The 288358-nt window shown below is 45.1% G+C and overlaps 7 protein-coding genes across 12 annotated transcripts in view; 2 read left to right on the forward strand and 5 right to left on the reverse strand.

Annotated features, from left to right (window-relative positions):
- Positions 1-15841: 15841 nt before the first annotated feature.
- TRIM66 (tripartite motif containing 66) lies at positions 15842-61930 on the reverse strand (the record flags this gene model as incomplete). The annotated part of the gene is given in 21 exon segments (XM_079709172.1): positions 15842-15901; positions 16638-16856; positions 17270-17422; positions 17817-17891; positions 18175-18301; positions 18765-19054; positions 19369-19543; positions 19994-20054; positions 21504-21696; positions 21857-22378; positions 35749-35910; positions 37264-38138; positions 39556-39673; positions 41866-42012; positions 42564-42678; positions 44589-44705; positions 45023-45155; positions 46061-46208; positions 47655-47693; positions 47695-47759; positions 61581-61930. Coding segments are annotated over 21 exon segments (4020 nt in total). The 5' UTR covers positions 61807-61930.
- An 8677-nt stretch (positions 61931-70607) lies between these two features.
- On the forward strand, positions 70608-73529 carry RPL27A (ribosomal protein L27a). The gene is made up of 5 exons (XM_079709518.1): positions 70608-70637; positions 71041-71104; positions 71537-71612; positions 72284-72458; positions 73357-73529. Exons 1-5 carry the CDS (start codon positions 70635-70637, stop codon positions 73483-73485), a joined length of 447 nt encoding a protein of 148 aa, XP_079565644.1. The 5' UTR covers positions 70608-70634; the 3' UTR covers positions 73486-73529.
- A 7696-nt stretch (positions 73530-81225) lies between these two features.
- Positions 81226-132314, reverse strand: DENND2B (DENN domain containing 2B; the record flags this gene model as incomplete). 5 transcript variants are annotated; one of them, XM_079708464.1, is made up of 19 exons in its annotated part: positions 81226-81260; positions 81795-81881; positions 82775-83014; positions 83775-83886; positions 84870-84911; positions 85231-85408; positions 89254-89402; positions 93251-93391; positions 93932-94009; positions 96828-96897; positions 97089-97198; positions 98285-98469; positions 99477-99521; positions 100143-100239; positions 101221-101436; positions 103338-103489; positions 110864-111000; positions 114760-116004; positions 132220-132314. In XM_079708464.1, 19 exons carry the CDS (start codon positions 132297-132299, stop codon positions 81226-81228), a joined length of 3399 nt encoding a protein of 1132 aa, XP_079564590.1. The 5 variants fall into 5 exon arrangements, with proteins under 5 accessions (XP_079564590.1, XP_079564591.1, XP_079564593.1 ...); XM_079708465.1 differs by lacking the exon at positions 114760-116004 and having other exon boundaries at positions 132220-132299; XM_079708467.1 differs by lacking the exons at positions 101221-101436; positions 114760-116004 and having other exon boundaries at positions 132220-132299.
- A 124126-nt stretch (positions 132315-256440) lies between these two features.
- On the forward strand, positions 256441-264795 carry AKIP1 (A-kinase interacting protein 1). Of its 2 annotated transcripts, XM_079709217.1 has the most exons (6): positions 256441-256528; positions 256744-256971; positions 257453-257533; positions 259869-259973; positions 261750-261821; positions 264569-264795. In XM_079709217.1, the coding sequence occupies exons 2-6, from the start codon at positions 256750-256752 to the stop codon at positions 264710-264712; spliced, it is 624 nt and encodes a 207-aa protein (XP_079565343.1). In that variant the 5' UTR covers positions 256441-256528; positions 256744-256749; the 3' UTR covers positions 264713-264795. The 2 variants fall into 2 exon arrangements, with proteins under 2 accessions (XP_079565343.1, XP_079565344.1); XM_079709218.1 differs by lacking the exons at positions 256441-256528; positions 261750-261821 and having other exon boundaries at positions 256557-256971.
- Positions 264796-265018: 223 nt separating this feature from the next.
- LOC307056724 (uncharacterized protein C11orf16) lies at positions 265019-272616 on the reverse strand (the record flags this gene model as incomplete). Its single annotated transcript, XM_079709578.1, is given in 8 exon segments — positions 265019-265396; positions 266145-266366; positions 267916-268572; positions 269200-269296; positions 269300-269451; positions 271035-271131; positions 271135-271192; positions 272450-272616. Coding segments are annotated over 7 exon segments (1428 nt in total). The 3' UTR covers positions 265019-265396; positions 266145-266166.
- A 3615-nt stretch (positions 272617-276231) lies between these two features.
- ASCL3 (achaete-scute family bHLH transcription factor 3) lies at positions 276232-276789 on the reverse strand (the record flags this gene model as incomplete). The annotated part of the gene is made up of 1 exon (XM_079707538.1): positions 276232-276789. The coding sequence occupies exon 1, from the start codon at positions 276775-276777 to the stop codon at positions 276232-276234; it is 546 nt and encodes a 181-aa protein (XP_079563664.1). The 5' UTR covers positions 276778-276789.
- Positions 276790-284207: 7418 nt separating this feature from the next.
- The window catches only part of LOC307055411 (transmembrane protein 9B-like), a 13662-nt gene continuing 9511 nt past the window's right edge, over positions 284208-288358 (reverse strand). The window contains 2 exon segments of the mRNA XM_079707633.1: positions 284208-284738; positions 285226-285399. Coding sequence (XP_079563759.1) covers positions 285244-285399 — 156 coding nt within the window. The 3' untranslated portion in view covers positions 284208-284738; positions 285226-285243.

Below are 288358 nucleotides of genomic sequence, written 5' to 3' on the forward strand. Positions count from 1 at the left end.
CACGCTTCCAGAAATTCTGATTAAGTAAATCTCACGAAACCATTTTTAAAAGATCTTCATATGAGCTTGATACAAAGCTAGATTGGGAACCACTGGGCTATGTTTTATCGTGAATTAAGCCAGACCATCAAAAAGCTGTTTGTACCACTTTTTCTTCACCCTTACAAAATTGTCTCTACCAAGTCATGCTTTACCCTTATGCCATCTGCTTATATTGAGATGCTATTAAAAAAAGATACGCATGACACCTCTGAATTTACTGGAGGGATTATTTTAAGAATGATGTTTATTACATCCCAGTAGCAGAATCCTACCATATTGCCCAGCCCAGGGTTTTTCAAGTTTTTTGGATGATAATCCACCAAAAGAAATATGTTTTACATTATCACCCAGTACACAGGTACCTACACATTTAATAACTAAAACAAGTTTTATAAAATATTACCCATTCCACATGCATTTTATCACTTTTTAATGCTGGTTTCCACCCGTTTAATGATTTATTGACCCCTAGATGAGTTGCAAGTTGCATTTTAAAATCAGCAGTATAGGGACTTCCCTGGCGGTCCAGTGGTTAAGACTTCACCTTCCAGTGCAAGGGATGCGGGTTTGCTCCCTGGTCAGGGAGGTAAGATCCCACATGCCTCGCGGCCAAAAAAACCAAAACAATAAAACAGAAGCAATATTGTAACAAAGTCAATAAAGACTTTAAAAATGGTCCACACCAAAAAAAAATCTAAAAAATTAAAATAAAAAAATAAAATCAGTAGTATAGCCAGATATCTTTTTCTGGAAACTAGCCCTGATCCTCAGACAAACTAGGCCACCTGTCCACAGTCTATTGCTCCAATAGCAGTACCAGAGCCAACCCAATCACATCTTTCTCCCAGGAATTTGGAATTAGGACTGAGAGATTTTAGTTTTTCTAAATCTAGGTAGCTAACATAGAAACATAGAATGCTGTAATATTGAAAGTCAGAAGCTATCCACAGACACGCCTTCCCATCATGTGGCCTGGAGAAATGCAGAAAACCAAGTTGCAGGAAAAATGTGAAAAGAACAGGAAGGATGAAAGAGATTCACAAAGAGGAGAGAAGAGACCAAAAGTGTTGTGACAGCTTTCCATCCCTGATCATTTTATTTCTTGAAATGAGCTGCATTCCTGCCTTTGAATTCCAAATCTTTATAGTAAGATGCACTCTTTTGCTTAAGCTGGTTCAAATGGCTGAGTTTCTGTTATTGCAACCAAGATGAATCTAATTATATTGGTTTTATATGGCTTTTGTAACAAATTACCACAAACTTGGTGATTAAACAATCTAAGTGTATTATCTGGCAGTTCTATAAGTCAGAAGTTTGACACAGGACTCACTGGACTAAAATCAGTGTCAGCAGGGATTTGTTCTTTTCTGGAGGCTCTAGGGGAGAATCTGTTTCCTTGCCTTTTCCAGTTTCTAGAGGTTACCTACATCCCTTAGGTTCATGGCCCTTTTCCTCCATCTTCAAAGGCAGCAATATTGCATCTTTCTGACCGTGTTTCTGAGGTTACATCTCCCTCTGATTCTAGCTAGGAAGCTTCTTAGCTTTTAAGGACCCAAATGATTAGATTGGGTCCACCCAGAAATTCCAGAATAATCTCCCCATCCCAAGGTCCTTAGCTTAATCACCTCTGCAAAGTGCTTTTTGCACAGAGAGTAACATTCCCAGCTTCCAGGAATTAGGACATGGACATCTGGGGGAAATGTGGGGGTGGATCCACACTAACATACAATCACTCTATGCCTTAATGTATTTCAATCCTGAGTGTCAGGGAAAAAAATCTTTTTCTCCTTGAAAAACTGATTTCCTTATAAAGAAAGCAAACCATGAAATTGATCACTTTTCCCTTTTCACCTTCGCTTCTGGGAAGACAGGAACCAAACTTGCAGCTCAACATTAATAATTTTGTCAAACTCTACTGCTTGCATATCAGTGTTACAACTTGCTTCTGTTCTCTCTCTCTTCCATTTTCCCTCATTTCTACCTTTTTTTTCCCATTGTATTGACCGTATTATTTTAAGCTGCTTCAGATATTTTGACTTGTTGTTTCCTCTGCTTATAAGGCTCTGTCCCCATACCTCCTCCACAAGCCTGGTTCCTTTTCATCATCTATATCTCAGCTCACATGCCACCTCCTCAGAGAGGCCTTCCCTGATCCCCCTATCTAAAGTAGTCCCTCCCACAGTCTATCACATTACTTTACTTTGTTGTCTTAGAGCACTGAACGCCATCTAAGACAATCTGATTTATTTTCTTTCTTCCCTCACTGGAAGTTAAGCTTCAAGACAGTAGGGATCCAGCCTCTTTGTTTATTGCTTGCTCCCAGTACCTGGAACAGTGGCTGGCAGTTAGTAGCTATTTAATAAAAAACCATGGCATTAGTAAATGAAAGAATGAATAAAGGAAGGGCAGGAAGAAGGAAAGAAGAGACTTTGTAGAACATGTTGATATATAGACAGATAGATAAATAGGCAGATAGGCTGACAGATAGACAAATATTCATTTCTGATGTGCAAATGTCACCAATATTCATAGGGAAGAATCAGAGAAACTACACAAGGAAGTAAAACATAACTCCCTACAATATGTTCATAGAGCTACTGGGTTTTCTTGGGGAACCCTTTATGTAAATGCCTTAGACAGAAAGTTTCTTGAAGTTTTCCAGTGGCTCAAGGCAGCTACATTAAATACCCCGGCTGGTTACCATGTCTGAAGTCATCAGTTCTCAGTGAGGTGATGGATTGCAACACCATGACCCCTAACAACAACAAACTCTTGACACTGCCAAGGGAGCTCAGTCTATTCCAGGGGTCATTACTGCATAGCAATTGGCTCTCATTCTAGTCCAGTAATTATCAACGTCACCACTGGCAACAAGTGTTATATGCTGTTTACTTAAACACTCTATGGTAACGTCATTGTTACAATGTAATATCAAATTGCTTGACATTTAAGAAGAGAGATCAGAATCGAGGTTTGTCAATATAACAAAACATAGAAGCAATTAGTATAGTTTGTTCCAGGGTTTGTTGACCCTGTTAGTAAAAATACCAAAGTCTTGGAGGGAAGAGATGGACTTCAGTTTTCATAAGTCAAGAAGCAGTTGATTTACACATTAATTACAATTTATCTCTGTTATTCAAAAGACTTTTAAAAGACTCTATATCACAAAAACATCACTCCATAATTTTTCTGTTCTATAAGATAAATTATGATATTTTAAAATCATTATGTGTTATATTAAGATTTCTTAAATTGGGGGACATGTCTTTGAAAAGTGTATAATGCAAAATGTAACTTTATCCTAATGATAGCTCTTTGATTATTGGTAGGCTCTACCAATTTATACAAAGTCTTTCCACTTTTCTCTTCTCCTACCTTGACAAAAGTAAAACTGTACCTTATCCCCACAGCTCAAAAGGAAGTAAACATTTAGCAATTAACTCAGTTTTTCTGATCAACTCTGGATGTCTGACCCAGCCCCCTTTTCAGATAAAACTAATAGAGTTCAGGTTAGTGCACGCCAAAACTAAATTAATGGTTCATAGAGTGGAAGACTTGATATTGTTTAGATGGAAATACTCCCCACATTGATCTACAAATTCAATGCAATCCTTATCTAAATTTCAGCTGCCTTTTTTGTAGAAATTCACCATCTGATCCTAAAATTCATATGGAGATGCAAGAAACTCAGAGGAGGCAAAACAATGTTAAAAAGAAGAACAAAGTTGGAGGACTCACACTTCCTGATTTCAAAACTTACTACAAAGCTTTAGTAATCAAGACTGTCATATTGGCATAAGGATAGACATATAAAACAACAGAATAGAATTGAGAGTCCAGAAATAAAGCCATGTATCATTGAACAACTGACAAGGGTGCCATGGCAATTCAGTGGGTGACAGGATAATCTTCAACAAATGATGCTAGGAAAACTGCAAGAGAGTATATTTGAACCTGTACCTCACACCATATACAAAAGTTAACTCAAAATGGATCAAAGACCTAAATATAGGAGCTAAAACAATAAAACTCTTAGAAAAACCACAGTTATAAATCTTCAAGACCTTGGATTAGGCAATGGTTTCTTAGATATGGCATCTAAAGCAAAAGCAACCAAAGAAAAAATAGATAAATTGGACTTCGTCAAATTAAAACTTGTGCTTCAAAAGACTATCAAGAAAATAAAAGACACCCACAAAGTGGGAGAAAAATATGTGCAAGTCTTATAAGTGACAAGAGTCTAGTATCTAAAATATATTAAGAATTCCTACAACTCAACAGTAAAAAAACAAATAACTCAATGTAAAAGTGGGCAAAGAATTTGAAGACATTTTTCCAAAGAAGATATACATAAAGCCAATAAGCACATAAAAAGATGCTCAATATCATTTGTCATTGGGGAAATGCAAATCAAAACCATAATGGGGTACCACTTAATACCCATTAGGATGGCTAGAATCAAAAAGACAGACAATAATATATGCTGGTGATTATGTAGAAAAATTGGAACCTTCATACATTGCTGGTGGGAATATAAAATGGTAGAGCTGCTTTGGAAAATAGTCTGGCAGTTTATTAAATAATTAAGCATAGGGTTTCCCTTGTGGCACAGTGGTTAAGAATCCGCCTGCCAACGCAGGGGACACGGGTTCGAGCCCTGGTCCGGGAAGGCCCCACATGCTGCAGAGCAACTAAGCACGTGTGCCACAACTACTGAGCCTGCGCTCCAGAGCCCATGTGCCACAACTCCTGAAGCCCGGCGCCTGGAGCCCGTGCTCCGCAACAAGAGAAGCCACCACAAAGAGAAGCTCGCGCACCACAACGAAGAGTAGCCCCCGCTCACCGCAACTAGAGGAAGCCCGCGCACAGCAGTAAAGAACCAACGCAGCCAAAAATAAATAAATAAAAATAAAATTAAAAAAAAAATTAAGCATAGTTATCATATGACCACTACCCAAGAGAATTGAAATTACATGTCCACACAAAAAACTTATACACAAATGTTCACAGCAGCATTATTCATAATAGCCAAAAATGGAAACAACCCAAAATGGCCATTAAATGATGAATAGATAAACAAAAAATGGTATATCCATACAATGGAATTGTATTTGGCTACAAACAGGAATGAAGTATTGATACATGCTACAACATGGATAAACCTTGAAAACATTATGCTAAGTGAAAGAAGCCAGATGCAAAAAGCCACATCTTGTATGATTCCATTTATATGAAATGTCCCAAATAGGCAAGTCTGTATAGAGAAAAAGTAAATTAGTGGTTGCCTGCCAGGGACTGGGAAGAGGGAATGGGGAGAGACTGTTAACAGGTATAGAATTTCTTTTGGAGGTGATAAAAATGTTCTAAAATTAGACAGTGGTGATGGTTGGACAACCTTGTGAATATACTAAAAACCATTGAATTTTACACTTTTAAAAAGTGAATATTAGGTATATGAATTATGTCTCAAAGAGTAAAGTAAAAAAAAACTAAATAATACTTTATATTTCATGGATTCTAAAACCCACATTGTTTTCACTTTTAAACTTCTTTGAAATTGGGTTGCATAATTGATTACATATTACTATTGCTGTCAGCCAGGTAGCAGTCCTGTGTAAAAGTGTAAAAGTCTTCCTGAAGGACCAAGAAAGTGCCAGCATCTTGGTGTCTTAGTTTTCACAAAATACAGGTGATATTCACTCACCTAATATCATCAACTCTGTTCCAGGCACTGTTCCAAATGCTTTCTGTATTTTAACTTATTCAACTCTCACGACAGCTCCATGAGATAAATACTGGTATTATCCTTATTTTACAGACAAAGAAACAAAAGTACAGTGTGCTGGAGTGATTTGTCCAAGATCACACAGCTGGTACGTGTGAGTCCCATTCAGGCTGTTCTGGTCCAGAGTCTGTGCTCCTAACCATTAGTCTTCACTGCCTCACTTACCTGTTGAGTGCAAGACAGCCATTACTGTCAACGGTCTTCAAGGATTCCTACCAAAGTTGGCCAAAAGAGTAACGGAAGCTAATAATGAGTCTTGCAGTGGTTCAGTGATTAAAAACACCATTCATTTGGAAGTTTGACTGGTTCATTCAAACATCTTTTGGCTACGTCTAAGGGAGTTCACAGCCTGGAACTTCATTTACAGAGCTCAGATAAGAGGGAGTAACCGCTTTCTGCTTGACTTACAAGGTGAGTAAAGGGAGCTGGAGCTTTAGTCCAGACCCTCCTCATTTTTCCCAGCTGACTGCAGAGACTGACCTCCTTCTCCTATGAGCCTGACTGGGTAAGGAACAGGGCAGACCAGGTCCCAGAACGGGGATGGAGGGATGAAGTCTCTAACTCATGCGTGAAGGGTGTGGAGCCAGAGGAAACACCACCAGAAGCCATCTCAGGAAGAAGTGCAGGATCAAACCTGAGGCACATATTCCACCTATTACCTGACATCCAACCTTGCTGATTTAATGCAAAGTCAATCGTTGGAAGATTGGAAGGACTCCTGAGGATTCAAGGGTGTATAGCATTCCAGGCTCAGGAGAGAAAATGGATTGTATCACTTCCAAGAAACTATAGGCAGAAAGAAAGGATAGCTAAGTCCTCCCTGTCCCCATTCTGCCAAGGCCCTTGCCACACCCACCCCAGCTGAGCCCCTTGGATACGAGATGCCTCTTTAAGATGGCTGGGGAAACCTAGCCGAAGCCAGATTGCTTCCAACAAGCTGACCCCACAGACACACTCAGTTCCTGGAGGCCAGAGTGAGGATGGAGACTAAACTCAGAGCCCTTCACTGCCTCTCCACATCCCCTTACAGAGGCTAGCAGTAGCATTTTCCAGCCATGAAGTAATTTCACCTCCTCCAGCTTAGGCCTTGGCCTCAGAGTCCAGAAGCCAAACACAATCCTTTCAGTAGAGAAAAGACGGAAGCAAAGAGGACAGCAGACACACCGAAACAAGGCAGGGTACCAGCTCTGAACTGTTACATAATGGAAAGAGGAATGGGTGGGCAGAGGAGGTGCCTGGAATCACCATCCTTTAATACATTTTTTTCTCTTCTTAAATTTTCGTTTGGTAAAAATTTCAAACTTACAGAAAAGTTGTGAAAATAAAAATAGAAAGAATACCCATATACCCTCTAAACCCAGATTCACCTATTAATATTTTACCCCATTTGCTTTATTTGTATCCTGTATATATTTTTTTCTAATTTTTTCTAATTAGATATTTTTCTAATTAAATATATAAATATATTGAAAAAATACAATATAGATAAATTATATTAAAATATATTTTTACATATTTAAATTATAAAAAAAATATTTTTTGCACCATTTGAATGTAAGTTACATACACTATGGCCTTTTACTCCTAAATACTCCAGTGCATATTCCCTAAAAAAAGGGTAATTTATTATATAACCACAGCAATCAACTGTAGTATATTTAGCATTGATACAATACTGTAATCTACTGTCCATATTCCAATTTTGTCAGTTGACCCAATGATGTCCTTTAAGCATTTCCCCCCTTCCACTACAGGACCCAGTTTAGTCCTGGATATTGCATTTAGTTGTCATGTGTCTTTAGCCTTTTTTAATGTGGAACATTTTCATAGCTTTTCTTTGTCTTAGTGACATAGACATTTTTTTAAAAATCCAGCCCCCTATCCCCTGACTTTAACATAACGTTCCTCATTTTGGGTTTGTCTGATGTTTCTCCATAATTAGGTTCAGAGTATGCATTCTAGGCTGCGATATTGGATGGGTAATGTTGTATCCTTCTCAGGGTATCACTTCCGGATGCACGCGTCCACCTGTCCCTCACTGGTGACGTTATTTTGATCACACAGTCAAGGAGTTGTCTTATTTCTCCACTGTTTAATTACTGTGCATTTTTTTCTCCCTCACAACTAACGAGCCATCGGTAGAGAGGCAATTTAAGGCTGTGCAAATATCCCGCTCCTCATCAAAATGTCTCCCTAGCACACTTTCCTGACTTTGCCAGAGAGCTAAATGAGCACCGCTGGCGCCACCTATGGGGCTTCTGGCACACTGCAACAAAGGGAATGGGCTGTGGATCCTCCCTCACTCCTGCCACTTGTCTGGCGCCCAGGAGCTATTTTGGCCTTAGACATTTTGAAAGAAGAGCTTTTTGAGACTTGAGTCACAAGGCTTGAGTTCTAGCTCTGACATCGCCACCAACTCATGAGGAAACTGGGACAAGTCCTTCCCCTTCTCAAGACTTCAGTGTTCCCAGTAAAATGGGAGGTTGGATGACAAAGACCTGATTTCATTCATTCATTCAACAAATATTTGTTTAGCAACTACAGGCACTGTTCTAGGATCTGGGCAAGATCTCTGCTTTCAGGGAGCTTACACCATATGAGGGGTGACCTAGACAATGTAAGAAAACAAATTAAGGAAATGGATAAATACACATAGTAGTAAGTGCTATGCTGATAATAAAACAAGATTGTGAGAGCAAGTGCCTGGGGTCCAATTTAGACTGGGTAGTTAGGAAAAACTCTCAAAAGAGGGGTTTTGGCTAAGACATAAAAGATGATATTTGAAATATACCATGATAAAAGTTTTAAAATACATATAAAAGTATTTGTATAAGTATAAAAGCAGTACAGCATTTTAACACCAAAGTTTGGGAAAAAGAAAAATTATGCATAATGCTACCACCCTAATATATTTTAGGATAATAACATTTTATATATTTGCATTTGTATCTTTTTTCTTTTATTTTACATGTAATTCTGTTGTGCTTTTTTCAATTTAGCATCATCTCCTAATTATTTTCCATGTTGTTATTCTAGATGCAAACATTGCATGCCTCTTATCCCATTTGTTAAAATTATTTGCCCTTTTTCCCTCCCAAGAACAGTTCAATAAACATCCATGTCCCCTTCATCTAGATTTACCAATTGTTAACTTTTTGCCACATCTGTTTTACTTCTAATAATGTAATATGTAGTTTTTCTACCCCTGATAGTTGCAGACATCATGATCCTTTGTCCCTAAACACTTTAGCATGTACCACCTAAAAACAAGGCCTTTTTCCTCTGTAACCACAGCTCAAAATATTGCTCTCAGGAAGCTTAATACAAATTATCAGACGTATTAAAATTTCCCCACTTGTCCCAATAATGTCTTTTCAAATGAGCTCGATAATTATTTTAACTGATATCTCTGCTTTATGAAATACTTGAGAGGTTTCTCAAGCCAGAAGAAATTTAGAATTTCTTTCTCCCTTTATGTATCTTCTGACTCTGTTGGATTCCTAATTCAAACAAAGACTTTGAGAGTCTTTGTCTCAGTTCAGGTATGCCTACAGACTCTTTAAATATCATTTTTAATTATATCATATTAATTATTTAACCATCTTCTATAGGCTTTTCATTGTTTCTAATATTCTACTATTACAAATCTTGATCACACCTAAAAAGTAACATAAAAATTAAAGATAATATAAATAATAACACTAAAAATAATAAATCCTAATATCATCAAATATCCTGAGTTTTCATCTTTTCCCAATCATCTCATAATATTCTTTAAACCAGGATGCAGATAAGTTCCATACTTTGCAATTGTTTTATATGCTTTTTTAAGTCTCTTTAGTCTGTAGGTTCCCCCCCCATCTTTTTTTTTTTTTCCTTGCAATACATTTGTTGAAGAAACCAGGTCATTTGTTCTGTCATTGCTCACAGACTGGATTTTACTGATTGTATCCTTGTGATGTCAGTTTAAATGTTCCTCTGTTCTTTGCTTTTCCTCTCAATTGGGAACTACATCTGTAAATTGGTAGTTAAATCTAGAGACTTGATTAGATTCAGATTCTATTTGTTTGGAAACACTTCATAGATGAACTTGTGTATCAGGAGACATGTCATGTCTGGATGTCTCTGTGATATGGGTAACCTTGGATGGTCACTGCCTAGATCCATTCATTCATTGGGAGTTGAAAAATGGTGATATTCCAGTTTACCAACCCTTCCATTATTAGCTTGAAAACTTCTGAAAGAGATACTTCCCCTTGCAAACAAAGAAGAACAAACAGCATTGCTCACCACCCAGTTGGACAAGGATTAAGCTATCAGCCACAGCAGGCACTGACTGACATGCACCCTGAGAGGAATTCAAGATGAAAAACAGGATGAGGCACTCTGTGCTTTGGAAAAACAGGGCCTAGATAGTTAGGTCAAAATGAATGACAAATATTCATTACAGTGTCCTTGACCCCCACAATGGCTAGAAACCATTGGGCAGAGACGAGCACTAAGGTTAGGTAACTGGGGGATGTCACTATATAAAGGATATTCCTAAAGTGTTTAGCATCCAGAAGTGGTGGGCATTCTTAAGATGCTTTTCCCCCTAACTCTCCTTCAGACTTGCTGCCTGTATTTTAAAGAACAGGATGTGTTCATGCAATAAGAAGCAGAGAGCTGAGTTCTTCCCTAGAGAAAAAGCTCCCCAGTCTACTCTTCCCCACCTTGTGTCTTAACGATGTTGGAGTCTGGGGGTGAGAAGACCATGAAGCATGTTCAACCATCTCCACTCAAAAAACACTCCAGGACACAATTACTGGTAAAGAAAAGTGCTATCTTTTAATTTGTTCTTGAATGTGTAGGTCCTATTAAGATCAGTGACACTTCCCCTTATCATGTTCCTCCCTCATGCCCCCAACCACTTTGGATCCAATGGCCACTTCTAGAAAAGGCCTAGGAGGAACTCACCCTGCATAGCCAACGAAGGGGTGCAGTCTGAGGAATGGGTATATGGCTCCAGAAGCAGCACCAGCTACTAAAGACTTTCCTCAAAGCAGCTCATTTTGGCCTGTGAGTCCCTTTGCCCTGCCTTGGTCAAGACTCCCTAGCTGTGAACTGCTCCAGTGTTCCCTTGTTCCCTGTGTGGCCTGAGCTTTAGAATTAGAATCACCATTACCATCTTTAGAGCTGTAGAGCCTCTGAGAGAGCACTGTTTTCACCATCCTTCCTCCCCACAACTTTATAGATGGGGAAACTGTACCCAAAGTCACACAGTTCACAACTGGCAGAGCCAAAATTTTGATGTTCAGCATCTCAAATCAGATATCTTTCTACCATACCCTCCTGCCTCCAAGAAAACAACCAGCATCTGCCTCTAGCTCCGGGAACAACTGGAGCAAGCAGGTGGTGGTGACCAGAACAGACGGGAGAGACCCGGCTAAAGGGGCCAGGCTGACCCCAGCTGAACCCCAAGCAAGTGATGAATCACAGCACTGCCCAGTTTCCCTCCGTCAGAATGTTATCAGTGGCAGACACCCACCCCTGCCAGGATTCTCCTCCTGGCTAGCAGAACTGAACCATGCATGGAAACATGCTTACCATGATTCCAAGACCTTACCGACTATGGAAGGCTCTAACTGGTATGAGGATCCTGGTGATGAGCTGCCCACCAGCTGGGTAATCCAGCTTACCAAATTTCTTCTTGGTAAGATCCAATCCACATTCTTGGGCTGATTTATATAGGGCCTCTTAGCAAACATGGCTAAAATCTGTCTCTGTGCTGTCCTGGGGGAGACAGACAGAAAGAAACACAGATGGTGTCCTCCCAGCAGAGCTCATACACATGCTTGGCATGAGGAGAACTGAGTCCAGGAGAAGAAATGAACTCAAAGAGAACAGGCAGACACAGAGGGCAGGGAGCAGGGGCAGCTGTGCTTCCTCCTGCCTATCCTACTCCTGAAGAGGAGAGACCACAGAAAGCTACAGATGTGTCCCCCTGTCAGTATTTCTAGGAAGGCTCAGCCTGTGTGGCTGAAAGGTAAGAGGAATCCAGAGAATTGTGGAGTCATGAAAGCCAAGTGAAGAGGGTTTTTCAAACAGGAAGTGGCAGATGATGTGAAATGCTGTAGAGAGTTCAAGACAGTTGAGGACCGAAAGGTATTTGCTTGATTTGGCAACTGGGTGGTCACTGGTGACTTTTACGAAAATCTATAGAGGACTGGAAAGTGATGAAGAAGAAATCAATGAAAAGATTTTTTTTTAAAGAAACTTGGCTATTGAGGAAAAAACTGTAAGTGCAACAGACTCTAAGAAATTTTGTTTTAATCTTGGGGAGAACTTTGTTTGTTTGTAAGCTATGTGGAGGTAACCAATGGAGAGGGAGGTTGAAGACCCTGGGAAATGGGAGCAGTGGGATATGCAATGGAGCAAAGTCTTGGAAGACATATAGCAGGATTCAAGAATAGAGCACCAAATAGGAGCAACTGGAAAGGAGCTGGGGAGGGATACAGACACAGAGGGATGGGAGGGGGAGAGGAGCACACGGACAGGAAAGTTTTTGCTTTAGGGCCTCTCTTCTGTGAAGCAGGCAATGAGGCCAGTCATTTGCTGACAGCAAAGATGAAAGGCATGGACAGAAAGCAGAGTAGTAACAAGTCAAAGACACACCAATCAATACTGAGAGCCCAACTGAGACTGTCAACTCTGAATTTTTCAGGCTTAGGAACCCAGAAAAAGGGAGCAAAAAATAGGTTGATGCAGAAAATGGAGAATGGTTGATAGTTTCAGCAAAAGTTGGAGGAGATGAGGAAGTTCAGGATGCTGACAAAACTGTCAGTGTGTCCTGGGCCATGGGTTTAGGCTCAGGAGAGGAAGAGGTCCAGGAGAAAGCTGAAAGACTGGGAGAACAGAAAGCTAAGGTCTTGGAACTGGGCTAAAGGAGCAGGCAATTTATTTAATAGAAGTGGAGGAGTGGGAGAAGAGGAAGCATAGGGGATGGTAATCCAAAAAGAGCAAAGTCTCAGTTCAGGAGTTCAGAAGAGAAGACTATAGGTGACACCATGGAGTGAGAGAGAAAGCAGAGCAGAGCCCAGGAACAAACAAGGAGAGGTCTAGGTCTTAGAGGCAAGGCAAAGACCTGTTGCCAGAAATGGGTACAGAGAGCCAGAGTCCGCCAGGCTTGATGGTAGGGTCTTCTGTGGAGCAGAGCCTACAGAGGATCTGGTGGCTGCTGCTAGGGAGGGGGTACCTGCAAAGACAGGCAGGGTGTGTAGCTGGCAATTGCTGGAAGTTAGGCAAGGCCAACCTACCCATTTTCTAGAAGAGTGCACTAAAATCTCCTTTGCATCAACCGAAGCCACTCCATTCTTTTGTTCCTCAGTATACCCAAGAAACCCAATTTCTCTTCTAGGACTGCATTCTGTACCATAAGAATCCAGAATTCATTGTATTTCTATTTCATGACTTTGTCAATGACCAAAGGACTTAACTGACTCCAAAATGGGGCCATTATGGGAATAAGTCAAAACGGGATTAGCTCAAAGGTTAGCAAAGAGCCAGTGAAGTCAGTCACTCAGCTAGTAGCCTTTTGTTCAACTTCTGAAACATCATGTTGTTTTCTGCATGCAAAAACAAAACAAAACCATCAGTTAAAACACTGGTGCTAAGTACACAGGAAAAGCCAGGGAGAGGGCACTGTTGTGGGGTAAGCAACGTAGGGATGGTGGGCCAGGGCTTCGCACCCTTGGAGGAAAGGACACCCTACCTCCCACCCCTCCCCCACTGCTCAGGTGCCTAAAGGGAGCTTCTCAGCATGCAGGGTCTCTGCAGTGGGAAGGGAATATGTGACTCTCTACCACATTACTAAGGTCCCCTGGCCCAGCAGGCTACACCCAAGCTGGGAACTTCACTGATAGAGGTGAAGCCAAGCACTTAACTAGGTATTTTGCTTCATATTGGTGGTTTCTAGCTGGTCTTGGGGAAAGATGTCAGTTGGGTTTGAGCCTGTCATAGCCCTCACCCAGCTGCCCAACACAAAACACTGGTGAAGCTCATTCAGAGAAGGTGTGAAGGTGGGCCACACAAGGCAAGATGACCAAGAGGAGGAATTAATGAGGTAATTACAGAGAGAACCTTGCCAAGCCAACTAAACAGAGAAAAAGATTTGAAAATTGAAAGGGAAGTGGTCAGAGCCTAAACCATAAAGTCATGTGAGCTCCAAAGAGTAGAGGGTTACATGCAGAGATTGCCTGGCTACTGGATTATTCGAGACTTAGTTACCCCAAACTAGAAAATAGGATTATGGAAGTTCATCTGCTTAGGAGAGCTTGGCATGTGCTGGTGAAAGAATGGCAAGTCAGTGGGCACAGTCTGCTTTGAAGTGAAGACGCTCTCTCAGCCTGGGTGGAAAAGAAACAAGCAGTTCCATCCACTCACAAGGAGAGAAGAAATGTTTTCTCTGATCAAAATTATCCCATTAACAAGGGCCCTACAAATAAGAACTTCCTTAAACTGCATCTCTTAGCAAAAGTAAAGCCATGACATACAGCTCCCTTGAAATTAGCTAAGCCATGACAGGACGAGGGAGAGCTGTCTCCAGGCCAAGCCAACATCAGCAATAGGTTCCTTCTCAACCAAGCCCTTGCTCATGAAGTGGCCTGACCCCCAGCATCTGCCTATGCCTTTTCCTCCCAAACACCTTGCACAGACCACAACAATCCATCCGAGATGCAGCCTGGAGCTCCGCTCCCATGCCTGTGACCTCCAGAACACTTCTCTCTGCATTCTAGGAGAAATAAAGTCCTGAAGTTGCTTCAGGGTCACCAAAGGACACCAAAGAGGCTTCTCGCCTCTCAGTTTTCCCCTTTTCCACGCCAGATAGAACTTCCACGAACGCTCAGGTCTGGCTCCTGCTGGTCCCTCTGGCCTTCTCCAGCCTCCAGCAAAAAAAGGGCTGCCAGCAGAGTCTTGGCTTTTTCTGGGCTGTGGACAGCCTGAGGGCAGGCGAGTCAGAGGACTCACTTCTGATCTTTGGCTCTGTGAAGTGGAGAAGCTGAGAACTAGGATCTCTAAGCAGGAGGAGAGACCCAGCAGAGTGAGCTGGTTGTGGGTCATTCTCCTTGGCCTGGAACCTCTGTATGTGAAGCAGACAGCAGCTTCCTCATAGTTTTCCCAAGCAGAACTCGGGGTCTGGACCTCTGAATGGACATAATGAAGGGGTGGCCACCAACAATCACTTCTAAGAAGCAGGTTCTGACACCAAAATAGTGGCACAGATGGCAGGCTCTGAAGTTAACATCTTCTTAAGCCTGCCAGTGAAATCTGAGCCTAAAGATGTAAGTGGTCTCTGCACAGCCACCCAGCCCCATCAAGAATGCCATACTATCCAGAGCTTCACAGCGGCCACCTAAGTCAGCATCAGGAAAGGGGGCATGAAAAACAAATACCCTGAAAACCGTTAGAACCCGAATAGGCACCAGTTGAGACCTATGGCCTCTAGAAGCCTCATTGCCCTGTTCAGGGCAGGTGCCTCTGTCCGAGCAGGCCAAACAAAGGCAAACAGTGACAGTCTTTGGCTGTGCTGGGCCAGGGATCATAGGCCTGCCATATGTCAGAACCTCTCTCCCTTCTTTTACCCTCTTCTGGGCCCAGGAGTAGTTCAGATATATACATTGCTCCTGAGCCCTGCACACTGAAAGGTGAGAAATGTCGGCCTTCCTCAGCAGAAAGAATTCACCAAGGAAGTTTAGTCCTTCCGAGCCTAATTGGGCTTGGTCTTGTCAAGTGGACCCTACATAACTGATCGTTCTGGTAATAGGGAACACCCCCTCTTTGCTGTTTATTCTCTGTAGTGGATGCACTATGGCTCCCAAATAAATGCTGTAAGATGCAAACGGCAAAGAAGGGTACTACAAGCTCAACAAGACTTGTCTCACATCCACAATCCAAAGAGAATGAGCTGAAAGGTGGGGAGGAGTGGTCAACAGGACGGGGCACCAGCTGCCGGAGTACTTGGTCTCCTTCCAGCCCTCACACCTGGGAGATGCTGTTGGCCAGGCGGAACGACACTCTTTTTGCTCTTTCATTCTCCTGAAAGAAGAAAAAAATATTTGGCATCAGAATGTCCCAGTGTAGGGTTTATCAATGTGAGAAGGCCAACTGTCCAGACTGGGATTCCCCAGAGCCAAAGTGTTTTATTCCACCCCAGGAATGCAACAGCAAAACTCACTGAAGCCATTAAACACTGTGTGCCAAGTGCTGCAAACAATCGGAGATGGCTAGTCAGATCCTGGCACACAGTGGGCAGGCAATACATTTCAGTGGAATTAAATAGCACTGAATTGATGTTTCAGGTCTGCACAGGTGAGACCAGACAAAAGGTCAGATTAGATGTCTTTCCTGCAAGAAAACCTCTCCTTCCTTCTCTACACCAAGGGGCTGAAAAGACTCTCCCTTTCTCCCAAACCCAAGTTGAGATCAGGCATTGAGACCAGGTCCTTCTCTTCTTATGGACATCACAGTGTGGAATAACCAGCACTGAGCTGGGAGTCAGGAGGCCTGGTCCTGCTGCTAATTTTCTGGGTGACCCTGGGCAGGTACACCCATGTCTCAGGGTTCTGAACCTCAGTGGTCCTTGGAGCTGATGAGCCCTGCACTGCCTTGCCTTTGTCTTAGGCTAAGGAGTTGGAAGTGAGGGCTCATTGTCACCACTCTCTTGTGCCACCTGAGCAGCTTCACTTCAGGTTACTCTGTACATGCTGCATGGGTGCCCCCTGCCAGCCCAATCACCCACCCACCTGCCTGCCAGCTGGCAGCACCTCCTTACCATATGTCGCCGCCGCCTCTTGGGTTGGATGCCCTCCTGCATGCAGTGGGGCCATGGAAAGCCCTGGGGAGTGGAATACCCACTCTCACTAGACACCTCCTCAGAGTCTGAGTCCTCCTGCCTTGGCTGAGCAAACCGTTTCTCCGGGTAGATCTCCTTCAACCAGCCCTCAAAGAACACTTCCAGGCAGCGGCCTGCCTCTGCAACCTCTGAGTCGGGCTGAAGGGGGAGGAGAGCAGTGACGGTCTGGCCCCCTTCCACCAGCCCATCTCTTCCAGGCCCCTCAAGAGCTATACAGAGAGCGCAAAGCCTGGCTAGGTCTCCTGGATGTCTGGAACTTTACATTTTCTCCTCAGGGCCCAGGATAACCAGTTTAGTATCAGCTCTTAAAGCAGACGTGACCCTGACAGTTACCCACAGATGGCCAGTCACTAGCAGCCCCCATATTCCTCCTGAGTCCATGCTGAGGCCCAAATGTGGGAAAGAGCTTATAAACATTCACTACAGTAGGCCCCAGGAGGTCTGCTCCCAGTTCCTCATGGCAGCCCAGGCCCGAACCAGACACTTCTGTCCAGCCATGACAGTCTTGGGGTCACTGGAAATAGGGGAGAGGGAAAACAGGGAAGACATACATAATTGAACTTAGCACAGTTCCAGAACATGAGGCGGACGTCTGATACCACCTCCTCCGGGGTGGTGTAGTGAGCTGGGTCCTTCTTTTGCAGCTTCCTCCGGATGATCGACAGGTCCATGGGTCTCTTGATAATCTGGTAGTAATGCCGGGCCTTGCGGGAGGAGAGAAGGGGAAGCAAATAGGAAGAGAGAAGTAGAGGAAAAAGCGAAGGATAAGAAGGAAGGAGAGATAGAGAATGAGTTGGAATGGAAATAATAGAACATAAGACAAAGGCAGCAAGAAGAAATGTGTGGAGGGAAAAGACAAAGAGAGAGGGAAAAGGAGGAGTGGTTTACATGTCAAGTCAGGTCTGATGCAGCAGCAGCTGTTGGTTGGGGGGCTGTAGTGGCCATGGCTCCCGGGTCCCCTACGCCATGCACAAATTACTCCTGCTTCCAGTGGCCACGCTCTGAGCCCACCCTGGGCACCGCCATGATCTGCTCCAGGCCCAGGGCGCTCTGAGCAGAAAGTCCAGTAGCCGGCAGAAGTAGTGAGGCTTTCCTTACCAGCGGGCTGACAGGCTCGTGGAAGGGCAGGCTGAGGCTGTTGCAGCACAAGGACAGTACCAGCTTCTCACACTTCTGCAGAAAGCAGAGTTGGCAACCGTGTTACTTTGCTCTGGCCCCACCTCAGTAAGGACTAACGATAGCGACCCTGATGGCTCTGTCCCACAGGGTATGAGTCGCTATACTAAGGCACAGTTCAGCCTCCCAGGCCAGAGGAAAACAGCTGGCAGAAGAAAAATCGTAGTGAACCCCCATAGGCATAGCCCAAAAGAGAGGTATCCAGAGAGGCCTCTCACCCCCTCAGAAAAGACTCAGCTCCCATGGGCACAGGCAGGCTGCCCCAGAGACCCCTCCCTACCTTCTGGTCATATGCGCTCAGGCCAGGAGGGGCCCGCACTCCAGGCTGGTTATAGCGGGCGTTCTCGCAGTCGTACTCCATCTCAGGCTGGGTCAGGCTGCGGCACAAGGTACACACCCAATCTCCCCTGCAGAGGCAAGTGAGGCCAAGTTAGCCCTCAGCACATTGCCCAGAGCCCCCTCCCTTGTCCCACTACCCCAAGACAAGCTTGGGGGGTGGTGACATGAGAAACTGAGTCCCTAGCCCTGCCCTGTAGAGAATGGCTTCCTAGCCACAAGCTTGAAAGAAATTTAGTAACTCAGGATTTAGTGAATCCAGAAAACTAGGAGTTAGCAAGGGGCTGGGAGAGGGGTAGAGGGACAAATCTGGACAGGAGGAAGCTGGGAACAGAGGAGGAAGGGAAGCATCCACCTGCCTGTGTGCAGAAGACACACAGCTATAGCGCCACGAAGTCACAGACCTGTAATTCATGCAGGCCCAGAGAGGGGAGGAAGTCCACCTGAGAGAGCTCTGTGGGCCTGGCCTGGAATAATCTCCCTTGGAAGATCACCATGCTATCCAGGCCAGGGCCTGCGGTTGGCATGACTCACCCTGGGAAGCTGAGCAAGGCTGGCAAGTGGCAGGAAAGGTGGTACACTTTGGGGCAGCGGTCACAGCACAGCAACTCTCCCCCGTTGAGGCACACAGCACAGAAATCCTCATTCTCTATTGGTACTGGGGGTCCCTTCTTGGCTCCAGGGGTTCGAGGAATGAGCCTGTGTTCTTCAGGAGATGCACTCTCCACTTCTGGTGGCCGCTGCCCAGCCAGAGATGTGACAGTGACCTTTCTTCCCCCCAGGTTTGGGGCCTGGATGGCATCAGACAGGTGGTCCTGGCTGACCTTGGGGAAGAAGTGAATCTGAGCAGTCAGGGCACGGCACCAAGTTGTGGAGGGAGGGAGAGGAAAGATGACAAGCCCTGGGCACCGACTTATTCCAGGACCCCAAGACAGCCAAGCCCCAGGAACACCAGGACAGCTCACTCCTAGGGCGCACCTCACAGACCACTTGTAGCAGGGTACAAGGCCTGGCCAAGCTACAGCCCTACTCAGAGACTCAGAACAACGCCAGAGCCAGAATTCTCCCAGTAGCAGAGAGGAAAGAGAGGCTCCTAGGCTGGGCCAAGATTCAAGGAGAAGGCAGAGAAAAGTGGTACCTTAATGGACATGCTGGAGGACTCAGTACCACATTCAATGATCAGCAGGAAGCTCCCATCCTGCTCATTCTTCTGTGGCTTCAGCTTGAACACAGGCATCTCTCCTGAGGAGGCAGCACAGATCTTGAGCCGCTCCAGTCGCACATAGGGAATCTTGGGCTCACTATTGAAGGGTCTAGGGCAAGAACAACATCCCTGGGTCTCGGTGGGAGCCTCCTCTGGCCCCAACCTCTAAGTCAGGCTCATCCATGATCCCACGACTGAATTGCTGCTCAAGATCTCCTCAGTTCAACCCTCTACAGGCCCCTATTCCACCGGGCTACCAGCTCTGCCTGGCCAGGTCCTGCCAGCCCCTGGGAGCCCTCTGATCAAAGAAGGGGGGTCCCCGAAGAGGGAAAACCGCACACAGACTGTATGCCTCACAGCGCAGGAACCAGGACATCCTCCCACAACCATCCCGGACGCCCAACCACACACCCGACTCCAGGGTCTGGGGGTTGAAGAAGACAGCTGCAGGCAAACGTCTGCTTCTAGTTAAGTCATCAAGGATGCTCACTTCCTGTGCCAACCTCCCAGGACATGAGGTTGGAGGGTGAGAGAGGGAGGGTGGGCCAGCATCTGTTACCTGATGCTCTGGTTCCCTTCTGTACCCAGGCCTAGGGCTCCTTGTTCAAAATTCTCACACTCTAAGGCAAAAGACAAACAAATACACTTATGATAACACACCCTGTCACCCACACCTTCTACTCATATCTGCTACTCACGCTTTGGCCACACACCTGTCACACCATTGTTACCAACATTGTAATCACTCACAGTGGTGACAACCCTACCACATCTCCCCTTCCTGAGGGGGGAGGAAGGCCACTTTCTTTTAAAAAGATAAACACAGGTAACACTCAGAGGCTGCCTGGGGGTGAGGGTTCGGTCAGGTGCCAAGGGGCCAGCTTCTCACCTCCAAAATGAGCTCAGGAATCACTTGTTCCCCATACATACACTGGTGTCACCTGCTCTTAGGAGTCATTCTGTCCAACCCCTGCCTTTTCAGCCAAGTGCTGGGATTTCAGCACAGCCTGAGAATCCAGCTCACCCTCCAGGGGCAAGAGGCTCCCAGGAACCCTCCCCTGAGAAGTGCAGTCTGTGTAGATGGGCAGGGAGCAGTGTGGGGAAAGAGGAAGACACTAGCATTTACTGAGCGCCCACTCAGCACCAGGCACTGTCCTGAGCACTTTCCATGGGCAAGCAGGGTTCAAAAATTTAAGTGCTTAAAATTCGGGGTCACATTATTGTGTAGTTAAGAAGAACCAGTGTGAGGAAAAAAATAGAAAGATTGTTTCATTTTCATCTATTAAGTACGTAGGAAATAGACTGATCATTACACACTAAACATTTATGAATCGTACCCTGAAATAAGGCGGCCCCCAATGCTCACTAGGCAGTTGCTAACTTCCCAACTCCCTCATTTTCTCCAGAAGGAAGGAGCCTTAGCCTAGCCGCATTTGAGAAGGAGTGTGGGTAGCTGAGAAGAGAATCAGAGCCAACCTCCACCAGTCCAAATTCCCTTTACTATGAGGCACAAATCTACATTAATGCCAGGTGCAAGGCAAATTCTTGTTACTACAGAGTAAGTCATCAAATGATTTCACTGTAGTTATTTGTCCCAATAGCCTATGAAGTAGCTATGATTAGCCCCATTTACAGAGAAAGAAACTAACTCAGAAAGGTTAGGTATCTTGCCCAGGTTCAAACATAAAGAGATAGAGCAGGTCTGCTAACCTAGATCTATCACACTCCAAAGTCAGACATGCTCTTTCCCCTAAAATATTTTGCCAAGGCTAGCCCATCTGGGATGTGCTCTTCCTGTTTCCCCCACCTATAACCCAGACCCCCAAAATTTTGCATGGGGAATTTTACAAGGAGGCTGATTTCTGGCCATGCCTGGATCAGTCATGGCCACAGTGAGGGAAACAGAACAGGCATCAATAAATCAGTTCTGGGTGGAGAAGTGAATGTAGCCAAGAGAAACACTGCTCCCTCAGGCTCAGAGCAGCTCTGCTGACCTCTGTCTCACGGCAGTGCCGAGCCCATCTGCTCAAATGTGTGGTCAGCATGAAAGGCAGGCTGCTGAGTCTCACCTTTTGGGCTCTGGTACTGCTGCAGGGCCACGGATTTGTTGACCACTGGGACCAGTGCAGGTTTTTTCACAGAGAGGTTAATTGGCTCCTCCAGTTCTGAGGGGATAGCCAAATCCTTGGAAGTGTCCGGACCAGGGGCTGTGGGGCCTTGTCCCAGAGAGTCAGTGAAGCGGGTAGAATCCTCACTTTCCATCTTTCAAAAGTGAAAGGCCAACAAGAATCAAAGAAATCAGACGTTTTTCCTGTCGGTGGTCACAGAGCTGTTAAGCTAAGGCCAGAATAAGGCCTTCAGGGGCTACCCTTTTGCCCAGCGATGAGCAGAGGAAGTTGAATGGCATTTCCCCAAGACCTACCTTATACAAGGCATTCCCCAGGGAGGGCTCAGCCCCATCCCCAGGGCACAGGCTCCCTGCAGTTCGGCCAGAGCCAGGACTGCAGCTGGATCCGGTTTCCGACTGCATGTTAGAAGCCGGAGGCACGCTCTGCAGAGGACAAGTTGCCAGGCTTGGTACAGTGTGGGTGGGACCAGACATCAGGTTGGGCCCAGTCTGAGAGTGATCACTTGCCAGGCTTGTGATGGCCTGGGAGGGATCACTCATCAGGTTGGGCATGGAGTGGGGTGTGCCACACACAAGGCTGGGCATGGTCGGCAGGTGACTGGCTCTCAGGCTGGGCACAGCCTGGTTCTGACCGCCCACCAGGCTGGACACGGTTGGTGGGGGGCCACTCAGCAGGCTTGGTACCACCTGGGGTGGGGCAGCTGTCAGGCTGCTCGCACTCTGGATCTGTGGCTCTAAGGTCCTCGCCAGCCTGGTAGATGACAGTTCCATCTCCAGTGTGTTGGAGAAGCCCATGATGCTCACAGAAGTGGAGTGCTGCAGGAGCAAAGACAGGGGACAGTCAGGCTGTTAGCTAGGAATGGTGGGAGGGAGAGAACAGATGCAGCCCACGAGAGTTCCATGCTCAGATCTCACTCTGCCTCAGAGTCTGGTAGCTGCAGGGAACTCAGACAGCACATGAAGTCCTATTTCCATTCCCCTACACCAAGGAGGCTGGTGGGCTATGACACAGAGAGGCAGGCACGGCTGAGGACACTGGTGTGCATGCATGTGTGCATGTGTGTGTGTATGTGTGTGTGTGAGAGAGAGACAGACTGACAGACGAAGAGAGGGAGAGAGAGAGGGACAGCCTACCACCTGACCTGAGGGTAGTACACACTCACATGTACACACACACACTATCAGCCACATCCCTCACCCCCTTTCCAGTACCTAAGCAAAGGGTCAGACTGTAGGACTACCCTCCCACTTCACATTCCCCTCTGACTACAGCACTAGTGGCCTCTCTTCCCTTCTGGGCGTCCTACAGGATAGTTTCTGCTACATAAAAATGGGAGGAAGTTCAGAGGCTCAAACCCTGACCTGCTGCAGACATTCTCTGAGATAATGCCAAGGCTTGGGGAGCCCCAGTCAGTCCTGGGTAACCTGGGTCAAACTCCAGAGCCTTCTCACAGCCTTGTTCAGATCAACTCCAGCACCACCAGCAACAGATTGAAGACTCTGACCAAGAGATGTGAAGGTCTTTTCTAGCCCTGCTATACCTGCCAAAGACATTCTAAACCAGAGGCAGAGAACATCAGAGCAGCTAAATCTTATTATGGACAATCTGGACAATCATTGGATGAGGCAATAATATTCCAACCCCTATAATTCCTTTCTCATTTCTAACTGCTTGGTGACCTAGGCAGAAGAGACTTAAAAGCTTGATAAAAAGAAGTTAAAGACATAGGTACTGCACTGAATCCATTTCAGTTTTTCAGGTTGGAGAAAGAGGTTTGATGGAGGGGAGATGGTGGGAAGACTGGTTCTAAATGCAACCTTGAGGAATTTAAAAGTTTGATATCCTTGCCTTTTTGTTAAGACAAAAGATATAATAATTTGACATCTTTTGAAAATCGAAGGGGAAACAAGAGCAAATGTCTCTAAGTTTCCAAAATCAGTGTCATAAATCTGTCATTCTTTTTCCCATGAATAAGACATTCAGATTTCCACAGGAAAAGAAATACTTCAAATACCCTCTCAAGTTTCCATATTAAGTTAGTAAAGCTAATTAACAGTGAAGAAAAGACTGTCCTCACCTCAGTGAATGTCACCCTAGTCACCCAGTTCTTCAAGATGAATCCTAGGAGGAAGACATCAGTGGAGCATCCTTCCTCCCTCACCCAAGCTAATACCAGACCTCATCAATTCCACCCCTTAAACATCTCTCAAATATTCCCACTATTCCTCTCTGCTGCTGGTGTCCTAGCCTGGGTTACACATTCATATTTTTCCAGACTATAGTAGTGGTCTCCTCAGTGGAGAAACAGTTTCAAAACACAAATCTGACCACATCAGTCCTCTGCATAAAACTGTACTGTGCTCCACTGAGAAAATGCTCAATAAGGAAGGCTCCTAAGGCCTTGATGACTTCTTCCTTGTCCTGCTTTGCAGCCACAGTCCATACAACAGCTCTCTCCTCATTCTCTGAACTCCAGCCACTCAGACAATTTTTCAGTTCCTGAAACATGCCAACCTCTCTCTTGAGACAGACTGCTTCTTCTGCATGGAACATTCTCCTAGCCCTGCCCCTGTTCCACCCACCTTCTGAATTCAGCTCACCCGTGAATTTTCGCTCTAACCCAGACCAGCTCCCACCTTTTATGCTCTCATAACTCCTGGACCTTATTCTCATAGCCCAATCTGTGATACCATTTGGTTAATATCTATTTCTCCTACTAAACTGTAAACTCCATTAGAGTGTGGATTTTGTCTGTTTTGCTTATCCACTGTATTTCTAGACACAAGAGCAGTGCTTGGCTGAATACATGAATTAATGAGCTATTCGCTAAGCTCAAAACGGATTAAAGACCTAAATGTAAGGCCAGAAACTATCAAACTCTTAGAGGAAAACATAGGCAGAACACTCTATGACATAAATCACAGCAAGATCCTTTTTGACCCACCTCCTAGAGAAATGGAAATAAAGACAAAAATAAACAAATGGGACCTAATGAAACTTAAAAGCTTTTGCACAGCAAAGGAAACCATAAACAAGAGCAAAAGACAACCCTCAGAATGGGAGAAAATATTTGCAAATGAAACAACTGACAAAGGATTAATCTCCAAACTTTACAAGCAGCTCATGCAGCTCAATAACAAAAAAACAAACAACCCAATCCAAAAATGGGCAGAAGATATAAATAGACATTTCTCCAAAGAAGATATACAGATTGCCAACAAACACATGAAAGGATGCTCAACATCACTAATCATTAGAGAAATGCAAATCAAAACTACAATGAGATATTATCTTACACTGGTCAGAATGGCCATCATCAAAAAATCTAGAAACAATAAATGCTGGAGAGGGTGTGGAGAAAAGGGAACACTCTTGCACTGCTGGTGGGAATGTGAATTGGTACAGCCACTATGGAGAACAGTATGGAGGTTCCTTAAAAAACTACAAATAGAACTACCATATGACCCAGCAATCCCACTACTGGGCATATACCCTGAGAAAACCATAATTCAAAAAGAGTCATGTACCACAATGTTCATTGCAGCTCTATTTACAATAGCCAGGAGATGGAAGCAACCTAAGTGTCCATCATCGGATGAATGGATAAAGAAGATGTGGCACATATATACAATGGAATATTACTCAGCCATAAAAAGAAACGAAACTGAGCTATTTGTAATGAGGTGGATAGACCTAGAGTCTGTCATACAGAGTGAAGTAAGTCAGAAAGAGAAAGACAAATACCGTATGCTAACACATATATATGGAATTTAAGAAAAAAAAATGTCATGAAGAACCCAGGGATAAAACAGGAATAAAGACACAGACCTACTTGAGAATGGACTTGAGGATATGGGGAGGGGGAAGGGTAAGCTGTGACAAAGTCAGAGAGAGGCATGGACATATATACAGTACCAAACGTAAGGTAGATAGATAGTGGGAAGCAGCCGCAGAGCACAGGGAGATCAGCTTGGTGCTTTGTGACCGCCTGGAGGGGTGGGATAGGGAGGGTGGGAGGGAGGGAGACGCAAGAGGGAAGGGTGGTGGGAACAGATGTATATGTATGACTGATTCACTTTGTTATAAAGCAGAAACTAATAATAAAAAAGATTTTTTTAAGTAAAAAAAATATAAATAAATAAATAATAAAAAAAATAAAAAGAGACGAAATTGAGATATTTGTAGTGAGGTGGATGGACCTAGAGTCTGTCATAGAGTGAAGTACGTCAGAAAGAGAAAGATAAATACCTTATGCTAACACATATATATGGAATCTAAGAAAAAAAAATGTCATGAAGAACCTAGGGGTAAGACAGGAATAAAGACACAGACCTACTAGAGAATGGACTTGAGGATATGGGGAGGGGGAAGGGTAAGCTGTGACAAAGTGAGAGAGTGGAATGGACATATATACACTTCCAAATGTAAAATAGCTAGTGGGAAGCAGCTGCATAGCACAGGGAGATCAGCTTGGTGCTTTGTGACCACCTAGAGGGGTGGGATAGGGAGGGTGGAAGGGAGGGAGACAGAAGAGGGAAGAGATATGGGAACATATGTATATGTATAACTGATTCACTTTGTTATAAAGCAGAAACTAACACACCATTGTAAAGCAATTGAATAGCAGCTTAGTTCTGCTAACAACTAAGTCTATGAGTTTCTCTAAAATAATGCCTATTTTTAAAAAATATTTATTTATTTATTTTTGGCTGTGTTGGGTCTTCATTGCTGTGCGCGGGCTTTCTCTAGTTGCAGCAAGCGGGGGCTACTCTTTGTTGCGGTGCGCGGGCTCCTCATTGCAGTGGCTTCTCTTTGTTGCGGTGTGTGGGCTTCTCATTGCGGTGGCTTCTCGTTTCGGATCACGGGCTCTAGGCACGTGGGCTTCAGTAGTTGTGGCACGCGGGCTCTAGAACACAGGCTCAGTAGTTGTAGCGCACAGGGTCAGCTGCTCAGCGGCATGTGTGGTCCTCCGGGACCAGGGCTGGAACCCGTGTCCCCTGCATTGGCAGGCGGACTCCCAACCACTGCGCCACCAGGGAAGTACCTGTCTATTTTTATATAGCTAAAATTTATTGAGAATTTATTATACACAAGGCAATTTGCTAAGTGTTTTACATATATTTCCTCACTTAATCCTCACAACAAACATTAAAGGGTTGTGAAGGTTAAAAGAAATAATCCATGTAAACATTTAGAGCAATGTCTGGCAGTAGGTACTCAATAAATCCCAGCTGCTGTTGCTGCTATTATTGTTATTATTATTATTGTCATAGCCCTAATTTTACACCTGAGAAAAAATGAAGCTCAGAAAGGCATCTGAAGTTTTTTATGTTATTGAAAACATAATTTTATAAATCTCCATTTCTCTTTGTTTGTGGTCATGAACTTGCATCCAGGGACCTTACTAAAGTCACTTTGGGATTTTCTGTGCATACAAATCATGTCGCCTATGACTACTGAGTTTTATTTCTCCCTTTGCTTACATTTGGTTTTCTTGCCTTACTCCACTAGCTAAGACCTCCAGTATGAGGTTGAATAGAAGTAGTGACAGTAGCCATCCTACTCTCATTCCTAATCTCAGGGGGATCCTTTCACTATTCACCACTAAGTATGATATGTGACATAGGATTTTTATAGATTTAGAATCCAGATCTCTGGCACCAAAGCCACACTCTCCATTCTGGTGTGCTTGCCTCTGCCCCTCTCTGTGCTCACCCCCTTCCCTGATCTCTCCCACATTCTGTTCTTCCATCTCTTTGTCCTCCCTTCACCTGCTCTTTGTCTCTCTTGACCTTTTCTCTCTTCTTCTCCTCTTTTTCTTTCTTCTCATCTCTTTTTCTTCTCGCCCAACACTTTTCCCTTATTATTTGTTTAACTGCTTTAGTCAAGCTTATATTTTCTATTCTTAATTTTCAGTTTTAAAAGTAGATGAGCTAAATACCCTTTATTTCTCCAAAGAAAAGTTTGCTTTTTATATGTTTCTTGGTATTTCAATGGTCTTCAATAAAAAGTCTTCAATTTGCTGTATAGTCTAAGTCCCAAGATAAGAAAGGTGAGGAGAAAGAGCAATGGGGGGGAATGCTCAAACCAAATGGGATAAAGTAGGCATAGAGCCCAGCTTAAAGGACTGAGGCCAGAGGCCAAGGGCTATCTCAGACATGCCCTGGCCTGCATCCCTTGGCATCCTCTTGTTGTCCTGGTAATGCACTAACATAGCTCTCTAATATTCTGTATTTCCTTATCTTTGGATAAGAATAACAAATGATCATTGCATTCCCTTTTGTAATATAGGACTGTCTAATCCTTTGAGCTGGACTCTTTCACCTTTTCCCTATCTGACATGTATATTTAATGCAGTCATCTCATCTACATAGATGACTCTCAGTGAGGTCCTTGGTGCTAAGCATTAAGAGCACCAAAATCCCTCTGGGACCATTCTGAGTAATAATGGTCAGATGCTGTATGTCACAAGATATGCACAAGATTAAATCCCCAAACACAAAACTTTCCAGATTAGGGGTAGAGATCACATTTGTATGATACCGACTCCCCTTTCCTGATCACTTATTGCACATCATGAAATGTGAGTTAATATAATGATAGAGAAGAGGGGGCATGCAGATTGAGCCATGGAAGAATCGTAGAAACTCTGTTGCAGCTTATTTTGAGCTGCGCCTGCTGGACCTGCTCCCACAACACCTAGCAGACGGCATGAGGTCGGTAACATGTCCTAAGATACTGAAGACTAGACTGGTCTCTTTCCTGTCCATATCTACAGCCAATCTCAAGGAGGCCAAGGCTATCAGTAAGTGGTGTAAAGCTCTGGTAACAGTAACAAGAACCTGGGAAACATCTATAGGGAAATTCTGAGAAAGGACTCAGAGAGAGTGATATGAGGAAGCCGGCCCCAGTCCCATATCTATAGGCTATGCAAATACAGTGGCATTTCTGGAACCTATTATGCTGTGTGTTAGTTATTTTTGATACTTCATCTGGCTCTCTGGAGTGAAGAGCTACAAAATACTAAAACAAAAGGTCCTTATTTCATGTACAGGAAGAAAGAGAGGAGTTGAGACCCTCCATCCTACCCTGCTACAAGGTGAGTAGAGGCAAGGGGAGGGCCAACTTTCAGGGCCAGGAAAGCAGGCTGAGTCTCTAGGGCCTGGAAGGAAGAGTCTTCTTGAGAACATACTAGGGTTGGAGAAGGACTTGGGAATGTGACCAAGTTTCTGACATTTGGCACCTCACACACAGGAGGAGCTCTTATGTCAATGGAGATGCTGCCACCTGCCCTCTCCAACACCCAGGATTGTTCAGAGGTCAAATGAGAGAAGGTGAAAGGGTATGGCCAGCTGGAAAGTCTGTATAGGGCAATCACTGACACCGCCAAGCTTAACTGGCACCTTGACTTCATCTTCACATATAAAACCTTCAGATTTCATGAGGGAAAATAAGTATTTTGAGGTTTGCAAGTAAAAATAAACTATTTTCTAGTTCAGGGAGGAAGAAAAGTCAAAAATGCAAAAAACATACTCTGGTAATCAGCTCAGGTCATCTTTGACGTATGAAGGGAGCTCCCTCTTACCTCCAAGACCTAGTATCTCCTTACTTGCCCCTAATTTTCTCTCCTCCCAAATTGTATGTCCCTGTCCTTTTGTTCTCCTTGTCTCTTATCTCTTTATCTCTGTCTCTTTATCTCTCTTTGCCACCTGCCTGACCTGTGACCTGTCTGAATTGTATGACTTTCAACCTCTTCTCCTAGTCACCTATGTAGTCCTTTACCCATCTAATCCTGTTGATCTGTGCTCTGTTACCTGCTGCCTTTCCTCTCCCCATTCTCACCACCCAGATCTTTTTCTGGAGTTCAATGTGCCTATATTGCCATTCTGATGATTGCCACAAGATGTTGTCAAAATTCAGAGAAAACATTGTTCTTTCATTTTAACAGGAAGGGAAATTGAGACACAGAGTGATTACCCAAATTTTCCAAGCTTATAAAGGAATCCAAGACTGGGCTCAGACTTAGAAATCCGCTTGCTGGTCTTGATTTTGTGCCATTAGGTAGAAAGCTAGTGCCCTATTATGATGTGATTAAGAAGTCAATAAACAGACACTTGCTGCACATACCCTGAGTTTAATACAAATTTCAGGTTGTTACAGAAAGATAATATTGCTGGGATAAAGTAGCACAGATAGGATGGTGTTCCACAGAAGTCAATTTTCCAGATATCTGAAACATCTCTTTCGATGACAAAATGCAGTTAGCTTTAAAATATTATTTTGGGGCTTCCCTGGTGGCACAGTGGTTGGGGGTCCACCTGCCGATGCAGGGGGCGCGGGTTCGTGCCCCGGTCTGGGAGGGTCCCACATGCCGTGAAGCGGCTGGGCCCGTGAGCCATGGCCGCTGAGCCTGCACGTCCAGAGCCTGTGCTCCGCAACGGGAGAGGCCACAACAGTGAGAGGCCCATGTACCGCAAAAAAAAAAAAAAAAAATTTATTTTGAAGGGGAGTATTTTTCAAATGCTTTGCACACTACCCTGTCTTACTAAACAGAGCACATGATGCCTAATGAGACCATTTCTTAGTGACGTAAAAGAACTTTGATGAACCTCTATTGCTGGGGTGTTCTGTAGTTCATTGGTGCTTTAGGGAACTTCTAGGAATGTGTGGCTTAGCTTGTCCTTTCAGTGAATTTCACATCGTGGCACATTTCCAGGTGAAGTTTCTTACCTTCTCCCCTGTTGTTAGCTGCCATTATAGAAGTCCTGACTTCCTGCTTTCACTCTGCTTACTGCTATAATATAGGAAAACTAAAAATTTCCAAAGAAAACCATATAACTAAGCTTGCTAGATCAAGAATGCTGACTAGATCAGGCTTATAGTCTCATATAGAATATAATGAGTGAGGTTTGTGACATCTTTTCTTGTTGCTGCTCTGAAGCTTTGCCTGCTCACTTCTGCTTTCAGGTTTTTGTTCAAGAAGTTAAACTTGTCAAAAACTCATCACCATGTAAATGTACAGTAGAAGAAGAGACCAATGTGTCATGTTTTGGAAACATATTGAAGGCCTTCACCCTGGCTGAAGGAAACAGATAAGGAGACAAGGATGGAGGTAAATAGATTTGTGAATTAAATCCTTGGGATATTTGAGAATTTCAACAGCTTCAGATTAAGTAGACTGGTTTAACAGCAGCAGATCTTGACACAGCTGAATCAGATAGCTGAGGGGGAACTAACTTTTCTTGCAAGTGGTTTCACAAGTTGATTTTTAATAGCAAAGTTGCTCTTGCTGATGGTGAGTGCCCATCCAGCTCAACAAAATACTCTTGTATGAAGTAAGGCTATTGCTATAGATGTAACTATGTTGATATCTGCTAACTGACCAAAGTCAAATGGGAAAACAATCGTGGCTGGTGAAGAGAGAAGAAATGAAGACTGCCCAGTGCCCTGATGATACAAGAAAATGGAAAAAGCAAAGAGGATCCCAGAGTCTGAGGTGGAAGGAAGAGGAAAAGAATAAGTGGATTCCAGTAAATCTGAAGTAAAAGCCAGAATTAGTAGAATCGTCAAAACCCAAATTTTAGAGACTAGGAAAAATTAGGCCAGAGGTATTTTTCCCAGGCTGGGTTAAGGAAATTTAAGGCCTAGGAACAAGAACCTGTTTTCACATGAACCAGGAGACCTAGACAAAGATCTTGGGTTTGGTCTGTGAATAAAATCAGGTTAGAATGAAGGAGACAGGCTTCCTAGAGAGTACAGAATTCAGGGAGCCAGACCTGGGGAGTGTTAGCTCTGTTGGACAGAGCACATCTCTGTACAGTTCTGCACATGTTAACTGGACACAGGCTATGCCCTAAGAAAGCCTCACCAGGCCCTGGGAACATTCTGAGAAACGCTGCTGTCAGTGGCAGACTATGAGGAAAAGATGGTTGCTAAGGCTGAGAGCCCATGACCTGGTCCATAGCAGTGTATTTGGAGACTGTGAAGGCGGGATGCCTAATATTCACTTATGTCAAGGTTTAGAGTATGTATTTAAGCAAATCATTTTCCATGTCTGGGCTTTAATTTCCTCCTCTAGAGGTTAATGTAAATCTCACTGAGTTTTAAGAATCAAATCAAGAGCTCAGGCATCAAAATGCTTTGATAATAGCATAAACGCTATTCATCTGAGTCATTATCCTCGACTCTTCTGCATCACTCTTAATAATCTGGACCACAGGAATGCTTACTACTGCTGTATCATTTGCTGAAAATACATCAAAGGCTCCTCTCAAGCCTTGAGCAGCATCTTGGTGGCCTCAGAGTCCTTTGTTGAAGATCTGGGGCCACATTATGAGCAGAAAAGAGGTCCCTCTTGCAAGTGAACTGGGGTTCAGATAGGGCTCTCTGTGATGTGTACAGCCTTGACTCCATGAGTGTTTTGATGAAAGGAATGTGTGTATTTTTCAGCAGTTGACTAGTTAAGAAGTTTGAAATGAAGCCATCGAAACGGCATCCAGTTTCACTTGGGATTTAAAGGGGTCCTGTTGCAGAGTTGTCTTTTTTCATCATCTTTCTTCAGAGTGGCTGAACCAAGATTAGGAGGCTTAGGCAACAGCTAGTGCCAAACCAATGTCCAAGTTCATACAGAAACGTCCTGCTGGAGGCAGGGAAGGTGGTGGGATAAAATGTTCCCGAGACTGCAGAGCTCAAGCCGCTAGAAAACCCATTCTAGAACTTTCACTTCTCATTTTCAGCAGCAATCTGTTTTCACCATCAGCTTATTTAGTACCAGCTCCTAGGTACTTGTGCACAGCTGCTCAGCTGTAACAAAAGTCCTCCATGTGGTGACACAAAGCAGCTCCGAGCATGACTAGGTCCCTGTGGAACACACAGAGCGGTGCCTCTCGTCTGTGGCCTCAGATAAGACTTCTGACGTCCCCCGTCCCCCAGCACTCACAGGCCAGTATAGGCTGAGGAGTGGGCTGGGGGCTAAATGCCTTTACCAGATAAAGATAGCCAAGACCAAACTAGGCTGGGTCCTAAGACCTCTCCCCAGCAAGGCCTCTTCAAGGCTACTTCAGAGAGTATAAAGATAGGAAAATCCAGCAGGTGAGAGGCCACATGGAGTCCTAGTTCTCCCACTGCAGTGCACAGGGAGAGGCAATTTAACCTAATCATTGAACACAGGGCTGAGGCAGGAACCTGTGCTCTGGTCCTAACACTGCCAATAGTTGGCTGTGTAACTCTTAGGTGATCACTGAACCTCTCTGTGTCTCAGTTTCCACATCTTTCAAAGGGGAGTAAGAAAGTGGCTTCCTCATAGTATTGCTAGGATAAACAAAGAGATAAAATGGAATAATCCATGTAAAAACCTATGAAAAAAGTAGAAAATGCTATACAAAATATTATCAATCAACAATAAGATGCTCAAAATGTTGTTTGGTAACCTTGACCTTCATACCCCCACCCTGCCCGATCCCAGATTCAAGGCAATGAATTCCCTCAAAAAGAAAGCCCTTTTTCTTATTTCAGGAGCTTTGTGTATAAGCAGTACCTCTCTCAGTCAAGTAGACCCAAAGGCTCCTCTGGGCCAGGATGGCAACCTTGAGGTTCCTTTTTCTGGGAGTCCAAGCCACAAAGAAGCCTACAAAACATCTGAAAAATGTCAGGCCACTTGCCCCTCCACACCTCTGCATGAACCCAGGTTAATGGCCAGGGGCAGCTCAAAATGAGAAGTTAGAGTTCTTAGGATCTTCTTTAACCCCACTGCCACCCTGCAGCCACACAGGAGGGCAGCATCCCCTCCCCTCACTGCTCAGAGCGCCCTGTGGGCCACCTACACAGGCAGCACAGACTCCATGCTTGCATGTGGCTCACCTCCTTTCCTCTGTACTGGGTGGAGGAGCAGAACTGAGACTCATTAAATAAGCAGAAGCATTTTCAGCGTGGCTCCCACTACCAGTTGAGCCCTGGCAATGCCCATGCTTCCTACTGACCTCTAAACCTAGCTGCCTTCCATTCATCTTATATTCATCTTGTAATGTAACTTCCACAGGAGAACACCAACAATTCAAAACTTAACGTTTTCCTCCCCCCCAAATATGCTTTTCTTCCCATGCTCCCATCTCAGGTGAATGGCAACTCAGTGAGCTAAGACACACCTTGGACTGTCTTTCCCTCACTTCCCATTGCCAGTCAGACTCCAAGCCCAAAAGCTCCTGTGATCTGATCTCTTGAAGTCTGTACTGCCTCATCATTCCCATCATTACCTGATTTCATTCAACTTCTCCTATTTCTCCTCTGTACTCTTTTGGTCTCTCTCACTACAACTAAAGTGACCTTTCTAAAATTTAATTCAAACCATGTCCCTCCCCACTAGAAATCCTTCATTCACGCCTCACAACCCCCAAGACTGAATCCCAACTCCAGAGCATAATTTACAAGGCCTTCCAACCACTCTGGTTTCAATCACTCCCATTCTCCAGTACATCTCATGTTCCTACCGAGCCAAGTCATCTGAAACCCCCTAAGTACCCCAGGCTTTCTCTCACTTCTGGACCTCCTCCTTGCCATTCCCTTTGACTATTTATTCTAGCCTTTCCCCCATCCCTCCTTCACCAGCCTAACTTCTCCTCCTTCAAATCTCAGCTTAAAACCATGTCCTCTAGGAAGTCTGTGAACAGTCCCTCCTCCCAGAGTTAGGTGCTCCTTCTATACACCCCAATGACTATCACAGCACTTTATCATACTTTATTGTTGTTGCTTGTTTAACTATCTCTCCCACTAGAATATAAGCTCCAGTGTGAGACTCTTATTCACCAATGTGTGTCTGACACCTAGAAAAATATTTGGCATATAATAGGAGATTAACATATATTTTTTGAACATTGAGTGAATACATAAATGGGTGGATGGATGGTTGGATGGATAGGTATCGACCCCAGGTGTAAGAATTTAAACCACTAAGAGCCACAAAGGACCAATTGACAGCATCTTTATGGCTTCTAGGCCAGACAATTTTCAAAAGGACAGGGCAGGATGGGCATAGACAAAAAGCCATCAGTACCAGAGGCCTGCCCAGACTTCAAGGGATTTCCAAGTTAACACTTCATTTTTGCCATCTCTTACTTTTTAAAATTCTCTTCTCAAGTATCACTGAGTTAGACTGATCTAAGACATATATGGCAATGGTGCTGCTGGGAGAAACATGATGATGGGTAGGTACACAGAACAACTAGTGGAACTGGAGTTGTATAGCCTAAGGGATGCTGCAGGACCAAGGGTGCAGGCTGGAAGGATAGAGAATAGCTGACAGAGTTTCAGGTACAGGGCTGAGTGGAAGTACCAGGAAGGTTGAGGGGACTAGACCAGAAAAGGCAATTGGATAAGTGGAACAGGACCAAGGAACACATGGAGGGCTGATGGGAAGGCAGGGCACAGCACTGAGGTTCCAGCTAGGAGGATGACCAGGGTAGGGATGAAGGGCAGGGGTTAGAGTAGGACAGCTGAGGAGTTGTGGGATTCTGGGTTATTGCCATGAACGCTTCCACCAGCAGGTAGGTAGATGGACAGGAAGGGCTCCAACAGCTTATCTCCAAGAGATCCCAGTGCCCCTAGATGCTCAGCTACCTCTGCAGGATATCCCTGTAGAGCATTCACCCAATAAATTCCATTAATCCAAAGTCTAAGGCCAACGAACTTTGGATTGTGGGACCACATAAAACATTTTCCCCATTTTCATTCATTGCAGACAGGAGAAAGTTCAGGCTTTGGATTCTCATTTTAAATAAACCTTAGCCCTCTTATGTACTAGCTGTAGGACCCTGGATCTCAGTTTCCTTAGCCATAAAATTGGGGTGCCCACCTCACAGTACTGTTGGGAAGGTTAAGTGAAATCACCCTGTGAAGCACCATGCACAGTTCTAGGTACAGAGTGAGTGTTCAATAAGTTGGCTTTCTTTCCCTTTCCCCTTCCTCTCTAAATGAAGCTCAGTTGCTCCCATTTTTAGTGTATGTGGGTGGAAATGGGGTAGAGGAGGACCTTGCAGACTCATTAGGACAGAAGGCATGAGTCAGGGCTGTGTAACATCCAGGGATGGAACAGGGACACTCCTCCCCCCACCCAATCATCCTCATCCAGGCCCCCGGGGTCTTGACTGGCAGTGGGTCCCGTATGGTCAGCGAAAGCAGGCTCCGTTAGTACCTTTCTCACCACATTCGGAGAGGAGTGCTGGATGGCGCTGTCCAGTGGGGGAACACTGTGAGGAGTTTCTTCCCCAGATGCCTGGGGTAAGTTAGCAGCAGTATTCTTGTCAAGAGGGAGAATTGGCTTTGGGCCTTCAGATGCTGGGGACTCATCTGTAGCCTGGAGAAGAAAATAAGAACTTGGGTGGGTTTTACCGCAAAGAGTAGCAGCAGCAGCAAAGGCTAATGCCCACCCTGCACTGCCCGTTGTTACCACCTACACATTGTGAACTGCTTGAAAATTTTTCAGAAAGAAAGATAGTCTTATCTAAATTCTTCCTAATATGACAATCTTAGGATAGAACCCAAACCAAGAATTATGAGCTAACTCTGTCATATTCACCTTAGCAATCATAACAGTTTTGACTTACATTTAAAGAGTTCATGGTCCTCTATAAACCCTAGACCCTTCTCTGCCATCATAAGGATTATTCCATATCCCCTCAAAGGAACTGAGCCTCAAAGGAAGACATTTGAAGCATGATCTGAAGCTGTCAGTGCTGAAGCATAAATGTGAGGCCTTATATTTTGTAATAAAGTAAAAGTCTGTAGAGCTGCTTTGAAGATATAAATGTGGTTACATGTTTAAAGGAAAACCACTATGAAAAAAGTGAGAGAGGAGGAGGAAGGGGCTGGAACGGGAAGCTCTGGGAACAAAGAAAAGCAAGAGTTAAGGATGAAGATGTGGAGTGCTGCAAAAATCCCAGAGGCACAAACTGCACCTCTTCAATTGTCTCTTAGCTGAGAAAAGAGAGGAGCAGCCTTCATAATCCCCCTAGGGAGAGAACAAGGCCTCCTCTGTGGCATTTCAGAGTCAGCAGGCCTGGATCCAAGTCTTGGATCTACCACTCAACGTTTTATGATCTCTAGGCAAACTGCTTGCCCTCTCTGACCTCCACTTCTGCACCTAGAAAAACAGATGGTAATGCCTACATAACAACATTGTTGATAGGACAAATGACATAGTGTATATAAAACATTCCTAGCTTAGTAGGCTTGGAATGAACTCTAAGTCTCTATCTGTTCAGTGTTATGAAGTTGCTGCCCACCAGCATGTAGGGCACACCCTCAATGCCCTTCCCCCTGTCTGGGATACACAAGTTACAGCAAGGCAAGTGAGGTTACAAAGGTTAAGAGACAGCCTCCCTTCTGCCCTGGCACTAGCTAGAGTCCAGCACAGCTCAGGAAGTTCCATTCATGGACAAGGTCCCTAGTGTCACCCAGGAGGACAGCGCTAAGCCAGGCCACTCTGGACAGTATCAAGCCCAGATCTATGTTGGGGCGAAGTACTGTGTTCTCTGGAGCTTTCCTGAGATGGGAGGTGGAGCCCGGCGCAGTCTTGAATTGTGAGGGCTGAGTTCAAGGCCACCCTAAAATGAAGAAACTGTGCTCTTGTGCCCCCCTGTGACTGGGAGGCTGTGTTTCCTGCACTGTCCTAGGGAGAGTATGTGTTCCAGGCCACCCTGAGGCTTACCTGCACTGTGTCCTCCTGGCTCTGGGACTGGACGGGCGCCGGCTGCCTCACAATGTAGTTGATCTGCCCCACAATGGTTTGCTGAAGATGCTGAGGCGATTTGGCCTGACTCAGCTGCAGGCTGGGCTGTTGAGCCTGAAGGAGAAGCTCCAGGTCCTTCTGCATTTCCTCCAGCTCAAACTTGTGGTGCATTATGTCCACATTCTGGGAACAGGCAGGCCCAGGAGGGCTCTCGTGCTGACTAGGAGCCAGATGCTGAGATGGAGGGAGAGGTGGGGGTGGCTGCTGTTGGGGCGGAGGCGGCGGCTGCTGCTGAAAGTGGCTGAGCTTCAGCTTCTGGTGGTGGCCCAACTGCACCTGGACAGAGGGTGTCTGAAAGGTGGGCGGGGCATGGGCTCCTTGCTGAACATCCTGCGGGGGGACGATGCACACGGGCTGGGAAGTCAGCTGCTGCCCCAGCCGCTGGGATGTGCTCTCTTGCTCTGCAGGGGGCTGGGTTTCCAGCCAGGGTTGAAGTAGCTTTGGTGGATGAGGACGGCAGGGCAGTTCTTTTTCCCTGGGCAGCAGTGGGGAGCACTGCAGTGACCTCACCTGTTGGGGCACCGTGTCAGAGGGCTGCCTAAAGCTGTGGGCTGGGTGTATGCTGGGAGGTGGGACCTGGCCTTTGACGGAGGGTGAGACTGGGGAGCAGTGGGAGCAGCACACAGAGGAGGAACACAGTGCTGGAGGCTGGAACTTGCGTGAGGGATGGTTGAGAGTCTCCTGCTGAGCCCTTGGGGACTGGTGGCTTTGATAAAAAGATGATGGTCCCTGTAGGCTTCCATAAGCAGGAGTATCTGCCGGGGACAGTTGTCCACCCTCAGTAGTTATACAGCCTAAAAATTCAGAATAGGGAGTGTTTCCAAAGGTAATCTGCAGTTGTTCCCCCTCTGCTACCTCCCACTCCTGGGACCGAAGGATAGCATTCAAAAAAACTTGTACCAGATGCAGAGATTAAGAAATTCAACCCCTGATCCCCAAGACTCAGTCTAGAATGCTTCCAGCAATTGGACCTATATAGACCTGCTTTTGGGGCCTGGGACACTTAGATATTAGCTCAGCTTTTACCAGATGCTCAGTCCTGACTCTGTTTGTATCTCACTAGAGAAACCACGGGCTCCCTCAAAGAGCACCTACTTCTTTTTTAACAGAATAGCTCAAGACAGACTCAGACCAAAAAAAAATCAACACTGGGGAAGAAGAAGGAGTGTGCTGGAAAGTGGCAAAGGAGATTCATCCCCAGGACAAATGAGCAAGTCTTCAAATATGGTTCTGGGGAACTGTGTGTTGGGCAAGTGGGATGGAAGACAGTGGGGAAGCTCTGACACCAGGGTCAATGCCAGGTGCCAGTGCTGCGGACTGAGGCCCCTGGGCCCTCATGTGTGAGTAGATGATATCTATTACTGTTTCAGGCTAACGGCTCCTTCAGCTCATCTGAGGCTTATTTAGGGGAAGACCAAGTGTCTTGAGGGCAGGAGGTGTGTTTTATTCACCTTTGGTCACTTGGTGGCCAGGGTGGGGCCTGACTCAGAGCAGGCGCTCACCAAAGGTCTGTTGAATTAAATCAAAAGGGTAAGGGAAGCAAAAAATAAACCTAAATATATCATTTATCACTCTGTTAAGTTCAAAACACTTTCACTGAGAATAACAGCCCGGATGAAGGTAGCAGTTGGCCATTAGTTTAACAAACCTACCATTAGGTTGTCAACACAGGCACAACTTCAAGTTGTCTACATTCTGCCTAAAGACTGAATGCCAGCAAGTTATTGCAGCAGGGAAGAAAAATGCACAAGGTCATGAATTATCTGCTTATATCTCAACTCCAAAGGACATGTGTGACACTGTCTGTCTCCTCTCTGTGTCGCTGAAATACCTCTGTTTGTGCCCACACACATGTGCACTGCCATACAGCTTTCTGGAGAGTAGGGCCACTGTCTTGTCTCCTCTTCTAGCAATGAAAACAAGGGAACAGGGACATTCATGCAGAATAGGAAGCTCAGATCTCAACTGGTCCTGTTACAAAAGTCCTGTATTGCCATTGCTATTTAAGCTATCAACTCTCCCCACCCCCACGCCAACCCTACCCTCATCACCCCCAGTCATTCAGGTTTGCTGAATGACTCCATGACCACTGGCAGTCTCAGGGAGTGCTTTCTCTTGGGCATAGGCTGATCTACCCAGTAAGCTAAGCAGATGGTCTATATGTGTTCTTAGCAATCATGCACAGGCCCACAGAGTAGGCCCTGGGCTCACCAAGGGAAGCCAGCTGCTTGGTCCAGAAGTTAGGCTCCCAAGTGAATCTGATACTCCAAGGGGAACCAGGATCTGTGTTACAATTGGTCTCCAGCAATCGCTGCATCTGAAACACAATCTGACAACAGCACCAAAGGTCATTTCTTTGGGCATCTTGTGCCTGAATGACAACGTCCTCTCCCTCACTCTTTGGACAAGTTGAAGGCCAAAGTCATGGCTGTTTAGCCTGTGGTCCTCCCCCATATGCTTGCTTATTTCCTTACACCTTAGTATCTTCACATTCCTCTGCTTTCCCCCACCCCTACTGACCCCTTCTTCTTACTGAGGCTTATGGAAAGCCTACATTCTTATCTCTTCCAGGCCTCAAATGATTTTAATTCTCCCTCAGAATATCACTTGCCTGGCAGCCTCTCAAGAGTGTTCCTTTCATTCTACCATAATCTCACATGAAAAGCCAATGGGGGCAGACATTGTTTGAGTTCCCCATAGCTGTCCTTCCATCCACTTGTAAAACTCCATTACATCCTAGTCAACTGCCCTCTTCCTCCCTCATCCCTTTCATCTATCTCCTACCACTAACCCTCCCATTTTATCTAGGACTTTGGCAAGTATCCAACTACCCTGACAACATCTAGTTAACCAATGTCCTAATCAACATCTTGGTCTCTTACTTCCTTGATCTCTTTAATGTAAATCACCTTCACCTCTCTCTTCAGTTCACTCACCATATCTAGACCATTTTCATCATCTAGAACCATTCTACCTATGAGACCTTAAACTCCAACAACCTACCCCCTGATCATAAACAGCTCTCACTCTTTCTGAGCAAGCTCTTCAGCCTCATTGGACTCCCCAAGCCCTGCTCCCTCAGTCCATAGGGCTGTCCCAGCTTCCCCATCATTTTCAGTAACAATGTCACTAGTGCCCTAGTTCCCTTCCTATCCCCAATGTCTGACCTTGGGTCAATCCAGCCATCCCAAAGCCATGTTATCTGGGGTCGCTACACTGATCATTACCCTCAGGGGTACCCTTCAGTCCTTCTTCTTGTCACTTCCTATCTTGTCAGCTTCCTCTTCCATGGTCCTTAATGACTATCTAAAATTTTTACTTCTCTCCTCAATGTCATTTACCCAATGCCTAACCCTCTCATTATCACCTCCTACTTCACAGAGGGTGAAAAAACCCATAAAAGACAAATTCCCTCAAACTTGTATCCCTCCTATCTCCAAACTTAACTACATTATATTGTCACCTTCCTGTCCTCCCATCTCAGAGGAAAGGAGTGCCTCTTGTTTAAGGTCAACCAGTTCACTGTAGATCCCACTTCTTTCTGCCCTTCCAGTATGCTTCCTCTACCACACGTCTCTTCTACCTTCAACCACTTCTCCCAAATAAACATGTGCAAATGTCTTTCTTACTTTAAAAAAGTATTCCAACCCTGTCTCCTTCTCAAGCTGCCTTCTTATTTCCCTTCTTTTCACTTCTGTCTCTACTTCCTCACCTCCCATCCTCAGCTTCCTCATTCTAGCTTTTGGCCCTTCTACTTTGTGGGACTGTCTTTCAAAAAAGATTACCAGGGACCTCCTGATTCCCAGATCTCAAGGCTTCGCTTCACTCCTCATGCCCTTTCACCTATGTAGCAATGATAACATTGATTACTTAAAATTTGAAACTCTGTTAATTTCTGTGCACCACACTCTCCTATTTCTCCTCTCACCTCTGATGCTTGCTTCTCATCTCTTTCACTCATCTTCTTCCTCTATGTGAAAATGACGGCATTTCCCTGGGCCCCAGATTTGTTCTTGTCTTCTTCCTTCACACACTCTTCCAATATCATTGATATCCCAGTGACTCCCACATCTCTCTCTCTCTCTAACCCTGACTTTTCTTCTGATTTCTGGACCCATCTATCAAAACAGATTTGGGATAGCTCCCTTTAGATGCCCTATAGGCACCTTCGCTTCAACATATCCAAATATAAACCCCATCAACATCCTTCAAAATTCTTGCTTCTTTTCCTGGGGATCACCACCCTCCCAAGCCCAACACTTCAATGTCATCCTCAACTCCTCCTTTCCTCTTAGGCCCCATTTAAACCCAAATAACTTCCTATGGAATGTTCAGCACACTGCTAGTATTAATGTCTGGATCCATGACCTAAGACAGAACTACAGAACTTCCCAGCTGAGTTGCTTGGAGGAAGGCAGGTCTATTCCAGCACCTGGGTCCTTTGCACTGTGGGGTTTGGTCAAAGATGGTTTTCACTTACTAACCCAAAGTCAGTGATTGAGGAGTGGGAGTTCTTCTTACCAGCTCTTTGCTGAAAAGGAAAGGGATGCTGGTTTTGCTGCAGACAGCCCAATTAATGAAATTCTGCACATGCTCAAATTGACGGTTGAGAACCATGATGCTCTGTAACTGCTGCTCTAGCTTCCGCTTCCTTTCATTAGTAATGCCCTGGTTATGAAGAGAGAAGACAGAGTCCCTGATCCTGTTCTTGGACTGCAGGCCACATGCTTGGGAAGTCTGGTGGTCTGTGTGTATCAGTGTAAACACAGATGGAATCAGATGAAACTGCACCCCTGAGAGGACATGGGCTGCTGAGGGATGGAGGGAGGGAGGGAGGGAGGGAGGGAGACAGGGTAGGTAGATTTTATAGTACAAACATGGAATGGCTAATAAATGAATGAGAAAATGAATGAATGTCTGCATCTCTTGGGCATAGCTTGTTTCATGTCTCTTTCAAGGTTATAACCCTGCATAGTCCGGAAAGGCAGTTGCCTTACTGCCACAGCATTAATGGGAGTTTGATCTGATTCTCTAGCCCTTAATGAGCCAACTTCCCAAAATTAGACTGGACATTTTAAGATACAGGGAGCAGCAGAGAGCTATGGAAACTACACATCTGAATTCTAGCCCAGGCATCTCTGAGCCCTGAGACAAGGTTGATATGTGCCTGGTTTCTGCCCCAGGGAGAGAACAGAACCCATCCATCTGCTCACATATACCTCCAGCTCCTCTATGAGCCCATTGGCCTGTTTGTTCAGCTCGTTCATCAGAACCATCTTGGCCATTTTGATCTGGTTTTCCACCTTCCTGTGCTGATGTTTCACCTCAAAAATCCTGTAAACAACAGGATGAAACAGAGCATGGTGAGCCCTTCCCCCGGGCCTATGAGGGCCTACAGACAGCAAATGTAAGCGCCTACAGTGTGGAGGCTGCCTACTGAGATCAGGACCCACCAGGTACCAAATGTAAAGAAACAAGAACCTTCCTCCACCACCCATCCCACTCTTTGTACAACCCAGCCCACTTGATCTAAGTGGGACAATGGCCCAAAGTTCAACGCAGTTTTCTCTAGGTAAACTGCAGGGCCACGCCCAGGTCAACCCAGTAGCTCACCAGTTCACACAGCACTAGAGGCAGGACAGAGAGAGTGAGTACAGATATGACTTCATGTAATCTGTTGTTTTATTAAAAGGGGGAACACTCCACTAAACAGCATCATGCAGTAAAAAGAGCATAGGTAGAGACAGAAAGTAGACTAATGGTTGCCAAGGGCTGAGGATGTTGCACGGTGAATGGGGAGTGACTACTAATGTGTATGGGGTTTCTTTTTAGGGTGATAAAAAGGGTCTTTCAAAAGTAGACAGTAGGGGACTTCCCTGGTGGCACAGTGGTTAAGAATCCACCTGCCAATGCAGGGGACAAGGGTTCGAGCCCTGACCCAGGAAGATCCCACATGCCGCGGAGCAACTAAGCCCGTGCACCATAACTACTGAGCCCGTGTGCCTAGAGCCTGTGCTCTGCAACAAGAGAAGCCACCGCAATGAGAAGCCTACACACCACAACAAAGAGTAGCCCCCGCTTGCCGCAACTAGAGAAAGCCCACGCGCAGCAATGAAGACCCAACACAGCTAAAAATAAATAAATAAATAAATTTATATATTAAAAAAAAAACATAGACAGTAATAATGGTTGTATAGCTCTATGAATATGCAAAAAAAACCCTCACTGAATTGTACATTTTAAAAGGGCAATTTTATGGTATATAAATTATATATAAAGTCATTAAAGCCATTTTAAAAAGCCATTAAGGGCTTCCCTAGTGGCGCAGCGGTTAAGAATCCGCCTGCCAGTGCAGGGGACACAGGTTCGAGCCCTGGTCCGGGAAGGTCCCACATGCCGCGGAGCAACTAAGCCCGTGCGCCACAACTACTGAGCCTGTGCTCTGGAGCCCGTGCTCCGCAACAAGAGAAGCCACCGCAATGAAGAGTAGCCCCCACTTGCCGCAACTAGAGAAAGCCCGCCTGTAGCAACAAAGACCCAACACAGCCAAAAATAAATAAAAATAAAATAAATAAACTTTTTAAAAAGCCATTAAAAAAAACAAACATGGGCTTTGAAGCCACATAGACCTAGCTTCCAAACCCAGCTCAGTCTCTGACTAGCTGTGTGATCTCAGACAAGTCACCTAACCTCTCTGAACCTTAGCCTCCTCATCAGCAGAATGGAGATACCCCCAACTCAAAGAATTATAAGAATTGATCAAAATGAGGCATGCATGATGCCCAATGCAGTGCCTGTCGTGATGATCTCTCAGTACATACTTATTTCTCTTTCCACAGAAAATACGGATGATTTCATGTCATGTGTAGGTTTATATGGAAAACACTGGGAAAGGGGTGATAAAGGGTAGATTGCCACTGACTTGTACCCACATGATAAGCAGCACTCTCGTCCCCCATATCTACCCTGTGCCCTTGTTCTTAAGCACCTATCTTTGGCTAGTGCATGGCCATTTCCAGAAGGCATGTACTTTAGCCCAGGCTCACCGTGATCATCCTGACCTAGCTTGGCCCCATTCACCAAGTGATGACCCAAAACCCCCTCCCTGGCCCTGAGACCTCTAAGGCCAGGACATATGCCAATGTCTGCATGTCTTCCTCATAAGTACTCCATCCTAGTACTGTGACCCAGGATGAGAGGGAACAGAGCATTTCCAGTGCTGGCAAGGGGCTAGCCGATGTTACCTGTTCTCAATTTGCTTTGCAGATGCCTGTAGACTAGATTTCTTATGCGCCACCTGTGTAGTCACACTTTCCAGAAGCATCCTCTGGTTTTGCAAAACTTCTTCAAGATGTCTACACCTAGAGTAGGAGGCAGAGAAAAAGCTGAGGAGGACTGAGTCTTATTCTGAGCACGCCAGCCAAGTGAGAATCCCCACAGTGCATTGTCTCAGCCAGGTCCGTGGAGGCTGGGGTTACATGTAGTGAGTCAGAGACTCTTGGCCCTTCAGGCCTTCTCCAGAGAAAGCCCACAACAGGAACAGGGAAAATCTTCAGCCCAGGGGCTGAAGGTTGGCTTGAGCAGGGAGAGGATTTTGATGTACTGGGAGCGCAGCGCTCTCATAGGTAGAGAGTCCAGAGCCCTCCCAGTTCCCCTTTGGGCAGCCAGCCGGCCCCACCTGTGCTCTTTGTGTTCCACCATGAGGCAGCTATGGCATGTGAGCACATCACAGGTCTCGCAGAATAGCTTGAGCACTTCCTGTGTGTGTAGAGGACAGTACAAGGCGAAGTCTCCAGAACCAGCATTCACTCCTGCCAGAGAAGATGGAGAAAGGAGGCTTCTCTAGCTCAGGAAAACCCCTTAGTTTAAGTTCCACTGAGCATCCCTCAGCCCTCTATGGACACGGAAGACACAGAGCTTGGAGGGAAGGCGGTGCAAAGTAAGAGAGGCCTCTCTCTGGGCCAGTGAGGCTCCAGGAACACAAGGAGGAAGGCAGGCTTAGACTGGCTGGATTTGCCCAGCTGTCCAGAAATACCTGGCCATCAAGCCCCAGGCATCCCACCACCTGGTGGGCCTGAGGAAGGTGCTTGCTACCTGCTGCACACGGATCTCCTGCAGAATAGTGAGTCCTCCAAAACTCAACCTAAATCTCCTCATTAACCAGCATTCTGTTATGGTGAGGCTGAAACAAGCTACCCAACCTTGCCAGGCTCCAGACCAGATCACATGGGTCATGAACTTTGGTTCCTGTCTGACGAAGGTAAAACCCTTCTCACAGTTCAAGGGCCTTGAGAAACGACTTTCAAGAAGACTGTCACTTAAAACAGATGGTGCTGGATGGATAAATGGACAAACCGTGATCCAGGCTGCTGAATTAATCAAGTAACTAAACAGAAGTGAGGGCTGCTTGCTTGAAACAGAGGTGAAAGATAGGGAACTCAATTAGCTTCCGTGGTAATTCGAGACTATTCCTCCCTGCACCCCCTCACCCACCCTCACCCACGCCCCGGCGGCCCCCCCAGCAGGGAGAGCCTAGAGTGAGCTTACACTGTGATGTGACTCTGCAGGGGACAGCTTTCCTTCAGGAAAGGCTCTGAGACCAGCCCTACCCTCACCCCCAGCAGGAAAACGTGGTCAGAGAGCTATTCTCCAAAGATTCTATGGTTCGCTACTACTTAAGGGCATGTGAGCTAGTGGAGAGGGTGAGGAGTGATACCTGGAGATTCCTTCTGGGTCCGGGGAAAGGGTGGGCCCCCAGGGGCAGGGCCATGCCGGTGCTCCTCCGTGCAGGAGCTGCACAGCCAGCGGTTGCAGTAGGTACAGAGGATGTGTGCCGCCCTCTTCTCCTTGCACTCGGAGCAGTTCTAGAGGTAGAGAGTTCTGGAATTACTGACAGTATCTTCATCATTTGGGCCTGCTTTTATGAGTGGTAAATACTCTAGGGACTGGGGTCCTGCAGGGCTGTTCCTCCACTATTTTGGAGTGCAGTCAATGCTGGAGAGCTGCCTGGGAGTGACATGCAGGGGCATGTGAGGGAAAGCACCCTTTGTGACTAAGAGTACTGCCCTCAGGAGCTATTCACACAAGTCCTGTGCTGAAGCTGAGGATACGCAGATGAATAAGGCAAGGATCTGCTCTCAAGGTACACACAGCCTGGACGGGGTGGCAGACATTCAGTAGGTAATGCTGTGATGAAAGGATGCACCAAGTGCTAAGGAAGCAAAGCGAGGTTTCCAGGAGTTCCATCTAGGAGTGGCCAGGAAAGGTTCCATAAAGAGGTGATATTTCAGTTGGATATTGAATGACAAGTAGAAGTTCACCAGGCAGACAAGGGAGGAAAATGGAAAGCACAGGCGAAAGCAAAAACTTCAATGTGCCTATGGAGAGGAAGAAGCTGCAGCTATATGAGTACACAAAAAGATGATCATATACAGCTAGGCAAAAGTAAGATGGACCAACTCTCAGAGCTGTGTTTCCACTGCTGGGGCTTGCCAGGACCAAGAGTCCCTAGCCTTCTTCTAGTACAAATGTTCATTCATTTGGTCAGCAAATATCATGCAGGGCTGATATAAAAGGTAGAGAAGAAGAAAAATTAGTCTGTCTGTGCCTGAATAATACAGGCCACCAAACTGATGTGGATTCTGACAGCTTTGTCCTCACACTGGGATCTGACAAACCCACAGCAAGAAAAAGAAAAAAGAGGAGAAATACAAGTTTTACTAACCAAACTATGAAGTCCTTGAGGGTAGAGACATGGGTCTCTGTCTTCCTAGCACCCAGAACAGGCCCTGGCATATCAGACATTCAGTAAGAATTTAATACAGGTGCAGGTAAGTAAAATGGCAAATGAATAAAATGTAGTGGGCAAGGATAACCCAGTGGAGAAAGGAACAGAAGGGATACCAGTCAGTAAGTGATGTGAAATTTCAGAAACTCAGGCATTAGTCGTTAAATATAAGCATAATTGATGAACCCATTTAATCCAGGCTGGTGCATGAGTTTCAACTCAGTGCGCCGGGGTGGGTGGAGGGTGGGGAATAAAAGCTTAGTACCCACAGTTTTCAGTAAGAGCTATAAGAGAGAGAAAACACCCCCATTTTGCTTCCCCAACTGAAACATTTTGGTTCTCTTCTGAATAGAAGTATGGATGTATGGATGGATGGATGGATGGATGGATGGATGGATGATTAGGCAAACTGGTGGAAGGGTAACAAGTCAGATGGAGTGATGGGTGGCCAGACAGACTTATGGACAGGGGTCCCACAGATTTCTGAACAGGATCAGCTGTTTCTTTGCTTGTCCTGACTTACCCTGGCCATCTTGGATTGCTCAGAAGAAAAGCACTGCAGCAAAAAAATGTTCAGTTACATCCCTGGTAAGGTATACTCGCTTACACCCAGGACAGGAGATGAGCTCTGGGAGAAGGTGGGAAAGATAGCAAAGTCAGGGCAACATTGCAGATAATACATAACATAGGACCTAGACACAAGGCTTTCTAATACACAACACCAAGGTATGTACCAATACCACTTGTGCCAAAATGAAGTATGTTTGATGCCATAGCCTGCACTTACCATCTAGGTACTCTGGACATGACCATCCAATTAGCGGCCTGCCCTACAGAACTCCCACATCCTCATCTTAGCCTGATCCTCCATCCCTTTCCTCCCTACAAGCCATGTTACTACAGGCCCAACCCTGCTCCAGTTCTGATAATCAGGTGCCTTCCTGCTGCTCCCACTCTGCATTCCACAGTCCTGAGAGCCTAGTTCCCACTACTGGCTAAGTTCAAAGGGGTCAGTTTAGCCCAGGGCACAGCTCCAGCCATTTACATTACTGTGTAGTAGAATTACTTTAAAGATCTCAAAGCTAGAGCTTCCAAGAAGGTTCTAGCCAGAGAAAGGCAAGGACTCCCTGCCTGCTCATCTAGGGGTATTCTTCTCTTGTTACAACCAATACCAATTGGTCTGCCTCTGGGGCTCAAAGAGGTTTTGCTGGGCCTTCTCCACCCAGTCCATGTTGGGTGCACCACATATATGTATGTTTCACCCGTGAACATGAACATCTTGTCCTACTCCCCTCTCCCCAGAGAAATGCAGCAGTCTCCAACACATTCATCAGCATGGTGGACTCCTGAACTATATAAGCAGCATGACACTGCCACCCTGGAGATTGTAGTACTTCAGGTCCACCCCACTGGCACTCAGCCCACTGGGTACAATGAGATGAGCTTCCTGAGGAGGGCCAGGTGCCTGCGCCCAGGGATGAGGACAACCTGAAAAGGGGCTGGCTATGCCAGTGCATGCAGCAATAACCACCACAGTCTTCTCTGCCCCATATCACCAAAATGATACAATGGCAGTTGCTCTAGACTTGCAGGCAAACAAACTTAAGCCCAAACACCAGGTCTACCACTCAGCGACCTTGGTTGGGCAAGTCACTTAATCTCACTTAACTCCTCTGTGCCCCAGTTTCTTCATATGTAAAATAGAAAGGAAAAACAAGAGTTGCTATGAGGACTGAATTAAACAATACTTGAGAATTCACGTGATCCTCCATGAATGTTGACTTTGAATTCTAAAGATTTCTCCTATCCCATTCATCGTAGGGCAATAACCTCAATTATCAACTCTCCCAGGTGACGAAAGTCAGATAGTCTGAGAGGGAGATTGAAAAAGTGGTCACAAATTCTCCTCCTCCCTGTGTCCATGCCTTGCAATCCTATCCATTAAAAGTGGAGTCTTCTCTATCCTTTGAAGCTAGGCTGCCCTTGTGACCTGCTTTGGCCAACAGAATGCAGCAAAAATGACACTGAGTAAGTTCTAAGCCTAGACCTCAAGTGGCTTTATATGACTCTGCTCTCGCTCTCAGAACTCTAAGACTACCACGTGAACAACCCCAGGTTAGACTGCTGGAAGATGAGAAACCATGTGGAGAGAGGCCTCAGTTGTCTCAGGTGTCCCACCTGCAGCCGTCACAAACCAGGTAGCCCCAACTGACCCACCAGCTGAACAGAGACATGGGTAAGCACAGCAGAGATTAGCCCAGCCCAGCCCAGCCCAGAAGAACTACCCAGAGCATCCCAGCCCAAAACCTCAACCTGTAGAATCATAAATAAAGCTTGGTTGTTGTTTTAACCACTAAGTTTTGGAGTGGTTTTTTATGCAGCAAAAGATAACTGATATATTCTGGAAAAATCAAAATCTACAAAATCATGCAAAATAATATTTTAATACTCTTCTTTCCCCCACCTACCACTCCGTTCCCCCGCCCCCAAAAAAACCCTCCCCTAGCCTCCACAGAGCCATGGACTTTAATGACAGAACTGGATCTGCAATCTCCTAGATACTCTCCTGCCTGTCAAGAACAGCGACCAGTGGTGGAGAAGGATGCTCTCTACAGGTGGCATCATCCAGGGGCATCACGTGACTGTCCCTCCCTACCACCTGGCTGCCCAGGGAAGATCCTCCTCATCTATTCCCAGGTCAGAAATGCTGTTCTAATTGTTGAAAATAATTTCCACAAGGTTTCCAACTCCCTGGTACCAGATGCTCAAACATTTGTCATAGTCATACAGCCTCATTATCATCATGAGAAAGAGAGAAATAACTGAATAGATCAGACAAGGCCTCATCACACATCCTGTACCTCCCCTGGCCTTAAAGACCAAAATCCTCAGCTTGTCACTCAAGGCCCTTTCCGAGTTGGCCTTAACTCTCTCTAGTCTCATCTCTAGCTTCACCTGCCACACGCCCTATGTCCTTGCCATGCTAAATACCTCTGCTATCCCTAAGTGCACCAAACCTCTGCATAACTCTATGTTTGTGAAAGTGCTGTTCCCTCTCCCTAAAATACTCTTTCTTGCTGCCCCACTCCTTTTCAGATAAACTCCTATTCATCCTTCCAAACTTGTTCAAATGTTCCACCTTTGAGAAGCAGGGTTGATTTCCCTTAGGAAGAGTTAATTATTCCCTCTTCAGGGTTCCCACAGCATCCTGAACATCCTTCTAGTAAAACAAATATCACATTGCATTTTAACTATCTGTTCATATGTCTACATACAAAAATAATCCACAATTGATGCTAAAAGATATTGCATGATTTTTATGTTTCTTGTGGGTTTGAGTATTCCAAGTGTGTTCCTTGCGCTCACAGACAATGAAAGTAGTCAAAAGCCATTTGGAGGTTTTCGGGGTGGTGGAAAAAACCAGCCCAGGAAAATAAAGGAATCAGGTCTGATCCAGAGCAGAGGTGTGGGGCTTGGGAAAGGCTGTGAACTGGGAGATGTGGGTTCCAGGCCCAGGACTGTCACTAACTGTGCAACCTTAGGTAAGCGACCCCTTTTCTCTGAACTGTACTTTCTACATCCTTAAATGAGGGGAATGGGAATAGAAGGGAAGTAAGGATTATCCAACCCTCCTCCTCTGCCTACTGCAACCAGGCTTCAGAAATATTCCCCTGGGCAAGATGGGAAGGGACAGACAGCCACCCTTGTCAGCAAGTCAGGGACAGGCTTGTGGCTGAGGGAGGCCTGGATCTAAGACCTCCTCCAGTCTGAACAGGGGCTGCTGTAGCAGACAGCAGGGCTGGAGAACCGTGGCGGTGATACACACAGGTACCAGGGCGACTGTGGGGACCAAAGTGGACACAGAGGACATGGGCTCTCTTTGTGTCACAACTTTTGCCCAGAAATTCTTATCTTCCCTCAGAAGGTCCCTAACCCCCATCGAGCTGTGTCAACCTTGAGCTCTTTGTTTTTATAAAGAGGATTCCCCATTTTTCAATGAGGATACCAAAACAAAGTTTTTTTAGACAATTAGAATACATGAACTCTTAGGGCTGTGGATATATATAAAATGGCCAAACATCAACTTACAATATTTAACATTAATTTAGTTTTTAATACATATTTAAATCACATATTACATAAAATATTATTTAGATATATTGCTTTTTTCTTTCTACTTGAATTATTCAAGCAACAGCATTGAGCTTATATTTCATACAGAGGAACATCAATTCTGAGAAATGCAGGATCAGGGCCCAGGGGCCACACAACCATCCCCAAAGGGGGTGGGCTTCTGCTTCCAGAATGAAGAACACACAGGCACCAGAGGTTCTCTGAAAACTGAAGATGTTCAATCCATCTGTCACAAAAGTGAGCACTTCTGGTCCCTGGGAGGTATGGGACAAATTATTCTTTTACCACCACTCCCTATATTAGGCACTTTACATGTCTTATATAATCGTCAAACCATCTCTTAGAGGTAGGCATTGTCCCCATTTCATAGTTGGATAGACTGAGGCTCCAAGAAGTTGTCACCTACCAAAGATCATAGAAAGCAGAGGCAGAACTATAATTGGAGCCCAACCAAGTCTGTCCACCTCTAAAACTCAGCCCTGTCCACTATGCTATACTCCTCTCTAATTCAAGTGTAAATAAACAAGATAATTTTATTTTAATTAACTAAATGATTTGATTTTAAGTAAAATATTCCATAATAATGATCAGACTCTAATGATGACCTGGACCCAGCTTTGAACTTGGAAGCGAGAAGGAGCTGGAAGCCAGCCCCAGCTATGCTTAAAGTTTTAAGAAATATGATCTTCGAGAAAAGGCAAATGAAGCAGAGTTTTTCTGCCTAGAAAAAATAAATCTGGGGGCAGTTTCATTCTACATATCAGTGGTTCTCAAACTTTGTTACATATTTGAATCATATGAGGTACTTTTAAACATCCTAATGTCCAGTCCACATCCCATATCAATTAAATCAGAGTTTCAGGAGGTAGGAGCCAGGCATCAGTATTTTTAAAAATTCCCCAGGTGAGGGGACTCCCTGGTGGTGCAGTGGTTGAGAGTCCACCTGCCAGTGCAGGGGACACGGGTTCGGGCCCTGGCCCGGGAGTACCCCACATGCTGCGGAGCGGCTGAGCCCATGCGCTGCAGCTGCTGAGCCCGCACGCCTAGAGCCCGGGCTTTACAAGAGAAGCCACCGCAATGAGGGGCCCCCGTACCTGTTCGCTGCCACTAGAGAAAGCCCACGCCCAGCAATGAGGACCCAACGCAACCATAAATAAATACATAAATAAATTTATTAAAAAAAAAAAAAGAATTCCCCAGGTGACTACAATGTACAACCAAGTTTGAGGACCAGTGCCAAAGAGAGAGAACCCCTTTCCCCTGTGGCTGAGCCGGATAGATCTGCCCCCTGTATCATGCAGCTGAGAAAGGCAAGCTCACCCAGTTTTAAAGAGGCTCCAACAAGTTAAGGAAGACTCCGAATGCAGCCGTCATGTATTTCCCCTCTGGCAGAGAAGAGAAAAGGGCAGATGCCCAACAGACAGAAGGGTGTCCTGATACCTAGGTACCCTGGGGGTTGGTGGGGAATTGGAGGACACCTTTTGCGTCCCCTAACTCCCAGCTTCACTGAAGGACCCATGAGTGGGCTTAGGGTGCAGCCTGAGGTTTGGCGCTACAACGACTGCTGCTGGGGCCTAGAGAGTGTGCTGAGCCCAGGACGTAGTGAGGCAGCAAGGGAGGTGGGCCAAGACTAGGTAGTCCACCCTCAGACATGAACGACAGTGCCAAGGCAACCTGGGCATGGGGCTGGGGTGGGAGAGAAGTCCCAAGGAGGTCTCAGAAAACTAGCATGGGTCAGCTCAGCCCACCAGGTCGGGACACATGCACGTAAGCCCGAGCTCAGTGCTAAGCAACCCTCTGAGGGTTAAAAGGCCCTTCATTCTAGAGCTCTTGTCCAGGGCTCGGTGAAACTTTGCCGCTGGGGCCCAAGCTCTGACTCCAATAGAGCAGTGGTATAATCTGGAGGAGACTGATGCTCCACTGCCCGCTCTCACCTGTAGAACCAAAGCTGGACAAACCCAGCTTCCAGACCTAGCTTTTTCCACTGTTCATCTACCCAGTTCCCTCATCATAAAGATGGTGACACAGAGGCCCAGAAAGAGGGAGGGACATAGCTAAAAAACACAGATCCTTGTAAATCACAGGTGGCACCCTGAACCACTGAGTAGTCCCTGATTACCTCCGTCAGGGGTATGCCTCTATCAGACATTATGCAAGGAGAAAAACCACTCCAGTTATATTCTCTGGCAGGCTGGCCATCCTCACTAACCATTCCTGCCCTCCCACCCAAGGCAGCCCCAGGGTACTGGGCATCAGCTAAGGCCCCCACCACACAAGCCCCCGAAGCCTTCCTCTAGCCCATAGCTCAGAGCAGCACCACCTTTGAGAAACACGTTGCACCCACTCCCCAGATGCCCAGACCCTGCTAGAAAGACAGATTTCGATCCTAAGGTGATTCTGCTCCTGCCCCTGGCTGCCAACAGGCTTACCTGTGGGGCCTGCTGCCCTGTGATTAGAGCAACACCTGGGGGAGAAGTCAGAAGAGCGACAGGTGAGACCACCACAGGTCCCAGAGGATGGTGCTTACCAAGTGCCCAGGAACACCCACCCTGCACTCTGCAGCCAGCTGGGCCGCAGGGCCTAAGCCTCAGGGAGCTGGGTGCGGGGTGGGGAAGGGGGAGCAGCCTGGGTCCTCTCCTCCTGTCCCTGATGCATCCTCAGCCGGGGCTGCATTTCTCCAGCTCACCTGAGACGCTTCTGCAAGAAAGGGCTTGGTTGACTCCTCCTGTTCCTGTTTATCTCGAAGGCTCTGCAGTATTTTTCCCAAACTGAACAGCAAGAGGGAGACCTCAAAGAGGCGACTCTCTTCCTAGCTGCATCTCCTTCCTAATCCTCTGGGTGCCTTGGAACAGAAGCTCAGAAGGAAGAAAACGAGATTTTCAACTTTCAGGAACTAGCTCTGTCGCTCTCTGCATAGCTCAGGAGGCCATCACTCTCAGCCTTTTAGGACTCGATCCAAAAATCCTTCAGCCCTCCATGTTCCCCAAAATGACAGTGCTCATGTGTGGCTGGAACCTGCCCCGATCCGGCAGCTCATTTAAATAGAGCTCATCACAACAACAGTGTTGGTAGAGAAGTGAGTAGCTGCAGGGCCCTGGGGACCCCCTGTTTATACGTAGGAAGAATGATGCAATCTGGGTATCAAAATAGCAATCCAGAATGGAATAACAGGCTCACGCAGCAGCGGTGCCTGCACAGCCAGAGCTCAACTTGACACACTCTGTCAGCCCCACACTACTGCAGCACGCAGATGCCAGGCACACACTCTCACCACAGCATTTTAAAAATCAGCAGGAGCCCGAGATAGCCCTCCATGCCCCCGGCACTGAAGGAGGGTGGGGGTGAGGGGGCTTCGACAGACATTAAAGTCTGTCTCCCACACACTCACCTGCTCCTGCCACTTCACCTGAAGTCCTTATCCTGTGATGTCACACTCAGTTGCCATAGTGACCAATTGTCCGTCACAGCGGAGGATTAGGACTTCAGATGGAGAAGACACACATTTATAATGCACAAAGGTCCTGAGAGGTGTCCCTCGGCAGCTAACTCTACCCCTCCCCCCAGGGAGATACAGTTACACACAAGCTGGGAGAGAAAGAGGGAGGAAAAACAGGGTCACGTTAGAGGAAAGATATTAGGATGGGGCAAAACTACGAGTCCAGGATAATTGCTAAAGCCCAGAGTACAGGCAAATTTCAAGAGCACAGAGGGGAAGTGACAGGGAATGAACCTGGAAAGACTGGCAGTAGAGTAAGTGCCTGAAGAGCCCTGGATGCTAAGCCAAGAGGCTTGACATTTATCCTAAAAGCAAAGGCCACCCAAAAAGGGTTCTGGCTTTATGACTATCTTGATGGACTGGAGATTGGGGGTGGGGGTGGGGGGCAGGGAGGAGGCTTGTCCACTTAAGGATTAATGGGATCCTGAATGAGGGTAGAAATGGGAAAAAAAGGGACAGAAGAGTTGTTTCAAAGAGAACCAAGAGGACATGACCAAAGTAGGATGCTGAGGGGAGTGGTGGTATGTGAAGGAAAAAGGGTCACATGGATGGGCTGCCATGAACAGAGATAGGTAACGGGAGGAGGAAGAGGGCAGTTGCCAAATCTTATCGTACCTGTATCCTACGTTCTCTGGCATCCATACCTTCTTAAAAGGATCAGGCCTCATTCTGCCTTGCTGGACCAATGATTCACAAATCTGTTGCGTTTGTTAGAAATCCCAAATCTACCAAATCCAAATCTCTTGGGTGTGGGTACGGGACCAGGAATCTATATTTTTAGCAAGTTTCCCAAATAATTCTTAGGCATCCAGACCAGCACTGGTTCAAGGACCAGTAATCAGGAACCAGTGGCCTGGACAACTACAGTAGCTTCCTAGCAGGTCTTACTGCATCCAGTCTTGTCTCCTCCATTCATTCTTCTCAGGAAGTCAGAATGACTTCAAAAATACAGATTTGATTATATTCCACTGACCCAAAACTTTCAGTGGCTCCCCACTGTCTACTGAATAGCCTAAATTGGTCAAGACCCTTCTGTTTGGAAAGGAAATTTGGCTCCAAGACCCTGTCCATCAATCACATCTACCTTGAACTCCCTCCCTAGCTATAGCTTTCCAAGTAGTGCCAGCAGCAGCAAGCACATCCCCCAAAACACTGCCTGCCTCCTTCCCATCACCAGGGGAATTGCTCTCCCAGTAACGGTTCTGAGGTACCAGTGCTACTCCCAGGGCCCTAGAGAGCCAATTAAGGTGGGGAAACTGTTCATGAACTAAAAAACCATCCTGCTGATAGGGCTCTGGAGCTCCAGCTTCTGCACCTGCTGCACACCCAGCTCAGCCCAGCTCAGCAACCTGCCCTCCACCTGGGAAACTTGGGTCACTGCCCACAACAGATCCCACAATAGTTGCACACACTGTTCATCACCTGGAGTGAGCAAATAGCAGTCACCTCGCCTGCCAAGCTCCTGGTGCTGAGATCTCATCCCCTCTGCCTCCCACTCTCACCCCAGGCCATTAGAGCCCCTCCAGCTGAGCTGCTCATTAAGATACGTATCACTTCCCTCTCTGACTCTGAGGTTGTAGCATCTTGCATCAGGTCCCTCTCTTTGGATCTTCCCAAAGCCCCAAGGCCTGCCCGCTGAGGAACAGAGATTGCTCCCTCTTTCAGCATTTGTAGTTTTCAAGGGATATGCTGTTACCCATCACTAGCTTCAGGAAGCAGGAGGCTATGGTGGTTATTTTGTGTTCTTAGAGCTCTTCAAGTCCAGTCCCAGAGAATACCCAGGATCACCCAGTCAGTTAGTGCTAGAGTCCAGACCGAGCTCCAGGGCCCATGACTTCCAGACCAGGGCTCTGCCCATATGTAGACTGCATCATCCACACTGAAATTGGGAAAATTAAGATACTAAACAAAGAGATTCTGGAATCTGAACTTCAGAATCAAGGTCTCCCATCCAGGATATGTCTTTTAGTAGATTTGAAGAGAAAGAATAATGTTCCTTTTATTCACATGGGGAAGGAAATATTCAAGTAATGGCCTTCCTCCCCTAAAACAACACATAAAACCATAGGAGCCCTGAGAATTTTGAAGACAGATCCAGCACATAGTAAACAGTTTCAGGCATGCCAGCTTCCTTCAGAGCTTGCTACACTTATTTAAAGTATCACTTGGGGACTCAATGGCCAACTTTCCACGTAGAATTTGACTTGGGACCATTTTCAAATAGGCTTAAAAGCAAACAGTCCCAAGAAGATATTCTCATTGGCTGAGTAGATCTGTTTCCAATATCCAGCCTTTCTGGAGCCTTCCACTCCAGTCATCCCACAGCACAGCTAAGACATTGTGTGCTCAGCATACTACTGCCTTTGCTTTGGTCCCCATCATCAGCTTTCAAAGACCTGGTCCAGCTGGTCCCCTCAGAGCCTAAGACCTGATGCAGACCTACTTCCTAGTGTGATGGAGTTGCTGGGGAGAATCTCAGTTAGCCTGTGGCTGCATTAATGGAATGCAGGTTCTATGTTGGGCTGTGGCATTGTAGAGATGAAAGGCACAGCCCAGTTGAATGAGATGCCCACCTCACTCCCTCCCCCAGTGCTGAGCCCCACTGCAAACATGCAGGCCTGGAGAGGCTCCACTGAGGGATCAGAGTTGAAAACCAGCTGGACAGACACTGAGCCCAGGCACAGCCCCTCTTCCATTCAACTCAGCAACTTCTCAGTTCTGCCCAGCAACCAGCAGGAATAGATTTATGGAAATGGACTCATCCCCATGTAATGTGGCCACAACTGGCTGGAGGCATTGATGCTAAGGACCTATTTAATTCTTCAGCCTCTATCCATCTCCCCTGCCAACCCTCTACCTATTCCCATATTTAACTTTTGAAAGCCCCAGATTGGCAGAAATAGGATAAGTCTTTTAGCAAGTCTATACTCCTACTCTGCTGGATAAAGTGGCAGTGCTAAAAGCTTTTTCCAAAGAACCAAACTCCCAAAGCATGGCTTCTCAAATTACCACAGGAATCTAAGTTCAGGTATTGGGTATCTCACTGGACTTGCCAGAGATAGGTGACATCTCTGCTTTTCATCAGTCAGCTCATTTGAGTGCCATTCTTTCAGTCCTTCAGAAAACATTCAGTGAGCAACTGATATCCACCAGTCCTTGTGCATGGAGAATCTCCCAGAGGTATTGCTCCTTTGCCTAAACTTTAAACAGTCTTCTCTTCACATTCTTACCACACTGTATTATTATCATCTGTTTAGTTATCTGCCCTTCAATAGAATATGAGTTCCTTGAAGGCAAGGGCCCTGTCTTTTCATCTCTGCACCTTAAATGCCATAGGGCCTGGTACATAAAAGTCAATAACTACCTGTGAAGGAGATAGACATACAAACCAACAAATACCACACAGCATAGAATCCTAAAACCTCCAAGTAGCAGAGGAAGCTTATTCCACTCTGATCCACAAATGCAAATATGGAAGGTAACAATAGCCTGGCCAGACCGCAGGACATACTAAATAAGGTAAGATGCCACATATTCAAGAAATTGCCTCTCTGGTTCCAAGTCAAGCATGTTTGCATCTAACAGATTTTTTTCCACTTCAGTTTCACAAGTTCTAAACAATGGTATTTTTTCACATTTCTTGGTCTCTTACTATATCCTAGGCACAGTACAGAACGTTTTATGTGTATTTCTCATTTAATCTTCACAACAATCCTATAAGTTAATTACTACTATCATCGTCCCCATTTTACAGGGAGGAAAACTTACCAAGCTATACAACTACTGTATTAAGTGGCAGGTAGATTAGGACTCACACTCAGATGCCCAGATATACTGACACCAAAGCTTATGTTTTCATTCTCCCTCGCACTTAGAATAACCTGGCAACAAACACTATGATTCTAATAATTGTCACTAGTATGAATTTAGTTTTCTGACTTTAGAGTCAAACATATCCTTGAAACATGCATAATTAGTTCATGTTAAAACTCTTTTATTTTTTCAAGGCATTCTGTTGTGTTTTTTTAAATGTATTTTATTTGTTTATTTATTTGTTTAGGCTGCACCAGATCTTAGTTGCGGCATACATGTGGGATCTAGTTCCCAGACCAGGGATCGAACCTGGGCCCCCTGCATTGGGAGCACCGAGTCTTACCCACTGGACCACCAGGGAAGTCCCTAGTTCACGTTAAAAATCTTAAGTGAGGGGCTCCCCTGGTGGTGCAGTGGTTGAGAATCTGCCTGCCAATGCAGGGGACATGGGTTCGAGCCCTGGTCTAGGAAGATCCCACATGCCGCGGAGCAACTAGGCCTGTGCGCCACAACTACTGAACCTGCGCGTCTGGAGCTTGTGCTCCACGACAAGAGAGGCCGCGACAGTGAGAGGCCCACGCACCACGATGAAGAGTGGCCCCCACTTGCCGCAACTAGAGAAAGCCCACGCACAGAAACGAAGATCCAACATAGCCAAAAATAAATAAATAAACAAAATTTTAAAACATTAAAAAAAAAATCTTAAATGAGATCAAAGACCTAAACATAAGAGTCCAAACTATAAAACTCTTACAAGAAAACATAGGGGAAAAGCTTTATGACAATGGATTTGGCAATAATTTCCTGGATATGACACCAAAAACACAGGCTTTTGGAAAAAATAGGTACGTTGGACTTCTTTAAGATTTAAAACTTTTCACTATGTTAACAGGACACTATCAACAAAACAAAAGGCAACCCATGGAATGAGAGAAAATATTTGCAAATCATTTATCTGATAAGGGTCTAGTATTGAGAATACATAAAGAACTCAACAACAACAAAAACCTGATTAAAAAATGGGAAAAACTTGAAACTAACAACACTGTAAATCAACTATACTCCAATAGAAAAATTTAAAAAAAGGCAAAACTGAAACTATATCATTAAACAACTCCCCATTCCCTCCTTCTCCCACCCCTTGGCAACCACCGTTCTACTTTCTATCTATATAAATCTGGCTACTTTAGGTACCTCATGTAAGTAGAATCACAGAGTATTTGTCTTTTTATGACTGGCTTATTTCATTTAACATACTGTTCTCAAAGGTCATTCATGTTGTAGCATGTGTCAGAATTTCCTTCCTTATTAAGGATGAATAATATTCCATTATATGTGTATACCACAATTATTTATCCATTCATCTGTCCATGGACTCTTAGGTTCCTTCCACCTTTTGGCTATTGCAAATAAGGCTGCTATGAACACAGGCATAAAAATATCTCTTCTAGTCCCTGCTTTTAATTACTTTGGGTATATATCCAGAAGTGGAACTGCTGGTAATTCTATATTTAAATTTTTTGAGGAATCACTTTACTGTTCTCCATGGAGTCTGCACCATTTTATATTCCCACCAACAGTGCACAGGATTCCAATTTCTCCACATCCTCACAAACACTTATTTTCTGTTCTTTTTTTTAATACTAGCCATCCTAACAGATGTGAGGTGGTATCTCATTATGGTTTTGATTTGTATTTCCCTAAATATCAGTGATAGTAAACATTTTTTCATGTGCTTGCTGGGCGTTTGGATATCTTGTTTGGAGAAATGTCTATTCCAAGTTCTTTGCCCAGTTTTTAATTGGGTTGTTTGTTTGTTTTTATTCTTGAGTTGTAAGAGTTCTTTACATATTCTGGATAATAACCCAACAGTGCTGGAACTTTTTAAGACATATTTAAGATTCACCTTATTTATACATTTAACTTACTGTATTTCCAAGAGTTCTTTAAGTAATTTAGAATGCTTATTTGCTGGACAATTGAATTATTTTTAAAAATTTAGTTTATAAAAGCAAATATTAACTGTAAATATGTTTAAATATTAATGAAAGCCCCCTTAAAAGTGATTGTTAAATTTTCTATATTTATAAATAGAACAAGATTTGTAAGTTAAAATTAAAAGCTTAAGGAAGAACTAAGTCTAAGTAGTAAGTTTAAAAATCATGTATTAATTTAAAAAATCAAAGTATACAATACCTTTTCTGTACTCTGAACTCTCAACAGAGACTCAGAGAGCTTAGGTAGCTTGCCCAAGGGTTTAGAGGCCTCGAAATTCAGATCTAAAGACAACTGCAATGCTATAATGCCTCAAAGATAGCCTAAACTTGTGCTACAAATCACTTTGAAAAAACCGCAGACAACAAAACAAACAATGATGATGTTTCTAAATGCTGTCAACTTATTTGGCTTTTTCATCCCACGAGTTCATTCAGCAGACACTCACTGCATCTCTGTTACATGCCCTGTGCTAGAATACTGAAACGAAGGGACTTGGCTCTTGTCTCCAAGGACTTCACAGTTCTCAATGAGATTGTTTCCTAGGAAACCTGACGTTCAGAAGAAAGACAGAAGCTCCTCCCTGCTGGAGGAGGGAGCAGCTTAGATGGTGAATGGTTCATTAGACAGTGCAAGTCTGTTCAAAATCTGTTCCTGACTGACGCTAGGAGCCCAGCCATTCTCCCCCTGACTTGGAAGTTCAGTGGGTCAGGACATGCCCTCTCCTTCTGAGGAGTCAGCCAAACCTTGAATCAAAACCTTCCCAGGTTTCTTAGCCTGCCACCAATTTAAGGAAATCCCAAACATGAAAAATCCCAGCTTACAAAACATATATTAAACATCAAGAGGATTTGCTTTGTCTCACAGATTCCCCAAAGAGTTGCTTTCAGCAACAAGTATCCCTTGGGCTCTTACATTCTGATTCTTTCTACACCTGAACTTCAGTACCTATGAAATGGGAAGAGACCTGTTATATAGAAGGAGGTGAACCTGTGGTGTTTTTGTACTTACCATCTGGGACAGTCCCATGAACCCCAGCAACCTGCCCTAGCTCCTGGATCAAGCCCTGGAAGCAGTCCTTACAGAGCAAATGCTGACAGGGTAGGAGCCAGGCACCTATATCTTGCACGTCCTGCTGGCATAATGAGCAGATCAGTACCGCCTCTATCTGTCCACTTTTGTGTTTCTGGTCAATTAGTGGTCGCCCCATAAAGCTCACACCTATATCCATACCCATGCACGTGCCCAGAACCGGGGCTTTTCCATTAATACCCTCAAGCGTGAAGCAGTGTGTAGAGCGAGCAAGCTCCACTCCCTGTAAGTGAAGCACAAAGCAGAGTGATCTGCTTCTTTGGGGAGACAGATATTCCTGGACAGGCCAGAAAGGACTCAGAGACCAAGGCCTCAGAAGGCCAGGCTATGTCCCTCTCCAGAACTGGAGGCTCATGCCCTACAACAGGGCACAGACTCAGCCTCTCACTTGGGCCCAAAAGACAGTCCAGCATCTCTGCTGTGGAAAACAAAGCCTGGAGGGGTCTGCTAGGTTGTGTGTTTATTACAGCATTTGTTTGCCTTCAAGTGTCCCAGATCTACCTGTGCCCCTCTTTATTAGTGGACAAGCTTGATCCAAGAGTTCATTTTGGGAAAGAGAAGGAAATTTATTAAATGCCAGGTTTATGCCAGGTGCTTTATATACTTTATCTCCATCCTCACAATTACCCTTGGAGATAGGGATTATGATATTTAAAAAAATTAAATAAAACCATCAGAGACAGGATGAGGAAACTGAGGTTCAGAGAGGTTGGGTAATTGCACAAAGACAGACAGTAAACAGCAGAATTCAAATGCAAATTCAAATCCAGGTCAGTCTGATTTCAGACTCCATACTCTTAACTGAAATGTTTCTCAAGCTGAGGTCCACACACATGTCCTCAGGAGCTCTCTCCACCAACATTTTTAAATTAGTGTTTCATTCTGATGAGTTTTTAAAGTATAAATATTCTGGATCATCTATATATTCATCATGATGAGATTTTAGAGGCAGTGTTAAGAGTTAGCATCTAGTTCTTACCAAGCAGTATTACTTTGTCTCAGGCTAATGAGAAGAGAAAGGAGCAGACAATATGTAAATGATGCCCTCCTGCCACATGAAGCTAAAATGAGATAATGGCACACAATGATGAATGTTTCACAGTACTTGGAATAGACAAAGGTGGTGGGGAAAGTGGGGCACCATCACTGTGGCACAAGTTTGCTAAACTTAGCCACAACAGGGTGCACCACACTTAAGCTGTAGTGACAGTTTCGTTTAGCAACACATCATCTGCAAATGAAATTAACATTGTTAATTTGATTGTTTTGGTTTTTTATAATTTATAAACTGTATTAGGTTTTGTAATTGTATAAGAGCAGAAATAGTGCACCTAGTTTTATATTTGTACTTATTTAAGAAAAAAACCAAAGATCATTTAATTCAAATCCGGAGCTCTGTAATTATGCAAATTTGAGAGAACTTTCACTTCAATCCACAGTCTTTCAGAGCCAAGCCCATTAAGGACAAAGGACGACGGGGTTGGGGGAGACCACCCAGCAAGATGCCACTAAATAAAGTAATGGGGGGGCTTTCCCCTCTAATTCATTCTGAGGCTCTAAGGGCAGTTTTTTCCCAGACAGCAGCCATAGTAGGCAACGTGAGGGCAATCTCTCTTAGAAGGTTTAAATGTGGCTGAGTTTATTTCATTAGACTTTGAGAATATCAGACCTTTTAGTCTTAGAACTGCTTTACATATTTTAATTATTGAGCACCCCAAAGAGATTTTATGTGGTTATATCTACTGCCATTTACCATATTATAAATTAAAACTGAGATAATTTTAAAATATTAATTCATTAAAAAACAATAAACCTATTACAAGTCAACATGAATAACATACTTTTCAGGAAAAATTAACTACTTTCAAATAATAAATTTAGTGAGAAGAGTGACATTGTTTTTCCCTTTTTGGAAATTTCATTAATGTCTGGCTTAACAGAAGACTTAATAGAAGAAGCTGGCTTTCCATACCTGCTTCTGCAGTCAATCTGTTACATGCTGTTTTGTTTACAGTATATGAAGAAAATCCAGCCTCACACAGCTATACAGTTGGAAAAGATAGGCGTATTTTAGTAGCCTTATCAGATAATTGTGGATATTCTTTGATACTACTGCAAAATTTAACAAGCGGTAGTTTCTTAAAGGTTAGTTGTAATGTGGAATCTGAAACTACATCAGTGAACTTTTCTTACTCTGTTATATTAACATCCACTGGTCTGTCTTACACTTTGAACTGCTCTTTTACCCAGGCATAATTTTTATAACATCAAGCACTGTTGATTTGGAAAATATTGGTTCAATGATTTACACAGATGCTCCAAATATTGCCATGTTTCATTATAGAAAAAAATCACACTCTTTAATATCACCTCTAATTGCATCAGAAAATTCTGTAACTATTATGAAGTTGTCAAACTCATGCAGGCAGCTATAACTTTACCTGAATTCTAATTTTTGCTTGCAAACTCAAATTTTATCATTGGCAACAAATACTGTCAGTTTTCTTCCTTGAAGTGACAGGCTCACTTCATTCTTTGAGAAAATATCTGCCAAATTCCCAAGCCTGAATAATCACAGTTTGTCTGTCAGTTGTTCTTTCAAATAAAACTATTGTTCTACAATAATAATAATAATAATAAGGCTAGCGCAGCGTGCAACTCAAATAGTAGCACAAGTGCAGTTCCTCACTTTGATAAGTAGCAGAGGCGCTTTTTGCATACTTCTAATTTCTTCACATAGAATATTAAAAAGACTTGTATTCAAGAATTGAAATTTAATAAAAGTGGACATTCTTCAGTGAAACTGGCTCTTTTTCTTTTCTTTTCTTTACAAGCAAATGCCTGGCAGTGAAGAACACACTGACTTGTCTTTGGCTTTGGCTTTGGCACCCTCAGTGCAAATGTCAACCCAGTGAAAAGGGCAAATAACATCTTAGTATTACTATGAAAATTGTTTTGACCTTGTGGAACCCCTGAAAGGGTCTCAGGGACCCCTGATGGGCCTTTAGACCACACTTTGAGAACTGCTGCACTAGACTCTGAAAAACAATTCTGGGCATTTGGGGGGGGTGGCATAGCTTTCCAAACCAGTGGGCACTACCCAGGGTAAGAATATAAAGAAATAAGTATTTCATTTCTGTCTTAGAAGAGCAATTGAATTAACTCTATCAGGGTAAAGGTTAAATTAAAGGCACAGCAATGGGTCTCTGACTTGAGGAGAACAGGGGAAGGTCAAATGATCTCTTTTTTATCCCCTTCCTCCTCACCATAACTTAGCTCTTCCCTCTCCTTCCTATCTCCCCTGACCTGGGAAAGTGAAGGGGATAGTTTGGCAGAATGTACTTAAGCCACGAGTAGCCAATTCAAATGCCTCCAGGGGCCAGCCATATAAAGAGTATGGGTTTGGTGTTGCCAAGTCTTAGTTTTTTCAAAACACCAGAAATCTGGATTTTTATTTAAATTTTTAAACGTTGGCAACCAATTAAAATTTTAAAAACATAAGAAAACAGCGTGAGTCAAACAAAATATACCAGCAATCAGCTCTGCTTTCAGTCATGAAGAGACCTGAACTAAATGAAACATCAGGTGAAAGACTGGAAGGACGCACAGGAAACCTCACCTATATTACCTTGCTTACAAACCACCTCCTTTAATATCCCACACCCAGATGTGAGAGAAGGGAGACATTAACTGGGTTTCTGTAACCTTGCAAGGAATAACAGAGCAGGTCATTGCATGCCACACTGGGAGTTAGAATTTCAAAGATTGTTTGCATGGGTAGTACAGAACAAATTATCATCAAAATAGTACACATTTTATGGGAAAAAATGGGAGGGAGAAACACCAAGTAATGAGCGAGCACCTACTCTAATGCTAGACTGTGTTGAATGTGATATATTATTTATTTGTTTGTTTACTTGTTCACTGTCTGTTTTAGACACAGTCCTAGGGCAGGACTTTGTCTTTCTTGTTCACCATGGTACCTTCCCCTCTTTGCCTGGCATCTATATATAGTGCCTGAACATAGCACACACTCCATAAATATTTCTAAAATGAACAAATGAATCTCAGTATTTTTTCACTATACAGACAAGAAAACTAAGACTCAAAGAGAATATGCTACTTGTTCAAAATCATTCAGCTAGTGAAAACAGAGGTAGGAAATGAACCAAAATTTTTGTGTTCTTTCCATGAATTTTATCATCTAAAATTAAATTAAAACTGAGGAGCAGTTGAATTTGTTGTGCTATTGGATGAACTGCCCTCAAAGATCCTGGCATTCCTCCCTTCACATTCTGCTATTCTGAGTTTAATGGCAGTGGGGTTTTCCATCCTAGCTTCCAACAAAGCTGTTAGGAAAGCATTTGCCACGTAGTATAATGAGACTTTTGAAAAGCTATCCAGCACAGAAAGGAAGGACTCCTAGTCCTCGAGTTATATTTATTTTTACTTTGTAATGAAGAAAACCTGTGTGGTCCTATGAATTTTCCCCTAAATGCCATATTGCCATATATCAAAAACTACTGATAAAACTAAACAAAACAAACAAAAACTCTGAACCTGGTGTAGTTTAAATTGGAAACTATACATGCTGCTGGTGCATAAATTGGTATAGGTACAATCCATTTGGAAAAAAAAAAATATATATATATATATACATATAGCAACATAAAATGAATCATAAAAATGTTTATACCCTATAATACAGCAATCCCACTTCTGGGAATTTATCCTAGACAAGTTATTCAACAGAAAAAGAAAAAAGCCACATATACACAATTGTTCACTGCATCATTTTCTCCAATAGCAAAGAACACAATGAGAACAAGGAAACAAAATACATGAGAAAATGCCTTGGTAAATTATAGTATGTGCTGAAGATAAATTACTCTTCAGCTGTTAAAAATAATAATCATGGATACTGGGTAGTGATACAGAAAAAATGTAATAGTATTAAATAAAAAGCAGAATACAAAAGGATTTGCATACTATGATCATCAGCTTTGCAGATAGCTATGTCTAGATGTAAATAAAAACTAAAAGGTAATATTCAGACATGAAAACAGCACTGTAAGGTATTATAATTTGAGATGTTTACACTTACGTTTTTTCAAAATTTTCTTTCATGTTTTACTGTCTTTTCTATTACATATAAGTTTTAAAATTCTTTCTGAAGTAAATTTGGATTTCTGAGTTTTTCTCAAATTCTCACTTAGAAAAGACATCCTGACTCTTCCCATCTTAAATTAACAATCTTCTACTTGAAAAAGGAAAGCAACACAATATTTCCAAATGTCCAAGTCTAAAGGTAGAGAGCAAGAAAACAAGGCTGGATGCACCCATGCTGTTGTTGCTGTCCGAAGGACTGCTGATGAAATCAGGCACCCAGAGAGGCGAGGAAGAGAGAAGGACCACCAGGGCCCTCTTCAGGGTGGCAGTATGTTTACAAGGCCACCTGGAGAGAGGGCTGAGGGAAGCAAAAAGCTCAGCACTGCATATACCTGCCTCACCAGGCTGGTATCCTCTCCCTGCCTGGCATCCTCTCCCTTCTGCTCATTTCACAGGCATTTTCTGAGGCCCTGACCCTCTAGGGGAGCCCAGATGTCTGAGATGTCACAAGGCCATGCTTTACTTCAGAAGAGATGCCACAGAGAAAGAGGCCTCTTACGGGTCATGTCCACCATCACGCCCCGTGTGCCTGGTGAGGAGGGACGGATCACCGAGCGCCTCATGTCTGGCTGCTATTTAACTTTGTATACAGAATTCAGCTTTGTTTGCTCTCTCAGAGCTGGCTGACCCACACTGACAAACCCCACAGGAGCCTTATGTTAAAGCTACATGATTTCCTTGGGAAGAAGAGGGAGCTGGCTAGAAAACCAAAACCAGACAACTGTCCAGGGCACTCCCCCTACCCTGGAGATCAAACCACCAATGAGGAGAATGTTAGGTGAGCACAGAACCCAACATAGAGTGCTAGTCCGCTCAGGGAGGCCTTCCATTCAGATGGCCCGAAGGATAGGATGTAGCCCCTCTGTAACCAAGGAACCTGACAAAACTATCCAGAAGCAGTGTCCCATCAACCAGGCTCTACCTCCATGCCCTGGGAAGTCTTGGTCCTTACTTCAGTCCCTATTTACTAGACACCTGAAGGTAACCTTTCATTCCCAAAACTCTGCCCAGCTTACCTCCATTCACAGACCATCTTCCCCAGGGTAGCTTCTAGGTAGCTCAGCTCATCACTTGTGCACTTACTGGCCAGTTTTGATGTCAAATAGAGGACGATCTCTTCCTAGGCCTTGCCTCCAACTCTCAAGGCCTCTCTTTCTGCTGGTAACAGACAGTATGTGATTAAGGACTGAAGGAGTGATGAAGCCCATAATGCTGTGAGGTCAGAGAGGGAGGAGTTGCTAAGGTAAAAGCAGGAGATTTGGAGAAAAAAGACTAAAGGCTAGGCCCAGGCTCTATATCTTAGCAGCTCTATAGCCTCTGGCAAGTCAGTCAACCTTCTGTGCCTCAACTCTCTCATTCATAAAATGGGGCTAGTAGAGTTGACCTCTCAGGCAGACACATTTTGTAAGCTGCAAGGTGTATTTGGTTATTCTCACTGTGGGTTCTGGGAAGAAGCAGAATGTAAGGTAGGGTTTAAAGGTTGAGGAAGCTTCAGGACATCTGGTCAGAAAGAAGATGAGTACTCCAGGCATGAGAAATGGCACTAGCACAGGAAAAAAGGTAGAAGGGATGTACCAAGTTTGGCTGCAGTAGAAAGTTTGTGCAGGGAAGAAGCCGAGGTTAGTTTGGAAAGGCAAGTGGGCTGTATTCTGTTGGTAATAGGGAGCTATCAGACTTCTTGATCAAGTAAGTGAAAGGATGACAGTCATGTTTTAGGAAGATCAAACTGACAGAGGTGTGAAGGATGGACGGATTGGAGGAGGGTTAGAATACAGGCAGGGTGATCACAGGAGGGTGCCGAACTCCAGATAAGACAGAAGATGAGGGCCTTAATGAAGGCCATTGCACGAGGGCTAAAAAGGAGAAAGCAGATTTGAGAGATAGGTATAGAAAAAAGGACACGGTGACAGCGTATTAGAGGAAAAGAATGCTTGGGACAATTTTCAAGTCTCCCTGACATCACTATCTGGGTGGACAAGGCTGCTCATCAAGCTATAGAATAAAGAAGACACCAGAGAACTGGGAAGATCAAAGTATTTGGATATGGCTATCTAGGATGTCTTAGAATGGCCAAGGAATACTAACCAGAAATTAAGTGAATATATGAGTCTGGAGCTCAGCAACAGAGATGTGAATTGAAGCCACCCAAGATGAGTTCACCCAAGAACACTGTGTACTATGAAAAGTTAAGAGAGGCAAGGACAGAAGACTGAAGAACACCAACACTTAAATGGTGGACAAATTTAGAAGAACCTGAAAGGAAGACAGAGAAGTAGCCAGAAAGACAGGAGGAAGGCAAGAGATTAGTTAGAAAAAGAAGTCAAATGGGTAAAGTACAACAAAGAATAAGTGGTATGAGGAAGAATACATTCAGTTCGGTGTTTGGTTAATTGATGACCTCGGTAAGAGCAATTTCATTGAAATAATGGGGCTGAGAGCTAGACTGCAGTGGATTAAACAATGAATGGGAAGCTAGCAAATGGACAGGATTTGTTGACTATTCTTTTGGGGAGCTTGGCTGAAAAGGAAAGAGCAAGGGTAATAAATAGAAACAGGGAGAATTTAGGATATTTTAGCTAAAATGTATTTTAGCTGAAGGGAACAAGGCACAGAAAATACACCCAAACACACACTGAGTAACTGAGGGAATGTGATCTTGAACACTGGTTGAGACTTAAGACGGAAAGGACGTCTCGTGCACTTTAGTTTAGAAAGGGAGGTGAGGGTAGGAGCATTCATTCACTTAATGATCATTTGTTGAACATGTACTACATGCCAGGAGCTAGGAGTCCATGTTAAAAGAAAGTAATCCTCCAGCCTTTAAGAAATTTGGTCTAGTAGGAAAGACAAATGTGGATCAACAATTACATAAGAGCTCTGTACTAGATTTTGAGGTGGCACAGTGCGGGGAGGTGAGCAACTATGGCTGAATGGATCAGAGAAGTATTACAAGAGAAGACCCTTGCATAGGGTCCAGATTGAGCAGAGGTTCTCTGGTCCAGGAGAGGAGGGGGTCACGGGCACGCCAAGTAGGTTGCAGTGAAAATTAAAATGTGGTGGGTAGAAAATTTACAGGGTCTGGAAAATAAAGAACCCTAAAGCGACCAGGCGTAGAGGTCCCTGAACTCAGGTTCCAACTGAGGACGACTGGGACGATGGCACAAGGGCAAAGGAGAAAGGAAGACCTTGAGCCCACTCAGTAGTGTGGGCGAGAAGGTCCCGGAGGGTGGTAGAGACATCTAGAAAGACTTTAAAGGGAGCAGGAAGAGACATCGGGTGGGCACACAGGGTCAAACAGGACCTTGCGGTTTCTCACTGCGGCCAAGGGACAAGCAAGCAACCGCTACCGCCAGGGCCGAGTCGACCACCAAAAACACAGCGAGACGCATGGGGCTGCTCAGGATGGGGCGGTTGGTGAGCACCAGAGAAATACAGTGGCCCCCGCAGGTACCTGGGCCGCGGCCACGGGAAAACCACCCGGCCCACCTGGACCGCAGCTGCGTGCACTACAGCGTCCCAAGCCCCGCCTTCCGCGCCAGCACTCCGCCTCTGAGCCCGAGCGCACGCGTGACAGCACGGAGAAGGCTCTCGGGCCCCGCAGCCTCCGGAACAACTCTATGACGGAGAGTTCACCCCACAGGAAGAGGAAACAGCAAAACCCGCAGCAGCTCAAGACCCGCGACGCCAAAAAAGCTCCGCCCGCGGCCCGGCCTCCGGACCGGAAGTGAGGCGTTGGCTCCGCCCCCGAGCTCGATAGCTCGCGAGACTTTGCAGAACCCTTCCTTTTTCGTCTCGGTCGCTGACATGGTAGGTGATCTTTCTGATGCGTTCGCATAGTTGCTGGCCTAGGCCGCGAGCTTTACTCATCTTGCACCCCAGCCACCTACTCCCGAGCTTGGCCCGGTCCTCCAGGCCGCGCATGGCCAGCCGCAGGGCGGAGTAGCCGGCGTGGGTCCGGGGCGGGGCGGGGAGCCTGGGGCCGCGTGTTCATCCTGCGGTTCGGTTTCTCGAGACACGCGGTCCGGGGTGCCCGGGCGCCTCCCTGATGAGGCCGCACGGCCCCGGGCCAGGCCGTAACCTCGACTTGGCTGAAGGCGCAACAAAGCAGAACCTTGACTCCCAGGCCTGATAGGCCTCTCACAGACTGGCAAGCTTCGCCCCCTGCCCCTCTTCTCTTAGTCCTTATCACCAAGCACCTTTTCCCACACAGCCATCCAGACTAAGGAAGACCCGGAAACTTAGGGGCCACGTGAGCCACGGCCACGGCCGCATCGGTAAGTGCTGTCTCCCCATCCTGGTCGGCCTTGGGTTATCTCTGCACGGTGCTAGCTTGTCAGGAAGTAGGTAGCTTAGAGAAGTGGGTTAGTTAGAGCTCTTGGCGGTCGAGTCGGATTGAATTTGATCAATAGCCGTTGGCTTTTTCTTTGAGAATTCTCTAGTACTCCAGTTTTAGAGAATTTCACATCAGTTGGGGGGTTGGAAATTGAGCGGGTCCAGTATTGAATTGGTTGAAGGCATGGAGTACTGTGTTAGTGTTGTGAGGTGGAACACTGCAAAGTGATGATTATCCGAGAGTCTTGAAGGAACAGCATTGCTGGAAGAGGTATTAAGCAAAGGCAGAGGAGTATGGGGAAATGCTTTTGCGAGAAGTAATATCGAGGGGTTGGAGAAGGGTATTTTAGCCATGTAGCTTTATGTTCCTGCAGGCAAACACCGGAAGCACCCGGGAGGCCGCGGTAATGCTGGTGGCATGCATCACCACAGGATCAACTTCGACAAATAGTGAGTGTTTTTTCGGACTCTGCCTTTACTGACACAGCTTTGGATTTAGGGGTAGAGGGTAGTTAAGAACATCTTCAACGGGAAGCAAGACTCTTACCACTCAGAAACCTTGCCTGTGGCTGGGTTTCGTCAAGTTAATATTTGATGTGAACTGAGAACTTGTCACCGAGGCTAGAGTCACGCTTGGGTATCGGCTATTGCCTTAGTGTGCTAGAGTCCTCGAAGAGAAACTGCTGACCTTATTCACTGGCTGTGGCCCTCATGGCATAGTCAGTCACCGGGTTAGTGACATGCATCAGATTGACTTACACAACTGTTAGATCCATTTAACGCCCGCAAATTAGGGCGGTTGTGTTTTAACTATTTGTTTAGGAGACCTGTGTTACAGGAGTGTGGGGAAGCTGTCAAGTGATCTGAATCCTAGTCTTGGCTCTGCCTCTGACTTTCTCGGTGACTTACTCTGGTTCCGTGGAATAAGGCTAGTCTTTTCCACCTGATTTTCTTTGGTGGCTTTTTAAAGATTTGTTTTATTCAAGAAGTGGAGTACCTGCTTTGTCACTCTTCTGCACGAGTGAACAACTTACACTGTAATGGGGGGAGATGGACTGTGGAGATGGTAAACATAGCTTGTTAGTTGGAGTGAGGTAATGAAAATGGTTGTCTTTTCCCAGTCACCCAGGATACTTTGGGAAAGTTGGTATGAGGCATTACCATTTAAAGAGGAACCAGAGCTTCTGCCCAACTGTCAACCTTGATAAATTGTGGACCTTGGTCAGTGAGCAGACACGAGTAAATGCTGCCAAGAACAAGACTGGAGCTGCTCCTATCATTGATGTGGTGCGATCGGTGAGTGAATTGAATATTTTTTGCCTTTATGTGGGTCCTTGACTTTCAAAATTCTGGATAATATACTTGCACCTGAAGTCTATACCCAGATACCTACTACACAATTCCACTTTCCATAGCATTTCCACGGGTACTTACTGACTAAAATTGAAGTCTTGTTCAATTGTGATTCATGCAAAACATTTGAAGAGTAATTCTTCCACTCCCTCGTTCATTTACTTCATTTTTCACTTCAACGTTTTCCGATCGGTTATCTTATTCCTAGTGTCAGTGCCCTGGTTTGTACGGGTTTCTCACCTGAACTATTAGTAATTTAGGTCAGCTGGCTCTGGTCTGTTATACACAAGACTACATGAGGCACAGCCCTTGACCCTTTGTTTCTTACAGAATAAAATCCTAGTATGTTCAATTGTTATTTAAGGCCTGACATTATCTGAAGAGAACCCCCCCTCCCCCCAAAAAAAGGCATTCTTACATATCATTAGGAGTTCTGGTCCTTGTGTCAGTCTTACCCACTGTGGGTATGTTTTAAAATTCCCTTTCTCAGCCTCTTCTTTGAGCAATTCTGATGACCATGACTTCTTGGAGCATTGCTGGAAATGTGATTTTCCTTTTTTGCTTATCAAGTCGTAACTGAATAGGAGAAAGAGTTTGAGCTCTGCCCGAGACTAGAGTCACATCCTGACAGCTCTTGTCCTGGTGTGCTAGAGTCCTCGGAGAGAATCTGCTGGTCTTGATTCACTGGCGAGGGCAGTCAGTGCCCCCGGGAGTGCCCAGATCAGAAACATGCCCTCTCTGGCTCCTAGATGGAGTGGAATGGTAGGCATCTTTCTTCGTACCCATCACAGAGTCGGTGACTGCCACGGTGCATTATAAACCCTTTTCTCTGTTCTTCTAGGGTTACTACAAAGTTCTGGGGAAGGGAAAGCTCCCAAAGCAGCCTGTCATCGTGAAGGCCAAATTCTTCAGCAGAAGAGCTGAGGAGAAGATTAAGGGTGTCGGTGGGGCTTGTGTCCTGGTAGCTTGAAGCCACGTGGTGGGAGATTCATTAAATGATAACAAGTGCTTTTCTCTTCTGGTCTGAGTGAGGGTTCTTTGGCACTTCTACCTCCCTACCTGTACAGAAACCCACCTAACAGATTCTAGGAGTAAGGGTGTGAGGACCTGGGCTCTTCTATCAGCTCTCCTCAAAGTATGGAAGAGATGGCACCAACACTTAGAATAAGGCCTTGGCTGGTTACCTAATTTGAGGCTTCTCACTTATAAAGTGAGAATGATACCTGTTGGTGCCATCGTATCATTGAAAGGCCTATTGGCATTGTATGCTCTGAACTTATAAATGAGTGGGAAAATGTGCCCTTAATTGTTCCATGGGGCTCAAAGGGGAAAAACTCGTGATCTTTACAAGATTTTGATGAGTTATGTTGGAAAGATGGGTCAGTGGTAGGATAGAAGTGGTTCTTTGGAACTTACTTCCTCAGTCTAAGGTTCTTCCACCTGGCTTCCTCATCTCAGACCAAACCATTCTGGTCATAATCAAAATGTTGGAATGGGGCCCAACAGTCTGAATTTTAAACACATCAGAGTGGTTTGGATTCTAGAAAGCAGTTGTCAGGATTTATGGGTCCTTGTGCATAGGAGTCTTAATGTTCAAAGAAATAACGTCATGAAAAGCTAATGATTTTCCTTCCAGTGTGAAATGTATCTAATAGAAAAATTGGGGGAATGCTAAAGGCCAGAAACCAGAATCAGGTTTCCTAGGGTTTGTTACCTCCTGCAAAACCAAGAAGATGAGCAATGCTTGTGTGCAGATAGGACCCTCTTAGATCTTGGTAAATTATAATTTGCTATAGTTTTCCAAGATTTTGAAAGTTTTTTGACCCATAATAGAACTTGCAGGCCAGAACCCTGACCAAAGAATAGTTAAGATGGCACGCACTTAAGCCTACTAAAACTCTACTTACATGTTTAGTTTGGTAGAGGGTGGTTTCTGTATTGCTTTGTGGGATCATAAATGGACCTGGGAACTATGACTTTGTGTGAGACTAATTTGTCATGACAGCCTTCAGAAGACATTGGGGATGGTCAAATGTAAGGAAAGACGGGAGGAAATGTAATTTGATTTGTATAATGGAGAGTTAAAGGTGTTAGGAAGGCAGTCAGTTGGATAAGCTAATAACTGGATCATTTACATCTTCTGTTGGTGCTGGTGGAGAAAGGTAAAAATCGGTTTTCCCTTAATGTCTTTTGGAGGACTTATAATAGGGAAGCTTTGATGCCTTCTAGACACTGAAGGTACAGAAATGTGTAAATACAGTGTCTTTTAAGATTCAGGCCGGATTTGAACTTTATATATAAACCTAATAGCTGTGTGACTTAGGCTTAGTCCAGTTTTCTCATCTTTAAATTTAGGTAAATGTACCTACTTGTTGAGGATTGTGTGGATTAAGTAAAATGGAAAGCATTTACTAAATTTTTGTGTTTAGCTCTTAGTAACCAGCATGTAAGTGAACCATTATTACCCAAGCAGACAAGTCAGTTAACCTTGGTGTGATTCAGTCAATAGGAAAGTGGTCTAAACACAGTAAAGAGCAAACATGCATTTAGGAAACACAGTTTGGAAAGGTTAGGCAAGTTGGGAGGTATTATATGGGAGACGAGCCTGGAGCGAACAGGTATTCTGGCCCGGCTGTAGTTCAGGGACACAAGGCTACAGTGGAAGGCTGGAGGTGGGACCATGAGGATGGAAGACAGGATTCAGAAGACATAAGGGACAGACAGGACTTGGTGACTGAATTGGGGTGGGGCTGGCAGCAAAATATGGTTTAGGGGGAGGATAGGTGGTCAGTAGTCCCTTTATGGCTAGCTTCTTCCAAGGTTTCATTGCTAGAACCTTGCAGCATAACTATCCTGAAACTGGATGGGATAATGCTCATCCCAGTCCTGTATGGAGGTGCTTCTGTTGGACATGCATGCTAAATATGAAAGTCAGTCACTAGTACAGCCATTCTGAATAGGGAGGATGCCTCAAATACCATCTCCAAGCCTGGAGAGTATAGCTACTGATCTGTGTGAGCTGCCACGTTCTGGCTTGCTCACTCACCATTATCTACAGGTAATAACTGGGCAGGTGATCTGATTACTCCTAGGTAATACTGTTGCCAAAGTAAGCTGGGTTACTGGTGAAAAGCCAAACATGTTCCAAGATGATGGAGGACACGGACCTAGAGCAAGCGCTTATCTTTCACAGGACCAAAAGCAAACCTTAGCTTTGATTTTATATCTGAGAGTGAAACGTGCCAATGCTGAGATACAAAATATAGCCGATGCATAGGAAAAGTTCATGCATTAGACTGTCGAGCTTTGATTAGCCTGTCCGGTAGGCACAGAGACCCATGCTGCCACTGCCTCTTTAGTGGCCGATAATTGTGCGGTGTTGATGAGACCTCTCCCATGTAGGGGGAGCAGGTGCCCCCTAACTAAGGTTAACGGCTAAATTTTCTATAAGCTTGAATTGCTAAGGATATTTCTAGCCTAATAATGTAGCCTGATAATTAATGTATGTGCTTTAAATACATTGTTATTGAAACCTCGGAGCTGCCACTGTGACTTCCATTAATGGGAAATGTCCGCCACATAATTTGCAAAAGCCCTCATCGTCAAAACCAGCTAAATAGGATTTTAACTTTTCAATTCAAATAAACATTACTATTCGATGGCTAACTAGCCCAGTAGCAGCCAGCCCGGGATGAAAAGAAGCCAAAGGCGTGCACCACCGGCGGGAGGCAGGCAACGCTCGCCTACCTGCGCTGCGGGGCGGGAGGTTACCGGGATGCCAGCGGCTGGAGCCCTGCGGAGGCTGGCTCCCTAGCAGCCGCTCTCGTTGGTCCCTACCGCCCGACGTCCTTGGCGCCTTCAAGCCGTCCGCGCCGCACAGCCGCTCTCCTCTCTCCCGCCCCTGAGCCACTTCCCGAGGGTGTGAGGTTCTGGTTCCGGCGTCACTTTGATCTCTGTCCCACCCCAGGGCCGGAAGCATGATAGGCGCCCGTATGCCATTTCCGGCAGGGGGCGGGGCTGGCCCGTGGCGCGCGGACGAGGCGGGAGGTTTAACCCGGCCAGTGTCCAAGTGCGGCGTGGTGGGTGCAAAGCCTAGGTCGCCAGCCTCAGCCGCACAAAATTTCCGCTTTGGCCGCGCGGAAGAAGAGAAGCTGTGGCCTTTCGATGCACTTTCAAGATGGGAATTTCCATATCTCTCAGTTTATGTTGCTGTTAAAAGATAACGAGCGTTCAAGGTACTTTGGGATTGAAAAAAAAAAAACTTGTACGTGCATGGGAAGGTTCTGTAAGGACAACTCAGAAGGGATTTTTTTCCTCATGAGTTTTGGGAGGTGAGGAAGATGATGTATGCTTTGATACAGTTTGTTTCTTCCTTAACCAAATGCATATTACTTTCACGTTAAAAAGCAATATAAATAGACAACTTTAACAGTTATGGTAGCTTGGCAGTGCTGAAAAGTAATATTTTCTCTTATTCTAGAACTTCATGACCTTTTAAATTACACCCACCCCCACAGCCCATGGGCAAGTAAATTCAAGATGTTTTGGAATGCCACATTGTGTGGCTCTAGAAACTAATTTTGTGTGTCGCCCCTAGGAAGAATATAGGTTTAAGTGTATGTTTCATTTCTGACTCTGTTTTGCAGCCCAGTTTTTGTTTTACTTTCCACTTAAGGTTGCTTTAAAAAAAAAAAACCTATTTATGTATCCTTATAAATCAGTCCTTTGGGGTACAAGGTGAGTTATAAGTCTTATTTGCAAAACGAAGGGTATTATTTTTAACAAAATTTAAAATGATCTGTGATAATAATTAGAATAATTTTCATGGGGTCCTAATTCCACATACCATCCAATGTGAACCACAGTTGCTTTCCAAGAGCATTCCAAAATATTGCCTTTAAAAAGCCCATACTTATCATTTCAACATTGTGTTTACCAGAGCATGGTAATTTACTGAAAAGAGCATTTAGAAAGATGTAATTGTGCAACCTGCCCTGCTCTAAAAGTTACCAGACTAATAACTGGAGAAAACCCCAGGGCCTTTCTTAACTCCAGAATGGAGGAGGGCCGACAGTTCATAGGCACTGGGACTTCTGGTAGAGGAGACAGCATTGTGCTGCCCCTGAGCAATTTCCCAGAAAGGCACTGTCTAAGCACCGTTATTTTCGGTAGTGGCGACACCATCCTCGGGGGTGGGGGGCAGTGGGGTGCATTTTGTAAAGGTACAGGAGCATTTTTGGTCACAATTATGGAAGGGAAGCAGCCAGAGATGCTTGATGTCCTGCAATGTATGGGTTGATTCTAAACCAGAGGTCCGCGGTCTGTTAGGAACTGGGCCGCACAGCAGGAGGGGAGCAGTGGGCAAGTGAGCGAAGCTGCCTCTGCTGCTCCCCATCGCTCACGTTACTGCCCGAGCCACCCCCCCAGCCCCACCCCTTGCCTGGAAGAACTGTCTTCTGTGACACCAGTCCCTGGTGCCAAAAAGGCTGGGGACCGCTGCTCTAAACAGCAAAGGAGAACCTAGCTTAGAACCTACCTTCATTTTACACACAATCAGAATCAAAAAGATGTGTTATTGGTGTTTTGTGTTTGTTTTGTTTTTGTTTTTTTGCAGGTTTCATATACTTTTCAGGTTTCCAGGATTCCAACTGTTGTTTAAATCAGGGGAAGTTCAAAATGTGTTTTGTTTAGAATATTGCCAAAAGTTGTTCATTTCAGAAAACTCTTACCAAGTGGTTAACACCCACTTAGTAGAATCTGAGTTGCTAATTCAACACACTTTTTCTGCATGTGTAGCTGTTGCATTCATAGTAATTCTGTGTACGGGCGTAAGCATCTGACTTAATTATATCTTCTAATACAGTTGTGCCCAAGCATTCACATATTTAAGTACATGTTATTTTATGACAAAATACTTTTCCTTTTATTTCTCCCCTTTTATATTATGGTTAAGACTATATTACAGTTAAGATGTGTTTAGGGGGCTTCCCTGGTGGCGCAGTGGTTGAGAGTCCGCCTACCGATGCAGGGGACACGGGTTCGTGCCCCGGTCCGGGAGGATCCTGCGTGCCACGGAGCGGCTAGGCCCGTGAGCCATGGCCACTGAGCCTGTGCTCCGCAACGGGAGAGCGCGCGCGCGCGCACACACACACACACACACGTTTAGGTAGGTTACATTATCTATGAATTTCATTTCAGGATGGTAAAAGGGAGAGTTAACAGTATTTGCTATAGAGAAAGAGTGTTGCATCTGCTAGGATTGAGAACCATCAGTTTAGGTGTCCAGAGATCATGTGAAAGCAGAACTTGGAAAGAAGCCCTAAATACTTTTTGTCAACCCCAAACCAGGCCCCCTGGACACACCTTCCTCTACCTTCCAGATGAGACTTCTGTGCCTTGCTCATAGCAGTCACTGTATGGGCCCTTGCAGCCCATTCCAGGCCGCTGTGTGCCAGTATCAGTTTTCTAGATTGGGATGAGAGCTGTGGCCATGGGAGGAGGCGGGAACCCCTAGGGTTAAAATGCACTGTATTGGGCTTCCCTGGTGGCGCAGTGGTTAAGAGTCCGCCTGCCGATGCAGGGGACACGGGTTCGTGCCCCGGTCTGGGAAGATCCCACATGCCGCAGAGCGGCTAGGCCCGTGAGCCATGGCGCTGAGCCTGCGCGTCCGGAGCCTGTGCTCGGCAAGGGGAGAGGCCACAGCGGTGAGAGGCCCGCCTACCGCAAAAAAAAAAAAAAAAAAGCACTGTATTTTAAAGCTACATAAAAGTTACAGATTTTTAAAAATAATAATTTACACCTATGTACCTTGTGATCTGATCACATGTCTGAGGATTCTGTGGAGCCACATTAAGAAAGAGAGGGAGAGGAAAGGAGAAAGAAATAGCACCTTTTGTAAACTATTATTTTATTAAGGAATCCACTTCTATGACTCACGAAGTCCAGGCTGAGGTAATAGTGACAAGTTCTGGAGGTAACAACACCCTACTGTGGGCTTTCCAGTTATAACCACTGTCTTCTCTCTCTACCTCAGCTGAAAACCCAGACTCAATAGGCCTCAATCCCTGCCCTCCTATTCCTGGAAGATGCCAAAGCCAACTATGTAAGAGGCTTTCTCAGAGGAGAAGACGAATTTGTCTTCCCAGAAGACAAACCCTCTACTTTGCTTTATGAGGCAGACAGCAACCCCAAACCACGGACAGGTTGGGACCTGTGCAGGGCTCAGTGGAGATGGGGAAAAGAAGGAAAGGGGATTCAGGAAGGGATCATCTCCTGTTTAACAAGCAGGCTAGGGTGGAAGGACAGGAAAACTTCACTCTATGATTCAAATCCACCAGACTAAAAGCCAATACCAATGAAGAGACTTCCAACTTAATGCCTCATCCTGGGAATTTTCAAGGCCTCAGCTCTGTGAAGGCCTTGGGTGAGTGGACAGCCTAAGCCACCCATATTCCCCACCTTGCTTCTCTCCTTGCTTTTCCAAGGAATATAGCAGAATTTTCTATATGCACACCTAGACTTCCAATGGAAAAAAAACTTCACAGAGTGACATGGAAGAGCCGTAGACAATGAGCCAGGGCTATAAGCAAGCCCTGGATTGGCTTTAGCTGGGCTTGGCTCCACCAATGTTAAGATACCCAATGATGTCTTAAGGGCTTCATACTGAAGAGGAAAATGTCAAGATTCACCTAATAGTGGAGCCAAGGGGCAATGAACATTCTTTCCATCACTGGCAACACATAGAATCTGAGCTAGAGCAATGATTAGGTATCTTCTAAGAGCAGTCATACAGCTCAGGCCAGAGAACTCAATTTCAGGGGAGGTCAGTGACCCACACTAAAGCTAAACTCTTAAATCAAGTACTCAGTTCCCTGCAGGAAGGTGTTTCATCCCTGATGGGCCTGCCTCAGCCCATCCCCCTAGAGAGAGAACTCTAGATAATAAAGCCAAGAAACACATGGGGCTCTGGGCCCAAACAACTATACACTGTTTATTGAGAACACCCGTAGATGATGGGAGGGAGGGATGCCCTGTACCGCATCATGGCCACCACTGAGTGGGAGCCGGGCCCAGAGAACACTAGCAGAGCTGGGGGTGGGCTTCCCATGACTCACTGACCATCACAAAGGTGGGAGGAATAGGAGAAGGCCAGGCCCAAGAGCCTGGCACCATGCTGCAAATGGGGGTTGATTGGTCTTTGCCTTTCAAAAACAGAGGATTAGGGGAGGGGGACTACTAGAAAAAAATAGAAACTCTAAGATTAAAAAAAAATAGTCCTGTACATAACAAGACAGCATCTGCTCTCCAGGGCCCGAGACTGGCAGCAGGGGCCTTAGGCAGGCAGGCCAGGAGCCTCCAGGGGAAGATCAGTGGTTCGGCTGAGACAGTCAGCTGCACATAATTGGCCAGTCACCAGCACCCAGCAAAACTTCATCCATGCTCGGGCCGGGCAGGAAAGCACCCGGCCTCTTGGGAATATACAAATATTTACCGGATTCTCTTTGCTTGTTACAAAAACAGATAAGAAAGCTTACAGCAGATTATTTACAAACAGTATCCTGGGATATTGTGAAGGCAGAGGTGGGCTGGCTTGGAGGGTGGGGTCTGTGGGGGCAGAGCAGCCATAGCAGCCCAGAGGGTCCAAGGCTGGGCCCCCTCCCCAGGCTCCAGGCTCTGCAAGGCACTGGACTCTGTTACTGGGAAAGGGGGCTTAATTCTTCTTGTGGAGGAACTTCATTTTGTTGCCTGTGGGCCAGAGGAGGGCAAAAGTGAGAATGTTTCAGTATCATCTCTTCCAACAGCCCTAACCCTCTCAGTGGGAGAGAAGGATTAGAAAGACTGGATTACAGCTAGATGTGATCCAGGATGGTGAAAACACTCTAGAGCTCTAATTAGAGGACTGATATTAATCATGTAGGGTTTTGGGCAAGCCATTTAACTTCTTCGGTCTCAATTTTCCTTTTAAAGTGAGACATGCTATGATGCTGTGACTTAGTTGGCTCAGCTCTTTGAAGGGCACTCTGGTGCTGCCACTTTTGTAGTGAGACCCCTTATAGCCTCCAGGAAAGCTCACTGGTCCTAATGGCCCTTGTGCTCACTCAGGAAGGAGTGCACCCAGGAAGACCTGACCTAGGTGAGGCTCTATGAGATCTCTTCCTGTTCTGTCTACAGCCCCGATATAAATACCCACTGGCATTGGTTTAGAGTAGTTTGGGGTACAGATTCCCCCAGTCCCTCCCTTCTTGCTGAATATGTCTCATTAGTGACAAAGCTACTTACCCAAACCGCGGAGAAACTTGTTCATTCCACTCTGCTCAGTGTCTGGCAGTTCCTCTAAATACTGCTCCACTCGCTGCTCAAAGAGGCCTGGGGAAGAGGAGAAACAGGAACAGGGAAGAGAACAGTCATTGGAGGAAGGGAAGGGGAGGCCTCCTGGAGCGGGACCAAAGGGCACAGATCCCAAAAAGGGGGAAACCAAAGATCTGCAATTATAACTTATAAGAGCATCCTACCAGAATTCAGACTGGCTCATCAATTCAGACTGGGCTCATCAGACTGGCCCATGTTCCCTGCTGATGGCAAGAGCCCCTTGCTTCCCTGTGCACGTTCCTGAGCGGCATTAGGGCGAGGATGCCACTCCTCGTATCAGAGCTGCCCCCAAGTGGACACCTGCTCCAACTCCTTTTAGACCACTCTACCATGTTGTTTCGAAAGGTTTGTTACACTAAATGCACAGTATTAGTGGGCAGAAGAAATAATAACCCTGAGGTTAGAAAGGTCTTGATGAGATGAAAAAGCCCTAGAGTGAGCAGAGCTGATGAAATAACAGAGATAAGATAACCTTTGTGCTCTGAGGGCAGACTCACCAACCTAAGACAGAGAGCTACTCAGTTCTCTTCAAGGGCTTTCTCAACCCTGGATTCTCAGCACTCCCTACCCTGCACAGTCTGGTCTTTTTCTCTGAGTAAGGAAGGACCTGTGAATGCGGGGATAGGTGGAGATAAGCCCCACTCTTGCCACGTGGCTCCAGCCTGTGCCCAGCCTTGTGAATGCACGTACTGGGGCAGGAGGAGAAGGTGCCCTTGGCAGTCCCTCTCAGAAGAAAAGGGATGTTAGGAGGCCTGCCCTGGCTAAAAACTCAAGAGCTTCCTCATGGAAGCTCACCAGTGCCTGGCTACTCAGCCCTGCGGGTAGCAGAAAAGTTGGAGGACGCCTGACATCCCCCCAGAACCCCCCACCCCAGGCTCTTCTGGCCTTACCCTTGGCCCGACACTTTCTTAGCTCCCTGTCTTGGATGAAGCCAGCAAACATCTGAGACTCCATAAAAACTTCAAGAAAACGGCGGATGCTTTTGGAGGCCACAGACTTGCGGAAGGCCTCTCGCTGAAAGGCCCTCTCCCCCTTCTCACTCTGGGTCAGGAAGAGGGAGTAGTGCCCAATGGTCTCCACAAAGAACCGGATAAACACCTCTGACACGAGCCCATTGAGGGTATTACATTCTGGAAGAGAAGAGAAAATCTTTCAGGTTCAGGTCAAGAGCCTGCATCCCCAGCCTCCAGCTGGTGATGTCTCCCTCTCCTTGACGGAACTCCAGCCAGAACCACTTCTCTGTTCTTGAAACCTTAGCTCTTGTGCTCCCAGGCTTGTAACTCGTTCCTGAGCCAGGAGGTCGGAAACTGTGCTCTGAACACGGAAGCTGGGGAACACTTGCTGGATGAATGAGGATGGAGATTAGGGACCAGAGCGCCACTCCCCACACACCCTCACCCTCGGTGGTTTCCCTGGCTTCACAGGAAGAGGAAGCTCCCTCCATCTCCTGCAGTGGCTTGAGGCAGGGCCTGAGAGGGAGGAATAACTAGTGTCCGGTCAGCGAGAAGAGTCTCTGCGGTTGCCAACTGTCTTCAGGGTTTTTCTCCCCAAACTTCCTGAGGTAGAGAATTAGAGGCAAGAGGTAGCTCTGTAGCCTGGGCCACCCTAGACGCAGCCCCGATGTTGTTTAAGTTTCTGAACTCCCTCTGATAAAATACCACACTACTTCTCTCCCCTCAGACCCAGTCAAGCCACAACTCCTAGAGCCACACTAGTGGGGCTAGGGAATTCTAGGCTAAAGTGAGACCAAGGTCCTATACCTGAGCTTCACTAGCCAGAAGAGTCTGGTGCATAGAATCAGGGTCCAAGCCCCATGAGGCCCAGGCCCAGGCCCAGAGCAGAGGGAGTCTGGGACCAGAACTGATTCTGCCTGGGGCAAGCCTCACTCACCATCATCGGAGTCGCTGTCAGAGTCCTGGGAGATCAGTTCATTCTTCCTCTCTAGAGCCTGCTCCAGAGCCGCCTGTAACTTCCTAGGTAACAACGTGTCCTCGTCATCCATCTGCAGGAGAAGGAAACCGCACAGTGACACTGACTGAGCACTTAACTTTGTGCCAGCCCTGTTTGAAGAGCCTGAATATATAATCTCATTTCATTCTCCCAAGAACCCTGATACTATCATCAACCTCATTTTAAGATGAGAAGCTGAGGCTCAGAGAGAGGTTCAGAAACTTGTCCAGGGTCACAAAGATAAAAAGTGGTGGAGCAGGTGGCATTCACTGCCCAGGACCAACAGGGGTTCCTACCCCAGCACCATGATGAAGTCTCCCCAGTTCCTCCATCTTCGGCTCCAGGGGGGAAGCACGGTTGGCTGGGGGAGGGGAGATTGTGGCCCAGCCTGTGTCTCAGGCGTGAGGCGAGGCTGTTGTGCCTGTCTCTGTATTCTGGTTCAGTGTCTGCATCGTGACGCTTCGTACCCAGGAGTCGTAGCTCTGTCAGTGGTGTGTAACAGACTACATTCCCAAAGGCTACGGCATTGGGTTGTGTTCCTTTATAGAGAGCCAGGAGGATTTCCACCACTAACAGAGGCTTTTTGAAGTTGACAATGATTGCAAACCTTTACATTCCGCTGCATTCTGTGTGTCATGTATAATCCTCCAGCAACATTTCAAGGCAGGTGTTATCACCATGCGTGTTTTAGAGATGAGAATTCTGGTTCAGAGAAGTTCAGAGGCCTGTTCAAGATTATGTGTCTCAAAGGGGGCAGAGGGCAGAGGTCAAGCCTTTGGATCCAGGCCATGTTCTTCACACACTCACACTGCCTTCCAGAAGCTGATGATGCCAACCAGAACAGCAGGTCCTGCTGAGGTCAAGACTTCTCAGACCAGCTTCTTTCTACCCTTGTCTGTTCTGTGAATGTGGAACCCAGAGGACTCCACAATCGGGCTGTGAAGGTGGAGTCGTGTGTGTGACAGTGTTGGGTGCTCTGCATCAAACAAGCACCCACCCCGGGTCAGGCCATGCTCTGCAGCGCCCCACTCTTACCTGTCGGATGAATCGGTCAGACCCCAGATTCACCATCAGTGCCTGAGAAAGAGTCACGAGGGACAGTGATTCAGGATATGAATCCCTGTAGTGCCCTTCCCAGGCCTCCAGCCCTCCTGGATTCCCAGGGTCAGATAACAGGAATAACTCCAGCCAGGGAAAGACCTCCCAAGGAGAAAGGATAAGAGCTGGGTACACAAAGGAGAAGATCCCAGCAGCCTCCGCCTTCCCCCACCCCATCCCTCCTGGGGGTTTCCGTTCCTCCTGTCCCTTCCTTCCTCCACACCAACCCCCGACCCCACCCCCCACCCCCCCCCACCCCCCACCCCCGTGCCCACCGCTGGCTCCCCAGGTGGCCCACCTCCTCCACAGGCAGCTCCTTCAGTTTGGGGAGGGAGCTGGAGAGCAGGCCAACCAGGAAGGGGGTGGGACAGCAGACGATGTCAATCATGGAGGCCGGGAGGACAGGAATGAAGGTGTGCTGCCAGGAGAAGGGGTAGAGCAAGGCCACCACCGCATGGGAGCAGCTGGATAGGGTACTGGCAGACAGACAGACAGACAAAGCACTGAGCCCAGGCCCGCACCTTCGGGGAAGGGGCGGTACAGCCTGCTGGGCCAGGCTCAGGACATACTTCCATGTTAAATCTCCCAGTGCCACAAAAATGCTAAGGAGCCTTGGGCCTGGGTCTGACCTTGCAGACTGGTAAAGCTTCCACACTGCCACTGCTTGGGACCTCAGGGACAATGGTGCTACCCTCTTTGGTCGCTCTACCTAGGAACAGTCATAAAGGTACATAGCAACACTTGAACACACATACACACCCCCAAGAGCCACCCAAATGCACAGGTGGGCCTGACCTAGTGTGGGAGTATCAGCTCAGGCCAGGGAGTACAAAGGTAACCTGAGCAAGGGTTGACCACAAATTCACAGTAAGAGCTGGAAGGTCCTACAGCTGGAAGGTCATCTTATCAGGTCCACATTTTACAGCTGGGGCCATTGATACCCAGGGTCAGTCTGCTCATAAGTGGCACACCTGGGACACAACCAGATTTCCTGTCTCCTAGCCCAGTGTTACTTCTACCATTCTTCCTCTCTATCCATTCCTCCCTCTCCTAATTGGAAAAAGTGGTCTGACTGAGGACCACTGACTGAGGTGAGGCTGGCACCATTCTTAACCACTCCCATCTGTCCTCTCATGCTCCAAAATATAGCCAGAGGTCTCAGTGGGGTCATCCTTCTCTTGGCCTAGAGGGGGGCTCCAGGTCTCCAGCACCACAGGGCTGGGTGGCCAAGCAGAATGACCAATGGGAGACTGGAAGGAGAATCTCCCCGATGCTAACTAGAAGGCACAGAAGTGAGTGCTGAGGGATAGTGTGGGTCACCAGTCAACACAGGAGACACACCTGGCTTTAACCATCCACCCATCAGGAGAGGAGTCGAAAGCACTCCCCAAAGGGCCATATTACATATAAGGAGACAGAGGCCCAGAGTCAAGTTCACTCTCAAGCCTGCCTTTCCCACCCTGTCTCTCCACATCTATTGGCCCCACCTATTAGCAATGAAAGCCCTGGGCTCCACTTGATCAGCTCCAACAGGGATTCTCACCCTTTCATGACTAATGCCCACCTGTCAGAGAACATGGTTCCAATCCATGACAGAAACAACCCCTCTTTTCCAGAAGGACCTCGGGGGACGTTCACAAGCGTTTTGGCAGCCAGTGCCTTGCTTGGCTGTCCTACCACCCCATGGACGACTAAAATACTGCTGGGCCTTGAGGCAGAGATACAGGTATCCTGGCCCTGAGAGCCCTTCCCCTAGGGACAGCAGCTCCCCACACCCCAAGGAGAGCCATCTGAAAAAGATCTGGAAAGGGGCTGTCCAGGGTCAAAGGAAACACAGCTCCACAATGCCTTCCAGTGGGCCTGAGACTTGGGAGGCAGAAGGCTTGTACAACCCTTAGGGCTGATCACTGCAGAGCCTGTGTATGTGTGCGTGGACGTGCACGCACCTACACACACAGACACACACACACACACCCTCCCACTTACACAGACATCAGAACTAGGCCAGAGGGACCAAGGACCTGTGGAAAACCTAAAATGTGAGCAACGGAACAAGAGCTGGCTGGACTTACTGAGGCTTGACCCCAGTCCAGGCCTGTGTGCCCTCACTGGGCTGCCTATTCTGCCCCTCTTCAGTCAGAGGCAGACCCCAAGCAGGGAAGACATCTTTTCTAAGACCCAAGATTGGCAGGACTTGAATGCTGAGCTGGGCCAGATCAGGGCCCTGGGGTGTTTTCCTCCCCAAATGGTCCAGGAGTGTGTTCAGAGGCAGCTGAAGCCACAGGAAACAATCACTGTATTCACAGCCCTGTTGGAGCCAGGCTGGGGGCCACGGGGGTGGCCAAGAGGAGGCTCTGTCCTGGGTAAGGGAGTGGAACCTTCAAGAAAGGAAACCTCGGGGTCCAGGCTCTGCTAGGGGCATCAAGGTCTGACCAGACCAGAGCCTCACAGCTGGGTAGCAGGGGCTTTGCTGGCAGACAGTGAACACGGATGGCAGAAAGGCACAGACGGGGCCCCAGGGAGCTGCCATACCTGGCTAGTTCCGGTTGCTGGCTTGGTCCCTTCACAAGGCCTGACGGGCCCATGACACACACACAACTGTGGTGTACAGAAACACTGAGGCTGTGACGGGAAGTGGGGGACAATCTTCTTTTCTAAATCTGGCTCTCTCTGGAAAAGCCAGAAGCTCTGGGTTTTCCTCCTCTTTACTTCTCCTGGGCTGAGGGTGGCCCTGAGTTCCTGCGCCAATGCCCTGTGAGGGCATTTGGGAGTCCATTTCCTCATGACCCTCCAATGCACACAAAAGAAAGACCCCAGGGATCCTGGGCTTATTGGGGGACAAACCAGGAAGAGGATTCTTCTTTTCTGCCTCTCATATCAGCGCCTAGCGTTATTGCACATAGCAGATAGCTTAATAAACGTCTAAATGACTAAATTCCACCACTCTAAAGAAACTATTGCCCCCCGTGATGGGTTCTTTGACGAAAAATTATACAATGTGTTGCCGAGATCTCATCCTCTCCCTGCCTGTCCCGTCCCCTACATATACCCTTTGCTATGGTCTGAATGTTTGTGTCCCCTCAAATTCTTTGTTGAAATCCTAACCCCCAAATATGATGATATTAGGACACAGGGCCTTTGGGAGGCACTTAGGTCATGAGAGTGGAGACCTCATGAATGGGATCAGTGTTCTTATAAATAAAGAACCCCCCTTCCAGCATGTGAGGACACAGAGAGACGCCGACAGCTATGAACTAGGAAGAGGGCCCTGACCAGAACGTGACCAGGCTGGCACCCTGATCTTGGACTTCCAGCCTCCAGAACTGTGAGAAATATATTTCTGTTGTTTATAAGCTACCCAGTCTGTGGTATTTTGTTATAGCAGCCTGAATGGACTAAGACGCTCTTTTAAAGAGGAAAAAAGAACCTTGGCTGCCTAGAAGAGCTCGGCCTCTTCCAGAACACCTCATGTCCAGTGACATGTCTGCCGCCCCCTCCCATGGCCACAACCATCTGGACCTCCTCTGCCTCTAAAATCATAAATGCCAACATTTCAGACTAAGACTTGTGATCTGTTCAGCTCTTTTCTTATTCTTCTTAATCCAGCTCCCCTGCCTCAATGACATCTCCAGTCCCTGGGCTTCTTTCTCCCTTTCCTAGTTTGGCCAACCTTCCTACAACCACTCTCCCCACCCCCAGCACTCTCAAGACCCTCACCTGGTCCTTCTCTGCAAATCCCCACATACCTGGCCCTGGGTCACTCCATTCAGTTGCCTTCCTCAGGTGACACCCTCACTGGCCCCCTCACTGGATGGCTCAGCACTCCTCATACTGTCCCTAGTCAGTACCCTTGCCCCTTCCTCACTGTGGCTCTTCCTAAAGTTCATCGCTCTCTTAAAATTCAGCATCCCACAGAAGTGGCCTTGCCTCCCCCTCCAGAGGAAATGTGGCCATCAGCCAGAACTCTTACTTTCTCACCTTCCTCCATATAAACAGATTTGTACCTCTACAATCTTGGCCGTTGCAAAAGCAGCAGCGTCTGTCTTTTTCCCTCCAGCCAAGTCCTCCATTGGGTTCTCAACCCTGCCATCTTCTGTGCTCACAAGCCCTGCTCCCTCAGTCATCCTCTCTGCCCGGGTTTGCTAACCTTTCCTCTCCATTTGATCTTCCTCTCACCACACACAGACGCACACATACGCATACACACACACTCCGTGCACAAATACGACAGTGGCTGGCATATACTAGGGCTCGTAAATCACACTGGATCAATTAGTGGATGTGCCTTCCCCCCTTCTTCACCTCACCTGCCGGGCCCTACCTGAGCTTATCTGCTACAAAAATGACGCGGCGCTCCAGCAGCAGTGAGGCGAAGATTCGGATAAGCTGGCGCACGCTGAGGCAGGTAAAAAGGCACTCGAAGTCCACATGCTCCAGCCGGGAATCCATGGGCCGCCGCAGCTCTAACACCTGCAGGAGAACAGTGGGGCAAGTAGGGCACGGCAGATCAGGTGGGTGACACTCCTGGGTCCTACACAAAGCGACCGGAAGCTGGCTCCCCTTCCCAAGGCCTCTAACCCACCCCACTGTGCAGTAAGACCCAGTCTCCTCCTCCATTCAGACCACAGCTCTGCCCCCACAGTACTCAGACGCCCAGCCTGTGGGCAACAGGGCTAACTGAACATGGGGGAGGCTCCGGAAGGAAGGAGCTGGGGAGCCATGTGCCAGGCTCTCAGGAAAGGGGGGGAGGAGGGAGGGAGCCACACAGCTTCATCTGCACTGCCCTCCCCGCCCTCCTGCCCGTCTCCCCAAGGAAAGGCCTTGGCTCCGCGCTGCCCAGCCCCACAGCTGATCGCTGCCCCTCCGCGCGGCTCTGCTCACCCATCTCTGGACAGACAGTGCTAGTGTCCTTGTTGCCATGCCCCCTCCCTTTCCTGCTAGGAAGAGTTTCCTTCCAGAGGCTCTGTCCTGGCCTCTATCTCTATTGGCTTGTCTGATCCCTGTGCCAGGGACAAGGGAAACACGGGGAAATGGCTGGCTATTCCACAACCTTGCCAGGAAGCAGGCCTCTCTTTATCAGGGCCAGACCTAGCAATCTTCCCTCCGGAGAGGTTGCAAGGCCACTCCTAAGGTCGGTGCTGTGGCGCAGGGACCACTTCCCTGGGGGCAGTCATGAGGGTGGAGGGTGGCAACTGACCCTAGCAATGAGAGCAGGAGGAACTGCTGACGCTCAGCCCAGGCCAAAGCAGCTCTCACCCGGGCCTGCCTAGTCTTCCCCTTGCTTCCTCAGCGTATGTGGGCAGCACAGATGTGTAGGCCTCCTGAGAACCAGGAGGGAAAACGCACCCCTCTTTTAGCCCTATGGTATCAGAGCCCTCCTCAAGGGGCTTTACCCTGCCTTATCTCATTTGTTCCTCAGAGTCTAAACAAGTGAAGTTCTAACTCCTAGCACAGTAGTCATCCCTCTGGGCCCAAGGGAAGCAGCAACATGGGCACAAGTTGCCCTAAGGATGTGTCTCTTTTACAGGCTTCTGTTTACACTCTGTCTCTCCCACCAGATGGTGAAGCCCCAGAAGGCCCAGTGATTAGCAGGAATGTGGGGTACACCCAAAGTGCTCAGTGAATGTGCGCTGAAGGGATCCCTTACCACAATCATGCCAGAGGCCTCTGTACCCCTCCTGCCCTTGCCCCACCCGGAAGAAGTCACAGTGAAGCTCCCCCAAGCCTCCCTCCTGAGAGCCTGCGTGCAGTCAGCGCCCCACTCCTACTACCCCAAGGGTCCGGGCTCCTCCGGGGAGTGAGAGTTCACACAGGAAGCTCACAGGACCTGGGCCTCTCTTCATTCACCTGCCCTCAAGGAGATCATAGTCCAGTGAGGCTGAATGAGCCTAAACCATCACAGCCCACCAGCTTGGTGTCAGGACAGGGGCAAGGTGTAATTAACATCTGCACAGGGCGCTGAGCGGGCTGAGAGGTCAGGGCAGCAGCCCAGAGCACAAGATGCTTAACTTGGTTGTCCAAGGAGAAAAGAAGGGAAGTGTCTACTAGGCCAAAGGAAGCAGGGTTCAGGGACAGTAAGCAAGTCAAGTCAGAGCGTTGAGACGAGGCTGGTGAACGGGCTGGGCCCCATCCTGAAGGACTGACTCCCAGGCATGCTACTGGGCTCTCAGGGTAGGGTCGGTGGTCCTGCGCCCAGGTCATGCATGAAGCAGGAAGTCCATCCAAAAGAGCGTGAGAGAAAAGATGCTACAAGAAAGGCCTTAAATGGCATTCGCCACTCCCAGCAAACCCAATGTTTCTTTAGTCAGACCCTCTCCACTCCCTGCAGCAACTAAGTTATTTCTTCTTCCCTCTCCTCAAACCCAACATCCACCTCTCACTTTCAGAGGATGACCTTCTTTTCCATTTTGAGAAAACTGAGGCCATCAGATGAGAATCCAGAATCTACAAGCCATGGCCCTTCCTCGCCGTTACACAAGGAAGTACCCTTCTCTCCTAAAAAGCCAGTCTCTCCCTGGATCCCACCACCCTGCCTTCTCACTGACAGTCTGACTGTCCCTTCCCTCTGCTGCTGCTTTAACCTCTTCCTCTGATGGGCCACTCCCACCAGCACCCAGACAACCACCTTCAACAGACTCTCCCCTGGCTCCATGTTACCCTTCAACCACTGCCCCTTCCCCATTTCTCCCCACAGCCAAGCCTCTTAAAAGCTGTCTCTACAGGCTATTCCCCCTTCTCAACCTCATTCACTTCTCAACTCTCTCTACTCAAGCTTCTCGGCCCCCTGACCCCCCACGTTTCTGAAACTCAAGGCTTCCCGCCACACCTCATCCTGACCTCGCCTGATCCCTCCTTCCTTTCTGAGAGGCCCCTTCCTTGGCTTCCTGGGACTCCTCCTGTCTCCGTTTTCAGGGCTGCTGCTCCTCTGCTACAGGCCCTCTAAATGCTGGAGGCCCTCGGGACTATCTTCTCTTCCCTGTCTACACTGTTTGCTGCTAAACATCTTCTCTGGGGTGTCTCATAGGCATCGTGAATGTAATGTGCACTAAGTCAAACTCTTCCTCCTCACAAGCCTCCTCCTCCCTCAGGTGCTCCATCCGCTGACCTGTTGCTCAAGCCAGAAAACTGGGAATTCGCCTTCAAATCTCCCTAACACTATTCCCTATTTCCAATCAGACACAATGTGCTATTGACCCTAATTCTAAAGCACATCTCAAATCCATCTATTCTCTTCATCTTTTCCTCCACACCTTAATCCAAACTCCGATCATCTCTTGCCTGTACTACTGCAACATATCCAAGCTGGTCTCCCTGTTTTCACTCCAGTCCATAATCTACATAGCAGCCAGAGTGAGCTTTTAAAATCATATCTCGGGTCTTATAACCCTGCTTTAGAGACATTCCAAAACCCTGAACTCGGCCTACAGGTACACTGTTATTTGGCCCTGCTGTCTATCCACCCTGCTCACTCCCCTTTTCGACCATGCTGGCCTTTTTTTTTTTTTTTGCGCTATGCGGGCCTCTCACTGTTGTGGCCTCTCCCGTTGCGGAGCACAGGCTCCGGACGCGCAGGCTCAGCGGCCATGGCTCAGGGGCCCAGCCGCTCCGCGGCATGTGGGATCTTCCCGGACCAGGGCACGAACCCGTGTCCCCTGCATCAGCAGGCGGACTCTCAACCACTGCGCCACCAGGGAAGCCCCATGCTGGCCTTTTTTTCCGTTCCTCGGCAAGCATCCACACTTTCCCAACTTTTGCCTTTGCATGCTGTCCCTCTACCTGGAATAATCCTCTCCCGCCCATTGGGTCCCCAGTAAAATGTCACTTCCTCAGAGGAGGCCTTTCCTGGCCCCTAATCTAAAGCACATCCCCTGTTACACACTCTCACTCTGTGCTTTCACTTGGCACCTAACACTTTTAGGGGTTATCTGTTTCTATGTACAAGTATTTATTTAGTGTCTGTCTCTCCCACTAGACTATGAACTCCACAAGGACCGAGCTGTGCCCCTCTTTAACTATATGACTCTGCAGGAACCCTGACTGTGAGAGAGCACATATTCTGTCAACATTTGATGAAGGAATAAGAGGTGGCCTGCAGTTTAGTCCAAACAGGTCAGGGAAGGCCCCTAGAAGCTGCAGAGACTTGAGCAACAATTACAGTTCTGTCATTCACTCTTTTTAGTCCCTGTTGGTGAGGTGTACAAATGTGCTGAGCAAGGAAGGGGCCGTGCTCGGCACCCCCAGAGACTGAGCCTTGGCTCAGCAGGCCCCACGCCAGCCCCAGTCCATGGTCTGAGAGAAGAGGCAGCAGAAATCCCTACCTCGTTGCCAGCCCCCGGCAGGAATGTCTTCACTTTGATGGTCTTCCCTGGGGCAGGGAAGGGTGATTCCATGAGACTTCTCATGAAGGGATAGACCAAAGCGGCGGAGATCCCACGCCGGCGCTCCACCTCATCTAGGACCTGTGCCCACCGCCAGCAGCCCAAAGAGGAAGGGTGTCAGGGTGCCACCCTCCCCTACCTCCTGGGCAGAGAAGAGGACAGCCCGGCATCTGACCAGCCCGGGCCGAAAGCTGGGAGATGGCGGACTATCTCGCCAGGAGCTTCACACCCTACCCTTCCCATCTCCCTGGCCACTCGGTGTCGGCTCTGCTCCCTAACTAGTCCTTGCCTCAGACTCCAAGATCTGAGTAGCTGGGCAAAGGACATACCACTGGAGGTCGGGTTCCTGGGCACTTGGCTTCCCACAGGGTCTCTGTCCCCAAGGACTCAGCTCCGCCCATGGCCCAGGGTGAGCTGTGACAGTAGCAGACACTGCCGGTGCAGGAGCTGGTAGATGGGGAGGGAGTCGGAGAGCTCGCTTGCGCTTGCCCTTGCATCCTCGCCTTCTCTCACCCTCTCACACGCACACAGGTGGTTTTCTCATCTAAGCCGCATGCAGATACTCCTGTGGGAGCTGTCAGCTGGGGGAAGGGGGAGGGAAGTAAGCCAGAGCCCTCTTACCTTGGAAAACAAGCCGAAGCAGCCAAGGCGGCTGATGACACAGTATACCTCTGGCAACCGAGGCCCTTTCCCACTTGGCTGGGCCAGGACAAGGAGGAGAGAGACACAGACACAGAGAACGCATGATTACTATATCTGACTCCTTTTCCTTGGGAACTGAGGACTAAGAACCAGTCTTCTAGGGAAGACTCTGGGCCTCTTCTAAACCTCTACTCAACCAGGCCCCCAAGGAAAGGGCTGCCACTCTTTGGGGGCAGGCTTCAGCCTCTGCTGGGCCTTCCAGCCCAAGGTGCCAGACTCCTGCCAAGCTCTACACAGGCTCCGCCCTTCCCCCCCAGGAGGACACTGATGGGGGCTGGCAAAGGACGAAGCGGTTTGGCAGAGGCTATAGGGTGATGTGTGGATTTATATCCCTAAATCCCCAGGCCCCCAGTGGTAAGGGAGGGACTTGTGTACATCCTTAGGAGCAAGCCAGGCGGTCTTCTGCCTCCCAGAGGGGACATTCTGCAAAACATTCCTTTTCTCAGTTGCTCTTTTCTCCCTTCCTTGATCCATCCCCACTCTAGGAAAGCAAACTGACACCAGATAAGAGAAGCAAACTACTATTTATTGAATATTTACCGTATCTGAGTCCTGGGCTTGGAACTTTCCAAAAACTTGTTAGATAGGCATGATTATCCCCCTTTTATTGATGAGGAAACTGAGTTCAAAATTATTAAGCCATTGTCCAAGGTCATGTATTTAGAAGTCATGGAACGAGGAGTCTGTTTCTGCCTCTGATTTGCTGTATTACCTCTAAAGTATGCTGCCTTCCGACAGAAAGGAAGGGAAAGAAACACAAAGAGACTGGGCAGAGGCATGTACAGAGTAGAGGAGAACAAAGTAAAAGGGGGATTTAGAAGGTAGGCAGCTGAAGGAGATGTGCACTGAGAGCTCCCCAGGCCTGGAGCCCCCAAATGCAGGCTGGAGCGAGTCCACAGGAGTTGACTTCTCCAGCCAGGGGCTGGCAGGGCTCTGTGGCTACCTCTGGCTCAGAGGCCTGGAGTGCCCAGCAAGGCTGAGCGGGGAGAGAGCAGAGTAGCAGGTGCTGGCCCCTCATGCAGGCTGCTAAGCAAATGCAGATGGGCTATTTCAGTCTCCAAACCTGCTGGCCACACGTCACAGATCTAAAGAGAAGGCAGAATCTGTTTTTGTCCATATTAGGCCTGAAACTCACTCCTCTCTTCTTCCCTCTCCCCCGCCTCCCCTAAAGCCCCAAGTGATTAAAACAAGTATGTGGGATTTGGGTTAGAATCATTGTGTCCAATCTGCAGGAATGCCGAGCTAGTGCCAGCCCCCTTGGCAGGGACCCAGCCCAGGCCCTCTCTGAGCACGCCAGGACAAACATGCTCTTCCCTGGGGGCAGCAGGCCCGCTGCAAAGGAGCAGCTCTGCTCCATCTCTGCTCCTGCAAAGGCAGCCTTTGGAACGCTACCCCACCCCCCAGGCCCGGGTGAAGCTGCCTGGCTCCCCACCTGGCATCTGTACTGCTCTACCTTCCCTTAGCCCCACTCACCAGGCATTCTATCTCCAAGTACTCCTTCTCCCCAGACTACCCTTTGGGGAGATCCAGGACTACCAGACTTGGTGTTAAAGGACTTGGAGTCAACCTGGCTCTGGCCCTGATTGGCTGTATGATCCTGGGCAAGTCATTCTACCTCTGAGTCTCCATTTCTTAATCTGAAGAACGTATATAATAATACTGGCTTGGCCAAAAAGTTGGTTCGGGTTTTTCCATACGATGCTATGGAAAAACCCAAACAAACTTTTTGGCCAACCCGATGCCTCATGGGCTATTATGAGTAATAAAGAAAATGACATACTTAAAGCATCTAGCCTGGAACATAAACAGATCCCAAATCACAGTTCATTCCCTTTGCCCTGCCTTCTACATTGAAAGTCCTACCTCCTCTACTGGACTATCTGAAGTTCCTTGAAGATAGGTGCCATGTCTAACTCATCTTTATGAGCCTTTAGCATATGCTGCCTAAGCCTCAGCAGGTGTATGCTACATGTTTCTGAATGAATGAATGAACAGCCCAGAATCCTTCACCTGGAGTCCCTACTATACATCACCTTTGCCGAAGATCCCCCTCATCTTGCCCCTTCTCCCACTAAGGCCTGGGAACCCTAAACTCTGTCAACAAGCCAAGCCAACAATACCCCTGGTGAGCCCCAGAGGAGTGTGTGACAGGACCCTCTTTATCTTTACCTCAATCTATTTCCCAGGACTAATGAGAAGAGGGGTGGTGTAGTGCTTCTCTCTCCACATCAATGGCTTATATTTTCAAAACCCTCCCTTTCCCTTGAGTTCAAGGCATCTCTCCCAGAATCCCATAGAAGGTACTGCTCTGTCCCTGCTCAGCCTCCAGCCCTACCAGACCATGGACAGGATGCACATCAGGTTGGCCAGGTATGGGGGTGAGGAAGGTTGGCCTCCACCCCAATCTGATGCACACACACATACTGCTGGGTTGATGTGATCCTGCAATCAGGATCAGCAATCTGAGCCTGTAAGCCCAAAGTAAATGAACAAAAAGTAAAAGTATAGAAGAGCTAAAAACATAGGACAGCCCAGTAGAAAGTGATCCAATCTCTTCCCTTATTGTAGATTATCTTAGATCCTGGGGCCCAATCAGAGGGGCCACTTTAAGTCCTGCCATCCCAGGGAGTGCTTCGTGTGGTGTGTGTGTGTGTGTGTGTCTGTGTGTGTGTGTCTGTGTGTGTGTGGCCTCAGGCAGCATACAAGGAAGCAGAACATAGAACAACTTGAGTTTCTACCAGCTCAAGTTAAAGAAGAGCGTACACACATACAAACACTGTGGCCCAGTCCCTGAGGACTGAATGGCCCTACTTACTAGTAAGCGCCTGCAGTAGCCAAAGCGTCTGCTGCCATCTTCCCCCGTCAGCATGAAAGAGAACGTCTCACTGGAACAGGGAGAAGTCTGGCATCAGGGAAATATCAGAGGACCCAGGAAACAGCCCCCAAGAAGAGGAACCGCCCAGGGAGGGGGTGAAAGACCAGGCTGCGGTAGGAGAGGAGGCTGGGACTAGGGTGGGCCAGAGTCAGCTGCCCACTGTTACGGGGGTAAAGGAGGCTATGCCAGGCGAGGCCTCACCTGCTGTACTCTGACACAGGAAGCCAGTCCTTGGCATCAGGGAAGCAAAACTGGGGAATGGCCTTGAGCCTCTCCTCTGCCTCCCGCATCTGCTTGGTGGGTCGGTCCAGCTGCAAGGAAGAGGAATATGGGGAGAGAGAGATAAGAGAAGACGTGGAACTTGGGGCTGGTGGTGGGTAGCTGACAAATATCTCCTCCCCCGAGAGTCCTAGGTGGCGTTTGCCCAACTGGCATGCTTCTCAGCAACCCAACCCTGACCCCACTCCCATTTCTCACAGAGAGGTCTGGGTGTGGGCTGAGTCATCATTTATTCCTTCAATATATGCCAAACTAGCACTTTCTATGTGGCACCTGGCATGTGCTGGGCTACCAATAGAAAACCAAGTGGACAACGTCCCTGTCCCTGTGCATTCTGGTCAGCAGAGTGAGATAATCAACAAACAAAATTTCAGAGGGTGCCACAAAGGAAATAAACAGGGCGATATGACAGAGATAAGTGGGTGGCTGGGGCTACTTTAGAGTATCTAGAAAGATCTCCTATTTGATCGGGGAATGAAGAATGAGAAAGAGCCAGCAGCCAAGTGAAGAGCTGGGGAAAGAAGATTCCCGGCAGAGGCAATGGCAGAGAGAAAGGGCCCGAGTGTTACAGGAAGAGAAAGGAGGCCAGGCAGGCGGCTGGGGGCGAGCAGGGAAGGGGTGGTAAGAGCTCAGGTACGTGGGGGAAATGGGGAGTGAGTGCTAATGGGTACAGGGTTTCTTTTGGGGGTGATGAAAATGTTCTAAAATTGATCACATAACTGTGACTATACTAAAAGTTATTGAATCGTACGCTTCAAACAGCTGAATTATATAGAATGTGAATTGTATCTCAATAAAGTGGTTAAAAAAGAGAAAAGAAAAGTAATAAGGTAGGAGAAGTAGCTGGGGGCCCGTCCTCAGGACCCTTGAAGTCCTGTAAACAATGTGGATCTCATTCTAGGCACGCTGGGGGGTGTTCTCTCCGCCCTCATCCTCCGAATACTCACTGGCCCAAACCCACCCCCTCTCCTCCCTCCAGACTACAGGCAGCCACGCTCAGGGCTAGCGCAGTGAGGTGAGTTGCTAAGGCGGGAACAGGATCTCCCTTCCTCCCCAGATGGGCCAGGCAGGAAGGAGGAGGCAGAGGAGGGGGCAGGGAAGGAGGGAGGCAGCCTCACCTTGGGAAACTGGTAGGAGACCTCAGGGAGGTACGTGTTTCGGGATGGCTTCCTCTTGAGCGACACCACCACGAAGCACTCGAACAGCTCCCGTTCCTGCCACTCGAGCAGCTCCAGCTCCAGGGTCCGGTAGCTGGGTGCGCGCTTCAGCATGGACTGGATGTGGACCAGGCGCTGCGTGTGGGCTGGGGGCAGGTCACACATCAGGGACGAGACCCCCACGTTAGCCCCCTCCATCCCACGCTCAGGGCTCCATCCCCAGGGGTCGCCTCTAAGTGCAGGAGCCTAGTCTGACGGCCTGACCAACGAGGTCTGGGGGAGAAGTGGCAGGAGCAAGGTGTGTAGCCTGTCTGCCCTGACACAGTCAGGGCCTCCTGGAGCCTCTGGAGGCTGAGCTGGGGCCAACAGCCTGCCTGAGCCAGGCAAATCCAGGGATGCATCAATGGCACCCAGCCACCCCTGCCCCTGTGCCAACAGGACTAGAAGATATGAACATCCACAAAGCCTTCATCCTAGGGCCCCTATCAGTCCTTGGACTTGGACCCTTTTTCCCTGTCCCCAGGCCCAAAGTCTACTTGCCCACTTGCCTGGGGGACCCGCAGAGGAGGGAAGGAGGGAGCTACCTCCCACATACTTTAATCATCCAGGAAGGTCTAGGCAGGGCTTCCCAGTAGAGAAAGAACAGAGATTTGCCCAAGGCCCCCTGGAACATGAAGGTCCCAGAACCTTTCCAGGGAGGTGGCAGTTCTCCTCTCTAGGGAGAGGGAAGATGAGTGGCCTCAGGGCCTCCAGAGTACCAGTTTCCTCAGACTTTGGCACACTTCTTACAACCAGAAGAGGTACTTGTAACCTACTGAACCCATCTCTGACTCTCCAGATTCACAACACTTACCAGGCAAACCTAGCACCCAATTTTCATGGACAACGGCTTGGGAAAATAAGGCAGGGTCACCAGCCTTAAATTTGGGAAAAGGGAGATGGTTGCATTTAACCTCTCAGGGCTGAGCTCCATGACTGTAGGAATGGACTCCCCTAGAGCTCCTTGCTCTGTTGGCCTCGTATCCTGCCTGCCATCGCCTCTCCAAATGGGGCCACTCTGGGATGTTGGAACTGTATGTGCAGAGAAGGGAAGGCTGATTCCCCACAGCCAGGGCAGGAAAGGGTCCCATGGTCTTGGGGAGCCATGCCTCACCTTTGAACCTGTCGTCAGAGTCGCTCTCGCTCTCACTGTTCTCATCTGGAAAAGTTAAGAGCAGAGTGCACGCTTGCTGAGCCATTGCCCCACAGCAAATGTTTTCTGTGCCCCCCACCCAGCTCTTCTCATGAGGGATGTACCTCCTCTGGGCTCCAGTGGGCCCCTGGCCAGGTGCTGCGTGGCCCGGGGCCAGGGTCCCTCAGAGCTCAAACTGCAGGTGCTAATCTATATCCAAACCCCTATCCACCCAGTCCTGATTTGGGGCAAGCTGAGGGCCGAAGTTGGAGGCTGAGCCAGCAGAGAGGCCTATCGGCCTGGAACACAAGGGTCTTGCCTCCAGAAGGCCAAGATTTGAAATGGGAAACAGACCACAGTGCTCAGTAAGTCTGGCCTTTCCTTTTGCCAGATGCAGATTCCCACACCCACTTTCCTATTCAGGGCCTCACAGCCCAAAGTCTGCACTAACCCTTCCCAAGGCTTTCTTCCCTCTTTGGCTCTCCCCTCCTATGTGGCCCCTTTTTTGCAGGGCTCTACCCTCCTAGAAGACAGGAGGATCCCACGATTGCCCCATGGAAGGGTAAACTGAGGCTAGTCCATGCCTCTCCCCACTTCAAATGCCCAAGGGCCCCAGAAACCTGAGCCAGCTCAGGCATCCAGGCCTACCTCTCAGTGATGATGTCTCAATGCTGGACATGGACAGCTTTTTTAACCTCTTCTTTCCCCTCTTGGCATTGTAGATGGAGTTAATTCTTTGGACAAGCTGGGTGAGAAAAGCAGGGAGGGTAAGGCAACCCTAACACCAACTGCCCCTGCTCCGCAGAAGGCTAGTTTACAGAGGCCGTCCATTCCCTTACTGGAACAAGCCTTCTGCCCTCTCCGCAATGGGCCCAGTACTGGTCTCCCTCCTGCACTGGCCCCAAGGGCAGACTGGTGGCTCCCCATCTACTTGTCTCCTTAGTGGTCTCCTGCCCCCAAGACAAGGACTTTACACTTAGCTCCCCAGAGGAAGGAACTGTGATCAAACTAGACAGGATGGGAGCTCCTGGGTCTCAAGAGTCCCTGAACCAAGCGAGACAAAGAGCTGCTCAGAGGCAATAACAGGAACAAGGATTGAGCCTTTCCCCTCTGGGCTACAACCTGGGGCCCTGGCAGGAAGGAGCTAAATTCCCAATATACCCAAGCATTGTTTGCAGGCTAAAAATACCACTTGGCTAAATCCTGCTGCTTTGGGCTGGGGATTTGGGCCTGGCTACCTATGTGCGCAAATCATTGCTGAAAACTTTCAATTCTGAGAGCTATAGAAAGGAAGACCCATGTTTGAGTCCCAGGTCCTTCAAAGCCTGGAGATGTCTCTGCGTACACAGAGACTTCGCATACCCCACACTCACTAATGGGGAGCTTCTTAAGGACTGTTTCCATCCACCCAGTGGCGTGGAGCACTCCCTGGGGGCCAGGATAGCCTGTTTTCTCCTAACATCTGCAGAGCATTAATCACTTAGTGCATCTTTATTGATAAGAAAAGGAAATTAGCCAGATGAAAAACAAAGGCCAGTGCCTGGACCTGAAATTGATTTCAGGAGAATTGAGGAAGCAGGCCCAGATTAGGGAGGGAGGGAGGGAAGGAAGGAAGGAAGGAAGGAAGGAAGGAAGGAAGGAAGGGGGGGGAGGGGGGGAGGAGAGAAGAGCCACCACCTGCCTGCCCACCTGCCCAGCCCCAGCCAGCTCCAGCTGGGGAGGCTACCTTGGGAATGCGGCGGGCCCGGCGGCTGGACAGCAGTTCACTCGTGGTGCTGAGGCTGTCCTCATTGAGGCTGGAGGGTGAAGATGGCAGGCTCAACTGAGCCAGCAGCAGCATGTCGTCATGGCTGTGCCTCTTGGGTAATCGTGGCAGCCGGTGGCTCTTCCTTTCTGACCAGTTCCCACTGCGTAGGGACTGGCTGCCGGGTTTCAGGGAGAGCTGGCATGGGAGAGGGGACATGGGAGAGGGACTCAGCACAGATGCCTTGGCCGGCACCTGTCTGCTGGGGCCTGGACAGAGGAGCCACAGGCTGGCATCCCAGACTCCTCCAAATCCCACCTGGAATTTCCATCTACCAGGGTTTCCTCTTTTAAGAGCTCAGCTGCCGGTCAGCAGCTCAGGGCTAGATTCAATACTTGCTTCCACAAAGGAAGCTTAACTACTTCTTCCAGAAAAAAGAAAGCAGAGACTAAGAAAACTGGGCTGTCTATCTGAGTGGAAAAAGAAGGCCAAGTGAGAAATCTGCGGGCCCCTCCTGAGCTCTGGGACAAGGCTTATACTCTGCTCATTCCTGGGTGTGGTCGACGGAGCCAGTCTTCCCCACTCAGCCCCTGAGTTAGTCCTAAAAGGCTTCTCTAGCAGAGGCCAGAATCTACATGTCAACCCAGCCCTGCTCACTTCTTCCAGGGAGAATACAGGGCTCTGACCACCAAAGCCTGGCAAGGCAGGCCTCGGAGCCAGTGGCTCCCTCACCTACATGGTCCTGGGCTGCTCCCATCCCTGCCCGGATCTACTTTCTGCCTCCCTCTGCCTAGACTGACACCCTTCAGCACAGGGCACCTTACTCTCGGCGGATCCTGCTCACCACCAAAAAGGCAGCACCCCTGCAAACTTGGCAAGCCTTCCACCTGCCGTCTGGATCTGGCATTGCCTCTCATCACTCTTCAGCAAGTCCTCCTTCCCCCCATCCCCCAACTTCCCCTTCCCACCCAATCAGTCCGGAAATACAAATTCAATGGAAGCTTATTTGAACAGAGCACATTAGAAAGGTAAATCTTTTATAAAAAGTCACATCATTCCAAAGCCAGAAGAAATAATTTTTATATTCTCTAGCCAGTGTTATAAAATATCTAGGAGAGGGGCTTCCCTGGTGGTGCAGTGGTTAAGAATCCGCCTGCCAATGCAGGGGACATGGGTTCGAGCCCTGGTCCGGGAAGATCCCACATGCCGTGGAGCAACTAAGCCTGTGCACCACAACTACTGAGCCCACGTGCCACAACTACTGAAGCCCATGCGCCTAGAGCCCGTGCTCCGCAACAAGAGAAGCCACCGCGATGAGAAGCCTGCGCACTGCAACGGAGAGGAGCCCCCAGTCACCGCAACTAGAGAAAGCCCGCGCGCAGCAACGAAGACCCAACACAGCCATCCATAAATAAATAGATAGATAGATAGATAGATAAATAGATAGATAAATAAATAAATAAATTTATTTTTTTAAAAAATCTAGGAGAGTTAGGGTTGCTTGGGTAGGTCCAAGATAGGATCTCCATTCCCCTGCCTCCTGTCCACCATGGACAAGGCCAGAATGAGCTACAGTCTAAGAGCTTCCTGCGACTCTTCACCTTTCTTCTCACTCTGCCTCTATTAGTCCATTCCTCGGAGATTCATCCATTCAACCATTTATTCAGTGGGAGTGGTTCCAGGTCCTGGAGACACCTGTCTAGTTCTCCAAATCAGGTTCTTGGGCCTACGCCTGGCCCCTAAATGCCAGCGCTGAGATCAGTTCTGCCAGAGCTGCAGAATACCAAGACTCCAACCCGGGCCCTGTCTTCCTGTTTCCAGGAAGGGGAGGAGAAATAATGATTAGACAGGAGACTACAGGGGCTCCTGCCTTAGTTTTGCAGCTCAGAGCTCAAGCAGTGAAGGGAAGAAGGTGGGACAGGGTACCCCTAAGAGCACATCTCGATTGGCCACAAGCATATCGACACGGCAGAAGTCCCTGAGTGCAGAGCTCTTCCCTGACGTCACCTTCGCCTAGCACTAGTGAGGCAAAAAGCCTGAGTGGAAGCTGGCAAACACCTCGTGCTGACCCTACAGGCCCAAGTCAGGGCTGCTGTTACCTGAGTGGGTGGGTTGTTGTACTTCCTGTCCTGAGGACTCCACATCCTGTGCAAAGAGTCCAAGGAGTTTTCAGACAGTTGCTGGGATTTTCGTCCTGCTCTTCGGCTCTTTAAGTCCACATCCTCATACGGATTCTCCTTGGGCAGATCTCCTGCAGAGGAGGAAAAGTTAGAGAAGGGGGAGAAGGCAAGAAGGAAACACACACACACACACACACACACACACACACACACAAATAAACAAGCAGAATTCCTGTGAGCCAAAGAGAGTGGCTTCTGCCTGGCCCTTCAGCTCATGAGTCATGCAGCTGCCCGTCTGCAGTGGGGAGGCTACAAACAGATCCTGGCTCTGAGTCCAGAAGCTGAACCCCCCACCTCCAGTTCAGCTCAGCCTTGCCTGGCCTCTGCTTTGTAAATTCAGGGACTGCACAAGACTGGCTCAGCCACCCATGCCTGTGTCCAGCCAGAGGACAAAGCCAACACCAGGCGTCTCTCCTTGGCTCCAGTCCCTTTGCTGAGAAAGCCCCAGAGATATACAGTTCAAGGTGGGAAAGGCTTTCAGAGGTCACACAGCTGTCCCTTCACCCACTGCTCCCTGAGGACCACTTCTGGAGATGGGCATGGAGGGGATCTGCGAGCTCTAGGGTGCCGGGCTTCACCAGGCCTCCCTCCTGCCCGTACGCTGTGCCACAGCTCTCTCAGGACAGGGCTTTTGCCTGGCCCACCGAAGTAGTGAGCGCTCAGTATTATTTGCTCAATGAACCGCTCTGACTACAGCGTCACTCCACTTCCTCCACCACAGACCTCAGCAAAAAGACAATGGTCATCAATCCCCTTTTGGAATAAACTCTCCTGCTAAGACACATGGAAGATGTGAAAGGCTTGAAAGGAGTTTGGGCTGCAGGGGTGGAGTTGGTGGGGAGTTCTTGTTTCTCTTCTCAGGGCTCAATTCTAAAATCCCTGGCAGTAGGCACTGTAAGGGCACTACAAGAAAATCACAGAAAGTCCAAAGCATAGTCCCTGCCCTTGAAGAGCAACCCCTTCCCACAAGCCATGCCCTCCTGCCCCTTTCCTGCCAACACATACCTGGACTTTTCTAAAATACAATAATATCATGAGCATGGTCAGTCCTGGAACCACAGTCGTGCAGCAGAATCACAGTGGTAACAAGGTCCACAGGACTGTGAGGAAATACTGCCCTCTACTGCCCTTTGCCTTGTCTTTCCTTAGCCTCCCCTCGGTATCAAGGCCACTGTTTGGGACGCAGGTACTAGTGGCCAGAATGCGGCTTTGCTGGAGGTGGCACACAGGAAGCTGCTAGCAGGGCTCACTCCAGCTTCTCCGATCGGCAGCGGGATTGAGCTTGGGTGATCACTGAGCCCCAGGGATGCCTGCCCGTGCCTCCCACCATAGAGGGGTTCAGACTTCACTTCTCAGGGAGCAGACAGAAGAAAAAGCCATAGACTAGCCACAAAGGCCACTGGGTATGTAAGCTTTCCTAGGATAGGACACAGGAGAAAAACCAAATCCCTACATGCTTCTTTCAGATTTTTCCATTTCCAAAACCAAGATCTCCCCCCGTTGTGGTATCTACTTATTACTATCATGGAAAACCACCATGAACTTAGGAAATGCCTTTACAGAGGTGTAGGGGGAGGGATGGGGGGTGCTGTGCAGGGGGGATTTCGGTCACAGCTAATTAGACTGCCATGGGAGCAATACAAATCTCTGTAAACTTATGAGTCAAAGATGGGTCAAGGAAGGATTTGGGACGGAATTAAGTGATTCCCAACACCAGCAGAGTCCCCAGCAACTGAACAGACGTTTTCCTGTAACACAGTCATGCTATGAAAATGACTTGTCTCCATTCCAGAGCCCTGACTAAGCAGAGCTGGCCCAGCAACCCTGCCTCCAGAAGCCAAATATGAAACCTGGCATCCCCTGCATGTTTTCTCCAGCCTACCCCACTGTGGGCACTTAGGGAGGAATCAGGATAGACTCTGTATGTCTTGGTCCCTCTCCAACATATATCCTACAGCAGTGAGGTTGGGGGACCAAGAACTGGAGAAAGCCAGGACACAGTCTTCCTGATCCTGTGAAGCAGGACAGAGCAGAAGGGGTCAGGAAGAACATTTATTCCAGGCTCATCAAATCTAAACTGCTTTGGGCTGGATGACCAGCCATCATCATCCCCCAACCTATAAGATGACTCTGTCTCAACTCCTTTAGAAGAGTTGCTCCAAACTACTGACACTTGGGGCTGGATAATTCTTGTGGTGGTGGACTATCCTGTGCATCTGTAGGATGTTTAGTAACAACCCTGGCCTCAACCCACTAGACAGATGACAGTAGCGTCCCCTCAGTTGTAACAACCAAAAAAATGTCTCCAGACACTGTCAAATGTCCCCTGAGCAGATGGGTGGATAAATGGATGATGGGTGGATGGGTGGACACATGGACGATGGAAGGAAGGGAGGGGGAAAGGAAAGGTGGATGAGTGGATGGGTGGACAAAACTGTACCCCCATCCCCACCCACCCCATTAAGAACCACGGCTTTTAGATGTTTCTAAACTTCCTAATAGCTTCTAAGTGCCATGACGTGAGTCCCAAGGCAAACCCTCTTTTCCTCCCTCCTTCACTCCTTCTCTTCTCTCCCTTCTTTCTTTCCCCACAATCAAAGCTGTGAACATTAATATAAAATCCAAAGCTCCGGACTTCCTTGGTGGCGCAGTGGTTAGGAGTCCACCTGCCAATGCAGGGGACCCGGGTTCGATCCCTGGTCCGGGAAGATCCCACACGCCACGGAGCAACTAAGCCCTTGCGTCACAACTACTGAGCCTGCGCTCTAGAGCCCGCGAGCCACAACTACGGAGCCCACACGCCACAACTACTGAAGCCTGCACTCCTAGAACCTGTGCTCCGCAACAAGAAGCCACCACGATGAGAAGCCCGCGCACCACAACGAAGAGTAGCCCCCGCTCTTCACAACTAGAGAAAGCCCGTACGCAGCAGCGAACACCCAACACAGCCAAAAAATAAATAAGAATCTTTTTTTAAAGTTAAAAAAAAAAAAATCCAAAGCTCCAAGAAATAGATGTAGGAGACTGAGGCCCAGGAAAGTAATAGATGCACATCAGTGATAACCTGGAAACTGAAAACAGTTGGGAACACCAGGTTCTCAAGCCCAGTATTGCCTCTGAAAACTAAATTTCAGGAAAGCCTTAAACGCCTGCTCCTCCCGACTGCCCAGCCCTAACGTCAGCCTCTTTCTTCTCCAGCAAGGTTAACATCCTCTCTGATATAACCAGGCCACTAATCATTTCTCCAGGAAATGACGGCTGGCCCTGGCCCAAGCCCTGCCTCCCAACCTTAGCTTGGGCCCTTCACAGCCCCCGTTCACCTATTACTCTCAGCTTCCTGGACTGTTCTGACTACCCTTCTGGAGCTGCCTCACGGAGACACTCTCAGCCATCTGTCCAGGGAGTAAGGGTGCCCAGGGGATGGGGATGTGCAGAGACCAAGCAGTCCCCGAGGCCTAGAGCCACTAAACGGAATCTGCTGAGAGCAAATCAACCCCAAAGCAATGGCTCAGAGCTGGGAGAGGAGGAGGGCTAGAGAGCCGGGCTCGGAACCTTCTCTGGAGGAGCAGAGCCACGGCGAAGCGGAAGAAGCTGGAGCCGAGGGGAGAAACCTGGGGGAGCTTTGGCAGGGACATGATGGGAGACCGGAAGCCTGGCAGACCTCAAGACTTTCACCTGCATTCTTGCCCACGCAGCTTCCTCGAGGGTGCTCCTCGCTGCCCTTGGAGAGAGAGAAGAGGTAGGCCCTCCTCCCCCGAGGCCTGGCCTGAGCAGCTCCATCTCATCAAGCCCAGCTGTGGAAGCCAGAGGTCTCAACCTTTCCCAGCTTTGCTGATGAGACAAGGGACAGGGGCATAGCCAAGAATTTCTGCTTTGCACTCTTTTAAAGGCGCTGGTCAGAGCCCAGACTTATCATATGGATCCTCTGGAAGGAAGAACCCAGTCCCACCTAGCCCTGCCCCCACTCCTCCCCACATCTCCTTTGGTCACTAACCACAGGTGCCAAGCACCCCACCCCCCAACAAACGCACAACTGGAAGAACCAGTTAGAGCAGGGGTGTGTCTGTGCACAAGCACTGAGAATTTCCCCAAAAGGAATCTTAAGCTTCCCAGACCACACCCATGGCTAGGGTCATGGGTCTGCAGCTTCCCTCCCCAGCCCTCTCCTGCTTCCAACCAGCTGTTTCTCCTGGGTCTCAGCCTCTTCCCCTCCCTCGCACAGTGGAGACAGGGCCAGATTAGGGGCCCAACTCCCCCGACAATACATAGCCCATCAGATGGGGAGCTCTAAGGGGCCAGTTGTTACCACCCTCCGAGGTTGGACAACATTTACCAACTGCCCGGGCACCGTTCCCTGGACTGCACCTCTGGGCGGCAGCCTCTATGCTGTTAGATGTCTCTGTTTCCCAGCCTTGGGACAAATGAGAGAAGAAGGCAGAAAGAGCAGAGGCTCAAAAAGCTTTGCAGTAAGGCCGACTGGCTCTGTCCCCAGCTCCCACCCCGCTCAAGTTCCTGGAAACTCTCCCTCAGCCCCAGCTAGCTGATGGGAGTGGGAATCTCTGCAGGAATGCAGCCCAGGCTCCTTGGTCAGGCGCCGAGGCCACTCCACATAACTCTCTAATAAGCTGCTTCCTTGGGTGCATTTTTAACTGTCAGGCTCAGAACGCAAACGATTATAAGGCTTTGTAGGATAGCAGCGTCTTCCAGAGGCAGATGTCAAATTGGACAGGCGAGAATTAACCAGCCCCACGAAGCAACATGGCAGTAACTTTATTTCTGAACCACTCTATTGCAAATCAACAAGATAACCTCAGCCTGTTTTGGAGTATCTCACCCCAGTTCCCAACGTGTCATGCCTGGTATGGGCAGGAGGCTAGCACAATCCCCAGGGCCCCTCGTTCAGGTCCAGGGCTCACGGAGAAGACGCGTTAGTCTCTGGGCCAGCTGGCCCTCAGCCTCTTACAGACACGGAACTCCAGACCAATGGGCTGGTCCCCGAGACAAAGACTCAGCACGGGAGCTCTGGCCCGTGCCCACCTCCTGCCACAGCCCGATTATCACACCCCCTAACAAAGCTCCGTCTGGCCCTGGGCAAGGGAGGCAGCACAAGAAAGAGGTGGATAGTCCAAACCCGAACACCTCAGCCTCGCAGAGCACAGGCTGGGCCAAGAAGACAGAGAAGGCTCCCAGGAAGTCAGGCACTGGTCAATCGGAGGCAAAAGTGAAAGTGACATTCATAGTTCAGCAACAACAGCCCCCCACCAAAGCCTTTACGGGGGTGGGTCCAAATTCTTGGGCCTGTTGCCAGGGAAGGAGAAAGGGTAAGTCAACCAGAATCTGAGAGAAACAGAGATATTCTCCCTTGTATTTCCCTCTAGCCTCCCTGGTCAGGTCGAGAAGTTCAGGCGGGGCTGCTATGGGGATACTGAAGGAGGAAAACGTGCCCAGGGCACTGAACAACCAGAGACGCTGAAACCCACCCTACCTTCACACCACAAGGGCACGCAAAACACCCAGGTGCCAAAAGAGATCCCTGGGCAGCATAGAAAGGCTGCAAAGCCTCCTCAGAGAAGAGAGGGCAGCGAGGCCCCAGCGTTGGCAGTGCCTGGATCCTGAGCAGGGGGGCAGCTGAAAACTGGAGTCAGCCCTGTCCCCTGCGGCAGCCACACCGGGTGCTCCCAAGGGCCCTGGGCAGCAATGACACATGACAATTCCTCTCAAACTAGAGGAAACAGACCTGTACCCTGCTCAGGGCTGGGAGGCACATGGGGCTGTGCCCCCGATCCCCACAGGTCTGGGCGACCGTGCATACAAAGCTTTTTCCCAGTAGTAAAGAAAGAGGCCTCCCTCCCCAAACCCGTTTGCTGTTCTGGGGAATCTCGTTCCCACAGTCCTTCTGACATGACCGAATTTCAGACGGCTACATACTATACACTCCCACCCTGGGAAAGCAGTGCCTGTGTGGACCTGAGCACTGCTGCTGGCTTCCCAGAAATCCTGGCCCAGCAAGTTGTACAGAGAAAACTGGGAAACTGATGGCTCCAATCAAATGAGGGAAAAGAGGACCCTCTCTTCCGAAGATCCCACAGTCTTATCTGGAGGGTTCTCCACTAGGGCCACTCCTCTCTGTATCATGTTCACTCACAAGACTATGTTCTTCAACCCCCACCCCGGCCTAAGGGCCTAAGGCAGAGCTAACACAGAGACAGAGATGAGGGCGGGAGCGGTCAAGGGCAAGGGCACTTGACCTTCCTTTCTCTTCTGAAACCTACGCTGAGATACATGCTTTACTTGAACAAAACTAAAGCCCCCACCGAAGAGAATGAGGCCAGAATTAAAATAAAAGCCAAAAATAAACCCAACCCAGCCTAGACAACTGGCTTTTTGCTGTTGCTCAAACACAAGTTTGCCAACACAACATCCTCCCAGTTGTTGGAGGGCCATTCTCCACGGTGTCCTACATTTCTGACCTTCTGAGCAAGAGGAATTAACAGTTCCAGACTATCTTTTCAAAGATGTTTATAGAGCAAACAGCCTTGGAAGACAGTGTCTCCCTGCAGGGCAGAGGCAGATTTGTTTGCTGACCAGAATAAAAAGGATAAGGTCTCCTTATGGGGCAAAGGTTTGCTAGCAGCCCCTTGAAAAGCTTGGGGTTTCCTAAGCTTGAGGTTCCTCAGCTGGGGTGCAGACCCACCACGTGTGCAGCCTCTACCTGGACCTCCTCCCCACTGCTGCATGGGACTGGGGAGCAAGGGGAACCCATGTGAACATCAAGCTCATGTGGCCTGCTGTGCCATGAGTAACAAAGTCCTTTGTCTGGGATCCAAGCATCTGTGTCTTCTGCCAGCATCTGTGAACTGGGGCAGGCTAGACTTGTTAGCTTGCAAGCAGAGCGAAATCTCAGATACTTTCACAGTTCTTGACACCACTTACTTTAAGGGAAGAGTAGGAGAGATACATATTAAGGACCAGGCATTGTGCTAGGTACTTTGATATATATTTTATCTCATTTAGTCCTAACAATAATCCTGTGAAGTGTTATTACTATTATTATTGTTGTTGTTACCATCAAAATATCATCATCACCATTTCATAAGAGAAAAGGTTTCAAAAAAGTTAAGTGATTTGCCTAAGGATACACAGCTAAGAAAGGGCACCTGTTGGACTCCAAAGCCTTTCGAAAATAAAAGGAAGGGATGATGTGGTTTCCCCCTTCTTGTGGTCCCAGAAGCCCTTTGGGTTCCAATTCATTCAAGGCCAGGCTTTAATCTCTTAGCTGCTCAGTCTTTTAAGCTGCTTTCTCTGATGCCCATTTCCTGGAGAAGTTCCAGAAGCTGGGCCAGGTCTGCCCACAGCGAATGAAGTGGAACCTGGAGGTGCCCCTCCTGCAGCCATTCTTCTGCAGCATCACAGATGAGCCAGCCCCCCACTCTACCCCTGCTTACCCACAATATCTTCATAGGCATTCTCTTCTAAAGTGCTTTTGGATCCAAACTTGGGTTGGCTCTCAGTACCATTCTCAGTGGGAGAAGAGGGGTACAGGGACTGGAGACTGGATGCATCCTCAAACTCAAAGGATTTTCTGTGGATAACAAAGAGTTTGAGTCATTCCGGCGGAACCCGACTCCTGCTGCCCTGGTGGGGAATGGCCAAGGGCAAGAGCAAAGACCAGTGGTCCTCCTCACAAAACCAGCTACTGAGCAAAGCATCAAGATGGATCCAAACTTGCCAACCAAATGAAGAGATAGATGGTCTGAAATGCCCCAGTCCCGGTGCCTGCAAATAATACCAATAACAACTACCGCAGCTGAAAGGGATGTTATGTGTCAGATGCTGTGTCATACGCTCTACACATGTTAGCCCATTAATCTTCACAATGCTGCTACTAGGTATCGTGCCACTTTAAGACGGATTAGCTGGAGGCTCAGGGAGATGAACTGATAGAGGTAAGACTCACCCAGGATGTCTGACTCCAGGGTCCGAGCTTTTGACTTGGGCCTCCAAGCCCCGGAGAACATCATTTTTGAGAAGTATCTGCCATCCCCAGAGGAACTGAGTGCCTCACCTGCTCTTAAGAGTCTCACATCATGCCTGTATCCGAGCAAGGTCTCCAGCACTGAGTAGGCAGTAAGGGCTCAACGTTGGATGGGTGATGCTCACGGCTGTTTGGAGGTTGGGGAAGCAGCTGGTGGTGGGTGGTTTGTTGAAAACAAGAAGGCGCTGAGCCCTCAAAACAAATCACACCACTTCTGAGGTAGAACTAGGAGGGGGCAGTTGCAGCCAGCAGCTACTTCCATGACCCAGCTTCCCTTCAGCTCGTCACCTGCTCCTTTCCATCCCCCAGATAACCTTCCCTTCTACTGCAGAATTTCAAAACCACAGCTGGTTAGCTTCTCAGACACCCTGAGCCCACAGTACCCTCTACTCCTCCCCTTCATCAGGGAGGTTCTTCCCTTCAACATCTAAGGCTTGGTCCCAGCTGCATCCTCTCCCTCTCCAAGGCAGGTCCCTCCCAGGGAGGGAGAGAAGGAAGTGCACTGACTGAACCCCTTCTCTCACCCATTAACACCTCCCTCATCTTTGGGAACCATTAGACCTTTCAGCTGATGCAGTCCTTTCTCTCTCGTTTAATGAACAACACCGCAAGGGCCCTGGGGTGCAAGTCAAGGACTAAAAGTGTCCTAAAGGCCACATCTTATTCTCAGCTTGCCCAGCTACCGTGCAGCCCTCGACACAGCCAAACACCTCGTGTTGGTCCTCTCCTCCCTCCTCTCTGTGACACGGTCCCTCCTGGTTTTCAACTGCGTCTCAAGCTCCTGTGAGGGATCCCCTTTTCTGCTTCCCTTTTCAATGCCACGGTCTCAGAGTCCTGTCTTCAGGACTCTCTTTCTCACTCTGCACTTTCTGGGGCCCCAATATTGATGACCATCACCATATCTACCATTTCTACTACGATGACTCCCAGATCTCTCTGTCACTGGCCCAGACTTCTCAACCAGCTAAATACCCAATGGCTGAGCACAGTGATTCCTGAACACTGGCCCGCAGACCACTGCTGGTCTGAGAGCAAGCTTTCACTGATGTATACAGTGGAGTCAACATCTCATGCAGGCAGTTCTCAAATCAGCAAATGACACAAATCACGTTCAGCCAAATTATCCTCGAAAATCCCTCAGGAAGGTTCCATGTCGAGGACCAACACACTGTCTTTCATTATAACTGATATTGTCAGTTAAAAACAGATTTCTTTCTCTTTGGTTGAATAGCAGAAATATATGGCTTGTATTTTTTTCTTAAATAAAAAAGTATATAAAATACAAGAATCGTACCTGGCACAACAAACTTACTATTCCATGCTCCTCAGGGGAATATGCTCACTGCGTGGAAAGGCAAATAAAACAGCCTGTGCTTTCTGAACTGTTTTTCTTTTTTTTTTCCAAGAGCACAGATTTAAATTTGCTGTTAATTCTTACTGGAAGTGACTCCACCATATATGGTATATGTGTGTGTATTTATTATAAATGTAATGTGTGTGTATGTGTAGAACCTTCAGGTTGATGTAACCTCCTCCCATCCCCTTTTTTCACCTAGCTAACTGCTTCTTGCTCTTCTAAATTTAGCTCAGCGGGCTTCCCTGGTGGCGCAGTGGTTGAGAATCCGCCTGCCAGTGCAGGGAACACGCCTTCGAGCCTTGGTCTGGGAAGATCCCACATGCCGCAGAGCAACTAAGCCCGTGCGCCACAACTACTGAGCCTGTGCTCTAGAGCCCGTGAGCCACAACTACTGAGTCCACGTGCCACAACTACTGAAGCCTGTGTGCCTAGAGCCTGTGCTCCGCAACAAGAGAAGCCACCGCAATGAGAAGCCCGCACACCGCAACGAAGAGTAGCCCCGCTCTCCGCAACTAGAGAAAGCCTGTGCGCAGCAACAAAGACCCAATGCAGCCAAAAATAAATAGATAAATAAATAAATAAATTTAGCTCAGCAACTCCCTCTCTGAAGAGGCTTCCCCCAATCCCCACTCAGATGCCTCTTCCTCTGGGTTTCTGCAGCATCCCACCCAGACGTGGATCAGGGCACGCAGCACAGCTTCTATGATTTATTTATACATCTATCTCCTGCACCAGATCACCAACTCCTTGAATGGAACAGCCACATCTTATGTGCCCCTGTGCCCCCTTGACCAGCACAGAGGCTTGGTGCACAGCAGGCTCTAGACAGGTATTTCTAGAAACGGATGACTAAAGACAAAGCAAACACTCTTGGCAGGGTTGACGTAAAGAGTCCGTGAGCATGCTGAGGTGGGCCAGAACAAGGGATTACCTTTAGCCAAGGGCTCTTCTGGCTCATGAGTCTGAACCTTTGTGATGTCTTCCTCTCTGCACATGGCAGGAAAGTTTCTACATGAGATGGGATATGCTGGATGGAAGCCTGAACTATGGGGTCAGATTGAAGAATCCCCAGAAGCCAAACAAACCCGAATGCCCACCTGACTCTGGGTTAGAAGAGGAAGGCAGTGAGGGGTAGGGGGACAGGCCTTCCAAAGGAAGCTGGCTCCCAGCCTACTCCAATTCAGAGAACAAGATGCCTGTCATCTCGCACCAACTCCAGCTGCTCCAGCTCCCAAGTCACTATAATTGTGGAGATGGCCCAGGTACTCCAGTGTCAGGAATGCTGAGACTGACCAGGAAACCAATGTGACCAGGTCCTTCTTGGACATGGCCAAGAAGCAGATGAAATGTTCCTTCTCTTTTTCCATCAGTCTCCCCTTTCAGGATCCAAAGATCCCCTCTTCATATAAGCCCAGGGTTCCTGTATGGCCAGGCAGCCCTCAGGAAAGAGGAAATCATGGTAAATGTGTCAACACTTCTGTGTTAATGGTAACATGCAATATTTAGATAATGCTTCAGTCAAAGAAATAAATCTCTAGCTGGCATTTCAGGTAGTTACAAGGCTAAGCTCTTACTAGTCCTCAAGGGACTGCCAATTCTATCTAAAAGTAAGGTGGTCCTACCCTTCCCACAGAGGAAGTTCCAACAGGGCTCTACTCCAAAGGCCAAACCCAGCCAGCATGTTCAGTACACAGCACTTGGAAGAAGCGCTTTCACCCTCCCGCTCACGTTTACGTATCCTTACCCTGCAGGAGCAGGAGAACAGTCAATCTTTCTCACCTAGCTCATGCCTCACCTAACATTATTTGGCGCTCCAGAACTTAGAAAGCACTACTGACTGTGACCCACAACTACTGACCGTGACCCACAACTACAGTCTGCTTCTGCATCCTCAACTGACAAGAAGGCCGCTGTGCCCAGCTCTACGTCACGGGAGGGGCATTCGTTACCTGCTCTGGGACTTGCGGTGACCACGCATGTCCTTCTTGGGTCTCCGGGTGACTGGTGGGGCTGGGGTGGAGGGCAGGGGGGGTGGAGCAGCAGGTGTGGGTGAAGGAGGTAGACCATTGCTTGGCTTACTCTTGGGGTTCTTGTCAGCCTCATATTCAAAGGTGCGCTTGGGTTTGGGGACAGGGTTCACAGCGGGATCAGGGGAGCTCTTCGATGGCAGCAGTTGGGAGGTCGGGCTGTTTCCAGGGGTCCCCGGCTTAGTGGAGCCACTACCTTCCCTCTCCGGGGGTGAGCCCGCCTCCCCCCCAACTCCAGCCACTCCTCCTGCCCGGCTGCCAGCGCTCACACTCGCGCTCCCTGTCGGGTCCTCCAAGGTGCCCAAGATCTCAGTCTTCCTTCTCCCTCGGTCTACACTGTAGCAGCTGCTGGGGAGCTGGGGAAGCCCCCCACCCGGCTGCGCCTTCAGGGCCTGTTCAATTTTCTGGATCCGACTCAGCACCGCTGAGCTCTCCTTCCTGCTGCCGTGCCCCCTGAGGAAGGCACTGGGCTCACTCCGGCCTGGCCGTTTCTCCAGACGGTAGAAAGAGTCCCGGACAGGGAGTGCCTCTCCCTCCTCCTCGGTCTCAGGGTAGGAACACTCGGAGAAGGTCCTGCTCATCCTCCGGAGGCCCTTGAAGTCGAAGGTCTTTTCTGAGCTGCAGGGGGACGGCACCGCACTGGGGCAGCCCTCACTGGCCACCCACTCGCCCCCAGAGCCCTCCCGCTTCTCTCCACAAACGCTCATCCTGGGCGAAGCCTCTCGGCGACCCTCCCATGCTGAAATCTTCTCCCGGATGCCCAGGCTGTGGGCACGGGGGCCGGTGCGGTTCAGAAAGATGCTCCGTGGGCCCGCCGCTGACCCCAGGGACGGAGTGCTCTGGGCGAGTGGGAGGCAAGCAGCTCCTCCCTCCACATCCTGCGCTGCCCCCTGGACAGTCTCCTTCTGGTCCTCTCTCTTGCACACTGAAGGGCTTCTGTCCAAATAACCGAAGCTGGTGGCCTTGAGGGGACAGATGGGTGGTGAAGTGTCTGGGGAGGGGGCTTGAGGATTCTGGGGTGAAGGATCACGGGGATGCCAGTCCTTGAGGAGCAGCCGGGAACTGCAGCGGCTTGGGTACCTGGAGGCTGACGTTTCACTGTCACTGAGCGGGTAGATGGGACTCCTCGGTGGGGAGAGAACTGGAGGTGGAGAGACTGACTGAGACCTAAGAGGAAACAAAAAAAAAAGAAGAAGAGAAAATGTCAGTGAGTGGCCTGACAACACTGTTTCATTGTTAAAGAGCTCAGCACCCCTTTCCTATAGGACTCGCAAGCTCAAAGTACTGTATGCAAGTAACGGACCTTCCAAGGCTGTCCTCAAGGAAAGAAACAGCTCCTTATTATCCACAGCAGGCTAAACTCAATGGTCCTCTCTGCCCAATTCATCCCTAGAGACCCTGAGTACTGTCTGCAACAGAAGCCAGTTCTGTGACAGGCCAGGGCATCCCCAAAGTCCACATCTGCCAATCAGAGAACAGTAAGATCAGTGGTGTGCTGCTAAATGTTTAACAATCGGCTCCTTGGGCGAGAAAGCATAGATACGTAGCATCTGCCAACTTCCACTGTATGAATATTCCTACTATGGCTGATTTCAAACCAGCAATGTGACCTCATTGGATGTGGACTTGGGAAGAAACACTAATGATCAACTCTCATGAACTGTTACAAAGTATCTCCAGCATGCCACTTCCCAAAGTGGCCCTAAATATGCACTCAAGCCCTTTGATGTATCTCCTTGACAAGCCCCATCTCCCCCGAGGCTTCTGCTACTAGACGCAAGATACCACACCTCAGCTTGGGTCTTGATCAGAACTCAGATTCCTGAAGGTCTCAAAAGGATCAGGACGGCCCTTCAAGAAAGAATCCTTTCCACGCTCTCAATGAGGAGGCTAACGGGGCGGGGAGACCAGCTCCTTCGCAGCTCTAGCCTCTAGCAGTGGCATCACATCAAACAAGCATCAGCCATTCCCCAGCTCCAGATCAACACCCTGGTCTTAGCAACTATCGGAAACAGTTCTAAATCAATGTTTTTACCTATATTTACTCACTGAATCTTCACAAAAACTCTGTCATATTATACTTTATTATTATCTTCATTTTGCAAGTGAAAAACACTGAGGCATACAAAGATTAAATATCTCATTCAAGGTCTCTAGCTGGTACGTGGTGAAGCCAGGACTACACTATATTGCTGCTCTAAAGAGGAAGCAGTGGTCTCTGCCATCTTTGTGGACTGCCCAGCCCCCCAGACATAGGTCAGCAGAAATCCCTGCAGCACTGAGCACAGCCCTGTCTCCAATGTAGCGTTTGTAATTTCTTCTTCCAAGTAGAGGGACACATACTCAGTGTCTAGAAGGTGCTCAGTAAATGATGAACAAATAAAGACAAGAAAAGGTAAAGGTGAGCTTACTGAAGAGAACCATGGGCATACTTCCTCTTCAGCACACTTTTCTAGTTGTCTACTAGGGTCATCACTGTCAACTTTCAGAATTTTTCCCAAACCGTTTTAGTTCAAAGACAGCAGGGCTTTGCCAACACTGCATGCTACCAAGGCCTACCTGACCCTAATGCTGTGGCCCTCAAAGCCAAGCGGTCCAGCCTCACAGGCTCCAGAGCACCACGCCATCCGTGGAATGCAGCCAGCTGCCCCTGAGCCAGGCTGCACTCACTGCTCCATCACACACAGAAAACTGCGGCTCGGGTGAGTCAGGGATTGGCCAGCAATTCCCTGTTGGGTCATAGCCTCTGGCTGCCCCCGATCAACAGGAAACCTCAACATGCTTAAGTTGTTTTTAAAAGGGCAAGTCAAACAAGAGCCCTCCCACGTGTACATGGGCACAGATGAGAGAAATTCGGTGCCCAGCCAAGCCGATGACCAAAGACACTCTGCTCGGCGGGGAGGTGTGAAAAGAGTAAGCCTCGGTACTCCCTAGGGTAGGCAGTGGTAGGGCAACAGGCCAAGCCTGAGCCTGGGGAGAGCCCAACCTACTCACGATCGAGAAAGGCCCAGGCCCCTCACTTTTTTCACAGAACCATGGGTGCAAAAGGTCATCAGTCCAGCCCTGTAAGCCAACAAGTGTCTGGGCTACACAAAGGACTCTACGTTTCAGTTATTCTCAGTTGGAGGCGGGAGAAGATGCCTTTTATAGAGGATGACCTTATCATGTGTTTATTCATTTAATAAATACTTAGTGAGCACCTACTATGTGCCAGGCCCTGTTCTACATGCTAGATACAAGAATAAACAAGAGACAAAAATTCATGTCCTCATGAAGCTTGAATTCTAGTCGGTGATGGCCAATACCTAATGAGAGGCAGAATCTTTTAGGAAGCCTTTTCAAACTACATATGCCTCATTTCTCCAGACATTTTGATAAATGCTCCCCTAGCGATGTATCTCTTTAACCCTCAAGGTGAGAATTCACCAGTCCATGAAGCCACCTATGGGGGGGTGGAGGGGCAGGGGGTGGCTCCCATACGGGGACAGAAAAACAGTGAGAACCTCTGGTCTGTTTGATTCCAGCATGCTTCCGATGATTTCAGAAAGGATGATTGTGTAACTTCCCTCAGTAGTTCAAACATGGAGAAATTCCCACAAGTTAAGACATTCTCTCAGTGCCTAGTCTGCTTTAACTGAGGTTTAGTTTTTCTCCTCTGGTGAAGGATAAAACAGAGAAGAGACTGGTCCTTTCCTTTAAAGGTCCTGGTCTTTGGATCTTTGCTGATCTGAGGCCCAGAGCTGCAAGCGCTCTTCACCCAGCCACCCCACACAGGCCAGGCCCAATGTGCTCCAGCAACTCGGGGTGAAAAGGGGGCCTGCCTATGCTGACCTGGAGCCCAGGCATCTGCCGGTTCATCACAGAGAAGGCAATGTTCACTCACTACACGATCATAGATAAGGCCCTGCCCTCATGGGGCTCCGGATGCTCACCTGAGGATAGAACTCACTGCATCTCTCTAAATGTTTCTGATTCTACCTGTTATCAGGAATGTGACCATGGGGAAAACCACACACTCCCTTTGAGCTGCCAGTTTCAATTCCTCAGAATTGTTCCAACTGTATCACAGGGTTGTCGTAACGGGCACATGTGACTATGGATATGAAACGATGTCATACATTGTAACTCATTATTACTGTTAATTATTAGTAGTAAGTTTTTCACCAGGTTATCTAGGCCAGTTGTTCTCAGTAGAGGGTAAGAACATCACAGTTGCTGGGTTTAAGTTCCAGCACAGCCACTAACAAGTTACATGACTTTGAGCAAATAACTTTCTCTAAGCCTCAGTTTCCTTATCTGTAAAATGGACACATATCTGTAAAAGGACACATGTCTCAGAGGTCTGTTGTAAGGAATAGAGACAATACGCATCAAGTGTTGCGCTCAGCGGCTCACACTAGTACTCAATCTTAGCTTAATAATTACTAATATTAACAAGGAGCTGCCTAATCAGAATAATCACTTGGCAAACTTTTTAAAACAGTTTACCTCTGTCCTTGGATTCTAAACATTTGGGGTGCGAGAGGAAAGGAGTAAATTAAATATGGCCATAAATTCTCTGCAGCTCATGCTATCAAAGGTTGAGTCTATTCTTCTGCCCCTTGAATCTAGGCTGACCTTGTGATTTGCTTTGATGAATAGAATATGGTGGAAAATAAGTTGTCTCAGTTCCAAACTTGAGGCCTCAAGAAGCCTTGCAGTTTCTGCTTCACGCGCTTGGAACGCTGCCCTGAGACTGTCACGTAAGAAAGCCAGTCTAGTGTTTCAGAGGAGGAGAGGCCATGCGCAGCATCACTGAGGTCCCTCAGCCGACAGCCAGCCACCACATGGGCCTGACACATGGTGAGGTCATCTTGGACCCAACTGAACCAGTTATATGAGTGAGCCCAGGGGAAGCCAGTAGAGGAACTTCCCAGTGAACGCACAGAAACACGAGAAATCATAGATTGTTCTAGCCCACTAAGTCTTAGGGTGGTTTGCTACAATGCAATGGTAAAATGATGTTGTGGGAAAGGCGCTGTGTATAACTGGCCCTCCCCACCCCAGTGCAGGACCAGGGCCCTGGGCCTTCCATCCCCGTGCCTCTCTCTTCCTCCACTTCCCTACAGACCAGCTGCCAAGGTCTGAATGTTTGGACTGCATCCCTCTCCCCCTCTCTCTCTCTCTCTCGCCCTACTAGAGGCTCTGGCACTCTTTTGGGAGTCTCCCCTGAACACTCCCTAGAAATGAAGCTAGTCCTGCAATCCCAAGAGTCAGCTTCCACCAGTGCTTGCTCCCAGGTTGAGGGAGGGCTCAGGAGAATCTGTTACCTAGAGAACAGGGAGGCTTAAGGAGGAACACACTGGGGGCTAGCAGTCAGGATGCGTGTGTCCTTGTGACAGTGAGTTTACACAACAGGTGGCACCTCCTTGGCAGGGATGGGAGAGGGTGCTCACTCTTGGGCTTCAGTTTCACTTTCTAATTGTTTCCCAGTTCCTCAAACTGAGGTCGGAAGTGAAAGCAATTCTCCCCCTGTTGGACAAGGAAAGACTACGGCCAAGAGAATGACAGTGCTGGTACCCCGGCTGCCTTAGGAAGCCAAGCACCTGAGCAAAGCCTTCTTTTGGGTCTGGTCTCCCATTCTGCCACTGACCGTCTCCAGCTTCACTTCTTCAGGGCTCTTGGACAGCTCCTTGCCACCCTTCCCTGAACCCTGAACAAGGGAACAAAGGAAGCCACCTACTCCCCGGGCCACAGTGTGCTAACTGTACCAGGCTTAAGACACACCTTCGTTCTCCATCCATTCAACCAGTATTTACTGAGCACCAACTATATACCAGGTACTATTTTAGGCATTAAGGACTGGCAGAGACTAAAAATAGACAGTCTCTCTCTACAGGTTACATTCTTTTTTTTTTAATTTATTATTATTTATTTATTTATTGGCTGCGTTGGGTCTTCGTTGCTGCACGCAGGCTTTCTCTAGTTGTGGAAAGCTTTGTTGCACTGCGTGGGCTTCTCATTGCGGTGGTTTCTCTCGTTGTGGAGTACGGGCTCTAGGCGCATGCGCGGGCTTCAGTAGTTGCAGCATGCGGGCTCAGTAGTTGCGACGTGTGGGCTCTAGAGCATAGGCTCAGTAGTTGTGGCACACGGGCTTAGTTGCTCCGCAGCATGTGGGATCTTCCCGGGCCAGGGATTGAACCCATGTCCCCTGCATTGGCAGGTGGATTCTTAACCGCTGCGCCACCATGGAAGTCCCTCTACAGGTTACATTCTGGTGGAGGGAGACGGTATGGCTTTAGTTGTCTCGAGTGAACAGACAATAAAGAAACCAACCCTGTGAGATGGTTGTGGGGCCAGTGAAGAAGAATAAAGCAGGGTAAAGGGGTAGAGCTTAACAGTGAAGCAGATCAGGGGAGACCCCTCTGCCAGGGAACATGGGAACAGAACCTTGAGGAAGTAAGCAATGTGTATACCCAGGGCGCGGCAGGGGGCAGGGGGGCGGGGCGGGAATGTTCCAGACAAGAGGAGCAGTAGGGCAGAGGCTTGAGGCAACTGCAAACTTACTGTACTCTGGGGGCAACAAAGGGGCCAGTGTGGCCAGCGTGGAGTAAGAAGAGGAGGAGTGGGCTTCCCTGGTGGCGCAGTGATTGAGAGTCCGCCTGCCGATGCAGGGGACACAGGTTCATGCCCCGGTCCGGGAAGACCCCACATGCCGCGGAGCGGCTGGGCCCGTGAGCCTGGCCGCTGAGCCTGCGCGTCCAGAGCCTGTGCTCCACAACAGGAGAGGCCCCAACAGTGAGAGGCCCGCGTACAGCAAAAAAAAAAAAAAAAAAATGAAGAGGAGGAGTGGGCTGGAGATCAGTCAGAGGCACCAGAGAATCCCATGGACCAACAACGAGGCTTGGGCTTTTACTCTGAGAGAGAAAGGAAGCTCTTGAAGGGATACGAGCAGAAGAATGACATGCTCTGACTCCATATCAGAGAATGAAGTGTAGGGATGCAGGAGTGGCCACAGGGAGATTACTTAAAGGCTACTGTAACAATCCAGGCAAGAGGTTACAACCGCTTGGATTAGAACGGCAGATCTATCAACATCTGTCTCGAGGGCTGTGCCAATCAGAGTTGCTGACGGAGTGGATGAGAGATATGAGAGACAAAGGGAAGTCAAGGATGAATCACAGTTTCTGGCCTGAGCACCTGGTAGAAAGGAATAAGGGTTACAGCTTTCCATTTCGGATTCATCAGTAGTATATAGATATTATGTAAAACTATATGGCTAGATGAACCATCAAGGGAGTCAGCATATCTAGAGAAGTCCAAGGGTTGAACCCTGGGGCACTCCAGCATTTCCGGCTCACGTAGAGGAGGAACAACTAGCAAAGGAAACTGACTGGAAGAGCACGTAGTGAGGAAGGAAGGAAACCACGAGGAGGGATATCCTGAGACCTTTGAGAAATAGGGAGTGACCAGCTGAGCCAAATCTGCTAACAACTGAGCAAGGGAAAGACTGAGGAGTGATCCCTAGATTTAGGTAGTCACTGTGACCTTGAGAAGAGAGGTTCTGGTGGCAAGGGAGGGAGGGAAGCCTGACTGGAAGGAATTCAAGAAATGGAAGAGAGAAAGTGGAGATAAAGAGCTCGGACAGGGGCTTCCCTGGTGGTGCAGTGGTTGAGAGTCCGCCTGCTGATGCGGGGGACACGGGTTCGTGCCCCGGTCAGGGAGGATCCCACATGCCACAGAGCGGCTGGGCCCGTGAGCCATGGCCAATGGGCCTGCGCGTCCAGAGCCCATGCTCCGCAACGGGAGAGGCCACGGCTGTGAGAGGCCCGCGTACTGCAAATAAATAAATAAATAAATAAAGAGCTCGGACAGATCTTTCAAAGGGTTTTCCTAAAGAGGGAACAAGGCAACGAGGTGGCAGTTAGAGGGGAATGTGGGGTACAGAGCATTTTGTTGGTGGGTTTGAGCTCAGAGTTATTATAGCATGCTTAAATGATGACTGGAATAATCCAGTAGAGAGGGAAAAAGCCATTAATGCAGGACAAGAGTATAAGTGCAGGCAGTGAGCAAAGTGAGCAGGCAGTGAAGGGCTGGGGACCCAATGCCCATCTACAAGGGGCGCCTTAGACTGAAGAACCCCATTTGCTCTCATTCGCATGTACCCAGGCTGAGTGTTTTCTCACATGATCTCATTCCTATGCTGCTTTATGCTTCCTTCACCGTGGCTTTGACTCCTGCATATATTTCCAATTCATTCCACAGAGGGAAGAAGAGATCCAGAGATGTTCTTTCTTTCTGTCCTTCAAGCATCTGGATCCAGCTTCCTCCCCAACCTCAATGATCTACTCAATGCCTAAGTCCTATCAATTCTACGTCCTTCATATCTCTCAGATCTGTCCCTCCTGTGCCATTCCCATTGCTACTGCTGCTGCCTTGATTCAGATCTTATCTACCGTGACCATTCAAACAAGCTCTCAACTTCTCTCTCTGCCTTCAGTCTTAACCCAGTTCCAAGTCCATCCTCTCGTCTCCTGACATCTTTAAAAATACAAAACTCATCATGCTTCAAACTCCCCACTATATACAGAATGAAATGCAAATTCACTGGCATGGATTATGGCAAGGCCCCCATGATGTGGTCCCTCTTTTTCCTTTATCATTTCATACTGTCTTTTCCTCCAAACAAATCTGCATCCCACTCTTAGTCACATCAAACTCCTTGCTTTTCACAACGTTAGGCCTTCACGCATTCAATATTTCCTTTGCCTGCAGTGCTGCCTTGTGTCCACTTACATGCCTCTGTGACTCCTCTATGGAATCTCTCTTCACCCTACCCCTCACCCAGGTGGAGATATCTGATTTTTGATGCCTCCACTGTGCCTGGAAAAATGTCTACTATGGTACTTGTAACACTTTACTGGACTATATTTTTCCTCACCTGCCTCCCTTACTAGACTATGAGTGAAGTACTTGAAGGTGGTGACAGGGTCTTATTAATCTTGATATAACCTGCTCTTTGTACTGCATCTAGAATTTAGTAGGAATTAATGTATTTGTGCTGAGTGACTAAATGAATGAATACAAAAATAAATGATTAAAACCTAGGTCTCCTTATTACTCCTCAGGGCATTGTTTACAGACTTCATTGCCTCTCTCTTTGTGCCATATGACCTGAAGAACAACACAGAAAGGTACACAAAGCACTTAGTGCAGCCCAGCATGGCCGTCAGTCCCTGAAGCCCTCTCCCATAAGGCAAAAATCGTACCCTAGAGCAAGAGTCTAGAGACCTGGGTTCTGCTCTGGTCCTGGTTCCATCACTTCCTGGATGGGTTCATAAGCAAAGTCACCTGAATTCTCTGAGCCTCAGGTTCTTTTTTTTTTTTTTTTTTTTTAAAGAATGGTTAAATACATGTATGTACGTATATATGTACGTATGTATGTATATATGTACGCATTTATTTTTGAGCACGCCACGTGGCTTGTGGGATCTTAGTTCCCCGACCAGGGATCAAACCCATGCCCCCTGCCTTGGAAACATGGAGTCTTAAGGACTGGACCTCCAGGGAAGTTCCCTCAGGTTCTTTATCTACAAAACAGGAGGAAAATACTTGCTCTGAGTATCCTCACATACTAGCTGTGTGACTAAAATGATGTAAATTTTAAAAGTGTTTGAACACCATTAAAAGTTCCATGAAGACAGAAGAAATATAAAAGAAAAGTAAATACACAGCAGCTAAGACACTTAATATGCTGCTCTTATCACCTCCTTATTGCTCTTTATTCTAAAATCTCAGAGCTTGCCCCTGGGGAGGCAGACACTGTGAAACTAGGCCCTCGTGCCACCACCTTGTCAGCAGGCAGCCAGCTCTGCTCCTCAGCAAAGGCGTGGATGCCAACGCTGCAGCACATGACTGGCCAAATCCAACATTTACAGGAGAGGGAGTAAGATAAACAGATAGAAGGAGAAAGAGAGAAAGGGGGCAGGGGAGAATGCAAAGGAAATTTAACAGAGGAGCATAAGCACACACACACACGCACACACACACGCACCCACACACACAGACAAACGTATAAAAGACAAGTGAGTAGGACAGAAAGGGCATGAACTAAGGTAGAATGAGAAACCTAAAGAGGGGGCAACGTGTGTGTGCACATGCACGTGCACATGTACAGACAGAAAGTGAGAGTTAAAGTGCAAAATACGTGTCCTTCCCTCCAGTACTGTTTCACAAGAATACAACCCAACCCTTGGGTTAGTGACCTGGACCATCTTCCAGTAACATAGCAGGAAGCATTCATGCCAAGGGACACCCCATATATTGTCAAGGTCACCTAGGGACTTTTTGGGAGGGAAGGTTGTCTTTAGTCCTTGATGACAAGACAGTTCTGAGCTCAGCATGCTCTGGCCACAGAGCTCCGAAGTGTCAGTATCAGGAAGCAAACCAAATTGGGGTCAGTTGGAGAAGGCTCCTGGGAGTCCAGGAAACAGCCCCAGAGGCACAAAGATGGGCCGTGGGATCCATGAAGTGAGCCTGTCCACAGATTAAGGTTACACAGGGCCCAGCATCCAACATGCCTAGTCCCTACTGAGTAGGTGTCTAACCTGCTTCCAAATAAAACTGCCTGGGAGTTAGCCAACCACCATCCCAGGGCTGCTCAACTAAAGCAGGTCCTGGTGGCTCAGTGGGCAGCAGCATCCTCCCATCACTATGTGACCGCCCCAACTCTGGAGATGGCATGCTCACTGCACTCCCCCAAGGCCATATTCTGAGGCATCCAGAAGGAGAAAAGGGAGGAAGTCTGCCTGAGTCCTATCAGCAAGTCCATAAGTTTGTTCCCCAGGCCAGAGCAGGGGCTCAGTTCAGTAACGGACATCCCACTCTGGGACAAAAGTCAAAAAGTCAAAAAGAGGGTGACTCTCACAACTTGACCATCTTGCTCCCAAATGGCTGGAAGCCCTCAGTAGGGTCCAGGACAGCCTCATCCTCCAAGTGGGGCTACATCTGGACCACTACCTACAGAGACTCAAAGTCAATCACAGCTTGTCAGGGTAAGTAGAACAGTAGCTAGGGTCAGAGCAGAAACTGAGTCACCTTGTCACCTCCAGAAAGCACATCTACCTGCCTGTCATCTAGCTGATTTCTAGGGAAGCACAAGGAGAATTGGTGAGCTCTTCTCTGGGAAGGAACCCCAAGTCCTCTAGGAAGTAATGGCAATGAACATAAAGAGAGCATTTATAAGACACGCCTTCTCTGAGACAGGTAAAAAAAAATGATGCCTTATGGGAACGTCCCCAATGCCCTAGGCCCAGCAAAAATGGAACTGCTGTATAAAGCAGAACCAGGCACTACACAAAGCCAAGAGGGAGAGAAAGGTAGTTGCAGGAAACCGTGCTAAAGACATTTGTGATCGTTTCAAAACATGGTCCCCAAATTCTTTGACATGCCTGCTGTCAACATGACCGCTTCTCTTGAATCTGGGCTCTGTGATTGCTTGACCAATAGAATATGGTAGAACTGAATCTGTGCTACTTTTCAGGCCCAGGCCTCAGGAAACCAACAGCTTCTACTTCCTGTCTCTCAGGCTATGAGAGAGCCCAGGCCATGTGGAGAGGGTAGGTGTTCTGATGGACAGTCTCAGCTGGGGCCCCAGCATCAACCCCCAGACATGTGAGGTAAGATGTGTCCAGGAAACACCAGCCCCTAGCCACTGAGTCACCCTAAGCCTTGAAGTCTTTCCAGCTGAGGTCCCAGACGTCATGAGCAGGGAGCAGCCATCCCTGTAGTCTCTGTCTGAAATCCTAAACTACAGAGTCTGTGAGCAGAATCAAATGGTTGTTTTACACTATAAAATTTGGGGTAGTTTTATAACAGTAGATACCTGACACTAATTTGGGTACCTAGAAGTGGAGTGCTATTGACACAAAATCCTAAAACATTGACCGTGGGACGGGGTGATGGTTGTTGGGGGGTGCTTAAAGCAAAAATAAGGAAAATGTTAGAAGCAAGAGGAAAGGGGACCCTCATAATGTTGAAAAGTTTGGCAACTCTGTCACCTGTGGTAACATGGAAAATAGGAAGTATATCTAATATATTAGATGAACTAGCCAAAGACATTTCCAGGCAGAGTGCCAAAGGTGCCCTCTGACTCCTTCTTGCTGTCTCTAGTGAAAAGAAAAAGAGATGAACCAAACAGGGAACTGTTTTCAAACAAAATTTAAAGGAAACATAAATGAGAAAGGGCTTTCTGAGTTAGAAAATAAAACTTGCTTCAGTCTCTGTCTCTCTAGACAAGAAAAAATTCTCAAATTAAAAAATGGCTTCCAGGGCTTCCCTGGTGGCGCAGTGGTTGAGAGTCTGCCTGCCGATGCAGGGGACATGGGTTCGTGCCCCGGTCCGGGAGGATCCCACATGCCACGGAGCGGCTAGGCCCGTGAGCCATGGCCGCTGAGCCTGCGCGTCCGGAGCCTGTGCTCCGCAACACGAGAGGCCACCACAGTGAGAGGCCCGTGTACCGCAAAAAAAAAAAAAAAAAAAAAAAAAAAGGCTTCCAGATTGTGGTGACAGTTACACTCCGTGGGTGTGTGTATGTGTGTATATGAACTCATCAAACTGAAAACTTTATTTTTTTGGTTTTTTGTTTTGTTTTGTTTTTGTTTTGTTTTAACACCTTTATTGGAGTATAACTGCTTTACAATGGTGTGTTAGTTTCAAACTGAAAACTTTAAATTGCATTTATGGTACTTTAATTATCCCTCAATAAATCTTTTTTAAAAAATCTAGAGTGGGGGGCTTCCCTGGTGGCGCAGTGGTTGAGAGTCCGCCTGCCGATGCAGGGGACACGGGTTCGTGCCCCGGTCTGGGAAGATCCCACATGCCGTGGAGCGGCTGGGCCCGTGAGCCATGGCTGCTAAGCCTGCGCGTCCGGAGCCTGTGCTTCGCAACTGGAGAGGCCACAACAATGAGAGGCCCACATACCGCAAAAAAAAAAAAAAAAAAAAAAAAAACTAGAGTGGGACTGAAAGATCCTTTGCCAAGACCTAAGAAAGATTTAAAGTGTTGCCTCACAGAATCTTACACACAGACAGACAAAAGGCCTTCTAAGGATCTTAAGGGTGAGCCCTGAAGATCCTCTGTAAATAATAAGGTCTCTAAGACTCTTAACAACCATTGTCCCATAGCAATCTCACAGGGAAAAATCCACTTATCCACCTTCTGAGGTACTACAAGTGCCATGTGGAGGCTCTAAACCAAGGGCTTTAAGAGTGAATACAGAGAGGGGAGGGGAATCCTTCCTAGCTGAGTGGTCAAGAAAAGGACTGGGAGGGAAGTAACATCTGCATCCAGACTGGCAGAAATGTAAGGTTCGCATTAGAGAGTAGTGCAAGATTAAGGTAGAAAGAAAAACCAGGGCTTTTTATGAAAGCCTTACAAAGCAGGCCAAGTTTGACTGTATCATAGATGGCAGTAGTTTTTGAGCTGGGAAATCCCAGTCATGTTTACAGGGAGGTGAACGTAGAGGTCCAATAAAATAACAGAAGGAACAGGAGAGCTAGGCTTGCGTTCTTCCCCGCGTTAGCTTTGTATTCTTGGGGAGTACCTCCTCTTCTCTGTGTCTGTTAGCCAAACTGTCAAGCAAGTGGGTGAGATCAAATGAGCTCTAAGTTTCCTCTTCAGCTCTGCCTTTCTCAGAGTCTATGGGCTGAATGGAAAGGGAATCCAAAGTTAACAAGACCTATCATGGAAGATACTATAAAGAGTCAAATAGTACAAGTAGCCTATGCTCTAAGAGACTGATCTCCCAGCCATCTAGATAACTGGTCAACAAACAGTTAGTCTTCTAGGTACCAGGCACTGTTCCAGGCTCAGAGGAGACAAAGCAATCAAAGTCCTTGACCCCAAGAAGTCTACACTTTTACAGGCACCCAAGTTTCCCACACATACATACATACAGAGGTAAGGTTTCCAAAACACAATACAGACAGCCTATATTTGCAAGTCACAATGATCCAGATGCTGGAGTTTCACAGTGAAGAAGCTGTTGAGGAAATAAGCAGGCATGACAAGTCTTCTGAGAACAGCCCCTGCTGCCTGCCAAGTCTCACAGTACAAGTGAAATCTCCTGAGAGCAACAAGTGGCAAAGTTTACCCCATCTAGATGGCCGAACTAGCTCTCAACATAACACTTTCTTAGCAACCATTAGCATGACCATTTCTTTTTTTTTTTTTGGCTGCGTTGGGTTTTTCGTTGCTGCATACAGGCTTTCTCTAGTTGCAGTGAGCGGGGGCCACTCTTGGTTGAGGTGTGCGGGCTTCTGATTGCGGTGGCTTCTCTTGTAGCGGAGCACAGGCTCTAGGTGCGCAGGCTTCAGTAGTTGTGGCATGCAGGCTTCAGTAGTTGTGGCTCGTGGGCTCTAGAGCACAGGCTCAGTAGTTGTGGCGCACGGGCTTAGTTGCTTTGCAACATATGGGATCTTCCCAGATCAGGGCTCGAACCCGTGTCCCCTGTGTTGGCAGGCGGATTCTTAACCACTGCACCACCAGGGAAGCCCAGCATGACCATTTCTTAGCAAGCAAGTCACTAAGCTGCTTCTAGTCCCACCCAGGTCATCAACACCAACATGATAAAGCCTGACCTCTGGAATTCAGAGGAGCTTTGAGAATCTCACCTCCCACCCCCAGAAATGGATGCAGCCAAATCTAACGAGCTGGAGTGGGAACAGCCTGTGGGGAGGTGAAGCAGCTAAGGGTGAAGCAACGTGCCCCTTTGTCCTCACTAACAAAGAGAAAGGGAAGCCTGCTCCAGGAGACCAAAACATAGCAAAGAACAAAACTTTGGTGGTAAAACGAGAGGTTCAGATTTCCTCCTCCTGCATATCCTGCCAAATCAGGAATGGGCTATAAAGGAAAAGGAAGAGAATAAACTAGCAAAACAATCCTAAGAACCTAATAATGGAATGGAACCTAGGATCTTTACCCCAAACTAGCTTAGTGGTGGCACCAGGTGAAGTCTTATTCAAATTAAGGATATGGCCTTGCAAATACGTATCTTGGCAGTTCCACAGGGTCCCATTTGCCCGTCCCCACCAGTTTTCCATGCCCCAAAGTACCCCTGCCCCCAAAGCTAGATACAAATGCCTCTCAGTATCATCGGCTTCCTCTGCCTCCATGTGGATGATGTAGACAAAGGTCCCCAAAGCAGCCAGGGTTCAAATGCTCAGCTTTCCAAGGCCTTAGCACCCCTGCACTCTCCAACCAAAGTTCTGGTCACACCTGGGAGCCTTTTCTCACTGGAACTCCTGGGTTGGCAATGATTAAAGGGCCTCAGGTCACAGGCAAATGTCTATCGGAAGGTCAGACTAAGAAATCTGGGTGCCAAGGTCATCAATCCAAACTGTAAAAGCCTTGAAAAGAGAGAATGGATCATCCCCCTCTTTTTCCCCTTTTTCTTTTTCAAAATTGTGATCTGGTGGTTTCTCTGTCCACCAAAGAGCCCAGCACCTAGAGAAGAGCCCTCAGAGTTCACTGACAACTTCCTAAGAACAGTCCCAGATTTGGCTGGGGGTGAAAGCAGCCAGAGAAACCACCAGGTGACAATTTTGAAATAATAACAACTACAGTTCAGCAGTAGCCTCTGAGAGAAGGCTGTAGCTAGCCACAGAGGCCTGTGACTCCATGCCAAAAGCCCAGGAAAGGAGGGAGGGAAGCGGAAAGGTGGCAGGAAGGAAGGGAAGTGAAGACTTAGAAGGGACAAATGACTTTTTTTAGACACATCAGAGGCTCAGATATTTACAAATACCATCCGTCATGTTATGATGGCAAGCAGGCTGGGAAGCTAAAGGAAGAGCAATTTCTAAAAATGTTTAAAACATGTAGGTATATACTCCAAATAGAAACTAGGGTGCCTGTCAGCAGTTCTGATTCTGCTTTGTGACTTTATGTAAACACTGCATCTCCCATCCCGGTCCCCACAAAGCAGAAATTAGAAGAAAAAAAGAATACTTGAAGGAGCTGAGGGCTGCTGGGTACAGTAATTTCTAATTCAGGTTCTAAATATACTATTTCTTTTCATTTAAGAATAAAATGGTAAAATCACACACAATGCTTATTTCACCCATACAGTCTCATATAAAAAAGTTGGGAACCTTAATTCCCAGTCTCTATCTGCCAACTCAGAGTCAGACTGCAGAGTAAGAAATGCCACCAGACTCGGGGGTGGGGGGGGTGGTGGGCGGTGCGGAGCCCAGCAAAGTGGTTCCTGAGGAGTAGATAATGGGAGACAAAGACTCTGAGATCTAGACCTGTTTCTGCCTTGGCCACCGACATGCCCCGGGAGAGGTCAGTTTTTCTATCTGTTTGACCCAAGAAGTTGTTGGTCCCTGCCATCCTCAGCCTCACCCAGTTCAGGGAAGCAAGTATGCAAGCAACTCTAGTCCAGGTTAGACAGGGTGCGTGCGCAGGGGGTGTTCTTACTGGTCTTGCTGCCACAGAGTAGATATTCAATTTGTTTGTCTAAGCCCCAAGCTCTTATGTACCTAACAAGTCAGAATCTACCAATTTCTGTTCGGTTGGCACAGTCAATCCAGACCATTTCTACTGGGACCAAACTCTGCACGTATGGTGTACAGAATTCCTCTTGCCTCATTCACGCCAGTCACTCCCCAGGGGCCACATCCTATGCCCCATTCAACCAACCATACCTGGATATTAGCTCTGAATGAACCAAACATCTACCATTACCTCTGGCCAGACCTGAGTGTGTGCCACACTCCACTGGACTCAGCCTGGTAATGCACAGCCCAGACCTCCAGGAAGGAACTAGCCCGATCCCAGTCTAAGATGAGCATCCTTCTCATCACTATCCATTCTAGCGGCTGAGGTTCCAAAGGCCAAATTTGCCCAACTGAGATTCAGCAGAAGGGGCTATGAAAGGTACGTGGCTTTAATAAAAGAGGCTCTTCTAGGACATCAGCATCCAGCCTTGGCCAAGACCTGAGAAGCCCTGGTGAGAGTTGTACAGCTATCTGCCAGCTCTGGAAGCTTCTACCCCACTACCGGGAGGAAGCTAACATTTACTGAGTGGCTTTTTGCTAGGCACTATGCTAAGCACTGACATATATTATCTCATTTAATCCTCACAGAAACTCTGTGAGATAAGTACTATTATTATTTTACAGATGAGTAACCAAAATGTTAGAGGACATAAGAAAATGCCCTGAGATCTCACTATTTGGTAAGTAGTTAAAGTTTGGCCCAGATTATGCACCTCTATGACTGTCAGAATCATGATGATAATCATTGACAGTTGGCAGGAATCCTATCCAGGACACAGGTCACTAGATGTCCTTTGATGCTACCCTCCAGTGAGCCCCATTCCCTCAGCAGTGCTCCCCGACTCACCTGCTCAGGGTCCCTCGAGGGGCCTTAGTGCCTCCAGCTCCGTGGGTGATACTGGAATTCTTGTTGGCAGTCATGGTCATTTCTGCTCTCTGCAAACACAGAGCCCTGCAAAGAAGACAAGACCTATAAGCCAAGTTTCCATGGGTAGCGAAAAGCACCTCAAACATTTCCAGATGACCTCCAAAACTGCCAACAGGGTTTCTGTGGTGGTTAGCAGGAACCACTTTCCCACATATATTTAATTTCATGTGTTACAGATTAAGAGCCTCAAGGGATCCCTGATCTGGGTTGGGGAAGAGTCTGTGAGCTAACAGATAACTTATCACTTCACAGAAAATGATTTTAAAAACTCCATTTCCATCCTGCTTCTTCTCATTTCTTAAGTTAGAGTTTCCCAAACTTCTGGCATGCCATACAGGCTTTATGAATTTTACCATATTTGCATACCTCCTGAACAATCATTTATTCAATGTTTTTCTTTAATCAACTTGAAACTGACTAACTTTTCTTAAAATATTTAATCTTGTTCTAAACAATTAATCATTGACAAATATTTACTGAGTGAGTACCCATGTCCTAGGCACTGCCATCCAGCAAAGAATGAAACAAAGTCTCTGCTCTCATGGAGCTTACATCCTAGCAGAGGGAAACAGACAATAAGCAGGCACAAGCATGTGTGTGATACATAAGTGTACATCTGTGTATAATATGTATACTGATAAGTGGTAGGAAGAAAACATGAAGCAAGGTAGAGGGAGAGTGAAGATTTGTTTTTTAAAATAGGATGTTCAGGGAAGAACATCCTGATAAAGTGACATCTGAGCCAGAAACCACAGTTATGAGTTATCATATTTTTAACACCCATTAAAATAAAATTAATATACTTAAGGTATTTAAGTATTTATAAAGTGAAAAATGTCTGTACATGTACCATATACAGTTAGCTAATATAGTAACATTATTTTATGCTAAAATAATAAAAGGAAGAAAAATGTTAAAACTTAAGGGTACATCCAGACGGGAAATTGTCTCCTATTTGCAGATGGTATGATCTTCCATGTAGAAAATCATAACAATTCTACTAAAACACTCTTAAACTAACATATAAAGTCAAGCAAGTTTGCAGGATACAAAGTAATATTTAAAAAATCAATTTTCTTTCTATATACTAGCAATGAACAACCTGAAAATGAAATTTTAAAAATTCCATTAATAATAGCAGCAAAAAGAATAAAATACTTAGGAATAAACTTAACAAAAGAAGTGCAAGACTTATGCACTGCAAACTACAAAACATCACTGAAAGAAATTAAAGAATACATAAATAAATAGAAAGACATCCCATGTTCATGATCGGAAAACTCCAAGTTGTTAAGATGGCAATATTCCCCGAATTGATCTACAGACTGAACAGAATACTCATCAACTGCAGAAATTGACAAGCTGATCCTAAAATTTTGTGGCAGTGCAAGGGACCCAGAGCAGTCAAAACCATCTTGAAAAAGAAGAATAAAGTTGGAGGACTCGCACTCACCAATTTCAAAGCATACTACAAAGCCATGGTAATCAATACAGTGTGCACAGACATGAGAACAGAAATAGAAATCAACAGAATAGAATTGAGAGTTGAGAAATAAACCCATACATTTAGGGTCAATTGATTTTCAACAAGGATGCTAAGACAATTCAAGAGGGAAAGAAGAGTGTTTTTAACAATATTCAGACAACTGGACATTCATACACAAAAGAATAAAGTAGGACCCTTACACTTAGACTATACAAAAAAAAGTAAAAATGGATTATAGACCTAAATTTAAGAGTTAAAATGACAAAAGCGAAGCCTGGAATACAACATAGAGGTAAATCTTTGTAACACTGGATTAGGCAATAGTTTCTTAGATATGACACAAGCAACAAAAGAAAAAAGATATAAACTGTATTATACTAAATAAAAAACTTTTGTGCTGTTAAAAATACCACAAGAAAGTAAAAAGACTCCCACAGAATGGGAGAATTATTTGCAAATCATATATATCTGCTAAGCAACTTGTATCTAGAATATATAAAGAACTCTTCCAACTCAATAATAAAAAGACACATAATCCAATTTAAAAGTAGACAAACAGAAACTAACACACCATTGTAAAGCAATTATACTCCAATAAAGATGTTTAAAAAAAAGAAAAGTAGGCAAGGAATTTAAACAGACATTTCTCCAAAGATATAAAATTGGCTAAGAAGCACATGAAACAATGTTCAACATCACTAGTCATTAGGGAAATACAAATCAAAACCACAGTGAGGTATTACTTCATACCACCAGGATGATTCTAATCAAAAAGATAAAAACAAGTGCTAGTGAGACTGTGGAGAAATGAAAACCTTCATTGACTGCTGGTGGAAATGTAAAATTGTGCAGCCACTTTGGAAAACAGTTTGGCAGTTCCTCAAAAAGGGATACATAGAGTTACCGTAAGACCCAGCATGATTCACCCCTGGGTATACAGCCAAGAGAAATGAAAACATGTCCACACAAATACTCATACCAATGTTCATAATAGCCAAAAAGTGGAAACAATCCAAATGTCCATCAGTGGACAAATGCATTAACAAAGTGTGGTATATCCATAAAATGGAATATTATTCAGACATAAAAAGAAGACATTCCACAATATGGATGAACTCTCATGCCATTTTTATGAAATGTACAGAATAGGCAAATCTGCAGAGACAGAAAATAAATTAATGGTTGCTTAGGGTTGAGTTGAGGGTAGGAGAATGGGGAGTGACCGCAAAGAGTATGGGGTTTCTTTTGGGGGAGTGAAAAAAAAAAGCTCTGAAATTAGATAAACAGTGGTGATGGTTGCATAACTGAATATATTTAAAAAATGAATTGTATACATAACATAAGTGAATTTTATGGTATGTAAATTATATCTCAATTTAGATGTTAAAAAAAACTTTAAAATATTTTAAGTCGCTTGGAGAATGGATGTGAGAGACAACAATAATTCACAGTATCTCTAATGTGAATGTGCACTCTGTTCTGGGCCAACACCACCTTCACAGACACTGAACAGTTCAGGAACAATAGTTCTCTCACTCTGATTGGCATTCTCATCCCATTGACCAAAATGAAGTATGTTTGGATGTGAAAGTTAAACATATTTATTTATGGTCACTAATGACCTTAATCCTGGAGGCCATCTTACTTATTATCTTGGTGCAAATAAGTGATTGGTTTCGATGATAAAAAATAAGCCAGACCCTAATTCTTGATATCATTTATAATTCTATCCTAATTTCAACATGAAATGCACTCTCTCTAATTTCCTTACCTTTATGCAATCTCTCAAGGTTGTCGTTTTGGTGATGGTAGTGGTGAGTGAAGTGGGAGCTGGAAGGGAGGAAGCAGCCCGCAGGTGCTAGCAATGGTGATAGCAATGAAACATCCCCCACAATGCTTTTAGAAAAAGAAAACAAACCCTGAGCCTCATTTTTATCCTTCATGAAAAGCCTTCCCGGGCTTCCCTGGTGGTGCAGTGGTTGAGAATTCGCCTGCCAATGCAGGGGACATGGGTTCGAGCCCTGGTCCAGGAAGATCCCACATGCCGCGGAGCAACTAAGCCCATGCACCACAACTAACTCTGCGCTCTAGAGCCCGCGAGCCACAACTACTGAGCCAGTGTGCTGCAACTACTGAAGCCCGCGTGCCTACAGCCTGTGCTCCAGAACAAGAGAAGCCACCGCAGTGAGAAGCCTGCGCACCACAACGAGGAGTAGCTCCCGCTCACCGCACGCAGAGAAAAGACCCAATGCAGCCAAAAATACAATAAATAAATTTTAAAAAAAAACAAAGAAAAGCCTTCCCTACCTATTGAGGAAAAAATCTTTATAAACTTAAGTATATAGCATAATGTTAGTATGAGGAGAAGGAAGAACGGGAGTCACTCCTGCCACCAGAGCACCTGTGCACACCGGCTCTGGTGAGATATTCTTTACCTGCACCAGCCAAGGGCCAAGTTAAGTGCTTGGCGTATGGCTGTGTGTGTTAAACAGAAAGAAGGGAAAGGAGAGAGGCAGCCTCTGGAAGCTTTCCCAAACCAGTTCTCAGGGTCCTCAGGGAGCACAGTGTTACAAGGAATCAACTTGCTAAGCATCAGCTTTCAACTGTGCCCATGGTAACAACGATCACAATAATCATCAGAACCCATCATAACAACACTGGACATGCTCTACCAGCTCCAGGGCAGGCCCTCAGGGAAAGGACAGAAGATTTGTGGAAAGACCAGAAACTGAAATATATTAAAAGAACATGATGAAAAATATATTCTTTCCTTCCCTGAATTTCTGATCTAAAATGCTCTGAAATGCAATCATATACTTGAATATGAGAACACAGAGCCAACTTAGTCAGAAGGAAGAATGCAGATAGCTGTGATATTTGCTTGGGCCAAGAAGAAAAATCCTGTGAAGATGCAACCAAGAGAGGAGTGGGTCAAAACTACCAGGCCCATGGCATTGACCCCTGGTCACACTTCTGCAAGAACACAGCTGCTATTCTCAGCAGTGGCCCAGGAGTTGAGGCATCTTGGGCAGGCACTGCTGAGAACCCCAGGAGAGCCTACTAAGTCAGAGAAGCTTACTCACTGTGCTCCCTCCCGCCTGCTCTCTCTAGCCAGGTCTACCAGGTTCAGGGAATAATCCAGCGGTCTGAGGAACTAAGGACCAGGCTAACCCTTTACACCTGAAGCGCAGACTTGAGCACTCTGCATGGCAGGCTTCCTGGGGGACACTGCTTCGCCCAAGGCCCTAAGAGCCACCCCAGGCCCCCATCTGTGCTTTCAGCCTGATTCCTTGGCTAGTCTGGCTGCAAAGAGAGAGACACTCCCAAGGAAAAGAAACACCCACTGGGAATAGCGCCGAGAAGCCAAGGGGATGAGAGGTGTTTTGCTAGCTCCCAGGCCCATCAACGGCAAAAACTCCATGTTTGGAAAATGAAATTGTTCAATTAGCATCTACCACTGATCACGAATTGCTCAAAACCCCAGCTCTGACAAATTACAGGCAACTATCTGAAGAGTTACAGCCCAGAGAAAGGAACATAATAAGGTACCACTAGAACTTCTCTACAAACTCTGCATCGAGACAGAGACCACAGTCCCAGGTTCTCAAGGTGCAGTGGGAAGAACACCCAACCTGGAGTCAGCCCAACCCTGCCTCTAGCAACTGCTGGCCAAGGGTCATTGTACACGTGAGTTTTGAGGACTCAACGTTCTCGCTATAAGAGCAATAGTAATAACATGACCTACCTCACGTGATTGTTATTCTGGCACACTGAAGCTTAATAAATCATTTTTCTTCCAGATCATGCTTCTCTAGGTATTTGGAAGGCACCCTCTCCATTCCCAAGCTAGATTCATTTTTCAGACTCCCCAGCACTGCCATCCAATCCATTTACTCTATGCTAGGCACTGTGCAAGGTACTAGGATATGAAAATGGACAGATACAGTCCCTGCCCTGGAAAAGCTAACTGCAAAGGGAGAAAAGTGAAGGAAAAAGTGGACTCCACGAAGGCCTTATAGAGGGGTGACATTTGAAAGTAAGCCTTCACCTGTTCGTTACCCATGGTAAGAGGACTTAAGAAAAAACAAAAAAGAAGTAAAGGCACATTTATTACCAAAGGTGCTGCTAGATTCTTTATAAAATTACAATAGCTAAAGTTATAAGCATTTTAAAGGATTAAATCATTTAATCCTTGTGACAACCCTACGAAGTGGGTTCTATTATTATTTACATGTTACCAAGGAAACCAAGGTACAGAGCAGTTAAATCGCTTGTCCCTAGTCACACAGCTAGAAAGTGGCAAGGCAGGAATTTGAGCCCAGGTGGCCTGCACCAGCGCCGCCGCAGCTCTGAGTCAGCACTCTGCATGGCCTCCAATCATCTTCCATTTCAGCTCTCACCATCCCATGACGTAGTGATAATACAGGCCCAATTTTCCAACCAGGAAATTGAGATTCAGAGAGATTAAATGGTTGGCCCAAGATCACTCACCTAGTGAAGGAATAGGGCAGGACTGTGGACTCAGCTCTGACTCCACTGTCCACTTACTTTTCTTAACATTGATGGGGGTGCTTGTTAAAAATGCAGAGTCCCAGGTCCCACCTCCCCCTCTTGAACGGAGCCTAGGAATTTGTATGTTCAGTAAGCACTTCAGGCTAGTGCTACACACCTGTAAGTGTGCAAACTTGAGTCCCACAATGTGCTGAGGACTTGTAAAGGTATGAAGGGTCACTACTGACCATCCTCTCAAGAGTCTGCCCAGCTGTGAGCAAATACAAGATGGACACTTGGTCCCCTTCCTCCTCCCACCCCCCCAGCTTCTTCCACCTGCACAGAACCACCGACCCTCAACAAAGGAGCAGGCACGTCGCAGGATCCAGTGAAAGCATTATCAATGTCTGCTCTAAACAGTTCCCTCAGTCTTTGCTGTACTCTGAGTTCTTGTATCTCAAAACAGCTCTTCCTGCCACCCACCCCTGGTAGCTAACAACCGCTTTCCTCACTTTCCCCTCACTTCCAAACTCCTGGGAAAAAAGAGTTTATACCCGAAGACATTAACTGGTGGTTTGCAAGAGCAAAAATATGTTCCATTTGGTTTTCCCTTCATTTTTTTTAAAAAGTTGAATTAGTTATCAAACGTTTTAAAAATTGGGTGAGTATAAATGAAATGCAAATAAAAATTCAGATTCTGGCTTCTCTTGAAAAATTAGAAAACCTGCCATCACCGTCTGCATTTCTATATGGCAGCAGTTGGCAGTCCAGTTAGATGTAGCAAGCTCTCTCCAATTTACCACTGTCCCTCCCCGCCCAACGCCTACAGGTGGCCAGCTTTGCTCAGCTCTGTGACCTGACTCGCCCAGTCAGCAGGTGAGTGCTGCGTCCCACGTCCCAGCAAGGAAGGGGTAGGGGGCACTGCCCTGGGAGCAGCCACACAAAGCCTCCTGGAGGGCTGGGCTTGAGCAGTGCAGGGAGGAGCCTATGCTGGCCGCTTGAAACCCTCCATCTACTCCCCTCGCTGCCACTGGAGGAAAGACCCTCTGGAAGGCTCCCTGCTGTCACTCAGGCCAGCCTGCATCTTGCAGTTGTCTCTCCAGCTCCCTCAGTGCTCCCTTTCCCTACCATCCAGTCTCATCACCCAATCCACAGATGCTCTGCCCAAGGTCTGAGAAGGGATCCCTTAGAGGTCAGTCTCTGAAGGGAGCTCCTTCTGAGGGGTGCCCAGCCTCTAAGAATGAACCTTCCTATCCTAGAGCAAAAAACTGTTTCCGGGCTTCCCTGGTGGCGCAGTGGTTGAGAGTCCGCCTGCCGATGCAGGGGACATGGGTTCGTGCCCTGGTCTGGGAGGATCCCACGTGCCGTGGAGCAGCTGGGCCCGTGAGCCATGGCCGCTGGGCCTGCGCATCTGGAGCCTGTGCTCCGCAACGGGAGAGGCCACAACAGTGAGAGGCCCGCGTAACGCAAAAAAAAAAAAAAAAAACTGTTTCCCCTCGTTAAGTGACATTTCTAAATGTCTGTGTGGTACTTTTCCACAGGCCTAATTTCGGACAAGACAGTGTGCCTCGCCCCTGAGGAGGAGACATTTGAGCCCTGAGAGCGCTGAAGAACAGATGCAAGTGTTTGGAGGGAAGCCTCCCGTTGTGCTGGGGTTAAGGTCGCCACTGAGAGGAAACACAAACACTGCCCAGCACCCTGCTTGTCTGGTCTAGGTAAGAAGTCAGGACCACCCCACAAAGGAAACCTCTAAAGCACATGAGAGAATTTCTGCCGACGTCGACATTCCACTGATCTCTTAAGCAATCTCTGGCACGGAAGTAATAGCTTAGGAAGCAGCCCAGAGGGAAGGAGAAGGTGAGAAAGGGAACGGAGCTCTGTGTGCCCCGAGAACCTGGCTTCAGCCCAGTCCGTCTCTGTACAGCTGTGGTCTGACTGCCCTGGAGTCAACCTGCTACTCACCCTGCCCAGGGAACACCTACCAGACCGTCCTCACCCCCTCACTGACTCCCTCCTGCAGCCCTTGGTCATCTAGGCCCTGTGGCAGGCTGAGCAGAAAAGGATCAGACTGGCAGCTCCCCCAGAGGAGGGCCTATGTCTCTCATTTCTTCCTCCAAGAGTCTCGGCAACCAGCACTGGCACCGCAAGTTTCAGGGAGGGTCATCATTAGAGAGAGTTCCTTTTAAGTACCCAAACCAGAGTTCTCGAAAGCAGAGCGTTTGATTCTCCCTTTCTCTCCTGCAGGTGTCCTTGGACTGGGCCAAGGCAGGAGGCGCCTCATTTACCTTTCATAGCTCTGCCTGGACTGACAGCTCAGGCTCTGCTGTAGCGGCTCACCTGCACAGCCTTCCTAGGAAATTCAGCCATCCCACAGGTCCCCTGACATCCTGGCCCACTCTGTCCCCACGCGGCTGAGAAAGCTGTAGGGCAGAGCTAGCTAGTTCTTCTCCATGTTTTGAACAATCCTCAGTACTTGGCAGAGAGTTCTGCACATAAAAGACAGGCAAATAAATGTTAACTGATTTGCTAACTGATGGCAAAAGAGGGCCCCCAGGGCTTCCCTGGTGGCGCAGTGGTTGAGAGTCCGCCTGCCGATGCAGGGGACACGGGTTCGTGCCCCAGTCCGGGAAGATCCCACATGCCGCGGAGCGGCTGGGCCCCCAAGGAGTCAAAGGCCAGGAACACAAAGGGCCCTAGAAATTCTAGCACTGGCCATATCCTTTAAGGTGCACTCCTCAGCTCCCCAAAGGCATGGCTGCAATAAAACCAATGAAAGGGAGGTTTCCAGCTGTAGCTGCCACCCATTTGGACTGTCACCAGCAGGCCTTTTCCTCCCAGCCCTCAGCCAATCCTGTCTACCTCAGGAGTTTCAATCTCCTCACAGGTGCCCCTATTATCTTCCAGGGTCCTCCTGCAGTAACAGTTCTCATCCAACACACCCATGAAGAAAGGCTGCTCCTGGGAAACCTGCCTTCACCTCCGACACGCTGGCTTTCTCCTCCCCCACCCCTCTTTTCCCCGCTTCCTTTCCTGACTCATTTCTCACTGGTTATCTGCCCACAACCTTGTCTTTGGTTCTGTTGTGCCTAAAATCAAGGGGTTACAAGGGAAAGGGGAGAAAGTGGGCTCAGAGGTTGGGTGGGTATCAAAAACTGTAGAAAGGGAGCCAGGAAGGTTCTTCTCAAGTCTGTCCCCTAATTCCCTCCAAAGTGCCAGACCCCTTTTCTCCGTCGGCACTTCTACATACCTGGTACCTTGGATCTTTTCCATTCCAGCCCCAAGCTCTGGGGCTCTAGGTCCAGAAAGTCCTTTGAGCAGAAAGTTGAGGGGATTATGAGCCTGGTTAAGTGGAGAGGAACCAAGATTTGTTTTGCTGGGAGATCAGAGGAATTGCTGGGTGTTTTTACAGGTCCCTATGAGGCTGAAATCTGCCTCAACCAGTCACAAAAAAGATGATTTTTGTTGTTGAATAACAACCAGAAGAAAATTAAGCTCTCTTTCCATCTCCTGACTGTCCACTTATCACTCCCACATCCTCTTTCCCAACTCTCCTCCCCAAAGAGAGCTTTAAGTTTGGGTTTTCAACCTCAACCATTTTCAATCCCTTTTCCTGCCAGATGGTCCTTCTCCAGTTCAGTACAGATTCTGTGGAGGTTTGAAGTTGGGTTTAAATGTTTCCTGAAAGCCTAAAATGGGGTGAGGGCTTGTTAGGCAATTCCAGGCCAAAGGAAATCTGGTTGCTTCCAAGACAGTTTTAAAAACCTAGACATGGCTGTTTCTGCCAGTCTGGAAACTCAGCCTCTCAGCGAGCGGCTTAACCCAGCTCTGCCAAGACGATGGAGCCCGCTCGGTCCATGGAACGGAGGCCTGCCCCACAAAGAGCCCTGCCCTCTTTCACCCTTGGCAAGAAGAACCTGGTGGGTCCTGTAAACATGATGATGATTCCAAGGCCACAGACCTATCTCACACCAGTGCCTTCCCTCTGCCAGTCACAGCAGACTAATTGCCATTTCCTGCACATGCCAGGAATGTTCATGCCTCCAAGCTTTTATTCAACCAATTCCTTCCATCAGGAAGTCCTCCACCACCATTCTTTCTTAAATATCCAGTTCAAATGTTGACTTCTTTCTGAAGCCTTTCCCAATACTAAATCTTGACCTCATTCTCACCCTTCCCATGCTCTCCAGCCTAGCTGAACTCAACCTGACTGATGGCAAGATGCCTGCCCTGCTCCAGAAAAACACCACCCACAAGCCAACTTTCTCAGAAGAGGACTAGGAAATAGTAAGGGCTAAAGGGACTGGGCAAGTCTCAATACCTCCCTTTTCCTATCTGTAGTATAGGAAGAATACTCTACCTCTATAATGAGAACTTGAAGCCCAAGGAGAAGCCATGTATAAAAAACAGGATACTCAGAAACCAAAAGGGAACATACTTGAAGTCTCTGGCTTTCCCCCAACTCTCAGCCTCAGGACCTCTTCTCTTGTCCTCACTCTCTTAGCTCTTACTCTGTTTCCTATTTCACTGAGAAAATAGAAACAATCAGAACACACCCTCAATAAGCTACCACCATCACATTTACCCACCACCAGCAACAGGGCAGATCTTGTCACTACTCTGCTCAAAACCCTAACATGGATTCCAATCACTAAAAGTAAGAGTCAAAATCTTCACAATGACCTACAAGGTCTTCATCATCTGGGTCTCTATGAGATCTCTGACCTCATTTCAACTATTCTTTCCCTTTAGGTTTTCCCCACCAGCCACGCTATCTCCTTATTTCCTCAAATACACCAGGCACATTCCAACTCCGGGCCTCCACACCTGCTGTCCCCTGTAACTAGAACATACTTCCCCAAGAGAGCCTGCTCCCTCATCTCCCAGGTCTTTGGTCAGACATCATCTTCTTAGTGAGGCCTTCCCTGGATCACACTAAAATTTAGTGTTAAGAAATTACTACTAGGGACTTCCCTGGTGGCGCAGTGGTTAAGAATCCGCCTTCCAATGCGGGGGACGCAGGTTCGATCCCTGGTCAGGGAACTAAGATCCCACGTGCTGCGGGGCAGCTAAGCCCACGCACCACAACCACTGAGCTTGCGCTCCTCAACTAGAGAGACCGCGTGCCGCAAAACTTCAGAGCCCACGCACTTTGGAACCTGCGTGCCACAACTAGAGAGAGAAAACCCACACGCCACAACTAGAGAGAAGCCTGCACACCACAACAAAAGAGCCCGCATGCCTCAAAGAGGACCCCGCGTGCCGCAACTGAGACCCCACGCAGCCAAAAATTAAATAAATAAATAAATAAATAAATCTTTAAAAAAAACAAAGAAAGAAAAAATTTTTAATGAAAAAACATTTGCCACCATCTCAGAGTGGCTCTACTTGGACAGAGTGAGCAGGCTGGGGGCTCCACTGTCCAGGCTCATCTTCCAAGCCCACCAGCCTTCCCAGTTCAGAGTCTGACCTACCCTCAGCAAGCACACCCACTCAGAAAATTGAAAAGTGGGCCACATCCTATGAACACCCAAAAGATTCAGGGCAGGGGTGGCTGCAGCCCCAGAACAACTGAAGTTGCTCTCTGCAAAGATTACAATGATTTTCCTATTATAAAATGCAAAGATCCTTTTTCTGGGGCTTAATGAATTAGAGGACCTTCCTTTCCTCATGTCTGCTGTGTGGGACACTACTGATCAGCCCTCTCTGAAGCACTATAATGTAGTTATCTCTCAATCTGGAGTACACTCTCTGGGGTAGCATTTTACCATCTGCCTGGAGGATCCTCATGCTCATCAAAAGAGGGCACAGGTTAAGAAAGGTTGGGGGAATACTGTCAGAGAAGTAGAGAGAGACAGGTGTGGCACCTAAGACTTTTATTTGTTTACTTACTTGAAGCCTCTGAGGGCATCTTCCCAGCCAGGCCCCCATGCTACTGTGCTATACTCTGGTCCTTGCCCTTGAGCAGCTCCCCATCCTGCCTGAGACAGACAAGTAAACAAAAGAGTCTGGCACACTGTAACAAGAGCTGTGATAGATGTATGAACACAGAGCTCTGAGAGCAAGGAGAAAAGACACCTAATCAGGTGGACAGGATGGATGTAGGGGAGGGCTTCTGGAGGAGACAAGAAGTGACACTGGGCTGAGTCTTGCAGGACTTGTGGAAGATAAAGAAGGCAGAAGAAGAACACCGCTGCAAGCAGAAGAAAAACCATGAACAAAAGCCAAGGAGATCTTAGAGCAAGAACAGGACACAAAAAGCAATAACCATAATGGAAAACATTGATAAATCAGACTACACTAAATAAGAACTCTGTTCATTAAAAAATGTCACTTAGAGAGTGAAAAAAGAACCTTTGGAGTGGGTACACAGGTTACAGAACTCAGCAGATTAGGAACATTAGATACACAGAGGAAACTTATCAAGAAGTAGAGTAACTCTCAAACTGCAGATCTTGGCCAGATCATTAGGGCTGAATTTCCCTTTGGATAAAAGTCTCAGTTTTGGAAGGGAGTAGAAGAAAGTGCACATACACAGCCAGGCTCTGCTAGTTCTAAGTATGCATTTATCTCATTTAATCTAGCTGTCATTATCTCCATTTTATGGATGAAGAAACTAGGGTCGGACTTCCCTGGTGGCGCAATGGTTAAGAATCCACCTGCCAATGCAGGGGACACAGGTTCGAGCCCTGGTCTGGGAAGATCCCACATGCCGCGGAGCAACTAAGCCCATGCACCACAACTACTGAGCCTGCGCTCTGGAGCCCACGAGCCACAACTACTGAGCCCACGTGCCACAACTACTGAAGCCCATGCACCTAAAGCCCGTGCTCCGCAACAAGAGAAGCCACCACAATGAAAAGCCCGCTCAAGGCAATGAAGAGTAGCCCCTGCTCACCGCAACTAGAGAAAAGCCCACGCGCAACAACGAAGACCCAGTGCGGCCAAAAATTAATTAATTAATTTTAAAAAAAGAAGGAAACTGAGGCTTAGGCTAAGTAATTTGCTCAGGGTTTCATAGTAAGTGGCAGACCCCAGAGTCTAGAGAGGTTGCCACTGAGCCCTCTAATTGACACCAGAGCACATAAGTCCTCTGGTCTCTGTCATATCTTGTGACAGGAAGCCATCCTCCAACCCAAGTGCACCCCTGCAGCCCAGCTCTGTCTGTAAAGAGTTAGAAACGGATATTGGCAGTAGTCTCATGCCTGGCCCCCAAATGCTTGGTGTTAAGATCCCATTTTTCTTTAAGCCATCTAGTTCAGAGGGCCCTGAATCAATTAAAAATAAACATAAGAGATGCTCCTCTCTTGCTGTTCTTCAAGCCTTTTCTCCTTATCATTCTTCCCCACCTAGGGGACCCTGGTCAAAGAAAGGCCTTCCCCTAACAATGCAGTCCAGCTGGAGCTGAGACTGAAGATAAGGGGCATCTGTCTGTCCATCTATCCAACTTCTTTAAGGGTTATGATGGGGAGAGAATTTGCCTTTTTCCTCCTTTAAATAAAGCAAGTGTTACTTGGCTTCTGTGGTTCTCAAACTGTGTGCTGAGGTGCCCTTGAGCACTGCAGTAAACTCACAGGGGTGCCGCAAGATATATATTTTTTAAATTAATTTCTTTTTTTATTGGGGTATAGTTGTTTTACAAGTTGTGTTAGAAGATATTTTTAATTTTTGAGGGAAACAAGAGCAATATCCAACATTTGTTTGGACACCCCGTGAGTTCACAGTTTTAACATTAGATTGCACTACATTCTTTTCGATGATGTCATTTCTTTGTGAAGCTGGGTTTTCAGCAGCTGCTGTGATTAAAAAGCAATAACCGTGTGAAAAGCAATGTGGAACAGGAAATGGGGATGGCAGTATTCAATCTGATTCCAAGATGTGAGATGTTGTGCAGTGCCCAGTACATCCCATACGTTAGTAACTGTGGTTATTTAAGAATGAAATAAAAAATGTTTGTAATTGAAATTGACGTACAACATTATGTTAGTTTCAGGTGTACTACATAGTGATTTGATATTTGCATACATTATGAAATGATCACCATGATAAGTCTAGTAACCACCTGTCCCCATACAAAGTTATTACAATATTATTGACCATATTCCTTATGCTGAATATTACATCCTTGTGACTTATTTTGTATATAACTAGAAGTTTATACCTCTTAATCCCCTTCACCTATTTCACCCATTCCCCCAACCCTCCTCTAAAAATATTTTTCCTTTCAATTTATATACATATATTTTTCAAATGGCTACTCAGTTATCAGTATATAAGCACCTACTAAATTGTTTACACCTAAACACTTAATAAATAAAAATAAGGTATTTCTTTTGGCCTCTGGGCACTGTGAAAAATTACTAAAACACTAAAGGCCCACGAACTGAGAAAGTTTGGGAACCTCTGGCAGCAGGTGTTTTTTTAAGTCTCTGTGTCAAGGAGTCAAGGAGGAGCTCCCAGGGCAGGCCCAACCCTGCCCCAGAAGCAGGCGGGCAGCTAGCACTCAGGCCTATGGACGGCACACTCAGGCTTTCACTGCAGCTGACAGAAGAGCTGCCCCTCTGCCTGAAGAGATGAGGCTGCACACTAGCTCCCTCTCAGCCCAGAGGCTGTGCACATCTGCCTCAGCTGTACCCCAGGCTCCCAGGCTCCCCTCTGAACTCCCTCCCTGAAAAGCTCTATTCAGCATGGACCTCATGAATAAAACCCAAGCCAGCCCAGAGGCCAGCAGGGGACTTCCACACACACTCAGACTTGGGCAAAGTCCACAAACCAAACCATTAATCCACTGAGGGAGGGAGGGATGGGAATCTGGGAGAGGGCTTCCACTGACAGCCCATCCACTAAAAGGCCAACTGGGTTTTTGGGAAGAAGATTTACATGAAAATAACTCCTTTGTTCCCCAGGGGTTTCTGGTCCGATATATTCCCTCCCTCCATTCTTCCCTGAAGTCATAATCCTCTGTTGGTGACATCACAGCTCTTGATACAATAGCCAACTGTTGTGATGTCACAAGACTCAACTTTTGTCATTTTCAGTGGGGAGTGGGGTTAGAGAATGTGACAAAGGGCTGGAATTGAATAAGGTTATAGAACTGGAATTTGCTTTTTCATGCTAATTTCCCTGCTAAGGAAGGGCAGTGACTCAGAAAATGAAAGGCAAGCGAGCCACTGGCAGCAAGGCTGTGTGTAGATTCATCTACACCAAGAGGAGAGGGATGGGGTTAGGGGGGCTAGGGCAGAAAGGAGACAAAAGTTTTCAATTCCAGGATTAGCCAAATATGAAGATGTTCTCAGTCTGGCCAAGTTCAGGACTTTCTCTTTCCATTATCCATCATGTGAGCCCAGGGTAAGCAGAGAAAAGCTGAACTGCAGGAAAGGCTCCAGGCTGGAAGGTTCCCTGGAAATTAATGTTTGGGATACTGCACTGGGTTCTGGACTCTACACTGTCCAAGGGATAGGCTCTGTTTGGACTGCATCCTGAGGACAGTGACCAGAATGGAGAGGGCACTCAGAGGCATGTCACAGGAGAAATGACTAAAGGAACTGAGAGTGTTTACCCTGGAGAAGAGAAGGCTGTGGATGGGGGAGGCTGATAATTGCCCTGAGAATTCTGAAAGGCCCTCATGTGAAGAAGGGACGACATATGCTATTTATGGTCCCCCAAAGAGACCTCAGACAATGAGAAGATCCAGAATGGCCAATATGAGAGAGAACTTTTTATTCTTAAATTCCAGTTAGAGACTATAAGTTTCTTTTAATTCCTAACTTCTTACTTACAGGCAAGGCTCTTGAGGACAAGGACTGTCTTGGTCACTTTAGTGTATACCCCAGAACTCAGAATAAGTGGCACATAGTAAGAGCTTATTAATATTTGTGACATAAATGAACAAATGAAGCAAGGACAATGGTCTGCTGAAGTTGGTGCTTACTCATTCAATAAGTAGTTTTGAATCCCTACCACACGCCACTCACTCAGTTAAGATGCTGGGGATACAAGGGTGAAAGAAGCGGATAAGGTTAGTCTTCCCTCTCCTCCCGCTTTGTAGATTAGCACAGATGGCATGTAAGGTCCCTTCCAATATTGAGACTCCTTGATTTTTAGAGACAACTAAAATATTTTAAACTGAGAGGAAAGAGTACCCCAATGGCCATAGATAAACCCTACCTACCACCGCAGCTATTATTCACAAGCCTGGAAATCTAGACCAAGCTAAGGTTGCCTTCTCGACTGGGGAAGGGCCTGATGCTGAGACAGCCCTGTGCTGGGCCAGACCAGACCAACCAGACAGGGCATTTTATCAAAGCCTCCCAAGTACCCTAGATAAGACACAGTAGGCTCTCATGTGAACCTGGGCTCCCTCAGCCCAGCAATAAGTAAGTATAGTCCAGTTAGGTAATATGAGGTATTTCAGATACCCTCACTTCTCTAGGGAACTTAAAATGTCCCCATCAGCCTCAGGGCAATTATCCTTCTAGGGGCCATCTGAATGACAACATAGTCACTACAGAACAATTTTCAAGGAGATAATTCCAAGATCTTCTAGGCTGTGCTAGGGATACAGGCTTGGTTCCAACTTCTGAGGGCATGAGAGTACAACTAAAGGTAATGAAACAGATGATTTAACAATAACGATATGCAATATACCAGAGACACAATACATACAGACATTATCCTCTTCAGGGTAGTCCTTAGAGGCCTGAATGTTTATTCCAATACATTCTCAAAACATTCCTGAAATTCCTGTTTGGAAATTGCCCTCAGAGACTTTGGAACATTATCTGAATTTTCTCTGAAGGAAAATCTGCATCCTTCAAGGGTGCTAACTCATTCAGAGCCATGTGGCAAAAAGGGTGCAAATGAGAGAAAAGCATCTTGGGTCAGAATAAGCAGTATCTGTCAAGTATACTGTGGAGCATACTGTATACTGATATCAAAGGGGATGCATACTGACACTGTCCCAAATCTCCACTTTTTAGAGTACAGCTGTATGAGTTCACAGAGCTCTCTGAGTATCTAATAAACCCCAAGAACATCCACAGAAAATTTCTAAGAACATAAACTTCTGTCTACCCTTTTAGGATGTTCACAAGCTCCCAAAGTTCCTCCACAGAGTCATTGTAAGAATCCTTGTCCTGGGCTTCCCTGGTGGCTCAGTGGTTGAGAGTCTGCCTGCCAATGCAGGGGACGCGGGTTCGTGCCCCGGTCTAGAAGGATCCCACATGCCGCGGAGCGGCTGAGCCCATGAGCCGTGGCCGCTGAGCCTGCGCGTCCGGAGCCTGTGCTCCGCAACGGGAAAGACCACAACAGTGAGAGGCCCGCGTACCGCAAAAAAAAAAAAAAAGAATCCTTGTCCTAACCCATTTTACCTGCCCCATAAGTGCACAGGTAATTCTGAATGGAGGCCTACAGAGCTCAGCACATATGCCAACATTGGGCACTGAGAGAGTGGCAACAAGGCACCCTGCTTCCGTGAGTCCTTGCACCATTGTTTCAAACCTGGATGTCAGCAATTTACAAACTACTACACATCACAGGCCTTCAGGAGTGTTAGAAATAGTTAAATCCAAAAATATCAGACTTACAAGTGCCAAAGATCCTGAGACTCAAATGTGACATTTTCTAACATGGTTTGTAAACCGGTGCTGAAGACAATTCCCAAAGAGGAATCAAATCTACCTATGGTAATCACAGGTGTTTAGCCATGTAAGTGCACATATGAAGAGCAAGCTATGGTCACAGCACGTATTTTCTCCCCCTTCTCTAAGTCCCCAGTCTCCCTGTGTGAAGCACAGGGAATATGCCTCCTGCCTTCTTCTGGGCCAGCCAGCATGCCCACCAAGCAGCTCCCAACATACTAAAAGCCACCCAAGTCACATCTGGCTCATGCCATTGCTCTCTGTAATGAGGTATGACATGTATCTAAAGCTCTTGTATATTTTCACATTTGTAGCCTACAATTAGGCATTTTTGAGGGATGTAGCTAACTACAGTACTGTTCAGTGACCTATAATTATTCACACAGGCATCTTGGCCAATCCAGGCAACTATCAGGCTGAAGGAAGGCACTCTGAGCTCAGACCTCATGGAAGAGGCTGCTCAGCTCTAAGGAGGCCCAGAGAACACTGGTTAGTGACAGGCCTCAGGGGGCCACATTGCTCTTCCTTGGCTATACACAGAGACACTGTCCTCTCTGTCCCCTACACCAGTCTTCCTCATCCACCGCCTGGCTCAGCACAGCTCAACCCCAAGCCCAAGGGATGGCACCTTAGTGGGCCCAGTGCCCACAAAAATGGACCGCTTTGCCGGACACAATCTCCATTACCAAGGCAATAGCAATTGAAAGCAATTTCTCAAACTCCCTACAAATCTCACACCTGAGGAAAAACGGGTCACACCCACCAGGCCACAGAATCCTGCAGTCCACTGTTGTGCAGCTGGGCTGTGGCAGTGGACATGGGCCACCTCTCTGAGCCAAACTCTCCGCCACCAGTTGCAGTGGGCTCACTGCTCCCAAGAGCCCAACAGAATAATTCTCCCCCTTGCAAACGCCTACCACCGTGCTTCCCCACTGCTTCCCTGGTTAGAAGGGAAGGCCTGGTTAGCCCTCAAGATCTGTCTCTAGTGATATTTCATATATATATTTAGCTCCATTAAGAACTGGTTTCTTGATTCTTTAATGGAAGCTCAAATCCCGATTCTAAATATAACCAAAGACACTGCCACTAGCCAGCCCAGTGCGCTGTGAAGTACGACTACGGCCCACACTCAGAGCGGCCTGCACATTAAGTATGAGCCCAACAGCTCAACCACAATTCCTGTGCAAGTTACCCTTCTTCCCCAGCGCTGGCTCCAAGTCCTTCAGCGTGCTTTATACTTTTCAAAAATACTTTCACATGCCACCTCATTTGAGTCTGCCAAACAAACCCCAGAAGTTAAATGCAATAGGTATTTTCTCTCCTTTTTACAAAGAAGACAGGCTCAGGGAGGCTGTCTTGCCCCAAGGTCACTCAGCTAGTAAGTGCAGAACCAGGTCTAGAACTACTTTGTAGCTGTGCGACCTCAGTTCTTCTTATGTCAACAATTAATAGCAGCAAACTCATAGGGCTTACTGTAAGAATGAAAGGGCTGAAATATGAAAGGTGCTTGGAGTGGTGTCTGGTCCACCGTGAGGACTACGTTATTACTGTTGCTGTTGTTGTTATTTTTAAGAGTACTATTACCACCACCACCCAGAACCCCCAGTTCAAAACCTAAAGCTCTTTCCTCTCCCTCCTTCTGCAACTTTGCAAGGATTACTCAGGAGGCAGTTTCATCTAACCTTGAGTGGGTCCAGACCCAGTCCCTGCAATTTGCCTATGGAATCTGGAACTCACTGGGCCCTCTATCTTACCACTCCACAAACTTCTCCACGCTTTTGGGTGCATACGCATACACACATATACCACCTTTCTTCAAATCTGACTCTCTAGTCTCCTGGCCTCCGATGTCACTTATGCTATGTTAGCCACCATTCTGTGGCTCACCCTGCCTGCAGTACCCAACTTTTCATTCACTTGGTTCCTCCCTTCAATAATCAATAACGAGCATCCGACTTTCTACCAAGCACTGAGGGGAATATACCTTGCCCTCCAAATACACCAAATGAAAAGTGCAGGAAGAGTGGGGTGCACAAGGGGAGTGACAGCACAGAGGTGCCAGAAAATAACTCTGAGGGCAGCACAATAGATTTCAGAACAGCAATGCTTGAGATGAGTTTTAGAGAGTGACTAGAGTTTTCTGGGCAAAGGGAGAGAAGGACATTCAGAGCTAAGAGAACAGCATTTACGCAGGGTTACAAGGCAGAATCATACAGAATATGATAATCTCACACTGCCACCATGGAGGGGCTGTATGTGTGTGCACTCGTGTATGTGTGTGTGTGTGTGTGTGTGTGTGTGAGAGAGAGAGAGAGAGAGGAAGACAGAGAGAGAGAGAGGGAAACAGAAAAAGAGACAGAAACAGAGACAGAAAAAGCGAAGAGAGAAAAATTAGATGTAGGTGGGTGAACCCATACTGCCTGGGGGTGGCAGGCAGCCGGGACAACAAACATCACGTCTGCCTTTCCATAGTCTGAGTGGCAATCTCAACTCCCTGGTATGCTTACAGTGCACCAATTTTAAATGCAAAATCCTTTAACAACTGTTTTCTCTTTCCTTCTGTCTTCCCCTCCTTCTAAAGATCTGTTTATCCCAATTCTCATTTCTGCCCCGCTCTGAGCCCTGAGTTTTAGTGCCAGTGCTTTTACACAAATCCAGCTTCACATCCTGAGTGAAATATAATTTCATAGGAATGTAATTCTGGAATGATCTCATTGAAAAAGCACACCCAACAAAGGCCATGAGCAAACTTCAGGCCAGCCCATTCACACCCAGAGCCAAGGAGATTGCAGACCCCTTTCCCTTAAATGGACAATGTGCCTGGGGCCCAAGCAAAGCACACCAGCTGCCCACGGATATTATTCTGCCCACAGCCAGCCTGCCTGCTGGCAGACCAAGGCCTGGGCCCACAGCAGTGACCACCACAAACCATTCTGCACCGTACAAGGACAGACTCCAAGCAAATGGGCCTTACTGCACAGACGTTCCCCGTGCCCCTTGGGAGGGCTCTGGCTCCAGGCCAGGAGACACCAGCTAAAGCTATTAAGACCCCCACTCCCCATCACATCCATGCCAGGCAGAAGAAGGTCCAGAAGCCAAGCTGGTAGGGATCCTCCCCACAGCTATCTGTCTTCCCTACCTCTCTGAAACTCAGCCGCTATCCAACTCTATGGAGAGAGTCAAGAAAGTAGGGTATTTGACTCTGGAACCAGATGGCAAAGCCAGGTCTAGCCCAGTCCAGCAGGCTGAGACAGGATAGAACTGGGGAAGAAATAATATACTCTGACAGACTTTCAAAAACTCTAGCTGAAAAATCACTAAGTTGGAATCTTTGGAAAAAATGTCCTTACTCCAAATCTGTACCTCACCCCCAATGAATCCTCATAAAATGGACCAGAAGAAGAGGAAAAAAATGAATGGCTTGCAGGGTCTACAGGAACTCTATGTATTATTTTTGCAACTTTTCTGTAAATCTATAACTCTTCTAATATAGAAAGTTGATTAAAATTAACGGTTTGTCATGGTTTCCTCTGTAAGGAGCAATGGGAAAAGAGTAGTGCTGGGTATAAATCCCAACTGTACCTTTACTAGCTACGAAGCTGCGGATGAGCTTTCGAGGCTTCAGTTTCCTTAACAATGAGGTGGAGACGACAGTGCTCTTGTGCAGATTAAATAAGATATTGCCTGCAAAGGCCTTACCACTGCCAAAAATGCTTTCTTCCTGGGCAGTAGCAGTTCCTCAGTTCAGTCAGCCTTCACCTTGGGTTCTCGGTGACTGCAGTAGGAGGCTCTACCTCCACTCCACGGCCCTGTGGTCTTTATGATTTACAGCCTCTTCCACAAATGGCATCACACTTTGAGCCCACAGTAATCACCCAAGGGGCTAAAAGCCACGTTACAGCGAGTTTCAACTAGTGAAAGCTCCCCTTTGTTGACAGAAACATGTTCTCCTTCCTGCTTTCCCTTCCTCCAGTAGGATCCAATGTCACTGCCAGGAGCTGAACTACTTTCCTGCGGTTCACAGGGGTCAACCAGAAGGAAAGGCAGACGGTGACCGAGCTGGGCTCCCAGTTCAATCAGCCATCCATGGCAGAGGGCGGGCAGGGGAAGAAGTATGCTCTCCAAGTTGCCACAAAGGACTCTGCACCCCTCAGCAGCACCACTACCCCCAACATGTCCCACACCCTCCCTGCCCCGCGCTCCCCACCAGGCCCCACATGAAGCTGGGTTGATAAACTACACATCCGCCAAGTTAATGGGCACAGCAAGTTCCCCAAAGCCAAGAGATAAGCCCCCAGGTCAGGCGTGAAGTTGCGCCCAAGCCCTGGAGCCAGGCTCTCAAGCCTCAGCCACCCTGACTCTTGGTTCCATGATGTGCTGTCCATTTTCTCCCAGCAAGACTGAGGTCAGTGGACAGAGGCCCCATCCTGGTCTCATAAGTGGATGGGCTGGAGGCCAAGGAAAGAATCAGGTGAAGAAAGGTATGGCTCTGATGTCACATTATCTCTTTGAAAATCACTCACAAGGATATCAGGTCCTTAAAAACTCTCCTAAAACAAAGGAGAAGGCTAATCTCACCCTGAAATTTTAGTGTCCAAATAAGGGAGCAGTCAGTGCTAGAACTGTTAGCTTGTTCCAACTCTGAAAAGCCCTGTGAGAGAAGCAGTTCCCAGGCTTGAGATTCCACTGACAGGTTGTAACCCCTCGAAGCACTAATGGGTACATTCTAGTGGCTAATTTCTCTGACCTTCCAGATGGCTGTACTGGGGACACACCCCAGCTGAGGCCCAAGGACATTAGTTCCTGGCAAGGAGTATGCAAAAGCTCAGCAGCCCAGCCGAGCCAGATAACAGCCCCAGCTCTAGCGGCTTCAAGGACACGTTTTGGGAAGCGGAGCTCAGGAAGAAGATGTCCTTGGAGCTATTTCTTATTTAACCAAATAAGAGCCAAATATAGCCAAATATGAAGAAGCTAACTATGTCATCTTCCGTGCAATTTTTCTCCAGCTAATCACCTCTATTCAAGCTTACTACGATGGTCTCTGATTACATAAAGAGCACTTTATCGAGTGCCAGCCCATCGAGGCAGTAAATAAATGTAAAGTGTTACTATTATCGTTACTAGTTCTCCTTTCTTCCTCCATCTCTAGTCCTCCTGCTCATAAATGACAGACTAAATATCCTAGAATCTCAATATCATCATGTCATTCCTCTGGGCTCCTTAACTGCCAAGTCCAGATTCTTCCAGTTCCTCCAGAACCTTGTCAAATGCTACCAACCAATCTGGCTTCCCTCTCCTTCCTTCCTCCTCCTTCCACCATCCCTCACCTTACCACCACCATTCCCCTACCATCCTCCATTCCCCTTCACACAAAGCCACACAGACTTGCATACACACACACACACACACACACACACACACAAATGCACTGAACTTCTCTCTCCAGGCAGGATGCCTCCCTGCTCCATATATATCCATTTCTGCGCCCATCTTTTTATGTGCAAACCATTTCCAGCCTGGAGTACTCCCTTTCCTCCCTGCTATCCAAATCCTATCCATGCTCCGTGGCCCAGTCTAAGGTCCCTCTTGAACTTAAGCTGGGAAACCATCAGATCCACAAACAATGAACAAGCACTTCCTCTGTGCCAGGCACTAGGCCACTCACTAAGAACACAGTAAGGAAAACAACACAGTCCTCCATGCTCCTAACTGGTGGGAGAGGCTTCAACAAGAACCTCCCTGGGGGCTTCCTTGGTGACACAGAGATTAAGAATCTGCCTGCCAATGCAGGGGACACGAGTTCGAGCCCTGGTCCGGGAAGATCCCACATGCCGCGGAGCAACTAAGCCCGTGTGCCACAACTACTGAGCCTGCGTGCTAGAGCCCACAAGCCACAACTACTGGGCCCACGTGCCACAACTACTGAAGCCCGCGTGCCTAGAGCCCATGCTCCGCTACAAGAGAAGCCACCGCAATGAGAAGCCTGCACACCGCAACGAAGAGTAGCCCCCGCTCGCCGCAACTAGAGAAAGCCCGCACACAGCAACAAAGACCCAATGCAGCCAAAAATAAATAAATAAATAAATTTATTTTAAAATAAATAAATAAATAAAGAACCTCCCTGCTCACCTGCTCACCTGAACTGTGCAAGTAGGAGAGTCAACAACCAGACCTCAGAGGCAGCTTGTTGTGACACTTGTGGGGCAAAGGTGGAGGCAGGAGATGAAGCCCCAGTTGGGTGAGGTCTTCTTGCCCCTCCTTCAGCCTTTCTACAAAGCCCCCCAGGCTTGAGGGTTTAGAATGTATTCTATTACAAGAATCATCGTTCTCTCTGACCACCTTGTCTCCTGCCCTGCTTTGGAGTTTATCAGTTTCAGAGGTCGGCTGGGTCCAATTCCATTCAATAATAACCCTAGTCAACTACCCCTCCTAAGGACCAGATACACAGCTTCACATCCCCACCCTAAGCCCGGGAAAAGAAAGAAAACAACCAACCCCTTCCTCAGGAGTTCCCAGACTTTGTGTCACCGTGACTGCATAGCTATTGGAGGCCACATGGGAGGCAACTCCCTTAGGCCTCTCCAGGGTGGTAGACAATTCTCAGACCCTAGTAATAACTTCACTTCTCTCTCTCCTATTCAAGAAGGGTTACTGGGATAGGAGTCAGATTGCTATTATTACAGCAATAATCCTGCATACCTTCTAAATTGTAAAAATAGATAACCTATTCACATGTACCTCGGTCCTTTAACTCCTGTAGTAACAGATGTAATAACTCTACAAGTCATATCATATCAACGCAGTTGCTCTTTCCCCCTGAATCAGAAACAGAAGAGGCCCTCCAGAAGTAACCTTACATACCTTTTAGACTCAGGGAGGAAGGAGGAGAGAACACCTAACCCATCTCAATTTATATTTCCAGCAGTGGCGACTCACAGTCTTCCTCATCACAACCTATATGAACCTCAAGTCTCTGAATAAGCTCATGTCACCTGAGACTCAACTGTTACTTCTTATTACAGTTAACGATTCAGCCTCCTGCTAGTAAAGATCACCCTTCCTAGCAAGGCTGAATTGGTCTCAGGAACCATTCTAAGGAATGAAAGCTCACAGCATTCCGGAGCTCACCCAAAACGCCAGTCGTGTGTTTAGGTGTGCAGACCTCAGGGGCTCTGATAGGTCAGGGCTGCCAGAAAGGCCACAGCCGCTGCTGATCAACGTACACCACGTGTGAGCAACACAAGGGATCAGTGAGGAAGGCCTTACAGAAAAGGCAGGACAGGGCTTCCCTGGTGGCGCAGTGGTTGAGAGTCCGCCTGCCGGTGCAGGGGACACGGGTTCATGCCCCGGTCCGGGAAGATCCCACGTGCCGCAGAGCGGCTGGGCCCGTGAGCCATGGCCGCTGAGCCTGTGCGTCCGGAGCCTGTGCTCCGCAACGGGAGAGGCCACAGCAGTGAGAGGCCCGCGTACCGCAAAAAAAAAAAAAAAAAAAAAAGAAAAGGCAGGACAGAAGGAAGAAGCAGCCGTCAGCCCTCAGATCGCTAGCACCTAGCTCAGAGGAGTGTGTGCCTGAGCGAAGCTATGCATCCAACCGTAACAAGCACCTAGGCTTTGAAACCCGTGGCATCCAGACAGTATCATCTCGTACTTGAACATGCAGGCTGCCCCCGCTCAGCTACCCTGAGGGCGGCCCGTTGCCAAAGGCTGAAGGGAGGGCCCAGGGCACACTAAGCATCTTCAGAGACTGAGCTACACGTTTTCAGTCCCCTTCCATCTCAGCCCCTCCCCCTGCCCCTGCCAACTCAAATTTTCAGTCTCCACATATGTGTGTCTATGTGTCTGCGTTTTATTTACACTACCCATGTCTGTTGTTAGCAACAGAAACAAAGTACTTTAAGGCAGAAAAGGCAAGCGGCCAGCTGGCCTGCTGCTCCCTGTCCTGCTTCCAGCTCAGGGAAGAGGCTTTAAGGGATCCTTCGAGCTCCAAGTGACCATGTGGGCTGACAGCTCCCATGTACTAGGGGAGCTGGCATGGAGCCAGGTCACCCCAAGTCAAACACAGCTGTTTGGGGCCCCAACCACTGGTCTTCCCCCTTCTTCCCTGGAGGCCACACTCTGAACACCTCGTTCTCTCACCTGCTTAGATGCTGACTACTGCTGGAAGGCAGAGCTTCAAAAGCCAGAATTCAGGAAACTCACTCTCCTCCCTTATACACTAGGAGACTGTAAAGAGGAACAGGCATTGCCTCCCCGGACCCAGACTCTATAGAGAAGCAGCCCAAGGCTAAGTTTTACCTTCATGTCCTTTCCCATCTTCAGTTTTCCTGCTACTGATAATCTTCCAAGTTCTAGTATCAGGCTCCTCAATAAAATCAACAGTAACTACTGATCACTGCTTTGTTTCTAGCACTGCACTCAAGGAGCTCACAGGCTAACTCAGGGAAACAAGACACAATAGGAAATAATTCAAATGTGAGGTACAGACTAAAAGTGCTCCAAAGTACAGTGGGTGGAAGTGGAGGGGCTCACGACAGGATTTCTGTGGGAGAGGAAACATGAGACAAGTTTTAAAGGACAAACAGTAGTTGGACAGAATGACACAAAAGGCTGTTGTAAGATTTAGAGTTAGACTCGAGGTCCCAAGGCAGGAAGAATGGCAGCCCTGGGAGGTAAGAAGGAAAGAGAGTGGCCTGATGACAAAAATAAAACCCTCCCCTCAGAGTCACCATGCTCTGTAGTCCCTCTGCTTGTCTCTGCCAAGAGCATGCTCAGTGCCTCCTTTTGCTGCACGACTGTGAAATCCTCTCCCCTAGAGTACACAGAGCGCAGCCAGCCCAGCTCCCCAGCCCTGGGAACACCCGGAAGGAACTCCTGGTACTCAAGGCTCCTGCTCCCACAGCTGCAAAGCGGGTCAGGAGTTGGGTCTATTCTTCTGCTGGGTCAGGTCAAGCTAAGTCCGATTTTTCACTCACCACAGCAGGAGAAGGGGTATGAAATTTAAATACAGTCTCTAGTTAGCCAGGGCAACAGTCTCTCCTCCTTCCATTCACACTTATCATCATATGTATATTCAATTAATATATACTGAACACCAACCACGTGTAAACTAATGTGCTTAGTGCTGGTTGGGACACCGAAATACAAAAGGCATGGGTCCATCCTCAAAGAGCTTATATTCCAGTAAGGGGGATACAAAAGACACATAAATATAACAAATGCCAGGAAGACTATTTTAGGTGCCATTAGGGAGATAAAGGGCTGTGGATTTGGTTAGAGGGGGATTATTTCCAACTGAAGAAGCAGGAAGGATTCATAGAGAGGACTGCCCTTGCACTGGTCCTGGAAGACCAAATGGCAAAAGAATAGAGGGGAAATCCTGGGCAGATGGAACTATATAAGCAAAGTCTTAAAGGCAGGAAAGTAGAAAACATACGAAGGACAGTAAGACGTTCAGTCTGATGGGAGTTTAACTGGAAGTAGACCAGGGAGAAGGAGCGCTGGAAAGACAGAGAAATGTCAGATCTTAGAGGCCTTTGAGAAACAAATTAAGGATCTATCTTTTCTCTGGGAAATCAAGGAAATTTTCTGAGAAAGGAATAATGGGTCAGGAACTGTGCTTCTGAAAGATGAAGCTGTACTCAGAAATCTAAGGGCTACAGCAGAAAAGTCTGTTTTTGTAGTCTACCAGGACTGAAGATTACAGTTAGGATAAGAGAGGGAGGGGGCTTCCCTGGTGGCGCAATGGTTGAGAGTCTGCCTGCCGATGCAGGGGACATGGGTTCGTGCCCCAGTCTGGGAAGATCCCACATTTCGTGGAGCAGCTGGGCCTGTGAGCCATGGCCACTGAGCCTGCGCGTCCGGAGCCTGTGCTCCGCAAAGGGAGAGGCCGCAAACAATGAGAGGCCCGTGTACCGCAAAAAAAAAAAAAAAAAAAAGAGAGAGAGAGGGAGGGAACTCAAGTAATCAAGTATATGCCTGGAATTCTTGTCTTTGAGGTTCAGGCAGATGGGACAATAAGTGGGCAGTCCTGAGGGCAGGGCAAGGCAAGGCTGGAGAACCAGCGGTCCAGAGGGAGCCATGAAAGAGTCAGGCGGTGTAATCATTCAGGGGCTTGGGGAGGGAACAGAATTTCAGAGTTTAGCATCCTGAAAGTGGAATAGCTCCAAGTGATGAGGCCAAAGCTATGAGTACCTTAAGTGGAATTAGGATAAAGTCTTTACAGTTGAAAAGATTGAGGCCAGAGCACTGAAGGATTCTTGGCATGAAGTCCCAAGTCCTACTGGGCCAGACAGGAGACCTATGAAGGAGGCTGTAAGCAAGTAACATGGAAAACAAGGGGACGTCAGCATCAAGAATGAGGAAAGGAGATATATGTGAAGGGAGAGACTGACTTCAAATAGGAAAGGTTGCCAGGCAGGGCGGGAAGCAAGGTCAGGGAGTAGAGAGTGAAAGTCAGGGGAGGAGAGGAAGTTGCTTCATTAGAGAGGGTCCCAAAGGAAGTGAGATCTTCAGGGAAAAGCCAGGTTTCAGGTAGGAATGCTCAAGGAGAAGGTAGAAAACAAGAGGCAATACCACTTTTTGTCTATCAGATTAGGCAATCAAATGATAAAACTAATCCCAGAGTGAGGCAGGGTGTGGTGAATGGAGTACTCTCAGACACTGGTGGAGGTACTGGAAACCAGCACAACTTTTCTAGAGGACAATTTAGGAATACATAAGCTCTGAAAAATACATGCTCACAATGATACCCTACACAAAGTTAAAAGACAAGCCACAGACAGGAAGAAAATACTGCAAAGCACACAACTGACAAATGATTAAATATAAGAACATGTTAAGAACTTACAAAATCAATAGGAAAAAGACAAATAACCCAACTGAAAAATAGGTAAAAGATATGAACAGACAATTCAAAGAAAACGAAACCCAAATAATCAATAAAATATGAAACAATGCTCAATCTCTCTGAAATCAGGAAAACACAAATTAAAGCAATGAGATGCTACCTCATATTCATCAGATGGGGAAATACTGAGAAGTGTAGAATCTTCAAGTGTTAGCAAAAATTTAGGGAAATGAAAACTTGTATACATTGCTCAAAATACTTACAACCACTATCAACAGCAATCTGGTATGACCTAACAAAGCTGAAGAATCACATACCCACTCCAGGTGGCTGGTGTACATAAACTCTTGTGCATTCCTTGTATAAGGATGCTCACCACAGCATTGTTTGTAACACACAAAAAGTGTAAAGACTTTAATCATCTCTCACTATCATACAATGGTACATCATATACCAATTAAACTGAATGATTTTATACATGCATACTTTTCAAAAATGACACTGAGTGAAACAAACCAAGCTGCAAAAGGCTGCATGCAGGAACGGTGTCATGTGTATAAAATTTTAAAACACACAACATTACTTATGGACACATATATATAAAGGATAAGATATGCATGGGGATGACATGCATATCAATTTCTGAAAGGAAAGGACAGGGGGAAAGCTTAGTCATATCTGTCATATTAAAATTTTTTTAAAATAAGAGATCTGAAGCAAATATGGTAAATGTTAATATTTATTAAATCTGGGTGATGGATACACAGGTTTTTATTATATCGATTTTTTTCTTTTGCTTAAAATTTAAAAGATATTATTAAATAATTTATGTATGTTATATACCATTTGATACAGCAATTCCACTTCTAGAAATTTATCCTGAAGTTATACTCATAAAATTAGGGATAGATATTTAGATATTTACTACCACATAGCTTTTAATAGCAAAATAATAGAAATAACCCAAAGTCCACTGTCAGGAGATTAATTAAATAAGAATTGATTCATCCATACAATGGAATTCTCTATGCAGCATTAAACATTACAAAGTAGCTCTATATATGTCCGTGGAAGATACTCATGTAAGAATATAGTCAAAGAAAGAAGTTACAAAAAATGCTATGTTTGTATTTAAAAAAAGCATATCTAGGGGACTTCCCTGGTGGTCCAGTGGTAAAGAATCCGCCTTCCAATGCAGGGGACGCGGGTTTGATCCCTGGTCGGGGACTAAGCTCCCACATGCCACGCAGGGCAACTAAGTCCACACACCACAATTCCTGAGCCTGCACACCACAACTACTGAGCCACAAACTACAGAGCCCATGCGCCACAACTAGAGAGAAAATCCACACACCACAACTAGAGAGAAAACTTGCATGCCACAACTAGAGAGAAGCCCGTGTGCCACAAGGAAGAGCCCGAGCCATAGTAAAAGATCCTGCATGCCGCAACTAAGACCCAACACAGCCAAGAAAAAAATAAAGAAAAAAAAAGAGCATATCTAGAACAGTAAGAAAAAAAGATCCAAAAGGATATATACCAAAAGATTAACAGTAATTATGCTATCTCTGGTAAAGGGATGACACGTGATTTTTACTTTCTTCTTAATATTTTTTGTTATGTACAAATATTCTGCAATGAGCATGCATTTCTTTTATTATTTTAAAAAATCAATAAAGTTAGTTAATTTTGCACAAAGGAATAGAAAAAGGAAAAGGAAATAGGAGCAGCTGGTCTGCCAATAGGAGGGGGGGTTTACCTGGAATAATGCAAGAGGTTAGCAGAAAAAGAGGGAGACGCTGCAGACAGAAGTGTAACGAAAGCTCTACAAAAATGAAAGGGTTGGGAGAGCAGGGCTCAGACGTTTTCACCCAGGGTAAGAATCTTCAGTAACAAGAGGAAGAAAGCAAGAGGTAGGAGGTCAGCTGGGGATAACTCTTTGTAATGAAGGGCAGAGAGTGTGGGTCAGAGAGAACTACACAGTTCCCAGATTCCACACAAAATGTTAATAATAATTCATTCTCCATTTCACAGACTCTGAATCTGCCATGGAGACCAGCTTCTTTTGGTGTAGCCTGAGTGATGGAAAGAAGACTCTTGGCTAAGCTTCCTGGGTATAACGTCTGTCATAAGAACAGATTCCAGAAGAGGGGACTTTTCAGCCCAAACTATCTTTCCTTTAGTCAACTCACCCCACACCCACACCCTTCATGCACCCTTGGAAGCTTTAAGGAAATGCCAGTCATGACTGAATTATCTGTGATGAGGAGGGTGACTGAGGCAACAGAAGCAATGGCCTCACAGTGACCTTGGTCTAGTCTGCACAACCAGCAATTCTGTTTCTCTAGAATTAGTGAGAAAGGCAAAGGAGACTCAAGGAACAGAATGAGAAAAGTGGGCTAGTGAGCAAGGTGGTAATCACAAGCCAGTCTTGCATTTAGGCAAATGTGAAACATCTAAAACCTAAAACCAATCAAGAAAGTATTGGCTGTACAGCATCTACGAACCAACATAGATGTTCTCTTGGCAAGTATATCTTCTTTCTGGGTACAGTATCCCCCATCACATAAGCCCCCAGAGGATCAAGTAGTTGTTAAGAGAGCACAGGAAGGTACAACATCTGAGACTCCAAGAGTATCCACTGAAATGAAGCAACTCTGTGCTTTCACTAACTGCGGGTTTCATCCAAGCAGCCAGCTGCCTGCATTTCCACAGCAGCCAAGCTTTACTCCCAGGCCCCAAATCCTTAATTTGCACTATGCCAGTGAAAAACCATCATCAGCTTTCCTTTACATTAAAAACTGACTGTGTAAAACTACAATGAGCTACCACCTCACACCAGTCAGAATGGCCATCATTTAAAAGTCTACAAATTACAAATGCTGGAAAGGGTGCGGAGAAAAGGAAATCCTCCTACACTGTTGGTGGGAATGTAAGTTAGTGCAGCCACTATGGAGAACAGTATGGAGGTTCCTTAAAAAACTAAAAATAGAGTTGCCATATGATCCAGCAATCCTACTCCTGGGCATATGGCCAGAGAAAATTATAATTCAAAAAGATACATGCACCCCAGTGTTCACAACAGCAGTATTTACAGTAGACAAGACACAGAAGCAACCTAAATGTTCATTGACAGATAAATGGATAAAGAAGATGTGGTATATATACAATGGAATATTATTCAGCCATAAAAAATAGAATGACATAATGCCATTTGCAGCAACATGGATGGATCTAGAGATTATCATGCTAAGTGAAGTCAGTCAGAGAAAGACAAAGACTGTGTGATATCACTTATATGTAGAATCTAAAATATGACACAAATCAATATATCTACAAAACAGAAACAGACTCACAGATATAGAGAACAGGCTTGTGGTTGCCAAGGGGGATGTGAGGTTGGGGAGGGAAGGATTAGGAGTTTGGGATTAACAGAGACAAACTATTACACATAGGATGGATAAACAACAAGGTTCTACTGTATAGTACAGAGAACTGTATTCAATATCCTATAATAAATCATAATGGAAAAGAATATGAAAAAGACTATATAATATACATATAACTGACTCACTCTGCTGTACACCAGAAACTAACACAACATTGTAAATCAACTATACTTCAATTAAAAAAATTAATAAAATAAAAAATTGACTGTAATCATAGCAGTTTTTCCTGTTTTCCAGGATCAATGCTGCAAAGAGGAAAAGGTACAAGAGTATAAAAGAACACACAGACATGGGACTTCCCTGGTGGCGCAGTGGTTAAGAACCGGCCTGACAATGCAGGGGACTCAGGTTCGAACCCTGGTCCAGGAAGATCCCACATGCCATGGAGCCACTAAGCCCATGCGCCACAACTACTGAGCCCACATGCCACAACTATTGAAGCCTGGGCGACCTAGAGCCTTCGAGCCTGTGCTCTGTAGCAAGAGAAGCCACCGCAATGAGAAGCCCGTGCACCACAACTAGAGAAAGCCCACACGCAGCAACGAACATCAATGCAGCCAAAAATAAATAAATTAATTAATTTAAAAAAAAAAAAGGGGCCTCCCTGGTGGCGCAGTGGTTGAGAGTCCGCCTGCCGATGCAGGGGATACGGGTTCGTGCCCCGGTCTGGGAGGATCCCATATGCCGCGGAGCGGCTGGGCCCGTGAGCCATGGCTGCTGAGCCTGCGCATCCGGAGCCTGTGCTCCGCAACGGGAGAGGCCACAACAGTGAGAGGCCCGCGTACCACAAAAAAAAAAAAAAAAAAAAAGAACACACAGGCAAATTCTTCTGTGGCTCAATTTCTCCTCTTTCTACCTCTGACCCATAAGGACGACACAGAGCTAGGGGTACTTCCTGCATGTTGAAGGCAGTCACCTGTCTGCCCTGTTGTTGTTTTTCATCTTCTGGAAAAGTCACCCACTCCCACCTAGAATCTCTCCCTTGTCACTATAATCCCATGATTTGTTGTGATGTGAGCTTCATTCAGCAATCGCCCAGGACTGGTGTTATCTAGAAGTGATGACAGTCGTTTCCAGATCAGAAACAGTCACAGAGATAAAGCAAAGGACAATCCCTGCCTAGCATTTATGACCCAAGAGATGGAGAAGAGAAGGGAGGAAGGCAATGGGCTTGTTCACCTGATCTCTCAACACTGAGTCAGCCTCCCATTTGTAATTGGAGGAAAAGCCCGATACCTGGTATTTCAGAGGGAATTAAACGTTTGGTCAGTCCCCTTCTACCCCAGGGCTATTGTAAAGATTAAACAAAATAATGTTTTAATACAGGCAAGAGTACAAGTTGCGTGGCTCTGTTATGTAGGAAGTCAACCCTTCCATCTGTTTTCCAAAGTCCATGGATCTGCTTTCATTTGGAAATAAAGAATATAGAACTCAGGGCCTTGAATTGATTGCTGTCCAACTCTTAGAAAATCCCAACTTTAAAAAGTGATAAAGATCATCTAATGGGGCGTGATGAATATCCTGAGTATTTTAAGCTCCGTTTTTCTATCAGATCACTGGAAAGCTACATAGATACACCATTAGCTCAGCTCCTTATAAGGTGGTTTTCACTGAGTTGCAATTTCATGTAACACATTTGTATTTTACCAGCAGTCACTATATGAGAACTATTGGAAGTTGAAATCACATAAGCATTTGTTGTAAAAATGGTAAAGAAATATCCTGTGGTTGTAAAAACAAGAAAAAAACGAAACCATAACTCTCGATTTAAAAAATGGTAAGGATTACTATCTATTTATCATTCAATATCTCCAACAAAGATATCCATATAAAAAATTCCACTAACATATAAGACTTTGTCCACCTTGAGAAAATGGTATGTTTCCTCTTTCTTAATGGTAAGGTGTCAGAAGGTCAGTTTCTCAGGCTGCCAAAGGACTCAAAGTCGAAGGCCATTCATAGCAACAATCTTAATTAACAAGATTAGGACACTTGTATGCTCTTCTTTTTTCTTTTTTTTTTTTTTTTTTTTGCGGTACGCGGGCCTCTCACTGCCGTGGCCTCTCCCGTTGCGGAGCACAGGCTCCGGACGTGCAGGTTCAGCGGCCATGGCTCACAGGCCCAGCCACTCCACGGCATGTGGGATCTTCCCGGACCAGGGCATGAACCCGTGTCCCCTGCATCGGCAGGCGGACTCTCAACCACTGCACCACCAGGGAAGCCCTATGCTCTTCTTTTCTTTGATGTTGATGATCTGTTTCCATGTTATAGAAATCTCCCTTTATCAGTCACCCACTGTGTGCCAAGCACTGTCCCCGTGTGTTAACTGTGTTAATTAATTTAACACTCCAAAACAATCCTAGGAGGTAAATGTTATCAATTCTATTTTACCAAATAAGAAAACTAAAGCCCAAGGTCATATAGCTGGTAAAAGGAAAAGCCAGAATTCAAACTAGGTCTGACTAAAGTTCCTATTCCTTCCACTATCCCATGGAAAGTACAGTCAGGTGCTGTTTTTATTATGCCTTCTGTAGCCAGCCACCTCAATTCCTCTTGTGAAAGAATATAAAACCAATGAAAGAGAGTATGTGAAAATACTTTATATACTGTAAGTTATTATTCAAATGTAAATAACTATCATTATCCTCCAGGAGAAGATGCAGAAAGCTGGGCTGACGTCTCTGCTTACACACACACATGCGTGCACACCAGCAGTCGGCAGGAAATGAGCTCCAAGTACAGCCCAACAGGAAAACATTTCTCTCAACATTAAAACTCATTAAACCATAAATGTGTGTGGTCCAGACACTCCCTTAAACATAGGTGTTTGGCAAGATAGTGAGAAATCATCCCACTTCTAGCCTCCCCTGGGCACAGACTCCACTTGCTTCGGAATCAAGAAGATGCTGGTATTAAGTCAGCTAGGGCTTCTTTTCTCCCAATTCCCCTTAACCTCCTCTCCTTCCATGATGACCTTCCTAAAAGCACTATTTCAAGAGGTACTATCTTTGGGAGGAGGAATCATTGGTTCGAGTTTTCATCTCTGACTCACCCACAAGTCCACGACTTTAGCTCAAAGTTCTTCAAAACTCTGAAACCCACGATACGCGTCTTTCCTATAAGTTTGATGGCCACATCCTGGGGGAGATACATCTATATGCCTTCCCTGGTATTTCAGAGACAAGGATCAGAATAGCCAAAGTCAGAAAAGGGGACACTCCACCTCTAGTCCTCAGGCATGAATGGCTTTTTAGAAGTTTAAGAGGCTAGTGGTCACCAGCAGCAAGAAAATGCCAGGAGTTCTCTGGACCAGTGCTTCATCCAGGGACAGGCACCCTCTCTACCTGCCCCCACCCAAAGTCTATAAACAAAATGTAAAGAATGCAACACAAATCTTCACAGAGACTGGCTAACAAAATAACACTCAATCAAATGGCACCAGGGGCTACTACACAAAGGGATCCCTTAGGGATAAAACAGTGAGCAGGGACTCACTAGGCCATCTCCCTAATACCAGCGCTACTTAGATGATCAAGTATGTCTCCTCTGGAGGCGTCCTGCTTCACCCCCCGCCCACATATCACAACTCTGTCCCTGTTCATTTTTAATCCCCTACCCCATTAGTTTTCTCCCACCCCACCCAGTGGACAGCAATCTCTACTAGAGTACACAGGCTTAAAAGCTGCTTAAAATGATGTTTTGCAATATCATATAATATCGCTTACACGTGGAATCTAGGAAAATGGTACAGATGAACTTATTTGCAAAGCAGAAATAGAGTCACAGATGTAGAGAACAAACTTATGGTTACCGAGGGGTGAAAGTGGGGGGTGGGATGAATTGGGAGATTGGGATTGACATATATACAGTACTATGTATAAAATAGGTAACTAATGAGAACCTGCTGTATAGCACAGGGAACTCTACTCAGTGATCTGTGGTGACCTAAATGGGAAGGCAATCTAAGAAAGAGGGGATATATGTATACATATAACTGATTCACTTTGCTGTACAGTAGAAACTAACACAACATTGTAAAGCAACTATACTCCAATAAAAATTAATAAAATAAAATTTACCACAATTGGAAAATAAAATGTTTTGCTTTTTTTTTCCACCTTGCCTTCTGCCACCACTGACTGTGCTTCCAATCTATTCCATAGTGCTGCTGCTCTGCCATAAAGCAACTACCCCCCATCTTCCAACTCTTCACAGATGCATGCACCATCTCCTACCCTAACATACACCAGCTCTCCCTGACGGCCCTTTCTTCACCCTGGTAACTTCAATACCTATGTTAATAGACCCACTCAAAACCCCTGTCTCACAACTGACTCTCTGACTTCAATTTTACTTTTGTCACCCGTGCCTATGGACAAATCTTGGACCTTGTCATTGCCTGAGACAACACATCTCAATCTTGTCCTCCAAAATCCTACTCCCTGACCACAATTTCCCTTCCTGCCTATCTCTTGATCTTTTTACTATCCAACAGCTGCTCTTTGACCTTGGTCAGGTCCCTCATCCCTTGGGCCCTCCTTCGTTCTCCTAGCTTATATCAGCCCACCTTTCTGTCCTTCCAGGCAAGAATCCATGGCCCCGGTCTCCTTTCACTGAACAGTCGTCCCTTGGGACGAGAGGGACCCACCACAGATACCAAAATCCATGGACGCTCAAGTCTCTTACATGGTGTAGTACTTGCATATAACCTATGCATACCCTCTCATGTACTTTAAATCATCTCTAGATTACACATACCTAGTACTATGTAAGTGATATGTAAATAGCTGTAAATACAATGTGAATGTTATGTAAACAGTTGTCTGTTTACATAGCAAATGTGTGTGGCAAGTTCAAGTTTTGCTTTTTGAAACTTTCTGGAAGTCTTTTCCCTAATATTTTCCATCTGTGGTTGGTTGAATCCGTGGAGGCAGAACCCATGGATACAAAGGACCAAATGAAAGCCTAACTCTGGATCAATTCAATCGTCAGTAATCTCTGTTCTTTCTTGAGGACCACTAAAAATTGCTGGTCAGAAATCAGTATGTCGGGGGCTTCCCTGGTGGCGCAGTGGTTGAGAGTCCGCCTGCCGATGCAGTGGACACGGGTTCGTGCCCCGGTCCGGGAAGATCCCACATGCTGCGGAGCGACTAGGCCCGTGAGCCGTGGCCGCTGAGCCTGCGCGTCCGGAGCCTGTGCTCTGCAACGGGAGAGGCCACAACAGTGAGAGGCCCGCATACCGCAAAAAAAAAAAAAAAAAAAAAAAAAGAAATCAGTATGTCGGGACTTCCCTGGTGGCGCAGTGGTTAAGAATCCGCCTGCCAATGCAGGGGACACGGCTTCGAGCCCCAGTCTGGGAAGGCCCCACATGCTGCGGGGCAACTAAGCCCATGTGCCACAACTGCTGAGCCTGCACTCTAGAGTCCACAAGCCACAACTACTGAGCCCGTGTGCCACAACTACTGAAGCCCGCGCACTTAGAGCCCGTGCTCCACAAAAAGAGAAGGCACCACAATGAGAAGCCCGTGCACCGCAACAAAGAATAGCCCTCGCTCGCGGCAGCTAGAGAGAGCCCGTGTGCAGCAACAAAGACCCAATGCAGCCAAAAATAAATAATAAAAAAATAAATTTAAAAAAACTCAATATGTCTAAACATGTCTGAAAGGTCTTTTACAGGTACATTCTGAAGTGTTTATGGATGAAATGGTATGATGCCTGGAGTTCACTTGCAAAAATCCACAGGAGAAAAAGGAGGGGTAGTGGACAAGAACGGAGAAAAAAGAAGCTAGTCCAAGTGTTGATGACAGTTGAAGCTGGATGATGGATATATGGGGATTCATCTTCTATTTTCTCTACTTTTGTGTATGTTTGACATTTTCCATAATAAAAAGTTCAAAAAAATAAATAACCGCTTAAGTTGAAGATTGATGGGGAGTAGTGTGCCAAAGGTCACCCACAGATTATCTGCTAGTTATAAAAGCTATAATTTCACAATGAAGAAATTTGGCTTCCCCTACCTTAAGTAGTGACCAAATTTAGCATCAATAACAGTGAGGAAACCAGACGTTACGTACCTCTGATCTGCTGCACCATTTATAGTTTTTTCCCCCAAAATGCTTAACCTAAATCTAATCAAGCCTCTATCTCTAATTTGCGGTTTACAGAAAATACAGGGGAAAGAGGAAGAACCTAAATAATACCCCAAAGAAACAATCAGACAAATCCATAAAGTGGCAAGAAAATTTATGTTAAAAAACTTAAGAAAAAGGAATGACTAAAACTGAACTCATCATTTCCCACTCCACCTCTAATAAAACACATTCCCTCCTGTACTTTTTCCACAATGTTACCCACGTTTCTCCAAGTCATCCCTGACTTTTCATTCTCCTTCTTACTCTAGTCCAATCTGTCACCAAGCTGCAAATGCTACCTTCTTAATGTCTTATATGCACCTCCTCCATTCCCCTGCCACTCTCTGACCCAGACTTTATTACTCATTGCTGGACTTACTGCAATAATCTCCTAAAAACCATCTCCTTGTTCCCAGTTTTACTTTCTTCAAATCTACTCTCTGCAATTCAGCCAAAGTGATCTTGCTAGCAGATTTAACCATGTTACTCCAGTGCTCAAATTCTTTTAGCGGCTCCACTGCCCACAGCAGTGCTTCCCAAAATGTGGTAAGGAATTGAATGGCAGGAACTCAACATCATATTACACAGAATTAAATGGCATGAAATCACAAGGTGATGGAGCCATTCACTTTGTAAATCTTTCAAACCTTCTCACTAGATTAAGAAGAAAGTCTCCACTTACAGGGAGGGGGAAGGGAGACGGAGAAGGGGAGAGACGGGGAGGGAGAGGAGACATTCATAGGCAGCAGTATCTGGCAAAACGTTTTCAACATGTTTTGCTTTCCTTGTGTTTACTTTAAAACTTATCTTCTGTGTATAGCAAGTTATATTGATTTTCCACTTTAAGAAAGTGAGACAATGTTTCCTTTTAAAATAAATCTAAGTTTGAAAGTTAGCTGACTTAAATATTTAAATAATAGTTCAGAGAGGCCATGATAATATTGTGAAGATGGTAGGCAATGAAAATTACGTCTGGGGAAAACTGCCCTACAGTTTTAAAATTTAAATTAATCTGTGTGATTGTGGTGATTTCAAAACAAGCTTACAAATTGTTTGATATTTCTCTCCTTGAACTGGAAGGGCCTCTGTAAGTACCTCAAGGAACAGAATGTGGCCTATGTGAAGGTGCTTACCTTCCCAGGCTAGGTTAGATGGGGCCAGCAACCTCTGCCAGTCTCTAGAGGCGCTGGCTTCCCAGTCCTGAGCCACCATGCTGGAGGGGCCACAGGGAGCAATAATGGGAAGGGAGGTAGTAGGAGCCAGAGAGCTGAGGGGCCCCAGCTGCTTGAGTTTCCCCTGCTCAGGCACCACACATGGGAGTGGGTGAGTCTTCTGATGAGTCCAGCTCAGCCACCTTCTGAAAAAAAGTACGTGAGAAGAGCCCAAGCAAGACCCCCAAAACCATGAGAGATGATAATAAAATTATTGCTTAAACATGCACAATGTTTTGGGGTGACTTGGTACGCAGAACAATGGTAGATCCTGCCTTACAAGAGCTATTCCCTGACACCTGCCTCTACAGTCTCATCTTAATGCTGCTCTCTCTGTCCTACTATGCACAGAAAAAAATGACCAATTAGTAGTTATGTGCACATAACTTTGAACACACTGCTTCACTCTTCTCTGTCTCTGCATATGCTAATCCCTCTACCTGGAATGCCCCTCCTTGCCTTCTCCATTTAAAAAACAATGATTCATAGTGGCCAAAAGGTACAGACTAAAAAAAAAAAAAAAAAATCCATTCATACTTCAAAATCTGAACCAGCACTATTCCCTCTGTGCAAATTTGCCCTTATCTTTCTCACTGTCTTCCCACCAGTGACTGAATTAATCCTTTCCTCCTCGTGCCACTTGGATAGTGGCATAATTCTCACAGTAGTGTACTGACCTTGGATATGTCTTGTCCAGTAAACGACTATTTAGTTCCTTAGGGGTAGGGATTGTACGTCTGTATACAGCTGGTCCTCCAGGGCCTGAGTATTTTGCTGATCTGAAGTAGTTTCTCCTTCTGCTTCCGTATTTGTCTACTTCCACTAAAAACACTTCCATCTAAGCTTCTGGCTCACAAGAGCAGAGATGACGCCAGGTCAATGCTGTTCTCTCCTTGGTCTCTCACACCCTAACTTCCGGTTCCAGGATTTTACTTACTCTGACCTTGAATAAGGCTTCTTTTCTGGGTTCACGACCCTTAGAAGCAGCAAGTCTAGGCTGCTAAAAGCTGACTTTTAAAACACAATTGGGGGGACCTATTAGTTGAGTACCTGGGACATAAGTGGGTCCTCAATAAACATTATTCCTCTTCCTTCTCTCACTTCAAAAATCTTTCTTAATCTGTCTTCTAGCAGCCAAGTTTCTTCATACTTTTTCCAGCAGCTCCCCTCCCATAGTCACACCCTCCCTGGCTCTTAAAATCCCTTCAGACTTTGGCCCCTGAATCTCCTCAGCACCACACTGCACTTATTTAACAGGCAATTGCCACCCTGCTCCCAGCTCAGCTAGGCTGAGCTCATCACACCAGGTATAATTTAAGAGAGAGGCTTTTATGCCACACCATCTAGGTCTAGTGTGTCAAATTCAATCGCATATAGGATTCACTGTCAAATTTTCAGAAGGGGAGTGATGCAATTATTCCAAAACATTATGAAAAGGAATCTGGCTGTGTTGCATAAGAATAATAGAAAACAAACAAACAAAAAAACAGGATTGGGAATCAGAAGACCTGGGTACAATTTCTTGATCTGACTCTCTCATTAAAGGCTTTTTTTTTTTTTTTGTAAACTGAATCAGAAATGTTCCTCTATAAATGTTGCAGAAAATGTTTTCATTGGTTATGGTACATAATAAATAAGAAATACAAGAATTTGAATATAGGTAGCCTCACTCACTAAAAACACTAAAGTGAACAGAAATTTCCAAATATAATAGGAAAAAAGGTTATTTTCATTTTTTTATCCATAAAAGTTAATTCCTACTTCACCCTACTACAAACTTAATTACAGTCTAAATGTAAAAACTGGAACCATAAAAACACTAGAAAAAAATTAATGAATGATTTTTGTAATTCTAATGAATGAAGAAAATTTTTCAAAGCATGACACAAAATTCAACTCAAAAGCCATGAAGGCGGGAAAAAAAGCCATGAAGGAAAATATCATACATTGACCTACATAAAAATTTGAAACATGTGAAAGGCAAATAATTAGCACAAATTCAAAAATTAAAATAAAACAAACTGAGGGGGAAAATACCAGCAATACATATGGCAAAGAGTTCTAATGTAATATGTATGTAAAAGCTCTCACAAATCTACAAGAAAAAATAATGACCAAATACAAAACTGAACAAAGTATTTGAACAGAAAATTCACATAAGAATAAGCACAATTGCCAGTGAGCATAAAAGGTATTCAATTTCACTAATAATTAAAGAAGTCCTAAATAAAGCAACAATAAGAAAGCCTTTTTCACCTATCAGATTGGCAAAGATTGAAACACTCTGTAACACTCATGTTGGCAAAGGTGTGGTAGAAACAGGCATCATAATATACTGTTTTTTTTTTTTAATTTATTTTTGGCTGCATTGGGTCTTTGTTGCTGCGTGCGGGCTTGCGGTGGCTTCTCTTGTTGTGGAGCTCTGGGCCTGCAGGCTTCAGTAGTTGTAGCACACGGGCTCAGCAGTTGTGGCTCGCGGGCTCTAGAGCACAGGCTCAGTAGTTGTGGTGCACAGGCTTAGTTGCCCCGCGGCATGTGGGATCTTCCCAGACCAGGGCTCAAACCCGTGTCCCCTGTATTGGCAGGCGGATTCTTAACCACTGCGCCACCAGGGAAGCCCCATAATATACTTTTGATGAGAACTAAATTGATGCTACTTCTTTGGAAAGAAGTTTAACAATATTTACTAACATTTTAAACGAGCATAAGCTTTAATCAGCAAATCCTCCCTTCTAGGAATTTTGCCTAAGGTAATACAAGTACTCGAACGCTTTGGCAAAAACAGCTATATACTGCTGTTTATTGCAGCACTGGTTATAATAGGAAAAACTGGAAATAACTCAAATGTCTATCAATAGAGGTTTGGTTAAATAAATTATGATACATCCACCTGAAGAAACAGAGTGCTGCTGTTAAAACTAATGTACTGACATGGAAAAATAGCCTAGGTAAATTATCAAGAGAAGAAATTTCAACCATTTTTTTTACTGTGTTAAAATATATATAAAATTTGACATTTTAAGCATTTTTAAGTTTAAAATTCAGTGGCATTAATTACATTCACAATGTTGTCTGACCATCACCACTATTTCCAAAACTCTTTCACTCTCCCAAACAGAAACACTGTAACCACTAAGCAAGAGCTCCCAATTATCCCCTCTCCCCAGGCTCCTGATAACCTCTACTCTACTTTCTGTCTCTATCAGTTTGCCTATTATAGACATTTCACGTAAGCAGAATCATACAATATTTGTCCTATTATGTCTGATTTATTTCACTTAGCACAATGTTTTAAAGGGTCATCCCTGTTGTAGCATGTATCAGAATTTCACCCCTTTTATGGCTAATATTCCACTGTACGTATACACCACATTTTCATTCATTCATTCGTGGATGAACACTTGGGTTGTTTCCACCTGTGGGACAGTGAATAATGCTGCTATGAACACTGGCATAAAGTACCTGAGTTCCTGTTTTCACTTCTATTGGGTTTACACCTGGGAGTGGAATTGCTGGGTCATATGGCAAGTTTGAGCTTTTTGAGGAACCAAAAGAATTCAGCCCCTCAACAACTGCACCATTCACATTCCCACCAGCAATGTATAAGGGTTCTAAATTCCTCCACATTGTCGCCAATGTTTTTTTTTCCTTTTCTTTTCTTTTATTAGAGTATAATCATTTTTTGTAAAAATAAAGTCAGTGTATATACAAATGTATTGTAAGAAAAAATCCATTGTTACACAACTGTTAACAATGATTATATTTCTGGGGCATGGGTTTACAGGATAGGTTCCTATTCAGACTTATATATTTTTCTATTTTGTAAAAGTTTTTAGGACAAATGTATCGCTTTTGTTCCAAAAAAAAAAAAAGGAAAACAATCTTAAACAAAAATTAGCCTGAGACAGTTTCATGCCTGCTTGCTAATCTGAAACTGTAACACCTCACAGTTCTTGTGTTGTGTATACAGCAATGCCCTGAATCAGCAGCAGTGAAAAGATCTGAGTCCAGTCCTAGCTCTGCCACCCTGGGCACTCAGTTTTCTCACCGCTATGCTCTAATGCACCTAGGACCGGATCAGAGTTCCCAATCAGTATGCCAAGGATGGGTTACAGCTGTGCAGACTCCATCAACCCCTGGGGTAGCACCAGAGCTCAGGGTTACCAGCAGCCTCCTCCTTTTATCCCAGTGCACCTTACAAAAATCATCATTTTCTGTGGGTGCAGGGATATGAAAAAGGTTGGGCAGAGGTAAATCAGGTAACCTTTAATATCCCTTCCCACACTGAAGCAGAATTCTGGACTAACGACGGTAGCTAAGAAAAGAATAGCCCTGGGACAAATCTGAGAGTCACTGACCACGAAGGAGAGATGAAGATCCTCCCTCAAGGGGAGAAGCAAGCACAGGGAATCAAGAAATGAGAACTCCATGGAAGAGAAGGCAGCTTGTATCTACTAAGTCTAATGTCTCACCTGAAGTCACAGGTCCTTGAGGAGATAGCCAGGGGCAGTGCCTGGAGCCATGCTGCTCTGGGAGAAGCATCCCGAAGTTACCTGCTTGGGCAGCAGACAAGCAAAAAACCTGGCCTCTGTGGGAAGAGGCACTGAGGCCTGGCTAAGTGAAAGCCAAGTGAAATCCTCCTGTCCAGGTGTTCCCAGCCTATCAGCCGCCACCTGTGGACTTTGCCCTTGAAATTCAACTCCTGGGCTAAAGAGATAATCTCCCAGGCTTGTCCTGTGTAAACTTGGCTAATCAACAGAACACACTCAACGCTGAGCCTGCCTGCAGTCCCCGAAACAGTCCTGCCAACCAGGTAGCTGTGCTGAAGGGCAGGGGAGAGCTTATCCTGCCATTAAGGTCACCTATCCGAAAAGAATCATGTGCCCAGGACAGGCATTTTCCAAAAATCAGTCAACAGCTGTTTAGAGACAAGCACACAGCTGAAAACCTCACGCAGAGGTGACAGGAATATTGTGAGAAGAGTCCTAGGGACAGAGGGCACGAACCTTGACCAGGCTCTGTTGATGTTATGGGGTTAGTGACCCAAGAGATTCTAAAGTGTAGACATGAAATTCTAAGTGAATGAAGAAGGCACACCAGTTAAAAACTGGCCCTCTCACCCTCACTTGAATCTCAGCTGCTGAGCCTGTTAAGCAGTGGTTCCTAACCTCCAGCAGCAGCAGCAGCAGCAACTTAGAAACCTGTTGAAAATGCAAATTCTCAGGCCCCACTTCAGACCTACTGAACTAGAAACAAGATTTCCAGGTGAGTTGGGGGCAGCTCACGTCTGAACACCACTGCTCTAAGGCCCTAGAGAGCTCTGTCATCTGGAGCACAGACCCTCCCTCCCCACCATCCAGACTTCCCTTACAGTCTGCTTTAAATGAGTTTTGGAGAACTGGAATATTACTTCTCTAGTTACACCCAATAAGACAGACAAGTTTCTTCCCACTCCAATTCTATCTTCCACATGGTCTCATAGGTTTCTTTTCTACCAACTAAATTGAGTTGTGTTCCTTTCCTGCTTTCAGAAGAACAACGATTCCCCAATTCCTGGAGGGTTCAAACACTTCAAGTTCTGACCTCCACCCATCTTTTCGGCCTCCTGCTAGCTCATCCGTGTGTCGCTGCTCATGGTAGGTGCGGGCTCAGTGAAAAGGTGCTAGAGATAAAAGCATTCTCTCAAGGAGTCTTTCCTAACCACAGAGCTTTTCCTTCAGAAGCAAAGTCGTTACTAAAACAGACAGGGATAGGGGAAACAGGAAAGCAGAATCCCATTACTTAAAAAAGAAATTCCTCTGTGTGTCAGGAATCCATGTTAAATCTGAAATTCAATCTCACCCTGCTCTGCCCTTCACAAGCTATTCCATCTAGCCAGTGAACCAGGCTGAACACAGATCTCATGAACACCAAGGATTGAAAGTTTATAAACACCCTATACATTTTCATTTCAGAATCCTCACCCTTGATTTATAGAATCCAAACAGGATCAGTCCCTTGAAAAAGAAGTATCTACCAACAGAAACTAGTCTATGTTCAATTCCCAGCAAGTGAAAGTTATGGCCTAACAAATTTCTTTCCTCAAACATTGCCAACAAACTTGAAGACTCTAAAAGAGACCTGTGAACCAGAAAATCAGAGTTTACTTACAAATGCTAGTTTACTGACAAATTACTTAAATTTTCCAAAACCAAATTCCATCTTCTTACTACAAAATAGGGGGGATCATAATAGGACAACTAATGAGCTACTTGTGGAGTATTGATCAGAAAGATCACTCTTCCTATCCAGGTAAAGAGAGGTGATTCAGGATGTTTCCAAGTCTTGTCACACACCCCACCCTCCCCAGGTTTTGATATGCACTGGTAGTCTCAGTATTTAACCTGGTACTCCTTTCAGAAAAAGATGGGAAAAAAACCAAAAAAAAACCCTCAGTCAACCCCACAAACATCCAAAATCTATCCTAGCATCCAATGGGCAGAAAGGAGAACACGACAGTAAAACAACACTTAACAATTCAGGAAAAAAATGCTCATTAACTATTTTGGATAACTAAGAGGAAGTGGCATCAATCAGATGGGGATATAGAAAGAGCACATCCTTTGGAAACATACAGACTTAGATTTGGATTTTAAGCAAGTTAGCCAGTCTGAGTTCCTCAGCTATAGACAGCAGAATATCAACAAATTCGTTCATGGATTGTTGTGAGAATCTGCTAAAATGATGCAAGTGAAAACGCCTGGTAAAACACAATGTCTAGAGTAGAGTAAGCATTCATTCTACAAATGATATACCACAAATCTAAAATCTACAGAAATTTTTAAAACACATATTGCTTGATCCCAAGAATTATGCAGAATTGAATTATATTTATTCAACTTCCTTTAGCTAATCATTTATGTGTCTATCCCCACTCCAGCTCCCTTCTATTTCCCCATATTTTGACACCTTATCCCTATTTGTGCCACACCTAGAATATAGACCCCTCATACTGGTTTTCCAAACTCCTTACCATGGCCAAGAGGCTCTACCTGAACTAGCCTCTACCATCTTATACCCCCCTACATCCACCTGCCCCCTATATTCTAACAACGACGACTTGCTGTTTTCTCAACATGCCAAGCTCTTTCCTACCTCAGGGGCTTTGCCTTGCTGTTTCCTCTTCCAGGAATGTACTTTCCCCAAATCTTCACATTCACAGCTTCTTCTCATCCTTGAACTTGCAGCTCAAATGTCATCTTCTCAGAGAGGTCTCCTCTAACTTCTCTTTTGAAAATAGCTATCAAGTTCCTGTTTCTTGGGCTTCTCTGGTGCCACAGTGGTTAAGAATCCACCTACCAACACAGGGGACACGGGTTCGAACCCTGGTCCGGGAAGATCCCACATGCCGCAGAGCAACTAAGCCCGTGCACCACAACTATTGAGCCTGCACTCTAGAGCCTGCGAGTCACAACTACTGAACCCGCATGCCACAACTACTGGAGCACGTGCTCCGCAACAAGAGAAGCTACTGCAAGGAGAAGCCAGCACACTGCAACAAACAGCAGCCCCCACTCGCCGCAACTAGAGAAAGCCTGAGTGCAGCAACAAAGACCCAATGCAGCCAAAAATAAATACACAAAATAAATAAATAAATAAATAAATTTTTTTTTTTAGTTCCTGTTTCTCTCTCTTTTATATCACCATTACTTCCTTCATGGCTCATATCACTATCTTTATCTCATTTATTAATTTGTTTGCTTTTTTACTTACTGCCCCCCCATGACACAAGGACTTTGCTGTGTTAGTTACCTCTACATCCCCAGCATAGAGAACTGTGCCTAGAACAGGATGGATACTCATAAAGATGTACTGAATGAATGAATAAATAAAAAGTTTCTAAACAAGAGAGGCAGAGTTGGACACCCTCCCTGCCCCCCAATGGGATCTCAAAGAAAGACTGTAAATTAAGAGAAAGAGCTGGGGAGAAATAAACCCTTAGGGAACACAAATGGATAAATCATCCCAACTCCCCCACTGACAATAACTGCTATCAGGGGCCAGGACGATGTCATAAGTGTTGCAATCTCCACAGCTTTCTTTTTCTCCCCACTAACTTTTCTTATTGTGGTAAAATACACGTAACTCCATGGTTTTCTCCTTTAGTTTCTACAGCTTCCCAGGGCTCAACTTCTTCCAGCAAAGCTATGGAGACATGTGACCTTGGGTATTTTTCAGATGAAAAGGAGTCTGGATAGCATTGCTTTTGAAACCCACCTGGGTTTACCAAACAGATGTGGGTTTTGAGATTAAAAAAAAAAAGAAGAAGAAGAAGAAGAAGATTTCTATTTCCATGTAATGAAATTTAAATACAACAAAATTTTCCAGTTGTTCCTCCTCATTGTTTTCTTTTTAATTTGACCCCTGCCACTTCCCTTTGGGCACTTACTCAGCGTTAAGAAAACCCAGCGCCCTTCTTACCACCAGTATCCTCACAGCTGGCTCTCCCAGCACAGTTGAGCAGTAACCCAATCCTGAACAGCAGTGATGACTCACAACCCAGAGAGACCGGGTCCCACAGAGGACAGTGCTGCCCACTCCATTTCAAAACCAGCAATTTATCTGGCATTTCCATTTATGTTGGAACCCAAAGGGGTGAGTAAATCTGGGAGTTAGAGGGGGGCAAAGAAAATAAACTTCAGTGCTCTCTTTCCTTTCTAGATTCCAAAGCCTCAGTTCTCTGAGTCAGTGAAGTCACAGACTGCAAACCAAGGTCACTGACATTGCCAAGTTCAACTCAGCTATCCCAGGTATTTTCCTTTAGCATTCAAATACCACACTTCTTTATAGGTGCCAGGGTCAGTCGGGTTCTTTAATTTCCTTTCCCTATTTGCATCCATTTGCCAAGTGACAAAGTATAGGTACACGTGGGTGTGACCTTCTTATTCTTAGATCCCTACAAATGAGTACAAGGCCCCACGTGTGGTTTCTACACACTGCGGTCTTCACTTCTTTTAATTACTCCTTCAGAACACATGACAGGTCAAAAATCGTTAATAAACTAAATGAGGTGGGGGAGTCTGACATAACTCTGTGCCAAGAAAACTTACCTCCATAAGGAGTGTGAGGCATAGTGTTGGTAGCTGAAAGTACCGTCAAGGCTGAGCGTCTCCTGATTGTACAGGGAGCTACTATAGAGACTGAGCTCCTGCCTCTGGGAGCCTACAGAAGCAAAACTGCTGAGGAAATAAAATGTTTGATCCTAATCCACAGAGTTTGGTCTTCTAAAGCAAAAGGAACCTTAAATTATAAACAGGCTCATTCAAAGGGAAAATCTGTGAAGCACCTACTCCCAGGAACTCCCCATTCTGCCCTAGGCCAGCCTGGGTTCAGCAGGCCCATAAATTGGCACTGTTGATATGACCTTCCCAGACTCTAGCTCAACAAGAGATAACAACAAAGCTGAGAGCTTTGGTAGCACTCAAAGGAGATTTGAGGGACTTAAAACATGCTGTTAAATATGGCAGCAAAAGTTCCTGTTTCTTGCAGTTGAACAAGGAAATCTCTTTATAATTACACTTGTAGATAAGATGCACCAAGCTACTCGGTACTACTTCTTGTGAGGAACAGGTTAGAACCTCCCCATCCCAATCCACCGCTCCTCCGAGACTGGTCTCAGTGTGCACTGTCGGGGGCAAGTCTCACCTGGGGCTGTGGAGGCAACATGTCTCCTGGAAGATAAAGTGCCAGGAGCTTCTTATACAGCTCACTGTCTTAGCCATAACCATTTGCCTGGGGATGGTCACCACTCTTCATTCTCTAGCTCTCTCTGCCCCTGAATTTACACTCTCCCTCAGCCCACTTCCCTTCTTGCTCTCTTGCCCAGGGCTCTGCCACAGGACACGCATTACTCATCAGAGAGGGTCCTTTCAACCTAGATGTTCCTTGGTTCAGCCAGATTCCCCCTCTGGTTTACATAATTCTTTACAAAAGCAAGGTACAAGAGCTATGACCTCTGTACTGACAGGGGACACTTACTACTGCCCTGCCGATACTAGATATCTGTCCAAGACATGGAGGAAGGGGGTAGTGCCTCACATTTCTCAGCAGAACAAACCGGACAGACAGACGAGCGACTCAGAAACAAACTCTGCTTGGCTTACAAGGGAATAATAAATATAACTATAATGGCTCACATTGCATGAAGTGCTAGATACGAGCTGCTATTCTCAGCACTTGACATTTAGGCCTCACCACGACCCTATGAAATAGTACTATTATCACCTCCATTCTATAGAAGAGATACTGGGGCATGGGAGGCTAAGTACCTTACCCAAGGTGACAGAGCTGGGACGTGGCAGAGCCAGAATGTGAACCCCGACAGCCCGACCAGGCTCTAGACATCACTCTTTCATTGGATGGCTCTTCCCTTAACACACAGGTTTGTCTCTGAGCACAACTGGCTCACTCCAGACTCTAAAGGAGAGAGGGTCTGTCAAAAACCACTGCCAGTTTTCTCCACTGAAAGAAGGAAACAGTGTTGGCCACATTTATTCACAGAGCTGGTCTAAGCCTTTACAGCAGAACAAATGAGTACTCCAAACATGTGTTGACCAAAATGTTTCCAGAGGCACTAAGTGAAACCACCACCTCCTTTCTTACTGACCTGGGAGACCTTCTAACTTACTAAGGGCTAGAGCCTCTTTGCAAGTTGTTGCAACCAAGCCCTATGCAGCTGAGAACAAGTTCCCAGTCTCCAAGTTATACGAACCAAGGCAAAATGCTTCCTAGAATCCAGCTGATGGGGTTAAAAAAAAAAAAGTTACCCAAATATGTTTTTAAGCATAAACTAAGTATGTTGGTCAGTTTGAGGAAATAAAATGTATCAAATATTTTACTTAGCTTCATAGGACTTTAGGGAAATCTAGTTGGAAAGATAAGATAATGCATATCAAGAATCAAGTCAGAATGTCAACGAAAACACTCAATCCAAACCTCCCACTTCCTGGAAGAGGAAACTGAAGCCTAGAGAAGCCAACTTACTTCCCCAAGGTCACCCAGCAAGTCATAGCTAGTGCCAGGACTAAAGCTCAGATCTGCTTACTACCTGGCCAGGGCTCTTTCTACTCCTGTATGCGGGCAGAGAAGTTCATAGGAGGGAGAGATCTCTAACAGCAGCAGCAGCTAGCATTTTTTGAGAGCATATGTGTGCCAGAAACTAAGCTAAGTGCTTTATGTAAATTATCTCATTTAACCCCTGCAACAGATCTTTAAGATGGGTAATATTACTCCCAACTGACAGATAAAAACACTAAGGTTTACAAAGGTTAACTCCAGAGGTCCACAGATAGTAAGAGGGGGTGCCAGACTATGAACCTCCAGAGCTGGCTGCAAAGCCTATGTTCTAAGCTGGGTCTTGAAGGATACAGGATAGAATTCATGGAAGCAGAGGTGAGGAGTGCTAGGGTAGCCAGTGTCCACAGCACTGACAGCAGCTTGGGAAGGGCCTCCAATGCTGCATTAAGGAGGACCTCAAGGTCCTACCTGGGCCAGCCTGTAGGAAAGGGGCAAGCAAGAAGCATTTCTAGACTCCCATGACTGTGAAGGGTAAGCATCCTACAAGAGGGTAAAGCTGAGCCTATGAAGCTGGGTTGAGAAGGACCACGTCAGAAACTCTCCTGGGGTCTTGACAGAGAGATGAATAAAGTACAAAGTATACACTCCTTCTAAAAGAAGAATATGATTTGACTTTCCTAGCATAGTAACCCCAACCTGATTAAGAGATGCCAGCCTTACTCTCTTCAAAGAGCTGCTCTAAGTTGATAATAATAATGGAAAGCATTGAACATGTACTGCGTGCCAGGCACTGGGCTGAGAGCTTTACGTGTATCGTTTCATTCAATCCTCACCACAACTATAACAAGCTAAGAGTTATTATTATATCCATTTTACAGATGCCTCACAGAAAACTGGGGGGCTCAGAGAGATTAGATAAATTACCCAAGGTCACACAGCTAGTAAATAGTAATGTCAGATTCTAAACCTATGTTTATATGACCCCTGAGTTCCAGCCCTTAATCACTTCATTACACTGCATGTAAGATACTCTCATTATGTGCAAATAGTTCCATCAGAGCTGCTCTAAGGCAGCACCATACACTCACTGAATATCTAATAGTCACTGAGAGTTGAACAAACACGTTACAGGTTGACTCACTTAAAAGCAATCTATAAAACTCAGTTGTCAGAACTCCATAAGGGAGCCTGTGTTCCAAGACATGAATGAACATACCAAAATCAGTTCCTCAAACAAAGCTAGAGTTCTAGAAACTAGCTGACTTTATAGTTTTCTTTCCAATTTTCCCATTTCCCTTTTCCCGTTCCCCACCCCCTGCACACATACCCCATGGTCTGACACTCTCAGAGAAGCCTAGAACACCCTCCTCCTATTTCCAGCCCTTTAGTGGGCTCTCTCCCATTACTCAAATAGTGCTTCAAATCAGAGTCTAAGAGTTGGACCCTCTTCCTTTTCCCCAGTCTAAAGCATGAGATGGCCATTAACCCTACCATCAAAACCTAAAACTTCAGTAGGTCTGTGTTTCTTCTCAGTCACACGGACAGAGGCTCACACTGGGGAGGAAATAACTATACTACAACAAGTAATACAATATATACATGGGATAAATCCCACACTTGATACTTTTTTAGATCCTTCCAAGCTCTTGGCCCAGACCCTCTGTATTCACTGACTAAATGGGTAAACAGACCAAGAGAACATATGGGCACCAGAGATGTCTCTGAGCCCAAAGAACAATGAACAGGGGTGTTGACCCCAGTGCCAGCTGCCCCCACCCACTCCTGCCCTCCCAGTGCTTGTTAGGACCTACACAACACTGTCTCCTTGAGCCCCTGGGGGCAGTCCGGCATTCTGCTGTATCTCGAAGGCCTCCTAGGTCAGCCCAGGTACACCCTCTATCACCCTTCCTGTCTGTGAGAACTATCCTCTCCTCAATCCCCTTCCCAGGGCCTCTCTCCTGTTCCTTCTAGTAATCTTCCTACTGTTTCAGATCTTGTCTCCCATAGCCCTATGTTTATCTCCCTTTTCCCAGGTTCAAATAGTCCTTCATCCACTGTGACGCTTCCTATTAGCCAATCTCCAGCTCACATACAAATCCCTTCAGTGACAAGTCACACAGAAAAAGAGTCTGGATCTTTGAGAAACAGGTGGTTTCATGACAAACTCTTAGGAACAGGTCACCTTTGGTTAAGAAGTCTTCATAGCCTGATTGCATATAATTCACCCTTTACAGAGACAGTGCAATCTAAGATTCAGGCAGTTTTCAGAGAAGTGTATTGTGATCATTTCAACAGCCCCTCAACAGCAGTATACCTGAGGCAAAAAAAATGAGAAGGGATCTTTGGAGAAATCCTTCAATAAGGTAGTCTAGACTCATTCAGCATCTTCCTCTCCCCTCAACACACACATACACACATACACACATGCAGGCCAGTTTTCTAGGGCCCATGGCTAGAAACAGAGACCCTGGATTTTTTCTATCAGACAGTATCACGTGGCATGTTCCCCTCAGATGGATGCACCCAGCATTTCACCCCACCCACCTATCGGGACAGGTGCACAGAGCAGCCCCTCCCCAGCATAAAAGAGATGCACAGTCTCCCTCCCCACGCCCAGAAGAAGGCACTCAACTCACTCGTGCAAGTTTTCCCACAGAAAGAGAACTCTCTGCAGACCATGCCAGGTGGTCATTTTTTTTTTCTTTCATGCCCTCCTGGCTTCTTTTCCACTTTTGCGTGGTTCCTGCGAGGCCCCCTCCCCACAGCCTGCTCTCCCAAGCTAAGGTGGAGGGACAGAAGGAAGACAAGCCAAAGCCCTGCAGGGCTGCTGCCTGGCCCCCCCCAGGCTCCACACACGTTCCCTTGGCTTGGCTGCCTCAGCAAACTCTCTTGGGCCCAACATGAGAAATCAGGAGTCTCCAGGGCAGTGACAGGTAACAGCTAAGAGAAGCAACAGGATGACATGCTCTCAGCCTCTCAGTCCTGCCAGCCTTCAGGGAGGTGCTTTGGACAGCCCAGGACTCGGACCCTCTACCTTTCTCAGGTTCCTATCCCCCGGAAGTAGTCCTTAGAATCAGGTTAGGTGGGGACGGGGCGCAGCCTCTCTTAGTCCCGGGCCAGCAGCGTGGCTGTGATATCTGGAGTTGGGGTGCCCGTCCAAATGGTACACCCAAGCCCTGCATTCCAGGGTCAGGGGCAGAGCCAGCAGAACTGAGGACGGCCTTGGCCTGTCCTCCAAAGTATTTCAGTATTTCAACTTCCCTGGGAAACGGATTATTCTAATTTTACGGAGAGAAGGAGCCCAGGGGGAGAAAGTGCAGGAAGAGGAGTAAAGGAAGGGGGAGAGCGGGAGTAAGGACAGGAACGCTACTGTTTCATCCTTAAGGAACATGGAGGGGTCCGATTCGTGACTCAGCTCTGGGACACTGGACTGACAAGGAGTGGGGAACAGCTGCAGCCGCAAGCTAAGCTGTGGACCGCTTCCCCTCAGGCTGGAGAGGCTGCTGTGACAAGATTCACCTGGAAAAAAGGCTCCGTTATTTAAAAAAAAAAAAAAAAAAAAAAATCTGTCTGTTCAGGGGCTTCTTCCAAGGCACTACTCCAGGGCCTGGCTGGCAGGTGTGCCCTTGCCCTACAACAAAAGCTGTGGCTGCAGGTGGGGTGCCGGCCCCTCCCTGTGTTCCCACCTAGTATGCCAGGAGCCTCCCGGAGTCTCTGAGGACAGAGCTGGGACGCCCTTGCCCAGAGGCTCCACTCCCCTGCTATTCTGTTCCTTGCACAGTCGCAGGGCATATCGAGTATCTCTGCCCTTGGAATTCCCACTTCCTTGTTTCTTTCTTATTTCCCTCCAAGCTGTAGCCACAGGTTCCTAAAAGAGCTGCCCAGCCCCCAAGGACCTTCCAGAGCAATAACGCTTCCTGCCAGTTAGAACCCTGCCTTTCAAACCCAAAACGGAGGAGAAAGACCTCCCTGCTTACTCGAAACAGTTTGCCCAGCAGAACCTAACAGGATGAGGGGACCAGCCCTGGCAACCAGTAGCCTCTCTTCCAGCTTCTAAAATCTATGACTCCGTAAGCGCCAAGCAGCTGTGGGAAAAGCAAAGGGTCTCTTGGAATCCCTCTCCTCTATACTAAAACATGTGAGTCAGGTGACACAAGGAAAGCTTCATCTCTGAAGGATCATTTATGGCTCAAAGTCTACAGTGAACATCACTAAACTTCCCAACCCAAAGAAAGCACTATTTGTTTCTTTTCACATCTTGAAGAAGTTTTAAAAGGATTTTCTCATTTTTATTTATAAAGGCAAAAGAGAAGAAGGGACTTTATAAATGGGAAAACCAGAACAGAGAGCAAAGTGACTTTCCAGAAGAGAGAGGGACCATACTTCAAGGGTCAATTCATAACATTTTACATCATATAGGACTTGACTTGTTTAAAACTACTTTCATGGAAATTATTTCATTTGCTCCCCGCAACAGTCCTATGAAGGGGCTATTATCATTATCCCCATCTCACAGCCAATAAATCTGAAGGTCGTAGAGTTTGAGGGTCTTGCCCATGGCTACCTTTATGGTAAGTAGCAGAACCTGGCCACGGTTCACGTCTCCTAAACCCAAATCCATTATTCATTCTGCTACACCAAAAGAAAGATCATCTGCTAGCCCTCTTCACATGTGCGGGGGCCCTAAAATTGGAGGAGCTGCCCAAACACATCCACACGAGTAGAGGAGAACTGAGATCCTGGATTTGTGTTGTCCAGCGAAGGGCCCACTGACTCAGAGAGGCCTCCTCCTCACATCCCCCAACCTGAGTCCTAGCCAACAGCGCCATGCCACATCCCCCCAGTTAACCGAGGTGTCAACCAAACAGAGGAGCCCTCGAGTGCAGTGAAAGGAGGCATCACTTTAGAAGCGGCCCGTCTGAGGTCCAGGGCCATGGAGTTCACCATTATGAAGCCTCGGGCCACAACAGTGATGCACACATGTCCACATTCAGGGAGCCCGCTTGGGGACATGGCCAGTGCTTTCATTGGCAAGCTGACCCGAAGTTAATCAGAAGGCCCCCCTCATTGTTTGCCAGAGTACAAAAGACATTCTGTTCAGAAAGTTCAAGAAGAAAAACCAAAGAGCCAGGATGGCAGCTGTTCCCTCATCCCACAGAGAAGCCAAAGGCATCCACCAAGTTTCCTGAGGCCCAGCAGTAAGTTTAAGATACAACATGGCCGAAGCGGAAGCACATCCCGATGGGTCTCCACTGCAGGGAGTGTCCACTGCGTTAACCCTCCTGATAAGATCACTGGCAACCTTAGCTTCCTCATCACCTATGAAAGTGCCTTTCTGGAACAGTCTCTTCTCCTAGGCCACAATGAGTTCACCACACACTAGTCCTCTAGGTCAGAACAAGTTTTACCAAAACATAGGACAAACAGTGTAGAAGGGTCGTGCGGCATGGACACTGCATGCCCTGAGATTTGGTTAAAATATTAACCAAGGAATCCATTCAGCACACTTCATGTCTCCTCAGGTAGCCTAGCTCTTAGCAGCAGCTCACTCTGAGATATCTGGATAAGAAACATCTTTGCAGGTCCCCCAGCCCCCAGACACCACCTGCCTCCACCCCATGTATTTTCTAAGGAAAGCCTGTGATGGACTTTATTAATGAAGGAGGACAGCTTGCTTCTTACCAAGCTACCTGGGGGCCAGAGAGAGAGACCGACCCCGGTTCAGATATCCCTAGGACAGGCCCTCTATCCTAATAACTACTCCGGAGAGACCTGGAGCTCACCACAGGCTCCCAGCTGAGTTAATTAGCTTTTTTTTTTTTTTTCATTAGGTCAGACATAGCAGCACCAAGAGACAAAACAGACAGTGTTCACTAGAACAAACCAAGCCACTCAAAAGACACCGGAGTTTCCGTATAAGAACTACAAACACAATGCTGGAGTGATGATAACTCATTTTTTTCTACATAAAGGACTCTTCCTGTAAAATATCCTGAGCCTTTGTGCTAAATAAAAGTAAGATGATGATTCCTATAGTGAAGTCTAAACACCTCAGGTTCAGTAAGAGTGAGATCAGCTAGATCTGCAAAGTCAAGAAAATTGGCTGTTTCCCTCTTCCTTAAGCTAATAGAATCCAACTGTTGGAGCATGACATCATTCCTGAGCCCCAAACCCCGAGCACAGAGTACAGACACTTGCCTGCCTCCCAGAAAGCAGCCCAAGACTGGCCAGGAAAGGAGGAAAAACAATCCAAGCCCGGAGCTGACCTTACCTGAAAGTCCCGGTGCTTTCCTGCCCACTCCATTCTCAGCAGTTTGGCTCACACCACAGTCTGTTAGGGAGCCCAGGGCCCCCAAATCCACTCGCTCCGGCTCGGATACCTGCTGCGAGCTTCCCACGGCTCCTTCCTCTGACCTTTCGTGGCGCTCCTTCCAGCCAAATGAGCGGAGCACTGCTGGCCGGCCAGGCCAGTCGTCATGGAGACCCTGTTCTCGCCAGCGCTCGCTCCCGATCTCTCCCTCCCTCCCTCCCTTTCTCTCTCTCCCTCCCTTTCTCTCCCCCGACCCCTCCCTCGCTGTCTCCCTCTCTCTCCCTCAGTTCTGGGAGGCTTTCACGAAACAGCACTGTCTTTTGATCAGCTCGGTCTCTGCACGCATTCCACTCCTCCTACCTCCCTTCCAGTCCGACAAGGGCTCTGGGCTGCTCCTGGGAACTCGCTTCAACAGCTCAGAGGGGAGAAGGGAGAAGACAGTGAGTGGACTTGTTCTGCTCCCCACCAGCGTCTCATTTTTTTATAACTTGGAAGAGTCCTGGTCAGGGGGGGAGGGAGCTAACTGGAACACTTGGAGGGGAAGCAAGCCCTTCCTCTGGGTCCTGGAGTGAGGGTAGGAGGACCCAGATGCACTGCCTTGACTTGTTTGTGCACTTGGGATTTTCCCCAGCAGCAGCTGAGGCGGAAATGCATTCACCTCCCTGGAGCTCGCCTGGACTGGCCTCTCTTCTTACCTTGCTGCCTGCCCAGGCCGTGGTGATGGCTTTAACCAGTGCAGGGACTCATGGTACTAGCGCTGGTGCCAAAGCAGTCTCTCATCTTCCTGCAATGGAGAGGAAAGACACCAGGTCAGGTCCAGTAAGTGTCCTGGGCAAGTCAGAGTCACAGCCCAAGCAACAAATGTGATACAAATACAGCCTAAAGCCCAGGCTTTCTGTGAGCTGTCGTCATGGCCAGAAATAATATCAGTGCTGTTAAAGAGCTAGCACAGTGCCTGGGACACAGGAGGCCCTCTAAGTGTAATCCCCCGATGCATATTTCTGCTTTGTAATATATTTTTTTAAATATTTATTTATTTGGCTGTGCCGGGTCTTAGCTGTGGCATGTGGGATCTAGTTCCCTGGCCAAGGATCAAACCCGGGCCCCCTAAATTGGGAGCACAGAGTCTTATCCACTGGACCACCAGGGAAGTCCTCTGCTTTGTAATATTCTTTTACATGCACTATTTTGTTCGATCCCCAAAACCTTTTGAAGTATACTGGATAGATATCATTATCACCATTTTATAGATGGGAAAACTAAGGCTCAGAGGGATAAAATATCTAGTCCACAGTTACAAAGCCAGTTTGGCAGTCGAAGAACTAACAGTAGAGACCAGTCCGCTGCCCCCTAGTCTGGTACTTTCCTCTAAAGTACACTGCCATCTGATCTTACAAACTAACAGCTTTTTTGACAGCCAGTTATGAGGTACAAGGCTGGGTTCCCTGGGGAAGATAGAGACTCCTTCTGAGTCGTGATCAGATAGGCCCTACTATCATCTTTTAGCCTGAAGGCTCTACAATGTGAAACATACAGGTGCACAGATTAGAGAAAAAAAGTCCTGCCCTATAGCTATAAATTACCTTCCACTTCTCCAAAGTACTCTTACAAATCTTGGCTCATCTGTTCAACCCAAGAAACCCAGAGTTAGGATTGGTATTATCATACTAATTTAACAGAGTTTTTAAAAAATCTAAAAGAGAGGTCAAATAACTTGGCCCAGGTCACAGAACCAGAAGATAACAGATCTAGAAATAGTACCCAAGCCTTTCAACTCTCTTGCATATATTAAGCAGAGTAGTTCCAAGAGTACCAGACAGAGCAGGGGTCAGGAGATCAGGCAGTGCCAGGCTCCACAACAGCCGTGTGCCTTTCGGCAAATCACCTAGCCTCCCAGTTTCCACCTATAAAACTTATCCCCTGGGCAAGTGACAGGGCTGGGATGAGCATGATAAGATGTGTGTGAAAGCATCCTCCTTCAGTCAGGCACTGAGCTAAGAACTTCATCTCAGCTGCTCTTCACCAGAAACAAACAAAAACCTGGGGCAGTTGGTATGCCCCCAAGAAGAGGACACTGAGGCTCAAGGAAGACACTTTTCAATGTTGCTTCCCAAAACAGTGCTAGAGAGATCCTGATGGAATCTTTAAGGCTGAGATCCCTTGCAGAATTTCTGTGTTTTTGACTAATCTCCAATATACCACAAATTTCTTAGGACAAGATTTTAATTCAGTCGAGTTTAAAAGGTAAATATATGTCAGGAGGTAAGGTAGGAGGTGTGTCACAAAATACAACAGGAAATAACAGAATGGCACAAACCCTAAGTGGGGGGCACTGTTGCTTCAGTGAAGCAATCAGAGCTTCAAAGAGGGCATACTCAACCACCTACTAGAAATACCCAACCCAATACCCTGACCCAAGTACCAACTCAGGAATTCCTCATAGGCCCTAGTGTCCCCCACCCCCATCTGCAAAGGAAGACAAGATGAAACGGCAAGGGCAACACCATCAAATCACTCAACTTCTCCCCCATCCCATTCCCAACAGGCAGCCCTCTGCTCTGCTCCTGAGGCCCAAAATGCACATTCCACTTGCCCAGTCTCCATGATGAGAAAGCAGAGGTGATGCCCATTCATTTCTATAATAAGACAATAGTCACAGTTATAATGTTAATACCAACTAATGTTTATTGAGCACCTACCATATGTCAGGCATTCTTCTAAGCAGCATGAAGGGACAAGGTTGAGCACTAAAGCTGATAACAAGTCAGTCTCTAAAGTAATGCAAACTTCAAAAAGCCCTCCAGACCAGACACAGAATGCGGGCCATGCTCCCCCTAGTGGCACACCGGGGTTACAGCGGTTCCTTAGGGCCCTCCCCTGGGGGGACCAGGTAGGGACAGAGTAAGGGCCGTGTTAGTGGGAGAACTGAAATCGGCTGCTTGGGTGCTGCTATTGTGTATAAGCTCCTTGAACTGGGCAGAGCAAAAGGACAGCTGAATCCTTCTGCTGCCTCTGCAAGGCTGGATTCAGATCAATCCTACCTGACCTTTCTGGAAGGATAGGGCTTTCACAGCCGTATGTGGTCTAGTATCTGCTGGGAGGCCCACATGCAGACTTGAGCCAGAAACCCAGGAGATATCCTTGCACATCCCTACCTCACACTCCCCGCAGCCAATCCACTTACCGACTCCAAATAATTCTACTTCCAAGATTTATCTTTTATCTGTCCGTTTTTCTGCACCTCCATTGCCACCCCAGTCTTTCCCCTTAACCACTGCGCAAACCTAATCGCGCCAGCTTTCACTCTTGCTCTCACACCTCCATTCTCCACAGAGCTGTCTGAATCACCCTTTTACACCAAATCATGTCATTTCCTGCTTAGCACACTTCAATGGCTTCCCACTGCATTTAGGATAAAATCTGAATTCTTACCAGGACCTATAAGGCCCAGCATGATCCTTCTCCAGCCTCCTCTCCTCTCAGCACATTTCCTGCCCTCCCGCTCTGGGTGCCAGCTACACAGGCCTCCTTTTAGTTCCCCAAAGTGTCAGATCTTCTCCAGGCTGCTCCCCTTTGCCTGGGACACTCCCCCACACCCTAGTCTTCACCCAGCTGAATCTTACTCACCTGGCCTCAACTTGCCTCTCACCTCCTCAGAGAAGTCTTCCACGATCCTCCAGTCTAAATGAGGACTCATCATCCTCCATGGCACTTACCATAACCTGCAATTGCTCATTTGTGTGATTACTTGCTTCCCCCCTGAGTTCCTTAGGAGGAGGAACCTTGCAAGTTTTGCTAACCACCATATTCTCTGCATTTAGTATAGGGCCCAGCTCACGGCTGGCACACAATAAAAATCTGCTGAATGAATGCATAAAACCCCCTTTCTTCCTGTCCAACAGGAAGAAGAAACTTAGAACAGCCATTTCACGTCACTCATTGTATCTTTTCATAGACTTACAAACTATAATTACATGTCTTTTCCTCATGTGCCTTGCCTGTGGGCTCAACCAGAAATTCCTGTAAAGTCTCCCTGTGGTTTGTTTCCCAGAACTTTCCTCGTAAGGTCACTCTTCCGGGGACGCGCTCCAGGGTTTTACAGCCTTTCCCAGTCCCAGAGTGCCCACTCACAGGCACTCCAGCACCAGTGTCACTGCCAAACCAAGCGGGATGCAGGAATGGCTCAACGCCCACAGATGAGAAGGTTCTCTCCTGGGTCAGCTCCATTCAAGGACAAAAATGCTTTCTCTCACCTCCACTGTGCAGGTCACTGTGCTTACAGAAAATACACTTTTACTTTAAAAAGTCATCTTACGTTTTATCATTTGGAGATGGGTGTAAATATTGTTTGAAAAAATGTTTTTCCATTACTAAAAAGAAACTGAAAACTACTGTCTGGGGGGAAAATAATGAAGGCCTAAATAATAGCAACAGCAGTGTGCCTAAGCCCAAACCCCTCCCGTGACAGACATGGCCACCAAAATCTGAAATCCCTTCTGGCTTCCTCTCCTGCCACACTCCCCCACGACCACCACTCCATTACAGGCACAGCCATCACACACCAGCTGGTGCTCTGAAAACTGCATTTCTCCTCTCCCTCCCCAGCTGCTCACACTGTTACCTGTTTCTGAGTGCCTCTCCTTCCCTAACTAGCAAAACCAAATGGCCTTCAAGGCCCAACTCAGCCATCACCTCCTCTGTGAAATATTTCTTGATCTCCTGGCAGGATCTGTTTGTCTACTCTGCAAGCCCACAGCAGTTTAGGATGCCTTTATCGTGGTATTTATATCATTTTATCACTGCTACTTGCACTCCCTCTCCCCCACAGCTGTGAGCCCCTTGAAGTCTATCTACTTTCATATTTCATTCAGAGTGGGCAACCAATTAATGTGTTCAATAAATGAAACACTTAAAAAGACTCTAAAAAAACCCCACAGGGCTTCCCTTGTGGCACAGTGGTTGAGAGTCCGCCTGCTGATGCAGGGGACACGGGTTCGTGCCCCGGTCCTGGAAGATCCCACATGCCGCGGAGCGGCTGGGCCCATGAGCTGTGGCCACTGTGCCTGCGCGTCCGGAGCCTGTGCTCCGCAACGGGAGAGGCCACAACAGAGAGAGGCCCGCATACCCCACCCCCCCAAAAAAACCCACAGAAACAGCTGCCCCCTCCATTAGATGAGGGAATTTGAGTGGATAGACTTATATAGTCTATCCACTCAAATTCAAGAGAAGAAAAAAAATTATATATATATATATGTGTGTGTGTGTGTGTATGATCATTAGGTTCTAGATTTGATTACTAGAAGAGATTATAGTCTTTTCTCGACCCTTTAAAAACTGAAATGCCAAATCTGAAAACACAGGAGCAGAATAAATCTTTTAAAGTCACTCCTTACTTTGGGATCATTGGAATTCAAGAAAAGAAAGCTGTTATCTCAATATTACTGGATCCTAGAATGCCTAAGAGATGCAGTATAACTTCAGATGCCTCTAGGGAGCCTAGCTCCCAGTGCCCACCAGACTGATGGGGTCCAGCAGCATGTCCACTGAAGACACCCAGTTCTACCCATGTGTCCTGCCCATTTTCCTAAATTGGGCTCTGGTTGCCATGTGAGTAGGCAGGTTTACACAAGAGCTCTTTAGGACTTTACAATTTTCCCTTTCTACCTCTGAGTGGCAATGTGGTTAAGAAGGGAAAAACTAAAAATTCAGGAGTAGAGAAAAGAGTCATCAGACTGGAGTCCAGGTCCTGGTTACAGGACGGTGAGATCTTGAGCAAGTCCCTGTCCCCCACAGGGCCTCCGCTTTTTCCTGCATATAATGAGAGGGCTATTGGGCTGTTGGAACTAGCTGTTCTCCAATGGTCCCTTCTAGCTTCAATGTTCTACTGCATTGTTCTTTGGCAGTCACCCAGACCCGTGGTTCTATCCTAGTCACCTAGTCCCCTTGCTTTCTGAATGAGTCCAAAGCAGCAGAAAGACTTCTTGTTTCAGGAGCTACAGAGCCTCCATCTAATTCTTTCAGCAGAACCCCATGGGGCTCTGGACTCATCTGCTTGGGATCAGATAGAAGAAGACAATCACCAACATAAGGCAACCTTTCCTGGAGGAAAAGATGGGAGATTCAGACTCCCTGCCTAAGAACAGCTGGCCTAAGAGAAGAAAGGCACCAAACACAGGGTGGGGAAATTAGGAAATGGCCTGGGAAGTGCCTGGAAGAAGACTGCAGCTCTGCCAGGGACTCTCATTCCTAGCCATCAGTCTGAGACAAAGCAGCCTTTACAAAGCAGAAGCACTGGCAATATCTAATGAAGTTCTCTTGGAAGACAATCTGCTTACTGCCAATCAAGCAGTCTCTTCATGGGCTCTACCAGGGCCTTTGCATCAACAAAACAAACACATTCCTCCAGATGGCAATTCCAGCCCTCCTCTGCCTGGGAACCACAGCTGGCAGCACCTCCAGTGTGCTAGCCACTGCTACACATACTTTGCTTCACAGCCTTCCTGGGAAAACAGAGAAATACCGATTCTTTGCTCAAGTCCTGGCATTTTATGGTAGGAAATTCTTCCAGGTCCTTATTCCTGACCTAATCCCACCTGGCTCCGACCCTTTTCCCACCTACTCCCCTCTGACCCTGAGGCTCTGAACTCAGAAAGTGTGGGCTCAGCCTATAATTAGCCTAGATCCCACTGCCCTGTGGTGAAGCGGCTACTGGACATCTTCATGCTGGGTTGAGCACACTCTCCTTCTGTGCGCCAGCCTTCTAGCCCCAGTCCACCTCCACTCAGCTCACAACCCTCAATATGAGACTCAAAGTTCAGATCCCCAGGACACAAGGTACTCAGTGCCTTGATCCAGTCCCTTGGAGTATCTGTCACAGAGTGTATATATGGGCTAATTTCTGGACTCTCTCAAATCCACAGGCCCCTGACCACTGCCCCTTGTTAAGTACAAGCATTTTAACACTGGGCCACATAAACACGGTCTTGGGGCCAGGAACAACTGGACCAAGGAGGCAGTATCCCAGACTCCCTCTAGAAGCCCCATTTATCCTTCCAGAATGGGCTTCTCATGTTTACTTGGCTCAGAACTCCAAGCTCAACCAGGATCTTACCGGTCATCCTGACTAAAGCTTCAGGATGAGGGAGGTAGGGTGCACAGTGAAGGAAAAGGAGATGGAGGAATACGAGGAATGTGCACTCAAACAGCTTTTCCATGATATAACCAAGAAAATACCTTGAGCCTCAGAAAGGAGTATCCCTTAGAATAAGATCTGGGCAAAGCTGTGGGAAATGTGGGTCCAGCCATATCACCTCCTCCATACTGTCTCCCCTTATTTTCCCAGGTTGGACTGGATTCTCTACCTCAACCCCCTGTACTCCCTGGAACAGTCTACTACTCCTGCATCTGCCGTGTTCATATTTTAGTGATATTTAGTTCATATTTTCGTATTTTAGTGCACCAAGGCTTATCCAGCTCATTTCTCCTACTAGCCTATGTCTTAACTCTGAAGCCTAGTTTAGGGTTCTGTACCGAGTACAATTAATAAATTTTTAACATATGAACTAAAGAAACCAACCAACTAATCTATCTAACAAATAAGGGATCAACAATATCACCACAGAACCTAAACCATTTGGTGTTTAGCACCTCAGGGTGGCCCAAGGTTTTCAAGGTGTGGTACATATATACAGATGATTACAAGTGGTATAAGAACACTAAAAAAAAATTTTAATGCTCTTGTATTTATCTTAATGTGTATTTTTTTAAAAAAAGATAACCAGCTATTAACTCCATTTTCACTGAAGTCATTGAGTAGACCAATGCTAAAGAAGGTATATATGTTTTTTGTTTGCTTTTAGTTTTGTTTTGCTAAAATTAGTGGGTAAACGTTTAAAGAGAAATGGGATACTTACACAACCTCAAAGTATCTCTCTCAGAATATGTATTAATTACAAAGGCAGAAACAGGGAACTTGTCAGTGGAGAAACCTGGCAGACATTACCTTCACCAAGTGATCAAAGTTAACATTACTAGTAATAAGATACACTGACATCATGTACCCCTGACATGAACCAATGAGAAGGGCACTGCACTTCTGTGGTGTTCTTCCCCAAAATCCATAACCTTAATCTTAATCTTAATTATGAGAAAACATCAAACAAACCAACTTGAGGGACATTGTATAAAATACCTTCCCAGTACTCCTCAAAAGTCTCAAGGTCATAAAAGGCAAGGACAGACAGAAGAACTGCCACAGACTGGAGGAGACTAAGACACAACACCTAAATGTAATGTGGGATCCTGGATTCCACCCTGGAACAGAAAAAGGACCTTAATAGGAAAGACTAATGAAATACAATTAAGGCTATAGTTCACATTATACCAACGTTAATTTCTTAGTTGATAAGTAAACCATAGTTATGTTAGATTAGGGGACATTGTACTGTCTTTGCAGACTTTCTGCAAGTCTAAAATTATTTAAAAATAAAAAGTCTTGTAAAAGCTAATTTAAAGATAAATAAATAAAAGTATATATGGTACATATCATAAACATGGGTAAGAATGACTCAAGTTTGAGAAGCAAGAGTGGCCACCCTTCAAACCCTACCTCCAAGGAAAGCTGCCCCAGAATAAGAAGAACAGCTGTAGAAGAATATTTAGTAAAATGGGCAGTGTTCAGTTTATATTACTTGGAGAAAAAGTAATTATCCTATTTTGTTAAATATATATATATATATATATGCCACATATATAATGCATAGAAAAAATGTCTGTATTGAAATAAAGATAACCTATCCTGAACCAAGTACAGATGGTATTTATTAAATAGTAAATGGGATATAGCTCTTGGAAAGCATCTTGGCTAGATCAATTAAAATGCTCATATCCTGTGACTCAGTGGCCTCATTTCTGGGAAGCTGTCCTAAGAATAAAATGCCCAAGTATGAGGGAAAAAAATGCATGTTCCCAGCATTATTTATAATAATGAAAATTAGAAACAAACTCCATGTGAGTCATTACTAAATTGGTAAATGTCAAGTGTTTTTTGACCACTACCCATACTAAAAAATAAATTTTATATAGTAATACAGAATGTGCATGTATGAGAGAGCGTGTGTGCACGTGTGCATGTATACAAAACTGAACCAAAAAGTTTCTGCAGGGCTTCCCTGGTGGCGCAGTGGTTGAGAGTCCGCCTGCCGATGCAGGGGACACGGGTTCGTGCCCCGGTCCAGGAAGATCCCACATGCCGCGGAGCGGCTGGGCCCGTGAGCCATGGCCTCCGAGCCTGCGCGTCCGGAGCCTGTGCTCCGCAACGGGAGAGGCCACAGCAGTGAGAGGCCCGCGTACCGCAAAAAAAAAAAAAAAAAAAAAAACGTTTCTGCAAACAATACTTATCTTTACTATGTGTAATGCTCTCTGCCATTTTCTATCCTAATCTATTTCATTAAGAAAACAAAAAAAGCTTGTAGAGCCCCACTAGATTGATTCCCCATCCCACTAATGATGACCTGCAGTCTGAGAAACACTGCACTAGATAGACAATTGTGCAGCCATTAAAAGAAATGACTATAATCCACAAACTGGTAACAGTGATCGGCTCTAGGGAAAGAAAAGAGAAAGAATGTAGGAGGAAGATTTGCTTTTCACTGTACATCTTTTTGTACCTTTTGAATTTGCAATACATACACGTATTATTTATTTAAAAAGTGACTGTGAAGACTAACAGTATCAGACAATGCTAATTTTGTGTGACAAAGCTATAACTACATTAAAATGTAGAAAACACATACAAGCGAAAAAGGAAATTATACCAAAACAATAACCACATTAGCAATTTTTTCCTTCTTACTAAGTTCTAAATATGCCACATGGTTACTGTTTTACTTCTACAATTTAACATATATTTATTTTCTAAAATTAATGCAATTATTGGCAAGGGTACATAGGAGATTTCAAAGCTAATGGTAATGTTTTCTGTATTAAGCTGGATGGTAGATACATGAATACTCACATTTAAACTGTACATATAAAACACATATACTCTATATTTTAATAATATTTTTTAAACGAAAGATTGCAAAAGTGGACCATTTTTTCAGGTCTGCCTCTCCTCACCCTCAAACTCAAGCAGACACTCCAACAAAGTGTGGGACAGGATTTAAAACCATCAGTCAAATGGATACCTTACATTTTGTAAACAGGTTGTAACATGTTAGAACCTGGCTTCTAAAGATTTCCATTTAGAACTTTGTAGGTGGGCTAGTTTCAGCGTTCCACTTTGTAGGTGGGCTAGTTTCAGGTTCCATTCACACTCAGGACTCTCTTATAGTGTGTTTTCTTGATTTCCCTTTCCCCCCTGCCACTAAGCCATTGTTTATGCCTTCATATTTTAAATCACATATAAGCTCTTCTGAGCAAAGGGACCATTTCTTATTCATCTTTGAATTTCCAACAGGCTATAATGCAGTGTTTTCTTTACACACAGCAAATGCTCAATAAGTATTTATTAAATAGGCAATATCATAGGCAAAACCCCAGAACAGAGCATACGAAACACGAAAAGTAGCAAGGACATAGAGAAGGAAACACTGATCACTGGAGATTAAATAAAGTCATGCTACAAAAGTCATTACTTTTATTTAATAAAGTTAACATGGAATTATAGTAGAGAATAAAGGAGACAATATATGTAAAACACTCAGCAATAGATAGTAAGTGGTCTACAAATAATAGTCTGGGGGTTTAAAAAATAATATGCACACATATTTACATAATATATATTTACATATGATATATATTATGTATAACATAAATAAACACATACATATGCACACACATATATCAAAGAATGCCAGGACACAATTTATCTGGACTTCAGAAAAATCTCTCTTGATCTTATGGATAAAACAGGAAGGCACTGGCAGTAGCACAATCTGGTAACTCAGGACAGCTGGGTCCAAATGGAAGAGCAAAATGGATCAGTATCAACTAGGAAGGAGTACTCTGGAACTCCTAGAAGTCTGGACATTCCCATCTGTTCTAATCCTAGACTGGTCACACTTTTTTATCAATGACTCGGGTAAGGCACACTTATCAAAAATGCATATAACAAATTAATTGGGAGGGAAAATTAACATATTAGAGATAATTGCAAAAAAAGGGCCTCCACAAACTTAGAACCATAGGTTAAGTATAACAAGATTAAATTTTAAAAGGACAAAAGATATCATTTTACACTTAAGTTTATTAAAAAAAAAACTGCACGACAACAGGATGAAAATGGTATAAGTGAATTTTTGTGACTTTCTGTTTGAAAAAAAAAAATGGTATAAGTGAAAGACACTTGAGGAATGGCTCAATATGAGTCAACTGATGAGTCCATGTGATTCTGAGTTTACTGACTGACATACAGAGTCCAGATCAAATGAGGTCCATGTCTTACTTTGCTCCATTCTGGTTAGAACAATAGTGTATCCAGGGGACACACACTATATTTGCAGACCCAGGGGTAACAGGAGTCCTAATAATATCCCAGGCAAGTATGCTGAAGAGAAAAAGAAAATCAAGTCTGTGGAGTCCCTTAAATTGAGAAATAAGATAACATCTCTGGTTCATGAAGCTCTTAAGTCCCCCTACAGAACAGGAAGATAAAAAACTACCCCATGACTTACTCCCCATGGAGTCATCTCTGGGAACTAGTGGCTAGATGAGATAAAGCAAGTTCACAGAAAGAAGAGACAGCTGAGCCCTGCCTGACCTGCCACTACTCACATCAGAGCCTCTCATTTGGGGCTCTGACCATCCAAGTTCTAGTGAGGATGCTGAGAAGCTCAGGAATCCAAACAATTCTTACCCATCGTCTCCCCAAACCATGGTTCATCATGATCAGAATTACAAAGTGACGTTTTTAACCATCAGAGTGAATTCTTGTGGATCTTTAACCTTCTATACTAAGCTGTCATCTGATAGCTGTTGTGAGCAAGGACTCGGCTTTGACTGTTGTAACTGAAACATTAGACAGTAGGAATGCAGCAGTTCAGCTCCGTCAGGCATTGCTGGGATGTATACATACCAGCGTATCTCCCGTAATGAGAAACTACAGTGGTTCTAAGGACTTAAGAAGAATCAGGAGGAGAGAAGAGCAGTGGCCCCTCAAAATTCAGTTCTTATCCTAGGGACATGGATGGTGGCCCTGGTCTACAGATGAGTGTCCTACTAAATAAACTTCAATGTCCTATGGTAGAAGATGTCATTTTTTAAACCCTTTTCTCTCTTTTCCCCCAAGGATAGGAACCTAGAAGTTTCTAACTTATGCAATGATTAGTTCCTTCCTTAACAATACATACACTAGGTGTATCCCATTTTTATGTAAAATAGAGCTAGTCTACCTTTTGTATAAAAAGAGGTGCTTATAAAACGTTCATTCACTTAGAGATCAACTCAGAGAATGGGTGAGATGATGAGAGGAAAAACAGAGGAATGTGGAGGGAGAGAAGAGTGCAATTTAAGATCCTGAAGGACAGAAACAGGAGGAAGCTTGTTTGGAAGTCTGAGAATAGCATATCTGGGGGAATTCCTGAGCATTACTCCCTGGGATGTCAAAGAACATATCTGAGTACCACTTACCTTTGAAGGAAAGAAAAAATTCAGAAAGCCTATATTCCTTACCTGGGTGAGCATGATTGTCTATACCCCACGTAACGGGTTAGCTAACGCTGCTAACGACAGCATTATTAGGAAGAGGGCAGAGTAAAACAAAAAAAAACACACAAAAGGTCAAGGACTACTGTCCCCGGCACAGCAGTTGCCAGCAGAAGACTTCTTTCTCACACAGCTGTGGGACTCCATTAGCTATAACTGGGAGACACTGGCTCTCCTCAAACCCAAGCAAGCAAAGGAAGTCAACCACGTTAAGAGTCCTCAAGGTGATGAAAGACTGCAGCCACTCATCATCCATGCAGATAACATCTGCAATCAGTAATGCAGGGACACACCTCTTCCAAAGAAAAGGCCCTCAGGAGTTGAGGAGGGGAAGTTTACTCAGGAAAAATCCACCAAGAAAATGAGGCATGACTGTGTCTATGTGCTTCCAAGAGAGTAACCACTGCTTATTAAATTAGTGTTCCTCTTCAGACTCGGGATTTCTCCAAACACAGCCCGCAGAAACATAGCCACCAGCCAATCACGAAGGGCCAGAGACCCAGAGACAGCTGTGAGAGCTGTGAGAGGCAAAGAGGAGACTAAATTGGGCTGCAGAGGTTTGCAAAATGTTTTTGAGGACAGTGAGGGTGACCCCAACTCTATTTTTCTTTCTTCAACCATGCTCTCTCTCTCTCTGCTCTATGTCCTGCTGTATGGGGCCGTGAGAATGAACACAAGGACGGAGATCAAGAGCTCTTTGAATAGAAAACAAGAACTTGAAGGGTAATTGACTGTGGAGGTGAGGGAGGGTCCAGAATGACTCCCAGGTTCCAGCTTGATCACTGAGCACCAGCCACCACAGCAGGGAATAGAGACAAAACAGAATATTCCAAGGTGCTATGCTGTAGTCATGTCTGAGTTTAACCAAGAGAGGAAGTTGCTCCAACACAGGAAGTTATCTAGACAAGACAGGCAGGAGTGGAGAGAACAGAGATGGAGGAAGGGGAATTAGACTAGAAAAATAGTTAAGGAGAAAAAATAAAAAAGGAAAGGAAGGAAAGAGGAAAAGGGGAATGGAGAGAAGTGCATGCATGCATGCGTGTGTGTGTGTGTGTGTGTGTGTGTGTATTTTAAGAGGAGGTGGGGAGAGGATGTGGATAACGCAAACAGCCATAACTCTGCAAATACTGAGTTCAAATATTGGCCACAGCCTATGAACAGCAGAGTGTGTCCTCTTCGGTAGTTAGGTTCTGGGGTCAGCATATAACATGAAAATCATGTGGAAACAAATTACTCTTGAAATTCCCTTAGAAAGGCACTACCCTGGAAACCAGCCACAGTCTCTGAGGAAACCCAATTCAATACTTTTCATATACATTATTTTCACACACTCTTAAGAATCTCAGAACTAGAGGGACCCAAGGAGTCCGTCCTCCTTATCTAGTGGTTCTCAAAAAGAGTTCCTAGCAGTAGAACCACTGATCTAGTCTGAAGCTTCTTGAATAAGCTTCATTTTGCTCAGAGAGACTGGTAATCACCTAATGTCACCTAACTAGACAGGACTTTTCTCTGACCCCCGACTCCTTCCTCCATGCTTCTCTTGTCTTAAATTTCCCCTAGGAGGTAGAAAGCCAAGATTGGAGGTCCCATTATACCACTAAATAGTTGTGTGAGTTGGGAATAGTACCGTCTCCTTTCTTGGCTCTAATCTCCCCATCTGGAAAATGAAGCCAGATTAGATGAACTCTAAGAGTCCAGACAACTCTGAGATACTTACCGAATGAAAAAGTGCTTTGAAAAGCACTTCATGAACATAAGATATCATAATGGTCAACTCTCACAGGGCAGAAATGTTGGCATCCTACATCTTTCCCCTCAATTTTACCCTTAATATCCCATGTCCAGGTCCTACTTATTCTACTTTTGAATATTCTCTAGGATTCACCCCCTTCCTCTCTATTCCAGTTGCGGACGACCCATACTCTTTGGTGGGTCTCCTTACTGCCAATCTCTGTCCTCTCCAAAATTAGCCTACTCTCTGCCACAAGAGTGCGTCCCACGAAATTCCACTTTCGCTGCATCCCTTCCCATCCCCTGAGCACCAAGGCAGATGGTTGTCGCAGGGACCCTGGAAAGCCACACCCTCTCTATGTCCCTGCTGTTCTCCACAACCAGAACACCTCTCCTTTGCTTATATAAAGTCGATCCAACCTTCAAAGATCAGAAAAGATCCTGCCTCCGCCAAGAAAGTTTTCCTATAGTTTTAAGAACCTTCTTATTTCTGAACTATAAACACATTCACAGTTAGTAACCAAACACAGTTAAGATCTCTGTATTCTCTATTTGTTTAACAAATTTTGTCTCTCCCAATAGATGATAAATTCCCTTGGTGAGAAAAAAAAGCTTTATATAATATTTGAATCACAATGTTGGTTAAGCTGAAAAATTCACCTAGTATTATTGACTGTTTGATGGCTGAAAAGCAAGATCTTTTGCCCTTGACCTTTCGCAGGAAATGTTGGGGGTGCGGGGAGTGGGGAAGGGAAGGGGCGGAATCAATACTCCCCCAACTCCTGAAGTACCTTCCCACCATTCCTCCCAACTTTCACCTATTCTGTTTGAACCCTCTATCACAGGTTCAAATCAACTTCTTCCCTAAGGATGAGTCTCAGCACATCAGAGCAGTATGCTCTGTAATATTTAGTTATATTTAGACAGTTATATTTAGCTCCATTCTTAATCCTGATCAGTCTTGATGAGTCCGCATGATAGCAGCAGCTGCTTACAATCCCTGACAGTGATGGGAAGGTAAAGGCAAGAGAGAAATGCAGAAGGAGGAAGAGCCAAAACTAGCAGGGATTTTGTAATATACATTTCAGATTTGGGCCCTTGAGAGAGGTCTGCTTCAAATTAAGCCCCATCTGTTCTCAAGCGCCAAAGAGGCAGGACATCCATGGGAAGGCTCTGTAACCTGTCAGCACATAGACACCTCTATAGGCCATGCCACTGAGGACTGCAAAAATGCTTCTCATCCTTAGGGAGCCAACAAACCAGAGGTGGGGACTCTGACTGGCCATCCCTGCCAAGGGATGCTAACATGTGCTGTCACCACCCAGAGTGTCAACGTAACCAGACTGGAAAGACACCCAGAAGACAGATGCTCTTACCTGCCTCTAAGCTCCTTCCTCACAAAAGGCATCTGCTGCACCCATCTCCAGAGCCAAAGATCACAGGAAACCGAGCACTAATCTTCCTCCTCACCTGCTTCCTTCCAGAGTGGCAAGGAGACAGGGAAGCAAGTCAGAGAAAGTTTTAAGGAGAATCAATACCACACTGCACCCCATGAAAAGCTAGCTCCTGGTCCCAGGACTGCAAGAAAGGGCAACTCCACATTCAAACTCCTAGTTATCTCCAGGGGCTGGTCTCCATGGAACTGCGCCCTAGCATTCTGCATCACAGAGGCACGAAGCAACCGCACCCCACAGAGCCCCAGAGGCAGAGAGTTAGGCAGAAAGGAATGCAGACAGCTTCCCAGAAGTGCCCAGCAGAGAAGGAAACCAAGAGCTTACCACAGCTTCCTGGGCCCAGAAGGGGAGGAACTAGGCTCTCAGAAGAAAGACTTCAGCAGCTCAGAGACCTTGAAGGTCTTCATATCTGAAAACCCAAAAGCCGAGAAAAGTACCGTGGTGGGAAGACGCCTGGACAGAACAAGCCTGGGCTGGCCCCAGATGGCTTCCAGTAAGCAGTGGCTACGCTGAACGTGAGCAAGAGTCTTAGAGAAACCCGAAGCTATTGATGGCCCCAAAGGAACCCAAGGCAGGCCTGGGATGGGGATGTCTGAACCACCTAGTATAAGCTTTTGCTGGTGGCTTTACCACCTGCCTTCCATGCAGGGGCTTCATTTTTTTCCACATCTTGGGGGAGGAGGGTGGAACGAGAGCAGGTACCCAACATCTTACAGGAACACAAAGCTAGTCAGCAGATGGGCTTCATAGGCTCCAGTGCCTCCCAGCTCTGTTCTCTTTGTCATGCTCCAGAGGACACAAAGCTTCTTCCATTCCTACTGTGAGTTGTAGGCTTCCCAAGGAGCCCCACCACAGTTCCCAGAAACCCATAGAGAGGCAAGGCTGAGCAAACAGGAAGATCTTCCCTGCAGACGTGCTTTCTCCAATTTGTCACATATTATGGTTTTCTGAGGCTCTGTTCTAGGATAAGCATAGGGGAAGGGTCAGAACATAGAAAGGAGGTGATTCGTAACGCCCTCCTGTTGTATACTAAGCAGCCACATTAAACATATCCAATGAAAATAATCAAATAATTTTCATTGAAAAATGAGTTAAATCATAAACTGCTTTCCCTTCCAAGAAAAGGGCAATTTCTAATACAGATTCCCAAAAACCCAGACAATGTTTCTCCTTCTCCTCTCGTATCTAACCCCAGTTTGGAAACCCTCATCAGTTGTCAGCATTAAAACAAAATACACACAGACACACAGAGACACACACGTCTGTTCACTCCTCAAAGCTTTGTTCCCACAGCCAAGGTTACAAGACCCTTTCCAACTTCAGGTCCCTGTGGGGACAGCAGGAGGCAAGAATTAGACGAAGGCTTTTCCCAAGCAAAGGCCTTGTCTCCCAATAGGATTGGGGGTGGCTTTAGACACCCCCAAGTGCAGGAAGGAGGCTGAGCACCTGGAATCCCCCCTTCCTCCACAGCACCAGTAAACCAGCTGACGTCATCTCTCTGGTAGCCACATGTTTGCCTCCCAGCCTCTGGGATTTTGCCCATCCTCACCTCAAAATTGCAAAATAAGTGTCTGGAGCTAGTTAGTTCAGTTACTTATAGCCTGGTACCAGTGAGACAAAGGTGAAAGGTTTGTTCCTTATACAAATCATTAGTTTCACCCTGCCCTGTGGCCATAGGTTTTACTCCCGTACCTTGATCAAAATGCATGCTGCTTTTTGCAGAGACGAGACCAAAGATGAGCTCAAACCATCTCTGGGCACCACAGAAAGAAAGACAAAGGAAGAGGTAATCAGCTACCGATCTACTTCTTTAGAACTACATGACATATACTATCCCCAGGCAAAAACATATGGATAAACTTTCCCACTCTAACAGGAAATTCTCAGTCACTTGGAACCTAGTAGAGCTTGGAATTTTATTCAAAAAATTGTTCCATTTTCCTGAATTCTTCATTCCACAAAGAGATGCTACAGTTTACACACAGAGCACAGGGACATCATCAGTTTTCATAAATTGGCAGCAGATTTATCCCACTGGAAATAGACACAGCTTCAAACTAGAAGCTTTCCATTTAAGACCTGACACAGCAACACAACAAGAATGTATTATTTCCTACTCAAGAATAGGAGCAGATAATTCAATTAACTCCACTAAACAACATGTTTCAAGAATGTGGTCCTGTCACAATTGGATCATGATATTCAAAGTAGGGGGACGTCTTCAGGTTTTAAGCTAAAGTATTTCCTGAAGTTACACATAGCAAAAAAAAAAAAAAAAAAAAAATAGAGAGGGAGAGGGAGAGAGAAGAGCTTAGTCAGGCATGGCACACTCCAGTACCTCCAGCTGCTACGCAAAGACTCAGACCAAAGGAAGGACCCAGCTTTCCTGATGGAGCACCAGGCCTCCTTTGGAAGCACTTTTCTTCCTCTCCTTATGACAGGAATGGAGTCGGCCCCTTCCACAGCAATATCACCCTTAGGGGCCAGAGGATGAAGACTGTTTTTGCACTGAACACTCCTTTGTCAGTCAGTCACCTTTATGAGTTGAAGAAATTTTCCCAAAGAAACAATATTAGATATGGTAGCTGCATGCCCAAACAGGCTCATTACTGAACATGGCTAAAATACTGTTTATATAAAGATAGAAGAAAAATTACCTGTGTAAATAAATACTTGCAATAAAACAAAACATAAGAGAAATAAAATTAAATAATTTTTACATATCCCAAAATTGTGGTCCTGGAAGAAGGACAGATTAATTGAAAGATAGGTATTTTTAAGGATTCCAAAAGGTATTCACAAGGACAAGACTGATAGCACTGATTCTTCACATCATCTCATTTCACTCCCAAATGTGTGACTTTCCTTTCCAAAGTATTCTTGGTATTATGCTTATCAGCTACGACTGGGGCTAGCTTTCACTCCACAATCAAAGAGGGAAGGGGACAAGGAGAGTATTTCTTGAGGTAACTACGCAAAATAGGTAGAAGAGAAAGAGAGAGGAGGAAGAAGGTTAAAGAGAATGTGAGTAGGATTTGAAAAACACCTACCTGAAGGGGGACTATGAGCTATGACTCGTGAGAAACACAGAAGGCAGAGGGTTTGTGAGTATCCAGGGCTGAAGTGGCAGGGAGGATACATCGGGCATTACGTGACAGCTATCAGTTGGGCCATCTTCCTAGGACAAGTTGGTTTAAGAACAGTGAGATGGGGGAAAGTACCAAATAGCCAGACATGGGCTCACAACTCTTATCAAGCCCCAAATCAAACCATTATTTCGCCCAGATGATGCTGGCATTCACAACAAACACATCTATAGAGACTATAGGAAATGGTTATGCCTGTTCTCTTGGAGCTGGATGAGTTGGAGTACCTAGTTATCTAAAGGAAAGGAACTATCCCAGAGCTCCACATCATCTAGCTCTAACAGTCCCAGTAAAGTAGAAGGCATCCTCACTGGTGATGTAGGGTCAGGATGGAGTCAGAGCATATAGAGTACATTAAAAAACAACAACAAAAGAGGGAGAAAGAGAGAGAGGAAGGAGGGAAAGAAGGAAGAAAGGAAGGGAGGAAAGGAGGAAGGAAGGAAGAAAGAGAGAGAGAAAGGAGCACTGTGGTGTATGTCACAGGGACTTAAGATAAATTAAAGGATTGCAGAAGAGCAAAGAAGGCCCAGTTGAACGCATACAGAGTCAATTATGTAACTCTTTTTCCCCAGAACTACTCTACTCAGTTCCATGACTTTCTCTAGCAAGGTGCAGCAGCCTGAGAGCCTCCCGAGGTTGGGTGTAGCAAGAGTGAGTGCACGTCCTTGTCACTAACCCTGCAGGGACAAATATCCCTCTGAACTCATTTACCAAAGTTTCTGCTGATTATGCCTGACAAAGGATCACAGGGCAGCAAAAGGCTTTGGAGATTGTCTTCCAAATCTGCACTGGAGGAAACCAACACAAATCTTTAACTGGAAAGAAAAAGTATAAACTGGGCAAGACCTGATTAAATCCCAGAATCATTTCAGAAGGGGACAGGGAGAGATCAGGAAGAAATGAAGCTCTGCGTATCTGAGTATGTGTGTGAGAGCTATGGTTTACATAGGCAGACGCTAAACTACTTTGTTCTTCTTCAAAGACTTGCCTCTCACGAACACCAAGGGGGCATCTCTCAGTTCTTTTGTCTACTTTTATTTCCTAGTTCCTGGTGATAGGATCCCCCAAATATCACCCCCTTCCTTGCTGGAACCAAACCATACCACCTTCAGGACACAAGAACTGGAACGCAGCCATGCACAGAAGGAGTAATCAACAAATGCAGAAGTTGGACATGTTAGCAAACATTTAAGGTTTCTGGAAACTACTACTTCCAAGGACCATTCTCCACATGATGAGGAAATCAAAGCCAGGTGAAGATCTGGGCTGAGTTTCAAATATTTCTGGGTTTATGCAGGAGGTGGAAGGTGGGAGGCAGAATTCTGGAACTGAACCCACAAAAGGCCAAGCCTCCCACACCTCAAGGGTGACAGAAAACAGGTGTGGACCTAGAGCAGCCCCAGTGGTGGACAAGGCAGTTATCTCTTGAAGTCATCCTTGTCAGAGAATTTCCACCACTTTGTTATCACAGTTTATACTTTTTCAAAGTGACTAGGCATATTCATTTTATCTATATTTGGATGTGAGTTTCCTTCTGGCTCCACTAATGATAGTCATGGTCACGGTTCTCTGCCTCTAGCCCATCTACTCTCCTTGATCCCCCAGGCTTACCCTCTGGGTTCCTATCTCCATAGATTCCTGTCTTCTTTATCATAAGGTCCCTTTTGACAAAAGGAAATTGAGACATAGAAATGTGACTTGCACAAGATCACACTGCAAATTAGTAGCACAGCAGGGATTAGAATCCAATTCTCTGAACTCTAGTCCAGCAGTCTTTCCAACTGACCACAGTACCTCCGTTACAGGAGAAACATCTGCTCTGGAGCACCAAGACCAAGAATCAAAACAGTTTATCTGCATGTCTTCTTAAGCAAAACAACACAGCCAGAATGTTTGGCAGAGACTAACTAAATATTTCCTCTGTGATCTACGCTGGAGGGGAAGACTGTGGGAGTGAGGTAGGCAAAGAACACAGGGAAACTGAAGAGAAAACCACTGCAAAGGCCAGCAGATGGGCGACAAAAGAGGGAAAATGTAATCTTAAACTGAGGACAAGCTAGGGGCAAAGGAATCAGATTTTTTCTTTAATGTTGAGATTTAAAAATAGGATTCTAGATCTAAATGTGAATGTAAATAGACTGTCATCTAAGAACTGACCAAACAGAAGCCAGAAGAAAATATATCACAATATCAAGTCATAAAGACAGGAATCTATGGGAGTGAGATGGGGTCGCCTAGGAACTCAAGGCTGGAGGCAGAGAAGCACTACCGCGGAGTATCACTAGTAGAACTGGAAGGGAACTCAAGGGACCTAGACAAGGTTCTTCCAAAAGGAGAAAAAGCACCAAGATCATTCAGCTGAAAGAAGGCTGGGGGAACAGAAGAAGTCACTATACAAAACTAGGTCCACTGGTTTAAAAAAAAAAAAAAAAAAGAAAAGAAAAAAAAGAAACCTACCTGATGATGCAAGAGAGAAACTCTCCAAAGAGTGCGAAAGCTGTGGAATGGGAAAGTTCTTACCACCAAGAAAACGCCACTTGAGCTTTCCAGGAACCTTTAAGAAAGAAAAGGCTTCAAAGGGCATAGGACTCCTCAATTGTGTTAAATGAACAAAAAGAAAAGGGAGGCTTCCACAACAGAACAAAGAGGTCTGAGGCAGGCCTTCTACCACTGCCCCTGGGGGCAAAAGGGTTTTCTCTAGCACTCCTGTGACCAGTTATCTTAGAGAGCACACAGTGAGGTCAGCCTCAGAGAGGCTGTTGGCTGTGCCTGTATTCTCCGTAGGCAGGCTGACCTTGGGAGCAAGGACGAGGTAACCTCACCAGCAAACGTGGCCACTGGAGGTCACCCTCCAGCTGGAGGAAAGGGAAAGAAAGAAAGAACCTGGAGCTCTTACCCTCAACAGGTTTACGTTCTATTTGAGCACACATCCCAAAGAACTAAGAAATCCTGCATCAACACTTTATCTCAACAAGCTCCGATAAGCCATCCAGCCTCTGGGCTTGGAAGACTATTCCCTTTCTTAAAAGAGAGTACTGGGCTTCCCTGGTGGTACAGTGGTTAAGAATCTGCCTGCCAATGCAGGGGACATGGGTTTGAGCCCTGGTCCAGGAAGATCCCACATGCCGCAGAGCAACTAAGCCCGTGTGTCACAACTACTGAGCCTGTGCTCTAGAGCCTGCAAGCCACAACTACTGAGCCTGCGAGCCACAACTACTGAAGCCCACGTGCCTAGAGCCCGTGCTCTGCCACAAGAGAAGCCACCGCAATGAGAAACCCGTGCACCGCAATGAAGAGTAGCCCCCACTCGCCGCAGCAACTAGAGAAAAGCCCGCATGCGGCAACAAAGACCTAAGGCAGCCAAAATTATAAATAAATTAATTTTTTAAAAAAAGGAGAGTACTGACAACTAAGGCAGTGATGGGCAAATGAGAAAAGGTCTAATAGTCACAGAACATATCAAAAGGGAATTTTAGGAGACAGAGGAATTGCTTCCTGACTGTGAACTAATTCACTCACTAGGCAAAGTCTATGAGACAAGGAGCTAAGCCAAGGAAAGTATTTTAAAAGGATGGAGGGAGTGGAGAGGGCAGCTCTTCCCCAGGTGGAAAAATTGAGAAGGCAGACAAAAGGAAGGAGTGAACTCCATGGAAACAGGGAAATCCCCCACCCCAAGGCTTCATGTGTAATCAAAGGCAGAAAGGACCAAACTAATGTAAACAGGCCAAGGGAAGCTAATGTGCCCTTCTCCAGAGAGGCCAAAACACACACTTCCCTAGCATGGCCCTGGAAATGCAGAAGATAGGTGTTCCCTTAGATGAGAGAGGCAGCCTGGGGGAGCTGGGGAATTCCCAGGCTGCTCTCGGGCATTTTTTTCCTCGGAGTTCCCAGACACTCAGAGAGTTCACAAAAACTCCCAGGCACAGAGACCAAGTAGAAGGTAAAGCTAAGACTTTACTGCTTGGAGGAAAATGCTGTTTGCCCAAAGTTCCCACAAGAGAGAATCAGAAGAAAATAACCAGGGGGAACAGAAGAACCACCTCCAAATCTGAGCACCTAGGCCACAGGCCTGCGGGCTTCCCACACTCCTCCTTAGCTCCAATGCAATAAACAGCTGCCCTGGAGAAAACAATGGGCCTTTGTCTGTGCCTCTGCCTTTAGATTATCTTGGAGAACCAAACAGGATAATTCCTTTAGAGGAGTGGTTCTCTTAAATACTGGCCCAGGCCATGATTAAAGTTTTTATCATGTATAGCATCCCTCTCAAATTCCTACCTGATCCACAGTGGGCAGTAAGGGTCCCGTGCAGCCCTGGCCTGGTATATGAACCAGTCGCAGACAGGTTCTGGCAGCACTCTTCCTGGAGCCCTCACCAGTCAGACACCAGAGCTATGACTTCTGCTTTCTCCTTGGCCTGGCCACAGAATTAAAAGCCGAACAACTTACCCACTTCTCTCCATTCACCAGAATATTCCATGCTGTGTGAATTACTCTGACGGTTGATGCTGTTTTCATCAACATACCTGTTGAAATGCACTATCAACAGTAACTGTGATAAAGTGTGAAACAAGCTGGACAGTCAAGCTTCTCCTGATGTTGTACTAACAAATAAAAATTCCCCAAATGACAAACACATCAATAAATTTTATGTTGTAATTTTTCTTGATTCAAAATAGTTTAAATCTAATCTAATTTTGTAAAAGAGGAGAATTAGGTGCTTTCTTGCAAAGAGCTGCCCTATTATCCTGTTTTATCTATTGTTTTTAATTTATTATTCTGGTTTTCAAATGTCCTTTCTTATATGATGTGATGATGGTAGGTTTGGGGTTTCTGTTTATTTTTGGCCTCTTTTCCTGGGAAAAATATCTTAAAATCTAGGAATTCTATATTGGCCTCAAAAAATAAACAAACAAACAACTGTGTTTTATGAAATTCAATATCCTATAGTATGCTAGTCTTTTCCCATTTTCCTCCACAGAGACAACTGGTGGCAAATGAATTGAGGAGCAATTTCTTTCAAACCACCAAGGACTGGATGCCACAGCACAAAATCCCTTCACATGAAACAGAGACAGTCTGAAGAATTCCTAGTATCTTCCCCTCAAGACCTCTCTCCTCACCAGCATTACTCCTCTCCCCAAAAGCCTCCAAATAAAGTGTACTCAGAGTTTTTCAGAACAGTTAGCTGGATACCATGAGTTCCCTAATTCAATCCAGAAGATCGCTCAGTTTCCATGATTTCAGCACAAAGCATCATCACAATGTAGTGGAAAGGGCTTTGGAATCAAATGAACCTGGGTTCAAATGTGGGATCTTGGGAAAGTTACTTGATTTCTCTGAGTCATGATTTCCTCCTCTTCAAGACAATCAGTGGAATTTATGAGAGTATCAAGCAGTGACTGGCACAGAGTAGGTCTCCTTCACTGACTCAGTTCTTGCTTGACAGCATTCCCTCCTACTGTCCCCCAAAAGCTAGGCTTTTCAGAGAGTTCTTTGAAAACAGAGATCTGGAAATAATGAAGCCAAGTACAACCTTTTCCCACAAGAACTCAAAGTCATGCGGCTTGCCTTACCTTGCCTTGCTAGTTGCATTCCATAGCTGTCCACAATTCCTTTCCAGCCTCTTTTGGAAAGGCCGGGGCACCTATTTTATGGTATAAACCCCCTCTTCTCCTTCTTAAGAGCCTAGAAGAATAATTAGGTGGCTCAGGGTTCTCTAAGGGCAGGGCTTTCAGTGTCATCCTGGAAAATATTAAAATGTGGAAAAACCACTCATCTCACCACCTCGTGTTTCTGTGTAGTATCGATTCAACCCTTCTGGAGTTCGTTCAATCCGCTCTGAGCAAATACTGAATCAGGTCTCTAGTACTTTGCTGAACAAATGTTCCAAACAGGTAACAAAAAAAAATAATCAATTTTTTCAAGACTACATACAGCCTCATTTTATAGTACTCCTATTTTGATCCCTGTTAATGGAAGCCTCTCCATCAGGAAAGCAAAAGAATTCCCAGTACCAGATGAGCCAGAAGAGTGACCTCACATACTACCTTTTCCAGGACCATAGAATTTTACACAGTTGAATTCTTTATAACAAGGGTTATTTAGTCAATGTAAATGTTAAGCTTGATTTAATTTGCAGAAATTTGTCAAAGTTTTTCATGTAAACAAATTCATAAATCGGAAAAAAAATTATTTATTGGTCCAAAGATCTCAAATTTCAATTCCAAAAGTAGAGTCACCCTTTTAAATGACAAGCAGGTGACCTCAAGCAAGCAGGTGGCCAAAGTGGGTAAGAGCCCTTGGATTCTAGCACTAGTCTCAGTCTGCCCATTGCTACTAAGGTAACAAAACCTGTAAGAGGAATAAACTCTGGGTGGGCCTCATTTTACTCCCCTAGCAAAATGTAAACAAGGATCTCTACATTTGTAAGAAGGAACAGAAGATTACCAATAAGGAAAACAGTCACTGGGAAGGAAGCACCATTAATGGATTGCTCTTGCCCTCACTACCTCATGCCTGACCAAGAGCTCCCTCCCCATACCTCCAACCCCACTGCATCTCCCTTTCGGGCCATCAAAGTGTACTTTTCGGGCTGGCTTTAAGTCGCCATCTGGTTCATGCCACTCCTGCCATCTCCCCCAAAGTTTTCATGTTCTTTTATACCTCTGGGCCTTTTGCATAAACCGTTCCCTCTTCCTGGAATGCCTTCCCACCTCTATTATGCTAGCCAGCTCCAAGAGTCCCTCAAGATTCAGTCCCCACAGCACTGCTTCTAGCTGCTTTCTCTGACCCTGGGGCTTCCTTTGCATCTTTTCCTTATTATTCTTCCCTATCCTTGCTATCATACTCTATTGTAAATGTTCATTTTTCAAAGATGCCCTAAGTGAATTTTGCAAAACAAGTACTCCTTCCATATATTTAAATCAACATTTACATTTTTGCATCACAGATAGTAGTAGTAGAGATATACCTTCTGGCACATCATAAACATTGACATTTTAAAATAAAATTACTACGTTACTCTCTTAAGTGAATCCAAATGAATCCAATGAAATCTAAATACCACAGTGATTTGAAATCTACCATCATTCATTTAAAAAAAACATGAAATTTTATACCATTCTTTTTTTTCCATATACACTTATCATTTTTACTTCCTCCTCAGAATTTTACCCTAATATTTATGCTTGAAAATATTTTACTGGTAAGCCTATGATACTTCTCTGCATTATAAGTATTATATATAAATTGATATATATAAATTTTTTAATTCTCCTATAACAGTAAGCTCTAAATGTTAAAAAAAATTTTTTCTTCTGGATTGGGCTTCCATTACCTTTGTTATTAATATACAATTGATCAAAACATATTACAAATTTGTATTATTAAATAGAAAAAGTAAAACTGTATTGCAAATACATTAATTTTCCATTTTTATAGTTGCAAGTGCCAAGAAGCTCTGTTTACATAAATAACTAGACAGGAATGAAGGAAGTTTTGTTACAGTAATATCAGTCAACCTTTGCACTCCTGAGCTAAATGCCAAAATTAGACAGTGGTCTATCATCAAAAATTATTTTTAATGATCTACCAACTGACAATTCTTTCAATTTTGTTGAAAGCAAAAACTAAAAACCACCTGATTTGGAAAAGGATTTCTTACTCAGAGTCACTCACTTTCTCTAAAAGTATTTTTAATTGCTGCTTTGCTAGCCAACTGGGAAGTTTTCACACAGCTGGCACATAAACGGCAAGATTCAGGATGAGAAATGCTATGTCTTCTTTTTGTAAAGTGAGAGAAGAGTGACTGAGAAAGGGGACATCTTGAGTACAACTGTATTCACAGACCTGGAGGCCGTAGAACCAAGCAGCCAGTGCTCCAGAAACAGGACCAAACGGTGTGTCTCTCAGGTACAAACCACGTCTATCAAAAGCTTTCTCTTATCACTGGAGGGCTCTTCCTTCAAGTTAATCCTAACAAAGATGAAATGGGAATTCAGAATTCCATTTCTCTTATACAAAGTCATTTTCCAAAATGAGGGGTTTGTAATTAAGTGACCATTAATTAAATTCACCATCACAAAATTTAAAATGGCCCAATTCCTTAACTTTTATAATGAGCCTGAAATGAAATTTCAATATATTGAAAAGGACTTCTCACAAATCTCAGTAAATACAGTACAAACAAAATAGTCTGACACTATGAACGGAGGATCAACAAGTAAACTTACAAAAATGAATAAATAGGAAAAAGATATGAGTCAAAGAAAAAAAAAAAAAGCCTTACGGTAGAAAAGAAGAACAAAGCCCATCCCTTTAACTGAATGCCTTCCTCACAGTAAACACCCAATCAATCAAATTTACAGAATGGCTGATATTGATTCTCGAGGTATAAAACAGACTATCATACTGACTATATAAATAGTACAGGCTGCAAAAGAAATAGTAAAAACATAAGGTCCATACTAAACCAATGAATAGATGAATGTAATAAAAATAGAAATGATGCTACAGAAAAAGCTAATCAGAAAAAGATATAATATACAGAAAAAAATTTTAATGAAAGAAATAGGTTCAAAGAATGCAAAAAATGACAATCATGAGAAGGGATGCAGCTCAGAGAACCACCTGCAAATAACAGAAATCTTTGAACAAATGACTTCAAATCTGTAATCAGAATTTTAACAGAAGCAAACTGTCCAGAAGTGATTAAAGAGTTTGGTCTGAAAACAAGATTACAGAATCCTAAACAAAATCAACAATGAGGAACTAACATTATGTATGACATTCTCATACCTTTTAAGTATGAAGAGAAGAAAAAACTCCACGTATGGAGAAGACCCAAATTTGAATTTCTTCCAGTTTTGCAGAGGATATAATTAAGGCCCAGATATGTATAAAAAGCTCTGAGAAAGTATTCACCTCAAATTTTTTAACAAGGTGAGAAGATGCCTTGAGAAAATGAAAACAAATTAAGAAATATACCCATCACATACCTCAAGTCCAAAATATAGATCAAAGAACAACTTTAAGTGAGACTTAAATGTTTTAAGTTTAAAAAATAAGATCAAAATAAATAAATAAATAAAAAGATCAAATAGCCACAATCAACAATTTCTTATTAAAAAGATAAATAAAATGCTAAATAGGGAAATAACAATTGTCAAGAATAAGTCATTAGTAAAAATATACAAAAAGTAAGAAGCAACAGACAAGAGGAGGAGCAGTATCAGAACATGAAGATAAATTAACAAGTAATTTATACAATGTCAGTGACATTTATAGGAGAGGCATATTTATAGAAGAGGCATTTTTTTCTTAACATGCACAATTTTTTTTTTTCTTTTTCAAATTCTTTTCCCAATTAGGTCGTTACAGAATATTGAGCAGAGTTCCCTGTGCTGTACAGCAGGTCCTTGCTGGTTATCCATTTGAAATATAGCAGTGTGTCCATGTCAATCCCAACCTCCCTAACTATCCCTCCCCCCCAACCCTTCCCCCCTGGTAACCATAAATTCATTAGCTCTAAGTCTGTGGGTCTGTTTCCATTTTGTAAATAAGTTCATTTGTATCATTTTTTTTATATTCAACATATAAGCGATATCAAACAATATTTCTGGTGGTTATATATTTTTAAAGTCCTTATCAGTTAGATATGCTTTCTGAAATATTATTGGGTAAAATAACTCAAAATTCCAAAAACGATGAGAGAGTTAAATAGATAAAGTTGGCAAAGTGTTGATAATATTTGATGCTGGATAAGAATATATGGGAAAATTTGAAGTTTTTTTAATTAACATATTTATTGGGCATCTACTAAGTATCAAGCTCTGCCTCGGTATTAGACACACTGATAAAACAGCCTCAAGAAAGAAACACAGTAAAGTAAGTGTTCTTAACCTAGGGTTCACCTAGGCAAATATCTATGATTTCTATCAGTGACAAAGTCACAGTTAGTACTATTACTACTGTGCTCTATTGCCTATACTCATAATTAAAAGAAATACTAAATTTCAGTAAGGGGTCAGTGAAAATGATGATGTAATTTTTTCTACCCAAGTTGCAGACCCTCTGAATTCTATCCATGAACCTCCAAGGATTACAACATTCTGCAAATATTCATTAAACATCTACAAGGTGACAGTCACTACTAGGCACTGGGGATGCAAAGGTGAGGAGAATATAGTCTTTAAGCTACACAAATTAAAACAGTTTGTCTTTATCACCATAACAGACAGACAGCCCAATGGAACAAAAGTCTAGAAACACACCTAAGTGTGTGTGTATATGTATATATATATATATATATATATATATATATATATGAATTTACCATATGATTAAAATTGGCATTTTCAAAACAGTGGGGAAAGAATGGATTCTTTAACAAATAGGACAATTCCTTGGCAAAAATAAAGTTAGCAGAGTAGTTAAAGCATGGGCTCTGGGGTTCAAATACTTGAACCTGAATTCTGTCTTTGCCATTTACTAGCCAGGCAACAGTCAACAGGTCAATTTCACAGTGATACCAACAGAGAAAATAACAGTGCCGACATCACAGGTTTGTTGAATGTATTAAATGAGTAATTACATGTAAAGCATGTGCCTGGCATTAGTGCCTGGTGTATAATATGCACTCAAAAATATTAGCTATTACTATTATTTTATAACAGAATAAATTCCAGATTGAGTAAATATTTAAATTAAAAAAATGATATCATAAAAGAGGTAGAAGAATATATAATGGATATTTACTTAATCTTGCTGAGGGAAGATCTTTCTAAGAATGACACTACAGGTAAAAAATTTTTGTTAAAAGATTAATATATTTCACTACATTAAGTTATTTTAAATGTTTATATGTGGATAGCAATAAAGTCAAAAGTTAAACTGGGGTAAATATATGTGTGTGTGTGTGTGTGTGTGTGTGTGTGTGTTGAGTCAATATCCCTAATATTAAGAGTTGGTAAAATCAGTAAAAATAAAATATAAAAATCATGAACATGTAAATCACAAAAGAAATATAATTAAATGGCATTAAACATGAGAAAATATTCAACCTCAGTAGCAATCAAAGAAATGCAAATTAAACAACAATGCAATACCATTTTTATCTTACCAGATTTGCAAATATTACTTTCATTCTTTTCATACTTTCATTCTTGGCAAGGATGGCTATAAAGAGACACTCACTCCCCCTAGCAGAAGCATACACACCTTAAAGACTTTCTGGAGGGTGATTTGGCTAAACACATCAAAAGCCCTTGAAAATGTTCATCTCTTTCATCTATCCATTTTACCTCTGAATGAATCCTCCAAAAAAAATCAGGGAACCGCACTAAAATATAGGCATCAGGATGTTCATCACAGTGTTTTTATAATAGAAAAAATAGGGAAAAAACTAAATTTAAATAATACGTTAAAGTGGATAAGTAGTATTTTATGAGTGCATGTTTATTTATTTATTTGTTTTAAAGTGTTGGTACAGATTTTGGTATATATGTAAGCAATGGTCATCTCTGTATAGTAGAACTGTAGGTGATTTTTTTGTCTCTGTTTTCTAATTTTTCAAGAAAGAATATGAATTACTTGTATTAAACTAATTAGGGGGGGAAATGCCCCATCCATGGGCTCTTAAAATTGATAAATAGAGAGAAAGACGTGTAAATAAGTAACTACCTATAATAATCATGCCTCCAGAGTGCTCTCTGCACTGGATTCTGTCTGGAGCTGAGTTTTAAAGGATGAATTTGCCAGGGAATGAAGTCAGAAGGCCAAGAGAATATCAAGCACAAAAAATGAAAGGGAATAAAAACCTGTGTTGGCAAACCACAGGCCATTTCAGCATGGCAGGAAGGGGAGGTCAGGTGTGAAGGACTTGAAGTAAAAGCCAGATGACAAAGATTTTTTAATGTCATGTTAAATGAGTTTGGAATTATCCTGTCAAAGAAGATTCAATAAAGAGCTTTTGTGATTCACTTACATGAAGATCAAGAAAAGGCAAAACAAATGGTAACAGAAGAGTGGTTAGGGCTAAGGATGCATATACTCGCTGGGAAGAGACAGAAAGCAACCTCCTGGGGCACTGAAAATGTCCTTGATCTGAGTGGTAGTTATATGGGCAAACACAAATGTTAAAGTCTATTAAGCTATATGCTTAATATTTGTGCACTTTACTGTATGTTATTTCTCATAAAAAGGAAAGAGTTTTTAGCAAGGAAGTATGGTAATTGACTTGTATTTTAGAAAGCTCACTCTGGGAGCAGCCTGGGAGATTGACTTAAGAAAATCCAGGGGCAGGCATTCTGAGACATTAAAGCTGCATTCCAGGAAGAAGATGGTTAAGACTTTAAATGGGTTAGAGGCAGCAAGAGAGCAAGGAGGACTTTTGAGAAATGGCGTGACAAGACTTTATGAGTGTGATTACTGAGAGAGAAGGAAAAATCAGAGATGAGTCTGTAAAGGAGCTGGTGAATACAGGAGAAAAAAGAGCAGCTTTCCACAGATAAGTATTGAATCGGACAGTCTGAGGTGCTTGTGGATCATCCAGCTGTCCAATAGCAATAATTATATACACTAACTATATGCCAGGTAGTTCTGAGTACTTTACCTATATTATATTAACTCATTTAACCTCACAAAAACCTTATGAGGTACCCACTATTATTACCCCATTTTACGGATGAGGAAACTGAGGCACAGAGAGGTTAAATGACTTGTCCAGGACCAGATATAAGTGGTGGAAAAAGGATTTGAACTTAGGCCATCTGGCTCAAGAGTTCAGGCTCTTAAGGTGACCACTGAGATATAGGTGATATAGTCTCTCACATAAAGGAAATAGTTGAATCCCTGGGGATAGCTGAGATCTCACAGGAAGAGAGTATGCAAAAATACAGAATAACATGCTTTTTAGTGTTGCCACAAGGGTTAAATGAGATGACATTTGTAAACCTCTTATTGATACACAGGTCACAGAGTCAGCACTCAGTCAAAGGAGTCTATTAAGGATAATTCTTTTTTTTTTTTTTTTCTTTTTTGTGGTACGCAGGCCTCTCACTGTTGTGGCCTCTCCCGTTGCAGAGCATAGGCTCCGGACGCGCAGGCTCAGCGGCCATGGCTCATGGGCCCAGCCGCTCCGCGACATGTGGGATCTTCCCGGACCGGGGCACGAACCCGTGTCCCCTGCATCGGCAGGCAGACTCTCAACCACTGCACCACCAGGGAAGCCCAAGGATAATTCTTCAACAAGATAATATACAAAAGGGACTGACTGGGTTAGAATAAAAGAAGTTTAAGGGGGCCTCCCTGGTGGCGCAGTGGTTGAGAGTCTGCCTGCCGATGCAGGGGATGAGGGTTCGTGCCCCGGTCTGGGAGGATCCCATATGCCGCGGAGCGGCTGGGCCCGTGAGCCATGGCTGCTGAGCCTGCGCGTCCGGAGCCTGTGCTCCGCAACGGGAGAGGCCACAGCAGTGAGAGGCCCGCGTACCACAAAAAAAAAAAAAAAAAAAAAAAAGAAGTTTAAGGGACATAACAACCAGATATAGCATGTGGTTATAGGTTCGACGTTGGTACGGAAAAAATGACAGGATACTTGAGGATCAATGGGGAAATCTGAAACATGGCCTGGGAATTAGTTAAAATATAAATTCACTGAACAGGAAAAGTGGAGATAATTTAAAAATAAGATAGAATGAAATACAGTATGTATAGTGTGATCTTGCTTTGGTAAAAAAAAACAAAGAATACAAATATGTACATAGATATGCTTAGAGAAAGGTCTAGAAGAGGGTGCACAAAGATGTTAACAGTGGTGATCTCTGGGTGTTGGGAAAGTGAAGGTTTTAATTTTTTTATAATTTACTACAATGCACATATTTATATATATATGTATATATATATATATATTTTTAGTATTTATTTATTCATTTATTTATTAGGCTGCTCCAGGTTTTAGTTGTGGTGTGCGGGATCTTCATTGCGGCATGCGGGATCTTTAGTTGCAGCATGTGTAATCTTTCACTTGCAGCATGCGGGCTCTTCGTTGTGGCACGCAGGATCTAGTTCCCTTACCAGAGATCAAACCTGGGCCCCCTGCGTTGGGAGCACTGAGTCTTATCCACTGGACCACCAGGGAAGTCCCACATATTATATTTTTAAAAGAACCAATTTAAAGTTGAAGATAAAGATAATTTTATATTTTGTAGTTCTCTATTAAAGAAGCCCACAGACACGAAGAAAGCAGAGCAAACCTCAGACAGTACACAAGCTAGTTCCAGATGCCAAGCAAAGGAAGAGAAAACAACCTCACTCCAGATGGCAATCCAAAGATTCAATAAAACACTCCTCTTTTGCAACTGTCTTCTTTTGTTCTGAGCAGCTGCTTTTTCCAAACGATGGGAAAATTTAGCATGATTGCCTCCCTCTCATTTGTGTCATTTATCCTAAGAAAACAAGACACCACGCCCCTCTCAGCAACCCCAAAGAGCCAATGAAGCAGGCAGAAGTGAAGGGCCTGAGAAACACCAAACTCTGCGTGCCCAGTGTCTACAATGCAGGCAAAGCAACTTTCAGAGGAAGGAAAAAAGTTCCCATGGAAAAGGCTCTTCTTAGGGATCACACAGGCAAAAGAAATTCTTCTGGAAAGACTGCAAACTTACAGGTTTCATCAGGAAGTGCTGCCCTTAATGGAATTTCCCAAACTTAATGCAAAGAAGCTAATTTTCATTTCTCTTAAATTTAAAGACAGGGCCAGGGACAGAGGTAAGGGAGAGAAGGGAGTGCCCAGTGTGGGTAGAACAAATGAAGGAGGTACACTACTGCTGACAACACTCCCCTCTTGGCCAGGAATCCCAGCAAACTGGAAGCTACCAGATCTACCTGGCAAATCCCAGTCAACCAGTTGAGGACCCTCACCAATTCTTACCTTTCTTCAAAACTGCCTCAGCATTCAGCATATTGGCTGTTACACAGTATACCTTCAACAAGTGAATGCAAGCATAAGTGAACAGTCTGAACTAACTGAGAGCTTATGGACCAAGCCATATAACCTTGGGGGCTTAAAGACCTTAATGCAAAACAGAACCAAATGTTAATATTATATATTAATAACATTTGATACAATATGATCAAAAGATTAAAGCTCCAATGCTCAGCACAGTATCTGGTGTTTAATAGGCCCTGGTCAATAAGTATCTGTTGAATGCTGAATACCCTAGGATTTTTTCTGTAACCCAAACTCTCAGATCCAGTATGAGATATTATTTGAAGGTCTGTGTTCTCACTTCTTGCTGACTTTTAAAGTTTTTCCTTAGAGATGGAAAAAGATTCCTGAGGATGGAAAAACTTTTCAAGTATCACACCCTGAAGGATTTTTGCTAGGCAAAAAAGGAAAGGAAAGGCATTCTCAAAGAAAGAATACCTGAGCCAAAACTTGTAGCTATGATTGGAAAACAGTGTGCAGTGAGTGTGGTGTGGTTCAGGTGTAGACATTATCAGAAGTGGCAGGAGATACAGCTAGAAAGATTGGCTCTGAAATATAAAGGGATTGTAATCTCCTTCATCTCTGAATTCCCCAAAGCACTTAACACGGTGCCTAATATGAAATCAGTGCTCAGATGCTCGGTAGGATGGATAGATGCGTGCAAAACCAGAGCAAGCTTTTCAGCCTGGCTCAACACTGTTACAATCAGTAATAACCTCGTATCTTCATCTAATGTTAATGAATTGCTTTTTATAATGCTCAGAAAATAATTTATCCACTGACACTTTGAAATACAAACATCTGTGATTCATATGTGAATAAACCTGACTTGCTGGAAGAGTCTGTCACTCCTCAACTAATAATAAATGCTCGCTGAAACTACAGTTAATTTTATAATATCTCCCTTGTAAGAATTTGTATTAAATCTTTTCTTTGAAAATGTCTAAAAAGGAATGTTCCTTTCTGGTCCAAAATCCTGTTACAACATTAAAAAAAAAAAAAAAAACTCTCAGATTTTTTGATGCCAAAAATAAATAAATAAATAAAATATCATACCCTGTGCCAATTCACTGGCCTAGTAAGGACTGTATCAATCTGTTCTCATCAGCTCTGGTTGAAAATTTATGTGGACTACATGTATGGGCCTGGGCTTTATTGCAATCCATCCATCCAAAGCATCTGTGGGCCCAGGAGGCAGGTCTTACTTCCATCGGCCTCCTGAGTCCTAAAAAAAACAGTGCAAAGTTGGGGTCCCTGGAGGCCTAACACCCCAGCCACAACACAGCTCCTCTGACAGAGAGGTCCAGGCCCTCTCTTAGAAGCTGCTCCCACTCATTGTCCATCTGTTCCTCCTGCCCCTCCCCATCCCCTCCATCACTGTTTTCACACTGGTATAGTGCTATCTTCTATCCCTACTTTCCTAACCTGGCTTGGCTTCTTTAAGAGGAATTATCATTTAGATACTAAAATGTCATTTACAACCATGTACAGAATTAAGGTAAAATACCAGTTCTCCAGGCTTTTTACTCTCAAACTCTCTTAAAAACCTAGGTACACACATCTTACCAAAGGATTACATGTCATCTTCAAAAACCACCACGAATGTCCAAAAAAAAAAAGAAACTGAAATGCTACTAGGCCCCTAACTACACTAATACCTGGATCGTTACAAGGGCCTCCTAACTCCTCAAGGCTCCACTTTTCTTCCTCAATTCCAATCCATTTTCTATACTACCAATTATGTCACCTTCACTGGAGAAAAAAGACAGGGCAAGACTTAAAGCATTTTCACATGCCTCCCTGTCATTCTGAATTTAAAGTCTTCATGATAACATTCAAGATCCTCCAGGATCTGGTCTTTACTTTATTCAGCTCCCCATATCTCCCATGTATCTTTTGTATAAACCTGCTGATTCAGTTAGGATGGCCTAATTTCCATGCCAATTTCTATCCCACACAAGCCAGCATCACTGTATAGAGGAAAGAGAGTTGACCTAGGAAACTTAATACCTGGATTCCAGACACATTTCTGACATACACTAGTTGTGTACCTTTGGATAAGTCCTTCGCCTCTCTGGGCTCAGTTTCCCTGTCTATAAATAGAAAGATTGAACCAGATCATCTTAATAATCCTCCCAGATTAAAAAAATTACACTATGGTACTTCCCTGGTGGCACAGTGGTTAAGAATCTGCCTGCCAACACAGGGGACATGCGTTCAAGCCCTGATCCAGGAAGATCCCACATGCCCCGGAGAAACTAAGCCTGTGCGCCACAACTACTGAGCCTGTGCTCTAGAGCCCATGAGCTACAACTACCGAAGCTCACGTGCCACAACTACTGAAGCCCATGCACCTAGAGCCCGTGCTCCACAACAAAGAGAAGTCACCGCAATGAGAGGCCCGCGCACCGCAACAAAGGGTAGCCCGCGTTCACCGCAACTAGAGAAAGACTGCACACAACAATGAAGACCCAACACAGCCAGAAATTAATTAATTAATTAATTAATTTTTTAAAACTACTCTATGATTCCTATGTGACCAACCAAATCCATCTCTCCTTCAAAGTCTGCAAGTCCGCTGTGAATTTTCTCTAAGCACTCCAGTCCACAATACTCTCTCTTCTCTGAACTCCTATGTCTGGAATTCAAAATAAATCAAACAATGCATTCATTCAACTAAGATTTTCTGAGCATTTTCTTGGCCAGATATTATGGCAAAGCCTTGGTAATAAACATAAAGCCAAGTAAGACCCAGACCTGTATGTATCACCTGTATATCTCTTTCCTCTCCACTATTTTTTATCCAAGTAAAGTAATGTTAAACATGAACATCAAATGCATATGACACCGTTTATTCATTTAACAAATATTTAAGGAAAACTTTCCATGTCCTGTTCTAAAAAGTAAAGATACCAGGAAACAGATGGACCAACTCCCTAACCTCATGGCGTTTGTTTATTTTTGTAAAAGCAGACAGGAAAAACACACAAATATGTAATGTAATTTTAGGAAGAAAAACAAAGCAAGCATTAAAGATTGACTAAGAGTAGTTTACATCGGATGGTCAGGGAAAGCCTCCCCGAGGAGGTCCATTTGAGCCGACACTTGAATGAAGTGAGGGTGCAAATGAGCAATATTCAAGAAGAGCATCCCAGGTGCAGGGCCAAGGCTCTGAGACAGAAGAGATGGGGTGGAAGGCGAAGAGCTGGTGGGAGGGCCAGGAGTTAGAGCACATAAGGACTTGGGAGTAAATGTGAATTCTATTTCTGAGTGTGATGGGCAGGATTCCTTATAAGGGCTAAAGAAGGGGACGAACATAATACTTAGGTTGCTGTGTGAAGAAGGGACAGGGGTAGAGGAGCTCAGGACCAGTTAGAAGGCTAAACAGAACCAGTTAAGGGCTTGGCATCCAGTCTCCAACTAAGTTCACATCTTGACTCTCCAGTTTATGAACTGTGTGATCTCAAAAAAGTTCACTTCTCTGACCTCAGTTTCCACATCTTTAAGTGAGGATAATAGTACCTACATCACCAAGTTGTCTGAAGATTAAACTAATGCATGTAAAGCCCCTAGAACAGAGTCTGGCACAAAGTAAACATTCCATGAACGTTAGTACTTTAAAGCCATGGGATCACCTAAGAAAAGTGCAGATAGAGAAGAAAAGGGGGCTGCAGCCTGAGCCCTGGGGCACTCCAACATCTCCAAAGGCCTCCATTCAACCCAAGGCTTTTCCATAAACCTGCAATGTCCTAAGCCTTGTCTGGGGACCCAAACCCCCGGTACGCCAATCACAATTTAAAGCTTGATAACTTAATACTTTATACAGTTCTTTAGGCAACAATTATATGTTCTAAGTTCAGGGTTGGTTTTTTTGTTTTTTTCACATACTTGTATACCCACTACCATGCATGGCACAGAGTCAGACGCATACTAGGGTGTTTGAAACTCACTTGTGGACACATCAAGTAAGTTAAAAAATTTTAAGTCAATATATTATTATATTTTTCTCTTAGGGAAAAAAACTTCTTCGTCTTCTTCAAGGAATGATGTGGATCATAAGATACCCTTAGTACCACACCATCATCCAACCATCAGGCCCATCTTGCTAGAGATAGTCACAATGGCCAAAGCACCTGCCACGCCATTTTCCCTTCTGACTTCCAATCCTTATGCTTTGTGTATAAACTTTTCTGTCTCTTCTTTCCTGGAGATTTGTCTAGGTGTAAAAGTCTCTCCTATCTGGCAACATGTCACACTCAGGCCCCTGGCCCCCAGTCCCTATAGCCCTAAAGAATTCTGGACACTGAAGCCAAATTATTCCTTAAAAAAAACAACAGCATCAAAACTTAGGTGAAAAGAGGGAAAGAAAATGGGCATAAGCCAAATACACATCCAGAGAATCATCTAGGAGGGCTCCTTCCTTCCACCAATGCACAGGTGTCACAATGCCTTTGGCTAGTGACTCTGAGTATTTATCCACAGCAACTTTTTTTTTTTTTTTTTTTGCGGTATGCGGGCCTCTCACTGTTGTGGCCTCTCCCGCTGCGGAGCACAGGCTTCGGACACGCAGGCTCAGCAGCCATGGCTCACGGGCTCAGCCGCTCTGCAGCATGTGGGATCTTCCCGGACCGGGGCACGAACCCGTGTCCCCTGCATCGGCAGGCGGACTCTCAACCACTGTGCCACCAGGGAAGCCCAACTCTGAGTATTTATAAAATGACCTCAAGTGATATGAGTTTCCAACAGAACAAAGGTAAAAGTCAATGAGGGGGAAAAAGAAGTTCTAAGAGTTTATTTCTTTACTCAATTTCCACAGAACTATATGCCCTTCTGTTTTTCTTCATTGTCCCACCCACCTTCCTCCCCATGCCCCCAGCGCTGGTGATAACCACAGAAAATAATGCTGACCCACCAGGACCAACTCTTGATGTGGCTTCAACCACATCTGTGCCTCAGATCCTGAGATCTGCCCCTGGGCCCCCAGGGACCAGTAACAGTGACAAGGATATGGGAACTATGTCGGCGATTTGAATGTGGGCAGAGCTGAGCACATGAAACTGCTCCCAAATTGGCTTTCTCACTCATATCTAAACCTGGAACAGACAAAAGGCTGCTAAATGTTATTTTACCAATACCTTTCAGCAAAGCTATTTCTAACTAATTTGGACCACTGAGCTACTTATGGGGGTTTTAAAAATGGTCCATCTGAAATAAGATACAAAGTGTCCTCTGCCCATCTCCCATGACTCTGCTATCACTTTCTGTATAAACACTTTGGTACTAAAATCTATTCTAATTCAAGACAGTGACCTGTCAAAACACAGATGTGGAGGGGAAAAAACAGCAAAACAAAACCCTCACTGCTCTTATCTCTGATTAATTGTACATTAAGGACTCAAATGAACACTCTGACCTTAAATCCCATTTTTCCATGCTCTTCCTAACCCTATACAGCACTAAATATTCATTTGTAAGCTGGTTCTCTTCATCCCTAGGTCTCTGTGTATAGATCCTAATGTCCACTGAGAAGCAAAAGCTTTGATTCCCCTCCCATAGCAGTACAAAATTTCAGGAGAACTTCCATTCCCTTTGGATCCCAGTGTTAGGATCACTCTGGTTTGTGTAGAAGCCCTTCGGGTCTAAGCACCTAGAATCCAGCCCTGGCTCAAGTGGCAAGGCCAGACTTTCAGGAAAAACTTCTCCAGGCAATCCTTACTACTAACCCATTGGGCACTTTCTAATGCAGGAGATATTACACTAAGTGGAGTTCCTGGCACCAGTATATGTAACCTAACATGACTAATAGCAAAAATAACTGACGGCGCCCCGTTCACTCACTAGAAAATACATGCCCACATGCTGAGCCTCTTTATCAGGGGTCATCTCAGCATCTAGAGCAGAAGCCAGACTGATGTACAAACAGCCACTTCCCCATAGCAGTAATCCAATCGGGGGTATCCAAAAATTACTTCCCATCTAACTTCTCAACTCTACCCACTAATCAATTCATCAAACACCTAATATTAAGCATGTTCACTGAAGAAAAGCAATAAGAGAACAAACAGATGCTTGAAAGCACTAGCCAGTGCTTTGTCCATACCAGATATTCAATAACATTAGGTGAACACCAGAGTGTACAAATGGTAGCAATACAGAGCACTTCCTTGAAGACCAGTGTCTGACAAAATGTCCCAAGACACTGACTCCTTCACTAGAGGCTATATCTACTCCACTTTAGCCTTCGAGAAAGGGAAGAGTAGGGAGAAGGGGAAAAAAAATCTACAAATATCTATATTCAAACTTGTCCTTAGCTAAATTAACACCAAGATCCCAACTTCATGTCAAAGAAAGACAAAAAGCCACCAACATTGACACTTGTCCACTCAAAGCAGTTTCCAGAACACTGACAATCAGGACACTCAGCATGTTCTAATCACTATGGCCCTTGATCACAAGAGGTCCATTAAAAAGGGTTTTCTTTCTTATGCTATTAATAAAGGGTTAAGCAGATTATTTCTATCATATTTGCTTGGGGGTCCTAAATTCCGGTTTGAACAAATGATTCCCACACTTCTAGAAAGGCCTTAATTGGCTTAGTCTGTTACTTTTAGTGCAATCTTGCAAAGGCTGGAGTCTTTTTAAGTCCTTAAAGGACTTGGGCAAAATTCTTTTGGTGATAATTTTTTTTAAAAAAGATCATCTCCAGAGTTTACATATGTTCCACAATTACTCATGCTGATAGGGGAGAAAAAAAGCACATTTTATTTCCAAAAGGCTCCCTTCAATCTGAAAGCTCTAATTGCCAACATATCTGATATTGACTTCCTGCATAAAACAACACACAAAACAACAAGTATAATCATAGGTCTAAAAAGCAAGACTTAAACAGAGAAAGCTCAGCTTGTTTAGCCAGAGAAAGAGAAGGGAAGGATGGGTACAGAAGGAACAATCTGCACTTTTGGTAGCTGACATTAGGGTCCAGGAAAGACAATTTGTCCACAACTATGCATTGAAGAGGGATGGGAAAACAGTAAAAGTAAGAAACACTAAAAGAAAACTCAGGCTAACGACAAGGAGATAATATGTGATCATCAGTCTGGAAAGCTCAGAAAACATTTCCTGAAGAGGTTGTGAAGTCTCTCTCGAGAGAGCAAATCTCTTGAGAAAAATTTAAGGATATTTGGAGGTGGAGTGGGTTAAAATAGTCAAGTGGTTCTACTATACTAGGAGATTACATCTGAGTATCAAAAGGATATTCTAGTCCTATTTTTCTAAGCTTTTAGCTATCTTAGAAAATCTAAATCACTCCTTTAATAAATTATAAAAATGACAGATGCTTACGAAATATAAAAACATTAACAACTGTGTAAGCATTGAGCCAAAAATGCAACCAAACATCTCTGACATTTAAACAAGAGCACTGCCAAAGTCTCTTTCTGAGACCCCAACTCTCAAAACTAACCTCAAGAGCATTCTCACAGAAATCCACACCAAAAGATCACCAGTAAACTAACAATGAGATCTGCCATTCTCTGGAGAGAATCCTAGATGGTTTTCCTTTCTCATCTGTAACCACAGGCTACAGATAAAACAAAATGGCTTTCAGGTGATACAAGATACAAAACGGGAGAAGGAACCAAGGGACTTATCAGGGCATGAACTACAGTTCATCCTGGGAGACTACCCTGATCTAGAAGAAACAGATAAACTGAGCTAAGAAATCCCTCCAACATCGAATTCCAGACACTTCTAAATAAATGGCAAAGCTGGAACCTTAACCCGTATCTTTGGACTCTAAATCCCCTACACCAAGAGGTCACATTCCTCAGAGGTCCAAAACCCAAACTGAGTCATGTCCTGACACATTTAGAGGTGCTGGTGAGAATTTCACACACCAAAGCCTCATTCAAAAGGGCAAGCTCTCCAGTTAGAGGCTCCTAAAGGTAAAAATGGATTTGGAGAACTGAGATCAAATTTTGGTTTGGCATTTTTTTATTTTACAAAAAAACATGGTTGACTCTAACAGTTAAAACTTCTTTAGTTGACAAACTTGATTTTTCTGTCAGCTGCCCTTTTTTGTGCAGCCTCCGGTTACATGATATTCCTTGGCCTAAGAACCAAGTCTTCAGAGCACCGACACATTCAGAGGAGGAAAAGGCCTAGAGGTTGCACAAGGAAGAGCAAGAAATCTAGATTGTATTCATCGGGGGCTTCCCTGGCAGCACAGTGGTTGTGAGTCCGCCTGCCGATGCAGGGGAAACGGGTTCGTGCCCCGGTCTGGGAGGATCCCAAATGCCGCGGAGCGGCTGGGCCCGTGAGCCATGGCTGCTGAGCCTGCACGTACGGAGCCTGTGCTCCGCAGCGGTAGAAGCCGCAACGGTGAGAGGCCCGCGTACTGAAAATAAATAAATAAATAAATAAATAAATAAAAATAAAAATAGATTGTATTCATTCAAAGTGGGAGACAATTCCAACAAAACGGCTCCACCCACTGCTGCCCCTCCTGAGCCCATTATCTGCAGAGAATCAGAGGGCCTGCCTATAAACTTGGATAGTCAATGGCCCTGTAAGCTCCCTAGCTGTACACATGAACAACACAATTAACTGGTAAGAAATGTGGCCAGGTAGAAAGAGCTTTGCACATCTCTAAATCCTGGCTTTCCTATCCCTTCTAAATTCCCACACAGTAACTACCCCAAGGCATCCTATTGCTCTTCCATAACAAAAAGTGAAATAAATGTACGTTTTCTCTTAATTGATCTTATTAATAAGAAAGGTAATCTCAATTCATTTTTACCTTGCTAGTGCCAAGTTTTAAAATTCAGCATTTACAAGAAGCAACGGAATGTTGGGGGAAAAGGGCATCTCAACGTAAACAACATCTTTAGGGCAGAGGCCCTAGTTTGGGAGCTCAACTTTGCCACTTAGGAAAGGCTCTTAAACAAATGACAACATTGATCTACATTCCAGGGTAGTCAGGAAAGAAAAAAGTTTTTAACCAAAGCATGGAGAAACACATGGGGAACATAAATGACAAACTGGCAGTCATGCTGCTCCGCATACACATTCCATGTCAACGCTCACCTGCTCGGACCCAGCTCTTCTCTGATCCCTGGCAGCCCTGTGGTCTGTGCAACCCATTCTTACCTAGTGAACAAAGCCATCGAAGGATATGGGAAACGGGGCAGGAATTTACACACCCAGATATCCTGACTACACTACTTTCTTTAACCTGCTAATTAAGAACTACATCTTGCACTTTACCTAAGATGAGCGTGTCACATTCCTGTACACAGATGTCACATTAATCTAAAAACATTGACCATCACTTCTTCTCTCAAAAACCTTTAAAAGCTAGACAATGTTACAGGATAAAGTTCCAGCTCCTGAGCCAGAATTCAAGCTGACCAGTCTGCTTCAACTGAACCTGCCATTGCCATTGTGGAAGGCAGCTGGGGAAGCACAAGCTTTAGAATCAGACCTCAGGGAGCTGGAATTCCAGCTCTACCTCTTACTATTTGTGTGATCTTGAACAGGTTACTTATCTTTTTGATCATCTCTCTTTAAAACAAGAACAGCAATACCTGCTTCAAAGCACTAGAAGATGGAAGAGAGAACATGGCATATGGCACAGAGTAGATGCTCAGTAAGCATCACTTCTTTCCCTAGCTCCAATCCAAAAGGTCTACTCTCTCTTCTCTTGAAAATTCTCCCCATCAACTTTCCACTAATTTCAGAACCATGCTTTGTTTCAACGCCTAATTGAAATCTTTTCTCTTCTATGAAACTACCCTGGCTTATAATCATTTTCTCCTCTGAGCTTCTATAATTCTTATAGTCTAAGCCAATGGATCTAAAATTTTTATTGTTCTCTTATGTGTCACTCCTCTTTCCCCAATGAGTCCACCAACCCAAGAGCAAAGTTTTTATCCATTGTCAAGCCAATAACAATTTAAGTGTTCAATGAAAAATACTTTGAAGATTCAGTTGCCTTGAGGTTGTCTACCAATAATGGTTGCCCTTCTGGCCCAATTAGGGGATAATACCACTTCCCACATACACTTGACCAAATCTCACCCATATCTTGGGGAGTTTTTCCAAGGGTAATATTTATTGGGTAAATGAAAATGAAGCCTTAATCTATGAAGTCACAGGGGGACTCTCAGCCAAGCTGGCAGAGTCCAAGAAGCTTTAATTCACTCCATGCATTCAACAGGTTCTTTTTGAGCCCTTGCTTTGTGCTGCCCTTAATTCAGCATGGGAGACAGATTAAGAGCAATCTGGTCTCTACCTTTGATTAGCTTTCTGGAACCTAAACTATTTCTGATCCGTTAGAAACCCCTATTTCTGAAAAATCTCATCAGTGAAGGGATTCACTTTCTGAAAATATTACTTGGAGAAAAGAAAAAACAAACAGTAATACAGTCACTTGAGTTTTAACCTTGTGGCCTGTCCTAAGATGGCCAATTGACGTATGTGCACATAAGGGATAGCTCAAAACAGCCCTGGAGATGGGATAATGACCCCTTCACCATTCCCAAGACCCTGTGGTCCAAACAGCAGAAACACCTGCATGGGGATAAAAGCAAGAGCTGGACTAAGGCAGCATTAAGGCCAGTTCTCTCACTTAGTTAAGTAGTTTTACTCAGGTTCAAGTAATTATAAACCACAGTCTCATAAAGACCACAGGAAAATGCAATAATCTCTCTTTAGAAACACTTGAAAACGTTCAGTCTCTTGAACTCTACAAACTACTGAATTCTTTAATAAGGTGGCATAAACGTTGGCTGAAGTGTGGTCCATTAGTCTTGGGTCACCTAAAAATACTCTTTTAATACTTAGTGCACTTCAGAACAAGGGCGAGAAAGGAAAGGTAATCAAAGTAATAGAGTGCGAAGTTCATTTTCCTTTGTTTGAGTTGTGTGTGTGTATTCTTGAAGGAGCCTGCACACAAACTACCACAGCTCCAGGTAAGAGCTGCAGAGCAGCCCGGGCGCGTCCAGGGGCTCGCACAGAGCCCACTCCCAGGACCGCTCGGACTTCGGGCTCCTCGTCGCACACCACAGCTCTGCACTTCCCCAGACCCTCGGCTCCATGTTCCCCACCCCTAACTGCGCGCCCCAGCGGAGCCGGGAAGTAGGGCTAGCCACGAGCGTCCGGAGGGCAGCCCCCAACAGCCCAGCTCGTCTGCGCCTTCAGAGGCCCCCGAACGCAAACACTCCCAGGGATGGAACACCTCCGGGGCGAGGAGTGGTGAATAGCGGGAAAAGGGCTAGGACTGCAGCGGCAGGGCAGGGCGCGGCAGAGGCAGAGCCGGAACCGGTGGCCCTCCTGCCCGCCACCCGGCCTGGAGCAAGGGCACTGGGGCGGGCAAGCAAGCAACCTCCCGGCGAGAAGACGGGCAGGGAAAGCCGGGGCGGCGGCCCGGACGCACTTACCTCTGCGCTCCCCAGCCAGGCTGGGCGCTCGCACGGATGGGGGCTTGACTGCAGCCGCGCAGCCCGGAGGAGGAGCCGCTCCGGGAGAGAGGGCGGTCGGCGGGCGGGCATCCGCGCCCAGGGCTGCGGCCGGGCTGGAGGGAGAGAGAAGGGAGGGAGCACAGATTTGAGTGGAGGGGGGCGTGGAGGAGGTGTGCCTCCACCCGAGACAGAAAGGGTGGGCTGCTGGAGCCTGGCGGAGGGGGTGTGCTCGGAGGCTCAGGAGGGAACAAGAAAACCGCGCCGGGAGTGCGCAAAGGGGGAAGGGAGGGCGCTGGGGATGGGAAGACGGGGCTCGGGGGCAGGGTGAGGAGTTGGTCCTCAAACTGGACTGGCCCTCACCTCGGACCATCCGACCAAGAATTGTCTGGGTCTGGAGCAAAGCACAAGGGGGGTCTGAAACTTTATGTCATTTTCTCATACACACGTGACCCCCCTGCACTCCAGATGGTTTCAATCACTGGAGGAAAAAAGCGGCTCTGCTGGTATGCATGAAAAGCCGGAGCTGGGAGAGTCTGGGAAAAGCTGCCTGTACAGCCCGCCTGCCTTCAAACTAACCGATGAGCTCTTTCCGCTCTCCCAGCTCTAGGCTGGGGGAGCCCTGCAAAACCCAAAAAGACGCTAAACGAAGCTACATTTGGTAGTGCAGGAGTAGCGGAAGAACTCTGAAAGCACTAGGGTTCCAAGGCGTCTGGTCTGAACTGAAAGTTCTAAGGGCTTTCTGAGAATTTGTTTTAAATACTCCATTAGCTTGCAAAACCAAAAACTGGAAAAGGGTGTCATTAAAGAAAAAGCAATGTAATACTAGCAGTGAGAATCTGTGGTTTATTAGTGGAATTCTTAAAGAAATTGTTAACTCAGTATGACTATCCACTTGGAAAAGAATAATGCAAATCTTAAAATCGAAACCCATACATACTTGGTGGGATGTTAGGAAGCCATGTAGCCCAATTTCTCATCCCATAAATCACTATAAATAGAACTTAATGTTGAAATGCACAAAATTGACTTTCACAAACTTAGTTACATTTTGTAGGAGCAAACGTATATGAATGACCATACCTGGTTCGGGAAGATCCCACATGCCGCAGAGCAACTAAGCCCGTGCACCACAACTACTGAGCCCGCGCTCTAGAGCCCGCGAGCCACAACTACGGAGCCCGTGTGCTACAACTACTGAAGCCTGCGCACCCTAGACCCCGTGCTCCTCAACAAGAGAAGCCACCGCAATGAGAAGTCTGCGCACCACAACGAAGAGTAACCCCCACTTGCCACAGCTAGAGAAAGCCTGCACTGCCAAAAATTAATTAATTAATTAATTAATTAATTAAATTTTGTTTTTTTAAAAAATGAATGACCATAAACAGGCTCTAAGGCCAACACATGTTTCCAAAGCCCAAACCAATTCAACTGTCACATACCCTAAAGAAGTACTTACTCAGCTGCAGGGCAAGCATCAAAAATAATGGGGGGAAAAAATAGGGAGTTTAAGATATTGATACATCTTGAAGATAATTTAACTTGTTCTTGATCCAACAGGAAAAGTGGCAAGAACCAAACTGATAGCCTATTGTTCCTTTGCCAAAAAAGGATATTAACATGAATTACTAGTATTAATGCTTTATCTCAATAAAATTGGTGCCAGAGCATATGTTTGGCCTTTCTAGCAGAAGGCCTTACATAGTTGTCTATGTGTGAAAAATATGTCCATCTTTGGTAAAGTGAATTGGTTCTACATAAGGAAAACCCAAGATTTTCATTTCTCTACTGGAAAACACAGGAGAAAACTTGAAACTAGGCAAATCAAAACAAGCTTTACTCCAAACTCAAAAAGTTCACTGACGTGCTTGAACCCTTCAGGAGACTTGGGCTATCTGGATGGACTGAGCCTTCTTCAGTCTTCTCCAATCTCAAATTAGGGTGGTTCTACCCTCCACAAGCAACAAGAGAAGTCATGTAGAAGAATCCTCAGGGAACACAAGCCACAAAATTTAACAATGCTCCAGGCAAATTCCACCTGCAGCTCCCAAGCTCTGTACAGAGGTTCTTAAGTTTCCCACTTCCAAAACTATTAAAACTTCTATTAAAGTCTTGTTCTTCTTGTGCGTGACACCTGTAAAGAAAGCCAACTCACTGGAAAGCATCAAGATGTTCTCTCTTCAGACCCAGGATAGTAACTGTTTTCATCTCTGGCAGCTACTGCTGCTGCTGCCTCTTACATGTGCTAAAGTAAGAGGGCAATAATGACATACAAATAGTTGTTCTTTTTGTTTGCCAATGCTTTGCAAATTATGCATCAAACTTTTTTAATTCCTAAGGAAAACCTTAATTAGATATTCTCTTTCAGAAAGAAAAGTAACATCCCTTAGCTTTTCTAAATATAGTTTTGAGTCTAAACTCCACTGATGTCAGTATTAGTTCATCTTAATACTAGCCAAAGATTTATTAGAGACACTGACATCTGAAATGTTTTTAATGCTATTGTAAATGGTATTAATTTAGTGATTTGCATTAACCTAATGTCCACATCACTTGACAGAAAAAGCCAACTATGTATAAGGTGCTAAGGGAGGTATAAGCTCTATGAGGACAAGGACTAGGCCTATCTTGCTAAAAACTGTAGCCTATGTGCCTAACACAGTGCCCAGCATGAAAGAGGTGCACAATAAATATATACTATTTGAATAAATGAAAGATAAACAAAAACACTCCTCATAAGGTTATAATCCGGTAGAGGCATGTGACCTGTAAACAACAGAATGAAATAACATCTTTAGAAAGGATACCAGCAACAAAAAGAGAGGAAGGAATAATTAGCGTTAGCTGGGTTTGGATTTTAATCACAATATATATTCAGAAATGTGCAGAGACTGCTGCAAATAAGAAGCGTTTATAAGAAGGATTTGGTGTATTTCGTGCCTAATTTAGGGACCTCAGAGATACACTTTCCCATGTCCCCATTATTCAGTCCCCTCAACACAGAGCCAAGACAAGATTTGAGCATAAACATCCTGGCTCTAATTTGGATAGTATGAATGCTGTTCCTTTCATCCTCTCTCATACATCTCCTCCACCCCCAAGCCATTTCCTCTGTACTGTCTTCTGTCAGTCTAATGAAAGTTTCCTAATCTTTAGAAGCAGTAGCTTTGGTTCTCTTTGTGTGGAGAAGTACAATACACTCTGATTACATGGTTATATTCCATACAGATGCCTGGCAACACATCTTATAGCTAAGGGTCTGTTTAATATTTTAACTTTGAGGGACTTATAATTCAACTATTTTGCCATATACCAAAATAGCACTTGATGTCACAGAGATGGGCTTTACTTCCTTTTGCTATTTTAAACCCTGCACTTGAGCGTGGTGAGTAGTTTGGGTTTTCTGGTTCCTGGATTTTGCTTTGGCATTTTTTTTTTCTTTGAGGCACAAAGGGCTTAAGATTTTCAAGGAAGTCTTTCAGGTGTACAGGTCTAGTACTCATGAAGCACTTATTTCCTCCTAGGTACTCTGCCTATAATATTATATGTGGTCATTAAAAGGGCAATGGTGGCTTATTTATGCCACATGATCCAAATAACCAGGTTTCTCTAAGGCAGGCAACTGGAAAACATGGTCGGCCCAGATGACCTTTAAGTTTTCTAGGTCATCCTTTTCCACATATCACTTCCTTTTTTCAAAAATTTTTGTTTTAATAAAAATAGTAAAAAAAAAAAAAAAAAAAAAAAAAAGTATGTTTTGTTGAAACAGCTAAACTTAAATACTAAAGACTGAAATCATCCTAAAACAGTTTTTAAAGAAAATAATTACTAATCACTAATCCATAACCTCAACAAGTACTATTTAATCCAATCCTGCTTTCCATTCTCCCTAAATTTAAGTAGAGCCTCATTTCTAAAGCACCCCATATTTACCCTTGGAGTTTTTCCATAAGCTTTAAGACTTTGGGCCAGTTTTGACATAAAACAATCTCTGATCTGTAATCTCCAGGGGCCCAGCACACCTCAGAAATAGCTATCAAGAGTGCAAAGGGATGACCTTGTCACTCCCTTTGGCTTTTTACTTTCCTCTTTTCCAAGCCCCTCAAAAGGCGAATGGGGCTTACTTGTATTCACACAGATGTTAACTAAGTCAGTAGTATGAATCCTCGCAACTAGTTTTTGCAGTCAGTAAAGCGTAATAGTGTGTACTTACTAATTCCTACATCTCCTAACCCTTCAGAATCACATAAGAAGCTTGTCAGAAATACAGATTCTGGCTCCAGTCCCAGATCTACAGAATTAGCATCTCCAAATTTAAGAAACACTAGACTAAACTAATTCTAAGATCTTTGTCAGTTCTATGTATGGCAATTTTCCCTTAGAAGAAAGCCCCTCTATCACCACACATTCATACAGGCTTTCCAAAAGGAATCAGCAAGATATTATATGAATTGAAACGGAATATAGTTCCTTCCTTCACAGTAAGCAACATACTGGAGCACAGTTACCTTTACAGCCTAACTTGAAAAAAAAAACTCCTTAAACTGAATGCTTTAAAAAATTATTCCTGCTATACATTGTTTACAAAAGTTTAAGAAGATTTTAAAATTGAGGAATTGATTGTAGGGGGAAAGAATCACAGAACCCAAAATTGTGTACAAAAATTTTTAACATTGTGACTTAAGAAAACACATTAAAATATATATATATATACATATATAGGTAAGATATATACCTGGTTTAAAAACTTCAAAAACAGTATAAAAGGGCTTCCCTGGTGGCGCAGTGGTTGAGAGTCCGCCTGCCGATGCAGGGGACAGGGGTTCGTGCCCCGGTCCGGGAAGATCCCACATGCCGTGGAGCGGCTGGGCCCGTGAGCCATGGCCACTGAGCCTGCGCGTCCGGAGGCTGTGCTCCGCGACGGGAGAGGCCACAACGGTGAGAGGCCCGCGTACCGCAAAAAAAAAAAAACAGTATAAAAGGATATATTAAAAAGTCTTCCTTCCCACTCTTGACCTCCAGTTCCTCTCTCTTCAGGCAATCACTGGAGTTTCTCGTATATTTTTTCAGAAATGTTCAAAGGGAATGCAAAATTATTTATGTGTGCATAATACATTTTTGAGAGGAGAGGTCCATATACTGTAACAGATTTTCAAAGAGGTTCATAATCTCAAAAAAAGTAAAAATCACCATTCTACAGCAAGGCTAAGGGTTCCAGTTCTACCCCAGTGTATTGGTAGGATTAGCAGAATTCAACTTTCAGTTTGCTTGTGAATATTACTATGCACAATTCCAGACTACAAAATAGCTTCAGCAAGCAACGTTGGTTAACGTACAGATATGGTTTAAAAATACCACATCTGTTTGTAAATAACCTCCTGATTTTATGTGTTTCTCAAACAATCCCTCCAATAAATAGTTCCTCCTGTTGACTGACTGACAACAAAAATCTGTAAGAAATTTCTGGCATATACATATACAAAGACAGTAGATATTTTTCTCTCACAACCTGAAAATTTTCTATTAGGATAAAATAAAGATTTTATTTATATCTACACAGAATTTAAGGGGGAAAATTAACAGTATTCCTGGTAGATATAATTAAATTGTGTTTGGGGTTATTAATAAAGATCTTAAGAACCTATCCTTTAAGGTATAAATTAATTTTGTCAAGATAGTAAATCTCCTTTGGATTTCAGTGATTATTACTTTCTTAAGTGTTTCAACTGGGATTTTAACATAAAATTACAAATAAGTTATTAGTTTGTTAAAGTATTTAAGGGATAATGGAACTGAACTACTTCACTTATCTCCTTTTTCATAGTAGAATCTATTTTCCTTGCCTGAATAGTGCCTTTCACTCTCCCCTTCCAAAGTACATGAAAGATATAGTACCTAAGAGTAAGGTGCTTTTTCTATAATCAGCTTACAAAAAGGTTCAGTCAGACCTAAGTTCATTTCTTTTCTTGTTCTATAATGTTGTTTGGGGTTTTATTCCAAATACTAGGCTATTTAGTATTTATTTAAAGAAAGTATTAGGATAGCTTGACTGATGATGCTGGGTGGGCTGGACCTGACAGAGAATAAGATGAGATGCCAGGTGCTCATTAGATGGATTAGAGACAAGAACAGGCTCAGAAAGGCTGGCTTAGTCAGCCTTATATCTAAGAAATCTCTCTACATTAAAGAATGACTTGCCCTTGTCACTAAGTTCACTGAACTTTGCCCAACAAGCATCCCCGAAATAAGAATTATAAGAATGTAATATCTTCTAGTCCATATTACTTCCAAAAAAAGAACCTATAATAAATAAGAAAAAATGATTATATAAATATAGCTATTTATTCACTCAACAAGTGTTTATTAAACATCTGCAATAAACTGATTTTGATCACGGGGAATAAAAGAGAAATAAATTGTACAAGCAAGTTTATAATCTAGTGAGGAAGGTAAATATATATAAACAACTAGTCAGAATAAAATAAGTGGTATAAAAGAGACAATGAGGAGGAAATAGAAATTTGCAGAAGTAGTAGAGATTCTTACTGAGAAATGAGGGAGAGAGGGCTGGAACTGAACCTTAAATGATTGTTAGAATTTCCATTTCAATAAATAGAAAAGAAGGGGAGATAATTCAAAACCAAAGAAATTGCCTGAGCTGTGAAATAGTAGCTTTAGGAACAATGACCGGACCTCATTTGACTACAGTAACACGGACTAAAAATGTAGATTCAGTGGAAAACAGTTTGGCAGTTCCTCAGAAAGTTAAACACAGAATTACCATATGACCCAGCAATTCCACTCCTAGGTATATACCCCAAAGATTAAAAACAGATGCTCAAATCAATACTTGTACACGAATGTTCACAGCAGCACTATTCACAGTAACCAAAAGGTAGAAATAACCCAACTGTCCATCAACAGATGAATGGACAAACAAAATGTAGTATATTCATATAATGGAATATTATTTGGCCACAGAAAGGAATGAGGTATTAATACATGCTACAATGTGAATGAACATTCAAAACACCATATAAGTGAAAGAAGACAGACACAAAGGTCACTATATTGTATGATTTCTCTGAACTATCCAAAACAGGTAAATGTATAGAGACAGAAAGAAAACTAGTGGTTGCCGGGGGCCAGGGTGAGGGAGAAATGGGTATAAGGAACTCTTTTGGGGTTGATGAAAATGTTTTGGAACTAGACAGAAGCAATGGTTGCACAACACTGTGAATGTAATTAATGCCACTGAATTGCACATTTTAAAATGATTAACTTTTATGTTGTATGAATTCCACCTCAATTTTTTTTTTAATGGTAGATTAAAGGTCGGTGGTACATACTACTGGTGCTTACTAATATTCTTCCCAGTCCCCAGACGTTTATATCATCCAGTCACCCTACAGTTAGGCAGGGCCATGGGGCTGTTGTTTTTTTTTTTGTGGTACGCGGGCCTCTCACTGTTGTGGCCTCTCCCGTTGCGGAGCACAGGCTCCAGACGCGCAGGCTCAGTGGCCATGGCTCACGGGCCCAGCCGCTTCGCGGCATGCGGGATCTTCCCGGACCGGGGCACGAACCCGTGTCCCCTGAATCGGCAGGCGGACTCTCAACCACTGCGCCACCAGGGAAGCCCCATGGGGCTGTTTTAGCAAACAGGCTGTGAGCAGAAGCAACACATGTCACTTCCTGGCCAAAGTATTGAAGAATGGGTAAGAGATGCCATGCCTCTCTTCCCTGCAAAGCCCTTTGAGACAATGGAGAAGACTGTGTCCCTGAATAAATGAGGGCCTCCCTATTGGCCCACGCTGGACATGTCGTATGAGTAAGAAATATACTTTTGCTATCTTAAGTCACTGAAATTTTAGGGGTTGTTACTGCAGTGTAAACTAATCCTACTCTGACTAATATAGGGTCAGATCCAGGAAGACCATGAGAACAATATTAAGAAATTTTAATCTTATTCTGAAGGGCGTAGAGAGACAATATTTTTGAGCAGAAAAGTGACATGATGCACACTTGAGGAAAATAATTCTGGATGCAATGTGCTGAGTAAAGTATGAACAAAAACAGTCCTCAACCTCTGGTGCACATCAGAAATCACCTGAGGAGAACTATAGTCATCTTCTAATTTCTTCATATTTCTGTAAAGAATAAAATATTTGTCCTCTGGGGAAAAAAATCATCTGAGGAGCTTTTCAAAATGCAATGCTCTGGTTCAGAGTCTCTCTAGATATTCTGAACCAGAATCTCTAGAGGTAGGGTCTAGGCACCTATAACTGAAAAAAACTCTATGGGAAATTCTAGACTACAGGTTAGAGTCAAGGAGGAGATGTCTAGTCCTAAAATGACCAAGTTTACACGTTTAGTGATTTCAAATAAACAGTATAATAAAATAACTATTTTCTTGACAAATGGAATGATAAATGTTTAGGGAGTTTCTGTTAAAATACTAAGTTATTGAAAGGTTAATCACATTAACATTTGTATATTGCTACTAAGAGCTGAATAAAGAATGTTCATTCGGTATGCAGGGACTTAAGCGTTCAGGGCTTTTTGTTTAGTTTAGTTTTGGTTTGATTTTTCTTTTTAAAACCATGCCACAATGCCAAATCTTACATTTTTTTCTTTTTCCTGTTGAACTGATGCTACATTAAGATATAGGCACAAACATCTCCTAAGTGTTTTAAATCCATCCAATTGTTTGAGAAGGCATACGTGCTGGGCCAAAGAAGCCAAAACATTAGAGCTAGGAATTTTGATGAAGATAATAATTGCTTACAGACCAGCTTGTTTTAACTTGCTGAACAAAGAACACAATTTTATACCACATTTTCATCACAGGCTTTTTCTCTGCATAATCACCACTATACATAATGAGCACTTTGAAAAGGGAGATTATTTACAGGTTAAAGAGTAAGGAAGTTATCAATTAGATTCCACCATCTTCAAAATTTCACTTACTCAAACTTTACATTAATTAAAAAAACTTTTTTTGCTGGCCTAAGCACTGTTTTGAATCTTTATAACCCATTTGTTTAGTGTGCACAGCAAAAATCTAGGAACAAAGACACTGCTAATTTCCAGTTAATTTCCCTGAATGGTTCTATAGCCTTGGATAGGTCGATAATTTCCTTGTGTCTTAGTTCATTTCTAGGACATTCCTATATAGCAATACAGTTCCATCTGTCTCACATCTGAAAGCTGTATTCAGGCTCTGTGCCTATGTCAGGAGTTATGCCCTCACTCCTTCTCCCATTCAGTTACTTCCATCACTTGCAGACCCCATAATTCAATATTCAACCAATATTTATTAAGGCCTTAACCCAGGACAGGCAATGCCGTGAGGGTGGGGATGAGTTCAGTCCACAAAGAACAGTGATGCTAGTTTCCTGACTAATAGAATGGATGTCTCAGTCATTTTGCTTGTTTCATCCTGATTCTGGATTTCCTATTCTTTACTTCCTCTGGAATATGAAGTCCTGAAAATCAAGGTAGTATAAATTCTCAGTATCGGGTTAAGGCAGTCACTCGGTGATCAGATGGTTATAGGGCCACACAGTCCAGAAGTCAATATGGTTTCAAGACACAGATTTAAGAAGTCACGGAAGGGACCAAAGCCACCAATTCACAAGACCAAGATAACTCTTTGTTTGCGGTACCAGTGGTGACCCTAGGTTTGCTCAATCTTTTTGCCCTGACAACTCCAGCCTCTAAGACAGAACTCTGTGGACCTCAGCAAGCTATGTTGATTTCTGATTCCCTTAAAGCAGGGAGCCATTCATCTCAGCACCTAAGCCTTCAGTATCAGTGTGCGAAAGCAGGGTCATGACTTCCAACTAAGTCTGAAATCTTGTAAATGACAGAGAGAAAGGAGGGTGGGAAGTGAGAGACCTATGTTGTCCAGATGTATAAGGGGTCAGATTCTAATGGTAGACCTTCAGTTTGAGACTCCAGACCCTGGACATGTGCTCATTATTCCCCATCTACCCATGCCACTGGTGTTCGTATGTCAACCTCTTATACTCTTTGTCTTTGATCTGTTGCTTGCCCTGAGCCTTGCCATTCAGAGGCTGATTCTGATCCATGGCCTTGTTCTGATCTTGGATCATGGATATGCCCAATCTCAAACACTTATCTGGCTCTGGATCCCTAGCCCAGGCCTGATCACAAACTTTGTTCTCTTGCCACCTATGCTCATGCCACTTATTTCAGTCTCACCACAGCTTCTTGTCCTCCTTCCCCATCCATTGTTGCCTATAGTTTGGGGCTGGCTAGAACTTTAGAATCCTTTCTAGCTCACTCTGGCAGGAAAAAGGAGGTAAGTAATAATTAGTTTATTTGACAACAGTGTACAGAGAAGACGTAAATTTGCTCACATTTAACTGTAGTATGTACATCACGTAATTATACCTTTCTGTATCTCAAATTTCTCTCTTTAAATTAATACATTTGCCATCACATTCCCTCAAAGATATATTTATACTTAATTAAAATAACATGTATTCTGAGGTTATAACAAAGCTATATATAATATGCTCCTGCATTCCCAACTGTAAAATGAGTATTAAGAACATTTAGAAACAAATTGGCTCCCTAAAAGGAATAAAAATTTTGAGTAATTTATTTTAAATATAGTACAGCCCACTTTACAAAATATTTCTGAAATGTTACATAAAAAGAAAAATATTATAAATGAATTAAGTAGAACATATTATTCAGAAGAAACTCAATGGTGGGTTCTTTTTCTTAGTGAGGAAAAATTTTGGAAATGTTATCATTTGTCCCATAATTTAATAAGTTTTACATATTCAGATATAATTGCATTGAGTTTTCTGAAAGAGATTTATCTTAACGATCTTAGGGGAAAGGAATATTCTAAGTACATTTTATTGGGTTAACTCAGTTAAAGGCTTTGATTTTCCTAGCAGGGAATTACTAAAACAGATGCATTTTTCTTTTAAAGGCACAAGAATTCTCGTTGTGCTAGTATAAAGAGTAGATTCTAAAGTGTTATATAAAGTATGCTTCTAAAATTTAAAAGAGTTAAAGGAGATTCCTCATCTCAATTCCTAGGAGATGCTGTATCTGGAAAGGGTAAACAGAAGCAAATAGTTTCCTGAAATTGTGCCAAGGCTACATGTCAACTGCCTGGCAGGAAATGCTTTTGGAGGGCCTAGATAAACAGACTATCATCTTTTTTTGGAAAAATCTTCTTCTTTGACTTCTTACAAAGCAAATGTACTGAGTCTAACTAGCATCATGAACACAATAAGCAGAAAAGGGCACAGAGGATTTTTAAATGATGGTATCTTTAGAATCCCTAACAAGTGATCTGTCCTTCACTTTTAACACACAGGGACCTCACTGCTCAACAAGCGTATACTCAGTACATGGTTGTTGAAATTTGGTGGTAAATTAAACCTTATCTTTCTATTAATTTTCATCACGATTTTGGTGAAGCTTTATCTTACAAGAAATTTTCATTTAGCAGCAGCTCTAAATATTTTAGCATTATACAATGATAAGATTTTCTGGCATTTATATAGCAATTAATTTTTCAAAATATTTTACATCCATTATCTTAATTTTTGTTCTAACATTTTATTTTACAAGTGCTAGCATTGATGCTAAAGCTAGCACCTAAGTAACATCTCGTGAGATGTCAGTACAAAAATTAAATCAAAGATTAAGTTAGAGGACCAGACCTAACCTATTTGTCTGAAATATTTTCTAGTACATTTCCTTCTGTCCCCACTATGTACCAGATAATGGATCCAAAAATCCTATTCTCATATCTACTAAAATAAACCTTTGACCTCACCTCACTTTCTTAAACTGCAAAAAGCATGATGAGGATCTAGCTGTTGACTCAGAACACCTACTATCAGCTAGAGAAATCTCCTGCCTTGTATACAGTCTAGTCAGCTTTTTTGTACCTCCTCTCTCCACCAGCCTACCTGTTCTGTTCTGCTACAGTCCCATCACCTATCTTCTCTTCCCCTTTTCTCACACTGAAAGCATCCTATGCCCCACTCATCTTATGCCGAATCTTACCCAGTCCACAACCCAGAGCAAAACTTCCCTGGCCCAAGTAACAAAGTCATATGAAATGTGGCATACCTGTCTACCTGCCTACTTTATCCTGTACTCAGGGCACCTCATATAACAATTTGAGCCACTGCAACTATGAGGTCCTTCTCCATATTCCACAGCCACCAGTCATTACTTCCAATATCCACCCAATCTGCTCCTTCCCTCCTAAACAGAACATCTTTACCTTAGTTACTATTGGACCTCATGGGAAAAAACAAAACAACAGGGCTTCCCTGGTGGCGCAGTGGTTGAGAGTCCGCCTGCCGATGCAGGGGACACGGGTTCGTGCCCCGGTCCGGGAAGATCCCACATGCCGCGGAGCGGCTGGGCCCGTGAGCCATGGCCGCTGAGTCTGCGCGTCCAGAGCCTGTGCTCCACAACTGGAGAGGCCACAACAGTGAGAGGCCCGCAAAAAAAAAAAAAAAACAACTTTGTGTGTACACCATTTTATGCACTCTCCACAAAATGCGAAGGGGATGGTATGTGACTGGAAAAAAGGGTCACAAAACTGAAAGATACAAATATTTGAGTGTAAATAGTACATTTTAAATGATATAGTCACCCTATTATTTCTTTAAAATCTTAATTTATTTCTATTATTTCTTAAAATAGGGTATACCTATAATTATAATTAGGTAAACTTAGTACAGACCAGGAAATATAAGTAAAGTTTTCTCTAGGACTGGTATAAAACTAACCTTAGAAATTTGGTTTCCTACTCCACTTGTTAGAGCTTCTGGGAATGGAAAGACATCCAAACATCAATACAGAACAGAGGCTTAATAAATGACCACTGAACAAATAAAGAAATGCTGATGGAAAGAATAAACATAAATTTCATCCTAAAGAATATGTAAAAGTAAATCTTAAGAGAGTTAAGAGTTATTAGGAGTTTGGGATTAACATAAACACACTACTACATATAAAATAGATAACTGGGACGTCCCTGGTGGCGCAGTGGATAAGACTCCACACTTCCAATGCAGGGGGCCCGGGTTCGATCCCTGCTCAGGGAACCAGATCCCACATGCATGCCGCAACTCAGAGTTCTCATGCCACAACTAAGGAGCCCCTGTGACATGACTAAGGAGCCCACCTGCCACAACTAGAAGCTGGTGCAACCAAATAAGTAAATAAATATATTTTTAAAAAATAGATAACCAACAAGGACCTACTATATAGCACAGGGAATTATACTTAATATTTTTTAATAATCTATAAGGGAAAAGAATCTCAAAAAAATAGATATATATGTATGTATAACTGAATCACTTTTCTGTATATCTGAAATTAACACAACATTGTAAATCAACTATACTTCAATTAAAAAAAGAGAGAGAGTTAAAAGAGTTATATTTTTAAAGGTTAGGAGGGTTATAAAATTGGAAGGGAACAGGAAGATCAATATATTAATTTTTAAAAAGCAGCTGGGTCTGTGAAGATATACTGTGTCAGTTTTTAGGACATTAAAACTCCACACTGGCATGTATTTTTCAAATGCAAGGAATATTTTCTTTTCACGGGATTTTTTCCATGATGCATTTTTTCTCTGGACTCATACCTAGATTTCCAGCCTGGTGCAGGTACCTCTCAAGGTCCCCAAACTGGAAGTAACCTCTGCCACTCTCAACTCCCCAGACATTGTTCTATGCTACTTATCAAGTTCCGCTGTACATCACGGTTACTCAGTCCTCATGTTTACAAAGTACGTACCTCCACTCTTAGATTATAAACCTCTCAAAAACAATGACTTTCTTACTCATTTCTTCTTCTCCTCACAGCAAACTGTAAATGTCTACTCAGTGTATTTAGAAAGGGCTTACAATTCTTTAAATTACTGTTATCAACATTATTCAATGTATTTAGAAAGGACTTACAATTCTTTAAATTACTGTTATCAACATTATTCAATGTATTTAGAAAGGGCTTACAATTCTTTAAATTACTGTTATCAACATTCATCCAATAAAAGACTAGAACATAAAAAAAAACAAAAAAACAAAAAAAACTCCACATTGGGAACACTTCCAGAATGATGGACTGAGGAGACTGACAAATCATCTATCCAAAAAGCCACATTAAAATGATACAAGGGCCTCCCTGGTGGCGCAGTGGTTGAGAGTCCACCTGCCGATGCAGGGGATACGGGTTCGTGCCCCGGTCTGGGAGGATCCCATATGCCGCGGAGCGGCTGGGCCCGTGAGCCATGGCTGCTGAGCCTGCGCATCCGGAGCCTGAGCTCCGCAACGGGAGAGGCCACAACAGTGAGAGGCCCGCGTACCACAAAAAAAAAAAAAAAAAAAAAAAATGATACAAAATTATCAAAACAATCATTTCAAGATTTTGGGGGGGAAATTAACCAGAGGTACACAGCAAATTGAAAAGCATTATTTAAAAGAACAACAACAACCGAACCTCTGTTAAGAAATGTAGGGATCTGGGGCATCAGAGGCTGTTCTCATGCCCTATTCCATACCCCCAACTCCAACATGATGATTCTATCAGGACAGGACAAGCCATGAAAACCAGCAGCTCTGCTGCTTGGAGGGTGACGGCTTCATTTGGTGTCCAGAGTATTGTCGGAAACAAATGATCTTAGAAAATAAGTGGTAAACGATCACCGAAAATTAATATTACAGCTGGCTGAGACTGCAGCACTGGTTGGGGCAAGCAATAGAACAGCCAGAAATTTAAGTGAGACACAGGGAACAGTCGTAGTAGACCTTGATAAGCTCTCACGTATCCTTGGTGGTCTGGAAGGTGTGCCCATGTCCAAGGTTATGCACTGGCTGAATGTGAGGCCTTGCATATACAGAAAATAAAAGTCACAGCAGACTTGACTGAACTTTAAATGTGTTGCTCAAGTCATACACAGATACTCAGCAAAGGGTAAAGCCAAACTAGGCTCAAGATATTTAAGTACAGCCTGTTACCAATTATTAGCTGACCACTAAACTATGCTGACAATCCCTAGGAAGCCAGCCTTAAAAATGAAAACAAGAATTAAAAGAAAAAAAAAACTGAGGAGACACATCAGTGGCCACACATTGCAGGGGAAACAGACTCTACACACAGTCCAAGCAAGTTACCAAACAGCCAACAAACAACAGTAGCAGCAACAACCCCTGGTGAGGGGGAAGATCAGAATCGAGAGTTGCTATATTATCTAAAACAGAGGTCAGCAAACTATAGCCCATGGCCCAATTATGGCCCATTGCCTTTTTTCTTTTCACATAAAGGTTTTTTTGGAAGACATCTATGCTCATTCATTTACATATTGCCTATGTCTGCTTTCCCACTACAACAGCAGAGTTAGTTACAACAGAGAGCACATAGCTTGCAAAGCCTAAAATATTTACTGTATGGTCCTTTATAGAAAACATTTGTTGGTCCCTGATCTAAAATGTTCAGTTTTCAACAAAAAATTATGAGATATACAAATAAATAGGAAGGGGAAGCCTATATACAGAAAGAGGACACACTTAATAGTAACTGGCTCTGAGGGGGGCCTAAATGTTAGACTTAACAAAGATTTCAAGGCAGCTGTTATAAATATGTTCAAAGAACTGAAAAAATAAGCAAGTTTTTAAATTAAAGTATGACAACAACTCAATAGAGAATATCAATCAAAAGATAGAGATTATAAAGCAAAACAAATGCCAGAGTTGAAAAGCACAGTAACTGAAATGAGAATTCACCAAGGGATTCAACAGCAGATTTGAGATTGCAGAAAAAAAGAATTAGTGACCTTGAAGATATATCAATAGAGATTATCCAATCTAAAGACAAGAAAGGAAAAACGATGAAGAAAAATAAACACATACTAACATATGTGTAAGGGGAGCCCCAGAAGGAGGAGAGAGAGAGAGAAGGGCAGGAAAAAAAGGCCCCAAACTTCCCAAATATGAGGAAAAACAATCTACCCATTCAAGAAGTGCAATGAACACAAGAATCCACAAAAAACTTCCTAGTACCAGCAAATGAATTCAGCAAGGTCACAGGACACAATATCAATATGTAAAAATCAACTATATTTCTATATACTAGTATATAATCTGCAAATAAAATCAGGAAAACAATTCTATTCCCAATGACATAAAAAATTAAGTATTCAATACAGTTGTTAAAAGAAGTGCAAGAGTACAGTAATAGCTATACAACATTGCTGAGAAAAACTAAAAAAAAACCCTGAAATACACAGATGTTTCATTTTCATGAATTCGAAAACCTAATGCTAAGATTACAATTCTTCCTAAATTGATCTATAGATTCAGTACAACCTGTATCAAAATCCTAATAATTATGCATAAGCTGATAAACTGAATTTAAATTTTATGAAAATACAAATGACCTAGAATACCAAAACAATTTTGAAAATTAAGAACATAGTTGATGGATTCATAGCTGCCAATTTCCAAACTTACTAGAAAGCTATAATAATCAAGACAGTGTGATACTGACATAAGGACAAACACAGATCAATGGAACAGAATTAAAAATTCAAAAGCTGATCCTTATATTTAATTTGTTAAATAATTGATATTTAACAAAAGTGCCAAAACAATTTAATGAGAAAAGGATAGTCTTTTCAACAAATGGTACTAAGATAATTGGACATCTGCATGTAAAGAGAAGAATAAAGACCCTTATCTCATAACACATACAAATGAATGCAAAATGGCATAAACCTAAATGTAAAAACTAAAATATAAAGCTTTTAGAAGAAAACATAGGGAAAAATTTTCATGACCTTGGGTTAGGCAAAGATATATTTAGATATGACACCAAAAATATTGTACAATCCATAAAAGAAAAAAATTAGTAAGTTGGACTTCATCAATATTTAAGATGTTTGTGCTTCAAAAGACACTATTATGAAAATGAAAGCCATGACACAGACTGGGAGAAAATACTTATAAATCATATGACTGATAAAGAATTCTTGTTAAAAATAAGAACTCTTATAACTCAATTAAAAAAAAAACAATTTAAAACTGGAGCAGAAGATTTGAATAGACATTTCATGAAAGAAGAAATAGGAATAGCTAACAACCACAAGAAAACATGTTCAACATCATTAGCCATTAAGGAAATGCAAATTAAAATCACAATGAGATACTACTTCACACCCATTAGAATGACTATAATCGAAAAGACAATAACAGGGACTTCCCTGGTGGTCCAGTGGTTAAGAATCTACCTTCCGGGCTTCCCTGGTGGCGCAGTGGTTGAGAGTCCGCCTGCCGATGCAGGGGACACGGGTTCGTGCCCCGATCCCGGAAGATCCCACATGCCGCGGAGCGGCTGGGCCCGTGAGCCATGGCTGCGGAGCCTGTGTGTCCGGAGCCTGTGCTCTGCAACGGGAGAGGCCACAGCAGTGAGAGGCCCGCGTACAGCAAAAAAAAAAAAAAAAAAAAAAGAATCTACCTTCCAATGCAAGGAACATGGGTTCAATCCCTGGTTGGGGAACTAAGATCCCACATGCTGTGGGGCAACTAAGCCCACGCGCCGCAACTACTGAGCCCACGCACCGCAACTACTGAGCCCGTGCACTCTGGAGCCCATGCATCACAACTAGAGAGCCCACATGCCGCAACTACTGAGGCTACACGCCACAAGTAGAATGCCTGTGAGCCGCAACTACTGAACCACATACTGCAACGAGAGATACCGCGTGCCGCAACTAAGACCCGACGCAGCCAAATTAAAAAAAAAAAAAGACGATAACAAGCACTGAGGAGGATGTAGAAAAATTGGAACCTTCATACATTGCTTATGGAAATGTAAAATGGTACAGCCACTCTGGAAAACAGTTTGGCAGTCTCTTAAAATGTTAAACATAAATTTACTGTAGCACCCAGCAATTTAACTCCTAAGTATCTCCCCAAGAGAAATGAAAACCTGTATCCACAAAGTCTTATACCCAATCTTTCATAGCAGCCTTATTCATAACAGCCCCAAGCTGGAAACAACTGGTAAATGGATAAACAAAATGTAGTATATTAATATAGCGATGCAATATTATTCAGCCATAAAAAGGAATGAAGTACTGATACAGGCTACAATATGGATGAACCTCAAAAACATCATGCTAAGTGAAAGAAGCCAGACAAAAAGGTCACATATTATAAGATTCGTTTATAGGAACTGGACAGAAAAGGCAAATTTATTGAAATGGCAAGCAGAATAGTGTTCGCCTGGGTCTAGGGGTGGGAGCTAAGACTGACTGCACATGGTGGACACTAGGCTTCTTTTTTAGGTCATGAAAATGTTCCAAGACTGGATTGTGGTGATGATTGCATAAATTAACTAAAATGTACTGAATTGTATACTTCGATCAGGTGAATTTTACATGTAAATTATGCCTCAAAGTAGTTTTTTAAAAACTCTACATGGATTCCAATTATTTATAGCTTCCAAAATTACTATTCCTTTCATCTCTGATGTTTTTAAAATGACAAAACTTTTCACTAATCATTCCTGCGCTGCAATCAATTTTTTAACTTCCAGTCAATTTTTAACATTTTGTGAAAGCTAATTCTCAGAAGTTGGATTCATTTTCTTTAATCTATATAATTGCGATGGCAATTTTGATGAGTTTCTTTCATTCCCCAATAACCTAATGAGTTGATGTAATCAGGCAAAATGAATGATCTAATGACTCAGTCATGATCTAATGACTGTAATACTACTTTACAAAGCTATAATGATTCTAAAGCTCTCTAAGTCTGTTGAAGAAATAAAAATACCACCTGTCAGATAAAATGATTTATACATTCTTTGGTATGTGCAGTATAAATCATTGTCTAACTGGCATGACACCCACTTTTGCATCCTACGTTTTTAACCCTTTTTTGCCCCCTCCATATAGAGAAAAAGAATTTACACTGCTCTTCACTAGATTTGTTTTTTGTCCTCAAAAAGTCCCAAATATGGCATCAATCTCTTTCCTCAGATCTCAGGAATAACGGCTTCCTCCAGTCATCTATTCCCCCAAACATAGACAAATAACTTCTATGTGTTCTCTGTAATGAATTTACCCTTATGAAGAGAGAAATCATGGAAGACTTATACCAATGGTTTCTTTCTCCATCAATGATCAGGTACATTCCTGATTATATGCCCTCCCTCTATTTGTTGGTCCATTTCTAAGTCTCTACCAGTGGCTTTCAGGAGTACCTGGCTTGGGCTGTGTTTGATTCACAAGGGTCCTGATGGCAGGTCATGTTCCATCATTTTTTTCCATCCAATCTTAAAAAAGAGAAAAAGGATTCTCTCAATCTGTGGCTTACAGTACAAATGTTGAAATTATTTTTAAACATATATATATACATATATATATTTATAAACATAAAGACAAACACAAAGGTTTAATTTCATGTCAGTCTTCAGGCTTCAGTTTCATTCCAAGCAACTTCTTTCCCATATATTTCTAAATGTTAAATTCTGGGAAAATTAGTTACAACTGAATATTCATTGAATTCATTAAAGTGTATGTACGTGGATTTTTTTAAGAAGCCAATTCTTATCTGGCCTAAAAGGAATCTATTTAAATTAAAAATTCAATCAGTAAATTCAACAAATATCTATTGAACACCTACTGCTCAACAGTCCCTGGATACTTAGGGACAAATAAGGAACACTTTCCACCTTCAAGAAGTTTATAAGCTGATAGGAGAGAACTAACCAGAACTACATATAATTTAAATCAGATTGGGATAAGTACCACAATATTTTTTTTAAAAAAAAAAGGCCATGAAAACATAGGTTGCATTTGGGAATCATGGAGGATTTCAAAAACTTCCCTTGACAGAAAGATAATGCTGCAACTGGAATGGAATTGGGAGTGGAGAGTAGTAATAAGACTCCTGGGGAAGAGAGTCAAGTGGGGTGCAGTATAGATGTAGTCTCAGATGAGTGAGGGCATATTGGGAGAGAAGGCTGAAGTCTGATGAAGAAAATAATACTAGCTAATATTTATTGAGCATTTACTATGTGCTAAGTACTATTTAAAGCACTTTACATATATTAACTTATTTGATCCTCACAACTACCCTATGAGGAATGTACTGTTATTATTCCCATTTTATAGATGACAAAACTGAGGTATAGAATAGTTAAGTAGTCTGCTCATGCTTACACAGACACAGATAACAGTTATGGAGCCAGGATCTTGAAATCCATAAATAATAAAAGAAGAACAAATTCTATCTCACCCCTAACTACATTCATTATAAGAGCAATTAACAGGTATCTTAACTACCCCTTCTCCCATTAATTCCTAGGCCATCCTTCAAGGCCCAGCTCAAATGCTTCCTTCCTACAAAACCTTTCTTGATCCCCCAGCTGAACAATATATATTTCTCCTCTAAGCTTCGTAGCACTTATCTGGATCAATCTTACAGCAAACAGCTTATGAACAAAATCTTAATATTTCATTCCTAGCATTACAGATTTTATGTGCATCATTCCCTCTTTTAAGTTCTCCTTTATACTTTGTATTCCCCACCACTCCTAGGGCAGTGCCTGGCACGTAATGGTAGCTATATCTATGGAGCACTTATTCTTGGCAAGGCATCGTGCTGAGTATTTTACAGGAATTCTCTCACAAAATCCTTTCAGCAACCTATTCATGCATTCAGTCGCTATTTTCAGTCCCTTCTGTGGCAAATAAAATACTAGATGACTCTTAAACTCAGTAAACAAGGCAGATATGGTCCATGTCCTCAAGAAGCTCACAGTCTATGAAGATTGGTACTATTGGTATCCTCTAGAAGAGAGATGAGGAAAAGTGAGGCTCAAAGAAGTTAATTTGTTTGCCCAGAATCACACAGCAAAAAAGTGACAGAGTCTGAATTCAAACTCAGCTCTCCAGACTGGATATTTGGGACCCTGTGCATAAAACCACTATGGTCTAAAGGAGGCCCCTGATAAACACTTATTGAGGGAAAAGTTTTAGAAAACCCCTACAATGAAAACTATCCCGAGGATAATGAAGACTGCCATTCAATTTCGCTCGGAGAGGAAAGCAGGAAATGAGCAACAGTGCAGATGGAGGTTGTAGTAGTATCCTCATACACACCTGATAGCTCAGAACTGCTAATCAAGCCATCTGCTGAGGAGACCTCCTCAGCACTGAGGATTTCCTCGTGGCCCTTAAAGTGGTCCCTCCTGAGCAACAAGGCTTCGCTGCGCGCCAGGATGGTGTAGCGAAGTCACTAATTCTCAATGAGACCCTGTATCTCCTACCAGATAACCGGTGGCGTGGAATGGAAGGTAAAGACGCACGGCTCCTTATTTAAACGTGGGGCAACTATTCTTGAAAGGTGAACCCCTGCCCCCGAGAGAATAGGCCTCCAAAAAAGGTGTGAGTCTATACTTCTCACCGGAGGAGTGAGGAAGCAACCACGAGGGGATTACGAGAGGCCCTACACACAACGCAGGCACCCCTGGCCCTGTGGGCCGGACAGCCCACAGCCCACAGCCTGCTGGCCAGACAGACTCCCTCCTCCAAACGCCACTGTGGCAGCCGCACTGTTTGGCCTATCCTAGTCATCGCCCAAACAAAAGAGGTTTTAGAGTAGCGATATCCCAAAATATAGACCAGGCATTAATAGGCGCCTGGAGGCACGCGTCTTACTCCCCACAACTTCTTAGCCCAACAGACCACCTGACTTTACACCAGGTTCTCCGCGTTGAGCGGCGGAGACGACCTCTAAGGGCCAGACCCTGGCCCAGGGGCTCCTGCAACAGCGTGGACACACAGCCTCCGCCACTGGGTCGACTCCGGTTCCCGCGACCCGCCAGCTGGCAGGCCCCGCCCCGCCCCCTACGCTCTGGCACTTAGCCCGGAAACACGCTCACTGGAGCGGCGGCCCGGACACCGTAGGCTTGTCCTGTGCTGGCCGTGCTCTTCACCGCCCCCGCCACGCCCCTCGACCCCTCACCGCCCATGGCCTGCTGCGCCGGCGCAGGATGCTCCAGGCCCAGCCCTCCCTCGACGACCGTGCGCTGAGCGCATGCGCCTTGAGAGGCCGGCTGGGTGAGGGCTTCCTAGCGAGGGAGGGGGAGACGGAAATGGAGGGCGTCCGGGCGCATGCCTTCGCCCCTGACACCGAGCCCGCTGGAGAGCGCGTTGGGCGGAGCCGGGGGGTGGCGGTCGCCGGGGAGGTCGAGGCCCTGGGTCCGACCCCGAGCTGGAGCGGGGTCCCGGAGGCCCGCTAACCCGCCGGTGTTTGTGTGTATGTGCCCTCGCAGGGAGACATGGAGAACTGTTTGGCGGCCGCGGCGCTGAACGGGGTGGACCGACGTTCCCTGCAACGCTCGGCTAGGCTGGGTCAAGAAGTGCTGGAGCGGGCCAAAAGGAGGGCGGTGGACTGGCATTCGGTGGAGCTTCCCAAAGGCAGCGTGGGGGTCATTTCCCGGGAGCGGCCCTACAGAGAAAGAGGGCCGGCAGCCGGCCCCCTTCGCCTTGTCCCAGGAGAGGTGAGGGCCCCAGTGCTGCGGGACCAGCCCATTCATTCGCTCAGCAGCGGCTTGCTGAGAACCTGGGCACGCCACACAGCAGCACCCGAGGGATGCTGTCCTTGGCGGAAGCTGTTAAGTATCAGGACAGTGAACCGGAAAGCCTTTTGAAAACTCTTGACATTTGACAGATTCCTATTGGCTAGCTTTAGGATACCGCTAGAGACCGCTAGTGCTCGGCCCTGGTTGGTTACTTTTTACAACAATTCTTACAGGCTACCATTTGATACTAGAGGAAAGCCAACAAACCTATCTTTGTCCTGGAAAAATTGCATGTCTGTGTATTCCTTTTAGAGTTGGAATTCTTTCTCAGTAAGAGCCTTTTACTCACTTAAACTTGCAGTGGCCTTTCAAAAAGTAAAAAGGAAGGTATTCCCAAAATGACTTCCTTCTCCAGTAGGGAATACAGATCTCACCTGTGACTTGCCGTTTATTCAAATAGAGAGAAGAAAGACACCCAACCCTCAGTGCTTCCTTCAGAACAATGGCTGAATTCATGGACTATACTTCAAGTCAGTGTGGGGTAAGTTGGTGGCCAAAGTCATGCCCCTGATCTGCCTGCTGATGGATCACAAAGTGGATTTTTGTGGAATTTAGGGAGAATCTGGAAGACTGCCTGTTCACCCTGCCCTGCCTTCGTGGGCAGGTTGTAAACAGCCAAGGATTTAAACCAGGTGATAAATCCAGGTTAGAATTCATTCAACAAATATTGAATGCTTAACTTCAACTGTTATGAGGATACAGCAATGCACAAGCCAGAAAAGATCTGCCCTCACTATTATTTGGGGGGGCGGGGCTTATTTGCTGAATTCCAAAACAAGTCCGAATATTAGCGGTTTTTAAAACTTTGAACTGAATTTTTTTTTTTAATCAGTAAGATCGTTCTAAACTGGAACCGAGCCTCTCTGTTTTCAAAGCAAAAACTGAAACAGAATCCCTCCATTAGATCTTAATCTCTGTTCCAAGTCCCTGGTAAGGTAGTGTGTGCTTTTGTGTGTGTGTGTGTGTGTGTGTGTGGCCACACAGCATGTGGGATCCTAGTTCCCCAACCAACTTGCACCCCCTGCATTGGAAGCACAGAGTCTTAACCACTGGCCACCAGGGAAGTCCCCCTGGTAATGTAGTTTTTAAGTATGCCCCTTTGGGTCCGTATCACTTGTTGGCCACAGAGGTGGTTATGTGGCACAGATGCAGTGCCCTCATCAGAGGTAGTGTGGCTTAATGGCAGGAGCAGCCTCCCAGGAATCAGACCTGTGTTCTGCCACTTCCTGGCTATAATGCCCTAGGCTAGTTAGTCTCTCTCAGCCTTACCTTCCCACATGGTAAAATGACGATGTTTCAAGTCCTTTCCAGCCCTTATAGTCTGTTTCTTTGGTTTCCACTGAGAGATGAACACCAGAAAATTGTCATAAACTGTAGCACAGGGGACTTATGTGAGATTTTTGGTCCCATTCATTGAAGTGGGTGAACAAAGGTTTTAAAGGCCCTCTTCTCAAAACCATACACTAAGGTCATCTTTAAGTACTTTGAGGGAATGTTGAAGGCAGGCAGCCAACATTCAAGAAAATCACCTGCATGGAAGGTACTCTCTGTCTTCTGGGAATTAAAACAGACTCTGTGGTCTCTTCCAGCCTTAACATTTTATGATTCTTATGTGGTTGTAAGGGTGCTTGGTCTGTACGGCAGAAGGAAGAGAATACCTTGTTTCTGTCCTGCTTTTCAATTTCATAATGAATATTAAGATTCAAAAAATCTCTAATATTTCTACATCTTTTATAAAATCCTTGTGACTCCAAAAATAGGATTCCAACCAGTGAGATACAGTTCAGAGAGTATTTTTATGTTATTATTTTGTTAAATGGTTTTAGAAAAATCCGTAACTTTGGCTCTGCTATAAAGTGATCAAGTTAAACACTTTGGTTCATGGGTCAGTAAAAGGAATAATATTTGTCTTTGGTTTGAGGTTTAGCAAATTGGTGTTCTTCATTTTGGTTTTCAGTTCATGCTTTATTTCAAACCTCCATTAAGGAATGGAGGCTCAGAACCCCTCAGCTTTCTAGAAATAGAATTAAGAACGGTGTTTGAGTTTGCTTTCAGAATTTTGAAGCATCCCCTAAATTACATCATTAGAGCCATGTCCTGACATGCTTTCCCCAGCTTCTCATTCTTTTGGTCTCTTGCCTTAAACACTGTCCCTACCCTTTGTTCAAAACAAGCAGGCTTATGTTGTCCTCATCATTAGTCACAATCAGGGGCAAGTCTGAGGTTAACTTTGAGGGGGAGGAAGGAAGTAGACAAGAAAAAAACTGCATTCTGATCCTTTGGATTATTTTTGCTTAAATCGGAGTCTTCTCCCTTCCCTCCTCTGCATGGGGAGAATGGCTGCATAGCTGTTGCGTTTATGTTACATTTCCTGTTGTATTTCTAAATCTCAAGGACACGCACCTCTCTCTTCTCTTGTCCTTGTCTGAGACTTAGTAGACACAGACCTGTTTGTCAGAAGTTGTCATGAGAGGAGATGAAAGGGCTTGTGTATTTGACCTCGGGGTGAGGATGTTGTGAAAATTATTTAACCTGGCAGAGAGTATGGTCCTACCCAGCTTGAGTTGCCAGAGTTCTTGCCCTACAGAGGCAGCAGATGGCAGCAAAGTAAGGCCAAGTGCAGTTTCCTTCTCTGCAGCCACTTTACACGGGCTAAGATTTGTTACATGACTTCAGAGGCCTCTCAAGAGGGCAGGTAATTTACCTTTGCTCTCTTGCCTCCCTCCTTAACCATACTTTGCCCAAGTAACAAGGAGTTTTTTGAAAATTTGACCAGTCTATTTGGTTACCCAGCATCTTTCACATTACTTCTCTAGAAATATTATTCATCTGTGCCAGAGGAAGGAGGGGCAACCCACGTCTATCGTTATCACAGAGGGAAGTCGAAGCTGCAATTGTGCTCGGACACTGGGAATGGTCAGGTATGTATCCTCAGCTGTGCTGTGCTGTGCCCTCAGCTTCCCAAGATAGGAGGCCCTACATCTTGGAGCTCCTGCTGGATTGTATTATTGGATGCCTGGGTGACTCAGCATTACAGCGCTCAACAGAAATGTTTCACCTCCCAGCCTTAGAGAACTTACAGCAATGAACATGAAATAGGAGTTTTTGTCCAAAATAAGAGATTGATGCCACTGTCGGATCTTCAGTTGAACCTGCAGTCCTGGGCCAAGGGATTCTTGGACAGGCTTAACAAAAAGCGCTTCAAATATCCTCTTCTACATCTAGGGGTATGAAAGAGATTCTTTTTTTTTGCGGTACGTGGGCCTCTCACTGTTGTGGCCTCTCCCGTTGCGGAGCACAGGCTCCGGATGCGCAGGCTCAGTGGCCATGGCTCACGGGCCCAGCCACTCCGCGGCATGTGGGACCTTCCCGGACCGGGGCACGAGCCCATGTCTCCTGCATCGGCAGGCAGACTCTCAACCACTGCCCCACCAGGGAAGCCCTGAAAGAGATTTTTAATAATCACATATTTCACTCTAAGGTAGTGATAAGTATCATGTCTTTGGTAATTTTAAAAAAGGAAATGCAAGGAGGGGGTTTCTTTTTTTTTTTTTTTTTTGGTGGTACGTGGGCCTCTCACCGCTGTGGCCTCTCCCGTTGTGGAGCACAGGCTCCGGACGCGCAGGCTCAGCGGCCATGGCTCACGGGCCCAGCCGCTCCGCGGCACGTGGGATCCTCCCAGACCAGGGCACGAACCCGCGTCCCCTGCATCGGCAGGCAGACTCTCAACCACTGCGCCACCAGGGAAGCCCTTGGGGGGTTTCTTTTTAACAAAATGCTTTTCCTAAAGATAATAATTACAAGCCTCTCACTGCAAATTACCTGTATTTTACCACATGTCACTCTGGGAAGCCAAAGACTCTACTTGTTGAACTGATTCAACAGGACTCCTTTGTTGTTGTTTCTGGGGAGAGTAGGCTTTTTTTTGCTTTTGTTTTTCTTTTTAAACTCCCCTGGTTGTACTCAAAGATAGCAAACTTAAGTTCAGAGTCTAATCCACAGGTTGGATTCCTGATTTCTCTGGCCTGTGGGTTTAGGGAAGGGACGGGAGAGTGGCCGCAGGGATGTGAGCCATCCTGTTTCCCTGGCCTGGGGTACAAGGGGTAACACCAGAGCCTGGATCCTGGGCTTCCTCTTCTGCCCTGGCCTAGGCCCTCTTAAGAGTGCTTGACCCTAAGGGAGTTACATGTGAGCAAGAGTCATTCGTATCCCTCCCATCCCTTCCTATAAGACGTAAATTGGTGCCTCTAAGGGAAATTGACTTTCTCAGTTCAGCCTCTTCCCCTCTAGTACTCCCACTGCTGGGAGAACCTTGGAAGAGAATTCTATTTTCTGAGAGCCTGTTAAATGTCAATCACTTTTGCACTTTAGATCTTCCTTACAGTGTAGTATGCCGAAGCTATAGACTAGGAAACCAAGGCATAGAGAAATTAATCTGTCCCTCTCAGTAAATGACAGAGATAGGATTCAAACTCAGGTCTGAGTCCAAAGCCCATGTAAGGATAAAAGGTAATCATGGTAAACATCTGACTAAAAATACTTCGCACATTTCACTAAAAGCCTTAAGAACTTAGGTGACAACTTGAAAAACACTGACAGAACAATTGTTAGTTCCTAATTAAGTAGGACAAATTTTCTCTCTACCATCCAGAAGTCAAAGTTTGGGCCCTAATCAGTGTTTCTACCTCACTCTTCAGAGAAAAGACACCCCCCTTCGTGTTGGAGGCATCCGTCAGGCATCAGAGTGTGCACTAGAGGCATCCCAGCCTGTGAGTACAGAACTTCTAGGGTACTGGGCTCCACCACCACTGCAATTCCATGAACTGATCTGGTTACTATAGGGTTCTTTGTACTTGATCTATAGTATTTTTAAGTTGGGATATTTTTACCCTTGGGGACAGTGTACAACATTTTAGTTCAGTGTAAAATTATGTTTCCTTGGTATCCTTCCTTCACTTGAAATTTCAGGAATATTTTTTGTGCCTGAACTCATAGTTGTGGTTGGAAAGAATGCAAAGTATTCATATCTCCATTCCTACAGCTCAGCTGGGCTGGCAGTGGGTCCTGTTGGAATTCCACCATCTGTTCAAGCAGCAGGAGGGGCCTGACCCTCCTGCTTACAAAGTGAAAACCATTGCTGAAATTCTGAAACGTATACATTTGGTTAGATCAGGTTCCAAAACATTTGAAGGGATTTGTTCCTATTTTCTGCAAATGTTTCTCTGTGAAAACATACAGTGATGTTTTTAGGATAAAATATTCATTAGTTCATGAACCCAGGGAATCTTTTGGAACTTGGAAGGGCTGGAATTCTGAGGAATGGAACTCTGGTGTGTTGCTGCAATAGTTTGCTTAATTTTTGTTTGTATACAGTGTGCTACTAGCCAGGATTCAGAATATACTAGAGTTAGTAGCAACTAAGACTATTCTGCTTTTAGTACAAGTTGTTAGGCTTTGATGCCTCCAATACTTACTGTATTTTGGTAATGCTAATCTTCCTGATGTTCACAGTGTTGGAATCACAGATGCCAATCTTGCCCCTTTTATGCAGACAAATGAAGCATCCTTGGCTTTCTGCAATTCTGATATAGCTGTATTTTCTGAAACCTCCTTTTGTTTATTTTCATAGTTGATGACCAATAAATAGTTGTGGCGTTCTCATACATATTCACATCAGTTAAATGATGATAAGCCTCCAATTTTGCAGTAACTGGGCATGAAAGGATATAGCATAAAGCAGCTTCGGAAAACCTTGGCTTCAAATCTATTTGCAAGATGGAAAGAGAGGAAGTTTCATAAAAGTATAAATATTATCATTTATTCCTCCTAGCAGAATTTACTGGCCAGTAGTTTGGTTCACCTGCCCCCCCACCCCCAGGGGTGGTGTAGAAATGACAGCTTCTGCCTGTGGCTCCTTCTGAGCATTGAGTAAGCACTGGTCGTGGTCTCCCAGTTGTGGGATAGGCGCTTTGGCTCTTAATTACAGGCTCTTTTCTGGTTTGTGACTTTGCTCTTTGGCCATTTGAGCTGAGACCCTTCCTCTGCCTGCACATCTGCCACGACCACTTCCCAGCCAGGCATGAAGTCTGTCCTTGGAGAATGGCTTGTGCTCAGCTCAGCTCTAAACATAAATCTTTCCACTAACTCCAGCTTCCAGTGTTTTGCAGTATTGATCTTCTTTTACTTACATCCCGATAAACCCATTGTAAGTTGAAAATATCATAAATTGAAAGTGCATTTATTTTATTTTTACTTTTAAATTTTTATTTATTTATTTTTGGCTGCGTTGGGTCTTCCTTGCTGCGCGCGGGCTTTCTCTAGTTGCGGCGAGCAGGGGTTACTCTTTGTTGCAGAGCACGGGCTCTAGACTGCAGGCTCAGTAGTTGTGGCGCACGGGCTTAGTTGCTCCGCAGCATGTGGGATCTTCCTGGACCAGGGATCAAACCCCTGTCCTCCGCACTGGCAGGTGGATTCTTAACCACTGCGCCACCAGGGAAGCCCAAAAGTGCATTTAATACACCTAACCTACTGAACGTCATAGCTCAGCCTCGCCTACCTTAAACGTGCTCAGAACACTTACATACCCTGCAGTTGGGCAAAATCATCTGACACAAAACCTACTTTATAATAAAGTTTTGAATAGTTCATGTATTGATAATTTATTGAATGCTGTACTGAAAGTGAAAAACAGACTGGTTGTATGGGTGCAGGATGGTTATAAGTGCATCAGTTGTTCACCCTCGTGATCCCCGTGGCTGACTGGGAGATCACTCACCGCCGCTGCCCAGCATCACTAGAGAGTATCGTGCTGCACACCGCCAGCCCGGGAAAAGATCACAATTCAAAACTGGAAGTATGGTTTCTACTGAATGCGTATCACTTTCACACTATCGTAAAATAAAAAAACCATAAGTCTGACCATTATAAGTTGGGGACCATCTGCATAGGAGAACCGGCCTCCAAGGGAGGGCTTTAGCCAGCCAGCTGACTTTCTGCATGACAAAGTGGAATCTACTCATAGTGTTCTCAGCTTTAGGTGAAAAGAAATGTTTCATCCTCCTAATAATGAACTTAGCAAAGCACAGTTAAAAAGAATACTTCTCATTATCCCACAGCGCCTTGCCATCACTGCTGATCTGTGATAACAAGTGCCACTGCCTACTTTTGAGCCCCAAAGCAATCGTCATTAGCCTTTCCCTCTACCTGATTCTTAACCTTTCTACTCCAACCAGAGTGTTCCTTTTATGATCCTTCATGTTCCTATAACAATTTAGTGTTTTCACATACATGCTTATTTGTGAGCTAATTTTAGAAATAAGGAAACAAGCATAAGGAGAGGCTGAGACTGGCCTAAATGGCAGTCCTATTACGTTGCCAAGCCAAGCCTTGAAAGCAGGACCTCTATCTCCCACATTAGTAACTCACTCCATCACACACAGTGGGAGCCGGGAGGAGGTGCCCTGATGGCACTGGGACATAAAATCTCTAAACTGCTAATATCCACTTTTCCTTCCAGGCTGAGAACATGTCTAAGGACCTCTACATAGAAGTATATCCAGGGACCTATTCCATCACTGTGGGTGTAAATGACTTGACCAAGAAGACTCACGTGGTAGCAGTTGATTCAGGACAAAGTGTGGACTTGGTCTTCCCCATATGATGTTGACCATCGCAGACATCACCTTTTTCTTGTTTGTTTTTTAAGTATCAAGAAGAATAAAGCTACCATATGTCCTCTTAAAATTTACACATTAATCCTGCTTTTAATGCTGACTGACTGTAGAGGGTCAGCTTTCCTAGGAACTGGAGTTTGTCTCTTTCAGTGCCTATTTTAACTTGAAAGTCCCCTCATCCTCTTCTGCCTGAAGTAATAGTGTAATGATGCTGTCTGAATAGTTTTTACTGCTTGCTTCCCAAGTAAAGGTTAATTATGATAGTAAAGTGAGAAATTTGGAAATGAAGAGAATTCCTTTTTATTGGCATTAAGAAGTCAAACAAAATGTTACTCATGTACAACTGAGGCTTTATGAAAAGATGGCAGAGAGGCTGTGGACACATTTGCCCAAAGCAGGCCAACCATGTTCTGTAGAAGAGGCATCTTCTGTGGAAGAGGCATCCTCAAGCAGATCGCACCAGGCCCCTGGAAGGGAGCCCTCGCCAAGGCCGCCACACTCCTGTGCCCCTTAGGACAGGTGCCACTCATCTGCAAGGATGTCTTCCTGGGGTGAAGATGCTGCTTATTGGATTATCACCTGTGGCCTGCACTGTACCATTTCCATAGAAGAAGGCCTTGTGTCAGCCACTTTGTAACTAACTCCTCCTCAGGTATCTACTCTTTAGCTTCCTACAAGAGAAAAAGAAGTCCTGAGAGTCTTATTCTGACTTTAAAATCAGTGACGTTCGATCCTTAAAATGACAAAGTCATTGATGTGTCCTAAACATCTTTAAGCTACCACACCAACAGTATTGTTGGATCTCTCAGTTTAGTTGCCTAGGGAGTCACCTCGTTTTGAACATGTCTTTGCTCAGAAAAAAGGCCAGTATTTTATATGATGAAAACAAAGGTTTGGGGACCTCCCTGGCAGTCCAGTGGTTAAGACTTCACCCTCCAATGCAGGGGGTGCGGGTTCTATCCCTGGTCGGGGAGCTATGATCCCACATGCCTCACAGCCAAAACACCAAAAAAACAAAACAGAAGCAATATTGCAAAAAATTCAATAAAAGACTTTAAAAATCATACACATCAAAAAAATATATATCTAAAAAAAAAAAGAATACAAAGGTTTAAGTAGAGCTATATTCGCATTTCGTAGCAAAGAACAGACTCTCACGGACTGAAGGCCTAGTAAAGCAGGCCCACGCCCACCACCATAGTGTAGAGGGGTCAGTTAACTGGGGATCCTTGCACCCCTAGTGATGAAATTCGTGGGTTCTGTAAGCCTTCTGAAATCATATGCAAAATTGTGGGTGTGTGCATTTTTCTGGGAAGAGGGGCCATAGGTTTTATCATTCTCAAAAGTGGTATGACCCCCGAAGGTCAAAGAACCATGGAAGGAGTCCTTCAGAAGCCCCTTCCCAGCCATCTGCTTTACCTAGATCCTTGGGGCTTTTAGTTTAGGGGGAATTCTGGTCTCCCTGATGTGCCGCAGTACCCCGACTCAATTTTTTGTGTTCAGCTTCCTCTGGCAGGATCTGTAGTGGCTTCATGCCAGTGGCTTCCAGGACCAGCTCCCTGGGACTCCCCACTGCTGTGGTTTTCACTGTCTGTTGTTTGTTGCCCTTCTCTTCTTTCCCGATGTTGCAAAGTCTTGTTCCTAAACCCAAAACTCAGTTAGTTGAATATGCCACCATTTTGATGGGATTAGACTTGACTTATGAAGTGTATCAAGGATCAAAGAACCCCTTAACTGTCTGAACCCTGTTTCAGTCATAAGCGAGGGTGGAGAGCAGCATGACTGCTGGCATGAATCCTGGCCCTCTGGGATTGTTAGGTTAGTCTCAGACAGTAACCTCACTGCCTGCAACTAAAAGGAGCCAAAAGCGTGGAGGGCGGAGGACCCGTACAAGAGGATCCTTAGGAGGTAGAGCCTCACACCAGACTGTGAAGCATCAGTGCTTGATGGCAATCAAGCGCAGTTAGGAGAAGCAAAGCAGCACATTTCCTTAAAAGGATACAAGATCTGGAGGGGAGAGAAGAAAAGCTCTGGTATTTGCCATTGTTTCTAGCCCAGGCACACACGTCGTTTTACACGCTTCACCTCACCAGGTCCCCTCGCTAGTTAGTGTGCTGTGCAGCACCATCTGGGATGGGGGCTGGAGATGCCCCTTTCTTCACGCCCCGTGCAGGCATACTCTCCAGAGCTTTGGGTGCAGAGGTAGGACCTGGCAGAGGGCAGGCTCACTGATTCTCATGGTTCAGCTCCAAGAATTAACCTTTGCCCAGAGCATAACAAATAATCCAGTACCTAGCGGAAAGCCAGGCCAAGTACCTGAAGATACTATATTTCTCCTTATAGCCAATTATTAGAATGGCCCACAGATCCTTATGCCCTTAGCGGTGGTATTCTTTAACCCTCAGTATCCCTGCCCCAGAGTGAATGTTCATTTAGTTCACTGAAGGTTGAGTTAGTCAGCACAGGGCCCCAAGAATCTAGTCTAGGGCTGGCTTATGAAGTCACCTCCTTCACAAAGCTCTGCCAGCTGCCTTAGGCGTCTGCTCTTTCTGGGCCCCACTGGGAATTTAGATAGCACGGCATGAGGCATATCAATGATACACTGCTCTAAACCTACAAGGGCATGTTGCTTGGGTAGAGAAGTTTGGGGATGGCTGCAGGTTGCCAATGACAATGACACTGCCTCCCCTCTCAGTGGTAGAGTGAGACGCATAAGGCTGTGCCTGGTTCCTCCTGCTCTGACTTCCTAAGAGGCCCATCTGGAGAGTAGGGTCTGATGGCCAGTGTTTAAAGACCCGTTTCTGAGCTTCTCGGCGCTGAAAGACTCCAATCAACACTTGGAGGCATTCTGACTGCACATCTAGAGAAAAATCAACGCCTTCAAGGAAAACGAGGGAGGGGAGGTTAGAAATGGACAGTGGCAGAGTCCTGCCAGTAGAGACTAGTGAAGAAAGAAAAGACAGTTGTCAAATAGGGATGCAAACCTTAGCACAAAGATCAGCCCATCCTTTCTTGTTAGGTTTCCATTTAATCAATAAAGCCCACGTTTCCCTCTTGTCACGGCCCCCCCTTCGACATGACCAAGTGTTACTTCCAATCCCAGCACAGCGGACATGTGCCTCAGATTCCTGAGAGACACCTGGGAGGGAAGGGAGCAGAGGCCTCAGCCCTGCCTTAGGAAAAGGTCCACCTGGCTTCCCGGGACGCGGCTCGGACCCGTTTCCCCTCCAGTACCTCCATTCCGGCTGGCAGAGGCCACCCTGCCTCCTTGGAGACTCCTCCAGAAGGATGGGGGCCGTGTTGCCTGTGCTGTCCACCAGCAGCCTCTGGGGAAGGCCCATCTCCAGCTCATTCTCCAGATCCTCTTCTTCAGAAGAAGAGGAGGAAGAGGAGGAAGAAACAGCCGTGGGAGCCTGCGCTGCTACTTCTTCCTCCTTAGGATCCTCAAGGGGCAAAAGCTGTGCCGTGGGCTTCAGCTCCGCCTCTGGATGCTCTCTAGCTGTGACCACTGAGGTTCTGGTTAGAGGCCACCAGGTGGGTCCAGCCAAGGGGCAGCAGCAGAGGCAGCCCTGGCCCAGCAGCTGGCAGCAGGCATGCGGGTGGCAGGGAGGGCACAGGAACGGAGTGCTCAGAGGAAGCCCGCCGGTGACACATCCAGCGACCGGCCCCACCAGAGAGCAGCAAGGGGCCCAGAGGAGGGGCCTGGGGTGCTCCGTGGTGAAAGGCTTCTGCAGCCTGTCCACAGCCTTCTTCCAGACGGCTGGGGGCACCCACCTGACCCCTCCAAGAGGCACAGGAGCTGTCCTGCCATTCCAGAAGTGAACATTAATTTCTTCTTCTTTGGATGCTACATAACAGAAAGGGTCACGATTTTGTTACAGCCGCCTCTTTCATATCATGGGACAAGGGTTCTCCCCTCCCCAGAAGCAAAGCCTCATCACGGCCCCTCTGCTCTGCTTCTGCCCGCGCGCACCTCTCCCTGGAGAGCCTGCCAGGGACTTTCCTCGCCTGCCCCATGCTTACCACCCCTTCCTGTGCCGCCATGTCTTGGTTTTCATGTCAAAACCAAGACGCATCCTCAGGTGCGGGAAGGGAGGGAGAAACCTTCTGTCGCCTCTCTGAACACAACGATGCTGACTGACTGGCCTCGCACAAGGGGACTGTCCCAGTCTCTGGACGACTTGGTGGGGGACCATGAGTACTAGTGTGACCCCAGGATAACCTCACCGCACCATAGGTTAAGTAACCAACATAGACATAGGAGCCTTGGGCTATTTTGCCCCGATAAAGAATATTTTATAATCTGAAAAATATGATTTGTCTATCTGTGGCCACCCTCAGGACGAAGCTGCAAGTGAAAGGGTCAGGATTTTTTAAGCCTCTAAAACCCCTAAGCTGGAGAGACACCCTTTGCTCTCTCAGCCTGATCACCAGCCTGGCTCCTGGGGACTGGGAGGCCAGAGCGCTCCCTTACCTCTCTGGGGGTCTCTTGCCTCCAAGCCCAAAGGAATGGTGCCGGGGCCATAGTGCTGTTGGTCTGGTCCCCAGAGTGCCAGCACCTTGTCCCCAAGTCACAGTGAGTATGCCACGGATGGCGAGAACTGAATGACATCTTCCTCCAAGACCACGCTCTGCCGCTGGGCTGGCAGCCCTGGGCATGTGACAAGGGGAGCCTCAAATTCCACCAGCAGGAACCCCTGCCTCTCCAGCTGTGGGAAAGAAAACACTCAGAATAAGAGCTGGCATTAGGAAGTACTGCAGGGAGCACCATGGTTCCCCACAACACCTAGGGCCAGGCCCAGGGTCTCCCTCCCACGGGGCAAGGCCCAGTTAGGGAAGGGGGTAGGGCCAGGCGCTGCTCGGGAGCCTGCTGTGGCAGAGGCAGGCTGGCTGTGAGGCGGACGCTCTTCCCTCTGCTTCTTGCCGTGGCAACTCTTGTTTATCACTTCTTGCCTTTCCTGTCCCGTGCTCTTCCTTTTCCTGTTTTGTTTTGTTTCGTTTTTCTCCTATCTTTATATTTGGCCTGCAACTCACAGGAGTAACCTGGGTCCTCTGGATCTTTCCCCAAGCACACCCCCTCCTCCCAGCACTCCCAGGAAGTGTTGTCCCTGTGTCCGCAGCCAGCCAGGGGTGGGGTATCATCCACAGGCCCTCTCGGGCGAGGACAGGCTGGGGCTGTTGGAGCAGCCCTCTGCACTGCCGTTACGTCCATGAGGGGAGGCTAGGCAAAGGAAGCAAATGAGCAGCCTGGCAGAGAGGGCAGGACAAGTACTAAGCTAATTAAAAGAACAAGCTTACAAATTGACTTTTATCAAACCACTAGACAGGATCTATATTTGAGCAAAACCCTGTTAATATTTCATTTGAAATTACATATTAGTTACTTGAAAATAACAAAATGACTTTTGTTTGGAAATTCTATAATTTATATATATTTTTAGAAATCACACTTGTTTTCCCTCTATGGATCCACATTCACAAAGTCTGACTCTTTGTGGGAAGAGAAAAGTCCCAAAGAAGCAAGTAGCCATCAAAGTAAAGCCCAGGCCTGGTCCCAGCACGCAGGCACCGTGCTCCTGTGTGGAGGGACACAGGCTTACACGAGGTACACACGTTTTGCTCCTCTTTCCCTTACGCTGGCGCCCATAATTTGACACACTGAATTTTCCTGAACAAAGTGCTTTTACTGTATATTTTCTTTACTGTTATGGATTGAATAGTTACCCCACCAAATTCATATGTTGATGTCCTAGCCCCTAGTACCTCAGAACGTGACCTTATTTGGGAACAGGGTCATTGCAGATGTAACGACTTAAGACAAAGTCACACTGAGTACGGCTGAGTAGGGTGGGCCCCTAATCCAATGACTGGTGTCCTTACAAAAAGGGGAAATTTAAACACAGACATGCACCCAGGGAGAACACCATGTGAATATGAAGGCCAAGATCAGGGGGATGCTTCTACAAGCCAAGGAACACCAAAGATTGACAGCAAACCACCAGAAGTTAGGAAAGGCACATGGAACAGATCCTCCCTCACAGCCCTCAGAATCACCAACCCTGCCAACACCTGGACTTCCAGTCCCCAGAACCGAGAGACAATTTCCGTTGTTTAAGCCACTCAGCTGGTGCCACTTTGTTACCCAGCCCTAGCAAATTAATGCACTCACTGACATTACATTTTCACTTCTGCATCCTGACCATGGAAGATCTGTGCTTATCCAAGAAACTGAACTGCTGGGCACACACAGCTGAGGCATATCAGGTATGACAGGGCCACCCAGAGGAGCATATGGGGAGATGTTGGGACTTAGGGACTTGCCTCGGGAGCAGCCCCTGTAATAAAAGCCATCTGCTTCACTTCTTGCCAGGACCCATGCATCCGCAGCATGTCCACCTCTTCTCAGTCAGCCAGGCCCCTGCCATGCTGGGTCAGCAATGTGGAGACACGGGTCATAAGATGCATATCTGGGAAAAAGCAAATGGAATTAGGGAGTAGAGAAAACCAAGACCTAAAACCATCAAGAAACATGTTTCAGAGTTAGATCTGAGCAGCGCCATGGTGTGTGCATGACAGATAAGGCAATATGGAACAGAAATCCATGTAAAGAGTGGCAATCTGTGACTTCCAGTAAGATAAGGTAAGCTACTGGAAGGGGCAGGAGGAGAGGAGAGTGAAGGGAACCGTCGTTTGAGGATTGGGAATTGTTTCAAGGTAATCAGGGTGGGATTAGCCTTTATATATTCTGGTTATGAGTGCTGGTCTGAGACTAGACAGCAGGCCAGGAAAGAATTCCAGGAAGGGAAATTCTGAGGCGGTGTGTGGGATTCCACGATGAGGCGTGGAGGCTTGGATGGTGATGCCAAAGGAGCAAAATTGCAAGAAAGCTGAGCACTGTGGGGTAATAAGAGAGGAGGAGGCATTTGAGCACGGGAAGCACAGAGGAGCTGACTAGGAGGCTGTGAGACAGAAAAAAGGAGAAGTTAGTTCTGGGAAATTTTGTGGACAGGACCAAGCTGTAGGGAATTGTTGAGTCAGGGTTTGGGTTTCTGAAAAAAACTGTTTACTTTGTGGGCAAGCCCGGATACAGGGATGCTTAACTCAGGCTTTGAATGAGATGGTCTACACAGGTGAATCAAGAAAGGGGCTAAAGGGTTCAGGCTGGCGTGTCTCTAACCTGGGCAGACTGACTTGAATAGCATGGACATGAATCCCTGGGACTTGCACCACCTGTATGTGCTTATAGGCTGAGCTTCCTTTCCCCTCTCGTATTCACACTGTAGACAGCCAACTAAGGATACCATTCATAAAAAGCCAGGATAACTGAGGGATACTGAGGGAACTTGAGGAGGGACCTGGAGACCTCACCTTAGCAGCTGGTAGCAGAAACCCTAATTTCTCATGTAGTCCCATGGCAAGTCTCAGAGCTGATGGTAAAATGAGCTAGAAGTTTTATAACTGATGATGCCTGACTGCCTTCCCTCACACATGCCAACTCTGACATCTGCCACTCCGCTAAAAGGTGGGATGAAAGCCAGGTCAAACTTTGATGTCACTGGGAGTGCAGTTTAGACTAGGGGAATATTAAACCCCAAGCAACTCAGAGCCCACACGGTAAAGAACCCTTTCGGCCTTCCCAGGAAGCAAGCTTTCTCCCTCCTGGGCCATCTCTCCCACCATCTAGAACCAAGAACAGAGAGGAAAAAGGAAGCCGAGATCGATACCTGGTGAGGGGGCTCTGCCGGGTGAGCCAGGGTGCTTGGGAAGCGAGAGGGCAGGCGAAGGAGAGTTCCCAGGGAGAAGCAGCGCTGGCCCAGGCAGGGGCCTTCAGGATTGTGACCACGCTGCAGTATTTGGGCAAAGGCATCCCAGGCCCTGCGGAGGAGTCCATGGCCCTGGGAGAAAACACCTGAGAACAAGCGGTGGTATTATCTGAGTTGCAGCCCACAGCCCAAGAGAGGGCGCCTGGCCCGGGCTGGGCTCAGCTCTGCGGTTTGCGGCCTCTCTGCGGCCGCACCCGGTCCCACCGACGCACGGGGTGTCCCCAGAATCACCTGCCCGGGGAGGCTCAGCTCAGGAAATAGGGGAGGGGTTGAAAGAGCAAGAGCTGGGATTTCAGAGAAGGATTTAGCTGTAGTAAATCCTTCACAGTCTGCTGGCTGTGTGCTCACTTCACCTCGGTGCTTCAGTTACCGCCCAGGAGATGAGATGTGGAAAGCACCTGGCATATTTAAGTAGCTCAACATACGTTAGTATTTTTTCCCCCATCTCCACCCCAGTTGTAGGGACTTCGGGGGTAAGACCACACGTCCCTTCGCAAATCGTAGGCCTGGTGACAAACTGACCCCTAACCCAAGCCACAGACTTCCCTCCTAACCCAGTCACCTGCGGGACTAGACCGAGCTGAGAGCCCAGGGCTGTGGCCTCCGTAGACGTGCTCAGAGGCGACAGCTGCCACCCAGGGCCCGAGATCCCACTCCGCTGGCCCAGCCCACCACGGCCCTGTTGAGTCTGCTCCTGCCCAAGTCCACAGTTCTGACCCCAAGGGGACTTATCACAGCCTCAAACTCCACCTCAGCCTCAGCCCCTTCCCACAGATGGAGTTCACGGCCTCAGACCTACTGACTCCTGGTTGCCTAGCAGGTTGCCATGGATGCGAGCCAGCTGGGCCGAGGGAGTGTACTGAGCATGTGCAGAGGTGGGGGACTGGGGCCTTGGGCCGCATGCGCGGGGCGAGAGGGTAGGGGGTAGTTCTCCGCCTTTCTGGGGAGGGGGTGTTGGCGGGAAAGGCCAGTGCGACCTCAGTTCCCCAAAAGCTCAGGCTTCCCCTTTGCCGGAAGAGTCCGTCAAGATGCGCAGCCCTCACGGATCCCAGGAGAGTCTCGTGAGGGAGGGAGCTGGTCCCCCAGAGACTCAAGGCTATTGACCTGCCTTCACCCGGTGCGGGCAGGAGGCTGGAGTGGAGGGAACCACTGGGTGGCCTAAGCACTCTAAGATAGAATTTGTCTTTAGTTTAAAAAAAAAAAACAAAAACCAAAAGTGTGGGCATGTTTGTCTGTAACAGACAGGACTGCTGAGGAGCGGAGGTGTAATGATCACTTGGGGTGGTGGGAGTGGACAGTGGGGACCAAAGGAGCAGAAGTCTAGATTCTGCTCTCATTTGAACATCCAGAGGAGGAGGCTGGTATTTGAGGCATCTGACAGTCACTGTGCACTGGCTGTGTGCCCAGCACTGTGTTCAGTGTAGAAGACCAAAAAAGTATGCAGGGACGTTTGTGGTTGTCTCTACCCCATCCATCCCTGCCTTCCACCAGTTCCTGTTTCTGCTGTGGCTCTGTGTGGTTAGGAGAGGCTGACTGTACCCCCGATTCATGTGTGTCCATCAGCACATTCCATCCCCTGGCCACTAGGGCATGGGCATGTTCCCGTGCCTCTGGAATCAGAATGAATCTCAAGACTTTTGTTGGAAATCCTGGGTTATAGACTTTCTTTTTCCTCCTATACATAAATAAGAAAGCTTGAGGTTCTGGGAGCTTCTGACAGTCTTTCTGGGACATTGAAGCTATTCCCAGAGAGGATAGATCTAAAGAAAACAGGTTCTTGGTGACAGTGTTGAGCCCTGCCTGAAGGCGGCCCTACTGCTAGAAGCGAAGGTATGTGAACCAATAAATTCCCTTTATTGGTTACACCAATTTTTATCAGATTTTTGTATCGGTTGCAACCAAAAGCATCCTAACTGATGTCTACCCTCACAGAGCTTAACTTTGCAGCCAAGAGAACGACGGTTGCCCTAAAGGCTGAGTGATTTAGTCTCTGGCTATGAGAGAAGGATTCCTGAATAAGATAGGTGGGATTTCAATGGTGAAAGGAAGAAGGAGAATATTCCATTCCTTCTTGGTAGGAAGCAAGAGGTAAGAGAGAAGGATGCATTTGCAAGACTGTGATTTTCTTTTTGGGGTGGAGGGAATGGGGTGTCATGGGAAAATCAAGTGTGGATATTTGGGAAGGGGCCAAATTGATGGGAGCTTTGAAAACCAAGCAGATAAATGTCAACAATGACAGAGTCAAAAGGAAGTTGTCATGGGGCTTGAGCAATGAAGTGACATGAAATACTTTAAGAAAGAATATCAGAGTGATGATAGAGCCAGTTGAGAACAGAGCCCAGGAGGCCACGGAGTTATCCAGACACAATGTGACAGGATGGAAATAGGAAAATAACACCACCAAATATTTCCTGATGCCTACCTGGCTTGAATCACTTTGCTGGGTGCTAGGAATATAGGAGGTATAAGACTGACACCTATCTTCAAGGAGCTTACATTCTACTGAAGACAGAGATAGGTGTGCAAAGATAGCAGGAGTAAAGATAGAAGGATAGGAATGGCAAGGAAATATGTGTTCACAATAAAGGAACAAGTAATGGCTGTGGTGGAAAGACTTCACAGAGAGGTGACAGTGGAGGTGAATGTGACAGTGTGTTGGAAGTCCTGCCTGGGCTTGGTGACAGAGGGGACGTGGGAGTTAAGGAAGAAGGAAGAGCTGAAGCTCATCATAGGAACAGAAATAGAAACATTTTGAAGGCAGACTCCAAGATAGAGGACGTCACTGTCCTTCCCACATTTTCTGGCCCGGAGAACCTAAAGAATGTTGATGTCATGGGCACAAAAGAAAAAAAGGAGGATAATAAATTTTAAAAATAATGGCTATGAAAACATTATGTGTTTTCATGTTTCACATTATGTTTTCACATAATGTTTTCATTATGTTTCACAAGCACTGTTAACATTGATAATAAACATAAGGGGTAGCTGCTTTTCCTATAATTCTCATTCTGTGGATGAAGAACTGAGAAAACACAGTGGGGATGCAGCAGAGTCAGAATGTAAATGGAGGCAGTTTGACTGTGGAGCCTGCACTCTTAAGCGCAAACTGAGCTACCTGAGGATGTCTGCTGCATGCAGGAAAAGGATGACTCTGAAGTAATTTCAAATGACAACAAGGTTTTGTTAACTACTTTTGCTTTAGCCCCAAGATACTTCCGCATCACGTTATGAGTGACGTATAGATTTCTCGCCAACCCCAAATAATAAAACCCACCAAACTGACAAATCCAGGGAGGTTCATTGTGATTGCTTAGCATGAAGCGTCTGCAAAGTGCAGTACAGGCATTGAATAGTCATGAGTCTTACCTTACAATACTCTTGTGAGTTTCTTACAGCTGGGACTCTGGCCAAGTGTGCGAGAAGGGCAAGGTGAGAGATATAGAGAATTCTGGGGACTCCTGCTTCCCTAAAGTTCTTGAAAGAAATTACCAAAGGTTAAGAAGCGTTTTCTCAATCTACATAAGATAATGTTTAGTACATCTGAAACCCAGGTAAGAAATATCCAACACAGCTTAGCATTTGAACTATTATCTGCCCACCCAGAAACTCCATTAGGAAAACTATCAAATGATGTAAGGGACCATATTTTGTGAAATTATTTGTTTCTATTTAGAAACACAGAATCAAATGATTCTGAAAATGGGGTCAGTGTGGCGGCTGGTGGTTGCCATTATGGAGGAATCTTTCCTGGGGTTATTCTTGGCCTCAGCCTCATCAGGGTACAGAAGGGACTGCAGGTAATTAATGTACTTGATTGCGGCTCTGAGGGTTTCCACTTTGCTGAGTCGTTTCTCCAAGTACTCCTCTGGCAGATGATGTCGGAGCTGGGCATAGCCTTCATTGACACATTTCACCCGCTGCCTTTCCCGCTCATTCCTTTTCTGGATAAAGGCTGGCCTGTAGGAGTATTCACATCTTCTGTAATTTGGATAAGGCATTGGGAAGGAGAAGGCGCAGGGTTCCCCATAATCTTCCATGATCAGAGAGTCACTGGAAAAAGGCAGCAATGGCAGGTCTTCAGAGTAAGGAGGTGGCACCAGGCCCTCAGGGTACAGGTGGAACATGATCATGGGGTCCAGATAGAAGGACCCAGTCAGTGGCAAGTGGGTGGAATCAGTGAAGACAGGCAGTTTGTCTGGCAGATTGGAGTAGCTTCTATTGTCCATCATTTCCTCTTTAGCCTGGAAACAGAACCAAGTTTATTAATTTGGCCAGATCAAAAGAGAACAGGTATCGACAGAGATCAGAGACTTTTCTGCTTTGATGAATAGTTTCTGAGCTCATTCTGAAAACTTGATGGGGTTACAACATTCTCTGGGTAGTAAGGGAGAGGATTTTTGATGGTACACAGAAATAGCATGAAATAACATTGACTTGCCTTGTGAGAAAGTTATTCCCTTTCAGTCCTTATGATTACAAGGATATATCTTTAGTCCGATGAGAGTGTGTTTTCCATACTACTAGAATGCTTTCTAATCCTCCTCAGATGGAGGCCTTCAACAGGAGTAGTATCTAGCTGGAATCTAATAATATTTTACTATTAATTTCTATTTATTGTGAATTATACTGATTTCACATTTACAGTAGTGATACAACATCTCTTTTAAAAATAAAGCTACTTGAGTAAAAAATGTAAATTGATTTACAGAAAAATAGTAAGTAAATAGCAGTACAGGTGGAACACTAATATAATGAAGATTGTGAAGGTGTATGCAAATACTGACATTTGGGAAACACTGAAACACCACAATATTCAAATACGTGTTGGAGAAATTACAAACTAGTTAGTGATCATGCAACCTCACAGGCATAGACTTCTTAAATGATACCTGATATGCCGGGGGCAAAACTGAAAATAAAAATAAGAAAGGAATCATTTGGTCTTAAAAATTCACTGTAAGATTTCCTTGATGAGAAACTCCCCTAACACATTTAAAACATGGTCAATTTACGTATTTTTACTTAGAACTTTAAATATATTGAGTAAAGTGCATCTGTATTTAGGTTTTTTTTTTTCATGGAACTTAAAGTATTATACTCCAAGATGTCTCATATCAACACATTCCCTTCTTCTGAATAGGCCTGCATCCAGCTTATTTATTACACTACCATTACTTTTTGCCTTTGACTGTAATAATGTGGTCACAATGGATTTCACAGGAACATTATAGTGTAACTAGTTAACTGGAAGTCAAGGAAGTGCTGTAGGAAAAGAGTGTTTTTCTTTCAGTCATTAACATTCTCAAGTTTCAATCTTGGCTTTGCCTCTTCTTAGCTGTGTGTCCTTAGGCAAATTTCTTAACCTTTCTGAGCTCTGGCTTATTCCTATGTCCAACTGAGCCATCAACTATTCTGCAGGGTGGTTGTGAGGATTAAATGAAAAAAAAATACATAATGCACTAGGTATTAGTTCTTTTCCTGTTTCGTTTCTTAACAGATGAATACTTGTGCAGCATCCCTTTCTCACCTGCACCTTATAGAAAACCTGGCTTATATTTTCTCTAACACTGGAAAATCAAACATTGATCTATCCAAAGCACATCTGTTGAGAGATGAAGAACATACCCAAAATGGAAAAGGAAAAGCCACATGAAATCTAATTTTGGGCTTTCAGAAAACAAGGAAAGGTGGCTTTCTTTTTCCACAAAAAACCCAGCCCTAATGTTTAAGGGCAAGATTAGGTAAACACTGGCACTTGTTTCTCTACCTGAGTAAAACAAAACTCTGCAGGCTGCACTATGTAATGACAAGAGCAGTCTCTAAGCACCAGAATTCAAGTGCAATAAAGTGTATTACAATTCTTGTGAAAAAACCTATCCTATCAAGTATGGCTACAGAAAAGACAATGACTCTGGAACCAGAAAGGGCAGTAGGGGATGGGGGATAGCAGATGAGGGGTGGGAAATGTGAGTGGTGGGGAGGGTTATAATGTCATGGTGAAAAAGGCTGACAAAGGAATAAATGCCAGGAAAAGCTCTTCCTAATAGAGGTGTGGTGGTGAGGGAATGAGATAAGTGCCATAGGTCCAATTAAAAATCAAAACAGAGGAAATGAAAGATTCCAAGTTACTGATCCAATGGCCTAAAATAACTAACATAAAATGAAAATCTCTGGATTACAAACTAGCCAAGATTCTGTCAAAAAGAAAAAGTTGCTGAGAAAAAGAGTTGGGAAATTCTCGAGCCAAGAATTCTAGAGGGTAAGAGATAAAGGATGTGTATGGCAGAAGTTGGGAAATGATGGCACAGTGGGTATGGAGCCCCTATTACTACATTTCTGAGAACATCAGCACCTGATTTCTGCCTATAGCTAACGAGCCAGAACTGATACAACAGGGTACCAAAAAGTAAAGCAGATGTCATCAAAGCTAATTGCACACCAGAATTCTTTCGGTATAGTTCATCCTGACTGATAATTTTAACAATATCTTAAGCCTTGACCCAGATGAAATCTGAGTAATTTGTATACGCAGCAGGTAATTAATAGTTTCTAGGTTTTAACAAGACGTTGCATAGCTCTTGGAAAAAGAGCCTGGTGTCTTTGGAGACACACTGATGAGAAGCCTTTTCTATTGAGCATTTCCAAAAAGTTCACCAATCAGTGTAGCAGCATGTAAATGACCCTGTATTCAAAGAAGAAAATTTAACAACAACGGTGATAGAATGAAAAAGGCAGTAGCAAAGAGGATCGAGACAGGAAGTCTATGTTTGTAGAAATTGAGTAAAGGTTTTAAAAGAGAGCCACACAGGCTGTAAGTGCTGCAGCTCCAAAGCCAGATACACGCATAGCTAACAAATGCACCTGCCTTTTAGGGAAAATCTCAGGTGTCTGTCTTAGAACTCTTCTGGGAAATAAATGATGAGGTCTTAATGATAAAATCCTAAGAGATTCTGGATGCTCTGCTGAGCATAAAAGCTTCAACTTTCTGAGAGATTACAAATATCTAGCATGGAAAAAACAAAAAGCTACAACTGCACATATAATTGAATTACTGAATGTTAGGCCTAGAGAAACCTTAGAAACCCTCTCATCCAATCCCTAATAATTGTTGCAGAGCTAGTAGCAGAGCAGAGGTCAGAACCTAAATCTCCTGACTTCCAAACCCAAAAACACTTTCCACTCCTCCAGATGACTGAATCATCAGCAAAACTGACTCTTTCAACATATAAGCGTATTTGATAGTTTAAGATAATGGAATAATCAGATAGCTGAAAAAATTCATCATTTATCAACCGTGCCTAGGGATTTTCTTAAAAACCATGTTTTTATTCTCCACCATGGGCCACTCTGGAGAAGGGTCTCTTACCTGAATTTTGTTGCCGAGAGGCTGTACTTTGGGCTGAGTCAGACTTAAACTGATTTATAGGTGATCATTTAGTAACAACATGCAAAATAGCTTACAGTTAAACAGAACTGCTCAGTCTGGTTTATCTGTTTTCTCTACCTAATATGTAGATATGACAACATACAACAATACTAAATAGAAAGCTTTGCTTGCAAAATTGGACTCTTGTAACAAATTCTTTTATAAAAAGAATGCCCCCCCATTTATCTGAGTTATATAATCTTATATCAAAATTATTTATGGAAAATATCAGTCTGGTTTATCTGTTTTCTCTACCTAATATGTAGATATGACAACATACAACAATACTAAATAGAAAGCTTTGCTGCAAAATTGGACTCTTGTAACAAATTCTTTTATAAAAAGAATGCCCCCCCATTTATCTGAGTTATATAATCTTATATCAAAATTATTTATGGAAAATATCTTTAAGTAATAATCTCATAATGTGCAAATATTCGCCAATATTTTTAAAATAGAGATTAAGGCCATAACCAGGAAGCTCAATATGAACTTACATTTTATTATATATCTATTAAAATTTTTTTCCTTCTAAATAAACTATTTTTCAGAGCAATTGTAGATGCACAGCAAACTGAGCAGAAAGTACATAGATCCCATTTACCCCCTGCTCTTACATATATGCACATTCTCTTCTACTACCAATAGGCCAGCCCCAGAATGATATATTTGTTACAATTGATAAACCAATATTGACACATCATTATCACTCAAAGCCCATAGTTTACATTACGGTTCACTCTTGGTGTTGCACAATTCTATGGAATTTGACAAATGTATAATGACATACTATATACTGATTTTTTTTTTACTCCATAGTTTTGCCTTTTTCAGGATGTCATATAGTTGGAATCGTATAGTAAATAGCCTTTTCAGATTGGCTTCTTTCACTTAGTAATATTTATTTAAGGTTCCTCCACATATTTTTGTGGCTTGATAGCTCATTTCTTTTTAGCACTGAATAATATTCCATTGTCTGAATATCATATCACTTACATGTGGAATCTAAAATATGACACAAAGGAACTTATCTATGAAACAAACAGACACACAGACATAGAGAACAAATTTGTTGTTGCCAAGGGGGAGGGGAATGAGGGAGGGATGGATTGGGAGTTTGGGATTAGCAGATGCAAACTATTATAATATAGAATGGATCAACAACAAGGTCCTACTGTATAGCACAAGGGACTATATTCAATATCCTGTGATAAACCATACTAGAAAAGAGTGTGAAAAAGAATACATACCTGGGGCTTCCCTGGTGGCGCAGTGGTTGAGAGTCTGCCTGCCGATGTAGGGGACACGGGTTCGTGCCCCGGTCCGGTAAGATCCCACATGCCGCGGAGCGGTTGGGCCTGTGAGCCACGGCCGCTGGGCCTGCGCGTCCAGAGCCTGTGCTGCACAACGGGAGAGGCCACAACAGTGAGAGACCCGCATACTGCAAAAAAAAAAAAAAAAAAAAAAAGAATACATACCTGAATCATTTTGCTGTTCAGTAGAAATTAACACAACATTGTAAATCAACTATACTTCAATAAAATAAATTAAAAAAAATATTCCATTGTCAGGATGTACCACAGTTTACTTATCTATTCACCTAGCAAAGGACTTCTTGATTGCTTCCAAGTTTTGGCAGTTATGAATAAAGCTGCTATAAACAGCCATGGGCAAGGTTTTTGTGTGGACATAAGATTTCAACTAACTCAGATATTAAATACCAAGGTGTGCAATTGCTGGATCACACAGTAAGTGTATGTATAGTTTTGTAAGAAACTACCAAACTCTTTTCTAAAGTGGCCATACCATTTTTGCATTCTCACCAGCAATGAATGAGAGTTCCTGTTGCTACACATCCACACCAGCATTTGGTGTTGTCAGTGTTCTGGATTTTGGGCATTCTAATAGGTGTGTAGTGGTATCTCATTGTTTTAATTTGCATTTCCCTGTGGACATATGATGTGGAGCATCTTTTCAAATACTTATCTGCCATCTGTATATCTTCTTTGGTGAGGTGTTTGTTCAGGTCTTTGCCCTATTTTAAAATCAAGTTGTTTGTCTTATTGTTGAGTTTTAAGAGTTCTTTGTATATTTTGGAAAACAGTACTTTATCAAATATTTTCTCCCAGTCTGTGGCTTGTCTTCTTGTTCTCTTGACAGTCTTTCACCAGAAGTTTTTAATTTTAATGAAGTCCAGCTTATCAATGATTTCTTTCTTGATTCATGCTTTTGATATTGAATCTGTCATCAGCAACCAAAGGTAATCTAGATTTTCTCCTATGTTGTCTTCTAGGCGTTTTGTAGTTTTTTGTTTTGCACTTAGATCTGTGATCCATTTCCAATTAATTTTTTGAAGGGTGTGAGGCCTGTGTCTAGTTTAATTTTTTTGCACTTGACTGTCCAGTTGTTCCAGCACCATTCACTGAAAAGACTTTTCTCCATGCTCCCATTGTTCCTTTGTCAAAGATCAGTTAACTACATTTGTGTGCATCTATTTCTGGGCTTTCTATTCTGTTCTATTGATCTGTTTGTATTCTTTTGCCAGTGCCACACCGATATTGACTTCATTACTGCAGCTGTACAGTAAGTCTTGAAAACAGGTAGCGTCCATCTTCCCATTTTGTTCTTCTTCATTAACATTGTGTTGACTTTCTGAGTCTTTTGCTTCCTTACAATCAGTTTGTTGATATCCACAAAAGAACTTGATGGCATTTTGATTGGGATTTTTTTTTTTTTTTTTTTTTTTTTTTTTTTTGCTGCATTGGGTCTTTGTTGCTGCGCGCAGACCTTCTCTAGTTGCAGCGAACAGGCGTTACTCTTTGTTGCACAGCACGGGCTTCTCATTGCAGTGGCTTCTCTTGTTGCAGAGCACGGGCTTCTCATTGCAGTGGCTTCTCTTGTTGCAGAGCATGGGCTCTAGGGCGTGCAGGCTTCAGTAGTTGTGGCGCACGGGTTCAGTAGTTGTGGCTCGTGGGCTCTAGGGTGTGGGCTGAGTAGTCGTGGCACACGGGCTTAGTTGCTCTGCGGTATGTGGCATCTTCTCGGAACAGGGATCAAACTGTGTCCCCTGCATTGGCAGGCGGATTCTTAACAACTGTGCCACCAGGGAAGTCCGGGATTGAATTGAATCTATAGAGATCAAGTTGAGAAGAATTGACATCTTGATAATATTGTCTTCCTATCCATGGACATGGAATCTCTCTCTTATTTAGTTCTTTCTTTCATCAGTTTTGTAGTTTTCCTCATATACATTTTGTACGTATTTTGTTAGACTTATACATATTTCATTTGGGGGGATACTTATGTAAATGGCAATTGTGTTTTAATTTCACTTGTTCATTGTTATTATGTAGGGTAGCAATTGACTTTTGTATCTTAACCTTCTATCCTGCCACCTTGCTATAGTCAAATCACTTATTAGTACCAGGTTTTTTTTTTAACTCTTTTGGATTTTCTTCATAGACAATCATGTCATCTGTAAACAATGATAGTCTTAACTTTTCTTTCCCAATCTGTGTACCTTTTATTTTATTTTGTCTTATTGCATTAGCTAGAATTTACAGTATGATGTTGAAAAGGAGTGGTGACAAAGAACATCCTTGTCTTGTTCTCCTCTATTCCTAGTTTACTGAGAGTTTTCGTTGTGAATGGGTGTTGGATTTTGTCAAATGCTCTTTCTGCATCTATTGATAAGATCACATCATTTTTCTTCTTGAGTGTGTTGATGTGATAGATTTCATTAATTTTCAAATGTTCAAACTGCCTTGCATACCTGGAATAAATTTCACTTCGTTGTAGTTGAACTTATATCTTTTAATACTAAGAATAAAATCAATAATTTTAGGTTAGATTTTGGGGTTTAAAAAAAGTGCTTTTCACTAACCAAAAAATGCATTAACGGCTCCTAAAATCTCATCCTTATGAAATTAATGTAATTTAGTTCAAAAATTTCTTAGAACAAACACTCCTTCATGCATTTTAAATCCCTCAGTTTATCAAAATGATATCTGTATACTTTCAGAGACCCATCTAAGTATCCATACATTCTCTCTCCCTCCCTCTCTCTCTACACACCCACACCCACACACAGATAATTTACTACCAGTGTTTTATGATTAGACTGGTATAAAACAATAGTCTTACAACAGGGTACAAATTGTCTTTGCATCTTCAAGTTCATCATACAGCAAAAGAGGGAGGGAAGAAAAGTTAGGAGACATAGATACACTGGTAGGTGTTTCAAAAATTATTTTTATTGTTACATTTCAAAGAGGACATAGGAAGAAAAAAGCCAGTTATCCAATAACTGCTACACCTTTCAGAGGGAGGCAACTGGAACTCCAGTGCTAGTTCAAAGCTGTACACACTACAGCTCAAACAGCTGCCTCTCAACCTGACTGGAGATGCTGACAAATATGTGTATGTCATCAATCCAGGGAGGCTTGGGTCTAAAAGAAAATTTCTTTATTGCAAGTGTCCAAGTCCTTAGGATTCATCCTTAAAGATACTAGAAGAAGATGAGAAAGACCACACACCAAGACTATGTTTATTCATTAGAGTAAACTAGCGAATGGCCAGTTTGTTCTAGGATGCATTGCATCAGACATCACAGTACAGGAAGAAAATCTGCATCTTGTGAAGAGCCACCAGGCATTTCAGATCCAATTTACCATGAAGTGCAGCCACAGGCCAACCAGATGTCCAGATAATATAGTCAGTGCAAAATTCAAATAGGTAAGTCAGGGCTTTGATGAGGCTGGCAGACTGCAAAATATAAATGAAACTTGAAAATAAAAGGCAAAGTCTATTTACAACAGATTGTTTAGTAAAGTGACTTGAGAAAAGTCATGTTAAGCACTTCCCAAGTATCCCTCCCCTACTCTGCCAAAAACAAAAACAAAAAACACCACACAAAAACCACCCTTGAAAATTATCTTGAAAACCAAATTAAAACTGTGTGGTAAAAAAGAGAGTGCTTTTTCCAGGTAAAGGACTTCAAGATAATTTACAGGCAGACATATTTTTATTAGTAAAAGTCACAAATAAGAAAAGGCTAACGTTGCTTGAGGCATGTGCTTTCAAAAAATGCCTCCATTAATACATTAACAAGAAAGGAAAATACCAAGCATGTTTTTGTTTCCAGTTTTGAATTTTCCAGCAAGAGTTAGTGAAATCAACAGGGCATTAAAACAAAACCCAGGAAAACTCAGTCAATTTTTTCCCATTGTCTGCCTCATTTCTTTCTAGTCACCTTGAATTCGATTCCCAATTAGCTGAGGACAACATGACGGTCAAAGACGGATTTTCGCTGCTCTTGAACTTGAAGCTTCCAACGCTGCTGGGCATACTCTACCTTATTCAGCACATTGGCTCGACTGCGGGAGCGGGCCAGCACATCGTGGGCATTTGCAAAAGGCTGGTGATCCTGAAAGTCCAGGAATGGAGAACATCAGACGGTATGGTCCGTGTAAAACACACACACACAATAGCAGTTATCCAGCCACGGAGATAGGAGCAGCTGGCCTTTTCAAACAGACCATCTAATTTGGCCAAGCACTCTTAGGCACTCAACTGCCAGAAGCAGGATGAACTCAACTACAGAAATAGTTGGTTCAAGTAAAATAAGCGATGAGGAGGTATTTGTGCAAAGTTCCCATGAGTCACCATTTCCAAAGACATTCCCTTAAGAAGTAGGGATCAAGACAAAGACAGTGGTCATTTCTATTAAAGAGAAGCCCATCTTGATGAGTGGTGGAAAGAAAATCTATTTTGCATGTTAATATCTATATGTTACAGATACAGAAAGTAGGGCTTTTCCTTGTTTTATTCGATACTATATAGTTAATCTGTGGCTGAGGAAACTCTTATCTTTTAACTTCCTGACTCCCATTATATTAAAATTGTTACTTGCCAGCTTGGGGCCACATTCATCCTGGGAGATGAGTTGACTGGATCCTATCTTGGTTGGTTTCCATCTCTTCTTATGCCCTCAACACCTACATTTCCCCCCTTCCCCAATCTGTAATGAACAGAGACATAGCTCAAGTGCTACAATTACCCTCTAGTGCTAAGGACAGTAAGGAATTATTACTTCAGCATTTCTATTTGGTAAAGACTTGAATCTTTCATTGCTGAGCACACAGTAGCTTCCATGTTAGCTGCCGCATTAGGAAAGAGGCCATTGAAGGGTCACCCAGGTATCTGTGTAGAAAACGAACCTGTCCTGGTCAAAGTAAACCAACGTAAACCAATGCCACTGATGTTTGTAGTCATTACACAGGAAACCACCAGGCTAATCTATCTATGAATGAGATATAAACACAGCTGCCTAAATAACAAAAGGCATTCAGTATTAATTTATTGCTTTTGTTTGCCTTTTCCTTGATCTCTTTTTCCTGAACCTGGGTTAGCAAAGCTCCTAAATGTTCCAACATAGGATACAAGTCACAAGTCAGACCTCTTAACCTTTGCCTCTCGGAAAGAAACAATATTGTTTCGCATGTTTGCAAAAGCTCTATTATATACCCAGGGCAGGAGTCAGCGTGTCTATGGAAAGCTATACATAACTGCATAACTATATATATAAAACTGTAACTAAACAGTGTTTTAACACCTGGTCTTCTTTTTAGAGCAAGATATTTATATAATGTCGACATTTCAAAGACATCAAAGAGTTTTCTGTAAAGAATTTATCCCTGCCTTCTTTACCAAAATTGCTTCAACTTTTCACTTAATTTAGGTAATATCTTGTGCAAACCCCATCCTTTTTTTAACCTTACAAATGAAAATAATAAAAACAATTCCGCAAAGTTCAAATGTTTCAAAGATGTAAGAAAGAACGTTAGGGAAGAGGAAGGCGGCTAATGTTGTTGGATTACTTTATTTCCCATGAGGAAATAAACCGATCCAAGGTCATCTAACAAATGAGCACAAGCACAGGTCTTAGCTCCCCTAAACTCAGCTTGGTGTCACATCTTTTTAACACACTGATTTTGTTCATGTAGATTAAAATGACACTATCCGAATGTGGTGCTTCAGTGAACTTGTATATAAAACATTATTACCATTGGTTTGTTTTGACATAAACAAGACTGGGAAGAAGGATGTACTTTACCAGCAGAGTGCTTCTCAATTTCATAGTCCTGTTATCTACTCTTCAAGGTAGGGGGAGAGACATCTTCTTAAGGAACAAATTTAAAGGACTAAACAAACAGTTAATCCTTCTGGCCTATTCTCCATCCATCAGAACAAGACTGAACTAGCTGCTCATAGTCATGGATGCCGGGAGAATGCAAATAGAGATTTACCCTTTATATATGTTTGCACTTTTTACACCTGATAAAATTACAATAAGTACAAAACATGTTTTAATGTAATGCTTTGATCATAGCAATGATGTGTCGTGGATATATAACACAGTAAATATTGTGACTCCTTGCGCTGAGCTTCTTGACTACTTGTGCTGACTCTCACTTGGTTCAAAGTGCTCTACACCCGACAAAAATAGACAAAATTAAAACGGAATTTAACAAAAGCAAGTGTAAAGGCACATAAAGAGTGAAGAACTATCATCTTGGATTAGCAACAATTGTAGGAATTTAAATTGAACTTCTTTTTGAACAGAGTTGTTACCATAAATTCATACCTGTGTTTAGAAAACCTCTCTCTGCCCAGAATCAATTTAACAGATATCACAAGTCAGCCAGGCCTCTCAAGACAATGTTCTCATATGATCGACATGCTCACAGAATCAATCATTGGTGAACAAAATGCCTACTAAGCACATGGTCCCATCAAATGCCTTTCCTACCTGTTTTTATCTACACATTTGTGCATCCATTTCTTTTATGTTCTGTCTGTATTACATTAATATTGTCTACCCCTAAAATCAGGAACCAGATATTTAATGCTATAAGGGATGTAGTTTAAGTCAGAGTTTCTGTCTCTGTGTCTATAATGAAACGGTTTAGGTGGCCTTTGATACATAACGTTTTCATATGTTAGTAGTTCTCAACTGGGGGTGATTTTGACCCCCAGGAACATTTGGCAACGTATGTGGACATTTTTGATTGTCATGATTGGGATGAGGCTTCTAGTGGGCAGAGGTCAGGGATGCTATTAGATATCATGCAGTGAACAGGACAGCCCCCTACAAAAAGCAATCATCTGACCCAAAATGTCAATGGGAAATGTTGTATGTGAATGAAAATTAACATGGGAACAGTATTTGAGACTCTAATCCTTCCTGATATGGAAAAGTTACTTGTTATGTGTTGGTTGAATTACTAAAGGAAGCAAGGGGAAAAGAGGCAAAGAGAGGTATTTCTATGAAAGTTCTTCACAAAACAAAAATGAAATCTTGCTCAAATTAAGTTGAGTATTCA

This window comes from Hyperoodon ampullatus (assembly GCF_949752795.1).
Source record: "Hyperoodon ampullatus genome assembly, chromosome: 7".
Lineage (NCBI taxonomy): Eukaryota > Metazoa > Chordata > Mammalia > Artiodactyla > Ziphiidae > Hyperoodon > Hyperoodon ampullatus.

What these genes read in the sequence shown, in the direction of transcription:
- RPL27A (XM_079709518.1), top strand. An exon ending in CCACGGCCACGGCCGCATCG is followed by an intron (nt 71,105 to 71,536) that starts GTAAGTGCTGTC and finishes ATGTTCCTGCAG; the next exon opens with GCAAACACCGGAAGCACCCG. An exon ending in TCATTGATGTGGTGCGATCG is followed by an intron (nt 72,459 to 73,356) that starts GTGAGTGAATTG and finishes CTGTTCTTCTAG; the next exon opens with GGTTACTACAAAGTTCTGGG.
- AKIP1 (XM_079709217.1), top strand. Translation starts at nt 256,750, where the DNA reads ATGGAGAACTGTTTGGCGGCCGCGGCGCTGAACGGGGTGGACCGACGT. An exon ending in TTCGCCTTGTCCCAGGAGAG is followed by an intron (nt 256,972 to 257,452) that starts GTGAGGGCCCCA and finishes TTATTCAAATAG; the next exon opens with AGAGAAGAAAGACACCCAAC. An exon ending in CGGACACTGGGAATGGTCAG is followed by an intron (nt 259,974 to 261,749) that starts GTATGTATCCTC and finishes CTCACTCTTCAG; the next exon opens with AGAAAAGACACCCCCCTTCG.